The 203,768-nt window shown below is 52.4% G+C and overlaps 1 protein-coding gene across 3 annotated transcripts; it reads right to left on the bottom strand.

Moving 5' to 3' along the window:
• Positions 1–63,642: 63,642 nt before the first annotated feature.
• On the bottom strand, positions 63,643–179,383 carry Nfatc2 (nuclear factor of activated T cells 2). Of its 3 annotated transcripts, none has more exons than XM_005074439.4 (11): positions 179,100–179,383; positions 158,534–159,569; positions 154,506–154,677; positions 122,713–122,915; positions 121,283–121,455; positions 109,649–109,789; positions 94,628–94,683; positions 93,977–94,103; positions 91,505–92,200; positions 73,340–73,425; positions 63,643–67,547 (listed from the first exon to the last, which is right to left on the bottom strand). In XM_005074439.4, the coding sequence occupies exons 1-10, from the start codon at positions 179,227–179,229 to the stop codon at positions 73,382–73,384; spliced, it is 2,778 nt and encodes a 925-aa protein (XP_005074496.1). In that variant the 5' UTR covers positions 179,230–179,383; the 3' UTR covers positions 63,643–67,547; positions 73,340–73,381. The 3 variants fall into 3 exon arrangements, with proteins under 3 accessions (XP_005074496.1, XP_021085401.1, XP_021085403.1); XM_021229744.2 differs by lacking the exon at positions 63,643–67,547 and adding an exon at positions 71,702–72,213; XM_021229742.2 differs by lacking the exon at positions 73,340–73,425.
• Positions 179,384–203,768: the final 24,385 nt, after the last annotated feature.

Genomic DNA, 203,768 nt, shown 5'->3' on the forward strand with positions numbered 1-203,768 from the left:
CATACAACCAGACACTTAAGATAGGCATTGATAAGTAATATCAAGATAGAATATGGGTTGCTGGTCTGTAGTCACACTAGCTAATACCATTCCTGTATGTGTCTTCCTCAGTTTCCAGTCCAGGCCTAAGGGTAGTGGGGGTTAGACCCTGACCCCGTATTCATAGCCATAGTGTAAAACACAAGATTCAGGAGGATGTAGGGGGCAGGAGTGGGAGGGCCCATGGCCCCAGTGAAATATTAATTTTGATGGGTCCATAGTCTGAGACAATCCACCTGGCGCTCATGGCTTCCACTTTCTTGCCTTGGGTATGGTGGATCCATGGCGTAATGGCAGCTACCTTCGCAGGCGTAGGAGTGGAGAGAATCACCATGCAGAGCCCTTCCAAGTTGGTTTCAGTGCCTCTTCAGCTATCTGCCCGACCCACGCCCACTCAGGGGCCAACCCTGACCATGAGCAGGAGCCAAGCAACAAGAAGCAAGTGCCCCTTCTCCTGGAGCAGACAGGTGGGGTTTTGGTTTCCCTGGGTGGCCTGGCAGAGCCAAAAGGATTTGGGTCCCCAACAGGAGGGGGCATGGATCTCAAGCTGGGATGGGGAGGTCTCACACCAGAGAAAGCCACTGATCAACACAGGGAAATAAACCTGACAGAAACACATAGGAAGACACACACACACACACACACACACAGAGTAAAAACAGACAGGGGAGTCCATCACACATTCAGACACCTGAACCAGAAGGATCCAGTGACGTCTCACATGGATCATGGACATTGGAACAACTGTCTCATCTGACCTCTCCTATGTATTCAAATAGAAGGCGCCTTAACCAGACTTACCTCTGGAGGTGACAAGCCAGGCAGCCTTCTAACTTGTTTCCTTTTGGGGGGGAGGTATCAGACCCCTCTGAGGCAGTAGGGAGTGATTGTTGAAAGGCAGCCCTGGGGACCTGTGACATCTCAGGTTTTGAGCTCCCTGACCATTACACTATTCCTTGTTCCTAAGGGCTATGAGATCCCTGGTGTCTCGAGGTCTGGTCTCTGGGATCTCGCTGGGGTCTCCAGAAATGTTGTGGGGTGTTCGCCGGAGAAGACTGGACATGGGTTCAAGCCAATAGAAAGTTTTTGCCAGCACGTCAGCAACTACTCTGGGTGTTCAGGATCCCATTGTAACACTTGGCCTTTGTTGGGGTGAGTTTTTAAGCACAAAAACCATCTTCTGGGATGGCATACTTCAGTTAAGCAGAACTACAGAAGCCAAAAAGCAAGATGAGCACATTTAGAGACTTTCCTAGACCATATGGACTTTGATGGATTAGGTCTCTGTTTTCATTTTGGCTGGTGGTGCTGCCCCTGTGCGAAGTTTTACAGCCTGAATGGCAATTCCACCACAGACTCAGTTGTGCTGAGGTCTGGAGCTGTGTTATGATGACTCCATAAGAAAGGCTGGAAAGCAAGCTTTTTGAAAATTTTAACAGACTTAATTCACTTAATTTGTTTATTTATAAAAAGCCTCACGTGGCATCCACGGCTGGAGCCCGAGAGTCTTCTGAATGGAGGCTCTGATGTGAGTTTTGAACACAGTCTCTTTCCAGGGGTCAGGGGTCAGGTAGCTGTAGGTCTTGAGATGGCCTTGGCAAAGTTGCCCCGGGTGGCGGTGCAGCCCTTGGCTGACGTATAGCAGTCATCGACGCCACCCATCAGTCGCAGCTTCTTGGGCACAGGGGCAGAGACGATGCAGCAGCTCTCAGGACAAGGACAAGCCGTACCAGCACACAGTGGTCTGTCACCTTGGAACAAGCGTAGGCCTTGCCAGTCTTGCTCCCCACAGTAGCCTCTTCACACAGGGACGATGGGAAGCTTGGCCAAGATGATGGCCCCTCAGATGGCAGTGGCTACCCCCTTAGAGAACTTAACACCAAGACCAACCTGACCGTTGCAGTCCCCAGTAGTGACAAAAGCCTTAACCCTGGTCCTCTGGCCAGCCTGAGTCTGCGTCTGCACTGGCCTGATCTTTAAGCCTCATCCTTTAGGGATACTCCCAGGGGGGAGTCAGTGATCTCGAATTCCTTAATGGGCAGGGAGAACAGGTAGATCTCCTCCAGGCACTTGGTCTTCATGTCCTTGGCCAGGTGGTCCCGCTTGGTGACAGGTTTCCACTCCTTGTCTTCATCTCTACCCCCATGAGCCCCGCAGCCTCGAGTATGATCGTGGCTTTGACCTGCTGAATCCTCAGCGGAAACTGCCACCTCCTAAGCTGGGCCCCCAGGTCCTCCGCCCCTCTGATGTACCAGCATTACCCTCATTTTGGTGTTTTCCCAAAGTGGAAGGCAGGCTTTAAATCATCAGTTTCCTGAGGAGAGGGCTCCATTGGTGAAGTTCCTTGGATGTAAGCATTAAGACCTGAGTTCCATATCCGGAACCTGGATAAAAAACCGGGCATCCTGTGATTCATGTGACAAGAAGGTGGAACCAGAAGGATCCCTGGGTTTGCTGACTGGCTAGTCTGAGGGAATTGGTGATCTCTTAGTTCTGTGAGAGAGCCGTCTCCAAAAATACAATATCGAATATCTGAGGAAGACCCTCGATGGTGATGATGTGTGCACGTGTTCATGTATGCATTTGCACACCCTCACACACGTGTGCACACACACGTACACACATACACACATGTGCACACGCACACTCCCACATGTGCACACACACACACACACGCATATCCATGTACTCTGAATGAAAGGATGGGTGGGGGAAAAATAAAGAGAGGGACCACCAAGTGTGTTCCCATGGATGTTCCTGGCTGTTTCATGCCTCTGAGGATCTTGTCTAGCTGGTCCTTTAGTGTTCCAGGCCAAGAAATGAGAGTTCACAGACAGGATTTGATTTCTGGGGGTGCGGAAAAGGAGCAGATTTTGATGGAAGAGTGATTCTTGGCTGTTGAATAAGAAATAGCCTTCATCCATAATGCATGGGTTTCCTTCCAAAGAAGACAGAGAAGCTGGAAGTCTAAATCCAGCTCTGGCAGGGCAAACATGAGGACTGACTTAGGAAGCCATTAGGACTGGTCCAGGCTCCCCTTGGCTGATATACAATGCTCCAGCCTGTGGAGGAAGGCTCCAAAGTGAGATCTGTCTGTGTCGGAGTGTACTGGCCATGGGCAGAGCTATAGAGGGGATCAGAGGGGACTTGGAGGGGGTAACAAAAGACAGATGAGACCAGCACCCTGAGAGGGGTGCTCCCTAACCCCAAGGTAACTATGTACATATACCCTAAGTCCTTCAGAGGGTTTCTTTTTGAGGAACCCACCAACTGAAACATAGCTCTTGTGAGGTGAGGGGTACCTCTGGGACCTTAATTTGCCGTCCTTCTAGTCTGTGGTCCAGCATGAGGCAGGAAGAAGTCCAGTCAATGAGGTGCGTGACATCCCTAAAGCTGGTAGCCTTCTTCTGTCTTAGCCACTCTATTGCTCTGGAGAGATACCGTGACTACAGTAACTCTCATAAGAGAAAGAGTTTCACTGGGGGCTGGCTCACAGTTCAGAGAGTCAGTCATTATCGTTGAGTCAGGAAGAATGGTACTAGAACAGTAGCTGAGAGCTACACCGTGATCCCAAACACAGAGAGAGAAACACTTGGCCTGGCATGGGCTGTTGAAACCTCAAAGCCCATCCCTTGTGACACACTTCCTCCAACAAGGCCACACCTCCTATGCTTCTAATCCTTCAAATAGTGCCACCCCCGATGACTAAGCATTCAAACATATGAGCCTGTGGGGATCACTCTTATTCCACCATAACACTGTCCATTCATCCATTTTTGGCTCCTATTTGTTCCATTGTGGTGACCATGGGTGACTTCCCAGGGTCCTTCACTGTGGAAGAGCAGAAATTAATTTTAGAAACCTCGTGTGAAGCCGGGTGGTGGTGGCACACGCCTTTAATCCCAGCACTTGGAGGGAGGCAGAGACAGGTGGGTCTCTGAGTTCAAGGTCTACAGAGTAAGTTTGAGGACATCCAGGTCTACACAGAGAAACCCTGCCTTGAAAAACAAAAACAAACAGAAAAGAAACCTTTGTTTTATAGTTGGCACAGTAGCTGAGCCTTAATCTATTGCTATTTCAGCCAGCAATTGTGACTCCACAGTTATTGATTTGCTTCTCTGGCAGTGACCCAGCCATTCAGTCTGCAACCTGGTGGGAATTCTGTTCCTGCAGGCACTGCCTCTGTCACTGCCACTAAAAGTGTTTTAACTAAATCTCTATCATTCTATTTATAAATAAAACTTGAGATTCAAAAGTTGGGGTGAAAACCTGCTAGCTCAGAGAAGTTGAGTAGCAACTATCTAACCTCTCCTTGCTGGTATCTCCCAAAGAGAGCGTCCTTTGACTCTGCCAAACAAGAAAGACCTTGCCCTCCAAGTCCCTCCCTACTGCTTCCTGTGCATCTCTCTCTCTCTTCCAGATGCCCTCTGCTGCTCTATGGTTACTTCCTGTGAACTAGTTGCTAACTCAGCCTCCTGGTCCAAGATTAATTTTATTTAATTTATGCAAATGTGAACTTGGGTTTCACAGTGTGACTGAATATCCCCCAACAAACCTTGAGTGTGTGTGTGTGTGTGTGTGTTCATGTATAGGGGTGTTCATAGTGTGTTGAAGAGTGTACCCAGCGAAGATGTATCCAAGTCTATCCCTGTGTGCCTGAGCACGTGATCTAGATAGAAAAGGGGTCCTTGTAGGTGGATTTGGGCAAGGACTGACACCCTCACAGGGAGCCAGGGAAGCACAGGCTGGAGGCTATGTGGAGACAGGGCCTACCGCCCACTAGATGCCTCCTTCTCAACAAATGCCTAGTGGACCCTGACCCACTGAGGCACCAGCTGTGAGGAGGGGGAACAGAGCTGAACTCTGTATGAGAAATGGTCTTTGTAAAAATCAGCCATTGGAGACTTTAAGAATGAGAGGAGGGGCTGAGAGCACGGCTTGTGGGGAGAGGCCACCTAGATTCTGTCCCCAACATGAGAGAGAGAGGCGAGGGAGGGAGGAGAGGGATGGAGGAGGGGGTGGGGGAGCCGAGTCAGATGGTGAGAATGGAGGTTGGTTCACAGAAACAACTCAATAAATCCTCCCTGTTATCTCTGTTGTTAACAAGCTATTCTTGGAAGAACCAGGCCAAGTGCAAACTCTGTGTGACTCTGGGCTAAGCCCAGCTACCAGGAGAAGGATGGCGCTATTGACCACACAGACAGCTGCAGACAGCTCTTTGGCCCAGCCTGGGCTCATGGCCATGGGCCACTTCCTGTCACATGTGCTCACCCACACGTGTGTGTCTCTTAGCTCCTAGTCGCTCCGTATACTTGTGTCGCATCTGCTGCTCGGCCTGTGTCCAAGAACGTGCGGAGGGTGTCGGGGATTGACAACACAGAGACTTGTTCAACGATGTAAAGAAAACTTTAAGCAGGCCCCAAAAAGGTTCAAGAAAACTTCCTAAGAAAGGCTCCCATCAGAGAAGCTTCTGCTCTCTCCTCTCCCCTGGCTGGTTCTGCTCTGACACCAAAAACTGATCTGGGCGTGGCAGAAGAGGTGGTTAGTCTTTGGACAAGGTCGAGGTCAGGGTGGTTTCTGTGGGCAGGCCTTTTCCAGGAACTTAATGCCCCCAGGCATTGTATTGTTTTTAGTAAACATGTTTTTAGTAAACATTGTCTTACAGCTGCCTACTCCCAGGCAGAAGGGGAAGTGGGTCTCTGCTCAAGGTCTGGTGTTCCCACAATTCACCCCTTTTTATTTTTAAATGAGGCACTCCTGGCTTAGGTCAAGTAGGGTCACCCTCCCTTTCCCGTCCTTGGGGGACCTTGAACCCCTGTCTTAGGCGGGAGGGGTCTTCCCCACAGGTTGCCCATCATCAGAGCACCCCAACTTTAAATCATCTGTAACCAACCTTCATGGCTATCGGGATTGCCATGGGCTAGGCTAAGCAATACTTAGTTACGGATCTCTTGCCTCTGGAACAAGGCACGTTTGAGCTCGGCATAAAGCCAGAATGCCTACCGCCACTGCCACCATTTCCAGGACCCCCATTGACATAGCGCCTCTCCATCACCGTACCCATCACCAGATCTGGGCCATAACATTCTACCAGCCTTCGTCTGTTACAAGGGTAACCCACACGTGATTTACATTTACAATTTGATAAAGTTTACAATTGTTTCAAGATCTGTTCAGGAAAGCATTTAGAAAGTGCACTTGCACAGATACATTAGGTACAATCATTGATGTTACACATGTAGCATTATGAAAAATATGAACAATAGGCTTGTTGCACTATCCACAGAGCACCAATTTGTTCCTGTGGTGATGCAGTTTGTTGATTTAACGTCAGCTGATTATGCGACTTGAGTCAAAGTCTCCTTTTTGTTGCATTAGGACAAGTTGCATTTCTCCAGAAAAATACACTGGCCTAGGCACGATTCCAGAAACAGGAACCATTAAGTCTGATATTTCAAGTGACCATGTCCTGTTCAATTACTGAAAAGAGGCTTTTGCCCCTCATCACAGTCCATACCAATGTCCAAATGTTTTAAATGGGTCCTTTTTCTCTGTTGGCTTCACGATGAAAACTCATGGGTCCGGAAGGTTGATGCAGCAGGTCTGTTGAGAAACTGGAAATCTCGAACCGACTGTTTTCTTTCTTTCTTGGGCTCTAGATTCGATGACAGCAAGGGTCAGGAACACTGATTTAGGAGATCTCACTCAAACTGGCTTAGGTAGGCTCCCATGGTCTCAGGTCCAATTTTTCTCTGCTCCATGCCGAAGCTTTTATTCTTTTCCTACAAGAAAACACAAACATGCCCTCGACCCCAAATTAGGGTCTTCTCCACTGTCTAGTGCATGGATGTCTCCATTTGACCTGAGCAATGGTTGCTCAAGTTCCATCATGCCAGAATCTGTCTGAAGCTCACTGGCATTCACATTATAAAATTTTTAAATGAGGAGTGTATTATTTGATGAGTCATGTGGGGACTGGGGACATTATTCCCCTTTTTTATTTTCTAAAAAATTTTTGAACTGTTGAAGCTGGACCATAATAGTAGAAGGATTTGTCTACCCTCCTTGGTTGACTATCTAGGTAAATTGGGATTACTACTTAGATTTTTTGTAGATGCCCATTAAAAGGACATATCCATTAAATATTTCCCAAAAACTTCTGAAAATCACTCAAAGATTGTAAACTATACTGTGTCCAAGTAACTTTTTTAAATTATTTGAAGTCTGTGAGCAGTCTTTCCCAATCTAACCTGTAGAGCTCTCACTAGCTGACAAGGCCTCATTTGCATCTTAAATTTTTCTGTTAAAACATTAACAGACTGGCTGGATGTTCCTTTTGGCTATATTTAAAGCAATCTAGGTAGCTTCTTAACTATTTTTGAAGGGATTTAAGTATCCTTTTAATCATATAAGCAGTTCACACTCACGCATTCACAATCACATTTCATACATACCGGTGTGGCCACACCATACATTCAGAACATACATGCATCTTTCAGTCATCCTTTTTCCCTAGGTCATGATTAGTCTGTTGCAATGAAGCTTCCTTAATTGAAATCTATGTAAAAGAACAACTCCAGCCAATCCTTGAACTAAAAGGGTTAAAAAGTCCTGTATGTTCTTTATCATTCCTCCATTTGAGCTACAGTCATGGGGTACAGCCGTACCTACTCCTTGTAACTGTAGATGCAAGGTGGAGAGGCCAAGCTTTTGGCCAAAAGTTTTTAGAGATGACTCACAAAATATAACTTAAATGTAAACAAAAATTTCCATTTTATATACCTTTGTCTTTTTCTTTTTGTTTACTTAATACCAGTACCTCTTTACTGTTACAAATTTTTTTCACCCATTTTTTTTAAGTCAGGGTTTCTCTGTATTGATTGAGGCTGTCAGTCCAGCCTGGCCTCGAACTCAAAGAGATACGCCTGCCTCTGCCTCCCAAGTGCTGGGATTAAAGGCGTGTGCCACCACCGCCCAGCTTGTTACCAATTTTTTTTTCTGTATTATTTGGAGGCTGTCTTGGAACTTGCTCTGTAAACCAGGCTGGCCTTGAACTCAAGAGATCTGCCTGCCTGTGTCTCCCGAGTACTGGGATTAAAAGCGTGTGCTGCCAACGCCCGGCTATTCACCCATTTTCAATCCAACTTTCAACCCAGGATGTTCCCTCATAAAGGCGTGTTGGGATTAAAGGCGTATGCAGCTGGCAATCTCTTGGGTTCCCCTACTTCCTGACCCTGGTATCAGGCTTAGGAGGGGGGAAACTCAGAATGTCTAGTTTCTGACTTTTTAATCTCATTGGCAGCAGCCGCTCCCAATGTATTATTCGTGTTTTAAAATTTGATGAACAGGGAGCTGGAGTGACTAACTGGCATCAACATGGGGGGGAATCCTCACCAACGCCCATATTTCCCTTACCTGAGTGTTCAGCAATGGTTGGATCATCTTTATCATGGTGAGCATTCCTAGTATCCGGAGTAGTATTGCGGTCGACATGCCTGATGCACCGTTCGGGGACCCAAATATGCTTCTCACTTCCTGGAGGGAAAACACAAACAGCCCCTCGGACCCTAGCTAATAGGGGGGTGGGTGGCTGCCATTTTCCTGTAATTAAGTCCTTCCATCTGACCCATCCCAAGGACTGGGAGGGTTTGTTCCAATGTCTCTCCATAGCAGACAAATTATTACGGTCTAGGGGTATTCCAAGGGGACGTGGAAGGAACCAAATGACCTGCCTCCAATTGTGCTGGGCCGGTACTTTCAAAACCTTGGTTGCCCCTTTTCTCTTTAATTTTTCTAGCCTCACAAGGAGCTGTAGGGAGAAGGAGTAACTGGGCAATTCGTTCTCCTGCAGGGATGGCAACAACCCCACTGCCCACTGATGTCATTATTTTAATCTCCCCCTCACTATCCTGGTCTATAACACTGGGGTGTACCTGGATGCCTCGAAGAATAGTACTGGACCGTCCCAAGAGTAGTCCGACCGTGCCTGGGGGTAATGGCCCATGCACCCCAGTAGGGAGGGCCTGGATCCCCATTTCCGGTGTTAGGATTGCCCGGGCAGAGGGAGCTAGGTCCAATCCTGCACTCCCCGAGGTGGCTCTAAGGAGGTCTGAGATATGAAGGGGTTGCTCTGGGGGAGAAAGTGAATCCTGCCACTGCCCGGAGCAGGGGTCATTGCCCTGTACACATTGGTTTTGGGGCCCTGGGGCGGGGCCCTCCTCCCATTTCCCTGATTATTATTAGCAGGAAGGAAATTTCCCTCCCGGTCAGTTTTAGAGTAGCAGTCATTGGCCCAATGATATCCCCTTCGGCAACGGGAGCATAAACCAGGTCTCTTGAGACCCGTAATACTATTTTGAGGGCACTCTCTACGGAAGTGTCCCTCCCTACCGCAGCTGAAACATGTTTTTCTCCCTCCCAGAGTAGGTCTTTCTTTCCCCACTTGGGGCCGAATGGCAGCAGCTAACACTTGGCCCTGGATGAAGGTCCCATCAATGTCCCTACAGATCCGGATATAGTCATTTAGACTTTTATTGCAATAGGGGCGAAGGGCTTCCTTACAGTACTTATTTGCATTTTCAAATGCCATCTGCTTGATGACTGGCATCGCAGGCCCAATACCCCCAAATATTCTTTCTGCTACCTGACTGAGACGGTCTACAAAGTCTTGAAAAGGTTCGGAGGGTCCTTGAAGGACTTTGGACAGATGATCCCCTCCTTCCTTGGAAGGCAATGCTTTCCAAGCCCCTTGGGCCGCTGCTGCCACTTGGGCATAGACTGCGATGTCATATTGCATTTGTTGCTGAATGGTGGCATATTGACCACTCCCGGTAAGCATCTCCACATTTCTCTGGGGCTGTCCGGCCTGTGCATTTCTTTGGGCTGTCTGGCTGCATCTTTCCTGAAACTCACCTTTCCAAATCAAATAATCCCCCCCCCCCCGACAGAGCTGCTCTGCAAAGCTGCTGCCAATCGCCAGGTGTCAAATTAAGAGATGCAAAAGATTCCATTAAGGAAAGTGTAAAGGGAGCCTGTGCTCCATAATTTAAAGTTGCCTCCTTAAGTTGTCTTATATCCTTAAAATTTAAAGGGTTATGATGCCGAATGACCTGTCCAGAATTGTTCGGGTCTGGAACTTCCATTACTGGGGCCACCACCGGGCAGCATTGGACCCCTCCTCTGGGTCTTCCCTCCAGGTCCGAGAAGGACTGAGTTATCTCATAGGAGGAGTCCCTTTTTTCAGAGTATGGGGAAGGGTTTCTCTCCCTGTCCTGTCTTTCCTTAAATCGAATCTTTTTTAGTTCTTTTTTAAGGGCCGCGATCTCAGCAAGTAACCGTTCCTTTTCAGACTGTGACGAGTCTGAGTCTGAGCTACTTCCATTTTCTAGGTCTGATAGAGAAGGATATAACCGATTCTGACCGAAGTTCTTCTGTTTGGGTCACGCCCGGAGATCTCTACCCGTTTTTTTGTTGTTACTAAGAGACTCCCCTTCATCCTCACTAACAATGGAGCCTCTAGTTTCAGTCAGGGTCCCTTCAGATGATTCATCATCACTCTCTGCCCCTGAACTCAAGGAGGCTTGAGTCTCAGTCTCTTGTAATTCTAAAAAAGCCTCTTTTGTGTCCTGAACTACCTGGCGGTGACGAACCTTATCTGTCAAAAGTGCTCCCCTCACTAATCTCCATAAGGAGAATGTCGTAGGGGGTAAGGACTCAGATCCCTCTTTTCGTAAAAGTCTATGAAGATCACAGCGAACCTCCTCCCAATCTGGAATATTTAAGTTTCCCCCAGTAATGAACCATGGACTGGCTCGTTCGATCGATTTTAGAAAGCCTTCTAGGGTTTTAGACTTGACTGCAGTCCCATGTTCTTTAAGTAACTTTTTTAGTTGATACTGCAATGATTCTAGCTTCCCGGAACTATTCCCCATAGTTTCTTAACCCCGTCCACTTACCTCGCTTTCACGATCTCGGTGGGACCTCCAATTGTCGCGTCTGATGCACGGCCTGTGTCCAAGAACGTGTCGGGGATTGACAACACAGAGACTTGTTCAACGATGTAAAGAAAACTTTAAGCAGGCCCCAAAAAGGTTCAAGAAAACTTCCTAAGAAAGGCTCCCACCAGAGAAGCTTCTGCTCTCTCCTCTCCCCTGGCTGGTTCTCCTCTCACCCCAGAAACTGATCTGGGCGTGGCAGAAGAGGCGGTTAGTCTTTGGACAAGGTCGAGGTCAGGGTGGTTTCTGTGGGCAGGCCTTTTCCAGGAACTTAATGCCCCCAAGCATTGTATTGTTTTTAGTAAACATGTTTTTAGTAAACATTGTCTTACAGCTGCCTACTTCCAGGCAGAAGGGGAAGTGGGTCTCTGCTCAAAGTCTGGTGTTCCCACATACTTGGTGACAGTCAGCTTTCCTGGTGGCCCTGGGGCTGGAGGAGAGACTTTCAGACTCCTTTGCTTCCGAGATGTGAGCTTACAGGAGCCACAGACACAGTGCCTTAAACAGGCCGGAGCACTGGAGTAAGGACAAAATGCCAGCTATTGATGTTTTCATCTTTCACCATGAAAAGCCTGCTGTGCTCCAACGCTTCTCATGCCTCCCATTGCAGCACTGCTAGGGGCTCGGTTCACCTCCTAACAGGGCCCTAAACATTCCCCGCCTGGCCCCAACGCCACACATCATACATAAGTCTGATTTGCCCCCCCCCCCGGCTGCAGCCTTTCTGCAGGGGGGTGGGGGGGATGCAGGGTGGATGGCTTTGATCTAGGTGGAGGCCATTTGCATCCTGAATTGCTAAATATGCAATGTGTGCACTGCCTCATAGCCTCAGCATCCAGAGCTTCCGCTGAGGCTGGGGGTGGGGTGGGACCACCTTTCTGGGTCCTGGGAACCCTGAAAAGGTAGCAGGGCCAGGCTGGGGAAGGCCCGTTGAACCCCCAAAAGAACGTGTTTCTTTGTGGTGTGTTGGGATGTCTCTGTTGGTGCAGGGTAGAGTAGGGAGTGGTCAACTCAGCTTCTGTAGGAATCAAGTGGGTTGTGAGTCATCCACATGTACATGCATGCGTGCATGCATATGTGTGTGTATGCATGCATGTGTGTGAGTTATATGCATGTGTGTATGCATGCATGTGTGTATGCATGCATGTGTGTATGCATGCATGTGTGTGAGTGTATGCATGCATGTGTGTGAGTGTATGCATGCATGTGTGTCACACACACACATGTATATATATATGCTGTTGGCTTTGTGTCTGGCACAGCCCATCACCTACACTGGCAGCTGATCCTGCCCAGGCCTGAGCTCAGGAGTCAGATGATTGAGTTGTAGCCGCCAGGCCTTTTTCTGGAACCTTCATAATAAAGATGAATGAGCTGCCTGCTCGAGTTGGGAACGCCTTGCGAATAGCACTCTCTCTCTCTCCTTCATGCACATTGTGGAGAGAAATTATCTTAATCTAAGAAAGGAAAAAAAACCCACAGAAAGCCTAAGAAATGTGTGCGCCAGTCCTTCAAAGAGGGAGTCAGGCTGGGTGAGTGAGGGAATGTTCTAGAATCTTTCGAGCCCTCTAGTTGTTGTGAGAACTTGGGCCTGAGTAGGTTCTTACCTGCCCCCCAGCCACCCCCGCTCCCCGGTTTTGGAGCTGTAGCCCCATCTGGAGATGGGATAACGAAAGTGGAGCCAGTCTATGGGGTGAGCCCTAGGGGGAGCACTGATGTGAAGGCCAGAGGGGCCCAAGCTCCGCTGCCGTCTGGGATCACAGTAGAGCCCTCCTAAGGTTCAGGAGAGGAAGTCTGTCTTCTACAGCCAGGCCCCTCTAGAGCCCCCACAAAAGCCCAGGTACCTGGACCCCCAGCCCCGGACAGTCCCCGTCTGCTGCTTACACTGACAGGGCGTTTGCTACACAGCCCGAGCTGACTTCGATACTCTCCATATGCAACGCCACACTCTAAGCTCCTGGGCTGCAGGCCTCCCTAGAGTCTTCTGCTTCACGTGGCCACTTTGCTCATTTCAATCCCCTGCTCCAAGCCACCCCCTGGCAACCTGGGCAGTTTGTCCAGGATCACAAACCAGGAACGGTGGGAAAGGCACAGGGAAGTCTGTGTCTTCCAGCACCGTTTGAGGGACACGGGGTGGTAATGAAAGAGAGAGACAGTACCTCTTCTGAGTATCTTCACTCCTTCCGGCGGGTTGGCAGCCTCAGCCACCACAGCCCCGGGGAGGAGGTGCTGGGGTCTTTTCGTGGGGCCAGTTTGTGTAGGAGAGATCTGAGGCTGGAGGAAAGTGCTCAGAGTCGGGGTCTTGGCATAGAGCAGCCTGCTGTGGTCCGTGTGCAGGGACTTTGCTTACTCTTGCAGAACTGATCCCTGAGCCCAGAGAGGGACAGAGACCAGTGTGTGGTCACACAGCAGGGTTTGGGGATGGGGTTATCAACAGAAAATAGAGACCTGTGGTGGTTTGAATAAGAAGGGATCCCACAGATTCACATATTTGAAGTCCTAGTCACCAGGGAGTGACACTATTTGAAAGGGTTAGGATTTGGAGATGTGGCCTTAGTCTGTCTCTGGGGTGGGCTTTGAGGTTTCAAAAGCACATGTCAAGCCCAATCTCTCTCTCTCTCTCTCTCTCTCTCTCTCTCTCTCTCTCTCTCTCTCTCTCTCTCTCTCTCTCTCCTTCCCTCCCTCCCTCCTGCTCACTCCCTCCCTCTGTCTATGGATCCAGATAGAGAACTCTCGGACACTTCTCCAGCACCATGTCTGCCTGTGTGCCAGTAGGGGGCGTGAGTGTGCACAGATAAACACTGGAGAAACCAGGAATGTTAACCACACAGGATCGTCTCCTCAAAGGAGTAAATGTAGATCTGCCCTCCCCCCAAGGCTGAGAGTAGATGTTGTTAATAGTCTGGTGACTTTTGCTGCCTCACCCCATCCTCAAGAATGTTCACCCCAGGTTCTCCCCATCCTCTCTTTATTTTTAGCTTTGTCTCTCGGTCAGTAGAAGCTGTCCTTAGGGGAGATGTCACATGTAATTTGTAGCCTGCTGACTTCTATGCTATCTTAGTCAGAGACTTTGCAAGAGAGTTACATTGTAGTCGCCTTAAGCTCTAGTGTACACGTGGCATTAGGATAATTGTTACCAGGAAACTTTCCCCATGATTGTGTTGTACTTAAACACATCTAAAATAAACTGCCTGGGGTCAGACTCTAGAAGTTTGGACTAGCATCGGCAAAGTCATGCAGGACCTTATCTCACATGGATCGTTCCTCTGATGGTCATGACACTTTCAGGGATTCCCCACATGTGCCACCAAGCTGCTCACCGTGATGGTAATAGGCTAAACCTCTGAAAGTGTAAGCAAGCCCCCAATTAAATGCTTCCTTTTTATAAGAGTTGCCTGGCCATGGTGTCTCTTCACAGCAATAGAACAGTGTTGAGACAAGAGCCCACCTTTAGGGACACTTCCCCTAACATTGACTTTCTAAGGGGCTGTCTTTAAAACAATGTGCCATCTGTGTGAGTTTGGACAGTTCAGTCCTGGCCTTTGCTGTACGATGGGACTTTATTTTGACAGTATATATTATTATGTACAGTAACAGGGTTCGTCATGACAATGGCATACACGTGTGTAGTGCATCCTGATTACATTCGTCCTGGTTACCTCTCTTATCACCTCCTATTCCTGTTGATACCCTTCCACTCCCCCCCGTTACTCCCTTGTCTGAGTTACTCTTTTGTTGCTGTGACAACACACCATGAGCAGGGCGATTTATAGGAGAAAGAGTTTATTGGGGGCTTACAGCTTCAAAGGGTGAGTCCATCATGGCAGGGAGCAGGCAGGCAGGAACGGTGCTGCACTAGAGGCTGAGAGTTCACAGCCCAATGAACAGACAGGAGGCAGAGAGACAATGGGATTGGCCCACCCCCAGCGACACACCTTCCCAACAAGGCCACACCTCCTAATCCTTCCCATACAGTTCCACCAACTGGAGACCAAGCATTTGAGCATATGAGCCTATGGGGGCCACTCTCATTCAAACCACTACATTCCCCTTTCTGTGTGCGTGTTTGAGTGACTGCATGTATGTGCACATGTGTGTCTGTGCATACATGTGCATGTGAGACCAGATGACTTCCATTAGGGTCATTTACATGAGCACAGGCAGCATGCCAGTGGCTACAGCTCTCCCCTCTCTGTCAATCAACTCTCCAGGGGCTGGTGAGGACACCTTTGGAGTCCCTCTCCCCTCCATGACAGAGAACGTGATGATGGCTCGGTCTTACGGCGATCCTGTGCAGGTTAGCTCAGCTGCTAAGGTCAAGAGTCCAATGACCATGTCATGCCAGGCGTCAGGGCTTGGTAGCTCTTCATCTGGCTCTCCCATCATTTCTGTCCCCCTTCTCCTTGATGCTCCCTGAGCTGTGGAGGGGGCAAAATAGACAGTTCATTTATGGCAGAGCATTCGACAGTCACTTGTTCCCAAGTGTTTGACTGGGTCTCTGCAGTCACCACCACAAAGAGCAGTTTCTCTGCCTGAAGCTGGCAGCAGCATAAGCCTATTAGGATGGACGTAGGTGCTTGTCGGGCAATGTGATGGGCACACCAGCAGGGATGGCTTCCCCACTAGGACCTGTGAGTTCCCAAGCCATGGCTCCTGGTGGGGTTCACTGCACCAAATGGAAAATGTCTCTCGTGAAAGTGCCATCAAATCCAACCAGAAACGAGGTCAGTTACCCCTGTCACCAAGTTGCTACTTCTTGTCCACAACTCACTGTTGAGGACAACTCTCCCCAGCAGCCCACACAGCACCTCTCCCACTGTGAAAACCAGCCAGGGGAAGCTTCCAGAAGGGCTCTAGCTTGATTTCTCTACATACTACAGCCAGAGCTTACCGTATTTTCAGCAATATGGTCTTACCACTGACCGCTGGTAGCAATTGCCCGGTTTGTTTTGGGGGCCTCTGGAGCCTCCTTGAACAACAACTCATAGGGAGGTGGCCAACCCCCAGCACTGGGATTTTCATGTGTTAGCCCATGACTTCCGGGTGCAGTTCTGTCAACTCTCAGAGGGTACCTAGAACATGACTGCTCAACTTGACTCTTCTGGAGGGCATTGATGGGAAGATTCTTGGTCAAGAATTAGCCCAGTGGGGTATAATATACATGAGCCTCACAGTACCTCTTCTGACCTTCACCCATTGGGTGGCAGCACTTCTGGCATTTGCCCACTAGGTGGCAGCACCTTTGGCCTCCACATACTAGGTGGCAGCACCTCTAGCCTCCATCCACTAGATGGCAGCACCTTTGGCCTCCACATACTAGGTGGCAGCACCTCTAGCCTCCATCCACTAGATGGCAGTACCTTTGGCCTCCACATACTAGGTGTTGGCAGGGAACCACATCCTGAGCTTCTTTGCTGTGTGTTCACCCCGGTACTGACAGTGACTCGGGACATTCTCCTCTGGCGGCTGTGATGGATATGACCACCTCTGTACAGGTCTTTGAGGGATGCCTTTCTGCCCTATGGGTAGCCAGGACTGGGCTGCTATGGTATCCATGCTCCATGGTGCTTGGATCGGGTGTCTGCCCACTGACGCATTCTTCAGAGCCTGGCTGTCTGGTGCGGTGAGTCACCGCAGAGGACACCAGCTGTTGGGTGACTGTTAGCTAGCTTTCTGGAGTTGTGAAGAAAATATATGCAGGAGCTTGAAGAGTGGGATTCTTCAGTTTGTTCCCAGGTTCGGGGCCTCTCCGCCCATGGTCTGCTGTCTTTGGTCCACAGTGAGGCAGAAGACCGTGGGGACGGAACATGGGGGAAAGGCTGCTTGTCTCCCAGAAGACAGGAAATGGAATTCTGTCGTGGTGACCCCCCAACCATAAAATTATTTCATTACCACTTTATAACTGTAAGTTTGCTACAGTTATGAATCGTAATGTAAATACCTGATGATAGGGAAGTCCTGTGTATATGTCAATAAAGCACTGTTGGCCAATAGGGAAGCAAGATAGGTGGGACTAGGAGTCCAGGAGGACTCTGGGTAGGAGAAACACAGGGAGTCATCATGTAGTGACAATGGGGGTAAGAAGTCCGGACCTTTCTCTGGTAAGAGAAAGACTTAAGATTAACAATTATGGAATAAATACTTAAGTCAGAGCTAGCCAGTAAGAAACAAGCAAGGCCAACAGCATCTTGTGTGTTATTTGGGGACTACAACGCGGCAGAGCCCAGGCGACTGGTGGGGAAAAACCAAAGCGGCTGACAAGGAAAGGCTTCTCTCTACAACCTGATGTGCAGAATACCTGATATGTGACCTCTGTGGGGGTCACAACCCACGGCTGAGAACCACTGTCCTAGAGTGTCTCACCCCCGTGGGCTTCCAGGCCTCCTCCATCACCACGAGGAGCAGTTGGGACCCATGGGGGGCAGTCTTGGTAGTTCAACAGTAGGGATGTATGGACCCTCCTGCCCTCCTGCCCTCCTGCCCTCCAGCCCTCGACCCCTAGGAAACTCCCAGAGAGACTAGGCAGTGTGTACAAGGCCGGTGGTCGGGGGATCCAGGTGCCGAAGAGACACAGTCAGGCCCGGAATGACCACAGAAGTTCCACCTGCCACAGACCGCACAGAGGTAAGGCCAGAGGAGGGACAAGGCCACAGGCAGGCCTCTCTCAGGCCACTGGGGCAGCTGGAGGGAAGGGCAGACAGGTCACAGCATGGCTACCAGTGTGTAAGTGTGGGCGGCCGTCAGCCCGCACAGCCGTGCCATAAGGAGGCTGGGGAAGCCGCGGTCCCCGTGCCTGAAGGGGGACAGCAGGAATGTGAGCCATCTGAGCGCTGCCCTGGCATAGGGAGACACACGTGCAAACAGTTGCTGGGTGAATGGACGACTGAGAGAAGGCTCCACGTTCTCAGTGTCGGCGGCTTCTGAGGCAGATGAAGCCATCTTATAAAAGCTCAGGGAATGTGTAAATTCAGCACGCACTGCGGCTACTGAAGAGGAATCCCAATATAGTGATGTTTCATATCTTTTTTTGGTTGACAGTCTGTGTAAGCATATGGGGCCAGTAGGGCACCATTGCCACGATCAGAAACCCAGGCTCTTAATCTCTTGTCCCATCATCTTCCACTATGGTACCTCCCTCGTGGCCCAGTGTGGCTGCTCTAGCTCCTGCCGTCGTATCTACATTCCAAACATTTCCACTGTGACAGCTTGCCGACCAAAGGCAACGAGTTAGAAACACGAATTTCTCCTAAAGGGAAGCCCCCAAAACTGTGCACTCCACCTCTAGTCACTTGTTCTAGAAGGTACTCCGTTGTAAGTCAGCTAAAGCAAGACGAGTCTTCTGAAGAGAGAGGAGACGATGGAGACTGGGGCTCAGTCTTCCCTGTGTCATTTGGAGCTTAGAGAGTGGTGTTTTGTTTTGCTTTGTGAGACAGGGTCTCTGTGCAGCCCTGGCTGTCCTGGAACTCATTTTGTAGACCAGGCTGGCCTCAAACTCACAGAGATGCACCTGCCTCTGCTTCCTGAGTGCTGGAATCAAGGGCGTGCACCACCATGCCTGGTGAGAGTAGTATTTTTTAAAATAAATCCTTATGTGTTTGAGTGTTTTCCCTGCATGTGTGTCTATGTGCGGTGTGCATGCCAGGTCTTCATGGAGGCCAGAGGAAGGAGTTGGATTCCCTGAAGCTAGAGTTGCAGTTGTGAGCTGCCATGTGGATGCTGGAAAAGAAACCCAGGACCCTTGGGAGAGCAGCCAGTGCTCTTAACTGCTGAGAGTCAAGTTTAACCCTTAGCTAAACCCACATGGCTGCATCAGTTTCTCATAGATTGCTCGCTGTACAACCGCATGTATAAAATCTCTAAGAGTAACGAAACGCCCTCCCCCAGGAGAGCACCCCTCCTGGCCCTCAGTTTTCTGTCTGTCAAGCACTGGGCTTCGTCCGTGGGGAGGCCCCCAAGAATGCAGAGCTGCCTCTGTCCCGGTAAGGATGTGTGCTCGTACGTTAAGGCTGGTGTGGAGCTGTGTGGAGCTGGGGAGGAGATGGAACTGTGTCTGAGTAATAGGACTTGGCTTTTATTTCCTGATAAGAAACCTGTTGCAGACATAGCATCAGCAGCCGTGAGCGTCAGGCTCTCCCTAAGTCTGTGTTTCTGCTTATGCTCATCTGGCACTTTGACATTGTGATGTGATGCCGTTGTCTACAACGCTCAAGCCCAAGAACCTGCCACTGGGTGGGAGGAACCACTGAGTTTATGGAAGCCTAGAGTGGCAAGCACATGCCTCCAGTGGACAGGCGGGTGTGGGTTCCAGCGAGAGGAGCAGGGTGAAAGGTCACATGGCCAGCAGAGGGATGTTCTGGATGGTTCTGGCTTTAGTGGGTCATTGCCATTGTCCATCCCTTACAATCCCTCCCTGGAGGGGACATGCTTGTGACACCAAACTCCTCTGGAGGAGAGATACAAAAGCAGGTTACAGTTGATCGCAGAGTCTGGAAAAGGGTTCTTTCTGTTTGGTTCTGAAACAGGGTCTCTCTGTGCAGCTCTGGCTGGCTAGGCTGGAACTGGGCTGCAACGCACTGTGTAGACCAGGCTGGCCTCAGACTCACAGATCTCAACTTGCTTCTGCCTTCTGAGAGCTGGGGTCAAAGACAAGCGCCACCAAGGGCAGAAATGATGCTGTTTTCACATTATATTGCACATCATGGGGTGACTGTGTTAGAATTGTTCATCTAGAGCAGTGGTTCTCAACCTTCCTAACACTGCGACCCTTTAACACAGTTCCTCATGTTGTGGTGACCCGTAAAACTATTTCCTTGCTACTTCGTAACTGGATTTTGCTACTCTTATGAATCATAATGTAAATACTTATTTTTTTTCCAATGGGCTTAGGTGACCCCTATGAAAGGGTCATTCAAACCCCAAAGGGGTCACAGCCTATGGGTTGAGAACCACTGATCTGGTGTCTGGACACCTGAGTTTCCCTGCAGTGTGAGGGGGTTGCCTGCTGGGTCTGCAAGAAATCAGCAAGACAGACTGGAGGTAGACTCATGAAGGACAGGAGGTGTCCTCCTTGAAGCTCCACCCACCCAGTAGAGCCCAAGGGCAAGGTAGGTTGTTCAAACTGGAACCCAGGACAGCAAGGTGACGTCTTGACCCTGGGTTTTAAGCCAACACCTTCAGTAGGTAAGCACAGCCACTCTCAGATCTGAGCCACCAAGTGACAATGAGCATCCTCCCTCAGACTGGCCGGGGAGACCCCAAGTGGCAAATAAATGTGGGTGCCACATAAATTGTGGGGTGACCTCTGCTCATGTCGTTGTGACTGGAGATTAAACTGAGCACACATGAAGACTGCAGTCCAGTGAGGCCCTGAAAAGGTTTGGGGGACCAGCTCTGCAGGGGAGCCCTGCCCTGGCTGAGGGGGGACCACAGGTGTCGTCCCAGCCAACCCTTCCCTTCTTTACTGCTTCCTGCTGGGAGGCAAGTTGTCCCCTCTCCTGCCCACCGACACTGAATCCTGATTGGTTCACAGGCTCCATTTCCTTGCATGGTCATTGGCTCACAAGCAAGTATGTGCTATTGAACAGTCAACTGGTGTGCATCTGGTCTCTGGGACGGCACCTGGAAAGGCGTGTCCTCTGGGTGCCACGAGCCCCAGGGAGGATGCTGGGACCTGCAGTGGAGAGAGCAGGTTGCAGGTAGCTGTCAGGACCACTCGTGAGCCAGGAGGCTTACATCCAGCCTGAAGTTGGACTTTTTGTTGTTGTTTGGTTTTTGTTTTGTTTTGTTTTCTGTTGGCTGTGTAGTCTAGCCTGGCCTCAAACTCATGATCCTCCTGCCTCAGCCCCATGAGTGCTGGGGTCATCGGCGTGTGCCACCGCAGCTCTTAAAACGGGATCTTACCGTGCGCTCTGTTTATACAAGCGCTCCTCTTAAAACCCCTGCCATGTGGCCGTGTCCCACAGTCAACCCCAGCGCCCTGTCTGGCTGCAAGTTTTTGGTCACTGTCTGCCTCGCAGAACCTGGCAGCCTCTTCCATCGCAGTCTGTGTCCCCAGCTTCCCGCAGGGGTCAGGGTACATCAGTGCCATTAATCACTGTTGGTTGGATTCCTGGGACGTAATGCTCATCCCCTGGAACTTTATGTCTCATTAAAAAATGATACACGATGTATAAATACAAATGAGATGTGAGACAGGTTGTGACCAGTGCCACCGGCAGTTCTGTGGCAGTTAATGATGTCATCATTAATCCTCTTCAACTTCACCGAGGAAGCCTTTTCCTTGTCTTAAAAGATTTTTATTTATTTATTTATTTATTTATTTATTTATTTATTGGTTTTTATGAGATAGGGTTTCTCTGTATTGTTTTGGAGGCTGTCGGTCCAGCCCGGCCTCGAACTCACAGAGATCAGCCTGCCTCTGCCTCCCGAGTGCTGGGATTAAAGGCGTGCGCCACCAACGCCCGGCAAAAGATTTTTATTTTTTATGTATGTGAGTGTCTTGCCTGTGTGTATGTCTGTGCACCATGTGCATGCCTGGTGCACGTGGAGGCCTGAAGAGAGCATGGGATCAGTGTGGGTGCTGGGAACTGAACCTGGATCCTGTGCAAGAGCAGTGAGTGCTCTAATCTCTCCAACCCCACAAAGCCTTGCTTTCCGTCCTATGTGAGTGGGTTCTAGCAGGTGACAGACCAGCCCAGGTAAACAAACCAGGGCCAGGCCCTCAGAGGGGTGGATTGGTGTCATTGCCAAAAGTGGGTGTGGCATGCCCAATATTAGACCAGTTTTGATTCAGATGGGTGGGAAATTGTTCATACATGGGCTGCACAACAAAAGAGAATTTGCTGGTTCATGTTCAAGCAAACAGCCCCTTGGCTTCTCTCTAGCTCTCTGTCTAGCTTCCTCTGTTTGCTCTCTCTCTCTCTCTCTGTCTCTCTCTGTCTCTCTCTCTCTCTGCCTGGGGGTGAGATCATGACACTTGTGTAACCTCATAGGTGGGAAAGGACTGGGGTTTCTTCTCCCTCCCTGACTCAAACGCCCATCCTGGAACTGGCTTGTGTGGGGTGTTTGGTCTGTTTAAGTTTAGGCTTTGGCAATGTGCTTTCTCCTTCTGAGGTTGAGTCCCAAAGACACCAGGGCCACTGTACTGCAGGAAACACGAGTGACCATGGGAACTTGTTTGCTGGGAACTGAGTCAAGGTCAATGGTTTCTCCATCAGTGGGACTGGATGAGGCCATCCAAGCAATGGTGGTGGATTTGTTACATCAGGGCCCAGGTTCTCTCACTGTTGTGGCTCGATGCTGCCTCTGGCCCTCTTCTTTCTCTGTTGGCCCATCATAGCTACTATACAGCTGTGATTGGGTAACATGAGTAGAGAGGGGAGGAGGAACGTGTCCCCTCCCTTCAAAACCATCTGTGCAGCAGCTCCTGGTCATTCCTTGTGGCTGACCTCTTGAACACAGGACCCACAAGGAGGTTGGGGGTGTCATAAAGGGGAATAAGTAACCACATCTAACCCAAGCACTGACCTACGTGTGTAATAGAGCCCAGGGGGAGGGGAGCTGGGAACATCTTAGGATAAGGGTCCTTCAGTAGGCTGAGACAATGACAAGATATTTCTGCTGTGGGTCCAGCCAGGATCCTGTGAAGACCCCATCTAGGTCAAAGAAAGAATCGGTTTCATTCAGTTCACACCTGGGGTCCCACCAAAGAGATGGGGAGGACATGGTCCAGAGAAGTGAGAGGAACCCTGAGTGCTGGGCCAGCTTATGAGGACAGGGACAAGCTCACCCTGGGGCGTGATATGGCTTTTGTAAGTGAGATTGCCACTGGGTCTTCAGGTAGCTGGAGCCTGCATAAGGGCCTGCAGGTGCATGGTGGCTGTGTGTGCAGGTGCATGGTGGGTGGGTGTGCAGGTGCATGGTGGGTGTGTGTGCATTTGTGTGGAGTTCTCCCTTCATTTCCTTCAAAACTTGTCTCAGGGCGCAGATGTTTTCTTAGATTTTTAAGAACTGAAGTCATGAGGGTCGGAACCTGACACACAGTAGGTCCTCCTTTTGGTTTTGTTTCCAGAACCTTTATTCATATGTTATCGCGTGCTGTCAGATCTTTGAGAAAGAAAGGGTCTCAGCTGAGTAGCCTTCTTCCGTGGAGTCAGAGCTGATGATCCCTTAGCAACACAGAAAGGAGGAGTAACAATGTTGGTCTTGATGCTGACGATCCCCAACTGAGTGCATGCTGTGTGCTAGGCTCTGTGCCAGCCACACCCTTTCGTGTCTGCCAGCACTCTAACACCAGCACTCTAACATGGGTGATGCCTCTGCTTAGCAATCTGCTCATTGCTTTAAAGCAGAGGCTGGCAAGGTTTGGTTCATGGTCCTGATCCGGCCCACCATTTGCTTTTGTAAATAAAGTTTTATCGACACAGAAGCACAGCCATTCATGCACATGCACCTACTGTTTCTTCCTGTAACAGATCATTGTGACCCACCAAACCCAATTATGACCTTGGCAGGAAAAGTCCAGTGGCTCAGAGGACACATTTGAGGACTAACCTTGTGCTAGGATTGAAATCGGCTCTGGAGGCGACTCTTGCAAGCTGCAGTGGGGGATGGAAGCTGAGGAAGAAGAGACAGATGGGATTGGACCTGGGCTTCAGGAGGGCCAGTCTGGTTGCCTAGGGGAGAGATGCTGGAAGCAGAGGCAGGGGATTCTGGGAGGATTCTGGTGGCATAACCTGGGTTGGAGAAACCAGGTTAGAAAACCACAGGGGGGTGGAAGAGAAGCAGCGGGGGGGGGGGGCGGCTACTGCACTGTGAATTTGGTCATAATTGACCAAGTTCCTAATAGAAGGGTCTGGAGATGGAGGTCTTATTTTGGCTCAGCCCATCACGGTGGGAGGCCGTGGCTGAGCCAAGGGGAGCACTCCCATCGTGGCTGGTGAGCAGAGAACAGGGAATGTCAGCACCTGACTGGCTGCCCTCTTCCCCTCTCATTGCGCCCTGGCCCTCAGACAGCAGGTGGTGATGCCCAGTCGGGTGGGTCTTTCCTCCTCATGTAATCCTCTCTGGAAATGCTTTGCAGACAACCCAGAAGAGAGCCTCTCCAACCTCCCAGGTGATTCTAAACCCTGTCAAATTGACAGCGAAGACTAAGTATGACGGAGATGGTTTGCCGGCATGGCGGGGGGGTCGGGGGGCACTGGGTGACATGGGAAGTGTCATTCACAGGGCTGGGAAGTGTGAGGTGGGGTGAGGTGGGAGGGGGAAGAAGGGAGACAGGAAGGGAGGGAGAAAGGAAGGGAGGGTGGGTGGGGTTAGCCCCCAGCTGCTGAAGGAAAGGCCCCAGGCCCATCAGGTTGGGGTCTCCATGGCACGATGTCCTACAGGGTGGAGGTCATGATCTCTCCAGCTGTGGACTGTTCGCGGATTGGTGAGACGGGGGGAGCTCGAGGCTTGGGCTGTGTGCTCAATGCCCTCACCCCTAGGCAACTCCTGTCCCAGTTCCTCCTCAAGTGTCTCCACCCACCCCAACCCTGAGCATCTGGGAAAACCACAGTCTGAGCGCACAGCCAGGGTCCAGCAACATCAGCTCCACCCCAGGAGGAGGGAGGCCCCTGGGGAGGAGGGAGAGCACCAGCTCTCACAGCAAAGGTCCCTGGAGAACCGGGGCTGTCATTCTTCCCAAGAGTTGATACCTGTCACACTGATGTGGCCTTTTTCAGTGCCTTACAGCCCGGTGGTTACTATGCTCTGCAGAATGCTGGGGGGGGGCGCACCCCCACGGGGCTGTTTCTGGAACTGGTTCCTTCTGTGGGCTCATCTGAGCCCATGGCAGCTGGGGGAGGGGCTTGGCTGGCCCTGCTGGCCCCTGGGGGCCATTTTTGGAGTTCTCAGCCCCCGGGAGGTAGATGAGACTCAACCTGAGACAGATGGCAGGTGGGAGGTGTCTGCGTGCTGGAGACATTTGGCTCCGTACGCTCTTTTTTTTCTCAAACACACAGCGCAGGACTCAGTTTCTCTCCTGGGTCCTCACAGCAGGAGCTTTCCCCAGAGGGGCTCCTTGCGGGGGAGGCGTGGGTCTTTTGAGACAAATGCTTTTGCTGGCTGACTGGCTCTGCCCTCTTTCCTATGATCTTTTATAGCCATGGGAGACTGGTAGTAGGCTGGCACAGGCTTTGTCCCAGGGGGAGCTGGGAAGTTGAGACAGAGACTTCTCGTCCTGGCCAGCACGCCTCACCCCTCCGGTCCCACTCTCTGCTTCTACTTAGGTCTTGGTGGGTGAAGTGTTTGCTTGCTCTGAGCGGGAACGATTGAATAGCAAATGATTGATTTGTGTCAAAATGCCTTAAGCACAAAAGGGGAAATTGTTGCCTTGGGGAGTAGCAAGGCTGTTCAGAGGGCCAACAGGGAGGGCCGGGGGTTGGTTGGTTGGCAGAGCACTTGCCTGGCATGTGCAAAGCCCGGTTCAGTCCCCAAGGCCACTTAAATTAGGAGAGGTGGCATGGTGTCCTATAATTCCAGGACTAGGGAGGTAGAGGTAGTGGTGATAGGGGTGGTGATGTCAGAAGTTCTCCTTGGCTGTCTACCAAGTGCTCATCTAGCCTGGGATACTTGAGATTTCGTCCTAATAAATAAATAACCAGACTGATACATCAAGAGTTGTTTGGGAGAGCAGAGCTAGGACAGGTTGTAGTGCTGTGGCTGGAGAACTTCCGGGGGATACCAGGGAGGGCTTCCCCGAAGAGGTGACACTTGGAACCAGGGGAGCTGATCCTGGTCGGAGCTGGGGTGACAGGAGGAATGGGGAACATGGTGACCCCAGACTCAGGACTCCAGAGCGATGAAGCAGGTTGGAGGAGCTGGGACTTCAGAAGCCTGGAGCTGATTATAGACACTAGCTGTATACATGGTAGCCTTAAGCATGAGGGAACCACAGTTGCGTTAGTCACTGTATTAGTAATTAGCCGCTGTATAAGTTACTTTCCTATTGCTGTGACAAAACAGCATGGCCAAGGCAAGTTACAGAAGAAAGCGTTTAGTCGCACTTAAGGTTCCGGAGGAGTAGAGTCCGTGCTGGTGGGGCAAACAGCTGAGGCTCACATCTTGATCTGAAGGCAGGGGACAGTAAGGGACACAGAGAATAGTACAAGTCTTTGAAACCTTAAAGCCCACCCCAGTGACACACCTCCTCCAACAAGACCACGCCTCCTAATCCTCCTCAAACAGTTCCACCAGCTGGGACGGAGCATCCAATCACATGAGCCTGTGGGGTTCACTCTCATCCAAGCCACCACGCCATCCTCCCGGAGGACCAAGGACCGTGATGAAGGCTTCATCACCGGCTCCAGGCAGGCGTGCATCCCTGGTGTGCACACAGGACTGCCCTCGGGAGGGGCTTGGCTCCATTTTGTGGATGAGGAAACCGAGACTCAGCTTGGTGATGGAGCGTGTGTGTAAACAGCCCGCTAGGGTTTGCTGTTTCCTACAGGCTTCAGGCCTGGCCTCTCCCCAGCTCAGGGTGACCAGGTTGCCCTGGGCTGCTCCCAGCAGAACCCCAGGAGCGACTCTTAGTGTCCCTTCCCTTCCAGATGCTGGTTTCCTTTCCCATCTCTGTGAGCGTACAGGCTGGTATTTCCATCTTGCGGCAGATGGAGGTGGGGGTGGCCCTGGGCACTGGGATGGAGCCGGCCCTGCTGCCAGGCAGGAGGAGGAGGAGGCACCACCCACATCCACGCTTCCCGCTGTGAGGCAGTTCGGAGCAGGATGGTTTTCCTACCACGTAAATGTCATTTCCTTCATGCCTTCCTTTTTTATCCATGAGATGGGATCGGCTGCTTTCTCCAAATGCACATGCTGGCTTCATCCCGCAGACGCCAGCCAGGCGACTCCTCTGTAGGCTCCACAGTAGAGGAGCTATGAGGCCTGGCAGCTGAAGGAGAGCAGGGAGGGCTGAGCCCAGACTGCCAACTGCAGGTGTCTCCTGGGTCCTGCGTGGTGGGTGCTCCGGTGGCTCTGCGGGGGAGACCCCCATTCTGGCCTGGACTCCAGCTGAGCTAGGCTTAGGAGACCAGCCAGAAAGGACTTGGTGTGTGCGTGTTGAGATTTCCTGCCCCACCCCTCTTGAAGGTAGGACCTGGGGATTCTTACTGATGGTGGCTGCCCCGCCTTCACTGAGACTCTTAGGTAGGGAGTGAGCCTGGCCAACTTTTTGTATCCTCTAACCAGATGGATGATTACACTGTAAGAAAAGCCACGCTACAGCTCCGTGGGTAGAGCACTTGCCTGGCAGGCTAGAAACACTGGGTTCTAGCCTCAGCATGTGTGTGCGGTGCCCGTGGAGACCAGAAGAGGGCGCCAAAGGGATGAGAGGAGCAGCAGAACTTGGCTGGGGCAGGGGAGCTGGGGACACTTGCTCTCTTTTGAAAGGAGGATGACCCCACCTAGGCAATGGGGATGTCCTAATGGGGACTAGACCACGAAGCTCAAATCTACCTGACCCTGGGCTTCCAGGGTCCAAGACCTGAAACATTCCTTCCACACGATCCACAGCATGGCGGTAGCTTATGGGGACTTAGAGGCCTGATGTCATCTCCCCCAGACTAGCGGCTGCTGCCTCACCCTCCTATAAGCGGTCTGCATGCATGGGTCTGGAAACCTGGCTGTGGAGGTGAGGGATTGAAGGACAGATGCGTGTATAAGACAAGCTGAGGTCGGGCGGGCTGTGCGCACTTTGAGAGAGCGGCTCCCGGGTGGTCTCTGTAGGTGAGCCATCGGGGGCTGTCACCGTCCCAGAGGAGGACGCTGACGCTGCTAGTTTTTGCTCACACTGGTCAATAATCGTAAACACTGATTCCTGCATCAAAGGAAGACTTGGCCTTGCCCAGCCTGGCCAGGGGGGAAGGCTTTGCCAGTGTCTCATTGAAGACAAGGCCTTGGTCAGTGACATGGCCTGGCCACACCTGTGTCAACAATACCCAGTCACTCAGGACATGCTTAGCTCCTCACTCCTTCCTCCTCTCCTCTCCTCCTCCCCTCCTTCCTCCCCTTCTTCCTCTCTCCCCTCCTCCCTTTGGGGCCAGAGGCACACAGACCACCTGGCAACAATTGTAGATCTCTGGAATGATAGGGACCTCCACCCACTCTCCTGCAGCTCTCCCATGAGGAATGTCTGACGTTGCCAGGGCACAATAGCCACCTCTGAAGGGTGACAGGCCCAGTGACAGCTCCCAGAGGGCCAACATGCAATCCCCACCCCCCCCACCCCCACCCCCACGTGCAGCCTGTGAACGTGTGTGGCAGAGGGGCTTGGCAGGTGGAGTTCTGCTATAGATCCTGAGATAGGGATTCAGGGCCCAGACTTCCAGAATAGGTGTGGTGAGTCCCACGTTGTGAGCTATCTTGGGCTACTAAAGGGAGGGAGGGCTGAGGTTCAGGAAGCCACGGGAAGATGGATGACTCCGTAAGTGGTGAGATGAAACTCCACCACAGCTTTGAAAAATGGGCTGAGCCAAGGGGCAGGGCTGAAGTACCCAGGTCTCCTTATACCTCGGTGTTAGCTCAGGATAACCCATTTCAGCCTCCAAAACTGAAGTTGGGTTACAGTTGTGACAGCTCTAACAGTGCCAACAGGACTCTGGGACAGAGGCTTCTCAGTCCCTCACCCCAGCACGGTCCCTGTGTTCCAGGGTCCCCATGCAGCTGCCCTGGCATGTTTGACCCTGTTCCCTCTGGCTGTGGCTCACGATCTTGACTGGCTGGCTACTGTGGGATGCCCCCAGCCTGCTGCTATCTGCTGTCTTAGGGTTCTACTGCTTCGAAGAGACACACCATGACCACGGCAACTCTTATAAAGGAAACCGTTGAATTGGGGCTGGCTTACAGTTGGGAGGTTTAGTCCACTCTCATCATGGCGGGAAGCATAGTGGTGTGCTGGCAGACATGCTGCTGGAGAAGCAGCCGAGAGATCTGCAGGCAACAGGAAGTAAACCGTGACACTGGGCGTGGCTTGAGCACAGGAGACCTCTAAGCCCACCCTCACAGTGACACACTTCCTCCAAGAAGGCCACACTTCCTCATAGTGCCACTCCCTTTAGGGACCGTTTTCTTTAAAAACCCACCACAGCTGGCTTTGTTTCGTTTGGGGTAGCTAGAGCAGTCTTTTCCAGACCCCATGTGGGGTGTTTCTGCCTATCTTTGTCTGTACATGCACCCCACAGCGACATCTGATGGTCTCCAAATCACACAAGGTGTAGCAACCTTGTGACTAGGCACAGTGGGCCAAACCTGTCATTCCAGTACCCAGAAGGCAGAGCCAAGAGGATCAGGGGTTCAGTCCAGCCGAGCTATATCAGACTGCCAAAGGAAATGAAATTATTCTCTAAAGAAACATTGGCAGGGCAGGAGAGAGCACAATAAACCTGTTGGTCTTCCTCTTAAAACAAAATTTTAATTTACATTGCGTGTGTGTGTGTGCAAGCATGTGCCGTGTGGGACACATGTAAAAATCAGAGGACAACTTGCAGGAGTGGGTTCTCTCCTTCTGCCATGTGGATCCTGGGGACCGAACTCGGGTCTTCAGGATGGTGACAAGCTGTGGATCCTGGGGACCGAACTCGGGTCTTCAGGATGGTGGTAAGCTGTGGATCCTGGGGACTGAACTCGGGTCTTCAGGATGGTGGCAAGCGCCTGTACCTGCGGGGCCACCTCTACCCACACCGTTTTCTTTTTACAGAGTTCAGCCGCAGGTGTTTGATTGTAGCAGTGGAAAGTGCTGGCCATCTGAAGCTAGGCTGTAACACCGGGAGAGACACTTAGGCTGGAGTGGAATGGAGGTGTTTGCGAGGGTGCTTGTGTGTGTTACCTAAAGAAAATGGTCTTCGGGGAACTGGCTCACTCCAATTTTACTCTTAAAACTTAGCACATGGTTTAAATTGTAAGTCATATTTTACACATGTTTTAAACTTTTCTTAATGTATTTGCGCATTTCAAATAAGTCAAAAACCCTTGAGGCTGTTGTTACTATGAAATTCAGATCTGTATTCTTCATATTCTTCTTCTTCTTCTTTTTTTTTTTTTTTTCTTCGCAAGACAGAGTTTCTTTGTGTCATCCTGGCTGTCCTGGAACTCTCTTGAACTCACAGAGATCCGCCTGCCTCAGTCTCCTGTGTGCTGGGATTAAAGGTGTGTGCCACCACTCCTGGACAGATCTGCATTCTTACAAGTGAGAGACCCCAACTCAACATTTTTAGACCCCTAGCCACTAGCCCATCACAGAGTAACTTGTCCTTCTGCCCTCTCCTGAGAAACCAGTGGCCTCAAAATAATCTTAAAATATAGCCCTCCCTGATCCAGGAACTAGCTCACCACATTCCTGTTCAATGTTTAACTGTACAATGTCCAAAGAATGCTTGCTTGAGATAACCTTCCAGTTAAGACATGAGCTATCATTTAACTTCTCATCCTTTATGGTGTTTACCTAACTTCCCCATCCTTTATGTTTGCCTAACTCCCCCATTCTTTAGGGTTTTTCCCTTTTAAAAACCCCCGACTGCAGCTTCTGGGGGTTGAACTCCTCTGCCCCTGTGAGGGTCACGAGCTCGGCCCCAGTGCACTGGTTCCCCGAATAAACCTCGTGTGCTTGCTTCAAGAACGGTCTCTCTTGAATTAGTGGGGCGTCGGCTTATCCCAAGACTTGAGTGAGGGTGTCCCCACTCTGGGGGTCTTTCACAAGGTCCTTTGTTTTTACTGATTTGTTTTTTGTTTCTGGGACAGCATCTCCCTAGTAGCCTAGGCTGGCCTCAAACTCAGGCCCCTCCTGCCTCAGCCTCCTGAGTGCTGTGACTATGGGCATTCAGCCCACACCACACCCCACTGTGCCTCGGCGGGAGCCATTTTCTCCCAGTACCAGCTGCAGAGTGCCCAGGGCACTGGCACTTCCCCTGCACACCTTGGAAGTGTGACTCCGGCGCAGACACCGCCTGTCCCCCAGAGCACCTGCTGCCGTGTTCCGTTCAGAGTTTGAATGTGAGGAAAGGCAGTAAATTTTTGTAAATGTCACTCTTCCTCTCTCTTCAGAGGCTGCCAGCTGGGAAATCAAGGTTCACTCTTGAGCTAAAGAGGAGCCGTAGGCAGGCAGCCGTAGCCTTCACTCTGCGCTGCGTGATCTTCAGAGGGATTCAATCAAAGGCTCCCCGGGGCGAGCTTTAATGCCAGGAATCACATTCAAGTAGAAGATGAATGAGGACCTCAGAGAATATGGCTGTGCAGGGGAGGGCGGGGCGAGGCAGAAAGAGGGTGGCTCTGGTGAGTTCTTTATCATGTGCGTGCGTGCCAGCATGCGTGCATGTGGGGTGTGTGCGTGTGTGTGCACGTGTGGGTGTGTGTATGTATGCGAGTGTGCGTGCGTGCGTGCGTGAGTGTGTGTGTCTGTGTGGTGGTCAGAAGATAATTTGTGGGAGCTGATTCTCTCCTTCCACCTTGTGGATCCTGGGGATCGAACTCAGGTCATCAGGCTGAGCTGTCTTGCTGGCCCCTGGTAAATCCTTGACCCATGATCCTGGCCAAGCACTTTATAATTGCAGGGTCCCTGTTTGAAGGGGCCTAAATCCCTGGACCAAAGTTCCTGCGACCTAGTCTAACTGCGTTTCGAAGGTGACTCCAGGAAGGGCCACTGCAGGTAGCTATGAGCTGAGCAGGAATGACAAGAGCCATTGTTTGGATATCAGTTATGGAACTCTCTAGACAGAGGGACAAGGGACAGTCAGTCTGCGACTGCTCTGCCTCTGGTCCTTGACACATTGTGTCTCCATGTCATCCAGATACCCTGCAAGTCAAGAGGGTGTGTGTGTGTGTGTGTGTGTGTGTGTGTGTGTGTGTGTGTGTATGTATGTGTGTGTGGTATATGTGTGTGTGGTGGAGGGTGGGGATAGGGTAGGGAAAGGTAGGATGGTGTGGGGGGTGTCTGTTGCTTCAGCCAAGCAGACAGGCAGTAGAGACTTTTCCAGAATCCCCAGGCAGCTACATAAGGTCACTGGGCATCTCAGGCAGGAGGCAGAGCATGCAGCAAGGGACCCTTCTCCACCATAGTCATGACACAGACTGGGCTCCTTGACTGCAGCGACCCAGTAGGACCCTCAGAGCACGAGGAAGCAGAGAGCAGCCCTCTGGGTCAGCAGGGAAAACATCACAAGTGGGGCGGGGGGTTCCCAAAGTGCAACAAGACAACCCAGCAGGGGTGGCTGTCTCCAGAGGACAGGTCCCCAGGCCAGGCTCCTCTGAGATGGGCCCTGTGTGGCTGTGAGGAGGGAAGTCCAGGCCTGCATCGGAAAGGCACATTCGCCCTCTGGTGGTCACTCAGAGAAGTGCTGCATCCTTCTGAGCGTGGCAGCCTATCTGTCCCTGGTCACTGACAGGTCCACAGTCCTGTTGGGATCTCCAGGTTTTAGGAGACCAGAGACACAGAACCCTAACAAGCACAGGTACCCACTATGACAGTTCAGTCCCCTTCTTCCGTCCATTTTAAGGGACAGGCTGTTTGTCCATCATTACCAGGACAGGAACAGAGTCTACGTCAACCTCTTGTAGAGACTGTACACCCAACCTCTAGCTTTGGTCACAGGACCAACCCACCAGGGCATGGTTGCTTCCACGGTGAACTTTAATTCCTTCACATTTTGTTTATAGAAATCTCTTCAGCTAACATTTCTTCCAGTTCTCAGGCGTCCATGGATGGAGTTCGGAACCCTAGAAACAATATAAAAACCACAGTCTGACCATTTCCTTGCCTGTGTTCATCAAACGGGCGGGGGATATGGGGACACCCAGCAGGCAGGAGCCTTCCCACTGCATCCACCTGGGCTGGGAAAGGGGTGGGACGGAACTGATTGGAAGATGTTTGTCCCCAAAGCTGGTCTCAGCCCTAATTGACTTGTGATGAGCTTGCATTTCGCATAAATCAGCTTTTGTTTAGATCTGGTGATGTCTTGGTTTTGACACCTAATCAAGACCCCTCTCTGCAGGCTGAGGCAACCCAAATCCGCTCCGTTTTAAAATGAGTTTTGTTGTTTCTTTCTCTCTTCCTTTTTTTTTTCAAAGCGGTTGTCAGTGTTGTAGTGAATGTTAGTTTTTATGTTCACTAAGGTGCTACTTCAGGACTGAATGCTCAGTGGCCGAGCGATTGCTCTGGTACCTTCAGGGGCTTGGAGATGGGGGCGGGGAACCAGGACCATCTACCAGCACTTGTTCCCGACCCCACCATGTCCTGGAAAAGCTTTCCTTACATGTCTGTATAACTGTGTGTGTGTGTGTGTGTGTGTGTGTGTGTGTGTGTGTGTTATGCTCCATCTGGGCCAAGTCCATCAAGAAAACATACCACATCAGATGCACACATGAAAGCTGTGCCGGCTACTTCTACATCAACTTGACACAAGCTAGAGTCGTCAGAGAGGAGGGAGCCTCACTTGAGAAAACGCCTCTGTAAGATCAGGCTATAGACAAGCCTGTAGGGCATCTTCTTAGTAATTGATGAGGGAGGCCCAGCCCATTGTGGGTGGGGCCATCCCACCCTATTTGAAAGCAGGCTGAGCAAGCCATGGGGAGCTAGCCAGTAAGCAGCACCCCTCCACGGCCTCTGCAAAGTCCCCTGAGGTGAGTGACCCTCCTCTCCAGTCCCTGAGGTGTCCCACACCTTCTCTCTAGAGTGTGTTGTCATGGGTCTGTGGGAAGGAAGCAGAAGCCACCCTTGGGGAACAAGGCAACACTGAGTTCATTTAGAGGCCGACATCCCCCCAGCCTGCTGCCACGAGAACTGCAAGACTCCAGTCCAGGAGCTGTCTTCAGTGTCTTTTTTTTTTTTTTTTTTTTTTTTTTTTTTGGTTTTTGCGACACAGGGTTTCTCTGTATTGTTTTGGAGGCTGTCGGCCCAGCCTGGCCTCGAACTCACAGAGATCCACCTGCCTCTGCCTCCCGAGTGCTGGGATTAAAGGCGTGCACCACCAACGCCCGGCTCAGGAGCTGTCTTCAAAGCCAAGGGTCAGGGTGTCCTCTTGACTGTGGGCCTTTAGTCCCAGCCGTAGGAGGCAGAGGCAGACAGATCTCTGAACTTAAGATCAGGCTGGTCTATACAGCAAGTTTCAGGTCAGCCAGTCTTAGTATATAAATAAACAAACAAACAAATAAATAGTGATCATCAGGAATGGCTTCCTTGTACCAGAGCACAAGCCCAAGTTCCCACAATGCCCTGTGTGATACAGGTTTCTGCTTGGCACCGTTACCTCCTCCTCAAAGCTCCAGCCTCAACGCTCCCTGCAGAGCTCCGAGCCTTGTCAGCCTCCTGCTACCACTGAGCTCAGGGCCTTGGTACTTGATGTACCTTTGACCAGGAATGCTGTTCTCAGGTCTCTGTCCCTCAGGGAAGTCCCTGCGGGTACCCTTCCTGAATGTCACCCTTAAAACTCCGTTCTCTCTCTCCTGCCCTGCCTCCTTGCCCACATTCGCAGCCACCTGGAGTGGTATTTGGTTATTTGAATATTTGATTATTCAGCACGGTTCCATCTCCTGCACTGAAACAGCTCCATCTGGGAGACAGCACTGGCCTCAACATTCCACAGTGTGTCCTCAAGAGGGAGGACCATGGAAGACGCTCGGTTACAAGAAAGAGAATGAACGAACCGGTGTGGCACCACGTTACATAATCCAAGCCAATCAAAGACCTGGGGCACTGAGCCAGGTCCTGGGACCCCGATTAGAAAAATGCAGGGTTCAGCTGGAGACGTGGACCAGTGGGTCAGTCAAGGCTCGCCTACATGCAGGGAGCCCTGGGTTGCATCCACAGCGCTGCAGGAAGCGGGTGTGATGGCTGCATGGGGGCGGAGCGGGAGATCTGCAGGTAGCAGTTTTCGAAGCTTCCCTGTGGCAAAGCAGGGGTGTGGGGTTGGGCCAGGGGCACGGCAGTGAGGCAGAGTTATCTAGAAGCTGCCTATATGGCAGGGGAAAACTTGAGTCAAGACTGAGCCACACAGGCCCCCAGGTCACCCACCCTTTGAGTGGTGACAAGGTCCTCCACCTGCCTGCATCCTCCCGAGGTCACCTTGCAGTGAGCCTTCCTTCAAGGGGCTGGAGACAGGGCACAAGTGGGACCTGCTGCTGGAGGGCAGACTGACCGGAGTGTTTCTGACCGTTAAGTCAGGTGCCTGGGTGGTCGTGGAAGCTGAGGTCATCTAGTGGGTCACCAGCATCTGTGACAGCCAGGAAAACTGTTATCATGGCTGGTGGCCGTCTCTGTGGCCATGCATGACCAACGGGGGCAGCAAAGCTACAGGGGAGTCATCAGGAGGGCAGCAGTGCCTGGCCAGACCTCCAGGAACCTGTGTGAGGGCTGCTCCTGCAAGCCTGCCCCGTGGTCATCCTCACCCCACCCCGTCCCATCCCAACCCAGTCACTTCGTCACACATACCTTGTCCTCTATGCCCTCAGTGAGCCTAGAGACTGGAAGTGACTTGCGCTCAGCAGCGCCCCCGAGTGGCAGTGAGAGCCAGCGCAGGCCTGGCCCCCTTCAGGCTGACAGTGGTTCTCAACCTTCCCAATGCTGGGACCTTTTAGTACAATTCCTCATGTTGTAGCGATCCCAACATAACATTATTTTCGTTGCTACTTCATAACTATAATTTTGTTACTGTTAAGAACTGTAATGGAAAATCTATGTTTTCTAATGGCCTTAGGCGAGTCCTGTGAAAGGATCATTCGGCCCTGCCAAATGGTTGTGACCCAAATGTTGAGAAACACTGGACTAAGACAGGCCTGAAACTCTGCTGTGGAGGGCTCAGAGCCTCAGTTTACTTACTGACTCCCTGAGAGCAACAGGGAGGTAACCGGATGCTTCAATGGTCATAAAGTTTATTATTTGATATTTCTAAGCCCTCATTTTTACTTTTGAAACTGGTCTTGAAGTCACTTGGTAGCTCAGGTAGGCCTTCAACAGGCAATCCCCTGCCTCAGAATCCTGAGGAGCTTGGATGGTAGATCTGTACCACCGCAGCGGTGATATAAAGTTCAGTCAGCGGTTGACTGTTGTTTCCTGTCAGTCTGTATGTAGAGGGACTTGATAGTTTCCATATTCTCCTCAGGTGGGACTTGATAGTTTCCATATTCTCCTCGGGCCAGTGGGAGCCTGACTGTGGACGGACTGACCGCTCTTTCTGCTTTGTGAGTTTTTTCTAATCCAGACATCTTAGCGCATGCGCACCCACACACGTACAAGCTCCGGCATGCAATGCTTGTGGTTGGACAATTGAAGTTGCTCATATTCCGAGCATCTGGAAAAGTTTAAAACCATCGCATTGTATGTGCTAGCAGTACCCAGCCAGACGCGTAACTTCCTGTGGTGTGGCGCGTTCCTCCAAGCCGGCCACAGCCTTGTGACACCAGGCACAAGCTGGCATCAGGATTTTCCACTAGACAGTCCGCTTCCCTGGCGGCCAGCTTCGGAGAGATCTCCCTCCTCTCAGAGTCTTGGTTCAGGTCTGTGGAGAACTGCCAAAGGCCTTGGGAAACCCAAGATGTCTGTCTGGTCAAAGGCAGAGGGAGTCCCTCCGCTGTCTCCACATGCTTCAGCAGTGTCTCAGAGGTGGTTTCTAAACCTCCCATGTGTGATTAGGCATCGGAAAGCAACCGGCCAGTGAGAAGTGGCTGTGCCCACTCCAATTAGAAACACAGGAATGGGGAGTCAGCCTTACGGAGCTTGTCAGGGCTTGGGGGTCAAGAGAAAGGATTGGGAGAACTGACTGAAGAATCCTATGTCTGCAGGAGCTTGTGCCTCAGACTAGGAGGGAGAACCCGGAGCTGGCTCCTCGGATCAGCAGGGGGCCACCTGCTGGGAGGGGCCAGGACTGGCCAGTGCCCTGAGACTAAGCCCCTGAAACCTCCCTGATCTCCTGCCCCCAACCCTGTTCCAGGGTCTGCAGGAGAAAGTGACATCTTTGTCACGGGGACTCTGAGAAGCTGAAGGATTGCAAACTCCGACTCACAGCTGTCCCTGCCAGTGCGTAAGCCGGCACAGAACGCCCAGGTGGACAAACCCCACCCACCTCCCCCGAAGGCTCCCTTGCCCTATGCCAAGCAGAAACTGTAGGGAAGAGTCCTGGAATCTGAGTCCCACCAAGTCCACACCATCCACATCCTCCAGTTAATACCTTGGCAGGTAAGGGGTGGCGAGTGGTTTGGGACAGTCACTCCTGACTTCTTTAATTCTCACTTTAAACGTGGACACGGTGTCTGTAAGAAAAGGCCATGCTGCAGAAGAGGTCAGAAAACCTAGACTGAAATCACTGCGTGGTCTACAGCAAGTGTCTCAAGCTCTCTGAGGCTACAGCTTCCTCTACATAACTGGGATGAAAATCGCCTGCTGCGAGGGGTGCCGGTGACGTGCCGCGAGCGATAGAACACCGGTGAGCATGCACGAGGGCCTGGGTTTGAGACCCAGCACTGCAAAGACAAAACAAGACAGGCAAAGCCCCGCTGCGTGTGGACAAGACCTGTAAATTTAGCTCAGTGGCTGTGTCACAGGCCATGGGTAAATCAAACAGCAATTTGTCAGCACACAAGGTAGCATTGTTTCCAAGCTGTGGGCCTGGGGAGATGAGATGGCTTGGTAAGGCAAAGGGTTCCCTGGAAAATTGTGGGGACCTGGGTTCGAATCTCTGCCATCAACAGGAAAAAGCCAGGTGCAGTGGCATACACCTATAACCCCAGACCTGGGAGGTAGAGACAGAGAATCCTGGAGCTTGCTGGCCAGCCTTCCCTGCTAGTTGCTGAGCTCCAGGTTTGGTGAGAGACGCCTCGGTGGTTTGAATGTAATTGGCCCCCATAAGCTCACAGGGTGTTGCTGGAGCTTCTTGTCCTACCGGGTCCCACCGCCGCTTCAGCCCCAAATGAACACACAGAGACGCTACATTAATTATTAAACTGCTGACCAATAGCTAGGGCTTCTTATTAGCTAGCTCTCTCTTAATTATTAACCTGTAACTACTAGTCTATGTATTTCTGCATGGGCTTATCTTACCAGAGAATGCCTGGAATGCCCTGTCTTCCCAGTCTCTACATGGCATCCTCCTGCAGTGCCTCTCTGCCTACCTTTCCCAGAATTCTCGTCTCCTAGTCCCACCTATCTTCTTGCCTCTATTGGCCAAACAGTGCTTTAGTCATCAACCAATAAGAGAAGCATATATACAGAAGGACATCCCCCATCACATAGGGAGTTGTGCTATTAGGAGGTGTGGCTTGGTTGCAGTAGGTATGACCTTGTTGGAGGCAATGTGTCACTGTGGCGGTAAGCTTTGAGGTCTCATATATGCTCAAGCTACTCCCAGGGTTTCAGACCACTTCCTGTTCCTGCTGGATCAAGATGTAGCTCCTTCTCCACTCTCAGCTCCTTCTCCGGCACCATGTCTGCCTGCAGGACACCATGACCCACCATGACGATGATGGACTGAACCTCTGAAACTGTAAGCCAGCCCAATGAAATGTTTCCCTTTATAAGAGCTGCTGTGGTCATGGTGTCTCTTCCCAGTAATAGAAACCTAAATACAGACACAGTCTCAAAACAAAACAAAAATGGTGGAGAGTGATAGAGGAGGACATGCCATTGACATCTGGCCTCCACATGTGAGCATCAGAGGTGTATACCTTACCCACTCACACCTGCACACCAAAAAAACGAATGTGTGGGTACTTAGCGCACCTATGCAGCTGTGAGCTCCCCACAGTTAGATTTCTTATCAGATGACCATCATGGGTAAATGCATGCATGTGTGCATGGGTGAATGTCTCCATCCTTGGAGAACTGTACAGTTCTGGCAGGACCACTCTGGATAAAATATTAACCCTGTGAACTTTAGTAGCAGGGATGGGCACCTACCCTTTGGAACCCAGCACCACCTGCCATGACTTCCTCCCCTTGCACGGTGGAACATTCTGGAACTGTTGTGAGCAGTGAGTTTGTGTTCAGAGCTGTTGCCCTCTTTTTATCTTCCTGATAGCATGAAGTCACAGCAGCTTCTCCATAGTCTTATTTCTTGTGGTTCACACTCCGTCCGTCTGTCTCCCAAGAGCCCTCTGAGAGCTTGTGTCAAGCTGACCAGAGAACCCAGCCAGGACACCCACGGTGCCCAGCCTCCATGACAGTCCTGGCCCTCCTACCTCCTGTTATCTCTTCAGCATAGGGATGGCCGGCTGAAAGGGTGAAGTCATAGGCTTTCGATGCTTCTTCTTACCCTGTCTGGTCACCTACGGTAAAGCTATGTTCCGGTGTCCAAGGACGAGCAGGTACAAGGGTCCTGAGGCAGGGATGAGAAGGTACGAGGGTCTAGAGGCAGGTATTCACACGCATCAAGGATTAGGACAGAGGCCCAAGCAGCCAGAATAGGCAAAGGTGGCAGATGTAAGGGAGAAGGCCAGAGAGGGAACAAGGGGCTGTGCCCAGGAGTCTAAGAAATGGCAGAAGAGAGGACAGTCACAGAGGACCATGTAGTCATGGTCACAGACCTCACCAAGTAGGGAAGTCATTTTGATATTGAAACGGAGGCCCAGGGAGATAGTTTGGGTTACTCAAGGACTTGGAATCAGCATGTGACAGGACACGCAGTCTTCCTGCTGGAGTTTGGTGGCATGTGCTATTTCCTCAGGGAGTCAGAACTCCCATGCGTCGTATGAACAAAGACCTGAGGAGTCCACACTGGAGGCGAGGGTGTGTGTTTCAGGGCTTAGACTGAGCACTGAGCATGGCTGATGTCCCAGGTTGCCATGCAGAATAGGCCCAGGGTTTTGAGAGCAGAGGTCAACCAGGGATGCCTGGCCCCTGGCAACACAGGAATAGCCGAGACCCACTTGGCAGCCAAGCATGGCAGCCTTGGTCTTAGCTGCCCATAGTCACACATGAGTCACCGCAGGCAGCCTGGCATGTTCTGCCTGGGACATGTCGTTCCTTGGGGACCACAGTCTATAGCCCCATCATGACTTGTGGCCATCCAGACCCAGCGAGTGGAAAAATGCAGTGGGCTGAGGGAGGTCCTCTTGGCACAACGGCATGCTGCCCACATTCACTCTGGGTCTCCTGCCAACCTCATGGGATCCTGGATGATGGGTTTTTAAAAGCCAGCAAAGCATTCTGGGGCAACCCGAGGCCCTGGCAGGAGAGTTCTACAGTCTGTCTTTAGGCTACAAAAACAGAGGTATTGGGTGACATTTGGATGTCTTCTTGGTGCCAGGCATGGTGCTCTGATGTTCCAACTGTCGCTGATGGCTCTGTGCTAGTTCGCTTTCCTAGTGGGGAAACTGAGGCACCACAGGCTCAAATGACATGACCACCTTTAGGAGAGCAGATCCTAAATGTTTTCTCTACAGCCCCGAAGCCTTGAATTTATGATCCTCTGCTTCAGCCTCCCAAACAGCTGGAGTCCAGGCCCGCCCATGGCTCACACAGTGTGACATGACTCCGAGGGGCAGCGGGGCTGCTTCAGCATGGCGCCCCCTTCCTTCGGGACACTCGACTTAGAGATCTGTTCTTGTTGGAGTCAGTACAAATGCCGAGGGCAGCCATACAAAAGTGGGAGGAGTTACTCTGGGTCACGGTAGCAGAGGTTTGAAGATTCCACCGTCATGGACTGTGGTGAATTCAACGTCATGTGAAAGACTGCTGAGGGGCGCGGCTACTCCCCTCGTGGTGGGCAGGAAGCAGACATGGGCAGGAGCTGGGAACATGATCCCTTCCAAAGCTCCGGCTCTGACCTAGGTCCTCCAGCCAGGCCCACCTCCTAAGAGGCCCCTAGGCCGAAACTCATCAATAGACGGATTCAGGGATGAGTTCAATAGCCCCCATGATCTCATCAACCCATCACACCTACGCTGCGCCCCCAGCCAGACATCAAGACTTCAACACAAGCCTTTTAGGATCTCACTTCTATTGTATGGGTTTTTCCCTAGAACAATTAAAACAAAGATCTACTTACTAGACGGGACACTGGTGACAGCCCAAAATACAAGTGCCCCACTAGCTCCAAAAGCAATGACTTCTCCAGTGAGGGGTCGCTTGTAGGAGGATCAATGACCCCCTAGACAGCCCCACCATTGGAAAGTCGACCCCAACATGGATGGCTACCTTCCTGCAGCTGCATAGACGGAACCCCCCTCCCCAACACCTGCATTCACTAACAATCTGTGCTCTGTGTGATCTACACCTTCCAAGACCACGAGGCCACACACAGCTTAGAAAGAAACTCGTACAGGGAGGTGCAGTTAGGATCTCAGGTGGGGGTCTAATGCCCCTCCCTGTGAGGGATGGCCAACCAGCCAGGTCTGAAGATGGCAGTGGCTGTCTACAGCTTGACATTCAAATACAGACACATGGGCTAGCTGTCATGTCCCTTTTTGAAAACCACCCTGATTTTATTCACTGTGTATTGCAAATTGCTGAAAACATATAACACCAGCCTTGTTTGCAGCTGGGGGGCAGGGCCAGCGAGGCGTGAGAGGAAGTCACCGGAGGGAGCCCTTGGGAAAGCCCTCTGCTGAGTGTCCCCTGCCAGCCCCCAGCTCACATGTTCCTTCTTTCTGCCTGGAATGCCAGGATGATCTCTGGAGCTACGGCATCCATCTTGAGCCATGATTTGTCACTGGGTACGGAGGTTCCCTCTGTGGAGCGTGAGTTTGGGACATCAATGACATCACAGTCTCTTTACTTTCTTAGCCTGTACTCTGGGTTTCTGGTATCTTCTGCTAAAATCAAGCTCCACTGTGTTGAGGGCCGCCTGGCGAGAGGTGAGGAAGTCCCCTGAGGCTGTCGGGCCCACCCAGAGGAGCTGAACCCTGCTGGAGGGCACAGGAAGGAGCCAGATCTCTGCCAGGCCAGGAGGTGACAGTGCCCTGGGAGCCCCACGGAGCCTGAAGACGCGTCTGGGCCATACCTGGGCCTTCCTCCTGTGGATGTGAAGAGGGACAGAATGAATAATTGAAAGGTGCTATACGTGGGGGAATTTGTTTTTCATGCTTAGCTGGCCAACACAGAAAGGCAGGATTAGCCCGTGTCAGCAGAGACCATGGGGAAGAAAGGTGCTGGTGGTTCTGGGTCTCCAAGACACCAAAAACATCTTCCCCCACACTGAATGCCTATGGGGAGTGTCTAGAATGTGAAGAGCAGACACACAGTAGGTGCTCAAGAAATGCACACATTAGGCATGCAGGAAATGCCCTCTCCCATAGTGCAGTCAAAGAAAGATGCCAAGAGGGGAATTGTGAGCTCTTGGAGCAGGTAAGGGGGCACCTCAGCCTTCTCACAGGGCCTGGACTCTGTTTCCAGAACCCCAGGAACCTCAACTGGCATTTCCGGAGTAAGACAGCTGATGCTGAGAGAAGGCTGCCCGTGGCATGTGAGACAGCCAGCGACGCCCTGGGGACGGGGCACGGGGGACGGGGCGCGGGGGACAGGGGACGGGGGACAGGGGATGGGGGACGGGGCACGGGGGACGGGGGACAGGGGACGGGGCACGGGGCACGGGGGCGGGGCACAGGGGACGGGGCACGGGGCACATGGATAGGACTGGGAGTCCTCCTAGAAGGAGAGCCATGGGACCAACCCAGGGACAGGGTGTGAGTGGGAGGGGAGAGATGACATCCAGGGACACCTGCCACTGTGGTCAGGGGCCACATGGATGACAGTGCGTGCGTGCGTGCGTGCATGTGTGTGTGTGTGTGTGTGTGTGTGTGTGTGTGTGCGCGCGCGCGCGTGCGTGCGTATTGAGAAATACTGGACACCAGGAAAATCCTTAACTTCTCCATGATCTTCATCTGGAAGGCAGCACCTATAAAACACCCCTGTTGAGGCTGATGTGATAATGCATGAAGACACCTCCAACAAGACAAAGCAGGATGTGTGTCCTCCCGTGGCTGACGCCCATGGTTTGTACATCGTGAGTGACTTCTACGTGATCTTTTGTATATGTCATCTCTATGCTATACCTGTATTATTTTGAAATCCTGGTGGCGGTCCTGGGTACCACAGAGCACAGGGGAGGTATCTGCTCTGGGGACTATTTTTCTCTGGTCATAATCACGGGAAAAAGTAAACCACTCAGAGAAAGCAAGCTCGGGCTGGGCGTCCTTCTGCAGCCGGCTGTGGCTGCCAGATGGCATAGTGCTTCTGTCAGAGACGGCCTCAGGGATGGCCTCTGCCCATTCCCACAGAGTCCCGAAACAGGACACCTCTTGAACTGATTAAGTTGTGGCCAGAGCGTCATGACATCACTTGAGGTTTTGGTGTCCGTCTCGCCGCTGCAGGGGGATGGGTTCTGGGTTTGAGGAGCGGGCAGGAGCTGGTAGCATGCTTGTGGGCTGGAGTCATCACGCAGCAATTAGGCTCAGTCACTCACTCATGTCACTGGTATTCAGAGTCCTGACGTAGGTACTAACCCATCTCGTATGTCCGATGTCCCATACCAGTCACAGGGACTCACGCTCCTGAGTGGCCGGTTCTGATGTGACTCAGCTGTAGTACCATTCCAAGTCTCCAGACCAGTGAACCTTAGCTGGGGGCAATTGGCCAGGTGGAGACAGTATGGGGGAGGGGTACGTAGGTAGCATTGCCCTCCCCTGCCAGGTGGAGGCCAAGGATTTGACAGAGCAGCTTGCATGCTCAAGAGAGGGTCACCCCAGTACTGTGTGCCCCGAGAATCCCCTGGCTCAGGGTCTGCTGCATGCCTACTGAGCACAGTCTGGCACTCGGCACACTACGGTCTTATTGTGCCAGGAGGAGGAGGATGGGGTGAGATGCCGAGGTTTGCTCAAGGTCCCCTCACAGACTCACATTCTGAGGGAGACAACAGAGTTTAAGAACTGGTAGGGGCAGGAGGTGTAGTGTAATTGGTAGCATGGGGCATTGGATCCTCTGGAACTGGAGTTACAAACAGATGTGAGCCACCATGTGGGTGCTGGGAACTGAACCCAGGTCCTCTAGAAGAGCAGCCAGTGCTCTTAACCGCTGAGCCATCTCTCTGGCCCCTCAAGACATTCTTGGTTGTCATGCTGCATGAGAGTGTTTCTGACACCAACCGCATTGAGGCTGGGATACTGAGGTCCTTCCATCCTGCACACAGTGTGTCAGGGACACTGGGGCTGGGACACTCACTGGGATTCAAAGGGAACAGTTTGGTGGGGGAGGGGACGCAGACGGAGGAGGAAGGGGCCTGCAGCACGGAGGGCCAGCCTGGGCCTTGGAAAACCTCAAATCCTCTGCTTCTGTTGGTGCAGGGAGCTTCTGGGGCTTGGGTGGAAAGGCTCATGTCCTGCGTGACTTGAGCTGTCATTCTGCTGTCGAGCGAGGGACAGGCTGAGGGCAGGGTGGGGACAGTAATCAGTTTGGGGGAGTAGTCATCTTGGGATGGCAAATGAGAGGGGGCAGAGTCAGATTTGAGGTACATTGAGAAACTGAGTCAGGGGATTTGCTGATGGGGACTGAGTGAGCTGTAAGAAGGACCCCCATGGCATTTGGGTGACACTGAAAGTTTGGGCCTCGACTTTGTAGTGGGTTGAGTAGTGGCCCCCTACTAGATGTGCCAGAGTGTGTCCCCCACTCCCGTAATGTGACCTTGCTGGGAGAAAGGGCATTTGCAGGTGTTACTGAATTAAGTTCACTCTGGGCTCCTGGGGTGAGCGCCCCCTGCCACGTGGGGCAATGGCAGGTGTCCTTATTGAGGGGCAGAGGGACCACAACCCCAGCATCTCACAGTCACAGAATTCTCTTGGAGTCCTGCAGGCCACAAATCTTGTGCAAGGGTCCCAACCCTCTAGGTTTTCTCATGATGGCTAGTCCATCCTCGTTTCTTTCTAGTGTGGTGGAGCAGGGTTCTTTGGGGTCCACAGCTCATCAAGGCACCACCTCAGCCTCCACCCCCATTTTCATGTGACCTCTGTACTGTGTGTGTTGTGTGTGTGTGTGTATATATGTGTGTGTGTGTGTGTATGTGTACTGTGTGTGTATGTGTGGGTATATTTGTGTATACCATGTGTGTGTGCAGTGTGTATATGTGTGTGTGTTGTGTGTATGTATGCTGTGTGTGTATATGTGTGTGTGTTGTGTGTATGTATGCTGTGTGTGTATATGTGTGTGTGTTGTGTGTATGTGTACTGTATGTGTATGTGTGGGTGTATGTGTGTGTATACTGTGTGTGTGTGTGTGCTGTGTGTGTGAACTTGGACTCTACAAATGAGGTCTAATGGGACAAGGGGACATGCACGTGGGTGGGAGGAAAGGGGCTCCATGATCCCTCATCATCCCATTCTTGAGAGTGTGGTCTTCAGAATCCAGACCAGAAGGATTCTAGTGGGAGAGACAGCAGGGGACTCTGGGCCCCTTTCTTTTGCAGCATTCTCATGAACCCAAAGGTCCACTGCAGTCATTTGGCAGAGTCCCTGCTGCCTGTGAAGAAGCACACATAGCTCAGGCTTACCATTCTTGAAAGCTCTCAGCTGTCCCACCAATGGGTTAAATGCTCTCTGCTTGGTGCTTGGCACCAGGGGCCTGTGGCATGCAGGTGAGCCGAGAAAAGTAAATCAATTTGAGCAATTTTCGAAGTTTTAATTTTCACTACTGAACAACATGTAAACAGCTAGGAGGAAAGTAGGCTGCCAAGCTGAGCAGAACCAGAAGAGACCAGAACTTCCAGGCCTGTGCCCTGCATGATACGTTTTGTCCTACATTGCCCAGAAGGCCCTGCATACTCCTCTTTCCATTGGCTGGAAAGTGATGGAGCAGACATGTGCACACCCAAGACCCTAAGAGCCAGGGTGGGGCCCAGAACAGGGCCTGAGGGTGGGAGGCGCCGGGCCAGGCCTGCCCCTGCCCACTTCGCCCCAGGAAGGAGCTGCGTTTGTTCGCACTCCTTCAGTTAATCTCACGGCTGGCTGTACCGGCAATTACAGACCATATCCCATTTTCTTTGGCTCCTGGCCTCCTCTTGAAGGTGGAGTTTAGCATGGCGGCTGGGGCTCCTGCCTGGTTCCCTGGGGTCCTGGTAGAGGTGTGCCGCATGAAGGAAGCTTGTTTTTCTGATTTTTAAAAACAGCCAAGCCCATTCCCTCTCTAATGTAGTCTTTGTTTTTAAACACAGTTTAGAAAGGGCTGGACTCTTTTCCCTGGCAGGGAATGTTCTGGAACTTGGCCTCCAGGTGGCCCTGGGTGACTCAACACCTCCCACAGCCCCGCCCCCCAGCCCTGCTGAAGATTCTTCACCTTCCACCGTTGGGAGCTGATGGGTGGGGACAGTGCCAGGCACCCACGATGGCTTTTCTGGTCACCAACAGTTCCCTACAGCCCTGAGGAAGACCTCGGTGGTCAGTAGGAAAGGATCTGAGGGGGACCTAGGGCGGGAGGGACGGCTTGCCACATGCACCAGCACAGGCATGGATGGTGTCGCTTTCTGGGGTTCCAGTGGGGAGGGGAGGGGACTGGTGAACTTCCTGGGAGGCCATTGCCAGACTTCGTTCAGTGTGGGCATTAGCATGTTGGCAAGGGGAGGTTGGGCCCCAGCTCTGCTTTTACTCCCTGGGCCTCAGTTTTCCTCCCTGTAAATGGGGTTCACAGGACACTGTGGATGCAAACACACACAAGGATGTAAAAATAAAAGCATTAAGTCTTAAACCGGGACATGCTCAACCCAGTTTGAACCCTGGGAACCGGAGGCTCACAGGTGACCCCTGACACGATGCATATGTCACATGTCAGGGTGTTCACAGGGCAAGGCAGGCTCTGCGCCTCTGAGTATGACCAACCATGACAGCATTGGTGGCAGCAGAGGCAGCCCCACAGTGGAGACAGAGAGGCCACATGTGTGAGGGACCAGGGAGTACTGGTCACCACTCCCTTCACCTCCATTGTGATGGACCTTGGTAGGGAGGGTGCCCCGGGTGTCTTGAGAGGGGACAGGGGCCCTGCTGACTCATCTGGACCCTGTGGCCCTTAGGAGTCTCTCACCCTAGGCTGTCCCTCAGGTCTTCATCAGCACTCCTGACTCAGGCTTGTGATGTCACAGGAAAGCTGTTCCAGAGGTCTGCAGTGTGCTTGGGGCAGCCGAAAATCAGGGGGCTATTTTTAACCAGGAGGGAGAAGGGTAGGGATTAGCCTGGTGGCCTGCAGAGCCGGAGAAGCTGTGGCTTCATCTCCTCAGGTTGCCTGCAGGACAGGGCTCTCCTCATCACTGCCCCCTTCCTGGCCTTGTAAGGTTTTCATGATGCAATGCGGGAACATGGGGACTAATGAAAGCTCATTAGGAAAGGGTGCTTGCTGTGCAAGCTTGAAGTTCTGAGTTCAAATCCCAAGCATGCGTGTAAAATTCTGGACATGCCTAGTTCTGTGAATGATAAGACCGGAGGATGGTTGGGCTCATCGAATCTCCAGGTTTAGGGAAAGACCCTGTCTCTCGGGAGTAAGGACACGATAGAGTAAGAAGACACCCTGTGCCCTCCTGTGGGCTCCACATACATGCACAGGTGAACGCATGTATACATGTGCACACACAATACGATTCACATTTTCTCTTTGTCTCCTCTCTCCCCCCTCCCCTCTTTCTTCCTCTCCCTCTCTCTCCCCACCTCTCCCTTCCCTCTCTCCTGTCTCTGTCTCTACCACCCAGAGTGGTCTGCAGCATCTACCCCATTGGTCAAAACACGGTCACATGGACACATCTAGAGATGGATGAGGCAGGTGGCTTCCCCACGTGTGACACTGTTCTGCCTTACGCTGACCGCTGACCGTGGGAATTCTGTCACTGAGAAGAAAGGGAGGGACCTCTGTGTGGAAACCAGTCACCTCCTCTGCCCCGGGGCAGGCAGAGGGGAGGGAAGGGAGAACTCTGCTATAGACGCAGGGCTGGTAAGGGAGCGTGAGCAGCCCCTCCTGGCACAAGAGACACAACCGTCCTGTCATTCATCTGCCACATACCTAACGACACACCCAAGGTGTAGTTCATTCCAGGTCACAGCGCCTTTAATTAAGAAGCTCTAACTGGCCGGGAATGATGGTGCAAGCCATTAATCCCAGCACTTAGGAGGCAGAGGCAGGCGGGTCTCTGTGAGACTGAAGCCAGCTTGGGCTATAGAGTTCCAAAACAGCCAGGACAACAAAATGAGATATCCTGCCTCAAAACACCAGCTGCATCTTCCAGCCTTCCTTGAGACCGTGAGCCAATAGCAGACATACCCCGGGTTCTGACCAGGCTTCTACTTCCATGAAAAGAGGTGGCCAAGAGGCGCCTGGGTTCTTGATGTCATCGCCTAGTCCCCTCCCTTTGGACAGGCAGATCATGAGTGATCTGAAAAGGATGTGTTCCACGCAGGCTCAAGTGTGGAATGCTGATGTCCTAGAGGCAATGCTATTGGGAAGGTTGTGGGAATTGGGAAGGAGTAGGAGCTTTTGCACCTTGCTCCTAGATCCTGCTTCTGGTCAGACAGTAAGTGACACCCCACCTCCAATATGAGGTCCCACCACCGGGCTGTTGTAAACCTTGGGCTGAACCTTCTCAACCTTTGATCCAAAAGGACTCTTTCCTCTTTGAATTGTTTTTTTTCAAGCATTTGGTCACAGTAAAGAGAAAACCAAGCAATACAACAGACATCCGTCTGTGTGAGAAAAGTCAGCCTTTGCTAGGGAAGGCTGTCTGCTTGGCCCGCCTGCACACACTCTGTCCTAGTGGCCTCTGGGAAACCCCAAGGGGTGGTGTTCCTGTCCTATGAATGCTGTTTCAGATTCTCTCTACTCTTCCAGGGAGGACAGGAAGAGACCATGCCACTTACAAAAGCAGACAGCTGGTTCCCTTATTGTAAATACACATCATAAGACAGTTGGAAGAAACAACGCCCCAACACGGAAGGGTCAAAGCGGATGGACAGTTTGACTTCTCTCTGGAATGGCAGTGATCATTCTTGGAAAAGAAGAAAACACACACACACACACACACACACACACACACCACACAATGCCTTCATTCTAGTTTGTATCTCAGGAAGGATTTGAGAGACACAAACCAACAAAGCAACAGCAGGTGGCCATTCAACAGGAGCAGTTATTGACCTTAGAACTTTTCCATGAAAATGGAAAGAGATGGTGATGAAGTTAGACATCTGAGAGGAAGGTGAGAGAATCTCAGAGTGAGAGTGAACAAGTGAACAGAGAAGTCGAGAAGACGATAAATCCGTGAATTCCACCTTGGGGTGATGAGAACTTCCAGAGGAAAAATCAAGGGAGCCCATCAGAGAAATGAATACACACACACACACTCATACACACACACACACACACACACACACACACACACACACACGCCATGTCATCTCTGGGGTCTTCCACCCGCTGCCGATTGTGGCCTAGTGACAACCGGGAGTGGAGAGCCCACCCCAGCCCCACCCATTTGGAAGCAGCCCTGCCATAAGTGGTCAGCTGTGCAGGACGGAAAAATCAGCCTCGCACCAGATTTGCCTCATCTTGAAAACGCCAGAAAGCAAAGATGCAGCTTCCATGTTCTGAGGGGAAGGTATTTTCTATCAGGGCTCCTGCTGGAGCAAAATGATGATGCTCTCATCGGACACTGAGGAATCTGAAAATTCCCAAGCCACAGACTGTGTGAGAGAGCCCCGAGAGCATGTGAGCTTGTGTGCCCAAAGGCCACTCTGAAGGAGACTGGCAGGGGCACTGGTGAACAGGCTATGGTGGCAACTCCGGGGGAGCGGCGGCGGAAACAGACCGGGGCTCAGCTGCCCTCCACGGTTGAGGAGACCCATTTCCTCCCCATAGGTCCGCTCACAGCCACGCCCATCCATGAACACTATTTCTTTGGCCCTTCATGCACCTTTTTGGTTGTCAATTTTTGAGAGTCTATCTACTGACAAGTCAAGGGTATTCCAGAACAGCGCACTGAAATGTATAGTTGAAGGAAGGTTTATTTACTCCTTGTTTCCGAGGCTCTGCTCTGAGAACATGGGGTGAGGCAAGTGTGAGATCCCTGACGTTAACCCTTGGCTTCTGTGAGCATGTGCACACGTGCAATGCAGCGAGTGGGCACACACACCACACACATACACACACACACACACCGCACATGTACACATGCAAATGTGTGCTGTTTCTCTTTGTTCCGACATGTTTTGTGCATATATGCGTTATTGTCATCATTTGAGGAAACAGTTCCCTTTTCAAAAGCAATTGTTAACTATACATATGCCGTGAGACCCCTGGGCAGCTCCGAGTTGGAATTGAGGACTCTGGCAAAGGTACTGTCGTAAGGTGGCATGGAAGTCTGGAGTCACTCTGGTAGCTGCTTAGCGGGGCCACCCCTCTGCTCTGACAGTGAGCCCTTGCAGTGGAGAACCTTGGCAGATGTTGTGTCACAAAGGGGACACAGGGTGCCTGGGCAGTGGCTGGCTTTGCCTGTCCCCTGCCAAGGGCAAGGGGATGGAGGGCGGGTCTCAAGATTGAGGACACTGCAGACAATGAACGTTGCTGGCATCTGTAGATCCATCTGGGCTGACAGTATCCTCCAGGCCCCTGAACACATCATGGAGATCAAGTCCCTCCAGTTCTGGGGTCTTTTCCATGCTCCCACTGTGGTTGTTTCCTTTGTCTGCAATCCTTCTGTCTCCTGGCACCTGGAGTTCTGGCTGTCACCCCTGCTCCCTGCCCTGCCTGGAGTCCCAGTGAGGCTCCCTCAGCATCTCTGCGGTCCTCTCCGTGAGTCATGCTGAGCCGCCTTCACTATCTGGGGAACCCAAGATCCATCCCCTAATTCACTCCAGCTGTGTCTCTGTAAGGCTGAGGTCATCCACTCTGGCATAGGAGGAGAGCCCGGTTTGTTGTGTCTTTGTTTCATTCAAATGGCTGGGACGGTGACTCACCCAGCTTCGCTCTCTAAACCAGGCCACCGTCCGGGAGTCGTGTTTTTGATTAGACATTGACCTCAAAAATATGCTCGCATCACTTTGGAAACATCCTCCAGCACCGCAGAACTCGGCTCTGATGGGGAAAGGATGGTGAAGGGATGGCAGCCAGGGCAGGCGGTGTGCTCCACCACTGCCCGGGCACAGTCCCTCTCCTGAGCTTCTCAGAGACTGCTGGCCCGGATAAGAGTGGGGACATCATCCTTGTCAGGCCTTGGGATACACAGGTGACTCAGGCCAGCATTGGACATGATGGTGGTGATGGTGGTGGTGATGATGATGGTAATGATGATGGTGATGGTGATGGTGGTGATGGTGATGGTGATGGTAATGATGATGAGGATGGTGATGGTGATGGTGATGATGATGAGGATGGTGATGGTGATGGTGGTGATGGTGAGGATGAGGACGGTGATGATGGTAATGATAATGAGGATGGTGATGGTGATGATGGTGATGGTGATGGTGATGATGAGGATGAGGATGAGGATGGTGATAACAATGATGATGAAGATAATGATGATGGCAGTGGTGGTGGCAATAATGACAAAGATGATAATGATGAGGACAGTGATTATGGTGATGATGACAGTGACAACCATCATTTTTGTCATCCCCACTGACCGTCATCACCAAGCACTCACTCTGGACCACACAGTCCCTAATGGAGCTGCATGAATGACCTCATCGAACAGCTCCTGGAGTTGTCACGGAAGTTGGGGGTATGAGTGGTTGCACCAAGCCCTCTCAGGAGCCATGTTGAGCCCTGAGGTAGAGGGCATGAACAGGGAGGGAGAGTGGAGGCTGTGAACAGGCGTGTGAGTTGGGTGTGTGACCAGTGGTTCTCGGGAGAAGGTAAAGCAGGCGGTGAGCAGCCGGCTACACGGAGAGGGGGCGAAAGTTGTGAGGGGAGTGTCATTGTCTGTGTCCCAGCTACAGCTTGACTCTGACTGTGACTGTGAGTCAGCAGATGGGGACAGGAGTCAGCAGTGTCCCAAGACCCATAGGCTACAGGACAGACCATGATAGATACATCCCATCTTGAGATAAACAGGGAACATCCATTCGGGTGATGAGGGGTGGGCGTCAGGGGACCTTCACAGGGGATCAGAGCTCCAGTGCTCAGGGAAGGGGGTCAGTGGCCCATTTGGCATAAGCACATGTGGAGTGGGGGCTGAAGAGATGAGATGGACAAAGGTGGCCATGATGGCCATGCTTGTAGGGAGTGTGGCATCTGGTGTCTGCTGTCTGAGTGGTGGCTTCTCCAGTCAGGCAGGAGGACCCTGCTGCCCCTGCTCAGCCAGAGCCTACTGGGGGACTTGTAGCCTCTGTGGACAAAGTACAGTTTGAGGACCCCTCCATTTGAAAAAAGAAAATCCAAAATGTCCCCAAACCAGAACCACTAGGCAATACATCCTTGGGGAAAATCCCATAGCACAAAACTTTTACACACAAATCCCCTTCAGGTTGGGTGTGCAAGTGTGTAAGAAACATACACTTTAGACTTAGACTGAACCCCTATCCAGGAGACCTCATTATGAATATGCAAATGTCCCAGATCCCTCAGAAGATATGGGATACTCAATGTGTGTTCATTCCAGGGTTGCCATTACAAGACCACCAACTAAGGTGCCCAAGATTCTCCCTGCTGGAGGCCGGGAGCCCAAAGCCAAGGCATCCCAAACCATGGCACCTTCACAGGAGAATGCTTCCTTTGGCCACCCCCTCTCTCTAGCATAGAGATGGACTTCGGGGAGGGCCTCGTGAGAACTAGGCAAACCTCTACCACTTAAACTAAAGGGCCCCCTTTTATTCTTTATTTTTAGACAAGGTCTCACCAGGCTGCCCTGGCTGGCCTTGAACTCACTCTACAGCCCAGGTAGGCCTTGAACTCTTCATCTTCCTGCCTCCGTGTCAGAAGAGCTACCAGGAGAGCCCGCATCACCAGGTCTGGCCCTCACTAGCTTGTGACTAAGGAGCTCCTGTCTCTGTCCCCATCCTCACAGGGCCACTTGTGGGATTTACTTTACCTGAATGATCGGGTGTTCTCTTCCGAGATCACTGACTGTATTACATGTCCAAAGACCCTTCCTCCAGACATGTCACCTTCATAGGTCCCCAGTGAGTGTGGGGAGCAGGGAGTCACCACCACCATCCGACTCACTCATCAGATGCTCTGCATTCTCCTTCTAGGAGGAGGCTTCCCGGGAACAGCAAATGTGTGCGGTCATTCATTCATTCACCTGTCCACTCATTCAGTCATTCATCTGTCCACTCATTCATTCATTCACCTGTCCACTCATTCAGTCATTCACCTGTCCACTCATTCATTCATTCACCTGTCCACTCATTCAGTCATTCACCTGTCCACTCATTCAGTCATTCATCTGTCCACTCATTCAGTCATTCACCTGTCCACTCATTCATTCATTCATCTGTCCACTCATTCATTCATTCACCTGTCCATTCATTCATTCATTCATCTGTCCACTCATTCATTCATTCATCTGTCCACTCATTCAGTCATTCACCTGTCCACTCATTCATTCATTCACCTGTCCACTCATTCAGTCATTCACCTGTCCACTCATTCAGTCATTCACCTGTCCACTCATTCAGTCATTCATCCGTCCACTCATTCAGTCATTCACCTGTCCACTCATTCAGTCATTCACCTGTCCACTCATTCAGTCATTCACCTGTACTTACTCACCTTCGCTCAGTCATGCACTCATCTTCATTTATCCATCCATCCATATGTTTATCATCATTTATTCACTCCCACCCGTTTGTTCACCTTCACTCATTCATTCGTCTCTACGCATCATCCTATGCCTACTGCTGGAACCCAGTCATTTCCCATGCACAATGGGAGGCTCTGGGGGGGGATGATCCTGGAGATGCAGGGCAGATGAGTTGCAGAGGAAGCATAGAGGAGCTGGAGCAGTGGGGTGGCCTCCAGTCGGGGAGGGCAGAGTCCTGCTTGCTGAAGACAGGCTGCATCCTGAGGGCTGACTAGGAGCAGCCATGTAGCAGTCTGCCCTGAGCACTCTCCGTTTCTGCATGCTGGTGCCCATAGTCACGTGTTTGGGGGTGCCTCTGGGATAGAGTGCACAACCCTGGGGATACAGAGGGAGCTGGGGTCCAGAGAAAGATTGTCCTAAGGCTTGAGAGACACGGCTGTGCACATCTTTGCTTGTGTCCCCCGCTGGATCCTCTAGGGGGCAGTGGGACTCCACTGTAAGCCTTCCTTGGGCTCCCCAGAAGTCACTTGTGACTTCTCACCTTAGTCTGCAGCCTCCACATTTACGTTTGGCATGGAAGGGAACGTCAGCACACGCACACGGTGAGTGGCTGGGCCCCAGGGATGCGCCTCCCACACTGGTGTGTTCGGATGCTCACTGGGAAGCAGGTCTGCTGCCACCTGGATCACAGAGCCTGTCGGTTACACTCCCTTGGGTAGACGGTGTCCCCACAGACAGAGGCTGTCCCCACAGCTGAGCCCTGGAGGAGGTCAGGTTTCTAAGGTCATGAAGGGCTCTAGCAGTTTGAGTGCAGCAAGCATGGCTCTGGCAGGCCTTGCCCTTCCCCCCTCCCTCTGCCTTGCTAAAACCATAGATTACATTCCTGAAGCTGCCACCAAGGTCTGTCCCTTATTTGGCCACTTCCCCCTCCTGAGGCTGACTACCAGGTCCAGCTATCTAAGTACTGAAATCTAGCAATCAAAAGCCCACTTTGAGCCAAGTGTGGTGCCTTTCTTTAATCCCAACACTTGGGAGGCAGAGGCAGGTGAATTTTGTAAGTTCGAGGCCAGCCTGGTCTACAAAGCTAGTTCCAGAACAGCTAGGGCTGTTACACAGAGAAGCCCTGTCTTAAAAAAAATAAACAAAAAACAAAAACCAAGCAACAAACAAAAGCCCTTTTTAGTTCACCTAATTAAGTTAGACATGCCCAATTAAAACTAAACACCTCATCCTAACAGGGGTGTCTCCCCTTCTACATTTATAAGTCATCATTGGCCCATGGGCTGTGTCTGTCTCTATCCAGAGGCAGTCCTTTGTCCCTCAGGACAAATCCCTTCCTGTTCCCCTTCTCCATCTCCCTTTATCTCCTGTATTTGTCTCTTACTCCCTGCCCTCTGTCCCTCTGGGGTAAAACAATCTCCTTTGTGCTGAGAACTTGGTCTTGGGTGTCCTATGCCGACGCAGGTCCTTTGAGGTCATCTTCGTGTCCTGCCGGGGTCAGGGGTTAAGGGGTCCCCGATCCCCTTGACTTTAGTCTCACTGCTCCATCTCCTAGGATTGGGGGGTGGGGCTCTGGAGACGTAGCCTAGAGCCTAGCAAGTGTGAGGCCAGTGCTTGTGCTACCACTGATCCAATCTTACCCTTTTTAGTGTGAGACAGGCAGGGTCTCACTCAGTTTCCCTTGAACTCACTCAGGCTGGCTTTGCTCTTTGAATCTTCCTGCCTCAGCCTCTGTGGGTCTGGGATGACAGGCCCGTGTCTCCATACACAGCTTCCTCCTCTGAATTCTTATGCAGCTGAAAAGAAAACCCCTGGTTGTGTTTCAGGTAGACCTTAAGGATGCTTGAGACTCCCAGGCCACGCCCACTTTGGCTCTGTGTTCCCCAGTGTGGCTATGGTGAGGAGGTGGCACAGCAAATTTGGTGACACTTCCCAGCTTTCTGTGTGGCCATGGGCTGTGTCCCCTAAGCCACCTGCTTACCTGAAAAGTGAGAAAGGTGTCTTCCTTCAGGCTGTCTATAATCCTCAGTAATAGGGTCCTGGACTAGGCAGAGCCTGGTGTCAACTACACCCCAGCCACCACCGCCCCCTGCTACTCTCTCTTCCATGGCACCTGCTGCTCATCTCCGAGCCTCCTATACAACCTGCGCAAAGACTATTCCTGCAGCGTCTTCAAGGCACCTGGTTATACATAGTCAGTATCTGTGGTGTATATGGATAGATGCATCTGTCATTCCCTAGATCTCAGTTTCCCCAATTGTACAAGGGGCTCTTGCTATTAAGGGTTTCAGATGGGCTGGAGAAATGGCTCAGAGGTTAAGAGCACTGCTGCTCTTCCAGAGGTCCTGAGTTCAATTCCCAGCCCCCATATGGTGCCTCACAGCCATCTGTAATGAGATCTGGTGCCCTCTTCTGGCCTGCAGGTCACATGCAGATAGAGTATGCATATGCATTAAAAAAAGTCTCAGGTGGAGCTGGTGGCACAGGCCTGCCATCCCAGACACCTGTAAGGCTGAGGCAGGAAAACAGCAAGTTCAAGGCTGGTTCAGACTGTAGAGTAAGGTCAAGGCTAGACTTGGCAACTTATTGAGACCTTTTCTTAAAATTAAGAGTACAGCTGGGCAGTGGTGGCACACATCTTTAATCCCAGCACTCAGGGAGACGGGGAGGCAAAGGTAGGCGTATCTCTGAGTTCAAGGCCAGTCGGGGTCTACAGAGTGAGTTCCAGAACAGCTAGGGCTACACAGAGAAACCCGATCTTGGAATTCCCCCACCCCAAAAAAGCACAAATGGTGCTAAGGAGGTAGTTCACTGCTTGAGGCCCAGGATTCAGTTTCTAGCATTAAAAAAATGTATTTTCCCTCAGAGATCGCTTTGAATGAGTGATCTGAGCACACATGGGTCTATGGCCCAGGCAATAGATGGTTGCAGATTCCCTTTCCAGGTGAAGCTCGAGGTTAAAATCAGCTTTACAAGGCCATCAGAATACCTGGCCTCCTGCCCCGATGCGGCACAAGCTATAGGGCAGCCAGCTGACAGTTGCTTTAGATTCAAGTTTGAGGAACTGCAGCTCATCTGGACATCCACTCTCATGGGTTATGGAGGCAAGTCTCCTCCAGTGTGCCTGGTGACACAGGTCTCCAGTGTGCCTGGTGACACAGGTCTCCTCTAGTGTGCCTGGTGATACCAGTTTGGACTGGCCCAGGTGTTCTAAGTGAATCAGCATGGCTGCAAGACTCCAGGGGAGAAGTGGTCCTTGTGGGTGACGGGGACCCCTGGGATGGCCAAGAGTGAGGCCTCCTGACGAATACAGGTGGGCGTGCTGACTTCTGCTTTGTGTGTCATGTGATAATGGACTGTGGTCAGGTGATGCCTCACCTTGTAGCCTCAGTACTCAGTTTCCTACAAAATGAATCGACTGCTTCCCAGAGTGCATGTGAGGATGCCGTCAGCAGGACCAAAGGGAGTTAAATAGAGGACTATGGTTGGGACAGGGTAGCACCCCCCTGCAACACACACACACACACACACACACACACACACACGAGACACACGAGACACACACACCCTCATGAGCAGATGGACACTTCAGCCTTTGGAACCCTCAAGATAAAAGTGATCTGGGCTGTGAACACAAGACTCTGGTTACTGGTGAGCCTGACTGCCCCTCCCTCACAAACCGTGGGTCAGCTTAGGACCTGCCAAGGGGGGCTGTGGCTCACAGCATGCTGGTCCTTTGTGACAGTCATCAGGTGTGACATTACAAAGTGTGTGTCTCCAACATTAGTCCTGAACTGCATCCGTCTCCAAACGGTCACATAGATCAAGCATGGATGAGGCTGTCTCTGCTGTTATTTTAAGTAAACATGTACAGTAATGGCATTTTCCAGCCACGCATGCAGTTATATTTTGCTCTTACTCCCATCCCCTACTTCACCACCCCTGACCCTCCTTAGAAACTCCATCTTCATAATGAGCAAACAGTTTATAATTAATATAAGCCTCTGTGTGTTTATTGGGACCGAATGGCTGCGGGACCAGGCGGGACAGAAACCTCCCGTTAACATTCCTTTGTGGTCATCAGTATCTCGGGCAGTCTGAGGAGTCCTGCTTGGCGGCTGGGAGCTACTTTGAGCTCATTCCTTCCAAAGACAATTGATCCACAAACTTGTTCTCTTATGTTGTTGGTTACCAGCTCGAACACCCCTTGGGGGAGGGGTGAGAAAACACAACACCAAGCACTCAGGCTCTGGGGGTCAGTGAGTAGCAGAGCGTGCTGTAAACTCCTTCATTAAGGAAGTCAGGCCCGCCTTTATACCCCGTCCCAGGGTCCCATTGGCTCAGGTGACTGACTCTGCGGCTTTGTCCTTTCCTCATTGGTGTCCCTGGGTCGGTGTCTCTTCATTAGCAGTCTCTGGTGCAGAGGCAGGCTTGGCGGCTTGGCTCAGGGAGGAAGTGCCTGCCGCGCATGCTCATGCGGGCTGCTCTGGGCACCAGGCTTGCATAGACTGGCCGCAGTTTCTCCTATACCCTTAAACATCTGTGCATGGTGGAAGAGCCAATCCAACCAAATATTAATATTTGCCCCTTAGGACTGCACATCTGTGGTTCTACGTACCTGCAATCCTAGAACTGAAGGCAAAAGGCTCAGGAGCTCAAGCCATCCTTAGCTACAACGTGAGTTTGAGGCCAGCCTGGGCTATAGGATGCTAGCTCAAGGAAAAAAAAAAAACAGGGACTAAGAGATGGGGTGTTGGCGCATGTGGGCGTGGCAGCACATGGAGTTCTGCACAAAGGAAACAAGGCAATTAAGGGGATTACAACCACACTGCTTTTGAAGGCAGAAGTAGCTGCTTGCTTGTCCTCTGAGGAGGGGAGAGGGTTGAGGAGAGAGGAGTCACTGGCCAGGGCAGGGTGGTGGTCGGGGAGAGACAGCTCATCAGGCAGACTGTTTTTGGCACCTTCTAGTCTGTCCCTTATAGATTACAGGTGTGGTGATCAGGAGAGGGCGGAGCCCAGTGAGGTTGGGGGCGGGGTGAGAGCCTCTAGAAGACTCCAGAGCAGAGGGCAAGGAGGAGTGGTCCGTAGTTTTGCAGCTTGGGCAGGAGTTCACAGGCCGATGCGCCTCTGGCTTCCTGCCAGAGCAGGGACAGAGCACTGGGAGACTTAAGCAGTCGTGGTCACATGACAGCCCCGCAGCATGCAGGTTCTTCTGGGAGATAGAAGTTCTGAGAAGCACTGAGGTACGAACAGCGGAGGGTCAGAGTGTCAGCTGCCCCAAGGCTGTGTGGTGACTGGATCTGTCAAGAGTTGGAGCTCCAAAAGGAGAAGATGGCAGCCCGAGTTTAGTGCCCATGCATTTAGGACGTCACCTGAGACCATATTGGAAGCCAAACAAAGATGTCTCTATAGTCCCTGAAACCCGTGGATCCGCCGCCGCCGCCTCCCACATCAAGGGATAGTAAGTATGATTAGCGATTGCAGGTGAGTGTGGGAGGGGACCCAGGCTGCCCAGGTGTGCCCTGTGTGATCATAAGACAATATCAGCAAAGGAAGTTCCCTGGAGACCAGCTATCCAGGTGCGTGCTGGCGGCAGATGAGTAGGCTGGAGCCCTGCCCCAAGGGCAGCTGCGTTCTTGCCTAAGTTGGAAGAGGCTGGAAAGAATCCTCCCCAAGAGGTTCCAGGAGCACCCCGGTCTGTTGACCACCCCTGTGAACCCCACTTTGGACTTCTGATCTCCAGACCAGCACGACTGTAAATTTTTGAGACCTGAAGCACTAAGTTTCCTACCATTACCCTGAGGTCTGTAAGGAAGGGGGTGGGGGATGGGGTGGGGTGGGCTTGGGAGGCAGAGAGTGTGGGCTGTATGAGAGGTGCGGATGGTGGGGTCGAGGGGACTCTTTGCAGCCAGAAAGGGCAACTTGACAGCCCACTATGAACAGAATAAGAAGTAGAGGAACAGGGCGAGTCTGTGAGGAGATGGGAGGCCTCGGTATCCAGGGCCTCACGTTTTGGCTCTCAAAGGATGGCCCAACCTAGCTTTGGCAGGTAGGGCCTCTGGAAGGGCCAGGGTCACGGTCGGGGTCTTGCAGAAGACCCCGTGGTACTCAGAGGCCGTGGGAACCATTGGCAGCAAGTGGGGGACAAATGAGAGCCTGGGCAGCTGGGAGCCCTGGAGGTTTGGGGGCCTTGTGCCTTATTCTCAAACAGCCTGCAGGGGGCGCTGTGGAGTCCGCACAGCAGTCTCATCTCTCACCTATGGAACGTCCTCCTTGGGGAGGTTCCAGTTTCTCATTTGTCTAGCAAACAGCAACTGGCTGCCCGCCCTTCGTTTACCTGTCCCCTAGGAGTCATTGAGCTACAGCTGAGAGAGCTTTACGGGCAGGAGGGCCACAGGTGACTGCAGGCTGCCGGGAGCAGATGACGGCTTGGCAGCTTGGGGACCCCAGGGAGTCGTGTCCTTATTGCTTTCTGCAGTGAAGGGAGCTGGCTCTTGCCAGAAAACAACCGCTGTGTAACCAGAAATGAATACACCACCCCGTGGGGCTGGGAGAAGGCCTCTCTGGAGTCCACTGTTTGGTTTTGAAAAAATGGGTTAAATATTAGGAAGTTATTAATTTCCTGTAGCTGTTTGCCTCTTGGGCGGTGCCAAAGCTGGCCCCGGGTGTTCACTCCCACACCCCATCTCCCAAGGTCCTACTGTGTGCTAGGCTTGGGGATGTAGCCCTGGGCCACGGCAAGCCTTGTCCTCCTCTCCTGGGAGCCACAAGGCGAAAGAATCTGCAGCTTGCGCTCATTGTGGGCTGGGCTTTGTGGGTTTCATATGGGACCAGGTGGTCAGGTAGGAAGAGCCAAGTCTTTGTAAGTGCTTCCGGAATTAGGAGGCGAGCCCTTCCGGCGCTAAGAAAGCAGAAGCTGAACTGGGCAGTGGAGTGGGCTGAGAGCGAAGGAGAGAAGCTGTGTGTGTGGTGACGGGAGGCAGGGAAGCTGGCTGAGCGTGCTGCCTGGGACCCGGATCTAAGCGCTGAGAGCCGCCGAGGGGCTTTGCCCCGGGGCAGAATGGGCCGTGAGGTGACAGTCTGACTGCTGTGTGCAGGGTGGAAAATGTCAGGGGAACTCAAGAAGCCTGTCACCCAGGCAGACGAGGGAGGGCCGGAGGGCACAGAGGGAGGGGACAAACCCTTCAGAGCAGATCACAGAACTTGGTGATGTGTGAGAAATGGGGCTGTGGGGGACTCGGGGTGACGGCCACACCGTTCCTTAACTGCTTAGATGGTGTTGCTGCAGGAAGCAAGGGGTGGAGACTGGGAACTGGGGATCTCGGGCATGTTAACTAGAAATGCCTTGTGGCTGGCACAGTGAAGTGACTCTGATGTAGCAACATCTGGAATCTGTGAAGGGGGGTCTGTGCAGCCCTGTCCGAGGTGGTCCTGGGAAGCCTGGCCTTGTGTGGCCCTCGTGTCCTTAGGAGGAAAGACCATGAAACAGAACCTTAACCTCGTGGGTTTACTCAGCTCCTGGTGGGCCCTTGAGGGAACCTGGGAAGTTTGCGTAGAGGCCATGTTTTGCCATCCCTCCCTGAAATCTAAGGACCAGACGGTATGGCCCAGCAGTACTCTGGGGGTCGTGATGCACTGTGCAGTTTCAGAGTATAGAATCTGCAGGAAGAAGGCATTCTTGGAGGGGGTGGGACAGGGCAGTCTCCTTGGCAGTGGGGGAGGGGCATGTATACACAACTCCATTTTTGATCAGTACCAGGAGGTGGGGCAGGTGGGCTGAGAGAGCGGCCTTCTGGGAGGAAAGTTTTGTCCAAACTGGTTGATGTGTGTGCCACAAGATGCCGGCCGGTCCCCCTGCCTCCCCGGGGCTGTGGTCTTCACTTTCATTTACTAGCGACTCTTGTGGTTCCAGTCTTCTTGCCGTTTGGGGCTCAAGCTGGGCTCTGTGTTTCCTTCTGGTTCATGACCAGAGAGGCTGCGCCGGCGTCTGCCCCGCTTTCTCCCCCGAGTCTTCTGAAGTCCGCACTTGTTACCAACCCAGAGTTATGCTTCCCCTACTGTAAAACTGCGCCTGGCTGCTGCATGTAGCGAGGGACCTTAGCAGTCGCCTGTCACACCCCAGTATGTCCCAGCACGTACTTCACATTGGGGGATTTTTGAAAAGTGGATAGGTTCATTTCTGGCTCTTATGGTCTAGTTTTAAAAAACAACAACAAACCCAAACCTGTATTATGTTTTTCTAGAACTCACAGTAGATGAGGTCCCAGTAGGAGCTCAAGGCTTAACACTGAAGTCCAAAGTGATGCTACAGGGAACCCATAAAGTCAGTATCTACTAAGATACCCTGGAGATGGCAACCATTGCCAGCATTTTGCATCAGGAGAAATGGAGGCATGGGCCAAATTTATGTTTACCAAGTGAAGCTTGCATGGAGATCCTTAGGTCTCAAACCCAGGACAAATGGCTACTGAGATACCTGTTTAACACATCAAACCGGAAGATTTGGCCACCAGGTTCTCCCCGTATCCCTCAGCCCCCACCTGTTACAGGGCATACCCTGCACCCTACTCAAAATCTGTCCTGCCCAGGGGCTGAGCTGCCCTCTCCTATGTAACCCAGCCATTTTGGTATCTGGCCCTTTTTGGTCTGCCCTTTGCAGTCCTGGCCTCTTGTTCTGGCTCTCCCGGCCCCACCTCCTCACAAGGCCCTGCTCAGGGTCAGGCTCACTCTGGACTTTCCCAGATGTCCCCGCCTCTGGCTATGCTGTCCCTTTTCATTCAGAAATGTAGAAGGCAGGTCTACTTCGGATGGGTGTATAGTCTTGCCCTCGTTTTGGCTGCTGCCGCTGGCCTTCAGGAAATGCATGGAAGGGCTTCAGAAGGGAGGAAAGGAAACCAGTTGCCCACAATTACAGCAAGGGTGATAAAGAGCAGAGCCGGCTTGTGTGTGGTGTTGGGCAGGTACTTATTGTGTGCTGCAGAGGTGGGGGGTTTCCTACCCATTCAGGCCACGCGAGTCATCGCCCAGAGTGCATTTAAGTGGCATTCTGTAGGTCCTGCCTCTTAAGGTCCCACAAAAGTGGAATCCACGCCAGCTACCTCGAGCCATGTGCTCACCGGGAAACTTCTGGAATCTGGACCCTCTAGGTTGTGGGACTCTTCGGGGCTTCTGATTCAAGAGGGGCCTGAGGCCTTTTAGGGTAGGTGTTTGCAGCCACGAGGACCCATGGAGTTCCTGTCAGGGCTTGGAACACCTGTCCACATGGTCCTGCTGGTTGCAGGCATTGGGAGGAGTAGGGATGGAGTCTAGAACATTCCAAGGGCAGATCACGGTTGAGTAGAGTGAAGACACTCTGAGGCACCAGCCCAGACCTTAGAGCAAAGCTCTCAAGGGTAGAAGACTTTAAAATTAAGAGTAAAGAAATAGCAATTTCTTCTACCTCACTTGGGCACTTTAACTCTGAGGAGAAAAGCAGATAGAAAGTCCTAGACTTTCTGGAATTCATGTTTTCAGGGTTGGTAAAAGGTCTCCCCTCTCTTCTCTGGTAATTTGTTAGATGCTCAAACACAAAACCCCCAACGCTCACCCCACTGTTTCCAAACGACTTCAGGCACTCTGGAACTTCCTGGAAGTTGGCCTCAGGCTGACTCATAAATCTGTGGCTGCCTCTGAGCCCCCAAAGAAGGGACCAGGAGGCCGATTTTGACAAAGCCTTGGATAGAGAGGATGGGGCAGATCCGAGTTGACCTTTTGGCTCTGTCACCTTGGGCAGGTAGGAAGCAGGTTTCCTCCTGAGCTGATAGACTTTGTGCACAAACAAAAACCCTTCCTTGTTATCTGAACCCCACTCCTAAGGCCGCTACAACCCCGCCTCCGAGAGAAGCAGACAGACTCAGGGAAAAGTTGCTCTCAACTGTTTTATTGCTAAGCTGTCATCATACAAGCCGTATAAAAATACTTTACACATAGCAAAAATAAACTACATGAAATTGGAGATTAAAATCGTTTTGCATAGGAATGTGATATTTGCCGACTCCTCAAGGCCGTCGGGGTTCTTCCTGAACCCTGGTCTTCAGTCATCACTGGGGCAACCTCTAGGAGCTGGAGGATTGTGGGACTCCCTGTGAGGGCTGAGAGGTGGGGGGGGGGCAGCAGTTCTCTGATACGATGACTGGGATACTCCAACAGTATGCTCTGGCCAACCAGAATGCTGGGGCTCCTGGTCACACAGCAACAGCACCAACTGCACCCAGCCCATGTAAACCCTGAAAGGGCAGGGAAATTGATTCCCATCTGCCCCGGGGAGCTGCACAGAGACAGCATTAATCCTTTGACTCCCAACGCCGCTCTGTGATCTCAGAGGGGCCTGCTCAGGGAAACACGACTCTTGTCCATCACTAGAGTTAGCTGTAAACAAACTGGGTTAAGACAAGGCTGTGTGTCAAGGCACGGGTAAGTTGGTCATAGGTGAAGGTGATGTTGCTTCATTGTTAGCAGCTGGCTGAACTGCAGGAAACTCTCATGAAGTTTGAGAGCCAAGGTTGGGAGACCTCAGCAGTGAGGATGTCTCAAGCTCCTCAAGGTTGCCCTTCCAGCAAAGAGTTCAGGAATGCTTATCCTAGCCTGGCCACCCCTGCGTCTTTTCTGGAGTGCCTAATGAACACAGTTGTTAAGTAGTCCCCCCCCCCAGTCTGTCAATGCTGAGCACTGTGGTGCAAAAGCAAACCGACTCAGCGTCTCTTTGGTTCTGAGTGACAATCAAAACATGCCGCTTCTGACCTCTCTGTGTGAGGGTGCCACCGGCGGCAGATGACAAGACTACCAGATGGGAACAAGCTATCCCAGGTCTTGGGAGGAACCAGCTCACTTTGTCCACGGCTATGATGTGTCGGATAAAAGGTGGCTGTCCTTCGGAGGCTGTACATGGGGACACCTGTGAGGACTCCACGTGGTTGGTTTTGTCAACATCAGCCTGCCTGTAGGGTCTTGTCAGTCCATGAAAAGACAGGGTTCTGTGGCTTTAAATCAGGAAACTACCAACTAAACACTTTGTGCACAATTCTCAGAGACAGCCAGGCTGGAGGCTGAAGGAGTAGGTATCTTTCTCAAGCAAGAAAAAGATGCTCTCTCCTCCCAGCCCTCCTCCCTCTTGCCCCAGGGTCCTCACAGCGGTCCAAGGTGAATCTTTGGATTTGTTATTCTGGAATGAAAACTTTCAAGAATACACCATTTCTCTTACAGAAAATCAAGACATATGTGGAAAAAAACAAAACCCTTAAAAAGACATCTGACCATTTATAAATATGTTCTAACTCCAACAGGGATATTTTGAGGGCAGATTAAAAAGCATCAAAATCCAGGTAAGAAAATAAAATTTAATACCATAGGGATCTAGGTGGATATCTACTCTTCAGCAGCTGTATCTTTGTACAATCAGGAAGATGTTCGGAGTTTGGAGAGTTAAGTACCACATTCAGCAAGACGGAACTGTCAGAGTGACGCACTAACGTCACCATGGATTTAATGAGGACAAGTTTCTGCCTCGGCCCTCCTGACCCAGGTGGGACACGCCCACCTTCACTACTCGGCATCTTCTTCTCACTGACTTAGATCGGCATCTTCCCACTCTGGAAACAGTTTATAAGCAACCACTCCCAGCGAAGTTTCTCTGTGCCTGACCAAATCTCCTTGATAGCAGACTGTCTGCTGCTCACATACTTTCTCTGGCCTGGCTGGGAACAAATGCTACTTTCTCTCCTTGGCTTCCTGGTCTACTTGTTTATGAGAAGGTTTCTTAGACTATCCAGCTAAGATAGTCTAAAGAGAAGGGCATTGCATATGCCGGTGTGTGTGTGTGTGTACACACACAAAGATGCACACACAAAGATACAGGATCTGAACTACGGGAAACCCTCTTGCTGACATGGTTAGAAGATTAATGGGAAATGAGTTAGCCCTTTTTCACCCTGTAGACAATGCAGCTGAACTACTCACTACAATTGCAGGAAGGCACTTGGGTAAAACATCGAGATAATCCAAGGAAGGGCCCGATTCCTCATGTGCAAAAAGTGGCTGCCAGCCAGAGCAAGTGAGAACTGATCCCTCACTAAACCCTTGTCACCCTTCCCCAGAGAAGTCGGTATTGCGCCAGTAAAGGGCCGGCAGGGAAGCTCGCTTTGATTAGAAGGAAGCACTCAGAAGCAGGGACTCAGTGTTCAACTGCTTGTGGACATTCTGGGTTCAAAGGAGATTCTGCTCAGGTCTAGCTTGGGGAGGGTGGAGGGAAGCCAGGTGTTGCCGCTAGGGGCAGGAAATACTAGATATTAGCCAAAAAGTCACTCTTGTCATGCTCAAGCTGAACCTTGGGCATGAGGTCTCTGTTTAAAGAGCTAGCCACAGCTGGCCCAGCTCGCAAGATGTACTTTGGGATGGCCTTGACAAAGTCAGAATGTAAGGAGCCCATGGTGAGTATTTAGCCACTGTGGTTAGCTATTTGGGCCCTCTGCCTAGCAGACGGAGCCGCTGAGAAAGTCACTTGACGTGCCCGCCCAACGTGTACAGGGGCGTCTGTGGCGAAGGCGAGCGGAGAAAGCAATCTTGCTCATGTGGGGAGGAAAAACACAAGACGAACAACAGAGAAATAGTTGCACCGGGGAGGAAGACTGGAGGACCGCAATGAAAGCCAGTGTGGAGTCCCACAGGACACACAGGTCGGCCACGCAGGGCTAGGTCACGCTAAGGCACATGCTGGGGCCGATCTGCCTGAGTTACACGCGCAGTGCCTTGGGTTCTACAGGGACTTTTACATGCAGCCAGGTAAGAAACAGCCATGGGCTTATTCCAGCGCTTTCCCGCTTGGTGTTTAGGGTAGGGGTTGATTTCAGCTCCTTTGTTCTGTGTGGTGGCAGTCATGACACACACCTGCGGGCATTTGATTTGGGTAGGTGGCTTCAGCTCTGTAACAGTCAATGCGAAGTCCCAGAAGGTTCTCCCAGCTCCTGGGCGGAGCAGGCTCTGTCTGGGAGGAGGGTGGAGAGGAGCCTTCGGAAGCGTTGTTCTCAACAGGCAGCCCGGGCTGGGTCCCACCAGAGGTCTGGTGCCGGCAGCAGGGTCAGGGAGTAAGTGGCTGAGGGGGCCCAGCCTGCAGACCCCTTGGTTGGCTCTTTGAAGCAGAGAAAAATGAAACAAAGCCCCAGAAGCAGGCAAACAAGTACACGTGTTATAACTTAAGGCTGAGAAGTCAGAACAGGTGGGGCCTGCCAGGACAAGGCAGTTTGGCTGTGGAAAGAAAATTCAAAATAAAGCTCTGCTACCGCCCAGCTCGGGCAGAGATGGTGGGCCAGCTGGGGCAGAGACGGTGGTCCAGTTTGGGCTCCTACAGGGACCTGGAGTTTTTGAGGCCACAAGTCGGGCCACGTACTTTTGGTTGCTCTGTCTAAACAGTCTTCGAGAGAGTTAGGAGCCGTGTCTGTGGGCTGGGACTCGATGGAAGCTCCCCAGTTCTCTCCCCCAGCCCAGCCTCTGGGGCTCGGGCAAGCTCAGCTTCCTGATGAGTTGAGAATGGGGCTTTGGTCAGCAGGCCATTGCTTTTTCATCCAGTCACCGCGGCCCTCAGCTGAGATGACCTTTTGACCTTTGAGAGGCGGCAGGCTCCTGCACTGCACGCTCGCACAGTGTTCCAGTCAGAGAAGGCAGGGGGAGGTAAGAAGGGGCCCAAGGTGGAAGGCGTGTTGCGATAATGGCTGTTTCTAGGTCTGGTTTTGGGGGGGAGGTCCTGAAAACTCCTTCCTGATGATTTCATTAACTAGAAAAGGAGACAGAATGAGAAAGACACGTGAGAAATCAGGCCGCTTTCTGTTTTTCCTTGTGGTCGTTTAACCATTTTAACGTAAATGCCCACCTATGTCACTGCCCCTACCCAAGTTCCTCCAGCTGACCGATCACATGGTGATGCCCTGCTGTCCCCTTTCTATCCCCTCACTAGTGCACTTAAGCAACCGTGTGTCTACCAAACTGCCTCTGAGACTACCGTGTCCTCAGAGTACCTAGCGTGTGATCCTATCACATCTGATCAAAACACAAAACCCTTAAAGCCCCAAACTCAGGGCCCCTTAAAAAGACAGCAAGGGTGCTGGGCGCAGTGGGCAGTAGGTTCACAGTCAGAGCTAACTGACTGCCAGCTTAAATAATTTCTTTTTCTTTTTTGGTTTTTTTGAGACAGGATTTCTTTATGTAGCCTTGACTGTCCTCAAAATAGGAACTCTCTCTGTAGACCAGGCTGGCTTTGAACTCACAGAGATCCACTGCCTCCCTAGTGCTGGGATTAAAGGTGTGTACCACCACTGTCTGGCCACAATTTCTGTTTTTAAATTGGCACCACCAGGGTCTACCACTGCTCAAGGGTTGTGTTTCGAGGTTCCAGGAGTGTGGGGGGGGGGGAGTCTAGACGGGCTTGGGAGCCAGTCACCGTCACTGTAAGTATGTGGTTCTAGCAGGAACTGTGGGTATGACACCAGCCCCTGCCATGGAGAAGCTATCTGGCCTGCGGCAGCTGGGAAGCTCATCTGGGTATGTTGCTGGAATGAGGTGGGAGATCCTAACAGGGATCTGGCCACAGGCTTCCCTTAGCACCCCCGGAGAGGGGCCGCTCTCATCACCAGCACACACAGGAGGCTGCAGGGCCTGACCCCCAGACAGCGTGCATCTCAGGCAACATTTTGTCAGTTGAACCCGGGTGGAAAGCCAGGGAGGGCAGGGAAGCTCCCTCGTTCCAGTCTGAGGTGTTTTGTCCTGGGAAGCCCCTGCCTGGGTGAGTCTCTGACCCCATGTCAACAGGCAAGGGGAAAGGTACAGTTTTAAAGAATGGCCTAATCCAGGTGTGTCTCTGATCCAACCCGGCCATGTGACTGGACTGGTCTGTGCCTCAGGCTCCTGGTCTCTAGAGTGGGAATCACAGACCTGCATTCCCTTTAGGATCCGTCTGCTTCCTCTATGATTAGCAGGTGTGTTGGGGTGAGGTAATGAGATGCGTCTTGGAATGTAAGCGGAGGTTAGAGGAAAACCTGAAGTCTGTCCTCTCGCCACACGGCTCTCAAAGATAATTCAGGTCATTGAGCTTTACCCACAGATCTGGCCACCTCACTGTCTGTTTTCGCTTTTTAAAAAGAGTGTCTTTGAGATGGCGTCATGACATGTAGTCTAGGCACTCATGATGTAGACCAGGCTGGCCCTGAATCACAGGCAATCCTCCTGCCTGTCTCCCGAGTGCTGTGATCACAGCCAGGCACTGTCAGCCATGGGGTGGATGACAGCACCGAGCCTGGTGTGTGGCGGTCAACAGCTGTCAGCACCCACAGTGCTTTGCATAAGAAGGCTGGGCTCAGCTCAGTGTCCTCAGATACATGCTGGAGTCGGAGGGTCAGAATACCACTTCAGATATGACTGGATTGTGAGTCTGGCTTTACTGATAGAACCATTCTGTGCCTCAGTTTCTCAACCTGTAACTGGGTCCAAAAATATTACTGTTTCCTAGTGCTGTGAGCATGACTTACATCACCAAGTCAGTGGCCACAGCACCCAGGGCAGAGCATGTGTGGGCTTGCAGAACAGAGCACTAGATGCAGGGTAAGCTCAAGGATGAGTCCTGGAGCCCATGATAACAAACGCTTCTGAGATGGTGAATAGAGGCCTCAGGGGCTGGACTCCTATGGCTGGCTGACTGGGACCGCATGTGCATGTGCTGTAGACCGGTGTTGTGGGGTCCAGCTCGCTCGCTGGGGCCTAAAAGTGGGAAAGTAAAGGAAGGTTTGCCAACCTCGGCTCTGGCGATGCAGCAGTGCCAGGGCCCGGTGAGCTGCCCGCCCTCTGGGGATGGGACGGGCACTAAATGCAGAAGGCAGGGATCGGCAGCTTCCAGGAAGCTTCGCAAAGTCGGGATTCTAGCTGCCTTCCTTGCTTGCTGGGCCTCTGGAGTAAGAGGGGTAGACCCTTCGTGGAAACTTCCCACAACCCAGGTTTGCTAAAAATAGCTGATAGATATTGCATTGGGCACCACAGGCCCTACACAGGGTCATCTCCCTCTGTCAGGAGCGCAGGCCTGGGAGGCTGGATGACCGACCTCTTGGCAGTCAGAGAGGCAGTGTGGCCCTTTTGAGGCGAGTGTTTCCTACTCGCTGAAAGTTGATTTCCAACCACATCTAGAATGTTCGGTCAGTGATTCCCCGCTTTGGACATTGCAGGCTGGAGGGTGAGGCTGTTACCAGGTTGAACCACACCCAGCAACCTCTGTGGTGGTGACTTTTTTTTTTTCTGAAACCATATACCAACCAGATGATGGCAACAGCATTGTTCTATGTCAGGCTAAAACTTGGGCTTCAAGTTCTGAGGGGCCCTGCTCAACCTCTCCATCCAGGTGTCCCCTTGCAGGCCACTAGGGTCAGGGACAGCCTGCTACCCTCTGGAGTCCATAATGCCCATTGTGACTATCTGCCCTTTATCTTCCCAATAGGAAGGAGAGTCCAACTCAGGCCCCCTCACTACCTCCTTCCTCTCTCTCTACCCACCTTTCTTTTCTAATCATGATTAGATTCTCCTATACCCAAAACTAACTCCTGCTCTGGGCCAATCCCCTACGTGCTTTCCAGAGCCCCCTTGAGGACCCTGTGACCTGTCCCTGTGTGAGCTCGCTTCACACCACTCTGAGCATGCACTGCCCCGGCTCCCACCTTCCAATTCATGCCACCAGCAAACCTCTGGTCCCCCGTGTCCCTCACCAGGCCCATGCCATCCCTGCCTCTTCTACGGTTTGTGTCTTCTGTCCGTGAGCCACAGCTGGCACATAGGCTCCTTACAGCTGGCTGTGCTGGCTCTCCTGTACCCTCCCTTCCTGGCAACTCACCGTGTATGCTCACATGCTGGCTGTATCCTGTGCCCCAGACACAGGAAGTACCCCGTAATGGCATGGGGACACAGATCTTGAAAGAGCTAGACATTGCAGGTTCCATGTCAGAGCTGGGTATGGCTCCCAAGGGTGACTCAGAGGTCTGAGCCTGACCCCCACCCCCTTTGAATCACCCCATAATCCCTCTGAATATCTGTCAGCTTCTCTTCCCACCTTGGTCCACGAGTCTGCACACGGCCCCATCCACTTCCAGATCTAACTTCCTGTCTGCCCTTGTTCCAACAGTACCTATTCCTGTTCTCACACGCCCCAGCAGTCAGTGTGGAATCCGTGCCTCACAGAGTGTGCCGTGTGTAGGGCCGTATGCACAGCCAGTGTTTGGGGTGACTGTTACCGGCCTAGAAATCCTACCTGTAAAAGAACGAGCCATGCAGGGTTTCTGAGGGTGGTGGGACTATTCCCGCCTCAACCCTAGTCACATGGTTACACTGTTGACAGATGCTGTAGAGACTGGAGGGGTCAGATTTAGACTTGAATCCAGCCCTACTATATCAATTAGTCTGCAGCCTACATGCTGGCCAAGAAATGGTTCTATGAGGTTCAGTATTCACCCCTTTTTGTTTCTGGAGACCCAGAATCCTTACTGTTTTGTGCGGGGGGGGGGGGGCAGATATTTTCTGGGTTACAGTGGCGGGTTTCCTGCCAGAAGCACCAGCATTCTAAGCCTAGGACGGGCGCTGCTAACCCCATTAGGGACAGGGCTGAGAATGAAAGTGTCTCTAACTTCAGTGTGACCCCCAAGGCTGCCGCCAGGAAACAGAAGGAAGATTTTAAATGCATCAAAATTATAGCATCTTTCATTATCAGCAACAATTATTCATATGTAAGAGGTACTATAGCTCTAAGAATATGAATCATTAAAAATGGCTACAGACCATAGTGAAAGGGCCATGCAGGGACCAACAGGCCCTTTTGATAAAAAACTAGATACTATTTTCAGATTTGTGGGTGCTGGGGCCTCAACTATTGAGGCAGCTATAGGCAAATCAACATCAATGTGTCTCAATAAAACTTTATTGACAGAACACAATGGTGGGAAGATCAAGCCTTACTACCATAGTTTGCCAATGGCAGAGAGGTAAAAGAGTAGGGTGTTTTCTTTGCTTACTTTGGACTCCGTCAATCTGGGGAAGCCAGAGCCTCAACTAGTATTACTTAAGAATTGGTCTGGATTTGTTAGACAAGGGGCTCTCTGGGGTTGTGCTACAGCCCACCCCCCACCTTAGCTGCTGACTCCAGAATGGAAACTGCTGGGAGGAGTTGATAGGCCTCACGACTTCTCTTCCAAACCTCAACTGTGTTTTCTACCGTCTGGCCAAACTGTAGTCAGGGAGCCCCTCCTGTAGCCAGGACAGGCCTGGAGTGCCCACCCTGGCTCCTCTGCTGTGACCGGGTCAGGTGGACATCACATCTGCTGATAGGAGAAGCTCCTGGGGGAGTGTCCTCTAGAGCCAAAGGCCAGCTCCGGACCTTAAGGACTGGGCCTTTCTGTCACAACTCCCGATGTCACCTGAGAATGTAATTATGGGGCTTACTTTGTGAAGAAATGTCCTTGCATATTTTCCTGGTCCCATTCCTGAGCTTTGGACACCTAAGACCACTAGAGAACTTTCTAGAACATAGCCAGGTCATCTGTACAGGCTCAGTGGAATGGACAAAATCCCACAATGGGTCAGAGGGAGGCTGATGCCTGGGACATCTGCCAAGTTCCCAAGTCGAGGAAGCACCATGCACCCTTGGGGACCTGTAAGGGACTTGGCTCTCCACATAAAACATCTTATCAGCCCAATTCCTGGGCCATGGCAGAGGCTCAGCCATGGGTGGCTGGAACAGCGAATGCCCTTGACCACAGCAAAGTTTTGCCTGTTGTTGGATGGGATGAGCACCTGGCCTTCCCAGGAAGGGTGCACTGTAATAGTGAGATGCCTTTATCTTGTTTTGGGAGAGACAGGGGCTCTAAGCTGCCAGCTCATCTGTACACACTGTATGCATGGCTTTTCCTTGCTGTGTTTTACTGGGATTTTTCATGTGACTCTGCCAATCTGGACCTTGCTTGGGAGGTAAGGCGGCTGCTTTCACTGACAAAAAGAAGTGGTAAGTCGGCCATGGGCCAGCACCCCAACAATGCCAACTTAACCACTATCCTAGAGAGTTCAGTGGAGCCAGCTGCAAAGTCAGACTGATCACATGGCAGGGGCACGGGAAAGTCATCACTTCCTCCTTAACCTATGGGGACTATATTGTCAATGAGTCTGATTTGGTCACTGACCATGCAACCCTTCAATGCAGCCCCAGAGGTCAAAGCCAGCTGCTAAGTCGGATGCAGAGGGGGATGCCAAGTGAGGGAGGGCCCTTGTGTACTACAGAAAGCCACACACACACTCCTGGTCATGGGGTCTCCTGATCAGCTTCCTAGGGCTCCTGTAGGGTGAGGGTCCCCCAGGACAGCATGCAAACCCTTGCACCCCCACCTTACAGACTGAGAATCTTGGGGCTGTGCAGCCCTCGAGAGCAGGATCCACAAGTACGGTTGGCCAACGAGCAGAGGGCCTTGGGGTTGGCCCATTCTTTGACTTAACCGTGAACTTGAGCAAGCACAGCTGGTGACCCCAGGGAGAAGTAGAAGAATGCGTTACCTTTCACTTTGATTTCTCGGATCAAAGACCAGTCACTCGGTCTCATAATATGTTTTGTATCCAGCTAAGGTGTGTGTCTATCAGCTCTGAAAAAGACGTGCAAAACCATTTTTGAGAAGAAAAGGAAATGTTACCTTTGAACTCAATCATACTTCGAATTTGTTTCTGGCTACACAACCCGAAACAGAACTTCACCCTTGGACTAGAGTTTCAGGCCGACTCTGTATTAACTTCCTGGCCTGAACGAACCCAAGAACTGGGGTCAGTACCACTGAGGCAAAAATCCACCAGCAAGATGAGGGCTGGGTATGTCTCTAAGCAACCCCAAAGGCCTCTCACCAGTCTGTGTGGCCGTCACAGAGATAAAATTGGCTTCCCCTAGATCCTAAAGAAAAGGAATCCCAGGAGGGACCCATCTATTGTGACATAACCCCTCAGAGGTCACATGCTTAATATTCCCCCAAAGTTAATGCCCGTCAAAGCCTCTCGCCCCTCAGAGCAATGAAAACACCCGAAGTGAAGAGAACGAGACCCGCCATTGTTTTTAAAGCCATCTTTGTCTTTTCTCTTCCACGTGGAGCGAGCTTCTTGCCACTCAAGCTTTCAGCGCCCTCATCTTGTCTCCTCTGGAGGCTACACTAGGCCTGAGCTTCCTTTGATGCGAGAAACTGTCTCAAAAAACATACAAACTGCTGGTCTCTGAGGCTTCTTTTGGGGTGGGGTGGCCAAAACTTGAATCCGATCTCAAGGAGAGTCGGGATTGCCTGGGGCCTCATCCCAGGGTGAGGCGTTCTTTTCAGCATGGACAGGGCTGACCTGGGGCTATAAGGTCCGTGGTGCCTATCTGTTCTCACAGTTACTGGAAGATGTGGGGGCCCTGCCTTTCCCGTGTCTGCACTCGGACAGCTCCTCCAAAATTCAGAGCAGGTGTTATTGGGTCATTCCTTCTGGTGTTAAAACATAACACCCCCAACAATGGCCACGTTAGGGGTTTTTACCTCAGGCCAGCACCCCTGAACTGCACAGTCAGGATGTCTACTGTAATGCTCAAAGTTTACATGGCTCAAATTAGTTTCCATGGTCCCAAAAGCAGGCACTTCTCCAAAATCCCCGATTCCCCTCATTCCCAATAAACTGTGTCTGTTTCCATTTACTCTCTTTCTTTTGAAACGGTGTCATATAGCTAAGGATGACCTTGAACTTCTGATCTGCCTACAAGGAGATTACAGGCATGTAGCAACATGTCTGGTATATGTGGTGCCAACCTGTGGCTTGCCAAGCAAGCATGCTAGCACCTGAGTTACAGCACCAGCCTTGTTCCCACTGTGGGAGATACGGATGGCTTCCCCCAGCATTCGCTGACACCTCCTCACGGCTGGTGTCCCCTCTCCACACTCATGCTTCCGGGTCTAACTGCCCTTCCCTGGCACCAGCCTCTGGCTTAGATCCCTGCCTGTCAGCAGGGTGACTCCCTCTCCCCCACTTGTTGCTCCTAGAAAAAAAAAAAACAGCTCAGAAATGCCACATGGCTAAGGGTTTCAGTGTGACCTCTTAACACCAAGCTAAGCATCCCTGAGGGGACAGCAGTGTTACACACATGGGTTCGAGGCCAGAGCACCGAACCACTGAGTGCCGTAATGGAAGGTCCTGCCTTCCCTGCCTCCATGGACTCAAGAAGCTGGTACCAAAGAGGGGAAGAAGGCAGTGTCCCCAGTGTGTGAGCTGAGGTGCCACACCTCTTCCTGTTAGTGACGAGGTTTCTCGGCTGCTCTTGGTGGAAGCCAGAGGCGTGAAGCCAGAGGCAGGGCCTCTCAATCTGAGGCCTACAGCTCAACTTGGGTGCTTGATGCCAACTGCTCACCCATCCCTCTGTTTCCAGGCCAAGTCACTGAGGGTGAGACATGAGGGCTTATCCCTGCCATGACATGGCCCAAGCCTTACAGTCCCCACCAGCCTTTCTCTGGTATTGTGTTCCAGCTCTGGTTCCTAAGGAGCCCCTTCGGGGTTTGAACCAGCCCCGCCTTCCAGAGGCTGGAAACCCTTTTACGCCATGCCTCTCTCTTGAACTGGGGAGCCTGTCAGTCAGGAGCCAGTCCTGACTTCCACTGAGGCCTTCCCAAATCTGAAAGACCTTTAGGAAGCCCTGAGTAAGGATGATGACTTCCTCTGGAAGCAAAGCACAATGGCAGCCAAATTCTCACATGGTCTCTCATATGAATTCACCTCTGTGGCACGTATCATGTGCTTGGCAATGCTACCCATGGTCTCCTTTGACAACTAGGACTACCATTCTGTCTCCCTGAATGTTCCATTCCTGGGAATATGGAGACAGACATCAAGAGGCATTATACAAGAGCCCTGTGCTGATGAGGCACCCTCCACACATGCCCCAAAGCCAGTGGTCCTAGACTCACTGCCCTCCTTGGGGTCTCCTACAAGGTGACAGCTGGAAGCCTAGACAGGACCCTGCACTTCTGCCATGAGCACTGTGGTTAGTCAAGAACCGATTTGCTTAAGCTACGCTGATTGCCATGAACACAGGAGGAGTCACCAGAGTTCAGGATCTGCTCTCACCCCAGCTTCCTGACTCCTGGGGCCACAGGCACACATGGGTAGGAGTCCCAGCGCCTGTTAGAAAGTGCTCTGTGGGGGGGGGGGAGGCAAGGGAAACAGAGGCAGGTCAAGGGCATGATGGCACTAACGTTCCGGTGGGTCAGTAAAAAGCCTGCTCCCAGCACACCCCACCTCCAGATCTCTGCATATGGACTTGAAGCCCTGGAAGAAACGCCAGGAAGTGTGACCTCCATCAAGCCAAGACCTGGGCTGAGTCCCCTCCTCCATCAGGTTCTGTCCCGCCGCTCAACAGAATGGCTCCTGAGCCACGCCTCTCCTGTCAAACACAGTAGAACGGCGGCTGAACAGAGTATCGAGCATCCTGCCGGCTTCCTCTCCCTTCCACAGGCTGGCAGCTGTGGCCCACCCCAGACTCTTAAAGAGGACAGGCTGTGAAGCAAACCCTAACATCAAGGCTGATGCAAGATTCTGTGAGTGGAGTTCAGGAAACAGCCGTCCAAACCCACACAGCAGCCGTGACCACAAATGAGATGAAGAAGTAGCTAATTGTTTGGGAAACCATGAATCTCATTAGGCTTGAAAGGCTTAGTCAAAGGCGGCCACTTTTGCAACTTCTGAGATTGCCTGTGCCTGCAAGGTAGAACTGAGGCCAGAGGAAGGCAGCTCAGCCCCTCCCGCTGGAGTAGCAGGTGGGAGCAGAGGCAGCGAGACCGAGTTCCCCCACAGCCCCTGTCCTCACGTCACAGGTCACATGGTGGCCCCCTCACTGTGGATGAGATCCCCAACTCCTCACCAGGCTTCAAGAGGCCTTGCCATCGTATGCCAAGTAACTGAGTAGTTTCTAACCCTCCCATAAATTCCCCTTCTAGGTCCTGCCACAAGTGCCACCACTTACAGAGTCCCCAACACAGGAACCTACATGTGTCCATAGCCTTCCAGCGCCAGGGTGAGCCCACCTCCTGTGCCAGACAGCTGGGCTGCGCTGCACTCCCTGCCGATACATCTGCCCTTGTGCTCTGGGTGTTTAAAGTCTTCCCTTTACCCCAGGCACATGTCCCCCTACATTCCAGACTCACTACCTGTCTGCAACGAAGTCCCACAGGATCCATGCGAGGCCTAGACCCCGTTGTAAGTCTCCTGTAATGAGAGCTACTGGCCCGGCTGAGGTACTTGTGACTCAGTGGTCACCTGGAGTGGCCGTCATGGAATGCACGTGTGTCTTTGGTTTGTCCACCGAGTATGACCCTCCTCCCAACTACTTGCTGTGGGCCGAACTCTCTCTGATCCCAAGTTCGTACTGTGAGCTGTCGGCCCGTGTGTGATGGCATTTGAGGATGGGGCCTCACGGTCAGGGATGAAGCTGAGGGATCGAGAGCTTCCCTAGCACATACAAAACCCTAGGTTCCATGCGAAGCCTCACAGAATACAAAATGAGGCTGCCATGAGGGAACAGTGCGTTCCCAAGAGCCCCAGGGGCATCTGTGTGTGTCTCTTACAGACACAGCAGAAAGGTTTGTCTGTGAACCTGACGGCTCATCACGGAGCGGTCCACACCGGATTCCTGATCTTGAGCATTCAGCCTCCAGAACCGTGAGAAGATGGATGTCTGTGGGATCTTGTTACACAGCCTGACTGACTGCTACAGTCTCAAGGGGCCTGTTGTGCCCAAGTAATTCGTCCATAATGTCCTGAGGCATGCTCTCTGAAAGGCACCAAGCTTAAGGAACTGCCCACCCAAGACCACAGGGCTAGCCTGTGCCAAGGTTTATCCAAAGAGCAGGTGTCCACCCAAGACCACAGGGCTAGCCTGTGCCAAGGTTTATCCAAAGAGCAGGTGTCCACCCAAGACCACAGGGCTAGCCTGTGCCAAGGTTTATCCAAAGAGCAGGGGCCGCAGTCACTCCACCCTTGCCCATCTTCCCCTTCCTCTGCCCCTGGCATCTTCACAGGCCTCCAGGTCTCTCCAGCTGGCAGCCTCACTTCCCAGCGGCCCATCCTACTCAGCCACATGAAGAGGGAAGGGACTCGTAATTCAGGACAAGCATCACAGCCAGTCTTCTGGGGCCCAAAACTCTGCCCTGTCCTTTAATGGGGACATCCTTGCCACCTCTATAAAGGTAACTAACAGCAGTCATCCCTAACTTCAGGCTTTGGAGGCACTGGTGGTGGCAGCTAAGACCCAGCCAGCATGCTGTCGCAGTCACGGGGTGGGGGAATCTTCCCAGCCTCCTTACCTGAAACATGGGAACCCATGCAGAAGATGGTGGCTCTCAGCCTACATCCATCTCACATGGGCCCTCTTCCTTCAGAGGGGGAGGGTCAGAATTACAGATCACATCCTGCCCTCACGGAGCACCAGCTGCCTCAGGCTGACCACGTGTGGAATAGAATTCTGAGTCACCCAGTGCTGCAAACCAGAGGCCTCAGGGAAGCTAGCCCCAGCAGCCCCCAGCAGCCGCCAGCAGCCAGACATGCAAGGCCTCGGGGCTTCTGAGAAAAGCACCTTGCTCCCAACTGTCCCCAGCTCTCAGGATGAGTAAACCCAACAGTTCTGAGCCTCCGACTTCAAGTGAGGCAGAGGTACTAGCCAGGCAGTGGCATGCTGCTGGGTAGAGGTGGGTGGCGGTTTGCACCAAACCCAAGGTGGCGAAGGAACCGCCTGCCTTCCGCTGTGCCCGAGAGAGATGTACATCTGCAAGATCCAAGCAACACAGGACAGTGCTGTAGGGCCGAACCCAGCACCTCATCTCTGACCTACCCCTGCCCACCAGGCACCTCGGTGGGCAATGTTTTCAATAACCTAGAACCCTGCCCAGAGGCCTAGAGGACTGTCAGGGGTGCACAGGAGCTGCCACCAGGAGATGGGTGGCTGGCCAGTCAAGCTTGCCTTTGAAGCACCTAGAAAAGCACAGCGTACAGGCGCCATACCTGGATATATGTCATCCCACTTTGTCCCATCTGAGACATGTTAGCAGACACCTGGCTCTAGGATGGGTTAGAACAAGACTCTGGGCACATGGCTAGTAACACAGTCTTCTGGAAGGTAGGTCCTAGTAGTGTGTCTTCACCCACAGGGACCGTGTGTGTGTGCGCATGCCCATGTGCGCTCGTGGGAGCACATGTGGAGATCAGAGGTGAATCTTGGGCATTGACGTTCAGGGCTGTCCTTCTTAGATGCTTTCTGGTAATAAGGCAAGGATGTTGCCTTGACCTTTGAGCCACACCATTCATCTGCCTGACAAGGTCTTTTCCTTGGTCCATGATCTAAGGTTGACCTAAAACTCAGTGGAGTTCTGGAGGCTAGAGAGCTGACTTAACAGAAGGACACACAAGCAGAACACAGAAGATAGTCAGATTGTTCCAGGACCTACACACCACCGCAGCTAATGTACCATACCCCCGTAAAGAGTCAACCCAAGTGTGTCACGGCTCAACAGAAACTGACACAGGGGACAAGGCCCAGGGAGAGAGCCCTGCTCTGGTGTGAGGGAGCCACTGACAGCCCGCGTGGGATAGAATGGGCATCTCAGCAGATGGGACTATGGGTGATTAACACAGAAAACCATGGCCCTGGAAGTCAACCCCAAGTGGAACTGTGCAGGGTGATGGTCGGGCTCCTGTGCCCAGGGAGTGACACAGCAGAGTCTCTTAATGACGTCAGGCGAGTAAGCCCCCTTCATTGGCCCTTAAGCGTGGTAACTCAGAACCCTGGTGAGTTGTAACAGCATGGCCTGAGGTCTAACGGTGCTGACCCTGCAGGACAGAGTGAGACCCTGCATGCCTTTCAAGCTCTGCGTGACGCTCTGCTGCCAGCTGGTGACAGTGTGGCAAGGATTACCAGAGTCACATTAAGTACATATCTTTCAGAAATGAATTTGACTGAAGAAAACTGTCACCAAAAGACACTATTTGCCATACACCAGTTAAACAAATGGAAAGGTGTGAGTCTGGAGAGATGGGTCAGCGGTTTAGAATGTACACAGCTCTTCCAAAAGATCTGAGTTTGGTTCCCAGTACTCACTTTGGGCAGCTCATAACCTCCTGTAACCCCAGCTCCAGGGAACATGATGCCCTCTTCCGACTCCTGTGGGAACCTGCCTTAGTGTGCACATACCCACATATACACAAAGTATCAATAAGAAATGTGGCCCCTGTGACAGGGAAAACAGTGAATGACTTGTGCTACTGATGCAACCACATCACAAGACAAGCCTGTTCCCAATGCTGGAAGCATGGACACCCCATAACCAAGCAACTCCGCAGGCATGTCTCACCTGAGCTATAAACCCAGGCACACATGCCAGGAGGAAAAGAAGATCCCAGACAGCAAGGAGAAAAACCTGGAAACAGCAGCAGGATGGGTAGGTAAGCAGTGTGTGGAAAACTACAAGGGTGGAAAAAATAGGTTAGAATTGCAGCAACAAGGCAACAAGCAAGCCACAGTCAGCTGAGGGGGGGGGAGCAAAGGCGACTCCCAGGAAACCCTGCAGGGAAGCCGGTTTTGCAGGAGTGTTCTCAGGCCTGCCAACCCAGCGCACAGTTCAGACAACTGATCGGAAACAAAGGGAAACCACGGGCATGGGATTTGGGGAGCCACTCAGGTGGAGTGAAGGGTGGGTTTGAGAAGGCATGCAGAGTCCAGGCACTGTCCTTGCCCGCAGCCCAGGAGCTGCTACTCTGATGAGGCATCCTGGACGCCATCACGGCTGAATCGGAGACAGCTGCTCACTGATAATGCCACACACAGACCCTCCAGACCCTGGAAGATTATACGGCATAGCCACCTCTTACAGAGCATGAGACGTCCCAGAGCGGGACAGAGCAGGGGCTACGTAGAAAGTGACCAGACACTAAGCTGGCCAGAGTCTGCGCTCTGCTTGGATCCAGGATGAAATATACATCACACACCACAATGTAACTAACATATAATATGCAGATACATATTATAAATGTCTTATTATCTATAACGAGCATTTACAGAACAATTGAAAACTGTGAACACTGCATCTTATGTGATTAAAATTTTCTCACTTTTAGGAATGACAATGGTAAAAGTAGGGAATTTTTTTAAAGTCCTTAGTTTTTGAGGACTAGGTCAGGTAGCCCAGGGCTAGCCTGAGCTCCCTCTGTAAACCCTGACGATGCTGAGCTCCAGCTCACCAGTGCTGGGATGACCGGCATTCCCCATCCTGCTTTTCACTGGTGCTGAGACGGACCCCAGGGTTTCCCACACTCTGCCACCTGAGCCACATCCCCAGGCCCTTTAGAGAGTCACGGCTGTGGAGGCTCTAGCCAGCCTTCGCTAAACAACCAGAGGGGTCAAAGGTCAGAGGGACTCTGGTCCAAATTTACACTCAAGGAATATCAATAGGGAGCATGTAATTTTGATTCTTATTTGTTCATATAATTAATAAAACATGCAGGCCTTAGTCTACACATAGGACTCTTTCCTTCCTGATGCCTTGGGCACATGGATAAGCACAGGAAGACAGGGTAGGAAGTCCTTATTTATATCCAGTCGATGATAGGGACAAAAGGACCTGCTCAAACCGGCCATTCAAACCTTAAAACATCAATTATGTTAAGGCCATGAGTTCATAATGGCTCCAAATAAGTTGCACATACACAACTCCAATTGGTCACCAGGGAAGGACGCTAATAGACTGACCTATTATGTGTAAAGTGGGAATAATGGAGAAGAATTGTGGCATTCATCTGGCTTTCCCAGCTCTCTGAATTCTCCCATTGTGGGCCCAGGGAAGTTTCCCTTTAGAGCTGTTTTCCAGCTTACCGGAGAGGAAGGGTTGGCTGGGTGGGAACAGAGTGTCACCCAGCGCAGTTAGCCTGGATAGGAACAGAGCGTCACCCAGCGCAGTTAGTATACTGTGGGAGCTGGATAGGAACAGAGTGTCACCCAGCACAGTTAGCATCCTGGGGGATCTGTGGGGGAAGCATTCCCTAGCAAGCACTACTAACCTCCTGGGATGAGGCCACCTGAAGTCCCACCCCTCCTGTGAGGTAGGTAGCCTGTCAGTTATGGAAGCCGGCCACACCTCTCAAACGGCATGCTAACGTAAAGGACCAGGCCGAACCTCCCCAGTGGGACGGTAGAGACAGAAAGAAACTCCACAGGACGAGCCACCACATTCACGTTTCTTGCAGTAGAAATGGTTGACTAAATGCTGGGACAGCTCATCCTTATGACACATTTGGGGGCGGCTGTCTGAGAGAGGAGCAATGTGGGGCAGACACACTGAGAACAAAGGCAGCCACTCTCCAGCGAATCCTAACACAAACACAAGATAAAATCAAGGCAAACGAGACGGGCTGGGAGACGGCTCAGCATAAGTTCCTGCTGTACAAGCGTGTGGACCCAGAACCCACGTAAAATGCTGGCACACGCCGACAGTCCCAGTCCTAGGAAGACAGGTGATCCCTGGGTTTCGCTGGCCAGCCACATTAGTGAGCTCCAGGTTCGGTGGAAGACCCTGAGTCAAAAATGTAAGGTGGCAAACTAAGCAGTAGCGGAGAGACTAGCTTAAATGCCCTCCCTGATAACGAGTCTGACGACTGACTTCCTTATATGCCGTCCTAGAACCTTCCTTCATCCAATGGCTGATGGAAGCAGAGGCAGATACCCACAGCTAACACTGAACTGAACTCCTCAAACCCAGTGACAGAGGGGAGGAGTGATGAGCAAAGGGGTCAAGACTGGACTGGTTTAGCCCACAGAAACAGCTGACCTGAACAAGGGGGAGCTCTTGGACCCCAGACTGATGGCTGGGAGGCCAGCATGGGACTGATTTAGACCCCCTGAATGTGGTTGTCAGTGAGGAGGCCTAGGCAATCTATGGGACCTTGGATAGTAGATCAGTATTTATCCCTGGCATCCAAATGGACTTTAGGTGCCCATCCCACAATGAGGGATGCCCTCTCAGCCTGGACTCTTGGTGGAGGGCCTAGGCCCTGCCCTGAACAAAATGACAGACTCTGGATATCCTCCGTGGAGGGCCTCACCCTCCCTGGGGAATGGAGCAGGAATTGGGTGGGGGGCTGGGGAGATTGGTGGGGGGCATGGGAGGAGGGGAGGGGAGAGGGAGCTGGGATTGACATACAAAGCAACCTTGTTTCTAATTTAAATAAAAAACCTAAAGAAAAATGTAAGGTGACAAGTGAGAGAGGAAGATTCGGTGCTGACCCTCTGACCTTCATGACAAAGAGCACATACACACAGAGTCAGGGAGAAACTTTCTCAAGGGCCCCCAGCCATAAGGAGGAAGGCAGCAGCTGACAGAAGCCGTGGGGCCCCCCAAGGTCCCCACCTGTGCAGTTCCTGCCTTAGACAGCCGCAGGGGTCAATGATGTTCCTGAAGTGAATCACAAATTTAAATGCCTATGGGTCCCTAAGGGAATGTGACCCAGGCCAGCCAACAGATGGTGTGATGCTAAGTAGCCCAGCTCCGGTCCTCCACGGTGACGCAGGAGGCGAGTGGTAGGGGTGTGCAGTGAGTGGCTGCTGTCTGTAGGAGACCATCCTGCCTGGGCTCTGCCTGGCCTTTGCCTCCTGACATCAGTGAGCGGAACGTGGGCCGAAAGGGGCCAGAACCTTGGCTTTTCTAAGGGGCCCTGGAAACCTATTTTCTGTACAATTCCCCACTTCTTTAACATCGACAACTAACCTAAATATATTTTTAAAAAGCACTGTGTGGGTGGGCCAAGCAAGAATCTTCAGGCTAACTACACCAGCGGGCCTCCCCTTTCCCACATCCAAGGGCTAACTACAACTCAATCCATGTGTTAGGGAGACGTAGAGAGAACTCTTTAATCAGCTTGGGATCAATTCATTTTAGGTGCCCAATAAAGCTGAGAATTCAAAAGTCCCCATCAACTTCCAGAAATCTGAGAGCACCAGCTGCTGGCCATTTCACAGGCCTCCTACCCTCTTCTGTTTATGCAACAGAACCTCCCCTTGTCCAGACTTTTGGAAAACCAGCGGCCAGGGAGTGTCCTTCCAGCTTTTCTGGGACAGCAGAATCAAAGGGCCACAGATGAAACTCATTTGGTAGTTCACAGCAGGTTCTTTAGTCCAAAGAGCCTGCACCCCAGGGTCCTGCCGCAAAGCCAAGCTGGCTGCCCCACACTGGACGCAATGTGACCCAGGGGCTGTCATTCAGCTCACCTGCCCGGAGATCTAGTTTCAGAGCGGTACAGAGGGTAAAACAGACGCCAGCCCTAACCCGACAGGCTTTGTGACTACGGACCGGAGCAGACGCCCCTCACGCCCCAACCCGAGTGTCTTCCACCTCTGCAGACACAGAACGGACGGTGCAGATGAGCTAAGCAGGCCGGGCCTTCCTTTAGAAATGGTCTCAGTGTGACTGGATCCCCAGATCAATAAAAAATTAAAGAGGTGTCAAAAACGCCGTGGGAAAGAGCCAAGTTGATGGTTTAGTCATTCCCCAGACCCAAGCCCTTCTCCAGGTGCTAAGATCAAGCCCAGAGCATCCAGGGCAGGAAGCAAGTCCACCAGCACGGTGGAGGGTATAGCCCAAAGCCCAAACCCAAACAGCAGCTCTGTGGGATGGGGGAAAAAACTACACATCCTTCACAAAAGAGGCACAGGGTGGGGCTAAGCCCCTGGGAAAACAAAACCCCACCAGCTGCTCAAAGTGAATTTGCTGGTGGGAAAGAAAGAGCAGAGAAGGTATAGAAGGAAGATTTGGCGAATGCTGGCCAGTAAGTTCCTAGCCTTAAGCCGCCAACTCGCTCTTTTTGGGGGTGTGCTTTTCCACAGAGAAGCAGGGTACAGCTAGAACAGATATCTGAGGGAAATATTTACATATTGCATAAACACACAAGATTACTTTATGTGTGGTCTGGGAGATGGGGGCCCAGCGTAGTCTACAACACTATATGCAGTAACACCCCAACTTCCCCCAGAGTGGCTGTAGCATCTGCCCTGATTCAAATGCGGTACCCAGGGGGCCCTACACAAGGGTGTTCACTGAGACAAAGAGGCGTCTGGGTCCTCCTGCCTCTGTCCTAATAGGAATTGAAGTACAGAGAGGTCGCTGTGACGTTTGCCAAATGCTGAGCTACCCATTCCTTTTACCCCCTTTCCCTACTATGACGGCAAGACAACAGCCCGTGGGATGGTGGCTGCTCAAGAGCTCATGTGACTCATGAGAGACGCAGACGCCTATGGGGCAGTGGCATCTTTTTCTCCATGCTGGGTGCCATCTGCCCATGGAGGACCTGTTACTCTGCCACACAGGCCGCGAGGACAGCAGCTCTGGGAAAGGCTTTCCGTGTCTCTGGTGTCTTTTGGCCTCCAAAGGCAAGGGCCCATCCTTTGAAAACATCTGTCTCACAGAATCCCAGAGAGATAGAGTTTGCTTCTCTGGCAGCAGCAGCAGTGGGAAGGCAGCTTTGTCATATGAGCCAGTAGCATGGAGTACACAGAGAATGGACTGGAAGGTCTAAGCGGCCCAACCGTGGGCATGAGGTACTAAAGGGGGCAGGGTGGAGGTACTCACCGAGGCACAAAACTGAGCCACCGCCAGGAGGGGAGAGACTCAGGCCCACCACAGGATCGCAAATGGGAACCCCTGTCAACTCTGTGGGTTTGTCTGTGCACATGTGGGGTTTTCTGAACTTTGTAAGGAGCCTTGGCTGAACTGACAAGAGGAAGCCAGGCAGGATGAGAGGGATTCGGGCTGAGTCAACCTCAAGGCCCTTCTTTAAAGCCCGGCTCCCCCCCCCCAGCCCATAACTGCACGGCCCAGAGTCCTTGGGCCTATGGCCGTGCTGCTGCTGCTGTGGCTGCTCTTGGAGGAGAGGCAGAAGGAGCTGACCAGTGTGACTAACTGCTTTCCCATGCTTGCAGATCCCTGTCATAGACCTTACAGGGTGTCGGCAGGTGGCTCAGTGGGTACCGCGCTGGCCATGCAAGCCTGAGGGGCCTGAGTTCGAATCTCGGAAAACAAAAAAACAAAACGCAGAAGGCATGGCAGCGCACGCCTGTGAGCCCAGCGCTCCTCCAGTGAGACGGAAGACAGAGACGACCTCCCAGAAGCTGCAGGTAGCCTGGACGACACAGCTGAGAACAACAGACACTCTGTCTCCAATAAGGTGCAAGGTGAGGACCCACACCCACGGATGCCCTCTGACCTCCACACGGTGCACATGCAAGTGTGCACACACACTACACACTACACACACACACACACACACACACACACACACACGCACGCACGCATGCAGGTGCACACACGCACACCCCTTACTGGGAAGCTCCCATTTCTCTTCTTAGAATAACCTTGAGCATCAGCATCAGAGGCCATTTTTACCACAGAGGGGGCACTAAGGACACATACTCAGGCAGGAACCGCGATCAGAACCTCCAAAGCTATCAGGCCCCAAACCGAGACTGGAGGCATGAGCCAGAACTGGCCCTGCTTGCCATGGGACAGATGTGTAAGACACTGTCCTCCATGATCATGACAGCAAGTGATCTCACAGTGCCTGTGCACAGGGAGTGTGCGGTGCTCCTCCTGTAGAAGCTGAGCTGGTTTCACGATCAAGGACCCAAGACAGAAGTTCCCAAGGTGAATGACACTGTCCCCAAGGCGCTGGTATTACTCATTTACAAGGGAAGGAATAAAAAAAAAACTCACATATTGCAGGTCCTCATACCTATAGAGGGTTGCGGTACATAAACACAGTCTGTTTAATGTCCCAGGGCTCAGTGACTAAGAAGCCACCATCAGAAGTGGGAAGGGGGCTGGGGATGTAGCCCAGGGGTAGAGCACTTGCCTAGCATGTACAAGGCCTGGGTTTAAACCCCAGTACTCACTCCATGTACAAAGCATTCTGTGAAGATCCAGGCTGTAATTTTGGGTGACCCTTTTGTAACACTACACTATTGATTTGGGGGTGGGTGTTGACACAGCTCAATATTTAAATATGGTGGAGGAATACTTAGTTTTCATCCAGTCGGTGTCTGCTGTTCATGCATTTCCTATGAAGAACAAGAGCTGAGCATCTTTCAAAACAGTGCTTCCCACACACACCCATAGGGCCGTCCTCACAGGTCACCTCCAGGCTCCAGCCAGCACCAGACCACATCCTCTCTCCCCAGGAGGGAGAAAGACATCAAGGACACCTGCTGAGTTGGGCCTGTGCTCCTTCATCCCCCACGGTCTTCCTGTGGCTAAGACTCAAGGGCACACCCATGCCCCCGGGGCCTGTGGTGGGCTCGGTGGTGAGTTGGCCTGATGACCCTCAAACCACAGTTCAGCTGTGGCATCAACATGACTCCCAGGAGGAGTCATCAATGTTGAGAGTCACAGGTGACAGTCACTTCTGAGTCCCCCTTCCCTGCATCTCTCCCAAGGCCCTGCATCCAGGCACACAAACCACAGCCACCATGCACTCACACTAAGGAAGTGGTAGAGATGGCCTACATTCTTGTCCTACTTCGGCACTTCTAGATGCATCTTGAACAGCCCAACTCTGTCTCCTTCCTGCTAGGGATTCACCTTCACCAAAACCAGCTATGTCTAAAATGCATGAGCACCCCCAGGCCCACACTCCGAGATTCTCAGACTGCAGACCCTAGTGGGCCCTATGAATACTTGCTGTTATCTAAGTGTACAAACGCGTGAAAATGTTTAATTTACAAACTAAACCACTGACAATAAAAAGAAACTATTAAAGGAAAAAATGTGTAAAGCTATTTCTTTCCAGAATTTTCCACTTCATATTTTGGGCTGAAGTTGAACAGAAGAACCCGAAGCTGGAGATAAGTGAGGTGACTGTAAACTTTTGGTTGTCCTGGAATTGACACGTGAACTTGACTCTTCTCCCAACTTTCGCCTCTCTCACATCTGTTTCTCAAAGGCAGTCAAGGTCATCTTCTCCAAACATACCCAGCTCGTTGCTGCTGGAAAACCCTAACACCACCTGCTGCTCTGACCTCAGGGCCACCGTCACCTGCTGTTCCCACTCCCGAAATGCTCTTCCTTCAGACTTTCCTGTGGCAATGCCACCCTCCAGCTCCTAACCTGTGTGACTTCCCTCCTTTGTCATGATTCACTCCCTTAAACATTGACATCTACACTTCCATCTGTCCCCGAACATAACAAAAATGCCCCAAGCCAAGGCTTGTTTCTTATCCCTCCCCCAAAAGCCTAGGGCAGTGCCTGGCTTGGGAGGCAGCCAGTGAATACTTGGAGGTCTGGGTATGAATGGTGGAAGAGATCAGAGGCCGAGGACGGGTGGGGGGGGGGCGGGAATGAAGTGGGAAGACAGGTAAGCTGGAGAGGATGGTGAAGGGATGGGGGAAGGACTTGGTTGCTGGACCAGCTGCCTTATGTAGCCTGAACTGTCCAGGCACAATCTGAGGCTTCAGTAGGTCCATGAGCCAGGACAAACCAGGTTAGCATTACAGACCACATGTCAAGGGTGGAGGAAGAGGACCTGCTGCACCAGAACGTCCCTCATTTCCCCTCCCAAGGCGACTTTGCCAGCATCTTTAACCTCCAGAGTGAGAAAAGCAGACAAACTCTCTGCCCGAGAAGGAGCAGGCGCCAAACAGGCAAGAGCACGCAGGACTGTAGCTCAGAGGAGGGACACGCGGCAGGGCACTTGATCATAAGCCAAGTTTGGAGACACCAGGGTGTGGAGCTCCTTGGACCCAGGGGAGAGGTTGGGCAAACTTCCAAGGTCAATGTTGGCCTCTGTGCAGAGACTCATGTGCACTGTTCCCTGCTCACACACTGCCCGTGTGTGGCCTATGGTCTGGGCTACCGGCTCTGGCTTCAAGGAGAGAGACCCCTTTGAATGACAACCGAAAGGACCCCAGACCCAGGCACCCCCAGGCAGCCAGAAGCATGTCTTGAGTCTGTCTGTCTGCTTTACACCCCAAACAACAGATCAAGAACCCCATGCCACCGAGGAGATGTGTGGGGGAGTCCTGGGTGTAGGAGCCTTTCTTGAGGACCCAAAGCCCTGGCAACCAAGAGGCAAACTGCACCCACATTTTCTGAGTTCACCCCAGAGCACACCAGGCCTTACCAAGCAGAGGTTTGGGAACAAAGCAAGCCAAACACCAAATGAAATGGCCGATGACACCTTGCTGCCTTGGGGACACATGGCTCAGGCCCAGGGAGACAAAGCATACATGGAGAAGAATGTAGCATTTGAGGGGGCCAGCGCTGGGCTGCAGGGCCAGAGCTGCTGTTGGGCCACACCTCGAGGACTATGAGCTGTCAGAGAACAGAAGAAGCTGGGAATGGCTCCCCTCAACGTGTGTGATACGTTGCTGTCTAGGAAGTGCCAGGGCACCTCCTGGTCTTCCAGATTTTTCTAAATGTCAACCAGGACAGCCAGGGCTCTGAGAAGTCCCGCAACAACCCAACCTTTTCACCTTCTAAATCCACAGCCCCCTTCCTGCAGAGGAGTCTTCCCAGTTACAGGGAGGAGGCTGGGGGGGTCACTAACACTGGGAAGAGGCACTGAGGAAAAGCCTCCTACAGTGGAAGCCATCGATGCTCAGGTCTCTCCATGTCTGAGATGAATCATGTTGGGGGAGGGAGCTCACCCCAACACACCTGTGAGCCTGCCTGTGTCTAGAAAGCCACCTCCAGAGGCCCCATGGGGCCCCCAAACCCAGCTGCTTCCCCTGTAACAGGAGCCACCCCACCTGTACATGTGTGGCTGTGGCAGACACAGACGACCCACCTCTGACCCACTGAGGTATCTACCTGCAATTCTGTAACTGAGGTGGCTAGCATGCCTCTTTAATGCAAGATGGTGGTGGGATTGGGAGGGGCTGACGCATCTCTGCTCCCAGGGACCAAATCAACCCCTCCCAGAGGCTGCTGGGAAACACTTGCCCTGTCCAGACATGAATCCCTAAAGCACCTTGCCTCCCATGGGGTCAGTCACCCGCCTCTACATGGAGTGAGGCCAGTTTTACTCGGGGGCTCTGGGAGCTGCTACCATTGGCTGGTGCTCTCTTGAGCACTGTTCGCCAACAACTCTCTTTAAATCAAGCAGCAAGACTGGCTGTCACCAAGGTCCAACCTTCACAGATGGAGCATGCCCAGGTCATCTCAGAGCAGTCCCTCACTGGTGCGTCTGACCCCAGGCTCCATCGCTACTCACACACAGCATCGCTATCAGGTGGGTCTGCCCAGGCACGAGGGGCAGCACTTTGTTAATTGTCCCCAAAGATCTTTGTCACTCTGGGTGACAGTTCCATCACAGAGATGAGATCATTGCTGACAGATGAGGTCAGAAGTGTCAGAATACCTGGTAGCCAGGATGGGCAGGACTTCAAAGACTCTGAGCAAACAGCATAATTTCCTGTCACCCACATGTCTGCAATCAGTCCCAGGTCTCCATGGTAACCACAGCACCTATTCTAGAGCACCTACCTTGCTTCCTGTTGGGCTCCTAGGAGTTAATGGTCCTAAGTTACTGTGCTTTGGGGGGTTGGGTTGGACTATCCTCAATCCAAAACTCTAAAATGCTCTAAAATCCAAAATGTGAGTGTCAAAATGATCCCAGGAAGTTTCAAATTCTTGATTTCTCCAGATTTCAGATTTGGGGGTTAGGGAGGCAGCAGTGGCAACACAGTGTTAAAGAGTATCCCCAACTCCGGACCACTTTCGTCCCTGGATGTTCTGGGTGCGGGACACTCCACCGTGTACCAGCTGCTACTGCCCATGAACTGTGAGCTGTGGGGCTGGGGGTAGGGAGCAGCTGGCCACTTAGGGTTTCTTTCTCCACTTCAGAAACCACCAAGCCAGATTTCTCATCTCCTGGAGCCTCAAAGGGGAGAGAAGTCTCTTCTGCCTGCCCCGCCCTCTCTGCCTTCAGGTGAGTGTAGCCTTCCTCTGAGAGCCCAGCCAACCCGTCTCGGCTGCTCTAACGAGCCATGTCTCTGTGCAGGCCATGTGCCCACGCTGGGGGTACCTCACACAAAGCCCTTCTCCCATCCTGTCCCTGTCCCTGCCAGGCCATCAGCGGAGCTCGTCCCAGCGGAAGGAAACCCATCGCTAACCCCCATCAATGGTCTCTGTGTCCGGGCAGCACGTGCCAGAGCTGCCCGCAGCCCCCATTCATGCTCCGGATAGAGCCCCTTTCAAAGCTGTGCTCCCTCCTCACGCCCCGCCCCTCCCCCATGCACACAAGAGGGCCACAAAGTGGGGGTTTTCCTCCACAGGAAAGAAAGGAGTCTTCCGTGCCTTCTGCTTTCCTGTCGTCCATCTAAATCTGGCCACGGAAAGAGTGTGGAAGTGGTGAAACAGACCCAGTTCATGACCTCAGGGGACACTCCAGTGGCCAGAACTCCCTTCACTGGCTTTTCCTATCGGAGTGGTGGGAGGGGACACCTATGACGACTGGTCCCCGCTCCCAAGCTCCCTCGGGGAGACGGGGTGTGTGTGTGACACTAAAGGTTATCCTGTATTGGCCCTCAGGGTAAGATGAGATACTGAGGACCAAGGAGGTGGCAGGGCAGACTGGGCCGTATGGGGCGGGGGTCTTCCAGAACGGGGCCACTGAGCCGGCACAGCTCCTTACCGTCATCCAGGTAGGTCTGGTCCAGATTCTGTTCCTGTTTGACCGTCACTCCAGTGGGCACAGCGTCCTTGTGGTCACTGACTGGAGGTCCGTTTTTGGTAGCTCTTTGGCTCAGGGCAGTCTGTTGCTGGATGACTGTGGGGTAGGAGCCTGGGCTCAGCCTCTGGCCTTGGCTGACGGGAGGAGGGCCAGGCCTGGCAGCGCTGGGGCCGAAGTTCTCACAGTACATGATATGCTGAAACTCCTGGTGCCCCCCTCCGCGAAGCTGCTGGTTGGTGGGTGAGCAGTGGATCACGGGAGAGGCCTGCTGGCTAGCCGAGGATGTGTGTGGCAGGGTGGAGCCCTGGCCCTGGGCCTGAGAGCCAGCATGCACTAGCACAGAACGGTGGGCATCAGCCAGACCCAAGGGTGCTGCCAGGAGGGTCGGCTGCTGGTAGCCCAGCAGGCCGGGACTCAGGCTCTTGCTCCTCTGGTAGAGAGCTGCTGCGGGGCTCTGCTGCTGGTAGCGGGCATCGGGGGATGAGAGCCCCGAGCGGAACTGTTGGCAGGGGGCCATGGTAGCCACAAGACAGGAGGGCGACTCAGCCAGCATTGGGTGCTGTGGGTAATACGGCTGGCTCCCCAGGCCCCCGTGGGCCGGGCTGCAGATCAGAGACGGGTCATACTCGTCGTTGGGCTCCGTCTTGATGGCCGGGACTGTGGGAGAGAAAAGACAGGCTGCAGCAGTCGTGGCTACGTGTGAGTGTGCGCACCAAGGAGGAGGGACGGCGACTGGAAGCCTGGTTTGGGGGCCCAGTGCGTGGGAGCATGGCTGCTCTGATGCTGGCCCCAAGGTACCCCATGAAATTCTCTTCAGTGAAACTTGACCTTGGCAATGCTCTTGAAATAAGGCTTTCCCAGCTGTGGATGGATAGAGGAAGGTTGTTATCTGTGCAGCCTTATTACCCAAGGCTGGAGCGTAGAGGAGAAAGGGTGTGGCGACTCCCCCGTCCCTTTACCCATGTGTCCCCATCATCTCCCTGCTGTGCTTCCTCCTCCTGGACACTGTCCAACACAGTGATGTTCAACTTTCACATGAGGTGAGTGTGAAGACCCGCCCTGTATGAGGACAGCAACATGCCAAGGGCTGGGTTCCTCGACTGAAGAAAAAGCATGCTTTCTCTGTTTCCTGATTGTGACGCCATGTGACCAGCCCTGTTTCCTGACTGTGACAATGTGACCAGCCACCTCCCGCTCCTGCTGCCATACCTTCCCCTCCATGAAAGGCGGTGCCCCCTCTCAATGCTAAAATAAAACCTTTGTCCCTTACGTTGCCTTTGTCGGGGACTGTTCATAGCAAGTCCAAACATCCTCCCTCACTATCGCCAGGCTCAGGAGGGAGGGACGACTACACAAATGATCAACGGAGACGACTGTCACCAAGTGTGGGTGGAGCAGCCTCCCGAGAGTCAGGGGTGGAGGAGGCAGGACTACAACTCTGACTCCAGGTCCCCAAGACCACGTCTGCAAATGCCATTCAAAGGGCAGCGTCTCAGTTCTGGAAGCTAAAGACCTGAGGGGTGGACCTTGCTGGGGTTTCATTCCACCAGCCAAGCACCGATGCTCAGCCCAGGGAGGCCTCGCTACTGCAGACAGGGGGGGGGAACAGCAGAGAGCAGAGATGACAGCCTCCTTGCTGAAAGGACTGTTACACATGCACGGCTTGCACGGGTTCTCCCTGCAGCTTACACGGGTTCTCCCTGCAGCTTTGGGGCCCATGGAATGTCCCTTCTGCTCCTCACAGCATGTCACATTAGTCCTCATGGTGGCATCTTCATAGGAATCATGCAAGTCTACTATGCACCCTGCGGAATCTGAGCCCACCAAGGCCCGATGTGTGGACCAGCCAGGGACAGTGTGGCACTAGGGGTTTCAGGGCTGGGATTACGGGTTTACAGGCCAGTGGCCCTTCCCTAACCTGGAGGGGTGTAGGTGGGGGCTTTCCCAAGGGTGAGTCAATTTATTCTGCAACTGCCGTAGTTACTTAACCTATCAGTTGCCTAGGAGTTGTCACTGGAAGCACTCTGTGAGGTTAGTTCCACTTTCTCGGGCCTACAGAATTTCATGAATGAGACCTTCTAGTCTGGGTGTGCCTCAAGTGACTCCACCCATGTGGGGACAGTCAAGGACCCTGAGAGTTCTAGAGCATGTCCACCTTGACCCAGAATGTGATCAAACCTCAGGCAGGGAGGGGCAGCAAGAGGCATCTGCTCGCTGTCTGTCTGCAAATGTCCGTTCCCACCGCCAAGGAGAGCATGGATGACGATGGCAGCTGGCACCTGGCACCAGGCTCACGCAGGGAAGTGCCTTCCAACACCGAGGCTCAGAGGGGTGGGTCATGTCCCCAGGTAACCCAGCTGGGAGCAGACCTCGGGGGTCCTGAGCCCTGGCCAGTGCTGTCTGCGAACCTGGGGTGTCGGGGAGAACGCTCACCTGGGTGGTAGGTAAAATGCTGTGGCTGACTTCGTTTTCTCTTTCCGTTGATGACATAGAAGTTCACTTTCACGGGTACGCGGATGTGCTTGTTCCGATACTCAGGAATCTCAACAAAAAGCATGTTCTAGAAGGAAGCAGTTGTCATGAACATGACCGCATACAGCCATACAGGATTCTACCAAGATCCCAACCAAGTCCACCTACTGCAGGCTTCATTCCCCACATTCACAGAGAAATTTGATCGAAGGGAATTTGACTTTTCATCCCAGCAAGGAAAGTTGATCTAGCAAAGTGTGTGAAGATCAACAACAAACCAGGGCCACAAACCAAAGTGCCTAGGGCTCCATGAGTGGCCAGCTCACTAAGTGCAGTTTGTTCTTGCTGAGTAACTATCAAGTTCACTGTGGGGAGGAGGCAGGGAAGGAGGAGGGAGGAAGAGCGACAGGCGGGAGGGTGGGGGAGAGGGGAGGGTCGGAAGAGGGAGAGGGAGAAAAGAGAAGGAAGGGAAGGAGAGAAGGAAGGAAAAGAGGAAGGAATGGAGGGACACAGAAGAGGGGGAAGAAAATAAAGAGGGACGGAGGGAGGAGGAACAGGGGACAGAGACCTCAGCGGGAACTCTGAGCTCTGGGGGTCGTCTTGGGGGCTTACAGGCTGGCTCTTGTCTTTATCCACTGTGGCTTCCATCTCCCAAACCTGCTGCCCATCTGGAAAACACAAAAGCAACAGCCTTTGAAGGAACCATGAGAAGCCAACAACGCGAGACAGAGCCTTCAACCCACACTCTCCATCATGTCCCTTTAGCCTGGGGTGTCGGTGTGCAGGTGTTCGTGTGGCGGGGGACGGGGAGGGAAGGAGGGGATGTATGTGTGTGAGAATGTGTATATGTGAGAGAGTTGTGTGAAAGGAGTTGCGTATGTGTGAGAGTTGTGAGAGTTCTATGTGTGAGAGAGAATTTTATGTGTGAGAGAGAGTTCTATGTGTGTGAGAGAGAGTTGTGTGTGTGAGAGAGAGTTGTGTGTGTGAGAGAGAGTTGTGTGTGTGAGAGAGAGTTGTGTGTGTGTAAGAGAGTTCTATGTGTGAGAGTTGTGTGTGTGTGAGAGAGTTCTATGTGTGAGAGAGAGTTGTGTGTGTGTGAGAGAGAGTTCTATGTGTGTGAGAGAGAGTTGTGTGAGAGAGAGTTCTATGTGTGAGAGAGAGTTGTGTGTGAGAGAGAGTTCTATGTGTGAGAGAGAATTTTATGTGTGAGAGAGAGTTCTATGTGTGTGAGAGAGTTGAGTATGACAGAGTTGTACAAGTGAGAGAGTGCATGAGAGAGTGTGTGTGAGAGATGTGTGTGTGTGTGTGTGTGTGTGTGTGTGTGTGTGTGAGTTATGTGCGTTTGAGAGAGTTGGGGGCTCCACATACTCAAATAGTTCTTTTTGCAGAAGAGAAACACGTTGCCAGTAGAAAACTCAGGAGTAAATAAGCAAAAAAAAAAAAAAATGTCTGGGAGGAACCGCAAACTCCACCACTGTAATCTCTTCATTCCAAATGGCTATTTCCCTTTCTTAAAATCAAGTCTGTGCTCCATGGCACCTGATAACATTTGTCTATTTCCAAAAGGTCCCCAATCCCAAGGTTGTCTTGGGAGCCTCGTTATGGTCCTGGCTTGTCACCAACGTCCCCTCATCTGAGAACACAGGTGGTTTAGCTGTCCCACTGTAAATCAGGACAGAGCAGGTGGCCTGGGGATGCCTGACTCACAGGTCATCAGGAGGTGAGGGAACCCCTAAGCCCACTCCATGCTCCCATGTGAGTCACCATAGCAACGAGTCCGCTCTGCTCAGCAATGGCCTCTCCTCCTTCTCAGGGGTAGAGGACCGTTCACTTCCCCAGTCTGAGGCCAGCAAACCGGGCCAAACGAAACTCTTTATTTTCAAATTATAGATTTCTCTCCTGACCACCTCCACTGACCACTGGGCAGTCTTCACTGAAACAAAGCGTTTCCATGAGGGCTTCCAGGGTGTTTGTGGAGCGTGAATGCTGAAGGATATTAAATAATTTTATGAGAAAGGGAACATTCTTGAAGCTAGTAAACGCTTGGAAAATGCTGAGTCAACGTGCAATGGGTTCCTCGACTGGGCAGAGGCTCCAACACGCTCGCTTCAGTGGGCTGCAAAACAGAGCACACCCCAACATCTGTCCTCAGAACCCCACCTCTTCCTGGAGCAAAGCTGTTAGTGTCTGCTGTAATCACTTAGGACTCCCAGCTCTGAGAGCCCACAGAAAGATGTGGGCTGTGAGCAGCATTTGAACTTACTGGCCTAGGAATACCTCCCCCCCCCAAAAAAAAACCCACAACCTAACAAAAATCCTGTAATTGCTACAAAGCAGGTGTAATTGGAGGTTCTCATGGCAAGGGATAGGCCAGAGTGCTAGGCAGCAGCCAGGCTTCAGTCTTGGCTTTGTGGTTCAATGAGGTACAATTCTGAACTTGGACTACAGCAGCCACATGAAAGGCCAGATATGGCCACACTTGTGCCTGTCACCCAGTGCTGTAGGAGTGGATACAGGATGGTCTCTGAGGCTCAGCTGCCAGCCTAGCTCTAGGCTCAGTGAGAGACCCCAGCTCAAAACAGTAAGATGGAATGTGATGGTCAGGGCACACAAAGCCCTCCCCTGGCTGCCACTATGGCACATACAGGGAGGTGCAGGAGCACACACACACACACACACACACACACACACACGTATACACACCACACTCCCAAAGTGAGATGCAGAGTGACAGAGGAAGATGGCCAACATCAGACTCTGGCCTTCACATGCACACAAACAGATGCAGGTGTTCACACACATGTGCACAAACACACATACATGTGTATATATAACACACACCCAAAGTAAGAGGGAGGACATCAACCTCTGGCCTCATATGTACAAACAGATGAAGGTGCTCACAAGCAGGCACACATGCACACATGCGTGCACACACACATACACATGTGCACACACATATGCATATGCACATGCACACATGCATGCACGCACACACACGCACACACATACACATATACACATGCATGCACACACACGTGCACACACATACACATATACACATGCACACATGCATGCACACACACATGTGCACACACACACACATGTACACACACACACAGGTAACAGAGGAAGGCGAGTACAGTCATTCTTCCTTGTCTTAGAACCAGGCAGAAGGGACCAGGTGACAAGCCTTGGTTGTCTACTGACCATGTTGTAAAGAAAAAAAAATGGCCATATTTGGATACACAAAAATGTCATCAGGTGTAATGACTGCTGAGGAGCCACTCCAGAGGCAGGAGGGATGGGGGCCAAACGGACACCAAAGGCGCCTGGCCAGAAGCCATCAACACTCAGTTCTGCAGTGTCCAAAGGCCCAGACTGAACTAGTCAGGGGTATCCTCATGTTTATGTCAAAGGCAGGCCAGAGACCCAGGCTGCACACCAGGCTCTGTGGGTTCCAGCCTTGCTCACTGACTGCGGTGTGAATGCTGAGCCAGAAGCCCATGTGGGGTGCAGTAAGGGGCACCCCTCTTGCCCAGCTTCTCACTCCCTGAGCTCAATTCCACATGAGCCTCCCCGCTTGGAGGAGCACTGGGGAGGCTGAGGTAGGGGCTAGCCTGGGCTACAGAGTAACTCCCCAAAACAGAAAAAAGGACAAAGAGACAGAGAGGCAAGGAAGGAGGGGGAGGGGATACTGCTGGCTGGGTTTCAGAGTTCATCCTTGGGAGGTGCAGACGGAATTCCTAGAACTGTCAAGAGTTGGACTGATCCTTGATCTGTAGCAGAGAAAATACCGACAGGCAAAACAAGGGAGACCTAAGGCCTGGAGTAAGTTTGTGTAAAGATACAAGCTATTGTACCAGTCTCCAAGGTGGAGCCCAAGTGAACAAACTTCCATAGGCTCACCCCACTCTTCAGGTTCATGTCCTGCAGCCAGAACTGACTCCCTGTGTGGCCCTCAAGTGGTAGCTAACCCTCACCGTGCTTTAGTTTCCTCCAAGAATTGGGTTGAGTATTAAAATAGGCAGTTCAAAAAAAATGTTCAACCAAAAGTTCAGGCCACCATAGGTGTCATCACCACTCTACTTTAGAATTTGGGGTCTCACACTAGCCTCCAAAAAAGGGAATTGGCTGGGTTCCTATCTCAGGTTTTGGGGAGTAGGGTCTTATTATGTTGCATTCTTAGCTCAATGAATAGAACAGTCATGGCTGGAACTCACAGATAAGGACTGGCTGAATCCATTACGGCAGCCTGTACCCGTTAAAGGAAGGAAGGGTGGGCAAGTGAATGGATGGTCGTTTGGGTGGACGGATGGATGGACGGACAGACGGACGGACGGATGGATGGACGAGTAGATGGGTATGTGGATCGGTAAGGAGGATGGATTGATATATGGATTGTGGGTGGATGGTGGATACATGGATATGTAGATGGGTAGGTGAATGTATGGAAGGGTGAGTGAGTGGAGAGATGATGGATGTGTGGGCGGGTGGATGGATGGGCTGATAAATGTAATGTGGTAAATGATGGGTAAATGTTTGGATGGGTGAGTGAGCAGATGGACGAATGGATGAGTGAATAGGTGGATGGGTGGGTGAATGGACAGAGAATGGATGGATGGGTGGATGGACAGATGGATGGATGGTAGATGGACAGATGGATGGATGGTGGATGGACAGATGGATGGATGGATAGATAGACTGACAGATGTATGGATGGTGGATTGATGGATGGTTGATGGACAGATTGCTAAATGGGTAGATAGACAGATGGGTGGATGAGTGGATGGACAGATGGATGAATGGTGGATGGACCAATGAATGGATGGGTGGGTGGACAGATGGGTAGGTAAATACCGGCTATGCCAATACTGGGAAGTCCTTAGAATAAGGTAGATCTATATTTTCCTAACTGGAAAATACATGCACCTCTATTTTATTAAGAAGCAACCTGGCTCAGTGTCTACCGACCAGTCTATGTGGCATGGCACCATCATGTGAGTCTATAAAAATGGCTGCTTAGATATATGTAACTACAGGTAGGGGAGTGCTGACCTGTGATCCCAGTGCTTGGCAGACAGAGGCAGGAGGATGGTGGGTTCCAGAACAGGCTAGTCTATATAGCTGAACCCTGTCTCAAAAGCAAGAGCCTAAAAAGCCTGGGTTCCAGTCACTTCCCACGTCACAGCTCTGGCTGGGCTGGCTGAGGAGAGATTATGGTGATGCCTCCCTGTCTCTTCTCACTCACTCAAGACACGTGCGATATGATGCTGGCTTTAACCTACTTGCATTTTCATTTTTTTTTTTAAACTGAGACAAGTACTCATGTAACTTGGCTGACTTCCAACTCCGTATGTAAATGAAGATGACCTTGAACTCCTGATTCTCCTGTTTCCTCCAACATGCAGGGTTGCAGGCATATTCCACCATGTGCAATCTATGCTGAGCTGCAGGTGAAACCCAAGGCCTCATTTATGCTAGATGGGCTCTCGACCAACCGAGCTACATCCCCAGCCCCTTAATCTTCTTTTAAAATATATAAGAAAAGGTTTCTTAGGAAAAATGTACACAGCAGCTACCTGCTGGCCTGCCTGTCCACAGGCGTCCTCAGGGCCACAATCATAGCTGGGTGCTCAGCATAGATTCTGGTTCAGATCTGGTGTCTCACACTGCAGGCCCCGTCCAGGGCTAGGGGCAGGGATGAATATCCTCCGCCCTCCAGAGATACCCAGACTGGGAGGCAGCACCCGGGATCTTATCTCTTCCCTCCGCCTCCTGCTCTCCCTGACTCTCAGAGCCATGCAGCCTTCTCCAGAGTTACCCAGACTGGGAGGTAGCCCCCGGGATCTTATCTCCTCATTCCGCCTCCTGCTCTCCATGACTCTCAGAGCCATGCAGCCTTCTCCAGGCTTCACGTCACAGCTCTTGTAGCTCCTGCCACAGAACAGGAGCTGGGGAAGGAGCAGGGGACTATGGGGGTACATGAGAAACCATACAAACTTAATCCCCAGGGTACTCTAAGGGGCCTCGGACCAGCATCCTATACTGCCCAGTTCCCAACCCCACTGCAGGCCTGGGGTTCAGTGTCCCTGAGCCTGTGGAACTGCCCCGAGAGGGCTGCATGCTTATCTGCTGCCCTGAGAGGAAATAAAGGACATGGTGTTTGGAGCAGATCTTTGGGGACTCCCTAGGTCTACAGGGAACAGGGCTTGAAGGCCAGCATGGAGGAGGCCCCTCCAGCTTTAGCTGGAGGAGAAAGAGTAGCCAGGAGTTTGGAGCACAGGGGTTGGAGATAGAAGAACCCCAGCAAGACTAAAAGGAAAGACGGGGTGAGGGCTCGACTCAGCAGACATCACAGGCATGGAGTATCCTCATTCGGTGAGCTTGCCAGAGCACTCAGAGAGAGGAAGGGATGGAGTGAGGGATGGAGTGAGGGTGGAGGAGATGAATAGGGGGGTGGAGGGATGAAAAGAGGGTTGGGGTAGAGGCAGGAAAAGCCAGTTGGGGGATACAGACAGGGTTGGATGGGTGAATGGACCGACAGATAAACAGATGGGTAGGACTAGGGACAGTGTTCAGTTGGTATCGTGACTGTCATACAGTATTGCACCGGGTGCTTATGCTCAGGACTGCATAAACTGGACCCGGTGACACATTCCTGGAATCCCAGCACTCGGGAGGTAGAAAGTGAGAGGATCAGATGTTTAAAGTCATCAGCTACATAGTGAGTTCAAGGCTATCCTAGGCTAAATGAGACCCTGTGTTAAACAAGCAAACAAAACAGATGGACAGAAGAAGGGAGAAATGGGGGAGGGGAGAAGGGAAGGGAAGAGAGAGAGGTAGAGGGACATAGACCTGTGACTCTGTGTCTGCTGGCAGCTCAGAAGGGTTAGGGATCAGGGAGGGGCTCACAGGAAGCGGCAGACCTGGGGAAGCGGGCTGAGCCCCAACTGTCTGCCTGCCTGGAAGAGGGGGTAGTGTCATCACTCCCAGGCAGAGCCAGCCAGCTGATGCACAGCACTTGGGCCCTGAGCTGCTGCTGGGCTGAAGTGCGTATGGAGGAAATCCAAGTCTCAGTTCACTCAGGAAACCAGGCCTGAAGCAGCCCCGCCCTGCCCTCAAGCACCAGCTCAATGAAGGATGCTGAAGTCACCTGGGTCTGCACTTTATGATGGTTAAGCAGTGTAAGTGGGCCCTTCCTAGCACATGACACAGTTTACCAGGGAGACTCGGAGGTCAGGGGCGTCCCGTTAACATAGGACCTCATAGTGACACTGCCTGGACAGACTCACACAGTTTTGCAGATGAAGCCACTGGATGCCTACACCAAGTTTCTCTCCTGACCCCTCTGGCTTGGCAGGGCTCATCCCAGGCCTCTGTGGTGGTGCCTCTTCCGTCTCCCAGTATCCACTCGGCCCTCTTCCTGTCCACATTCTAAAGAGCATCTGAATGATCTTGAAACAGTAGCCACATTGCATGCTCCACTGAGAACCTCCACCAATGTCCCCCTGCCTCAGGGACAAAAACCAGACTCCTCTCCATGCCGACAGGCCCCAGAAGAGGTGACTCTCTCTGATGCACCTCACCCCATTGTCTACAGAGCCCATTCCCATGGTGGTCTGGGTTCCTGGGCAGATCCTCTGGCCTGTGACTGTCCCTAATGGTCTATGTAGCCTCCACTCTCTCCTTTAGGGCTCTGCTCAGAGCTATCTCTTCTGGAAAGTTCCTTTCTGACCTCTCTGCCCAGAGCTGCCAGATGTCACCAATGAAAGCAGGAGTGTGCAGTCACCCTCGGACTTCAGAACATTGAGTTCCACTTTGTACAAGTATACTTTCTCCCCTCTCTGTTGCTGCCTGGGATGCAGGATGGAGAACGGCTCAAGGCTTGTCTGAGGGTCACAGGAAGCAGGTCCCAGCCCTCCTGCATACTCCACACCATGCTTATAAACAAGCCTGAAGTCTCTCTCTCTCTCTCTCTCTCTCTCTCTCTCTCTCTCTCTCTCTCTCTCTCTCTCACACACACACACACACACACACACACACACACACACACACACACACACACACGGCAGGGACCTTATCTGTCATGCTGCCCTTGACACACAGTAGGTGCTCAATAAATACCCAAGGGTGGATGTGGAAAGCCCTGGGGACCAAGTGGGCAGAGAAGCCGGCCTTCCACAGAGACCCTTTGAGCCCTGGCTCACCCCCACCCCTTCTACAGCCATGTCCTCGGGGCTGAACATCATCTGTAGACAACTCTGCAGGCTGCAGTTGCCAGGCACTTTTGGGAACCAGGAAATTGGGGTTTGGGGCCCTGCCCTCCACTGCTAAGTTCTGTCACCTCAAGGAAGTCTGTGGACAGCCGTGTGACTCAGCACCCCCATCCGTGGAGGGGGAAGGGAGGGAGCTGCCACCACCCCAGCTCTGCTGGGCCAGGATGCCAGAATCTGAAGGTTCTCCATGGGAAAGGGAGAGAAAGCCCACTGTGTCAGGAGGGATGGGCCCTGCCTCACAGACGCCATGTGGAGAGGTCAGAGCTCCCCCAGGAGGGCAGCCGATGTCTTCAGAGCACACACTGTGTGCCTGAACTTCAGTCTCCATCTCCTGACTACGCTAAGACACTAATGACCACATTTTAGAGTTTGGGAAGCTGAGTCCCAAGGGCACAGAAGAGGACAGATTTTGACAGACACTCCCAAAGCCAAGCCACTGACCGGCAGGGTGGCTCAGAGACATGATTGGCGTCAAGGACAGGGTTTTGTTTTTTGGTTTTTTCCCTCTCATTATGTGTTTTCCATTTTTGATGTCTTTGAATAGGAGCCCAAGGAGCCTAGAACTTGTTTCATAGCTAAGGGTGACCTTGAACTTCTGATCTTCCCACGTTTGCCTTCCAAGGGCTGGCATTACAGATGTGTACCAGCATGCCTGGATTAGCGATTAGCCAGCTCTGGGGATGGAACCCACGCTTCACACAAGCCATACAAATGCTCTGCCAACTCAGCCACATCTGGATCCCTCTTCCTAGGTGCTGGGATGAGAGGCATGTACCCCCTCACCTGATCCTGCCGGTTTCTGAAGGCACAAGCCCTTCGACTCAAGCTAACCAGGAAACCCCTTCCTGTGAGGCCTCTTTCCAAGGTTCCGCCTCTCAGGAACAGTGGCCCAACTGGGAGAAGGACGGTCTAATTCCCTCAGGAAGTTGTCCTGCACAGGGGCAGCAGGCTCAGGCACACATGCCGCTGTCTGAAAAGAACGCATTTTCTGTCTCAGTGAGGCTTCAGAGCTGCTGTCTGGCCTCTGTCTTCTGAAGGGGTTGAGAGAGTGTATGACCGGCCTTGAGTGAGTCACCGAGGGCAAAGGTCTCCTGAGCCTTAGTCATGCCATCCAGCCTGGGTCCTGGTTTCCTCTCAGCCTGGGGTCAGTACTGGCCAGAGAAGCCCACCCAGGCCCCAGGACCACACCCCAGGGAGAACAGGTGCACAAGGGGTTGTTGATAAAGTACCTCGAATTCCCTCATCACACTCATTCACGGAAAAATACTTTCTGAGTAAAAATGTTTCAAAATATATTTTAAGCACATACATAATTCTATTTATTAAACAAAGCCCAAACGACAGAGCCTTTGGGAACCTGGGAGCAATAAAGTGAGTCATGCTGGCTTTGGTGACTCAGTGGGAACGAGGGGATTCCACCGCCTACGCCTCCTCTTTAAAAAAAAAATAATAATTTGCCTTCTCGACAGGTGATGGGAGTCTCTGCCATCAGACCGCGCCAAGAAAACTATCCAACAAAACAAGAAACCCGTTTCAAAAAATTTTAGTTGTGGAGCTGAGTAATTCGATGTGGGCCTGTGTCCAGCCTACACCCCCGCAGGACACAGAGAGTCCGGGAGTGGCTTGGCCAGGGCCAGGGGCCTGAATTAAAAAGGACCTACCAGCTAAAGAATTCCAAAACCCTGTGTCACATGGAGGAACCTTCCAAAACACTGGATCGCGCCAGCCTTGAGAGTCACTCGGAGCCATGGTAACCCTGTCTCTCAACCAGACCACTTGTGTTTGTGTCCTTAGATTTTTTCCTGTTTTGCAATGTTTTGCTGGGACCCCCGACTCTGCCCGAGGCCAGAGGCCAGGGGCCAGGGTTCCTAGTGAGGGCAGGAACAGCCTGCCTCCCAGCCTGACCTTCCCTGGAAGGTTATGCATCTTTTATTTTTGCAGAACACATGGGAACAGAACAGTCCCTGGTCAATCTCTTGATTTCTCTCAGACATGACAGCAGAAATCACTCCAGAGCTCAGGTAAATGGCTCTCTAGGATTCCAGATCTTTCCCCACTTGGCTAACCCAGGGTCCCCAGTTTGATATATTTGAACCTCAGTCACCTTGTCTGTAAAATGGGCATAGCGCAGGCACTTTTCCTTCAGCGTCTCTCACACACACATACACACACACACACACACACGCACACACACACCATGCACAGAGACTATTCTAGAAGTTGAGAGTGCAGCAGGAAGTATCAAGTCCCTGCTCCCAAGGAGCCAACAGTCTAGTGTGGGAACCAGTGGATCCCAGAGGCAGCAGACAGACACAGGAAGCACTGGGTGCCACCTGGAGATCAGAGCATGCCATTGGGTCAGGATGGCGTGACACTGGGTTAGGGTGTGGACCATGAAGGTTTGAGCAAAAACACCTCAAGGAAAGTGGCTTCTAAGTAATGGGAGACACCATGCATGAAGGAGCAGAGGAAAAGTATTACAAAGCCAACAACACATGCCACGGTCCTGGGGCATGCAGGAGCACGGAGTATCCAAAGACAGAATGAAGAGGGTTTCTCTGCAGCCAGGAAAACCAGGGGAAGAGATGATCAGCTGAGATCAGACGGATGGGCAAATGCAGTCTCACAGGTCCCTGCAAGTCCTACGAAGAATTAAAAATAGTACGGCACTCATAATAATCCTTCTTATGACTGCCGCTATAAATAGAACCACACTTTCCAAAACACGGGGCTCTCCTAACCCAAGCACCCCGCGGCCCCTCTCCTCACTGGTTTTCCACCTCCTCAGCTTGTCCTCTTGATGGAGTGGAAAGTGCCAAGCCTGTTTTAGCGGACAGCTATAAAAAGCATGCTGAGGCTCCCAGTGCCGATGACCAAACCCTGCTGCTAAGATTAGCCCGAAGCTGTCACCTTTCCTAATGAGAACAGCAGCTGGGATTCCCCTGCCTTGGAAAACTTCAGCTGCCCCACCCTGCATGCTGTGCCTACTGGCCAAGTGTCCATGGAGATGGACACAGGACCGGTTTTGGAAAAACCAACTTCAGTTACATGGGTCTCCCTTGGAGGCAGTGAACCCTCGGGGTCAAAAGAGCAAGCTCTGCACCTTGCAAATTATCAAGGTCCCCCTGCCAGGGATGACAGGAGCCACATAGCCCTCTCAGGGAAGCCCACTTCTTGGGGGATACTCAGGGTGCCTCAGAAGGCCTTGCTGGTCCCTGAGATTCTGGAAGACTCTCGGCAATGATATTGTACCAACACCTCTGCAGAACTCAGGGCTCTCCATCGCTACAACCTGGTTCAAGCCCATGCTTTGGGAGACAAAGGATCTCAGACAAATCACCCCAGGTCTGAGCTTTCATAGACCTTGGAGCCACACTGCCTGAACATAAATAAGTCTCGTCACTACCAGGAACCAGCTATGTGACCTTCATCCAATGTCTCTGCTTAGTCTCACTATAGAACATGGGGAAGAGTAGCTCATTTGGAGGGCTATCATGGGAATCAGACTGGCTAGCCTGGGAAAATGCTTAGACCAGAACTTGGCTCAGGACTAGTGACTGTTGCTTTTGAATGTCTCCTGGCATTTTGACTGAACTCTTGTCTTTGTTCTTCCCTTGCAACGTGTAATAACAAAAGGAAATAATGCTGTATCTGGCTTCCAATCATGGGTCAGAACCTGTCATTCATGGATATCACCGAGGCAGGAACCTGAGACAGTTGGTCACCCAGCTCATGCTTCTTGAGCATTCTCAGTGGGTTCAGCCTCGTCTGTGTGCAGATCCCAGCCTGCGTGCTCGCCTCCTTATCTTCTGAACTCTGCAGAACGGTGAATCACTTGACCAAAAGAAGTCCTTTCTCAGAGAGGTCCAGGAGTCTACTCACGGTGGGACGGCAACCAGGCTCTGAATGCTTTCATTTCTGATGCTGTGAAAAATACTCTGACAAAAAGCAACTCGGAAAGAAAGGGTTTTTTTCTTGCTTCCAGTTATGGGTCAGAGCCCATCATTTCATGGAGGTCACAGAGGCAGGAGCTGAGACAGCTGGTCACCCAGCAAGAACAGAGAAACAAGGGCAGTCATGCTGCCTCTGTGTTTGTCAAGTGCAGACAGCGTTGTTTTCCCTCCTGTGCCTCAGACATGGTGCTGCCCATAAGGGCTGTATCCTCTCACATCAGCACGACATTCCACAGACATGTCAGGCAACCTGACCTAGGTAATTCCTCATTAAAACTCTCTTCCCACATGTGGGGTGGCACACGCCTTTACTCCCGGCACTCAGGAGGCAGAGACAGATAGATCTCTGAGTTCGAGGACAGCCTGATCTGCAGAGTAAGTTCCAGGACAGCAAGGGCTACAGAGTGAAACCCTGTCTTGAAAAACCAAACAAACAAACAAACAAATAAAAACCCTCTTCCCAGGTGATTCTAGGTTGTGACAAGGTGACACTAGGAACTAACCACCACACACCTGGGCTTGCAGCTGGCAGCCCCACCCCCAACTCAAACCCACACACAGACAACACGAACCTCACACAAGGCATGTGGCCAGAGCTCTGGAGGGCCTCAAAGACAGCCACACGTGTCCAATGACCATGAGCTGTGATCTCTGGGCACTTGACTTCCCTACGCCCCCCGCATTCCAGGGGCAGGACTGATGTGTCAGTTTACAGACAGAAGCCAAACCACTGGCTGAGGCTGCATACTGTCTACAGGTGACGGCCCTGGCCTCGACTGTCAGTTTACTAATGACGGCATAATAGTAACTCAGCATTATTAGTTAGATGAATTAGATGGGAAATGTGTCATTATGATTGTTCCCATCGGCTCAACTTGGCTTTTCAAGGCCAAATGCTTCCCATGGTGAGGTCAAGGTGTGGCTGCCTCTGGAAACCAAGAGGCAACTGTTGTCAGGTAATACTTCGGTACACTGTGAAGACGCGTCTCTGTTTAGCTTCGTCTGCCAAGGTTCCTTCTGATTGGTTTAATAAAGATCTGAGTGGCCAAAAGCTAGGCAGGAGAGGAGAGGCAGGACTTACAGGAAAAAAGAGGCACTCAGGGAAGAATCTGAGAGGCTAGAGATTTGCCAGACAGCCAGACATGGAGGACGTGGGGTATACAGTATGGAGGACAGGTAATGAGCCACATGGCAGAACACAGATTAATATAAGTGGGGTATTAGTGTTAGTTATAAGCAGTCTCTGTGTGGTTATTTGGGAGCTGGTCCACGGAAAGTCCAGTTACAGACAGTGACGCTCAGCCAGCACTCGCTCACTCACTCAGGAAGCAATTCATCAAAACTATTGACCCAGACACGCGGAACTCGCTGACAGCCCCCAATAGTTGCCATCGTCAGTCCTTTCTTAGATGTTCCTGTCACCACAGAGGGTCTGTCACCTTGGACATGAAAAACAAAACATCTTATCAGCTTTCTCCCTTCATGGTGCTAAAAGCCATGCTTGTCATGTCAATATTCACAACAGGCCCGAGGACAGCATCCTGATCCTGGAGCAGCATCCAACCTGGAGACGGTGCTGTTACCTGGGTGTTTACAGTTCCCGTTACTCGCATCCACTAAGGCAGCCCACCACCCCACTATGCTGTGATGGAGAATATTGTCAGCTTAACAAGATCTAGAATCAACTAAGAGGCAGGTCTCCAGCTGTGTCTGTGAGGGGTGGTCTAGATGAGGTTAAATGGGGTAGGAGACCCACCCTAACTGCCTGTCCAAATCAAGAGAAGGACGGGGCTGGACACCAGCCTCGGGACTCCCCATCCCCTGCCTGCAGATGCAGTGTGACCGGCTGCTTGTGATGGGCTGGACCCTTGAAGTGTGAGTCAAAGCAAACGCTTTCTTCAGCTGTTTTTGCTAAGGCAGCCAACACTGCAAAGGGAAAGTAACTAACCCTTGGGCCCAGACCAAATAGAACCATGTCTCTCTACCTGTGTTCCACAGTCTCAATAAAAAGGAAATGGGCTGATAACACACTCTAAGACCCCACGGTGGGATGTACCCCATCTGTTTATAACCAGGTTCTGAGAAACCAGGAAGCATCAGCACAAACGTTCATAAAGAAAAAAAAAACATGAATGAAAATAGGGACTCGAACATGTGTCCCTGCAAGCAGAGAGACTCTACAGGCGGAGTCCTGTGGGTCAGCCCTGCCTCCGGCCTGCCCCCGATCTGTAAGAGCACTGCAGTGGAGCACATGGGTTTGTGACAGGCAGCAGCCCTTTGCCTGGGTTGGGGAATCTCTAACACTCCTGTTCTTTTCCTGCCTCCCCAGCGACCTCTAAGCCACATGTTGGCTGATTTGCCCTGAGGATCAATTCTGCCTGTGTGGACAAACCGGGCAATGACTGCAGGCATTCCAGTCATCAGGACGAGGGCAGAGCTCAGAGCAGCAGGTGGGGGAGTCGGGGATGCTGGGAATGTGCTCCTCTCCCCATGCTCATCCAGCAATGGTGTCAGCTATGTCTAGGAAAGGACTTGACCGTAAGCCCCTCCCACCTGGGGGCGGGCTATGTTGTCACTTTTACTTTCCCTTCCTACCCCAGTGTGTCTCCTGTCCCCAGGGCCACCTAGACACAGATGCCTGCCTCAGATGGGCACACCCATTGTTCAGACCTCAGGATTTTCACAGAATTTGCTCTGCTGTCCCCTCCTGCTGGTGTGGCAGCAACGGGGTTTCCCACGTCTGTTTGCTGCTCTCCCTGTCCCCACTGGAAGCTGTCCCATGAGTCTAATCACAAGATTATAACAGAGACCTCAATGCTATCCTTACCAAGGCTCTGCTACAGAGGCCTCAATGCTATCCTTACCGAGGCTCTGCCACCCCATCTAGGCCCCGTGGCTGTCCGCTCCTAGACAACTTGCCTGCAACAGATGAGACCTGGTTCGTCTAAGGAGTTGTCAGAGTTCATCAAACCCAATGCTTGCATTCCCAAAAGGGGACCCGCATTCCAACTCAGCCTCTTCCCTAGCTGCTTCTCCTGTGCAACAAACCTCAGTGACAAAGTGCCCACTTCACAATGACCGAGACACCCCAGTGCCCACTTCAGAGCAGCAAAGCACTTGGTTTCTCCTCTTAGAAATAGGAAAAGATACTTTTTTAAATGTTTGCCTATATGAGGAAAATATATCAAAACAAAACAAAAAAGGTTGATGAAAGTTTAGTCTTCCACGGAAACATCCAAGGACAGTTCAAGCATGTCACCCACATCAGTGGTGACCTGTGTGGCTATAGGCCACTGGAGAGGCAGACAGAAGAACAGGAAGTTACCCAACAGGCTGAGTGTGGCATGAGGCTCGCTTCTGTCTGGCTCAGAGAGGCAGGAGAAAGCAAGGGAGTGACTGACCTGTGGTCTTCTCCATGAACACAACCTTGGACTCAGCCGTGAAGTTCTGGCCCGTGAGGATCATCTGCTGGCCCCCGTAGACCAGGCAGCTGTCCACATCTTGTCTCTCCACCATGGGCAGCTCGTGGGCAGAGCGCTGAGCTGAGGGTAAGAGGAAAAGAACACCGTGACCCAGAGAAATCTGCTCCAGAGGCGCAGCAGAAAGGGCAGGGATGGGACCCAAGTGGAGACCTCCAAACACCACATCCTTGGAAGAGCCCCAAGCCACTCAAGCCAGTCTGCCCACACGAAGCACTGTTTGCTTGAGTCCAGGCTGCCTTCCTTGCAGGAGAGGCAGGAACAGGATGGATTGGGTCTCCATTGTCCTTTGTGCAGGGACAGGCCAGTCCACAACCGAAACACAGTCTCCACTGCTCAAGTTGATTTTTTTTTATACTTTCCAACCCCTCACGGCCCCAGGTGAGCTCGGGGCACAGCCAGCTGAAGTCTGTGGACAATTCTTACTGTAAGATGCAAGCTCCAGAATCTGCCCATAAGGCTTCATTTTCCAGGGGTCCTTCTCCATCATTTGTTCCCATCATATTTCTAGAACTTCTAGAACATTCTATTTTTCCCTGTCTTTCTCTCTAAGATAGATAGATAGATGGTGGTGGAAGATAGATAGATGATAGATAGATGATAGATGATGATGATGAAGATAGACAGACATGCATGGATGGATGGATGGACACATGCATGCACGCTTAGATGCATAGATAGTGTGTGTGTACATGTGCGCATTTTGCAGTGCTGAGGGTGGAACCCAGGCATGCTGGGTAAGCACTGTACTTCTAAGCACCAGCCCTTGCCACCTCTTAGGCACGCTCCCACCTCTGAGCGTCTGGGCCGTCCTGGGCTCTTCCCCCTCCCTCATCACCTCAGGGCCCATCAGCCTGGCCTCCTCTGGGAGGCCCCCTGGGCCATACTCCCATTTCTTTGCCCTCCACCCCATGTTCTCCCCTGCTCAGCCCTTCTCTGGAGAAAGGCTCACTTTCAGATGCCATGTAGGAGCTGTCCTCAGCCCCAGGAGAGGGGTGTTAGAGGTGGCTGAGCTCAGGCAGTCGGGTCCTTCCTATCTCTGCGCATCTCCACCCACAGCGAATGAAAGCTGGGACAGGAAGACCTACGCTGCGTTCTCTGCCAGCACAATATGCTGGAGCGCTCACAGCAGCCTTCAGAGGACGTGGACAGCAGAGATTCACGTTCAGCTATGGACTGGTCCCCACCTGGCTGAGATGGAAACCCTTTTCCTCGGCAGGCCAATACCCGGAGCCACCCCTCAGCCCTTTATGGAAGGAGACAATAGAGGCAGGTGCATCACCAGCTAGGTGACAAGGGACCTCCAGCTGCAGCCAGGTCCCGCCCACTCCCTTAGGCCCCTCCCTCCCTCCCTCTCTCCCTCCCTCCCTCCACAGCCCTGCTTTCCTGGTGAGTCAGCTTGAGCTTCTGGCTCTTGTCCTAGAGCTTAGAGCTGGGCAGAAGGCCAGGTCTTTCCATGCCAGGGCCCCTGGACCTCCCCATCCCCTCCCGTCCCCATCTGGGAGCCAGGAGCCTGAGCAGCAGCCTTGTGAGGCCCAGGCTTAACCCTTTCCTTCCACGTCGCAGTACATATCACCCTCTTCCTCTGTCCCCAGGGCTGGGGAGCTGAGCTGGGTAGCAGGTGCACTTAGGGACTTCCAAGGCTTCCACCCACTTCCCAGTGACTTGCCCAGCCCTGTGGTCCTGATGCCTGGCTCAGTGCTCAAAGGCAATCCAGCACCCCACTGCCTGGGAGCTCCAGGACATGTTGAGGAGCCAGGGACAAAACTGCTAATTCCTCCCACATGGGTGCATTATTAAGCCTGACTTTCAGTATGGAAGCCCCTTGATTTTTAATTGAGCTACTGCTAAGGCAGGTTTGCTAGCAGTGAAAACAGCAGCTACAGAAGCGGCTTCTCAGACTTGCCTTTGATGGAGGAGGGGTGGGGGGGTGTGGGAGGGGCTGCCGGTGATGGCGATGCTAGCAAGAGCCACCCCTCCCATTTTACAGGTGGAAAACCTGAGTCATTGCTACTGGGGGAGGCCAGCCAAGGGCTTGCAGCCAGTCAGGCCAGGGCCAGGCTGGGTGAGCTCTCCGAGGGGTGGGAGCCTCGCCGTGAATCACCATGTACTGCGCAAACACACGGGTCTGGGGCAGCCTCCTCCCTGCACAGCTTCAGGTCTCCTGCAGGCAGCAGCAGCAGCAACCGCCACATCTGCAATGCTACCTCCTTCCCTCTGAAAGGGATGTGGCGGACAAAAAGTGAAGACAGCAAGCCAGCTTCCTGGAGGCCTCAGTGTCACACCCAAGGTGTGGCCAAGCCTTCCCAGTGGGATTGAATGGGAAAGGTGAGCCTCTGGCTCCTCCCAGGCCATTTGCATACACGTGTGCAAGCCTATGGGGACGCTGAACAGAAAGCCAGCCTGGCAGTCCACCGGGCTTTTAAAATTAGACCCGCAGCCTCCGTGCCTCCAGCCTTGGATCTGATCCTTCTTTACTGTGGGACCAGTTCATGCACTATTAGAATATTCAACAGCACCCCAAGTCTCTGGTCTCTCCCCACTGGATGCCAGTAGTGCCCCGTCTACCAGCTATGACACCCCCCAAATGTGTGCATACATGGCTGGGGTTTCCTGGGAAAGGAACAGGCACAAAGTCATTCCTAGCCAAGAGAGACAGCTGTAGAGATTTTGACTTAAGAGTCTGGCTTGGGGGACCCCAGCTGTGGTTATCTAGAAAACAAACCTAATAGCCCCAGGTGACCACAGTCATCATCGCAGTGTGGGATTGGGGGGTCCTGTGTCTGCGCTTTTTGGCTTAATGACCCTGGGGACAAGTCATTTCGCCTCTCTGAGCCTCAAAGGCCTACTCTGTGGCATCAGAACAGTGCTTGCTTCACAGGTAAGTTTCCTACAGATCACATGGACACAGTAGACACGGTAGAACACATATGTACACAGTAGACACGGTTAGAACACACATGTACACAGTAGACAAGGTTAGAACACACATGTATACAGTAGGCACGGTGAGAACACACATGTACACAGTAGACAAGGTTAGAACACACATGTATACAGTAGACACGGTGAGAACACACATGTACACAGTAGACAAGGTTAGAACACACATGTACACAGTAGACATGGTTAGAACACACATGTACACAGTAGACATGGTTAGAACACACAGGTACACAGTAGACACGGTGAGAACACAGCTGGCAAACTCTCTCATCTCAACCGAAATGCCCAGGGTGGGTCCGTGAGTGATCAAAAGGTACCACGCCCTTTCAGAATATTATCCAGCCGGGAAAAGGAGCTGGGTACCGACACCCTGACCGTGCTGTTCCACAGAAGGGCACAGAAGGACAAATTTAACGTGAGCAGTAACGTGTGGCCTGGAGCAGTACGTGATCACCTCTTCAGCTGGAGTGTGCAATCCTGTCCCACTATGTGGGACAGCGAATGCCCTCACAGGGTCCGCCACATTCGCTCAATGCATGCTCAGCATGCAGGGATGCTCAGTGCTGAGCTCAGCGTGGGCTCAGGGTGCAGCTTCCTAGGAGACTCCAGCGTGGTGTGGTCCATGTGTTCACACCAATGGTCCGTGCTTCTCAGAGGCTCCGTCCCTAAGGCAGGCTGCTGACTCTGAGCACTGCGGCTTCCTAAAGGGGCCTCCCAGACTCTGCAGAGGCTTAAGGTTGAGGCAGTGCTTAATAGGAATCCAGAGACGCCTGACCACTCCCTGGGGTCCCTGCATCCGTCTGCATATCTTAGGCCAGTGTTTACCCATCCTCCCACATGACCTCACGCGTGCTCAAGGGCTCGGGTCCACGTGGCAGAGGCCACCTGAGGACGGGGATCTCCTCCCAGGCAGCACCCCAGTCCTTGGAGAACCCCTCAGCAAAGTAAAGAAGTCCAATTAGTCTCTGAGAGAGGAACTGAGGAGAGGTGAGTGACAGCTAGAACAGCCCCCCTGAGGCCCACAGTTCTGCCTGATGCAACTTCTACCAGCTACTACTGCTAATTGGAGCAATATGCAGGATGGAAGAGGGCTCTCAGGAAGTCCTGGGTTTCCTGGGCTCTCTCCCACTGCTCCCGTCAGTCCCTGAAGCTCCCGTCCAGCTACGTAGAGCTTCCAAGTCACCCCAATGCTCCCGACTATAGTTCTCTAACCAAACGCTGCCTGGGTTCAAATCCATCATTGGGAACTGGCTCCAGCTTGGGGACAATCCAGACCCAGACTCCTGCTTAAGCTTCCAGGTGGCTCCAGGCCTCAATGCTACTCCCTCCCGTTTCTGGCTCCTCACAAACTGTCTTAGAGTCCCTATTTTCACAAGGTCTGAATCCACCGGGCACAGTGGTTCAATCTTCTCAGTGTCAGTGTTGACCTGCATCCAAGCAGTGAACACCTCAGAGCTCTTGAGGGACGACTCATGGGTCCATTCCCATGCCTACAGGGGTGAGCAGCCAAGACCATGCTCTGCCCAGGAGCCTCCAGAGGCAGACAGGAGAAGGCTGGGGAAGGAGTCCCCGCAGAACCATGGTTCTCTCAAAATGGGACAATTACTACCACAGAGGGGACCTGGGGTCCTGGCATGTCATAAATATGCTTTTTATACTGTATACCATTAAGAGATGCTTTGTCAGTGTGAGGATGCTACAATGTGCCTGCAGAGTTCCAAGTCTAGCTTGATGGCATCTAGCATCGGGGACTCAGCAAATCACTCCGTCTCTCCGGGCATTTCTTTCCATGGGTGTTAACTGCATTTACTTCTATTGCTTAATGTCATGAGTCCAGAGAGCAGAGCTGGGGACACTGTGTCAAGGGACACACTTGAAAGCTTGTGGGTAAGAGGGACAGATGAGAAGGACTCAGACTGAGCCACTGGGAGAAGGACCCTGTGGGAAGTTGTCACCCAGCACAGGCCCAGAGGAGCTTCTGTCTCCCCAGTGATGGTCAGCTGACCTAAACTGGCCTCCCCTGACCCCGGGACCCCAGGGCCCTGTCTTCAAATGGCATCCTGGCATAGTAGTAGATCCAGGCCGAGCCAGACGGCGCTGTTGCATCCAACCCCAGGCTCACTGATCCCTGAAGGTTTTCCTCTAGTGGGGATGCTGCTACCATGTGACCTTGGCGGTCTCAGCCTCCTGGTGTAGAAGGGGACAGCACTTACACTGTAGGGAAGTTCCTACCTTACCATCCTGTCCACATGGCACCAGGTGTAGACCACGCTGTGCTTTTTATTTCCTCCTGGCTAGACCTTAATTTTTCTCCTTCCAGTGCCATGGGCATTTTCAAACATCTCTGTATTTAACAAGATTCTCCCTAGAGGCTGCACGAACTCCAGCTGATTGACAGGTTCCCCAGTCACTGAACGGCCCAGGCTACTGAGACAGAGAAGAGAGCTGGGGTTTTTAGCCCCTTCCTACACAAGCTAGGGTGCAATAAGTTGCCAGTATTCCTGGACCTCAGCCTGAGGGGCTCTGAGGATCAGGCCTGCCTGGCTCCCCGGTACATATCAGTGCTCAGCTAATATGGCCCAGTATTCCTGGATGAGGAAGCAAGGGGCCCGTGGAGTGATGAGGCTGGAAGGGGCTGGCATGTGAAAGTCTGTGGGCACACTGTGGGTAGTCTGTCAAGGGTGGTCTGTCCCCCTGTTGCCAGGTGGCTGGATCAAGAAAAGGCTAGTGTGTGCGTATGTGTATGCATGTGCGTGCATGCGTGTGTGCGTGTACGTGCATGTGTGTGTGTCAGCAGGAAAGCTCCCGGGTCCAGGCTCCCAGCACAACAGCTCTCTTGGCAACTTCGCCCATGTTGTCTACTCCTTCTCCAGCCGGTAACCTGGTTTCTCCTGAGTGGCAAGGTGTGCGGCCCACTGTGCTCCCCTGTGTTTGCTGAAGGCTCACATGCACCTGCTGTTTCCCAGGCTGTGGCCTCCTGTAGTAATGTGGCAAGAGCTAAAGGTGTGGTGAAGCCTGCTTTGCAGGGCTACAGGGCCTGGCACAGGCGACCTCTTCACCCTCGACCATCACAGGGCAGGAGGGGGTTACAACTGTGATCACAGCCATGCTATTACATCATACACATGCAGTTAACCACAGACCAGCAAGTAGGGGGGGTATAACTACTCCTATTTTACAGATAGAGAAACTGAGGCATGGGTCATCAAGTAACTTCTCTGGGACTAAATGGTCAGGAAGTAGCAGAGGCTGGATTTGAACCCAGGCCTCTGGGTCCTGAACAGACTCCTAACCACCACCACCATTCCAAACTCTTCTCAGCCTCCTGTGGTCCCTGGTGTCACTCAAAGTGGCCTCGGGTCACTGCTGACAAGTCTCTTGGGCAGCAGAGGCCAATAGTGGTCTGACCTGTGTGCCCTCTCCCAGGGTGCAAATTTTTTTCTTTAGCTCAAAGGAGACACTCAGGCACCCTGCAATGGGAAATTAAAAAAAAAATACATAGGCAAGAATGGGTGACAGCCGAGGATTGAGCAATACCTTCTCAGGGTATTTACTGGGGAAAATGAAAGCCTTTGTCCAGGAAAGAATGCTGATGTCTTTACCCTAACACCCAACCCAGACTGTGGAGCAGGTCAGTACCCACTGCTGATAACTAAGCCATTGTATTCCTACAATTGAATACTGCTCAACCATCCATAAGGGCAAGCCATGGACTCCAGCAGCAGGAACAGGTTCAGAAACAAACTGGGAGAAAACACCAGGACCCCAAACCACACACTCTGTGCATTCATTCTATGCAGTTGCAGAGCTGGGAATGTCCATCATGGATCACAGGTAGCAAATCAGTGACTGCCTCTCTGTGCGGCTTCAGCTGAGGGGCTGAGAGGGACCTGACAGGGCCAAGTGCTCTGTGTCTTGGTTGGAATTCTGGCGATGAGGATGTCTGCCATTGCCAAAAGTCATTCGACTATATGACACTTCTGTGTGATCCACTGCTTCTTAAGTACACCTCAATGGAAATGCATGTGTCAGAGAGACAAGGCCACACCTCCCTCCCACTCTGCAGAAGGAACAAAGTGAATTCATGCTGTGCCCTGGGTGGGCAGGGCCTAGGGTACAATTGTTTTAGGCGTTTCCTGAAATGTGGTCGTCACCATGAAACTGCAGGGCACAAAGAGAACCCGCAGGTCCCGAGTACGGCTGCAGTGGGTCACGGACCGGAGGCTCTGCAGGACTCGTGTCCCGGCTGCCAGCATTATACGCTCTGTTTCATCGCCCACTGGAAGCCTCTGAGGACATCTTCCCTCACCTCCTCAATGTCCTAGGCCAGTCCTAGTGACAAGCCCCAAACACCTGCCCTGGCCTTGCAGGAGGCACATGAAGGAAGTGGTACTCAGTGCTCAAAGGGGGACCCAAGGCCTCTGGGCTCGGGGACACTTTCTCCAGCAGGAGCCTGGGCATAAGGAGTTAGCCAACCCCGTAATGGGCAAGGAGAGAGGGAACGAGGCCATAAGTTCTCCATGTCCTACTTCAGACACTTGGGGGCCTCCCTAAAAGTCTCCATTCAGACCATAGCCCAAACGGAGACAGGGTGCATGTGTGTGCTTGTGTGTACCTATGTGTATGTGTGTACCCATGTACATGTTTATGTGTTTTTATGTGTATATATGTATACATGTAAATTGTGCATTTATGTGTGTACATATGTGTGCTTGTGTGTACATGTGCACATGTATATGTTTATGTACATATGTATGCATGTAAATGTGTATATTTATGTAGTATACACATGTATATGTATATATGTATTTATGTGTGTGTGAATGTGTGTGCACATGTATATGTAGCAAGTAAGTACTTATGTGTGTGAGTACATATAGACATGTATATATGTATGTATGTTTATGTGTATATATGTATACATATATTAAGTATGTGTATATGTATATATGTATATTATGTATATGCATATGAATGTATATGTGTATATATGTGTAAACATGTGTGCTTATATGTATATGCACATGTGTACAAGCATGCATGTGTTATGTATGTATATGTACATATGTATATTAAGTATATATAGGTTTTTATACATATGTGTATGCATTAGTGTTGTTTATATGTGTATGTGTATATGCATACATGCATGTGTGCACATGTGTTATTTATGTGCATATGTTATGTGTTATTTATACATGTATATGTATGTTGTTTGTGTATATATGTGTGTATGTTATGTGTTATTTGCGCATGCATATATGTGTGTTGTTTGTGTATATATGTGTGTATGCTTGTGTACATGTGTTTTTGACACACATGATTCTAGGGCTCATTCAGCCAGGCCTGAGCACCTGCTGCCTGTGTGGAGCAGTCAGCAAACAAACCAAGGGGAAGAGGAGGAAGACTCCACCCTTTGGGAGCCGTGGAGCATCTGGAGGTGGAGGACCACATCAGAAAGGGCTGTGGCTAACAGTGACCACCTCACCCCAGGCCGCACCTGACAACCCAGAATGGGCTTATTCACAAGTAGGCTCTTTGCATGTGAGCAAGTTAAAAATGGGGTGGGACCAGACCCAGGCATGGGGTGGGGCCAAGTCCTCATCAGTAACAGAGCTGAAGATGGGGGCAGAAACCTAAGCCATGCACACACAGAGGGGAACGCAGAGACATGTGTGAGGTGTGACCCTCCAACAGGGCGATAACCTCATGGCAGGATTCTGGTCCCACATCTAGGGAAAGCAGAAATTTCAGAGGCTTAAGCCGCTGTGTGGCAACTGCACAGACAGCCCAAGGAACTAGTCCAGGGTGAAGCCAAGCTTTCCTTTATGCAGAGGTGGGGCCACGGCTGAGACCATTGAGCAGGAGGCTGGGAAACGCCTAGACGCTGAGAAACATGGGTGTCAGGCCGTGCGGCAGGGAGCTGCAGCCCCCAAGGCCGGAGTCCGGCAGGAAGAAACACAACAGTCAGGCAACATGACCACTATCCAAGCAGCAGTGTCCACCAGAATGTTCATGAACGTGTTCTTGTTCTCCAAGCCGGGGCACAGGGGCACCGTTCCAAAATAAATAAGTTAGCCTTGTAAATATGGGTCAGCCCACTCTGTTTTTCTTACCAGCTCATCCTCCCCAACGGTGTAAAGTCAATTAGACAATAAATATTTATCCTCCCCTTCTGTGTCCACAGGTGTGAGTCACTAATTGTCAATATGTATTCATTATCTCCCTACAGGCTGTAAACCAAACCAACCAGCCAAAGTAACTCATATGGAGCGTCCCTGAATGGGTCTAGAACAGAACAAAGCAGACGATAAAACCAACAGAGGACTGAGTGAGGGATAGTAGCTGGCCATCAGCTGAGGGTGGCTCTACCGAAAAACTGCATAAGAAAAGCCAAAAGAAGGTATTTCGTGGAACTGGAAAGTTTGGAACTCCAATTTTGCTGCTGAGTAAAATGGTGAATCACTTTACCAAGAAAGACTGTTCTCTTATCTGTCAAAAGGAGAAGATGAGGTGGCGGGGAGGGGTGGGCACCAACAGATTTGCAAGGCTCAAGGGATTTTCAGATGCATTAACAACTTTGCTGAAGGCACACATGGCTCACCAAGGCTCCAGAAGACTTCAGAGTGATGTGGGGCACACGGCCCTAGGAGCCTGGGGAGGCGGGCAGGGACTGACAGACGTCCTCTGCCCCTACCCTGCAGCCGACCACAGTCCCACCCTGAAAGAGGAGAGCCCTGTCTACTCAGTGCCTCCAAAAATCACAAAGGAAGAGTCTGTGTTTCCTTCTAGAACAATCCTGAGACATTCAGAACCAAACAGGACAGGAGCACTCCTGAGGCCGGAGGACAGGGGTGAGAAGGTGGCTGTCACCCTGCGTCTCTCCCTCCCTGCTGGTGGCTCTGGTCTCCCAACTCTGAGTACAGGTTCACCAGCACCCCAGCTTCGCCTGGCTAAGCCACAGCTCCCCCTGGCCCTTTGCTGTTTTCCATTAGTAACTGCCCAAGCCCTCTGGCCTTGCTTCCGGCCCTGGTGGTCAGTCCTGTACTTCCTTACAGCACAGGGTCCTGCTCTCTCTCCCTCTGTTCCGTCACGGCCCAAGTCCACCCAGATAAGTAGAAGCCTGGCTCTCTGAGTCTCTTGAATTTACTGCCATTTTTATCAGCACTGCAGCTGAATGTTCCAGAAAGCCAGAACCAGATTTCTGCACGCTAAGGACCGACTCTACCTTTGAGCCTAAGCCTTCCCCAATTGCTGTTTTTTAAGCCAGGAATTTTTTGTTGTTGTTGTTCGTGTTTAGTCTTTTAAAATCAGCTTTGGCCATATACACCATGTTTCCAAACGAGAACACGGGCTGCTGTCGGTTCACAGCTGCCTATTGAGAAGGTCAGGGCACCCTCTGTCCCCAGTCTCCCCTGCACCCTACTGTCTGCTTCCACTCAGCCACTTTCCTCATTTCCAACATTTCCCTGGCTTCTGGAAGACACTGACATATAACAGCAAAGTCAGCCTTTACCACGCCCAGTAAAATAACAAATGAGATGACCCTGAAGGCAATTTAACTCGAAACATGTTTATGACATAAAATTACCTTAAAGACCAACTAGAAGAGCCGAACAAACAGTTCTTGTCCCTGAAACAACGTTTGCTTTCCTCTCCTTTATTCTTTTTAAAAGAATGACTAAACTTTCAAACACTAACAGATATCTGGCCTCGTGTGTGTGTCATAGGCCTATAACACCAGCAGCTCAGGAGGCTAAGACAGGGCTGAGAGTTCAAATCCAGACTGAGCAACTTAGCAAGCCCGCTCTTCATTAAAAAAAAAAACATTTTAAAACTGTTGAAGATGAGTCAGGTAGTGGTGACGCACACCTTTGATCTCAGTACTAGGGAGGCAGAAGCAGGCGGATTTCTGTGAATTCGAGACCAGCCTGGTCTACAAAGCCAGTTCCAGGACAGTCCAGGCTACACAGAGAAGCCCTGTCTCAAAGGGGGGAAAAAACTGTTGGAGAGGTAGCTTGGTGGTAGAGCACTTGCCTAGCATGCGTGAGGCTCTGGGTTCGATACCCAGTACTACCCACATGTAGACATACACAGGCATGTGGAGATGGCAGAACCCAGCCATGTGCCGTGCTCAGCATCTTTCCCAAGGGAAGTTCTCAGAAACGTCATACCAGGCTTGAAATTTTTCTCTAACTTTACAACCATCTTTGGGGTGGGGCCTTCACCCTCACTAGACTATAAGCTTCTTGGGCACAGAGAATGGACGACAAGAAAGACTATGTGTGTTCCAGGAACTTAATTGCAAATGTGTCAGGAGACCAAGGCAATATTTAAACTTTTGAATCTTCTAAACAAAGCCATCAACTCCTCTCAGCTCCCTTCCATTAACTGTCCTTATTTTTTATTTCCCGTGAGGCCACAGAAGTCTCCACAAAAGCAAATAAAAGCAAAGACCAATACCTCCCGAGGTACAGCTTCTGCCCTTCTGGTCACCACAGACCAACTGTATGTCCTTGCAAGTCCCATGGAATTCTACAGGCCACCTGCCCAGGGTGGACATTCATGTGGCCCCATTCCCCAGAGACACAGCCCTGAGGCCTGACTTACAGCATTCGATGGGGTTGGACGCCGCCTGCAGGGAAATGATTCGGCCACTGGGCTCCGGGACGTGCACACGGAACACCAGGCGCACTCGCGTGTTCTTCCTGCCGATGTCTGTCTCGCCCTTCCGCAGCTCAATGTCGGCGTTTCGAAGCTTCAGGATGCCTGCACAGTCGATGCTGCACGGGGGAGAGCCCCGTCATAAGAACCGTTTCACTGAGCAGAAAAGATCACCCACAAACCCGCCTAAGGTGGCCAACCAAACGCATTCTCCCAACAGTCACCGGGGAATTGCACATCCCCACCCCCGGGGTATTATAACCAGAACCAAGAGGCCGAATTTTTATAAAGAAAAAGAAAAAAGTTTTACAGGGTACTTAGATCATCTCCTGAGTGGAGACTGTTTCTCTAGGGAAATGTTCCTCATGGAGGCTTCTACTCTCAAAAGCACCAGGAGAGCTGGAAGGACTGGCCAGAGCTATTCCACACATATCAGAGTATTGAGGTCTCTTGAATTCAACAAATAAGAAAGCACCTTGCTCTTTGGAAATGCACACCAAGGTCTGTAAAAGGCAAGGGCGTGACCGGCCACCTCTCAAAGGACTCGGGGCTACGGCATGAGACAGAAGAGAGAGGAAGGGAATGTGGACCCTGTTAGCCATGGGTCAGAGCCCCAGCGATCTTGTTCCCCCCCTCCCACAGCCTTGCTGCAGGCCTGAGTTTGTTTCCTCATAAAAGGTTCTTTGAGCAGGGCGGTGGTGGCGCACACCTTTAGTCCCAGCACTCGGGAGGCAGAGGCAGGCAGATCTCTGTAAGTTTGAGTCCAGCCTGGTCTATTGAACGAGTTCCAGGACAGCCTCCAAAGTTACATAGAAACCCTGTCTCGAAAAACCAAAATAGGCCAGGTGTTGGTGGCGCACGCCTTTAATCCCAGCACTCGGGAGGCAGAGGCAGGCGGATCTCTGTGAGTTCGAGGCCGGGCTAGACCGACAGCCTCCAAAACAATACAAAGAAACCCTGTCTCATAAAACCAAAAAAAAAAAAAAAAAAAAGGTTCTTTGATGCTGACACATATGTGCCATGTGGCCAGTGTTAGCCACGGGCAGAAGCGCCACACGAGTGACCTTCTGTGTTGTCACTGAAACTTTTCTTTAGGTCCCATCCATCTTTGTTTTTGTTTTACTTATTGAGACGGGATCTCACGTAGCCCAGGCTGGTCTGGTTTCCTGCCTCCATCCTCACTCCCAAGCGCTAGGGTTATGGGTGTGTGTCACCACACCCAGCTTTCATATAACACTTCTTAAAAAGAAAAACAGATGGGTGGCTCCAAGATTGGACAGTACCACCAATGGCTGTTGTGGTACCCACGTTGAGATGCCCCCTGTCCCTCAGGCCCTGATCATTTCCCCAGGAAGCCCTGTCCCTGCCAGCCTTACGTGGCTCTCATGTTGTTCTTTGGTTCCAGGGGGATCTCCAGGACCTTGGTGTTGCCCACAATCTTCTCATAGCTGGTGGTGGTAACAGTTTTGCCAGTGATCCTGTGTACTTGGTAGAAGGCGTGTGGCTTAAGGATCCTCTCATCGGCTGTCCCAATGAAGATCTGAAGCCCCAGGGGCTTGTTCTCCATGTAGCCGTGGAGCTAAGGGAGGAAAAAATTATTTTATTTTATTTTGGGGAGACTGCTATAGTCTGGCCACCAGAGAAGATCAGAAAAACACACGGGCAGTGAGACAGGGTGGGATTGCTGTGTGACCTGCATGGATGCATGGCCAGAAACAGCCTTGGTGTCCGGCCAGAGCCACTGTTCAAATAAGTCACAGGGATCTCCTCAAAAATGGACGCTGAGGGACTGAGAGAGGGCTCAGCAGTTAAGGGCACGGCTACTCTCACAAAGGACCAGGCCAGAGTCCCTGCACCACATGGAGGCTCACAACCATCTGTAACTCCAGTTCTAGACCATCCCACGCCCTCTTCTAGCCTCCACAGGCACCAGGTACATATGTGGTAGACACAGGCAAAATGCTCATATACATAAAATTATATATATATACATATATATGTGTGTGTGTATGCACATGTACATACGCACACATATATAAAAGCTTTAAGCAGCCACATGAAAGAACCTAGATCAGTACTTAGTCACTGGCAAAGGGTTGGGAAAGCGAGGACAGAAAGCAATCTGAAGACCCTCCCACCAACCACCCTCAGGACCCAGGTAACAACATCTCTGGGGGAGGGACTCTTGAGACCAGGTCCCTCTTTGAGAATCCATAGGGGGTTAATGGTAGCTGGGGAGGGAGAGACATTTCTTCAGGTCCCCGTGTCCCATGTACACAGCACTAATGACACTGGGTCATCAAAATAAATAAGCACGTAAATAAAGATGAAAGTAGGAGGGACTAAGTGGGAAGAGGGACAGGAGGTCATAGCGAGGGTGGATGTGATAAAAATTCGCTGTACAGGTGTAAAGACACCATAATGAAACCAACTAGTACATGTGATCAACACGTGCAAATAAAAATAAGATGTTAGAGAAGAACCGAGCAACGTGAAAATAATACAATGAAAAGCACAACTCCAGTGATTATTGAGAGAGGCGGTGGTGGCACACACCCTTTGATGGCTGCACTCGGGAGGCAGAGGTAGGAGGATCTCTGTGAGTTCAAGGCCAGCCTGGTCTACAGAGCAAGATCCAGAACAGCCAGAGCTACACAGAGAAACCCTGTCTCCAAGAGGCAGAGGCAGAGACAAAGAGTAAGAGAGAGAGAAAGCAGGCAGGGAGAGAGGGAGAGAGGGAGGGAGGGAGGGAGGGAGGGAGGGAGGGAGGGAGGGAGGGAGGGAGGGAGGGAGAGAGGGAGGGAGGGAGGAAGGGGCCTAGAGACACTCACACAGCTCTTGTTGACAAAGTTCACCAAGGTCATCTAAGAACACCTATAGACAGAACTCTCTTTTCACAAGACAATACCCCAGTTTGTACAGATTGATTTTATACTTTAAAAAAATAAAGAGCAATCAATCTAGTCAAAATTAATTAAGGCTCAGAAGAAAATACACATCACACGTAGGAGGCAGTCAACCTGTGGAGTGTACAAAGACTCTTGAAGACCGTCCACAAGGAGGGGTGACGAGGCTGAGACCCACCTCTAACAGTCACCCCTAACTTCATGCTACTACCACAGAGAGCTCTGGAGTTACACCGGGCGTTGGTGGTGCACACCTTTAATCACAGCACTCGGGAGACAGAGGCAGGCAGATTTCTGTGAGTTTGAGGCCAGCCTGGCCTACAGAGGGAATTGCAGGACAGTCAGGGCTGCTACACAGAGGAACCCTGTATAACAGGAGCTTTGGAGTTTCGGCACACGTATTTGGCAACAGACACCCCATGACCCAGTCATACACCATCAATATACAACTTGGGGACGCCTCATGCAGACAAAACACGCGCTGGACAAGAGTGGCGGACCCAGACAACACCACTCTACACAGCAGTTCAAAAGGCATATGTTCCATGGACTGACTCCAAAAGTCGTGTTGTTGGGGGTGAGGACTGAGACCAGAGAGAGGGCTCCGTGGGTGAAGGCACTTACTACGTACGCCCCAGGGGCCTCAACTCCCATGGATTTTCCCCCAATGTTCACAAGCAAGCTGTGGTCTGTAAATAAATGTATTGGTTTTCCTTTTTTAAGGGGAAACAAAAAGTGTCAAAACCTACACTTTATGAGACAATACAGAACATTTCTATCCATTTCCACATTGACAGACTCGGGAGAAAAGGGTGTGGAAAGAGCACTCCACACAGACGGCGCTGTGACCCCCGTGAAGGAAGAAGAGGGGTCCCGGACTGCAGAGCTGGCCGAAGAGGACGGGGACGTCATGCCTCACAACACAAGAGGAATAGAGTAAGTACACACTAAACCACAAAGGACAAAGACGTGCTGAACTGAGAACCTGGTCCTGAGTTCCAGCCACTTCCCAGCATCCTCTTTCTGTCCTTTCATCCCTAGATTTGCAAACTGAAGAGGCCAATGACAAGGAACAAGTTCCTATGGTGTGATGGGCATGGTCTAGAATAACCCTGTTCAATGACCCAGTCTCACACTGGACATGGCCTGGGGTCACCTGAGGAGGGGTTGCCCAGATCTAATTTTGACCTGTGGGCAGGTCTAGGGGTGTGGGCGGGGGTAGCTTATTAATTGTTGTAGGAGGACTCAGCCTCCTGTGGGTACCACTATTCCCTAGGCAGGTGACTTGACTACATAGGAAAGCTGGGGAAGCATGAGCCTGTGAGCCAGCAAGCAGTGTTCCCCCAAGGTTTCTGCCTCAAGTCCCTGCCCTGGCTTCCCTCGATAATGGGCCGTGTGACCTGGAGGCTGAGAACGAAGCCCCTATCCTGCTTTCGGTCCGAGCATTTTATCACGGCAACAGAGTAAAACTAGAAGAGTTTCTGAGTCCCACGCAGCACATGTTAAATGTTCTCTGGCCACATGTGGCTAGCAGCCACCACCGTGGACAGTGTGATCACCAATTTCCATCCATCTTCCAGAGCATTCTATTGAATGGTATGGGAACCCGGGCTCTCGTGCCCCTGCTAGAAGCCACACAGAGACAGGCTGCGGGTGAGAGCTGAGCTGGAGGGTGGCCTGCTTGCTGGGCTGACACCCACAGCACTGACAGGAGAGCAGCAGCCTCAGGCAAAGGTGAAGTCCGCCAAAGCCACTTATCTGCAGATCACCCACTGCTTTCGGCACAGATCAAACAAGGAAGGCTACACCAAGAGGAGATTGTTTTCTTGTCACAAGGGCTTTGTGTGGGGGCCCAAGATACGTGTATTTCCTAACAGGCTTCCCTGGTTCATCAGAGGCGGTAAACACGGTCCTCGGTGCCAGAAGCAAGGCGGGCAGGGCGGCAGTGAGTGTTAGTGCACTGCTTCCTCCTCCCGTGACAAGAGCCGGGTGCGCAGTGGAGGACACATGGGGAACAGCTGGAGGCCATGTGCTAATCAAGGCCAGCCGCTCCATCTCCTCCCTTGTTGGCATTCCAAACCAAGCCGCCATTGCACTGCCTCTCATTTGGGCGGCTGTCAACACACTGCTGGCCTCTTGAGTCTTTCAGAGACTAGGTTGAGTAATCTTTTAAAAATGCAAATCAGATCCGGGCACTCCCCTGCTTACAAACCCTCCGAAGACTTCCTGTGGCCTCCCAACTTAGCTGCTGCCTGTAGTCACCGAATTCCCCCAAAGCCCAGCCTCAGCACAGCCCCTGCCTCCTCTGTCCATCCGGCCCCAGCTTTTGATTCCTCGCCTTAGCTCAAAGCACCAAGTTCATCCTGACCTCGGGGCCTTTGCGAAGCCACTGTCTCTGTCTGGATGCAGATTTTCGCCTCTTTTCCAGATAAACCACAGGTTGCACCTTTGCCCAGGGCTCATTCAGCCATGTGAACAGCAACCACCAAATGCTCAGGGTTCCAGGAGGCAGTGGGCACCCTGTGTGTCCCCAGCCTTGATGGGAAGAAAAAAACAATGGAATCTTGAAATTCGCAGGGAAATGGATAGCACTGGAAGAAACCATCCTGAGTGAGGTAACCCAGTCGCAAAAAGACAAACATGGTATGTACTCATTGATGGGAAGAGTTTTACAACAAAACTGGCACATGCTCAATGGGAATGTATGTGCACGTGTATATGTGTATTTGTGTGTGTGTATGTGTATGTATGTGTTTATAAGTGGCTACTACCACACCCTGATTCTGTTTGTCATGGGTTCTGGGGGGTCAAACCCAGATCCTCTTGCATGCAAAGCACACTTCACCCACTAAGCCTTCTCCTCCTCGGCCCCCAAGAGAGTTTTTTTAAGAACCAGAGATTACACACTTCTTATCATGTCCCCCAAACAGTGATCACCTTTACCAATGTTCCCATTTAGTCACACACCCATCTGCCCATTCATCTCCCTGTTTGGCTCACGCATCTGAACCTGTGCTCCACGGTAGCGGGGACCGCGCAACACCCTGTTCTGATGACTAGTAAATGTTTGTCAGCGGAGCTTTCACCTTCAGCAATGACATGGCAGCTCCTGGTGCCACTCAGCGCCTCACACACATCGTATGTCTCTACTGAAGTTGGCCAATCATCACCTACTTTACAAATGAAGAAACTAAGTCTTGCTAAAGTCAGTGCACCCAGTCAACAGAGTCAACACATGAATCCACCCACACTGTCTGGCTCCACAGCTACCTCTCACCAGCCAAACTCTCCACACAGTGGCTTCTGGTGGGCTCATTCTCTCATGTAAGGCTCCAAGCAGGACAGCAAGGGTCCTCAGGGGAAACACAAGCTGGCGCCAGTGACGCCATCAATTGTGATCTTCTCGTCTAATGAGAGGAGGTGGAGAGGAAGGGGATGGAGATGCAAGGAAAAGGCAGGGGACCAAAGCAGCCAGAAGGGGGTCACACGGTTGCTCCTTAAGAGAGAGAGAGCCAAGCAGGGCATGGAAACCGTTGCCTATGATCCCTTCACTCAGAGGGAAGGGGGATCAAAACCTTGAGGCTAGCCTGAGCTACCTAGAGGTATACCACTTTAAAAAAGTGAGGCTGGGGAGATGGCTCAGTTGGTAAAGTACTTGCTGTACAGACAAGAGAACCTGAGAAGTACAATTCCCCACACCATATGTGGAGGCATGCACGTGTAATCCCAGCACCAATTCCTGCACATGTGCAGTGGCATGCATGTGTAATCCCAGCACCAATTCCTGCACATGTGCAGTGGTATGCATGTGTAATCCCAGCACCAATATCTGCACATGTGCAGTGGCATGCATGTGTAATCCAAGCACCAATTCCTGCACATGTGCAGTGGCATGCATGTGTAATCCCAGCACCAATATCTGCACATGTGCAGTGGCATGCATGTGTAATCCAAGCACCAATTCCTGCACATGTGCAGTGGCATGCATGTGTAATCCAAGCACCAATTCCTGCACATGTGCAGTGGCATGCATGTGTAATCCCAGCACCATGTGCAGCAGCATGCGTATGTAACCACAGCCCCTGGAGGCAGAGACAGGAAGATCCCTGGGAATCTCTGTCTAGCGAGTTCAACTGAATTGGAGAGCTTCAGATACAGGAGAGACCCTGTCTCAAAAGAAACAAGAGCAGCTGAGGATGACACACAGTGTTGACCTCAGACCCTCACATCCCTGTGCACACACATGTACCCTTCCTTCCACACATACAAAAGAGATATAGCCCTCTCCTTTTAGGAAGCCATGAAAATCTCTAGGAATGGAGAGAATCCCTCTGCCTGAGCTGGAACCTGCCACTTTGGTGGCGCGGGAAGGCCTGTTACCACAGACAAAGCAGGACATCCCATGGCGTCAAAACCATATGGGTGTCAAGTCCAGCCTACTTCTTAGGAGCTGTGGGACTATGCAATAGTGACTCAATGCTCAAACTAATGAGGGGTGTGTTCCCTCCCCACATCCCTTCTAAAGGCCCACTGATGCCTTCACAGCTACAATGAATTGATAATTCTTGGACTCTTTAGAGGACGCCACTGATGACTTAATGACAGACCCCAACGGAGGAGCCTAAAGACGGCACAGCGGCTGACCATGAACAAGCTGGGCAGCCAAACATGCGACACTGACCCCTGATGCCCCAGGGTGGCTCAGCAGCCACAGGCACGAGGCCATAGCGAGAGGAGTAAGCCAGGTAGAAACAGTCTGCCCTCTTCCCCCACAGGCGCCCAAGGCCCTCCTGTCCGCAGAGCTTGTCTGGGAGCAGCGGCTTTCCCACCAGCTCTCCATAGGTCTGAGAAGAGTGGGCTGTGGCCACTCACCCGCTTCTCCCAACTGGGAGTAACCGGGGGGTCTCACAAACCCAGGTTCATCTTTCCAGACCACATTTCAAACTCCACGCTGCCCTCATCACAGGAAGACCTTCATCATAAGGTTCCAAGGGGGTCATTCCTAGCTTCTCCAAAGGCCGGGTCTCATGAGCGGCCTGAGGCAGCAAGGATGGAAAGCTCTAGTGGCCTTGGTGGGGAAGAAAGATCCACTCCCTGCAGCCAACATTTCTACTGCATGTGACGCCCCAGGGACTAGCAGCTCTGGGATGGAGTGTGTCCGTGCACACTCCGCAAGGGTCTTAGTGTACGGGTGACGCGTGCCTGTGCTGCATGCAGCCTAGTGTGACTCCATAATGCACTTTCCCACTAGAATGACAGGACCGGCAAACATCGAGCAAAGGCACTCGGGGTCAATAATCTATCCCACGCCTGCCTTGCTCACTCAGACCAAAGGAGGGAGGGTTTTCGGGGACCGGACTGACCTCCACCCGTTCCCCGTAGCAGCTCCTAAATGAACGAGCCCAGCTCAACCCCAGAAAACTTGGCATCATACTGGAGGACGGTTGCTCTGCATGAGCTTGCAGAAGCTGCTGGCGGAGCCATGCTTGGAGGAAAGTGGAGAGCCTGCTGTCGATAAAAGTGATGGTGAGGGACCTGCCCACAATCCTGGGGAGCAGAAGCCATGTGTGGGAGGGTCCCCCACCACTACACAGCTAAGACTGGCTCTCACGTAATCCAGGCTGGCCATGCAGCTGAGGCTGGCTTTGAACTCTTAATCCTCCTGCCTCCACCTGCCAAGTGCTGGGAGGGCAGGCATGTACCACCACGCCCAGCCTCCTGGCAACTTTAAGATGTGCAATGTTTTATCAATCAGTCACCACTCTGCTCAGCAGAGTCTAAGGACTTTCCTCTTGCCTAGCTGGAGAAGTGTGCCCTTCTGGGCCCTTCTTCTAGGTACACAGATCCACTTTGGGGGGCTGTGTTTTACATATCATTTCATCTAACGATACAGCATGCCCACTGCCTCTCAACGCTGGATCTTGTTTCGTGAGGAATCAAATGGCTGTGTGATGCAGATGTCTCCTAGCGGGCAGTCAGAGAAGACTAAGTGGCTGTGAGGGCGGATGCATTGGGGACACCAGCCACACCAGGCCCCCAGCTCAGCCACATAGCACATGCGGGGCCAGGGTGCAGCTGGACCCTGTACCCCACCGCTGCTGCTCAGCATCGAGGGGGTTTATGAACACACGCTGCCATGCTCAAGCCCAGAGTCGCCCACCAAGGGCCTTCATATTGCTCTTGCGGTACCATCGCGGCCCGAGCTGGCGGACATCGAGGACCACATCTGTGCTGGGAGCCGGGTGACTCAGCCCTGAAGCGTGGGGTTGGCTTTCAAACTGGCGACCAGCCAAAGGGACTGGTTTGAATTTGCCTCCAATCTAATGTGAACAACATTAAGTAGCATTTTTCGTGTGTGTTGAATCGGGACGATTAGGAAAATGGTATCGTCCTCAAAGCTTGCCCACAGGAGGAGGGGAGGCCCTCGGGTTGCTCTGCTGCAGTTCTCAGCCACAGGGCACGTGGGCAGGAGATTTCTGCCCACACAGGCAGACCCCAGTTCTGAGCTCCATGGATATGGAAGCTGAAGCTCTTATCTGCCACCCTGCCCCCCTCCACCCTCAGCTCACACGCACGCACTGGAAGGGACAGGGACGCAGGCACGCATGCACGCACGTGCTCACACACATGCACGCACGCGCTCACACACACACACACACACCGGGCACTCTTCCCCCTAACTCCCAACAAGCCTTGCATGCTCAGTTAATGCCCACTATTTGAACGCTCAGTTAATGCCCACTATTTTAAGTGTGCTCAGTTAATGCCCACTATTTGAACTTCAGTGAAGCCTCCTCTGCTTCACCCCCATTGGATCACCTCAGAGTCCCGCCCATCAACTTTCCTAAATGCCACTCAAATCTGCCACCTGGTTCTCCAATCAAAGCAGCTGCCTGGCCACCTTCCTTCCATCTTAGCTACAAATGGGGGCTAGAATGGCCTCCACTACCTTTTGGTCAGAGCATGCTACGCTTCCACTTGGATCTCTCAAGAGCAGACAACTCACCCACTCCCTTGGAAAGCCAAAGTCCTAGGCTGAGACCCACAGTCTTGCTGCGTATAAGCATGAGGACCCGAGTGTGATACCAAGAACTATTCACCGTTAAAAAAAAAAATCCAGGTGCAGCCGGGCGTGGTGGCACATGCCTTTAATCCCAGCACTTGGGAGGCAGAGGCAGGTGGATCTCTGTGAGTTCGAGGCCAGCCTGGTCTACAAGAGCTAGTTCCAGGACAGCCTCCAAAGCCACAGAGAAACCCTGTCTCGAAAAACCAAAAAAAAAAAAAAAATCCAGGTGCAGTGATGAGCACTGCAGACCCCAGTGCCAGAGAGGCAGAGAGAAGCAAGTCCCGGGGACCCTCCAGGGCAATGAAAGACCCTGTGACAAACAGCAAGGTAGGTGACTCCTGAGGGACATCACTTCATTTCGTCCTCAGGCTTAAACGTTCACCTGCCTACACAGGAACAGGCACACGCAGATACAGACATACCACACGAACACAAAAATATACACATACGGGGCTGGGGTGGGGCAAATTAATTGTAATTAATCTTAATCGTGATTCTCCCTCATATCCTCCCTCTTTCCCCACAAGCCAGGCACACTCCCGCCCAGGACCTCCATGGTAACCTCTCCCTCTGCTGGGAGGGCTGTCCTTCCAGGCACAGGGCTGTCCCTCGCTGCTCTCGACCTCACCCCACAGGGCACCACGCCCTCGGCTCTCTCTACCCACCTGCTTGGCGTGACCTAACCCACCACCCACCTCCATCTATCTCCACTCCACAAGACAGGGTGTGTTCATTCCATCTCTATGCCTCCCCCACAAGAAGGCTGTCCCCAAGCTGTCCTGTCTGAGCCTCCACAGCACTGTCCCGCCCTCAGGTGTGACCCGGGGAGCAGGGGGCTGCTGCTCCCCCACCCTTCCTTTTCCATGAGCAACAATCAGGCCCGGCCACAGCTACCATTGTGTCCCACAATGCATCTTGCTCAGCATGGACGGGACCAGGCTGGTACCTGCCCTGTCCTGTTCCCAGCAGGGGTCACAGCATGTCCAGAGTACAGTGAAAACAGGAACTGTGACCACCCCAATCCACAATGGATGTCACAGACCATGGACACACTGAGGCTATCAGGAGACTCCAGGGACTGGTGGCCCCAGGAAGGGGTCCATTTTCAAATCAGGAATGTGAAAAAAAAGAATAAGATAGTCTGCATGGGCTTGAAAACAGTTCATGTCAGTCTCTGTTCATATTCTAAATTAAGAGTCAAGTCCGGCTACATTTCTCACACTAGCGGAAATTAGAAGCAGATTCACACGGGGGGGGGGACCTGGCGGGATTTGCTTCCAGTCACTATGTCCACCATCAGTGGAGACCTAGTCTCACGGGGCTGCTCCCTTGCCCACTGACAACAGCTCCCGGGGCCTCTGGAGACAGCCCCAGGTTGGGGACGGGGCACCCATACACTTCCCTCCAGCGTCCTCTCGCCCCGCTGTCCTCCATGCCTGGGGGGGGGGGCTTTCTGTACAAACAAGCCTCTGGAAACCAACCTCCGGGTGCCCTTGGGCTTGCGCTGTTTGTAGGGAAACCCGTCCTTTCTCCCACTGCTTCCTGTGCCTGTGCCTCCCCACGCTTAGAGCCCACAGTGGCCCAGGAAGCGACAACAGTCGCTAGCCATCTGGATCAGTTTACTGCCAAGCACCTGGCTGCTGATGAGTCGAGGTCAGTTTCCGTCTCCCGGCCTCAGTTTGTTCACCTGGGAGAGGGGCTGATGAAGGCACACAGGGAGGAGCTGGTGATGTCCCACATTCAACATATGCGATACCGTGCTCAAACTCCCCCACTGCCAAAGGGAGGGGGTGGCCGTCAAATTTCATCTTCTCTGGTCTCTGTAAACTTGAAGACCCTCCCTCAGTTCTAAAACACACTACTCTTCGGTGCGTTTGGAAGAAATTCCGAGACGTGGGTGCAGCCTGTTCGACCCAGTCATGGCGGCCATCCAGCTCCAGCTCCCTGTGTCCTGGCCCACATGACTTCTTTGAGGCTCCTTCAACAGGTTGAGCTCCTCTTACTTCTGGGCCTTTGTACACATTCTTCTCACAGCCTGGTGGATCCTTCCTCTGTGTCTCCCCGTGGATGTCCCCTCCCCTTTCCTGCATCCTTCAGGACCCACCCAAAGGCAGAGATTCCTTGCTTCCTTTCTGTTGCTGTGATAAAAACACTGACTGGAAGCAACACAGGAGAGGAAAGGGTTCGTTGGCTCACACAGTCCATCACCAGAGGACGTCAAGGCGGGAACCCAGGCAGGTCCCTGCTTGCTTCCACACAGCATCGCTTCTGTCCAAGGAACTCATTCACAGCCAAGGAAGTACGGTAGGAACCATGCAGGATGCTGCTTACTGGTTCCCAGCCCAGCTAGCTTTCTGAAACAGCTCAGGACCTCCCACGGAGGGAATGGTGCCGCCAACAGTGGGCAGGGTCCTCAACTAACCATCAAGGCAATCTCCAACAGACAGACCCACAGGCCGGTCTGATCCAGACAGCGCCTCAGTGAAAGCTCTCCCCTCAGATGACTCTAAGCTGTGTCAAGTTGCCAGTTAAAGCTAACCAGAGCACGGGGCCTTCTCTGAGGAGCCTGGCTCAAGCAGCAGCATCTCCCAGCTTAGCCCCTTCCTGACAGCAGCAACTGCTAATCACACCTTCACTCTCTGTCCATGCCTAGGCCCCAGCGCCTCGAGTAGCATCTGGCACATGCAGACGGGCACTAGGCAACAGCTGAGTGACTGAGCAGACGGATGCTATGTGGAGCCATGTACCGGGGCTGTGGTGTCTATTCTTGACTAATACAGAGGGTGACTCATCTTCCCAAAGCCCTGAGAAAAGAGGCTTATTCACGTCTGGGATAGTCCCCACGTTTGCAGACTCTCTAAACTCCCTGCTCTTCAGGCTGGTCTGCAGGAATGTGTCTCCCGGTGAAAGAGACGTATCATACCAAGCCAATTACACCAGGAGTCAGGAGAGGAGTCAAACTTGAGTCTGGAAAAATGAAGTTTACAACCTTGAGCCTGAGTTGAAAAGACAGCAATTTGGCAGCCCCGTGGAAGTGGTGAGGGAAAGGGGAAGCCAAAGGCCCACATGGTCACCAGAAAGCCAGACAGGTGGAGGAAGGTCCCCTTCAAATGCAGCTCTCTGGCCGTCTCTTGCACAGGCCTGGCATCAAAGGACAAGGTGACAACTGTCTACATAGGTGGTCTGGGCTCTGAGAAGCCAAGAAAGAGGGGAAACTGAGGAATGAAGAGAGCTTTCAGGAACCCATGAAAGCCAGACATGGTAGGCCACACCCATAATCCCAGCACCCTGGGAAGCCAAGGCAAGAGTTCAAAACTGACCTGGGCTACATAGCAAGACCCCTTCTTAATCTCTTCCCCTTCAAAGAGACAGAAAGAATGCCACACAGCAATCTGAGCATGCTCTAATGAGAAGGGCTGAGTGACTGCAGGGTATCCCGTGGCAGCTCTGTACCCCCCACCCCAATGGCATAACCCTCCCCCCAATACCACATAAATGCTTCACCAAAGACAGACATCTGGGTGAGCCATAAGAGCTGGCCTATCATCTTTCATTGCAGCGAAAGCTGGAAGATTCCTCCAAGCTGCTGGAGTAGCAGAGGGCAGGACTTGTGAAATGCAAGCCAGCGCTGAGCTAGCTGACACCCCCCTTAAACGAAGATGAGCTGTCCCCATCTCTTGCCCCCTGCTCCCACCAAGCGACCAGGCAGGTCTCTCTGGAGCTGGACCAAGAATTCTGACTCATTTTTGCCACAGGAGGGGGAAAAAAAGGCAGACGTGATGTGTAACTTTCTGTACTCTATTTTGGGATTTTAAGATCCAATTTCTTGGGTTGCAAAGGGTGGGTTTTTGGAGGGCTCTGCGCAGGACACAGCTCCTCTCTGGAGTTGGCTAGACAGGCTGAGGCGCTTGTGTTGCAGACCTGGCAAGGCGGGGCCCCTGGAAGATCAACAGATCGCATCAGCCTGGAACAAGGAGCTAGTTCTTATACAGCCCTGTGGCCTGGCGCTCGCTCATTCACCAGGGATGGAGGCTGGGGTCTGGCCGGTGTGAGTCACCACTCCACTGGAGGCAGCTCAGTTCATTCACTCGGTCCTTCATTCAGCAGAGGCAGGCAGAGAGAGGAAGGGACGGACCACTGCAGTGCGGGTGATTCACACGGCCTTTGGGGGTGGAAGGGTCTTCATCCGTTTCATGCTGAAATTCTTGCTGCTCTGTCACCTGGGAAGTTCATGGCCAAGGGGCTGTCAGGTCCCATCTGTGGTTACTAACCCCCTGGCAGAAGGTATCAGGCAATTGAGCAAGGGGAGACAGAGAAAGGGCTTGCCTTCCACAGGAACCCACTCCAGAAATAACTCGGGCACTCCTAAGAGATCCGCATGAATCCCAGAGGGAGGGATTCCTTCATCAAAGTGTTACTTCGCAACAGTGCAGCATTGAAGATGCAGTGTCCTGCATGGAACGTGGAGCAGCGCATTAAAGCCCGGCAGATGGGGACACAGATTATCACATCCGCATTTAGGGTCTGGGAAGACTCCTGGGCCTCATCTCTGGGGACCAACCACCCTCTGTTGTGGGACGCAGGTCCAAGTCTGGTAGGATCATGCACTCCCCGACATGTTAGGTGCCAATGAGTCTTCCCCAACTATGATACACGAACTATCTTGAGATGCTGCCAGATGTCCTTTGGGAGGGACAAAGCCATCCTAGTGAGAGCTAACGTGGGGAAAGGACAGGAGACTGCCGGAACCACGGCCGTGGTCCACCATAGTCCACAGACAGGCAGAGAGCCCTTAGGCTACACTGCCCGCCTTCTCCCTGATTGGCCACCCCGCCCACCTCTCCGGTCTCTCAGCACTGGTCCCACTGAGGATCTTCCTGCCTCTGTCCATTGCCTGCATCTTCAGGAGAGTCTCCACAGCCTCCAGAGGAAGCTTCTTAATGTGGATGAGATCGTGTGATTCCCTACCTGAAATTGGCCAATGGCCGTCTTGAGAATAGAGACTCCGATTCGAATTCCGTGCCCTGCAAAGCCCCGCTAGCGCTGCCCCTCTCTCCAGGCCTGCCTACCCTGCCCCTTCTCTATTCCTCCCAAAAGCAGCCTTACGCATCTGCTAGCTGTTTCTAGAACACCCTTGTCCCCCTGTCTCAGGGCCTGTGTACCCACAGTGCCCACTGTCTAGAAGATGTCTAGCCGGACCAACCCCAGACTGATTTCTTGTCATCATCTCCCTAAATGAACACACCCCCAGCGGGGATTCTCCAAAGGACCACAAGAGAAAATGCCACCTCATGTTTTCTAAAATTCAACAAAGAATGTACACTTCCCTTCCTCATAAGAAAAGCTGGAAAGCAACCCAGGTGCCTCCCAGGCTCTTGGGTCACCAACCTCGAGAGCCTCAACTCCTTATCCTGTGGTTCCCTGGCCCCCACTCCACATTCAAAGTACAGAGGGGAAAGAGCCCCTTCCCCGTGAGCTGCAGAGAGCAGGAGGCCAGGGCTCAGCTCCAATACTGCCTTGATTGCCACGCCCACACCATGGTGGCCGTGGAGAGACTGCACTCACTGCAGGGGAATTCCACAGGGGGACTGGCTGCACTCCTGTGCACAGAGGAGAAGCCCACGCTCCCAGTGGCCATCCATCACCAGGGTCTTTCCCTGGGCCCATCCTTCTGCGTGCTTAACAAGGCCCTCTCTAGACCCTCAACTTCGGGAAAACAGTCTAAGAGGGACATTGCCACCTGGACCATTAAGATCACCCATGGTGCTGGTCATCACTGGTCTCTCATTCACTGTTCTTTACCCCTCCTAACAATAGGATTCTGCGCAACCCGGGTGGCCGTGGCCAAGTTAAGAACCTATACTGTGCCAGGCGGTGGTGGCGCACGCCTTTAATCCCAGAACTCAGGAGGCAGAGGCAGGCAGATCTTTGTTGAGTTCGAGGCCAGGCTGGACCGACAGCCTCCAAAACAATACAGAGAAACCCTGTCTCGTAAAACCAAAAAGAAAAAAAAAGAACCTATACTGCTCAGCTTTCTTTGCAGATAAAAGTGGCTCAAGCCACTTAGCAGATGTGCATGGATGACCTGTCAAAGGAAGCTGACCAAACTTGGGAGTGGAACCCTTTGCTCTACCTCCCTTCCACTGCTGGGAATACGAGAGCAATGGCTGCAGCTGCAGCAGTCATTCTGGTCCTGTGAGGCAACCACTGGTAGAACAGGGTTCCTGACAACTTTGGACTACCCAGCTCTAGACTTGCTATGTCTTCTTGGGCATTTAACCAGTTGTTCTTTGGGGTTTCTGGTTGATGCAGCTAAGCCCTATATCACCATGACAACATGTCCTCCAGGCTGAGGAGGTCTTCCACTTAAAGACACCCTATGCACACAGAGCATCTGCCCTGAGAGTCATGTCTACACAGACCAGTGATGCCCATGCACATCTGCTGTGCAAAACACTTTTAATTTCATTTTGATTTTGATTATGAGAATGGGCCTCATGCAGCCCAGGCTGGCCTCAAACTCACTATGTAGCCGGGGATGACTTTGAACCCCTGATCCTTCTGCCTCTACCTCCCAAGTGCCATGATTGCAGGTGTATGGATCATGCTAGGCCAGTTCTCTACCAACTGAGCCACAAGCCCACAAAGGGCTTTTTTAAACTGCTAACTCTAAAAAGCCAGACCTGAGAGTCCCCCAGAAGGATGCTGCCATAAACAGCATCGTATGCCCGTGCCCAGAACCACAGTGACAGCCGACCCCCGTCTCCCTGCTGTCTTACTTCCTAGAACTCTTCCCACAGTGGTGGGACATGGGGAGAAGGTGGCTGTCTGACCCTCACAGGGGTGACGGTGGCATTCACTGGAAATAAAATCCCTGCTTACTTTCTGTCTGGTTTCCGAATTGCTTTTTCCTGGTCCTACAGTGCCAAGCCTGGCAGCTTTGTGAGAACTTAAAATTCAGGGCAACTAATGTTTGCTGAGCAGTGTCTCGCCAACAGAAGGGCCATACTGGGGGAAAATGTGTACAACAGGGGGGTAGGGCCTATAATTAACCATAATAACCGCAACAGTTCATCACGTCCTGAAGGCCTAGTAAAAGCTACCTAACCCAACAGGGACACTATAAACTTACATGAGAAGTGACTGAGACACAGAGAGGTTGGGCAATTTGCTCAAGATCTCACAGCTAGGAAAATGACCAGGCTTTGAACCAGATAGGCCTAGCTCCATACCCCATTCAATGACTGTTACCTTGGCAGCAGGGTCAAAGTTCATCCACAAACAGTCAGGACCTCGATTTCCAGGTGTCAGTTAATCTCCAGCCATTATGGTCTTTTGCTGGGGTATTAATTATTCAATTTTAACACTTATTTCCTACCTTTACTTATGGAAACTTATTTCAAAAGAAACCTTCCGCCACTACTATGGACAGGATAGCCAGTCACAGATCAAAGGTGTCCAGAAGACAGAGGTGCCAGGGCCATCGAGATAACTCAGCAGGCAAGGAGCTTGCAGCCAAGCCTGAAGACCCAAGTTTAATCCCCAGAACCCAGATGACAGAAGGAGAAAACCACCTCCTATAAGCTGTGCTCTGAACTCCACGCATGTGCTGAGGCATGTGTGCACTCCCACAAATATATATACATATACACACTGCACAAAATAAACAAAAAAGTAACACACTTTTTTTTAAAGCAACGATAAAGGTGCCATGGATTATAACAGGTAAAAGTGTTGACTGGCGAATTAACTAACATCAGCTCTACCCACTTTGTAGAATACCCAGCTGGGCATGTGTCTGAGAAGGCGCCGCTGTCCCGTGCATCTGGGGTTGTAGAGCAACACAGTAGGAAGCCACCGTCGCCAAGAATGTTAAGAAACCTGCCCAGCTTGCACCTCACGCTGGGGTGCTTGGCAAACCTGTGCAGGGAGCTAGATGTCTCTGCCACTTAGCTGTGACCGAGAAAAGGGAACACATGGCCCACCATGAACTGGGAGGCGGGGTAAGAGGCGGGTAGAAGAAACACACTCGACGGAGCCGTTGATACACGCTTCAGAAATTGCTGGCGTGTTTCTCCTGGCTGTCTGGGGTCTTCTCTGATGCGGGGTGTGCCCACGGGATGGACCCTGGGGGCCGGGGCAGGGGAAGAGTTGAGGTGTGGAGGAGCTTGCCTGCTTCTCTGAAGCTTGTTTCCACCTACAGTGACTCCCCTGCCCCTGTGGGGTGGGAAGGGGGCGTAGCTGCCACTGCTGTCTCTGGTTGCACCATTCTTCCATGGGCAGGGATTGACTCTGCAGCACATGGATGGTGAGACAGAGAAGAGGCCCAGAGTGTATCCAGACAGTGGACACGGCCTGACCAATGCTCACACAGCCTCCTCATACCATTCCTCAGAGCATGCGGGAGGGACCTACTATAGCCTGATCCCTTCTCCATCCGCCACATTAGGGTTACCGGTCTTCCTAACTCCTGTTCACACTGTCATGCTGGGAGCACTTGACAAAAAAAAAAAATGTCAGGGGGAGAGGATGCAAACACAATCCCAGTACTGGGTTGGAAGAGCTAAGACGGGAGGGTTGCTATGAGTTCAAGAACAGCCTGAGCTACAGCACAAGCCCCAGACTGAAAAGAGCAAGAAAGATGGCTACTGTTTACTAAGTCACCCAGGTCAGCGCGCCTTATAGTCCCCACCCCCAGCCCAGGCCAGGCTCTGATGCCCCTCACTCATTACCAGTGCAGACGCAGACCCGTAGATCAGTCCACAGCCCTGAGTGTGAGACAATGACAGGGTGAGTGTGCGTGAGTGAGCCCTGGCGTGTGGCAGGCGCCGGAGACACAGGGACACGGTCATCCATCACCCTTCTCGTTGAAAAGCGGGAAAACAAACAACAGAACCAGGCCGACCCCGTTAACGAGAACCAAACACAAAGCCCAGCACAGAGCCTTCCTCTCCCCACGTTTCCCTTTTCCCTTTTCCGGCCGGGAACCAGCCACAGGCCAAGATAAGCGGCCGTGGCAGCAGAAAGTTTCAAAGGCACCGCTCTTCCAGTGGCACCCAGAGCCCAAGGGCCGGGCCAGGCACTTGAAAGAGCTTTAAACTCACTAACATCACGCAACCCAGGGAGGAAGCGCCTGGCCAGAGGGCGATCTGCTTCCTTAGGAGGCTTGCTTTTAACCGGCTCCAAGTGGCATCCGCACTGTCAGCCGCCTGTCAAGGCCAGGGAGAGCCTTTCATGTCTTCACCACACATACACACACGCACACACGCACACACGCATGCAAACACATGCACACACACACACACATGCACATACACGCACGCACGCACACACATACACACGCGCACGCACACACACATGCACGCACACGCACACACATGCACATACACGCACGCACCCACACACGCACACACGCACACCCATCCTCCACAGTGCCCAGCATGCACGACATTGCAGCATTCATGCTGGCGGTTGCAGCCTGGCATTCTGGTCACACAGGGTGTGAATCCCTGGGCCTCTGGTAACCCACTTGATTTTTCTGAAGCCACTGAACTCGTCTGGCCCCAGCTTTGTCACCTTGAAACCAGAAGAGAACCTAATGGGAGCATAGCGCACCACACACGCATATCCCAACCGCAAAACAGTGGCGCAGGCTGCAGGCTACTCGGGCTGCGTGTCACGCATGAGTCAGCTGAGGAGGAGCACAGTGTTCTAGTCACAGGGTAGCCAGGATTCAGTGCGCCCGTGCAGACATGGCTTGCACAACCAATGCCTGCACACCAAAGGCGCTCAGTAAGTGCTCTACATCTCCCGCATGGGCCACCGCAGCATCGGTCATGTCAGAGGAGAAACTGGGATAAGTCAGGAAAAAAAATGGCTTTGACTTTGCAGATGGGGACCTGAGGGTATCTTGGGGGAAAGCAGGATTTCTCTTGTCCTGTTGGAGAGACAAGACCCTGAGCACTCCAGCAGCTCTCTATCCTGTGAGGGTGTCCCACTGCCACAGCCACTGCCCAGGCTGTGCAGAGCAGCGGTCGCCAGGCCCAATGCCACCGCCAACCAGAAGGCCATCCAGGCTGCTTCTCCAGAAAAAGGAGCATCAGAGACTGGACAGTACTGCTCACGCACCATTCTGTCACCTGCAATGACCTCAGCCCCGGACCCCAGGCAGGAATCTCCCGCTGTAGGAGAAATCAGTACAGAGTGGGCCCAGGGCTCGCTGCAGCCGGCTGCTGGCACTGTCAGGCCTGATCCACACCTCAGTCCTCAGATTTATAAGGCTGCCAAACACCAGCCACACCACTGGACTGCGAGGATCTGAGGATAACACAGACACTGCCTTGTGGGCTTCGGGGACAGCTAACAGGGACAACTATTGGAGAAAGTCCCAAGAACTCAGTCATCTTCATACTCAGAACTATCATCAATTTAAACTCCTCCAAGCCATCAATGTCCCTTAGTGTCCCCACCAGCCCTGCTGTAGGTCCTGGCATTTTGACATAGAAGAAGCCCAAGGCCACTGCTCCCTCCCCCTCCCTATGCTACATACCACATTTCTACCATAGCCCAGAGAGGCTGAGGGAGCTGCCTGAGACACCCCACACAAGGGATCAACGACCAATCCGGCTGTCAAAGGCATGTCCAGGCATTGACGCTGCTGCAGCTCCTCCTGCATACCCAGTTGGGGGCTTTTTCTTTTCCTTAGCAGTGGAAATCAACCCCCAGGAGCATCCCCCCTGCTGCTAACTTTTTCACTAAGCCACCCATGTGACCCCACCCACCCCATGTCTTCCTCAAGTGCCCCACAAGCTCCTGCATGCAGCTGCCCACCGGTAAATGCTCGTCTGACTGAATGAATGTTGCTGCCCCAACATGGCCTGGGACGGGAAGACCATGGAGTGGAGGGAGGGTGGCGTCATGGTCCTCTGCAGTTTGGCTAAAGTTTGAGATGGGATGGAGAGTCCACTGAAAAACATCATTCCACAGGGAATGGGAACGGCCCACGGCAAGAGTCACAGCCAGGTCCCCAACAAGTCATATCAACTTCTTCCTTGGCTTCTACACTTCCTAAGACACAGCATCCTACAAAGCACTTCCTAGGGTCCCAGGCCGGGCAATCCCGCCCTCAACAAGAAACTTGACAAACCCACCAAAACTAGATTCAAAATGAAAATGTAGCGGAGAACAAGGCTGCAGCCAAGATGGCGTGTGCGTGTAAGAGAGTTGCTTTGGGAACACTCAGACTTTGCTTTGGTTTTCTGAAATACACTATTACTATGTAGTCCAGGCTAGCCTCAAACTCACAGCAATCCTCCTGCTTCAACCTACCATATATTGGACCAGAGTTGAGCACACCACGCCAGCCCAATACAAGACTGTGATGTTTCCTCCCCAAGATTCCTGCTGAAAATCCCTGACCTGGCCCTGGTCCTTCTTGGTCCCTGGTCACCAGCCCACAATCCTGTTCCCCACGGACAGTCACTGTGGCCAGCCTCATTCTACCCTGTGCTCACAGAGGAAGAGAGGACAGTGGGGAGAAGAGGGTGTCTCAGAGCAGGAAGGAGAGATGATATGGGGCAGCCTGCTCACTTGGCACAATGAACAAGCCTGCTCCCTTGTTCAGAGCCAGGCTTGGGACCCCAACCCGAGCCCAGCCCTAAAAGCATCAGTTCAAAGTTAAAGTTAGCCACACGCAACATCGAAGCCCCAAGGGGAACTCGGAGCTCAAAGACAATGCTCTCTTTGACTGTGAACCGCAAGGGAACACCCACGGCATACTTCTCGATTAAAAAAGGAAAGTGAAAAAGAAGGTTTTCTTCCGTCTTCTTCATCTTATAAAACTAACTTGTGCTTACTCCATGAAGTCACAACTTCTGCTACCCTCAGGGCCAGCCCAAGGCACACTGGCCACGGAGACGAGGACCCTGCAAAGCCTGGGTACGGCCCGGTGACCCGAAGTGCCCTCTGTGAGTCATCGCTGCTTCCTTCCTCCATTTCCTTCAACACAGGAAAGCCACCGAGGGGCGGCCAGCCTTGCACGCCCGCTGCCCAAAGACCGGGGCACGGTGCATCTGCTAGGCCAAGGCAAGCGGGGCTCCCCAGGGCCCCAAAGGAGCAATGTGCCTGCGCTCACGCAGCAGATCAAGTGACAGGTGGGGACATGCTGGGTGGATGTGCAGAAGGAACGGCCAGGCTGTAGAGACGTGATACACAAAGACACAGGGTGACGGGAAAGGGAGGCTGCGGACAGAGGGAGTCAACGGCTCAGCCACTGAATGGCGCAGACAAGGACCGGGGTGCGTGTCCCCTCTGCATTGAGTGCCTGCTGGCTGGGTGGTGACATGAAGTTATACAGCAGCTGGGTCCCTCATCTACACACACACTGTTTCGTGCCTCTTGAGTCATTACCCAACACAATCACGGCTGGCCTGTCTCCACCTGTGTACCAGCCAAAATACCTTTCTCCATGAGTCCAGGGAGAACCAGCCAGAGCACTGTCCAACAGTTCACAAATAGGCAAGACTTCCACAGGGCGAACAGCCCGCGCAACTCTAAACCCAGAGGCACGGGCACGCTGAGGGGCTTCTCGGGCTGCTGGGAACGCTGCTCTTCCCGGGGGGTCTTATGAAAAATCTCTGAAACGCCACAGCCAAATTCACACGGAGCCAAAATCCTAAGTCAGCCCCACCCAGAGGCAGGTAAGAGGCTCCTGTCTGTACTCTGATGTCGGAGGCAGGTACCAGGTGAGCAGCGGCCTCGGAGCCTTTGCACTGGCTCTTTCCTTTTCAACGGTACTGTCTTTCAAGACGACGGCACCAACTGCTCCCTCAACACGCTCCTGTTCTACCCAAATGTCACCTTGGCAGGAAGCTGCCAAGTGGCATCCTCACAACCCCACAGTCACCCCTCCCCCACTGTTTTCTTTTTCACCCTGACAGACATCTCCTTCTACCAGAAGTGAAGGTCTGCTTGATCCAACCCCTCCCTCCCCCTCCCTCTCTCTCCCTCCCTCTCTCTCCCTCCCTCTCTCTCTCTCCCCTTGTTCTCCTGAGGACAAGATCAGGCGCTTTCAGTCTCTGCAGGCCACATGGTCTCTGTCATCCTCTGTCACAGCAGTACCAAAGCTACAGGAGATGCTATTTAAGTGAGGGGGCATCACAGTGTGTCACTTCATCTGGAAAGACAAGTGGGGACCATACTTGGCTACATGATCAAGACCCCTCCCCCAGAAGGGCACATCTCAGGCTCTGACAGGCACACAGGCACTTGGGGATCATGGGCTCTCTCTCTCCCTCTCCCCCCTCCCTCCCCTCTCTCGCTCTCAGGGAATACCTGAGCCCCACCTGTTGTGAGTGCACAGAGCATCTAACGCAAGGCTGGGGACGCGCCCGGGACCTAATCAGCACTCTCTAAGTAGCAGAGGCTGGCAAGAAAACAGTCCTTGCCCTGCACAATGGTTGCCACACTGCACCCACACACCACCCTCTGGTAACCCTGTGTCCCTGTGCCACTTTCTGACGGACAAAGGAGAGGTGGGCAGACGTATAGTGTGTGGATGGCTTAGTTGACACGGATCGGCCTGGGAACAGGCAGCAGCTGTTTTTCCTGAATGCTCCTGGTGCAGTTTCCAACGGGGCCCCCGTCGGGTGGCATGCACGCTCTACCATGGCTGTCAGATGCAAAGATGGGATTCCAGCAGAGTCCCTGGAGTCACGAGGAATGTGAAGCCTCTGGGATTCCTGCAAAGCCCTTCAGACACCTCGACGCTACCTCTGATGATGATGGTAAAGACCATGGATTCAACCTCAGGATAGGGAATGTTCTAGAAGGTGACAGCCAAGGCCTCTGAAGAGGAGGCGGCCACCCAGGTTGCAGGGGAAGCTGCCTTGTGTGGAACACTCAGTGCTGAGATTGTTACCATGGCCATGTAATGCTTCCGCATAGGAACCAGAGTGGCCTGCATGACTCTAGGCTCATTCTCTCTAACTAGCTGTTGGGGAAACCGAGGCACAAGAGGCCTGACTCTCCTTGTCACACCATAGTGGGCTGAGATCATCATAGGCAAGCCCACATGGGTTTAGGCGCAGGTCTGTGGTAACCATTTGAAATGGGGACAGCATACCAGTGGGAGGCGGGAATTTCAGAGTCAAGCACAGGCCGTGTAGAGTTCCCGTGTCCTTTTCCGGGGCCTAGACATGCTGGGACCGCCCCTGCCACCCACACCCAGGTGCCTGCATTGCCTTGAGGTCCCGTACTGTCCCTCTATGCCACTTGCTGTTGGTCAGCTTGATGCAAACCTAGACATACCCGGGAAAAGAGACCCTTGAGAAAAAGCCTCCATCAGATCAGCCCCTGGCCATGTGTGTCTGTGGGAAACTTCCTGGATGAATGTTGACTGTGGGAGGGCCCAGCTCTCTGTGGGCGGGGCCACCACTGGGCAGGTGGCCCTGAGCTACATAAGAAAGCCATGGAGAAACCCGCAGGGCACAAGGCAGTCAGCACAGTTGCTTTGTGGTGTCTGCCTCAGAGCCTGCCTCAGGTCTCTACCCTGAGTCTCCTGAATGATGGACTACAGTCTGTGAAGGAGATAATCCCCGCACCCCAAGTTTCGTGTTTGGGCTGGCGTTTCGTGACAGCGGTATAAACCTAAGACACGCACCTACAATGGGGAGCAGCCTCTGGCCAGATCACCCAATACAAGCAGAGAAGGAAGCAGGGGGCAACAGCCTCCATCCTAACACCCTGGCAAGGACCAAGTACTATTGGAGTGGGCTAGTTTCTTTACTGCACTTTCCAAATACTGAAGCCCTGGGAAATTCTCTCTGGGGCTTTACAGATTTCTATTTCTTCTCTGTGGCCTAAGAAAGCTGCCTCCTGGCTTCTGAGCTAGACCACCCAGGCTTCAGCTTGTGGCTCACCCACTTCCTGTGTGACCTTAGGCGTGTTACCTAACCTCTCTGTGCCTTCAAGTCCCACCTAGACATACTGAGAGGCGTCTGCCCATCTACACAGGGGGAGGTCTCTGAGCGATGGCCAGCCTTACTGGTCAAAGGCCACCTCCTCCCCACAGCATCATCAAATACCCCGAGAAAGCTGAAGTCAAGCAGAGAGCCAGGCAGTAAGCCCAGGAAGGCATGTGCAAACCCAGGGATTCTGGAATAGAGACATCAGCAGCCCCCACCAGTTAGGAGGGGTGCCCTGCAGTCCTTCATGCTTTCCTGTGTGCAACAAGAAAAAAGTGAGGGCTAGGGACAGAGCCTAGTGATGTTGTACCCACTAACCACACAGGAGTCCCTGGGTTCAAGCCCCCCACCAACAAAGCAGGGGGGTAAGGAACATGGGTATGCACACGTATGTGCACGGTTATAAAGAAAACATTCATATGTGTGCACATATGTCTACATGGGTACAGGTACATATATGCATATGTGTGGTTACATACAAAACATACCATTTCTGTGGTGTTTATGCCCAGGTGTATATGCTCACAATCCTTTCCTACCCTGCACAGTGGGCACGGGGACCACCTAGAGCCAAGGTTTCCCACAGGCAAGATTCCAAATCCAGTTGAGGCTGCATGTCCCCTGACCTCCTGAGGTAGGGTTCTTATCTGGGGGGCCTTGGGTGGTGACGGCAGTGTCACAACACATGTTGGAACAAGTGTCCCTCAGAGCACAACCTTAGTACATCTGTGTCACCCCTGAATCACATGTTCCCAGAGGAGGGTGGGGAGAAAACTCTAAGCCTTGTGAGAGGCAGCACTAGTAGCCACGGAGGGAAACTGAGGAACACAGCAAGGTGTCTGGAGGCGTTCAACATGCTCCTGCACTGTGCCGTGTTGTCATTTAATTTCTGCAGGGACCCTGTAAGGACAGTGCTCGTGTCACCACAGGAGACCAGCATCAGCAGAGAGCGCAGACTCCCGATAGCTCCTTCATCCTCATCTGTAAACATGGCCAATGACAGCTACTGGGCTGGCGTGTGGCATGGACAGGGTGTTTGCCAGCTGGGGTGAGGCCCTAGCCCAGTGCACTCTTCCAGATAAGACACTCCGTGGGGAAGTCCCTCCAAGCTCTACCGACTTCCTCAGTAAGAGAGGAGAGACAGCAATCCTGCCCGTGCCAATGCACAGACAAAAGCTCGCTGGGGTCTGCCAGGGCCTCAAAGACAGCATCTGTGCCATCCATACATCCACAATTGTCCCAGAACCCCAAGAAGCCATCACTCCCACGGACACACCCAACTTCCACTGTCCAGTTAATAAGAGTTGTTGACAGAGTTGGCACCACCCAAGTCAGCTTGGAGCCTCATTCATGGCACCATTAGAAAATGCTGCCTATTCAGCCCAGGCCTCAGCCCCACACCCACTAAACCCACAGAGCATCTGGAGGCTCACAAAGGCAACATGAGGACAGGGAGCTATATTTGCAGATAGGGTCACCATCTTCATGTGCATGTGTGTATGTATGTGAGTGTGTGCGTGTACATGTGTATACATGTACACTCCCTTGTGTATGCATGCAAAGGCCATGGCATGACTTCAGTTGTCTTCCTCCGTCACTCTCCACCTTGCTGCCTTAAGACAGCCGTCACTGAACTGGAAGCTCAGCGATCTGGCTGGGCTGGCTGGAAAGCAAGCTCTCGGGACCCTTCTGTCCCTGCTCCCCAGCCCTGAGGCTACAGGCATGCACAGATATCCCTAGCTTTGTACATGGGTACTAGGGATTTGAACTCAGGTCTTTGTGTCTGCAGAACAAATGTTCTTTCTCACCACCGAGCCATCCCTCCAGCCAATGGTCACTCTCTTTTGAAGAACCACTTAACCACAGGCGTGACCTTTTCCACGGCTCCCCCAGAGACCCCGCATGGGGACACAGAGGCAAGGGCAGAGCCTGACGCCCAGCTCCTGCTACACTACCACACCTAGCAGAGCACCCCTGTAAGCTGCAGTAGGAGAACCTTCTAGAAATCTGTTCCAACTCACTCATATCAGCCCCACCCCCAAATGGAGCTCCCACGAGTAACCAGATGCCACTCCATGTTTCTCTTCTATGCCTAGGTCACTTCAGAGTCATTGGGGAGCAACAGGCACCACGTGGATGACAGCTGAGGAGACTGACAGGCACCACGTGGATGACTGACTGGTGAGGAGACTGTTAAAAGCCAAGTCAAAGTCAAGCTTTGGCTTGGGTTTTAAGTTCCCTTCACTTCCCAGAGCTGCTTACTACATCTGAAAACTGGGACTGAGTCTCCTAGTCCTGGTAAGGGTGGGACCTGAAACAGTCAGACACAGAGGGCAAGCGGCGCTCAGAAAGGCCCCGCAGTATCCAAGCCCCGGCTCACTGATTCTGAGGCTCATTGATTCCACTAGTCTGCATGCCCAGTAAGCCTCAGGGGCCCTCCAGTCTGCCCAGCCCAGGCACTGGAATCACAAGCATGTGCGCCACCCTGTCTCCCTGTGAGCACTGGAGATCCAGCTCAGGCCTTCGGGCTTATGCGGCAAACACCTGACCAATGAGCCGTCTCCCAGCCTTCACCCATCTAGGGTGTGTGCGTGTGGTGCTGGGAACCAAACTAAGGGCCTCCCGTACTCCAGGCACGCACTCTAACCATGAGCCACGTCCCAGCCCGCATCCCCACAGCTCTTGACAAGACAAAACAAGCCTAAAAGATGAAGCCCCCCCATAAGTTACGCCCAGCACCCCAGAGCCAGCCAGGGCTAGGGCCCCCTGTCCCCCACACACCCTGCCCCTTTATCTTCCCAGTCAACAGCGCAGCCCTAGGTGTCTGATCAGGCATGCTCACATCCCGCCGTCACCAGAGCCCGGCTGGCATCGGGCAAGTGGCCGGGGTGCTGCGTCCCAGTTCTGATGTCTGTAAAATGAGTACAGTAACCCTACCGCCTATGCTCCAGGCTGTCACCACAGACTAAATAGGTCACTGAGGGAAGCTCACAGCGTCGCCCTGGGACGACACACGCGCTCAGCGAGAGCCTGCGAGCATTGCCTTCTTCCCCACTTTGGGGAACAATGGCTTCTCCAATATGCTGGGAGACTCTATGCTCTGCCTGGAGCCGAAGGAAATGTCTCACCGGGGACTCAAGCCACAGCTCTCCTCGCCGGGGAGTTCTGGGGAGGGAGACACTGAGCCCATGCCGTGGGCTCTATCACCTTGGTGTCTGCAGCTGGACTCTGCTGCCCTAACCCTCTTCTGCTGACCTGGGAGGTGTCATCCTGGAGCCACAGCAGCCCCCAGGCAGGTCACATAGCCACAGGCGGCCCACAGATGCCCATGGCTTGGGCTGTGCATCCTGCAAACGTTTGATTAAACTGCTAAAGCCACACAAGGGGACGGGTACAGAGGAGAGGGGGGAGGGCAGCACGCGGGGGGGGGGGTCTAACAGGGACAGTGTTCACATGCTGCCCCACCCTTCCTTGTCCCTTCCTAATCTTCTGATAAAGGGGTTGGAGCAAGTCACATACAAGCCGCCTCCCACATACACAGAGCACCCCGGGGAGGAGAGCTGTGGCTTGAGTCCCCCCCCCCACCCCGGTGAGATGCGTGGACGGACAGGGTGACATCACCTTACACTGTCAGACAGCTAACAAGGATCTCAGCCCCGGTTAGCCCAACCAGGAAAACGTGCCATGGGGTGCACATGGGGGACAGAGGACAGCTTCTGGAAGTCACTCCTCTCCTTCTAGCACGTGGGTCTAAGTAACGGAACTCGGGCTGTCAGGCCGGGCCGCAGGCACCTGCCAAGCCATTTTCTTTTATCAGGTCTGTCATTTGGGTCATCTCTACAGGGACAGAGATTAAGGAATTTATGAACAAATAGTCCCCGGCCACCTCGGGGCATCCCGCCCCCTCCGGCCCCAGGCTCTTCCCTTCCTGAAGTCTCAGTCAGGGGAGCCCATCCGCTCCCCTACCTCACCCAGCTGAGCCCACCTTCCCCCCCTAGCCCCACACCCAGGGCCCCATGAGCCTCCACAGATGCCAATGCATCGGCTCTGCCCCGACAAATGACCGCCAACAAGACCCGCTTCCTGTCACACATCTAAAGAGGAAGCAGGGAGTCCTGAGCTCACACAGTTATCGGAGAAGACCACACAGGCGGCTGCCTGAGGGGCACTCCCTAACCTCGCTGGGCAGGGGAACCCAGCCAGCTTTTCCCCCTCCAAGACCCTAGGGGCCCAGGAGTCTGGACGCTGACAGCTTGCTGGCTTCCCTAGCCCCCTGACAGGGGTGGGGGGGAGCCACCTGCCACCTGGACAGGGTTATATGACACAGTCCCGAGAGCGCCCCGTGTGTCCTCCAGAATTCTTGAACCGAGATCCAACAGTCATGCTAGGACTGCAGGTGTGCGCCACCGTGCCCGCCCACTGACGCTGAGGCTGGAGCGCGAGCTTCCTACCTGCAAGGTGGGCGGTCTACCAAAGGAGCCACACGCCAGCCACAGAGACCCCAGCTAAGGTCTGCTTCCCACGCTAAAACCCGGGTGTCCCACACTTCACACTAGCGTGAGCACACCCCACTCAACACAGTTTAAACAACAATCCACCTAGTGCCTTTTGAAGAAAAGGAATGGCCCATAGCCTCCGCAAGCTCACGTTGGGCTTTCAAAGTCACGGACCAGAAGAGGGATGTGAACTTTGGGTGCAGAATGGCAGGCTTCCTTTGGATGTGATATCCAGCCCACTCCCTTTCTGGAACTTTCCATGGCCCAGCCCTACATGAATGGTGAGAAAGCCTCACTGAGAGCTTTCTCCGTGATCCCGGAAGAGTGGCAGAGCCTCTCCCCAGGCCAGAGGCCTCCTCTGTCTTTCTCTTGATCTCGGCCGCTATCACATCTGCTCTTATTTCTGAGGCCAGCTTCTCACTTGGCCTCTCGGCCTCAGGCAGCTGCATTCAGTGGTGGTGTGGTCCTCTGGCCAAAATCAGTCAGAATTGTCAGGGGGGCAGGACTTGGGCTCCAGTGAGCAGGCAAGAGGGTCAGAGCCAGGAGAGTGGGGCGCTATGAGGAGAGAGAGCAGGCGGGAAGCCTGGGTACCAGAACCAGGAGAGTAGGGGCGCTATGAGGAGAGAGAGCAGGCGGGAAGCCTGGGTACCAGAGCCAGGAGAGTGGGGCGCTATGAGGAGAGAGAGCAGGCGGGAAGCCTGGGTACCAGAGCCAGGAGAGTGGGGCGCTATGAGGAGAGAGAGCAGGCGGGAAGCCTGGGTACCAGAGCCAGGAGAGTGGGGCGCTATGAGGAGAGAGAGCAGGCGGGAAGCCTGGGTACCAGAGCCAGGAGAGTGGGGCGCTATGAGGAGAGAGAGCAGGCGGGAAGCCTGGGTACCAGCTTTCTCTGGGAGTGGGAACTCAGGCGGAGCCATTCACGAACATGTGGGTGGCAAGCAAGGCCCTGAAGCGGCTAGAACTCTGTCCTTAGAGAGCGGCGGCCTTAAGCAGGGTTTGAGACCCCACCCTGGTGAAAATGCCATGGGGTCTCGGGCATGGTAAATGTTTCCGAAATGTCCATCATCGTGTTAACTGTAAAATCCGGCTGTTGGGTTTCTGTCAGGCTCAGAACCTCGCCTGGGACACAGCAGGTGCTCAATAAGCGCGCGTTAAAGGGCCGGTGCGTGACCAGAGCTCACGTGTCAGAACGCACAGAGCCCTCTGAAGGGGCCTCCTTTCCCCCTTCTTCCTCTCAGCTCCTGCTCCACAAGGACAGTGAGGATCCGAGTCCTCTGTGTCTCTTTCACGCCCCCACCCCAGCCCCTCACCCCCACACCACGGCCTGGCCCCTGCCTGCCCTGGCCCCTCATGCTCCAGTTACACCACAGCCTCTTTCTGTTCCTCTCAAGTCCCTTTCCCGGGCTCCTGGGCACAAGCAGTGCCCGACCCGCAGTGTCCTCAGCCACAGCCCCATCCCCAGAGAACTCCACTGGCCTCTGCCCCACCTGAAATTCATTCCTATTTTACACACATCTCCCCCTCACAAAAGAGGCACACCACTCCTTTCTCTTCCTGTGTTCAGCAGCAAAACCAAGACGGTGTGGATGCAGGGTTAGTGCCACAAGCCCTTGAGCCGTGAATCCACTGGCCTTTGCTTCCCATCGGGCATCAGGCATTCTGGAGTCAACCCTCCTGTCCCCCTCTGCGATGCCTGGGAGCCACCTCTGACTGTCCCTTCCTCATCTCCCTTCAGGGAGTTTCTCTGTCAGGACCCACTCTCCCAGCAACCATCAGGCCTTGGTCCTATCCCCTCACAGCTAAGCCTTGTCAATAATAACAGAAGACTTGGAAAAAGAAAAAAGAAGTTGCCTTAGGTGTGTTGAAACAGCTGGTAACCGAGCAGCCCCCCGGCCACAGAAATTCAAGACGGAAGGTCACAAGACCAAAGACTGTAAGAGATGACAGCATACAGCAAGCAGACTGTGGTCCTCAGGGCAGGGATGCCCCTGAGGCAGGCTAGTACCTGTCTGCTTCCCCTCCAGGCCTGGGGCTGGAAATCAAACAGTGTGGAGCCCCCCCCCCCCAGACTTCAGCCTCCCTGGCTGCTGCAGCTGGATCCACAGGAGATACATAGGAGAGAAAGCTGTCTCTCAGGAGACTCAAGGCCTTGGCCAAGAGCTGGGCAGGCACAGATGGTGACCGTGCTGGGGACAGCTGGGGACTCAAGAAGCTGTGAGGAGAGAGCAGCACTGGCGGCTCAGCTCCCCAGCTCATCAGGGCGTAGTGACCCGTCAATCATCCAGAGGTCAGGCCTTGGAGTCAGGGCATCTTCGGTGCTCCCCTGCCCAAAGCCAGTGCTCACCTAGACCCACCCAGAGCAGATGGCCCAGGGTGGGCCCCGGGCATTGAGAAACAACACAGGCTCCCCACAGACGATGCCCCCTAACCAGCCAGCTCTGCGATCATGACGCGGGCTCAGCCAGTGCTTGGGCTGACCACCTATAGAGGGAAAGGTTAAAGCCCAGTATGCACCAGGCTGCATGTCGGCGCCATGGCAGAGCAGAAGTAACAAGACACAAAGAAATGGGGAGGTGAGGTCAGGGTACAGGGACAGGAAGAAACTGGCTCGGGGACTGCCAGGTCAGAGCACAGGCTGTGCGGGGAGGTTTTCCCCCCTTTCTTTTGGCACATAATATATTGATTGTACAGAACAATGGCTTCATTATGGCTTTGTCATGCCTGTGTATCGAGTGCTTTGATCACATTTAGGAGTCCTGAACTAGGGGAACACACCCATTGGACTTCAGGAGAATTGTAGCATTTGGGGTTCTGTTCATCTGGTCTCTACTCCTGTTTTATACTTCTAAGAAAAGCCTTTTTTGTTGTTTTTGATGTTTTAATACAGGGTAGCCTTGGCTGACCTGGAACTCAGAGATCCACCTGCCTCTGCCTCCTGAACCACCGAGCCTGGCAAAAAATCTGCATTTTTAAGAATCCCCGCCTCCAAGGGTGCTTATGAACACAATGCCCAGGTCCCTACAGTTACAATAACTTAAATGTACGGATGATTCCCATGAACTGAACTGTGTGGGTTCCCCAGTCAGAACCAGACACCTGTGGTACTTCTGTGTCAACCGGATCATGTAATTTGAACGATGTTTCAATTCAACTATCTTGGAGGGGAGAAAAATCACCCTTCTGCCCTTGAACAAGTCTCTAGTTCACCTCCAAGACATAGCTGTAAAGGACGCTGATCGGGAAAAAGCAAGCAGAAACGTTCCCAGCTCTAACATCTCTGCCGAGTCCTAGCAATCTCTCCATCATAAAGAAAAGGAAGGACCGCCTTCCACACGACACCATGTCCCCTTACCCCGGAAGGACCGCCTTCCACACGACACCGTGGTCCCTTACCCCGGAAGGACCGCCTTCCACACGACACCGTGGTCCCTTACCCCGGAAGGACCACCTTCCACACGACACCGTGTCCCCTTACCCCGGAAGGACCGCCTTCCACACGACACCGTGGTCCCTTACCCCGGAAGGACCACCTTCCACACGACACCGTGTCCCCTTACCCCGCTCTGGAGACTCCCCCCAGACTGCAATTCTCCAGGAAGCTCTTGACACAGTGTCTCAGGTTTCTCTCCTTCCAAGGAGTAAGGAGATAAGATGTCCTTGGCCTCACAGGCTGCCGCAAGGCAGAGAGAATCGCCTAGTGACGAGCGTAAGGCACAGAAATAAGAGACTTTGGGTCCATACCTGCACCACAGGGTGGCCTCCTGTTGGGGCCTTGACCGCACCACGGCTGCCCTCCGTCTCATAGTGGGCCCGGTGATGGGGCTTGGGCTGGACCTCGATCCGCAGCTCATAGGAGCCTGACTGATTGGAGAGTGGCCACTCTAGTGGAGGGAGGGATGCAGTCACGGGGATGCTGTGGGAAGAAAAGACCCGGTCATGATGACGTAAAACCAAATCAGTCGGTCTGTACACTAACTGTAAATGGCCCCTTTTCTGGAAACTGTGCCCAGGGATGGAGGAATAAAATGCTAAGTGCTGAGGGCTACAAACTGCTCAGACACAATGGGGGAGTTCTTCACAAGGCAGAGGGTCTTCCCTTGCTTTCATTTTCATCCTGATAAGACAGTGTGGCTGGCTTCATGGGCAATGAAGCTAATTTCATTATGTGTTGGTTCCTGCATGTTTCCAATGACTGTTATGGCTTCTCCTCTAGGAATTGTGAAGAACACAGCATCAGCTTCTCAAAGCATCCCTCTGCAGAACACTTAACAGTTCCTTTTCCAGAGGGCAAATGTGAGAGCAGGAGCATGTCAGTGGCAACCTGGAGCATGTCACTACTTCAGTACAGACTTAAGTACGTCATCTCTCTTAGGTACAGTCTGCTACAGTCATATAGCAGAGACCAGGTGATGAGTGAGAGAGTGTCTATATGTGATTCTCTTGGTTAGCATTTGCGAGTGAGTTCAGGTCCACTCACAATTCCTAACTGATGGGCCACTGAGCGGTGGGTCCTAGAAGCACAGAGAGGAATCTAGCTTGAGTGTGAGTGAACCAAACCATACGACCCCAATGAAAAGTGCAAAGGGACAATCAATATCATGACTAGGGTTCCATACCAAAGTTCAAGTCCCAGTCCTAACACCTACTCCCCTGTGACTTTGAGCAGATACCTATAACTCCCTAGGCCTCAGTTTCCTCGATTGTGAAGTGGGCATACTGAAATCCTATGGAATCTTAGCATCAGAGTAGTCAATGACCATTAGCACTAATGGTTTTCCTTGGAAATGCACACACTTGTATAGGCATACACACATACGCACACTATACACATACATATACATGCACGTATACACACACATACATATACACACATGAATATACACATGTGTACATGCACACACCACATACATTTACAGGGACATAATATACACATACCACACACATTCTTATACACACAGGTACATACTCACACACACACACACCACACACATGTAAATGGATATGTATACAGCACACACATACATGGACACATACCACACAGACACATACTACACATATACATGTACATACATGTACATACACATATACCACCACACATGTATGTAAATGGACATACATATACCACACACAAACATACATACCACATGGACATGGACACACTATACACACCACAAACATAGATACACAACACATGTACATGTGCATACACTAATACACATACATACATACATATGTGCCATACATACACACAACACATATATGCACATACACTTACACATACATAGACACACACACACACACCATTTTCTATGGATCCTCTGATTTGGCTGTGGTGTCAGGTGTGGAGACCACATTCTGAGGGCATGTTTTAAGTTTCATTTTCCTGGAGTCTCAACACTACCCAATATATACAACAGCTACTCGACATGGCTTAGAATTATGTCATTAAAGAGTCAGCCGAGGTCTTGAAAATCTGCCCAGAACCGTCCTTCTGTTCCTCAGAAAACATAAAACATTGCCTATATCACAGGTGAGACAGAGGCTGGGCTCCAACTCTCGCACACTCTCATCTCCACACTGCCCTGTCTTACCAACTTATGCCAAATGAGCCTGAGGAAAGTCTCACCATGGGGGGACTGAGAGCAGCTCTAACACTGGGAAAGATCTCAGAAAACATTTAGTGGGTAGATGGGATAGAAGGTGGATGGGTGGGTGGGTGGACAGACGGATGGATGGACGGACAGACAGGTGGGTGGGTGGATGGATGGATGGAGAGATGGGCGGGTGGGTGGGTGGGTGGATGGCTGAGTGTATGGGTGGATAGAGGGATGGGAGGATGGATGGATGGATGGATGGGTGGGTGGGTGGGTGGGTGGATGGATGGAGAGATGGGTGGATGGAGGGATGGGTGGATGGAGGGATGGGTGGATGGGTGGATGGATGGGTGGATGGATGGGTGGATGGATGGATGGATGGGTGGATGGATGGATGGATGGATGGGTGGATGGATGGATGGGTGGATGGATGGATGGGTGGATGGATGAATAGGTGGGAGGATGTGCAGACGAGAAGTTTCATCTCAAAGACTGACACAAAGGTTCTCTGAGGTGCACATGCGTGGGTCCCTATGACACGTCCTGATTTGCAGAGACCATCCATCCATCAAGCATATTATTTCCCACTCGCCTGCTCCATTCAACCCAGTGCTTCATCAGGGAAGAGTTTCTATTTGCTAAAGCAAGCACTGTGCAGGCAGCACAGGATGACAGTGACAGCCCAGGCCAGCTGTGCTAAGCTGGCAGATAGGGCAGAGAGAAAAGGGCAGCACATGTCCCCTCTGTCACCTCCTTTTCCTCAGCATCCAAAAGAAGATTTTTTAATGCCAAATAACACCAACTGAGGTTCCCATGAGGAAGAAGCGTCCTCCTCAGACATCAGTGGTTACTGATTGTCACTCTGCCATTGGATTACTCTCCTGCACAGGCCTGTCAGCAAAGGAGTCTTTCCTGAAGGTCCCCTATGAAAACTCCAGAGTGATGGTTCATCTCAACTGGAATCGCCTGGGCGACAGGCCAGTAGGTGTGCCCAGATCATCTTGATGAGACTAATGGGAAGCCCCGCCCACTGGGAGAGGCACCGTTCCTGGGCTGGGACCCTGGACTATATAAAGAGGAAAACTCGGGTGGAACACAGGCGCTCATCTCTCTGCTCCCTGGCTGCAGATGTGACATGACCAGCCACTTCAAGCTCCGGACACTCTTGCTTTCCCCGCCATCGTTGTAATTTAAAAAGCAGCATGAAAGAGAAAGACGCCATGAGACAGAGTTCAAGTGGAGGGGCTTTTTTTTTTAAGGGAAAGGATAATAAAAGGGGAAAGGGGAGGGGGGAGACTAGCCTCCAGGGACAGGAGCCATGGGAGAGAGGAAACAGAGGCAGAGGGAGGGAGGGAGATGGGGAGAGAGGGAGGGGGGTGCTCTTAGTGGCAGCAGCTGAGGGCATATCCTGTCAGAACTCCAGTGATACGTAAAAAGGGAATAAAGTTAATATTTAGGCATTTGTACTGGCCTGCTTTTGGAGTTCTGCTCTCAGAGAGAATCATAGTTGTTTATCAATGTCTGTCACCAGCACAGCACTAGGAGAGCAGCACAGTGCCCACATTCACACAGGCAATGAGCAGCAGAGCCCGGACACACATCCAGTCCGCACACACCCCAAAGCCTCTATACCCTGTGAGCCACACTCTGCTCCGGGCCTGCCAGGCTCTTACGCTATTTGAGGACTGAGCCCTGTGCAGGGCATAGTTCTTAGGGGCTCCTCACCCCCGAACACAGCCCACGGGCAGTGAGACACTCCCCCACCGCTCCTCTTGGAATGAGGGCGCAGGTGCTCCATACTGAGGGCCACTCAGCAGAGGCAGCATGCTGTCCTGTTTGGCCGGCTCACAGCTATCTGCTCCTGTAAAGGAATTCAGCGCATAGCAAGGACTTTATAAGTACTTGCCGAGTGAAGGAGCGTGCTGTGTCCTCGGGGACAGCCATCATGCATATTGTACAATAACGCCCACAATACCTGCTGTGTCAAGAGACACCCATGTTACAGATGGGCAAACTAAAGCTTGGGAGAAGCTAACATCCTTCTCAGGCACTCATAGCCAGCAAGTGTCTAAGCCGGGATTTAATGACATCTGCGTGACTAAATGCCATGTAAATAACGAGAAAACCAGCTCTTAGAGCACACTTGGGCACACAGCTCTCACAGACCCCACTCACCTGCAGATGGGAATGGCGGGCACCAATTGCTTGGGCCAGGTGGGTGGTACCAGCAGGATGGACTCGGGAGCAGAATTCCTCCTCTCCTCCTGCTCACAAGGCCCCAGGAACTCCACAGCAGGGTAGATGTGGCGGGCCAGGCCCGCCTTGGACGGCCCGGTGGACACGGGAGTTGGGTCAGGACTGGTCTTCCATATCTTGGAGGGGATCCCGCAGGGCGAGTCGGTGGCCAGGCTGTTGAGGGCATCCATGAGAACAGCAGAGCCGGCCGTGGGGGGGTACCCAGCGGGGATGCCGTCGTCCTGGGGTGCCACGTGAGGCGAGGGCTGTGGCGAGGGGCTCCGGGAGCGCTGGGGTGAGGCTGCGGGCAGAGGGGCAACCAAGGCCTCTGCGCACGAATGCCTCCGCTTGGCACCGGGTGAGGAGGAGCGGGACGCAGGACGGGGCACGGGCGAGTGTCGGCCCAGGCAGCTGTCCTCGGCGAGGCTGGTTCGAGGTGACATTATTGGAGAGGTTCTGGGGGAATAATGAGCAGGGATGTTTTGAAACTGGGGACACAGGTCGTCGGGCCCGGCGTTATTGGGCGAGACGCAGGGCGAGGTGTAGGGGGAGAAGGTGTCAGAAATGAAGCTGGCAGAGGAGCCACTGCTAGCGGGACTCAAGCAAAGCGGCTCGCGGTAGCCCTCGAAGCCGGGCACGGGCAGGGTGAACCTCGGGCTGGCGGCCACGCCGGCCAGAGCCAGGGCCGGCTGCTCCGGGGGCAGGCCAGCGTCTCTCCCACGGAGGGCCCCCCCTGCCTGCATCAGTTCGTGGGATGGAGTGATCTCGATCCGAGGGCTCGGGCCCGAAGCCCCTGGTGGCTTGGCCGGGCTCACAAAGTTCTGGAACCCTAGCCTATCCGGCTCTCCGAACCGGCCTGGGGGCTCGCCAGAGAAACTGGCCAGGGGGTTGACTGGCTTGAGGCCATAGTCCGGGACATCATCCGGGTATGCGAGTCCGGAGGGTGAGCTGATGGCCTTATGTGCGTTCGGTTCTTCTGGAAAGAGAAGGGGGGAGGGGGTCTGTAAGCCTCTCAAGCAGAACTGGGGTGCAGAGTCACAGTCACGGGTGGGCGTGGTCTCCTGTCACTGGTTGGTCTTAATACCCCACCGTGCCAAACCCTGAGCTTGCCACAAGTAAAGTGAAGCTACTTTGTCCCAGATTCCCTCAAGAGAATCCAGAACGACAAGCATTGGCTACGCCAGTCATGTAGCTGGCTGGAGTTATGGAAGGCAAACTGGCCTAGTAGTCTCCAAGCTGAGCCCTCAAACCACCCCCTCAGAAGTGCATTTTAGGGGCTGGAGAGATAGTTCCTCCCTAAACTGCCTGCCATGCGACTATGAGAAGCCAAGTTTGATCCCCAGAGCCTACATAAAAGTCAGGCATGACAGACAGTACACTCCTGTAACGCCAGCACTGGGCAGGCAGAGATGGGGATCCCTAGAGCTCAATGGCCTGGTGGTGCAGCCAAACCAACTAGTTACAGGTTCAGGGAGAGACCCTGTCATAAAAAGTAAGGGGAGAGCATTTGAGGAAGACATCGTCATCCGGCCTCCATATGCATGTATACATATGTACGGGCACACCCGGATACACTGCACACCTGCATGAACGTGTCTATGCAGACACAGTGAAAGCCGTTAAAGCGAATTTGATATCTCCCATAGCTCACGGCACCACGGACCAAAGCTGATTGGGAAGCACTCCAGCTCACTGTCTTAGGCTCTGAGCCTCTGTCCCAACTGAGATTATTTCATGTCGATGTGGATCACAATCCCATGACTACGATTTGCTCTTTCTCCAGGGCTGCAGTTGGCCTCGTCGCTTCACATGTATGAACATGTATGATGCGGACACAGAGAGGCAACATGGACTCTAAGGTTCATGGAGTCTATGTCTGAGGTGTCCACACCCAAGTGTGAGAGGCTTTCACAGCCAGGGTTCCCCGCTCCTTCATGGGCCTTTATGGATGTGGCCTGGGAGGGGACAAGGATCCCCAAAGACACGGAATTCGCAGATTCTGAACCCTTCGGAGGAGCCCTGGCCCCCAAAAGTCAGGATCATGGCTACAGGGCCCCCTAGCTGCTAATAGGAGGGGGACAGGTGACCTAACCACCTCTTCAATGGCAGCAGCCATCTTGGATTTCTGCTGTCCCACCTCAAGAACTCGCCACTGTGAGATTGTCACTCCAACAGATCATGCTGCTCAGTCACCACACTCTGTCCCTCGATCTCCAAGTCTGTCCCCTCACATCGCTCCCTGGGGAATTTCTGCAGAGCCACCGAGGGATGGTAGGCCACACCAACTCTTCCTCTAAGCCCCCCCTTCTCCATCAGTAACAGGCTCAGCCATGGCTCCTCAACTCTCACGCCTCCTACCCTAGCCACCAGCAAATCCTGACCTCTGACCTACTCAGACCAGCCTCAGTATTCCCTGCGCATGTCCATCTCCAGCCAAGTCCCCTTCTAGCAAGTCTCCCAAGTCCCCTCTGTCCAGTGTCCACTCCAGACACGTCCGTCAGTGCTTCCTCTGGCCCCTTATCTGGGTCCTGAGGTCATCAGGGGCCCAGTCTGTCCCTGTCACCAGCTTGTCTCACCACTCCACCTGTGCCCAATGTCCCCAAACAGCTCAGAGACAGTCCCACTGACCTCTCCTCAAGCACTTCCTGCTCAGAGTCCTTGAGAGTTGCTGCCTCTCCCTTCAAGAGCTCCGATAGTCCACATATCTGCTCTGCCAGCGCCTCCACAGACTGCCCCCCAAAAGATCGCCTCCAACCCCCTCTCCTGCCACTTCTCCTTAGCTCCCACCGCTTCTGATCCATATGTGTTTGGTGAACTGGTCCTGATAAACCACGGCCAAGCAAAACACACCCCGCGGACCCGCACTCTGTCTGCTGATAAAGCAACCGAGTTTTCGCACAGGGCCTAGGGCTTGCTTCTTCACTGAAACAGGAGAGCTGAGAGTGTTGGCAGGGTCTGCACGAACCACAAATCTTACGATATTTACTCTCCGGCCCTTATGGGAGTTTGGTAGTCCTACTCTTCGCTCTAAGCTCTACCGAGGTCGGGCCCACGTCCTCTGTGGGTTAGTATTGTTTGCCTGGTACCCGCCACTCACAGCCTCCACAGCATTTGTAAAGTGACCGAAAGAATTCATAAAACAATTATGCCCAGGGTCCTGCAAGCCAGGTATGGGGGCTCCTGCTTTGGGGAGCTAGGGTAGACACTGTGGTGATCCTGGGCCTTTCTGTCCCTTTTCTGGGCCACAATAAAGAATGTGTGCTCCAGCTTGGCTGAACTGAACTCAGAATGCGCAGATGCTGCTCCCATTCCTGATGAGTGAGTGCTCCCATTCCCGGTGAGTAAGTGCTCCCAAAGGGCTGCCCGCTGCTCTTAGCATGAGGGCTTGGGCCAGCATGGCAGGGTCTGCCTGCCCACCCCCAGCCTCTCCTCTCTTGGGGCTCAGGTGAGGTGGGGTCTGGGGGAAGCACCCACTTCCTTCTGGCCTCAGGACTTGGCAGTCGCTGGTCCCTCTGCCTCACAGCTCCATTCACTCCCCCCTGTGGGACCAAAGCTCATCCATGCCCACAGGCTCTGCCGCTGTCCCTGTTCCCACAGCCTCTCTTCCCGGGGTGCCCCTCTAAGCCTGGAGGTCTCCCAATTCTAGTGAAGCCATTGTGGCACCAGCTACTGACTCGCAATCTGCCTCTCTCCTAACCAGAGGTGCCACGAGGACTCTCCTGAGGCACACTGAGCCTCTGCCACCTGGATGGGAGCGGGAACGAGGTGGGCCCTCAGCAGAGAAGATGCCGGCATTCCTTAGTAAATGAGTACATCCCTGTAAAAGCCACCTGGGACCTGGCTGCACTCCTCTAAAAGGTCACCGCCTGACCCCGGACAGCATCTCTAGAGAGGGGTGACTGGGTAGGCAGCATCCATCAAGATCCCAAATGTGTCCCAGAGCCCTTAACCGCATCCTCAGAATCGCATCCTATGTGGACACTCACATCTCGGGGAGCGGAGGGGATAAGCGGTAGGTTAGTGTCTGCAGCTCTGGTGCTTGGGGAGGCTCTGGTTCATTCCAACAGTGACCAGAAAAAGTCCTTCTGCACCAAGAAGCAGTGACCACTGAGATGCAGCATTGAAGAAAGCGCATGATGAACACAGGGTGGGTTGTCTGAAAGGGGGGCCACGTCTGTGGGGGAATGTGCACACGTGTGTGTGTGTATGTGTGTGCATGTGCGCGCGCGCACTCCCACACTCATGCAGAGGCCAGAAGAAGACATCAGGTGTCACTCTCTACCTTATTCCCTTTGAGGCAGGGCATCTCATTGAACTTCGAACTCAGCTGGTGGCCACCAAGCCCCAGTGATACTCCTATCTTTACCAAGCAACACTGGGGTGGCAGGAGTGTGCAGCAGCGTGCCCAAGTCTTTTACAGGAGTGCTGGGTTCCAAACTCGGGTCCCTCACGCTTACCTCCTGAGCCATCTCCCCAGCTCTGCAAAAAGGAAACTGTTGATTTCTGTATTATTCAGAGAAAACAAACTTAAATTTCCCAAACATAATTAGCTTCTGTGGAGCAGGTGGCGGGAGGTGGGGGTGACATGGAACATAACGCATGACAATGAAACTCTGCTGACAGGGAGAGAAACAGCACCTAGCCCTGCTCCGCCACTAACTGGCTAGTGGTGGAAGAAAAGTCCCCACCCACTCCAGGCCCCAGGGCCTCACTTAGAACCTTGAGAAAGCACGTCACCTCCTTCGCTGCTTTGATTTTTCTAACTTGGGTCTGCAGGGCTGGAGTTCATGCGATGCCAGGGTGAAGGTGCATCTGAATGTGAGCTGGTGCTGCACACACACACACAGACACACACACAGACACACACATACAAACATACACAGACACACATACAGACACACACACACAGACACACACAGACACACACACAGACAAACACACAGACACACACACAGACAAACACACACAGATACACACAGACACACACACACAGACACACATACAAACATACACAGACACACATACAGACACACACACACAGACACACACACAGACACACACACAGACAAACACACACAGATACACACAGACACACACACAGATACACACACAAACACACACAGATATACACACAGACAAACACACACAGATACACACAGACACACACACACACACACCTTCCTGGCACACAGTGCACAACATAGATGTCTAATCTATGGGCCAATCAACATCAAATCCATTCCCCTACAAATCGACCAAACCGGGAATCCAGTCCTGCACAGAAATTCCAGTCATATTAGAACTCTCTGCTTCAAAGACATGGTTCAGGATGTTGTGAACAATTCAGAACTAGAGCCAGTGTGGACACACATGATGGGGTGTGGTAGTGCCCACAATCCCAGCACTCGGGAGACTGAGGCAGGAGAAATGCTGTGAGTTCAGAGACAGCCTGGTCTACTGAGTAGGACCTTATCTCAAGAAACCAACTCACACACACACTCACACACACACACACTCACACACACACACACACACACACACACACACACACACTGCCCAGGAGCTCCGGGAACACCAAACCCACTGAGCCTAGTATTGCAGTGTTTACACTGGTTTAATCCATCTTGGTGGCAGTTTCCGCCCCCTTCTTCTCCCCAGGTCTATAAATGTTTAACAGCAAACACGGGTGTGAAGGTAATGAATAGCCTTTGCCTTCTGTGGGATTTGACAGCAAACCTCCCCAAAGGCAAGCCATTAAAGTCTTTCTGTGAGTGGTTGGGATCCCCATCCATGTTCCTGCTGGGTCTCACTGCTCTAATGTGCCCATCGCCCAGGTGGAAGCCAGCATACCTCAGAACCACACCTTTTTGCCAATTTTCTCAGGAGGGTTTCCATAAAACTTCTTTGTGTGATCTTGGCTGTAGGTGGCACTGTCAATATCTCCTCAACTCCACTCTCTTCTTTTTAACATGGTGTGTTTGTGTGTGTGTGTGTGTGTGTGTGTGTGTGTGTGTGTATGTATGAGTGCAGGTGTTCACAGAGGCCAGGAGGGGGCAGCAGAGCTCCCTGAAGCTGGAGTTACAAATGGTTGTGAGCTAGCTGCCATGAGTTCTCTGGAAGAGCAAGCAAGTGCTCCTAACCACTGAGCCATCTGTTCAGCCCCACATTTTAACTTTTATTTTGAAAGGAATGTTCACACCACCCCGGGAGGCTGAGGCAGGCGCATTGCCTAGTTCACGACCTGCCTAAACTACAGAGCGAGTTCAAGGCCAGCATGGAAAATTTAGTGAGACCTGTGTCAAAATTAAAAGTGTGAAGAGGGCTATGAGTGTAGCTCAGTAATGGAACACTTGTCCGGCATATGTGAGGCTGTTTAATCTATAGCACTACACACCCCACCCCCAAAAAAGCGACTACATTCAAGCAGGCCATCCGGGCAAAGGCTCCAAGCCTGCACCTCACCCCCACCCTCCCACACGCTTTTTCTCTGAGGTATAATTTGTGCGGCAGCAGAGGCGGCTGGATTTTGTCAAACACTAAACATCTTGTTTTGCCAGCGCCATCGAGACGGCACGGTTTTCTGTGACTCTGCCAAGTGCGCCTGTGTGCAGGTGTGCAGACAGCAGAGGGGAACCTATGGGTTCGGAAGGTCCTCAAGGGTTGGCAGCACACCGCTGCAATGCCATTCCTCCCAACTCAGACAGAAAGCAGAATCGGGAAGGAGACGGCTTGGGGCTGCAGAGATGGCTCGTGGTCAAAAACCCTGGCTGCTCTTCCAGAGACCCACGACTCAGTTCCCAGCACCCACGGGGCATCACACAACCATCTGTAACTCCAGTTCAGGGAATCGGACACCCTCTTCTGATCTCCGAGGGCACCAGGCACACAGGTGGTGCACAGGCAAAACAGAAACTATTTTTTTGAAGAGGAGGCAGCTCTACATACCATGCACTTGTGGAGGGCTACCTCAATGCTTCCTGCCCTGAGATATTCCTGGCCTACACTTGAGGTGTCTGTCCCCAAAGGAAGGAGGAAGGCAGAAGCCATGGCTACTCTGGGTCCTCTATGGTGTCCTTTTCCCCAACACACACACACACACACACACACACACACATTTGATATTACCCTTGCCCAGATTTCCCTCCATGTCTCCAGCTCCCTTCTCTTGGGCCACTGACTGTCTATCAAGACAGAAGTGCCTTACTGGCCAGACTGGACCACAGTAGCTTCTAAGCTCCACTCCTAAAGAGCCCTGTGGTGACAGCCACTGACTGACAGAGTCATTAATTTGTCCCTCCAACCCAAGAAGGTGAGCTGTAGCTTTTTGAAGCTCAATATATCATTATTATTATTAATACTATTACTATTATTATACTAATTACAAATATGCAGAGGTAGGTAGCTAAAACACTGGGTATGGACCCACCAGCCACTGGAGTCAGCACATTGAACACAACACAGCATTTAACCCTCCCGTCTACAAGGGCAGCAGGGGCAGCTGCTTGCCTTCCTCAGACAAGGAAATGGGGGCACGGCGAGCTGTCTTCAACCACCCAGAGTCCTTAGTGGGATCCAATGGCGCACACCCACCCTGGGCTAGGGATTCTGGGTCCACCGCACCTAACCATACTCTGCAGCAGGGACTGGTGTGGAGCTAACAGCTGCCCCACCCACCCCAACAGCTGGCCACCCAACTGCCCTCTGGCTTTGCAAGATCAGCTGAGGCTGAGGCCCAAGCCTCTGGGCTTTGCAGCTCCAACCCACACTTCCTGGGCTCTGCAGAGGTAGAGTCTGCCTGAAGCATCGCCTGCTGGCCACACCCTGGAGCCTGAGGAAGCATCCTCAGCGGCTCAGCCACCTCCAGGAGCTGAACACCTTGCTCATTCTGGTCTGTCTGCCTACCCACGGCGTCTGCTGGCCATTTGGTTCTGCGACTGACACCGGAAGCTGCCGCTCGCTGGGTCCCGGGGCTCATTCAGCATCTGGGGCCTGAGAAGGCTTGGGGAGCCTCTGCCAATTTCCTTGGGGACTGCAGGACAAGACTGTGCCTGCCAGCCGCCAGGATAGCCTACCATGAGTGAGAGGCTGCTCACAGGAAATTCAGCACTTCTTAGTTCATGGAGGGTCACACGGCGTTCAAAGGATGCGGGACCCAGCCTCACCCTTGACGTGAGACCAGAGTACACTCTGTGCTCATGGGTAACACAGGGCATCTCCACACAAAAGCCCCAAACATATTCCCAGCAGACACCAGGGAGCTCCTCTAAGCAACAGTTCTGACCTCCCTGCCATGGCTTCTCTATTTAACAGTGAGGCTCACACTAGCCCCAACCTCTTCAAGAGCATTTTGTAAAAGAGGAAGGAATTTCATAAAAATAAAACGGACGGGTCAGCACTTGAAGAATTCTCTTGGCATCCCAGACTGCACTGAAGTGTGTGAAGTAGCTAGAGAAAGCCTCCAATGCTCTCCCTCTTGGGATGTGTGCCCCTCACCCCATCCCCCAGCTGCCTGGGAGTGCAGCCACCAACTCTAGCCAAAGCGTTAGTGACTCAGTAAGCTACCTGTCATAACAGAAGTGTTAAGAGTCAACACACCTGCACCCGGCTGCTTTATAGCAAAGACCACCACACACAACCAACAGAGGCCAGTGGGGTTTTCTCACAAGAACACGAGGAAACAGGTACTATAGCTTTCCCGGTTTTACAAATGGGGAGAACGAGGGTCAGAGAAAGTGAGTAATCTGCCTAACTTACACAGCTTTTACACTGCAGTCTGAGGCAACCTGGTTCTTCATCCACCCCCACAACCACTACTGAGCTCCACTTCTCATGAAAGAGACTATTTATGGAATGGTGACACCTTAACTATGACACAGAGAAATGAGGGGCTCCCCCACCTCCCGGGACAGAACCTGCTATGGGCCATTGTTGGCCTGACAACCTAAGAGCCCAACTCTTTTCTTCTAGAAGGTTCTCAGTCCTTCTGTTTGCCCCAAGGGAGAGTTAAAATCACACTCTAGACACTCAGTGGGTCCCCACCAGCTACTCCTCTCTTGCTTCCTGCCCACTGCTCATACTCAAAAAGAATGAACCAATGGTCTAGGCCAGGGTGCCACTCACCACCTGACCAATGGGAGCTTTTGAAAAAAAAAAAGAAAGGAACAAACGAACGAACGAACAAACCAGGGCCTGTGGCACACTACAGTCCCATAATTTGGGAAGTAGAGACAGGAGGGTTTGAGACCAGCCTGGGTTGCATAGTGAACTCCAAGTCAACATGCGACCCTGCCCCAAAAGAAAATCACACATACAACACACACATCACACACATACATAAACACACACACACCACACACACATATACATACACACACACCATACATACAACACACACAGCATACATACAACACACACATCGTATAATACACACAGCACACACACACAAAACACTCAGCACACACACACATACAGCACATCACACACACACACACAGCGTGCACACACACACACACACAGCACATCACACACACACAGAGGCAGAGAGAGGGAGGAACACGGTGGAAACAATCTTTCAAGTATCTAAAGTACAGGCAGGCAGAGGTTTTAGGAAGTGGAATAGGATGACAAAAATAGAAACCTCACTAGGGAGCCTACAGGAAGTGCCCGTGGGATCTACAGGAAGTGCCCGTGGGGTAGGGAACGCGGACTCACAGCGTGATGTGTTGCATATCTGGTGGTCCCTGTCCACGCTACTCCAAACCACCCCTTCATGAGCTCACATCTGAGGTCTGGCTCTGAGGCACCACAGTCTGTTGCCATGGTAGTGCCCAGATGCCACAGCCAGGCAGCACAGATGACAGCAAGGAGAAGGGATAGAGGCCTGTGACTCCCCTGAGCCCCTGCAATGTGGCTGCAGGAACCCCACAGCAGGGCAGGAAGGCAGCATATTTCCCTTCTGGCTGCCTTCACAGCCTACAGGGAGAAGCATTTTCAAGTCACCAATGGCCTTGAAGTAACGAAGGGGACTCTCAATGTCCCCCAGATCCTCAGTCCTTCACTGCACACAGAGGGCAGTGGTGACAGGATTCCCCATAAATGAGTCATGTATGTGAAGGAGAGGATCCAGGTTGTCACACCCTTTATTCAGAGGTGACACACACAGACGGGCCCTGAAAGCTGAGAAATTCCACCCAGATCGGTGGGTCCAAGAACACCAGAGAAGGCGAGGGGACGTTTACCCTCCCGTCTCCCCAGCATGGAGGTGCTGGCAGAGGCCTCCTGGCACCCTCTGTCTTTTCTGACCTTGTCCCAGGGAAGACAGCTGTCTGCCTTCATCAGACAGACAGAGGCAGCTTCGGCACTGCCTCCGGCAGTCTGCCACCAAACCAGGCGCCAACAGCTACGTTGTCACAGGAGGGGACGGTCCCGGAGCAAGGAGTCTAGCAAACCAGCAGCTGGCGGGAAGCTTGCAAAAGCACGGTGTCCTGGGCTGCTTTGGAAGATGACGAGCATGTGTGCCCTGCAAGCCTCAAGGCCTCCCTTGAGCAGAGGGCCAGGGACCCTTTGGCAGCTGAGGTAGTTTGGGGTTCTCCTGCCTTCAGGAATCCTAGTCACCTTCCTGCTTGCTGTCTTTCTGAGAGCTGGTGTCCACTAAGCTGCCAAACTGCATGTGTTCCCTTTCAGCAGCTTGTAACAAGCTAGGAGGCTGGTACTACTAACACCTCGCTTTGAGGGATGAGGAAACTTGAGGCTCCAGTGCAGGGAATCCCCCAAGGTCATATATGCAAAAAAAAAAATAGACATTGCTGGTGTGGTGTCATACAGTAACACTGAATAGTACCTCATGCTTCACACACACACTCACACACACACTCACACATACACACACACTCACACACACTCACACACAGACTCACAGACTCACACACTCACACACACTCACACACTCACAGACTCACACACAGACACACTCACACACACTCACACACACTCACACTCACACACACAGACACACACTCACACACACGCACTCACACGCACACACACGCACGCACACACACACACGCACACACTGCTTTACTCCTTTTGCTCAGCGTCAAGTCTAGGATTCTCCTGTATGAATGGCTCAGTAGGTTTCTTTCTCAGAAGTGGGGGGCAGGGGATACTGCTTCATGTGAATAACCCTCCATTTCCTCATCAGCCACCCTCCCTCCACGGGTCTGGAGAGCAAGTCTGCAATCTGGAGAGCTTCCTCAGCAAAAGAAGGGAAGATCTGGTCAGAAGAATTCACCAAAAATAGCCTTCAGATAATCCTCCCACAGAAACAGGACTCACCAAGACAGAGCCCACCCACTCCATGGCAGCCTGGCAGAAAGGACTGAAGCCAGCCAGTAATTGGCTTACCCGCAGCCTCTGCCCATCCTAGCCTCCTCCAGAAGCTGAGCCCCTCATTCATGCCCAGTTCCTCAAAAGCCTGACCCCTGCATGCAAAACTTCCCCAATGATGACCATGAGGCCATGGAACCCTCCACCAGGGACTCAGACCAAACAGCAATATCTTACTGACAGGATGTGTCTTATTTATACCCGCCCCCTGCATATAACATGGGTGCCATGTCTCCAGAGGTGGGCATGCTTCCTCAGCCCCCGACATACACCTGGTCATTAAGACATTCCTTCCAATCCCCCAAGCAGAGGTGACATCACCCCTGTGGCTTTCAGACCTCAGCCCACCTCCTGAGGATTAGGCAGGCAGACACCCGCTTCCCTGGGCCTTTAAGGTGACAGCTCCAACATTGCAGGCTTTAAGGACTTCCCCCTCCCAGAGCAGCCCCCCCTTCTGCAAGCACACCCCAGCAGGTCTGTTTGGATAAGGCCTGACAAATCCATGCTTTGCAGGCTACTTCCCTGCCTTCCAAAAGCTCGCTCAGGCATAGCTCAATTAAAATTCACAGGGCAGGGCTGGCTGGGAGAAATGTACTTTATTAACTGAAACAGGCCCCTTTCCAAATCCTTAGATTAGAAGGCAGGCTGGGCCCCAGTGCCCGCTCAGGAAAAGGACCTCTCCCTACTCTGCCTCCAGCTCAGCCTGCTAAAAAGGCGACGAGAAAACACATTAGAAGTCCAGGGCCCCGGGCTTTGGGAGTAAATGCCAAGGGAGGTGGGAACGGCTCAGTCGCTGAAGAGCTGGCAGAGCTGAGCCCAACACCGCTCGTAATCCTAGCGCTAGGAAGTGAAGCTAGGCAGAGCCTAGCGGAGCAGCCAGTCTGTGTGTTCCAGGTCAGTGAGGGACCCTGCCTCAAAAAAAAGAATCAGTGGCTCAGGAAAGTCACCCAAAGTTAACCTCTGACCTTCACATGCAGGCTCACACAGATGTGCACACACACGCAAGCACACACATACAAATGCATGCATACACACACAAACTACATGCTGATCTCGCAGGGGTGGTACATCTAGAAATATCTAGGGCATAGAGGACAGCCCTGGGATGGGGAGGGCAACGACAGTGACCTTATTTCTTCATTGGATAAACATTAGGAAAACTGATTTTTATCAAAGGATAAATGGAGCAACGGTTGAGTCAGCCACTCACAACGCAGGGGTCTTTAGGGCTGGATGCAAACAAATTCACAGCAAAACCCCCTGGGAAACGGGGAGGCTTGAATGCTGCATGGCTGGTGTTAACTGTGTGAGGCTTAGCATCGATTCTGTTCATTGGCTGTCTGCATTCTTGCCTTCTCTGTACATCCAACCAGCTGTGCATCAGAAGTGTTGGGGGTGAGGGGACAACACCTAAGGGATGGGGATGTGACTCACTTAGCAGCAGTGTGGTCCTGCCGTGCAGAGGCCCTGAGTTTCGTCAGCAACTTTCCCTGAACTGTGTGTGGTGGATGACCTCGGCTGTGAATGTGACACACCTGGGAAGAGAACCAGCTACCGACAATCCGCCTCCGTCAGATTGGCCTGTGGGCATGTTCTTGGGGCATTTTCTTTCTTTTTTTTTTTTTTTTTTTTGGTTTTACGAGACAGGGTTTCTCTGTATTGTTTTGGAGGTTGTCGGTCCAGCCCGGCCTCGAACTCACAGAGATCCGCCTGCCTCTGCCTCCCGAGTGCTGGGATTAAAGGCGTGCGCCACCACATTTTCTTGATGGCTAATGGTCGTGGGAGGACCTGGTCCACTGTGGGAGGTACCACGTGTAGACGGGCAGGCCTGGGCTGTGTAGGATGGGTGGCCCAGCAGGCCAGAGGAAGGGAGCCTTCGTTCCTCCAACGCTTCTGCTTCAGCTCCTGGCCCAGCTTCCTGGCTTCCCTCAGTGGTGGGCTGTGATCGGTACACTCGAGTCAAACAAATAAATCCCTTCTTCCCCAAGCTGGTTCTGGTCGGCATTTTATCACAGCAACAACAACAAAAAAAAAAACAAACTAGAACGCCGGTTGTGAGGTGCGCTCCTATATGCCAATACTTGGGAGATCAGAGCAATAGGACCTGAAGTTAAAAGTCATCTTCAATAACCTTGAGGCCAGCCTGGGCTACGTAAGGCCCTGTTTCAAAAACAAAGAAACAAGAAAAACAACTGTGCAGGACCCTGGAAACACCATTTTACTTTTTAAAAAGAAACCCCTTTACAAACAATTCTTTACATTATTTTACATTTGTGTGTTTATGTGCATGCATGTATGTGAATGACACACATGTTACCCGTGTGCAGGTCAGAGGACAACCTACAGGAGTCAGTTTTTTCCTTCCACCATGTGGTTTCCTGGGATCAATTCAGGTTGTCCTGCTTGGTAACAACCACCCTTATCAACTGAGCCATCTCGCTGGTACCACTTTTAATTTATTATTAGTGTGTGTGCTCCGATACGCACGTGGGGGTCAAAGGACAACTTGTGAGAGCCACTTCTTTCCTTTTATCACGTGGGTCCTGGGGACAGAGCTCGTGTTGCTAACAAGGGGCCACCTTCTCTGCTGCACCATCTCACTGGCCCTGGAGGCTTTATTTTTTCATCTTTAGTAAAGCCAGGCATGTATAAACTATGCACTTCACACAAGAGTTTTGATATCGGGGGCCCCACGGTCCAATGTCCTGAGGTTCCCTAAGAGCAGTCATTTGATTTTTCTCAGGGCTCCATATCTTTGACTGACACCTTCTGATCTATTAACTGTAAAATATTAGATGACTTATACTTAAAGTCGCTGAGGGGAGTCGCCACCGGAGGGGAGATGCAGATGAAGTGATTTTGCATTGATGACCATAGACCCTACTTTTGCATATTTGGGAAAAGTTTAGTAACAAAAGGTCGGAGGCAAAGTGAAAGGCAGTTGCTCTCCGTTCTGGGTGGAGTAGCGGGCAGCCTGGCCCCATCCCAGAACAGCCCAGGCTCCAGGCCTACCTGATGCCCCAATCAGTTTGGAAACTGTCAGCAAAACCCCAGCTCTAAGGGTGCAGCAGCCAGGGAAGTGAGTTGGCCACGAGCTCTCTGGGAGCCTGAGGCTACTTCCTGTGCTGGGGAAGGAGGAAGTCCCCTCTGGGGGAAAGCCACAGGGCACCCATCATGGAGCTGCGTTATCAAGGCTGTTCCTTTCCGGGCCTGGCTCAGCACACAACACCTGGGAGCAGCTACATCACCCAGAACGTGGCCTCCAGAACTTTCCAGCCACAGAATGTGAACAACTAAGGAAGGATTGGCAGCCAGCAGGGCTCCAGGACTGAGCAGAGTGGACAGGGGGCTTAGAATCAGAAGCAAGCAGACTTGCTCAGGCATCCACCGGGCAGAGCCCGGCAGCCAACACACACCACACCCCTCATGGGGCTCAAGACACATCAAGAGCCAACGAAGACTCTGTTCCCCAGGAGCCAGCACGCTTGGGACACCCTGATTTATCAGGGCCCATCCACACTCACAAAGTCAGGGCTGCTGGAGCAGGAACCCCACACCTCACTGAACCCTTACTGCTACCCCCCAGTGAGACCCATTGTCCTCACCAGCCCAAGGCACAGATAAGAAACTTGAGCCAGGAACCAAGGTCATGTGACCTCCAGCAGCCCTCGAAGGGGCCTTAGCAACTTTACATCCATCTGATCGATAAGCACCGATCTGCTTGCCGCAGGCCGGGCAGTTCCGCTCTGCCCAGTCTCCAGAGAGCCGGCAAGTCAAAGCCTCCAGTTTTACACATGATGCTCTGACTTGCAGTCAGCAGCGGGAAGGGCTCAGGTGCCCCCAGGAAGCAAACACAGAGCCCCGCAGGGGGAGTGGCTCATCTCCGTGGAGTGCTGGGCTAGCGTGCTCAAACCTCAAACCTCGGGGTCCTGTCCCTAGTGCCTTGTAAACTGGATGTGGGGGCAGATGCCTGCAATCCCAGCATTTGGGAAGTGGGGACAGAAGCACCACGAGTTCAAGGTCACCCTTGGCTACAGAGGCCGACCTGGGCTACCTCAGATGAGAGAGGAGGAAAGGGAGAAGAGAAAGAAGAGATAAAAAGACGGGGAGCAGCTCCCCCCTTAAGCACTGTACTTTGTCCAATTCTGTTTCGTTGGTGCATAGGCCCAAAAGAGGATATCAGCCCTCCCACTTCTAAGGGCCCTCGCATCCAGGTGCTGCCATGTGTGGGGCTGCTGGGTACAGCCGGAGCCCGCAGCCCTGGGGTGCTCTGTGTGCTTCAAGGCGAAGGAAGACTAGGACCCGGGTGCTCCTAGTCCAGAGAGGCCTGCCTTTGTCATTGTACTTGGCTCGCCACCCGCTGGGGCACAAGGCCCTGAGCCCATCTGAGCATGGCTGCTTTCAGGCTGCGTAAGCCTCTACTCCAGATTAGAGCTGAATGCGAAGGGACAGTGAGCCTTTCAAGCTAGCGGGACAGGGGCCACTCCTGCCCCACTTCCTCTCTGATTGGGCCTCTGCCCACTTTTCCTGGAGACCTTATTTGTCTAAAGTAGGTTCATTATTGCTCTTCCTTAACTTCACCCAAAGGGCAGCATCTCTGAATGTCATGAGCATTCAGCAAGCCAGCGTACTTAGTATACAGTCCTATTTTTAGCAGCACCAAAAATAAATATAAATAAATAAACAAAAGCCAGCTACTATATCACAGCACCTCATTTGTCCCCATTTGTTTACTAGGCCGAGTCCCACACTGGCTCCCGGGTAGCCAGGCAAAAGCAGGGACCAGGACTCATTGATTTCCACACCCACTGGGCCTGGCACAAAACCAGCATGCCATGTGTTTGCTGGAAGGGTGAGGTTTTCATTGTCCCCTGCAAACGGGCTGAGAGCAGGTGTTCTCAAGCTGACGTGCAGGTGACATCAGGGATTGGTCCACAACTCCCTCGAGATAGGGTGTAAAAGCACATGGCAGTGGGAGATGGGAGGGACAGTGCCCTGGGGGACGCTGGCGGATGGTGTGTGTGTGTGTGTGTGTGTGTGTGTGTGAGAGAGAGAGAGAGAGAGAGAGAGAGAGAGAGAGAGAGAGAGAGAGAGAGAGAGAGAGAGAGAGAGTGTATACTCTGTATACTCTGTGCTCAGGACATACATGTGCTCATGGAGCCACTCGTGTGTGTGTGTGTGTGTGTGTGTGTGTGTGTGTGTGTGTGTGGTGTCTGTGGTTTTCATCAGCTTTTCAAAGACTGTGAGCCCAGCAGTGTAAGATCGGCGGAAACAGACTCAACAGCGGCAAGCTATGATCAGGAACCTCTGTTTGACCTCAGTAAGGTCAAGATTGGTCCCATACACTTGAGGGACTCAAAAGAGGGAACGCATCAGACCCACTGAGGCAAACTGGTAGTTAGCCAGCCGACATATCTGTCCCTAACACAGCACCCACGTGACACGACACTTCTGAAGGTGACCACAGACTCCAGAGGAATCCCAAATTGGAAGAAAGGAGGATCCACTGAACCCCAAGCATGCCCAGGGGCACTCCATCGGAAGGGGTCACCAACAGCAACACATCGCCCCTCCAGGGTGTGAGCAGCAGCTGCCAGGGCCTATAACCCTAAACCTATTCTCTACATGGGATAAACTTGGGCAGTTCATCACCAGAAGAGAAAGGAGAGTGCTCTTGACACATCTTCAGGCAAATAAATTTGGAAACCCGGTTGGATACAGTTGACCAAAACTGACTCCTGTGTAAACAGCGAGCATACACAGGGCTGGAGAGATGGCTCTGCGGGCAAGGAGCTTGCCACCAAAACCAGCCACATGCGATGGAGGGCGAGAACTGACTCCCACAAGTTCCTCAGCACAGAAAGGAGAGAAACTTAAGGCCAACCGCACACATGAGGAGAACAACACAGAGAAGCGTCACTTAGCACTATTGCCAGGAAAGACACTAATCAACTGATATCAGCACCACAAGAAAATACACACAGTGGCCAAGTAGAGTTTATACTGGGAATGATGACTTTACTTACAGTGCATATTATATACCTATACTTAGATGACCTCTTACTATGTAAACCAACATACAACAGGTCTAAGAATAAGATCATATTTTCTCATAGACACTCACATGTCTTTTGTGCCAGTCAAGTCCTGTTCCTAACAGGGCTCCCAGGGAAACAGGAATGGATACCTTCTGAGCATAACAAAAGATGCCTACAATCTCCACGCTGATGTAATCTTTTTACTTCAGGCACCAGTCAATGCACCCAGAAAAGACAAGACAAGAGAGGCCTGTTTAGGGACACCACTTAAGCATGGGCAGATCTGGATCTTGCCTTGGGGTAATCCCAGGATATAACATGCTAGGTGCTTAGGAAATTAGCTGGACGACTGGCTGAGGAATAGGTCGTGCTGACCCTAAGAAAAGGTTTAATAAATGGCAGAGACAAAACCCACTGTGGATAATTTCGGTGGATTAACTCCCTCAAAGGGCTCTGCATGATAGAACTATTATTTTAGCCATTTACAAGTAAGCAAACAAGGGTCCAAACAGAGGTTAAATGGCTTGCCCGAGCCCACTCCTGTCTTCTGCCTAGGCTCGGACTTCAGCTCTGCCACTGACTAGCTCTGCTTTTTCTAGAAATTTACTACACCTGTCTGTGACTTCAAGCTCTCCTCTGTCAAACAGGAGTCAAACACTACTGCGGTGAGAGATTTACACCGCCTGGGCCAGTCCACAGCCCACTGTCGACAACAATCTGACCTCCCAAAACTCCCCTGTGGCCTTCACCAGTTTTCACACGGCATCTGTCTCACTGGTGACCCTTTGCCGCCCATGGATTTGTCCAGGCTTGTAGCCAGCTAACCTAAGACCCATCACTAGGACACGGTCATCCTAGACCAAAGCCTCGTATCAGGATAAAGGTCAGCCTAGCTCCCGGGGAGTCCTACCATGATGAAACAGAGAGGGGTGGCCCCCAGAGGTGACCTCATATCTGCCTCCCAACACTCAGGAAGTCCCTTCCGTGATGCTTGCCCGCCCACACTGAGGTCTCGCTTTCCCAACAGCATCATTCTCAGAGCATCATTGGCTGCACCTGAGCAAGGGTCTCACCCAGTGACTTTCCTAAGGACACAGTTTGGAAAAGAGTCACCAGGAAGAAACCCACAGGTCCTTCCCTGCAGACAAGGTCAGGTCAAAAGCAATGAATCAGGCTGATAGTGTGTAGCCTTGACATAAGAGCACGGGCCCACACTCCTGTGGTCTCCCAAACACCTCTAGCCCTGATGTAACCATGAGAAAAACATCACAAAAACCTAAATTAAAACATGGTGGCATAGGCCCATGACCCCAGCACTGAAGATGCTTTGGCGATGAAGCTGTCTAGTTCCAGCCTAAGCTACATGATATCCTGTCAGAGACATAAATTAAATAGGCTGCATATAACGTATCTATAGCACCTATTTCTAACATAGTACTTCAAGCCTTTTAACACACACACACACACACTGAAAAAGCATGAACTTTTCTTAATGACCAACATCAGTATCAAATAGATATGTCCTGCTAATGCCCCAGGCCCCTAACAAGAGGGAAGGGGGTGCTGGGTACATGAGAATTCTGGGTCACTGTCATAGTGCCTCTCTAAATGGGAAGCTGGAACCCCCAAAATAAGGGTTATTATTAAAATAACAACAACACAGGTTACTAGACTTTCCCATGGTCATTAAGCTACCCATCTGCTGGCCACTGAGCCCCGCTTGCCAAGAAAAACTATAAAAAGCACCTCCCATCAGATTTGGCTTGGAAACTATTTCCCCGGAAATCCTCACCCTCCACCCTCACCTCAGAGAGAGAGAGAGAGAGAGAGAGAGAGAGAGAGAGAGAGAGAGAGAGAGAGAGAGAGAGAGAGAGAGAGAGAGAGAGAGAGAGAGAGAGAGAGACTGTGAACCTGAGAGGGGTCTGTGACTTTAATCTTAATGAACGCAGAGACCACTGATATGCTGATATGTGTGGATGGCTTACAGGTTCCTAATTGTCTTTTCAATGGAAGGCTGTCTCCAGAATGGAGCTCCAAAACATGAAGCCTGGCTTCTCCACTATTGTAATCATCTCTAGCCAAAACACTAAATTGTCACCAACCAAGTCTCTTCCCAAAGGTTGCCCATGAGGACCCTGCTGGGACAAAGGGTTAATGCCACCAAGACTCTGCAACAGACATCTTTCCCACCCAGCAACTCAGCCCTTCCTACGCACCAGGCACCAGATGCCAGCAAGCCTGGAGCCATGGGGGCATCTGGAAGCTGCCAACAGGCTTACCCCTGAGCCTGGTGCAAGCATGGGCTGGGCTGTTAAAACCGGGAAACCTGGTTAGGTTCTTGTTTGCTCCCAGACAACAAGCTTTCTAACCAGACAACATGAGGCTGGGCGCAGAGCCCCCTCCAGCTTCAGACAGAAGGCTGCTAACACTGAAGTGGGCAGGGGCATCTGCCCAGCCCCCAGCAACAGAGAGCAAATGAAGGCACAGACTGAACTCAGGCAGAAATCGCCCGCATCCTCCTCGCCCAGGTGCCCCATCCCCTATGGCATGGGTGAGGGGCTGGTGGAAGTTCACTTAGTAAGCTGCTCTGGTCCACCCGCGGTGACTGTCAACTCAGAGAGGAAATGGGCCAGCCTCCTGACACCCAGGCAAACCACTCTCTAGCATGAGACACACGGCCTCTTCCTTAGTTTCAACACAAAGTCCCCAACAACCGGCTTCCAGGACGCCGCAGGGTCACTGTCTCACAGCCTCGGGGGTAAGATTGTCAGACTGTGTGGCTGGCATCCTTGGGCACACGCCCCTCCACCAACTCCCCTCACAGAGGGCAAAGACATCGTTGTCACCACCTCTGGGGTGTCCTGGGAACCTGGCCGTCCTTTGTTATGCTAACAGCGACCCTCAGGAGGAACTGGTAACCGCCCCCTCAGGATGGTGCAGCCACTCTCTCTGGCTAACCTCCCTGTCACCAGGGCAGGGGCAGTCCCTGCTGCAGACTCCTGGAAGGAAGCCCTGCGCCGGGTCCCCAGGCCCATGTCCCCGCCAGGGCTCGAGGGCCAGGCGGGGGGAGAGCCTCCACCGACCTTCGATGGGGTTCAGATAGTCATAATCGAAGAGGATGGAAAAGTCCAGCTCGTCCTGGGGACTGCCTCCGGGCTCGTGGCCTGGGCCGTCCCCACCGTCGGGGTCGGGCTGCGGCTCCGGGGCGTCCATGGCTCGGAGCAGCCGGGTTGCGGGGCCTGGTAGGGTCGCGGTGAGGGGAGGAGGCTCGCGCGGACCGGGGTCACCGTGTCTGGGGCGCACGCCGGGGCCCGGGATGGCTCGCGGCGCAGCGGGTCCTGGACGCGTCCGGGGAGCGGGTGGCGGCGCGAGCTTCCTGCTCAAGGCACCTGTTGCAGCCTGGAGGGGGCGGGGGGGCGGGACGGCAGTGGCTGGAGGGGCGGGGCGCCGCCCGGACGGGGTGGGGCACAGCCCGGTCTGGCCTGAGCGACAGGCCCAGGCAACTTCGGCTTCACCTGCCGCTGTCTGACCCGCGGTCCCGCCAGAAGCAGCCGCTCGAGAACTCTACCTTAGGGACCACTCACTAAGTCTTTCCGGGTTCCTCCCCATCGCTGGCGAAGGGTGCCCCGTCTTCTCTGGCATCCCCACTGCTGTGGTGCTGTTCCAAGTCTCTAATTTGCAAGCCCCTACCTTAATTGACCAGGCCTGGGCCACCTACCACGTGCCACCTATTACACACACTGTAGCCAAGTTGGTACAGATGAGGCATAAAAATCATGACCCACTTTGACCACCAGGAGAGGACTCGGCAGAGGGTAGGAAGGCTTTGGCGCCAGGGGGAAGTGACATGCGAAGAGTCTGATTGAAGACGATCTGGGGACCATGTCCTGGTAGTGAGAACAGGAAGTGGTCTGGTGTGTGGGAGGCAGGGCTGACAGGTAACTTGTACATCCGGCTGATGTAAAATGTAGATTGCCAGGCTCCTCCCCAGGGCTTTTGGTTCCCTAAGTCTGGACTCCAGCCCAGGAATATGGATTTTTGATCACGCCCCCAAGGTGAACGTGGGGTGACTGCTGAATCCATCGGAACCCAAGGCCACCCTCCAGTGAGCCTGAGTGACAGGCCCAGGCAACTTCTCAAATGGAGAAACAAGGTAGCAAGTAAGAGTCGGTTAGTGGTCCCTGGTGCCCCTGGCCGGTTACAACCATTAGAACAACCTTTAAAGGCCAGGCCTTTATATGGGGCCATAAGTGAGGAAGTTATTAAGACTTTAGGGAATCAGAAGTCTGGCTGGGAGGGGTCCTCGGGTCCTGGTCACAACCCAGGCTTGATGACAGGGGGCGCTCTTCACGGGGAGCCTCTTCTCCACCTTGGAGGGTCTGCTTTCAAGCTATCCATCATCGATCTGGGCGTAATTGCACACGCCCATAATCCCAGCACCTTGAGACACAGCGGCAGTAGGATTGTTTCAAGTCTGAGGTCAGCCTGGCTTACAGAGACAGAAACTCGACTCTGAAAACAAAGGAACAACCCTCGCCATTCTTCCCACAAATGTTTGTCGAGTGCCTGCTGCAAATGCTGAGATGCTGTGTGCAAGACCGTCCCTCTGCCCCTGTCACGGGACAAAGAAGCGCAATCAGAGCAGGGTTTCCTAACACCCAGGAACACACTGGAACCTCCTGGAGACCAGTCAAAACACTCAGCTTCCCCAGCCCCACCGGGCACCAATTTAACCAGAATGCTAAAAATTGGTCATGGGCTTCTGGCGTCTGAATTAAAAAAAAAAAATGAGAGGCCAGAGGTGACCGCAACTGGTTCAGACTCCAACCAAGACCTGGCTATCCACATCTCTGGAAGGAAATGGATCTTCTCAGGTCAGACTCCGACATTGTGTCAGACACAGCTGTACAGATGAAGAAAAGCTCTTGGATCCTCACCCATCCCCCCAGTCTTTCCCAGTCTTTCCTATCCCTCTCCCCGAGTGGTCTTCAACCTTCCTAAGGTTGTGACCCTTAATACAATTTCTCATTTTGCGCTGACCCCAATCATAAAATTATTTATATTGCTACTTTATAACTGTAATTTTGCTACTGTTATGAATTATTAACATCTGTGTTTGGTGACCCCTGTGAATGGGTCATTTGACACAAAGGGGGTCATGACCCACAGGTTCAGAACACTGTTCTGCCCCATCCGTGATGACTAAATGCTTCTGGGTAGCCATTGCCTGAGCCTGCCCAGACTCCTTTCTCCTCTGTTCTGGTAACAGCTCCCCGGGGTGCTTATCTGGGAAGCTACTTTCTCTTCAGTGTTGGGAACTGAACCCAGAGCCTCAGGAATATTAGGCAATTTTTCCACCACTGAACTATACTCCAGCCACTGGGAAGCTGCTTTTAATGTGATCTTGGTAGAAAGGTCAACACAGTTGTCCCACTATGCCTGAAAAGGAAAAGGCGGAAATGCCTGGACCTGGCCAATCAGAGAATTTTATCTCCAAAGACTTATGAGATCCACTAAGGTGGGGGCCATGACTACCTCATTCACGGCTTTATGTACAGTGGTCATATGTACTCATGAATGGAGCTTGGGTGGATAGCTAGATAACTGAACAGAGAGATGTTTGGGCAGCTGGATGGATGAATGGATAGCTAGACAGATGGATAAGATGGGTAGATGGATGGATAGATGGGTTGATGGATGGAGAGATGGAGGGATGATGGATAGATGGATATAAGTAGTTAGATGGATGATGGATAGATAGATAGATAGATAGATAGATAGATAGATAGATAGATAGATGATAGATGAGGATATATGTTCAGATGGATGCATGGGTGGATTGATAGATGGATGGATGACAGATAGACAGACAGACAGACAAGACAGACACATAGATAGATAGATGATAGATGAGGATATACGTTCAGAAGGATGCATGGGTGGATTGATAGATGGATGGAGAAATGGATGGACAGATGGGTGGAGGTGGGAGGGAGGGATGGATGGCATGACTTTTTTGTATGTATAAGTTTCTCTTTAACTATCATCGTCTCTGAGGCTAAACCTGATCACCCAAGCTACTAGGACAAGAACCTACTTCCCTCCAATCTTGTCTCACGGTCTCCATGAGCAAGCTAAACTAAGGAAGGGAAGATGGCCTCTCCACTGAAGGAGCACTTCCCACACTCCAGCCTTGGGAAGAGCCATCCCACACTTTCTGCCCAGAGCATTGACTTGGTTGTCCTTCTCGGACCACCCCAGATCTGACCTCTGCACCAAAGCAGGTTATTACAGGGAGGGTTCAGATCAGGCCCTGACCCAGAGCAATGCTCTGTTGAGAGCTGTGGAGCAAGGAGGCTTTCTTTTCTCAAGGCTAGCTTCAAGGCTGGGTCCTTGGGCTGGGAAATGCATATTATTTTTACTCCAGAATAAATAACTAAGCTCTTCAGAGCAGGGATGGCAGCAGAAAGCATGGCCTTCATGCATGTGAGGTCTCCGGTGGGCTGGGACACAGGCCTTGGCAGCACAGTTCCGTGGCCCTTCTGTTGCTCAGTGGCTATCATCCCTGTAAAGGCCTTTTCATGTCCCCAGCACAAGAATGCAGTGGGAAGCCAGGGAAGCCTCTGGGGTTGAAACACGCAGCAGACATGGGTACTGACCAACCAGGAGTTGAGCAGGAATCCAGCTCAATTTGGCCAATATTGACCCTGATTGCAAACACAGATGATTGCAAACACAGATAATGCAGTAGAAGAAAGAAGGCATGACCATGATCACAAGAAGGTGTGACCAGATCACGTTAGGGAACTCTAATGTCAACAGAGAATGCAGGGAAGCCTCTGGGTCCCTAAAACTGGAACTATTAGGTGGAACAGAAGTTAGCCAAGGAACAGTATGTGTGAAAGCCCTGAGGTAGGAGAATACAAAGCACTGGAGGACCTGAGAGAAGCCTGCAGGGTCAGGTGACAGCCACAGAGCAATCTACCGCATGCCCGGCTCTTCCTCCGGGTCTCTCTGGGATTTGCAGGCTCAGATAGCCCATTTTCGTATCTACAAGAGATCTCAAAATGAATGTCTCCAAAGCCAATCCTTGTTGCGTTGTTTTTCCTAACCCCCAGGCCTTGTATTGCCCTCCTGTTCTCCCACCAAAACTCAGAGCAGCCCGCTTCCTCTCCTAGTCCCACATCCCAACTCAGGGACTGGCGGTGGATCTCTTTCAAATGTAACCCAAACCTGGCCATGTCTCCCCAACCTCACCATTCCTCTTCCTGCTCTTCATCCAAGGCCCCATCACCTCCCTCCTTCAGGACCACAGCAGCTTCCTCTACGCATCTGCTGTTTCCACCCTGCCTGAACACAGAGCAACAAGAACAGTTCTTTGAAAATATACATCCAGGGGCTGAAGAGATGGCTCGGCGGCTAAGAGCACTGGCTGGTCTCCCAGAGGACCTGAGTTCAATTCCCAGCACCCACATGGCCACTCACAACTGTCTGTAGTTCCAGTCTCCGGGAATCCGGCACCTTCACAGACACGCATGCAGGCGAAACACCAATGCACATAAAATAAAAATAAGTAAATCACACACACACACACACACACACACACACACACACACACACACACACACGGCCTGGAGAGCTGGCTGGCCCCATGGGTAGAAGCTCTGTTGCTCCTGTAGAGGACCTGAGTCTGGTTCTCAGTGTTTACATGGCAGTTCACAACCACCAATGACCGGTTCCAGGGGATCTGATGCCCTCTTATGGCCTCTCTGGGCACTGTATGCACATGGTGCACATACATGCACACATTCAAGCAAAACATCCATACACATAAAAACAAATCTGAAACAAGCGCATGCCTGGGGCTGGGGAGATAGCTCAGCAGTTAGGAGTACACACTGCTCTTGCAGAGGACCTGACTTCAGTTCCCAGCACCCACATCAGGCAGTTCACAACGGTCTGTCACTCCAGCTCCAAGGGATCTGACGCCCTCTTCTGGCAGGCACTCATAAACATGTGCACAGACAGACAGACACTTGTAATTAAAACTATTATTTTAAGTATATGCATGCATGTATATATACAGCAACCCTCCAGTAGCTTCCTGTCAGGTTTAGAATGAAACACCAGGTTCAGGTTCTGCGTCGGCTCCCAGCTGTCTTGAGTCTCGTGTCCAACCACTCTCTCTCTCTCTCTCTCTCTCTCTCTCTCTCTCTCTCTCTCTCTCTCTCTCTCTCTCTCTCTCTGCCCATGGATCGGTCACTTGCTCTGGAAAATGCCCAGCATGACCCCACCACAGCCTTTGCACCTGCCGTCCCCTCTGATACCACCCTTCTTTGGCCATGTCTCAGTTCAGAAGGAATGACGGCCTGGGAACCTTCTGTCCCTTCTCGTGCTTCCTGTCACTTAGCCCTGACCCTGCAGCTTTCTTTATGTGTCTATTTCTTTAACCCATTTGTTAACTACTGAATGTAAGTGCTTGGAGGGCAGGGGCAGGGGACATCCATTATTCTCTTCATTTGACTATCCAGGGAAACCAATTTTAGCAGATAGAAACTTAAGACACCCAGTTAAGTTTGAACTTTAGACAGTTAATCCTTTTTAAAACACAAGCCCTAAATATTGCATGGGGAAATGTCTTTCTCGGTGTTTATATGAAATTAAAGGTATGTGAACGTGAGCATGTTCGCATGTGTGCTTGTGAGGCCTCAAGAGCTTCCTCTGACGTGGTCCACCTTCTCATTTTGTTTTGAGGCAGGGTCTCTCCCTGGCCTGGACCTTCCCAGTAAGTTGAGGCTGGTAGGACAGTGAGTGTCAGGGACCCACCTACCTGCACCTCTCTGGTGCTGGGATTGCAAGCATATAGCACTATGCCCAGAATATTTTTCTTTCTAATATGGGTTTTGGAGTTGATCGCAGGTCTTCATGCTTACAGGGCAAGCGCTCTGTGAACTTAGCCATCTCCACAGCCAATGAAAGTCAAGTTTAACTGGTTTCCTGGCTCTTTAACTTGTCCTCGGGTCGTCAGTGATACCCAGGACATGGAAGGATGGTGATGGGATAATGGGTCCACTGCTTCCCCCTGGGGGACAGGCCAGGGACAAAATATGAGAAGAGCCACTCCCTGCTTGACTGCTGTGATGGCATTGGACTGATAGATTGGAGGCTATGACAATAATGTCACTTTGCATGTTTGCACCCAAGCCCCAAGCATGGGTGTGTGACCTGTTACTGTTTCTACGGAAACATTTCTTCGGGCACGGGGGCTTCAGAGACACACTGCACACACACACACACACACACACACACACACACACACACACACACACACTGTGTTTTTAAAAGAGGGAAGAATCTGCTCTGTGAATAGGGAAATGTCCTGTCAAGTTCATCAGCAAGTCCCTGAAACAAGTAACAGAGAAAAGCAACAATAAAATGCAAATTAGTAAGACACTCTACAGAGAAGGAGCCAGGGAGACATACATGCTACAGTTGGATGGACACACACACACAACTTCCAAACTGACCTTCTAGAAGGCCAGTGGCTCCCGTGGGTGCAAACACAAGCATCTCACCAGTGCCAGTTTTGACAAATAAATAACAACAGCCCAACTCTGCTCTCTTCCCGGATGGCTGGCCTTTTCCTTGCCTCTGTTTCCTTCACTGCCAATCAGAGTAACATTGGCTTCTGGCGGTGTGACATGCGTGGCCACCAGCACCCCACACTTGGGAGAACCTTGAACGCGGCTTAGTGCTGGGCTGATGCATCACTGAATTCTCACTAACTTTGGAGCAGGATGCTCTGAGATTTTCTGCTGTGTGATACCCCGATTCCCAACTGCAACATTTAATGAATAAGTCATAAATTCTGGCTACAAACCCCACAGACTGACAACGGCCTCTGGGACCACTGACTGTACAGGGCAGATCCTGAGTACTGTAAACCCAATCGGGGAAGCAGGAACACTCTCTAGTGGATCCCCCAAGCAATCACCCCCCAACTTCAGCACACTCTAGGACTCATCACTGCTCTAGATGCTAATCATGTGACTTATTAGATAATGTTTTGCTGCCCGAGCCGAACTGATGGGTAGAGGAAGATGATGAAAATCTCCAGGTTGATGCACACCCATGATCCCAGCACTTCAGAGGCTGAGGAAGGAGGATTGCTGCAAGTTTGATGCCGGCCTGGGCTACATAGTGAGTTCCAACTAAAGATGCCTTGCTAGGCCACCACCCTCAAAAGAGCAAAATTCAGGAGGTGGCAAACCCCTAGTGCTCCAGCTATATTCTCTTACAGTTATTTAGTGTGTGCACATATGCCATTGTGCACATTGGAGGCCAGGGGACAGTTTGGGGGAATCAGATCCTCCCATCTACCACGTGGGTCCCAGGATCTGAACTCAAGTCCTCAGGCTTGGTGGTAAGCACCTTAACCTGGAGAGGCCATTTCATCACCCTTAAACTATACTTTTATGCCTTGTTTTTTGAAACCAAGTTATATACCAAAATACAAAAAAAACCCATAAAAACAAACAAAAAAAAATCCTCTCCATGACAAGCATACCTGAGAATTAAGGTGAGTGGCAGGTCCACTCGGAGACAACTGAACTCTGAGGGAAACAGGAAGCACGCAACAGCCAGGCTGCCTTTACTTGAAATTGTTATCATTTTTATAGATGATTGCAAGAGTTTGGCCTTTTATTTTGTTTTTGAAATATCGCATTAACGGTGGCTCATCTCGGTGGCTGGGTTTCTTGGGGCTCTGTCTGACCCCTAGAGTGACGTGCTTGGTGCTCAGACAAAGCCATTCTCAGATCTCCTGGTCACAGAGGACACGAGGATTTTTCCTTTTCTTGGAGCTGGGCTCTGGCTGAGGCCTCACACACTAGGTTAGCACTGTGTCACTAAGTTACATCCCCAGTCACTGGATTTGTGAGGCAGGGTCTTGTTTTGTAGCTCAGGCTATCCCCCTGCCTCAGCTCAACAGTGCTGGGATTACAGGTGTACGCCACCACACCTAACGAACTTTGAAGTTAGGTGGCGATGGAACAGATGTTGAACCAGAGACCTCACCTTGGAGTGCCACTGCTCCCCTCCAGAAATGAGGCACACACACACACACACACACACACACACACACACGCATGGGCGCGCACGCACGCGCACACACACCATTCCCCGCTGCTTTTAATTTTCGTTATACTTTCTCAAGCTGCCAATGAACTTTCTATGTAGTCAAGGAGAGCTGTGAACTCCTGGTTCTCTTCCCTCCACCTCGAGCACTGGAATTAGAGGTGTGTGCCCACTTTTATACAATGTCAGGGATTGATCCAGGGCCTCTTGCAAGCCAGGCAATAAATACTGAGTTATGTCCCCCAGTGCCACCTACCCCTCCTTCTATGGAACCAGTAGACTTGGCCTTTGCTGTCGCCTACTTTGCATGTGATGACCTCACATGGCTGTGTCTCTTTTGGGTTCTCTGCAGGTTCTGTGTGACCCGCAGGTACAAACGCCCTGGCCTTTCTGCAACCCAGCTGCTCTTCTCCCTGCCCCGTCCAGCATTGATGCAAACATTTCACACTCAGGTGAAGAGTGGACATAGGCTTTCCAGAGCAAGCACAAAGACTCCTGGAGTTCAGTACAGAAATGTCCCTAATCCTTCAGGGAGGACCCGGGAAGCTCCTTTTTTGGGCGGAAGGTAATAGCTCAAATTTCAACAATAAAATAAGCCCGGCCTGGTGACCCATGTCTCCCACAAGAACCAGGGCAGCCAGGGCTACACGAGAGGTCTTACCTCAAAAAGGTAACTAACTAAAATAAAACAAATAAGCTGGACAGAATGGTGCGTCCCAGTCATCCTAGTACTGGGTTGACAGTCCAAGGTCAGAAACCATTATCACATCTCTCTCTCTCTCTCTCTCTCTCTCTCTCTCTCTCTCTCTCTCTCTCTCTCTCACACACACACACACACTAGAATAACAGGAATAACAGCAAAAATGGCGGCAAGCACCAGCCACCCGTTAGCCTCGTCTGAGGACTTCAGACTGGGTTTCCATTAGATCACAAGACCACCCTTGTTATAGGGATTACCACCACACCTCTTCCCACTTCAAGAAACTGGGGCCCACACAGATGGTGATGTTTGGCACCATAGGTCCTGGGGAACATAGCTTGAGAACCATGGGGCAGAGAGGCTTTACTCCTGACTGTTTCGTCCACCCCAAGCTGGTTTCTGTCCCCTGCCCGAGCTCCTCATCTGCTTCCCCAGAAACGGGTCCCACGTAACTCCAGGCTTCTCTCCAGTCAGCACTGGCTTTTGAGACTAAGGAGGCTACACACCCTGCCCCATGTGGCCCTGACGTGACCTTCAAAGCCCTTCCTGGATCCTCCTTGTCCTGGTGCACATCTGTGCCAGCAGCTTCCACTGCGTTCCCCTCGGCCCTTTCGCTGGGGTCAGCCTGGCTGCACACTGCCACAGCACACAGCCTCCTCAGGAGTGTGCGAGCACCGTCCCTTTTGCTGGGAATAGTGTGCAGCAGGCAGACCATGCACCTGTCAGGCCTCAACAACCACAACAAAAAAGCCCATCTCCCTAAGGAAGAGGAAGCATCCTGGCTGAGCTAAGAACCTACTACTGTGTTCTGCTTTCTCTCCTCAAGTCTTCACTCCAGACGCCTAGGAACCAGGACTCGCCGAGAAGAGGTTCTTCACAGACAGGAACGGGTGAAGACAAGACCATGCAAAGGCCAAAGGGTCCCCAGGCTGGAGGCCTCGGAAGGCTTAGCCACCCACAGAGGCCACAGGAAGACAGAGGCAAAATAGAGGGACATGACCACAGAAGCCAGGACTTCTGAGCCTGGAGATGGCGGAGGGGACAAGCGAGGTCTACGCTGAGCCTTCAGGGAGCGTGACCCTCACCACAGTGCAGGGGCTTCTTTCCCTCTAAGCAGCACTGTCCCTGATGACTTACACTAGCCGCAGGAGCTGGCCTAACCGACTACAACACACATGTGCACACTGCACATGTGCTCACACACGTGTAGTCACATGTACACATATACATGTGCATACAAACATGTGTACACACACGGGCAGGCAGGCATGCACTTGCCCCAGACTACACTCCTTACAAGGGCAAACTCTTGCCCACTGGCTCCATGCCCTGCAATTTTAACAGCAAATGGACAGGTTTGCTGCTTAGAATCTGCGAGTGTATGTGTGTGTGTGTGTGTGTGTATGTGTGAGATGTGTGTGAGTATGTGTGAATATGTTTGAATGTGTATCTGTGTCGGTGAGAATGTGTGTGAGTGTGAGATTATGTGTGAATATGTTTGAGTGTGTGTCTGTGTACAAGCAGGAGGGTTGTGTGGGATTATGTATGAATGTGTGAGCATGTGTTAGAGTGTGTGACTGTGTGAGGGCATGAGATTGTGTGTGTGTATTTATGTATGTGTGAGAGTACGTGAGTGTATGAGTATGTGCGAGTGTGTGAGTGAATAAGTGAGGGTGTGTGAGAGTGTGAGATGGTGTTATGAGTGTGATTGTGTATGAGAAGAGAATGTGAGTGTGAGTGTGTGAGTGTGTGTCTGTGTGTGTTTTGGTGTAGCAGCCTGTGTGCATGCATGTGAGGACCATAAAGTGTCTTCTTCAGTCTCTCCCCACCTGACCTTTTTGAGGCAGGGCCTCTCACTGAACCTCTCACGGGAGCTTATGGTTTTGGCTAGACCGGCTGACCAGGATCCCTCTGGGACACTAGAGTTCCCAGGCATGCCTGTGCCTCTATCCCCGCCTTTTATATATGGGTGAGTGCTAGAAATCCAAGCTTGGAGCTTCATGCTTGCTCAGCAAGTTCTTTGTTGTGGGATATTTGTACACGGTGTGAAGATGTATTTGCCGTGATTGGTGTAATAAAAAGATGAATGGCCAATAGCTAGGCAGGAGGACTAGGCGGGACTTCTGGACAGAGTAGGTAATAGAAGGAGATAATCGTGGGGCAGAGGAGACACCAGCGAGAGAAACATGGAGGGAATCAGACACGCAGAATGAAATTAAGGTAAAAAGGCACATGGTAAATGTAGATTAATAAAAAGCAGGTTAATTTGTCATAAGAGCTAGTGGGACAAGCCTAAGCTAAGGCAAGCTTTCATAATTAATAATAAGTCTCCATGTTGTTATCCATGAGCTGGCAGCCCAAAGAATGACCTGACTACAGCTCTTTACACACTGAGCTATCTCTACAGCCCAGGGCAGCTGTTATAAATACTACTCAGCCGAAAACACACTACTATTCCCTTAACTGTAGGGAAACTGAGGCACGGGAAAGGGTGGTTCATTGTACAAGACCACAGAGTTCTCAGGTAGCAGAGGTGGATTGGACTCTGGGACCAGCACTCGGGCTGTTGGCCTCTGGGGTATCTGGGACGCCCTGGAGACTCACAGAGTAAGAGGCCTGACCCCACCGGCTTACAGCCAGGGAAGAAAAGAGCTTCAGAAAATTCCCATCCGCACTGGAGCACTTCCCTCAGCAGCAGCTTGGCGCTGTGGGAAGACATGGACTTAGAAGGCTCCCTGCAGGTCAGGCTGCTTGGGGAGCCCTGGGGGGGTTAACCAGGGAGGGGCAAATGCAGCCCTCTGTTCCGAGGCTCTCTGTGGGCCAACCCCTTCTAATGGCAGTGGAAATGTCCTTTTATTGTCCTACGATGAGGCAAGGTTAGGCTAGGCACCACCTCTGCCTGCCTCGGTTTCCCTGTTTCTGGCGAGGAGCATGCTTTCTTCATTCTCTCCTTCCCTTCCAAGATGTGTCAGAGAACATCTTGGGGTTGGAGAAAGAGCCGAGAGCCGAGGTCTAAGTTATGTCAGTTCAGAACATCGAATGACGTCAGCAAGCATCCCAGACAGCTGAGCCTGTTGTTCAGCCTGAGTCTGCTGCTTTCTTCCTGGGTAACCCTTGGCCAGCGGCTGCCCTCCTCCACGGAGGGAGAGTGCATTACCCTTCAAACACAGTCTCGGTGAGAAGGAAAAGATGTACTTCTAAAACAGACAGCCCCAGACAGCCCTGAGTCAACACAAAGTCAACAGGGACGGCCGTGGCTTGCCCAGGGCCAAGCCCTATGCTCTTCCTTATGTATGTGACTTTTGGCAAAGCTGGCCTTGCTGTCCCCAGCCATCAGACACCAACACTGGGTGTGCGCTCACCGCATGTTAAACAGAGCTAAGCCTTTTACATGCATGGTTTCATGTGACGTGCGTGACAACCCTACGAAGACTATACTGTCGTTCATTTTTTGCAAATGAGGAAATTGAGGCTTCTGAAGTCAGCCTCTTAACCCAATCTGTGTCATCACAAAGCTCCGGTAAGTTTAAAAAATACCTTAAGAGGTCTAGGGGGCTGGGGATGTGGTTCAGTCAATGAAGACATTGCCCGGCATGCACGAAGCTCTGAGTTCTGTCTCATATCCGGGGCATGGTAACTCCTATCTGTAACCCCAGCACTCTGGAGGTGAAGGCAGAAGGATCATAAGTTCAAGGTCATCCTTAGTACATAATGAGTTTGAGCTAGCCTGGGCTACATGAGACCCTGTTTTAAAAGAAGGGGACAGGGTGTGCCCTAAAAAAACATGTATTCAAAGAATTTTTGCTGATGTTCAGTTTCTACACAACATCATTTATTAGTTTCTATCTTTAACAGTACAGGAATCACAGCAGCTAACTTTTACAGAGCACCCATGATGAGAAAGACTTTGTGTTAGGGGTTTGTTGACTCCCACAACCACCCTGTGAGAGAGGCCACCTTAGACCCTCAACCGAGACACAGAAAGGTTACGTACGTCACTTCTCTGCTATCCCACAGCTGTGATGTAGCTAAGCAGACATCCTGACCCAGGAAGAAGTCCGGGAACTGGGGCCTGGGAGGGAGCAAAGCTCATCTCAAGTTTGTTTATTCCTAAAATACTTTCCATCACCTTCCAGATAACACTGAACACACCTCTTTCTCATCTTTAAGCTCCCCCGGGGCTTCCGGCCAAGGCTGCACAGCAAGTATTCTATCGTTTGCTTCAGAATTGCCCAGCAGCACGTCCCTGGGAATCTGGAAGTTTCATCCAGTGGGCAGTTGAGTTTAATGACATCCTAGCTGTTTACTCCAGAGACCCCTATGCAGGACACAGTGACTGGCCTATCTCAAACCAGCTGTCTGTGGTGCCAGGAGCTCTTTTCTGCGTGCCTGATGGCTGTGGCGTGTTCTCCAGGAGCAATCTGGTGCCCTGTGTCCTGCAAGCACACGGGTGTACACACGCCTGCTGCTCCTGTACACGTGAACACAGACAGGAAGTGGGACAAGGCAGTGTCCTTCCAGACCCTAACAGGGAAGCAGCTTTCTCAGCCCAGAGCGGAGAGACCCAGCAGCCACCGTAAGGCAAAACCAGGAGCCAGATTTCTCCTCTGAGTTCTCACTGTGTCCCTTTCTCCCTCCATCATGGAGCTAAATCTGGCATCTGTCTGTCCCCCTACCCCCCCCCCCACTGTCAGAGCACCCATATCTTAGTTTTGGTTTGTTTTGCAGTAAAAACCATTCCACGACCTTCATATATGAGTGGCCTGCCTAGGAGCATCACTCTGACATCTGACATAATAGTAGCACTTTTTTTCTCTGTTGTCATTATGTCATTGCACCACTGCCACCTGACCACTAGCAGAGAGCAGGATAAACTGGTACCAGTGAAAAGATCCCAAGCGTTGGCAGAATCTGGCTTTCAAACATCCCGCTCCACTAAAATTATGCTGAGGTTGGAGGTGGCTGAAGCCCCTCTTACCTAACAGGGTGGGCTTGGATCTGGCTTTCAGTAAGAGCCCCCTCAAGCTCCCTTGCCAAAATTGTCGTTGCCTCCACCCCACCGCGCCCCCCAGGACTTCAGTTCACCAGGCAGAACACAAAACCTACATTCAACTCAGATTTTATGACACGAGGCTAACTCCTCCTACGCGGACGTATTCCGCTTAACCCTTCAGCCCTTCCCATTTGGCGGTGCCCCGTCCCTGCACACAAGCTGACCTCAGAGAAAGCCATCCACAGCTTCTACTTTAAAGACTTGATTTCTGACTCTGCAGCCCAAGCCCCCCACAATCCCAACCAGATGGGCTAGATTTCATATCATATTCTCATGCATTAACTCCCCCGGCCCCGAAAGAGCCAAATAGAATGGCTTCAAGGTTACATCTAAAAGGAATAACACGGAGCAGACACGGGGACAGAGGGGCTTCTAAGATTCCTTTGACAGAACAAGCTGATGATACTTCGTACTTTAAATTGGGGTGGGGGATCTGGAAGAGACCTTAAACACATCCCCAGAAAGACGGGGAGGGGGTGTCTTAAATGCCTTGAATGGCCCAAAGCATCAGTTGATGTCACTACTGGAAAGTCGTCTTTCTGTATCAGTGAATAGCAAAACGTCAAGCCTGTTTTATTTTTGTTTTTGTTTTTGTTAAGTTAAATAATAATGATGACAAGGGTTATGGCTTCTGCTGTCAAAGCTGAGCAGCAAGATAAGAAGCCAGTGGTTAGCAGCGAGACCCCCCCCTCCCGGTGTCCGGGGAGACACACACACACACAGGGAATCCCGCCTGGGGACGCTTCCTAGAGTTACCATCCGCAGCCAGGACGCGCGCGTGCGCCCCTGACCGGCTGCGAATACGCATCTACCTGCGAGCAGGGACAGCAGGGGGGTGGGGGTGGCGTCCCGGGGTAGGGGCAGCGGAGCCAGAGCGGGGATGCGATGCAAGAATGCCAGCAGGGATGCGGGCAAGGATGCCAGGAATTCAGACAGGGATGCAGAGGGCTGTGGCGCAGTTACCTCGGTCCGCAGACCCCATAGTGCGGAGGGGCTGGCGGGGGCCCGGCCTGCGCAATGCGGGGCGCTGCATCTGGAGGCGCTGGGCTCAGCGGGCTGGGGACCCGGTGCTTCGATCCGGCGGAGTGGCACAGAGGTTGCAGCGCCCAGGCTCTGCTCCGGAGCTCTGGCTCACCGTGCTCCCGCTCCTGTGCTCCTGCTCCGGCTCTCCGTGCTCCCGCTACCGTGCTCCGGGCTCGGGCTCAGGCTCCCTGGGCTCCTGGCGCTCCGCGGTCGCTTACTCCAGCGGCAACGCGACTTCCTTCCCCGCGCTCCGTGTTTATAGGCTTTCAATGCAGTAAAATAACGGGATTCCCTCACTGTTTCCTCCTGTTTACTCAGCGCCATGGAAACCCCTGGATCCCGTCCATCTCAAAAACTAAGGGCTTTCCTGAAAACTTCACACTCAGGAATCCATGACGTCGCCTCCTCCGCGGCCAGCCAGCTCCGTGGCTCCTTTGGCCGCCAAGCACAAGTCCCTGATTGTTCGGGGCAGAGAAAAAGTCAGGAGAGGGAGGCGCGCAGGGGTGGGGGCGCGGCCCGCCAGGCCCTGCAGGAGCTGCGTGCAAGCTCGCAGACAGCCACCGCCTCCCCCTGCAGCCTTGCCTGAATCCAGCCTCCTGACACCCCACTTTCCGAGCGGGTGCCCTTTGGAGAAAGCTGCCCAGGGTTCTAGCCAGCACCCCAGGGTCGTCCAGGAGCCCTGGACATTTGCTCAGGGGGTACCTTCTTAGGCCCTCAATGTCTCTGACTGCCCAGATTCTGGAGTGTTCAGGGATGCAGAGGAGCAGGAAGAGGAAGGAAAGGAAATAAATAATGGTGGCTGTGCCAACTGTCCAAGATTTTTTTTCCCCTCAAGAAGTTTATTTTTAGATTCATTTAGAAAATCCAAGGTTTCCAGTATTGCTCGGAGGGTCCAGCAATAATGAGATGGTCAAAGAGTAGCCGAAACCAGGCAACGCATGTGTTTACACATGCTGTGCATAAACAGGAAAATAAAGGGGAGGGATGCCGGGACCACTGCAGCCTCAGGAAGAGATGTGTGGGATGGCACACGTGGCTCCCACCTGTGGGCCACAGCTGGGAGGAGCCAGGTGGACTGCAGCGTCCTACAAGACGTCCGGGCTAGGTTTCAGCTAGTTTGCTTCTCCACCTGCATGCACCAAGGGAATTCTGGGCTCAGAGATAAAGCCAGCTTTGAAAGGCACGTTGGCCACACTGTCGTGGGCTCTGATAAAGGCATGGGAGCACCCAAGGTTAGTGACTCATCACCCCTCCCACAAGAGTCTTGAACTTCAAGAGAGACTGATGGGGAGGGGCTGACTCCACCCACGGGACCAATCGCCTTCCATGCATCACCCACAGTGGCTCCCCGCAACCCCAGGCAGCTTCCAGAGTGACCACCAGCCCTGCCTAAGAAAGCCCAGCCTCGCTCCCACATGGGCAAACTCTTTTCAGAGTGCCTGCACCCTGGCGGACCTTAGCAGCACAGCTGAAGTACTGGTGTCCCCATCTCAAAGAACAGTCATGTCTGTGTACCCACTATGTGCTCCCCCAAAAATCCAAGGCTAGGAAAGTGTGCTGCCTTCCAAATGGACCAGATCCCGAGCCACCACGGTCCTTACAGCCACTCTGCAGGCACCCATTTTCCAGATGACTTGAAAAGCCACTAGTTTAGTCAGCACACACTAGTGTGTACACGGCGCAGAGGGTCTGCCCAGAGCTGCAGAGGAGGCCCCATTCCTGAGGCATCCAGAGCCATCACTGACCACAGGAGCAGGGCATCCAACCAAGGGGCCTTGGGTTGCTGGACTCTCAGGGTTCAAGTAGAGAAAGTCCGGGGCAGGCTGGGACCACTGGCTATCACACACGTGAGTGAGACTCCATTTCTTCTTGCCTCTAATCGTACATAGCTCCCACAGACAGGTACAACACTGCGTGTGAACATCTCCCCAAACTCAGTGCCTGCTATGCACCAGGCTTCAGATGAAGGTCTGCTATAAATCCCCACTCACTCCTCTCCTGCAAAGTCATACACGGAAACTGGGTGCAGCCAGTCCTACACGGACCAACATGGCAGCCACCAGGCAAATGTGCCTAAGATGAAAGTAATTAATGATTAAATCATATGCCAAAGTCAGTTCTTTGATCACAAGAGCCGCATCAGGTTCTCGAAAGTCACAGACGGCCGACAGCTCCTTGCATCAGACAGCAAAGCATAAGAAACATCCATTCTTCCTTCCAGAAAGCTCTCTTGGGCAGCATGGCTCAGACCAGCGGAAAGGTCACACACGACCTAGGTTGTCTCATCATCATGTTCCCAGCCAGAGCTGAGCTAAGGATCAAATGAAGGTGTTTAATGGAGGTGCCAAGGACAGTAAGGTGTATAATAAACCCTAAAAATACCTAGCTTTAAAAAAATAATGAAGCCTTCCCATAGTCGAGGCGTGAGTGGTGACTAAGCACAGACTGGGCTTGTCTGAATGTCTTCATGTGTCACCTCTAGGCCACTCTTGCTGAGAGTAAGCCAGGCCAGCAAGCTAAGGAGCCTCTTGTGGGACGGGGTCCTTAGCCAGAGGCGGAGTTCTTGCCTGTATTCAGGAGGGCCTGAGTTCTACCGTTGGCACTTAATCCCATTCATTTATTATATTACATTATTTATTGGGGTGTGTGCACCAGGATGCATGTGTCGTGGCAAGCACAAGATGTCAGAGGACACCGTGTGGGGGTCTATGCTCTCCTTTGTCGTGTGAGTCCCGGGGTTGAATTCACAGTCAGGCTCGGAAACAAGCACCTTCATTCCCCGGGGCCATCTTGCTCATCTTTTCAATCCTTTATCTTTTTAAGACAGGGTCTTCATAGCCCAGGCTGGTTTCGAACAGAATCCTCAAGTCTCCACATCTTTGAGAACTGAGATACAGGTATGGGCCATCACACCCTTCCAAAGCCCTTTTAAAAACAGAAAAATCCTTTATTGTTCCCACCGACCGTAGTGTTGTGAACCCCACTCACACGTGAGTGCATGAAGACTCCAAGAGCCCGTGTTCACACAGCCGGCCCCCGGGTGACCCCAACTCTGGCAGCAGTGAAGCCATGTTCTTGGCGCAACAGTCACCGCCTCCTGAGGCCTCCCTGGGAACCTCCGCCTCCAAGGCTAGCAGGAAACCAGCATTCTGGGCCTCCTCTGGCCGACTCATTATTGGGGATAATTTTAGACTCAGGTCCCACCCAAGCTCAGGCCTTGGAGGCGAGTCCCCATCTCCACAGGTGCCTGGAGCTGCCGGAGTGGGGGTAGAATCAGCACTAGCCACGTCTTTTATGGCCCTCGCTCTTTGTCACAGTTAAGCGTTTTTCCCTTTTTAAAGCCCAATTAATACTACCAGGCTGGAGCCGGGGCCTCACAGCTGAGTCACCCAACGTGCCCTCATGAGCTGCAGCTTCAGGCCCCCTCCAAAGCTCTTCTTGAGTTCCTCAGACAATTTCTTTCCTCTCTCACTGCCAGAGCAAGAAATATTTTGTCCTTTTGAACTGAACCACCCACTGTTTTTCACTTCTGCGGAGCGCCCCCCCCTTTGCCAAGGGGGCGCTCCGAGGGGGGGGGTGGGTGGGGAGCTTCCGCCCACTAAATTATCCAAGAGAACTCCCCAAAATAGAGGCTCTCAGCTGGAGCCGAACTTGCCAGCATGTGAGGGGAAAAGGCAGGGAAGAAATGGAATCAAAGCAAAGAGAAGGTATCCAGGTGGCCTCGGGGCAAATGGTCCAGGAGGCCGATGCCACATCTGGGTTCCGGAGTCTCTGAATCACTCAGGACCCTTTGCCTACATGTTCCCCTCCCAACAGCCTGTAAATAGAGCCGCAGGTGTTTCTGCCAGGGTGCCACTGGCTAGCACTGCCCCAGCTGGAGATCTGTGCTGGCACTTAGGGCAGCTCCGATGGTGGGGGCACTCACATGTCCCTTCGCTTGCTGTGTGTGGTGAAGCCCGTGTCATCTCCACTCACACCAAGGGGACTTGCAAGCTTTCGCTCACCTATGGTATCTGTCAACGTACATGGAGAGGTTACCGTGTGATGGGCATTAACTCATTGACCCCTCTACCTCATGGGGATCATTTCATCAAACAGAGAATGTAGCACAGAGAGGTTATGCTACATGCCCAAGGTTGCCCAGCCAGTAAATGGCGGAGGTGGGATATGAACCCCAGCCACTTAGCTGCAGAACCCACCAGGTTCTTCTTACCCACCAGGCTTTTCTGCCTCCTCAGTTGCTGCCAGAAACATCCTATCAAAGACCCCTGTGCTCGGCCATCCGTGTGATGCTACTCATATGAGATCTTAGCTCTTGGGAGGCTGAGTCAGGAGCAGTGCTGCGAGTTCAAGGTCAGCCTGAATTACGCAGGAAAACCCCACTCCAAAGCAGTATCAACACCACAGATTTCTGTGCTCAGCAATTTTGTGACAAGAATAGTATTCAGAGAGGGACTGAGAGACGGGCCACATGGATTATGTGAGCCAGGACGCCAGAAAGAGATGGACAAGTAGGCCTGGTCACAGGGCCTCCCATCCTTCCCTGTTAAATGCGGCGATTCCCTCAGCTCCAAACATCACCCAAAGACCTTTCAAGTCCCCATACAGGCCTCTGTCCTGTGTGACCTCCTTCCCAGGGACTCTGCAGAGACCTGGGTGCTCCTGGTGGCCTCTGCCTGCCCCGCCCCCCACCAGGTCTCTCTGCATGACCAGCCTTCAGGAGGCATCAGGTCAGGCCCTTCCTCACCTCACTCGGGTCACCTTCAGGATGAGTCTGAGTCCCATATGGTCCCTCTGGAAACTTCCTATGCCCTGAAGCCAGCTTGATGACCCACAGCTTTGGACTTCATATCGTTTCCCTGGGGACATACTCATGGTCCCTCCCCTGGATTCCCCATGGCCTCCTTAGTCAGAGGCCCTCTTTTTGGGAGCTTCTCTCTCTGGCTACCTCAGCCTCCACTGCTCTGGAGTGAAGTCACCTCTGTCTGGTCCTTTCGAAGACGCGCTTCTCTCTCCGTCAAACACCCCCACCTTCCTTGGATGATGACACGGCCAGGGATAAGTGTACTGGTACACAGTGGGTGCTTAATAATGTCAGCTTAGAGCCATCGTGCCAGAATTGCTACCACACAAATACGAAGCAATGCAACAAATAGACCCCTGCCAGGTATCCCCTCCTCCAACAATAAATTGTGACTACCGTCACAATCTACAAGGCCCCGGCCACCCCATCGTGCTGTCACCGGCCTTGTAGTGCAGGAGTGAGATCTGTGGGTCTCAACCCCTTTGGGGGGCCAAGTGACCCTTTCACAGGGGTTGCCTAAGGCCATGGGAAGACACAGATATTCATTACAATTCGTAACAGTAGCAAAATTATAGTTACGAAGTGGCATGAAAATAATTGTTTGGTTTGGGGTCAGCGCAGCGTGAGAAACTGTATTCGCAGCGTGAGAAACTGTATTCGTGGGTTGCAGGTTAGGAAGGTCGAGTGGGCCCCTACAGGCAACAGCATGGGACCATCACCCTGGAAGGCCAGCATTGAGGTAAGGGACACTCGGTCAAGCCTTTTGAGAGGCCACTTTCCAAGAGCCAACCTGAAAGATAACAGCCACAGAGAGGGTCACCTCAGGATGGTCCTGGGCCATCTAGACCGTGAGACAAAAGCTGATCCTTTAAATCACCAAGTGTGAAAGTAGTCACAGAAGGCTACCACTGTGACTCCCGAGCCCTGACCTGTCTCCCGTCTGACTGCATCTCCCCTCTGTCCCATCCATGCCCAACTCCAGCCGTTGTCTGGAGCACTTGTCCCCACATTTCTGTGACTGCCTTCTTTAAATGTCATCTCATGATCTGGGGAGGTTTGGACAGAGTCTCCTTAAGTAGTCCAGGCTGGCCTTGAACTCCTGATTCTCACAGTCTCTCAGGTACTGTCACGAGAGAGGTGTGCCACCTCGCCCTGCTTCAGTGTTATTCTGCGACATTCTCCCACGACCCCTCCTCTCTGAAACGCATCCCCTGAGCTGCAACACAGCCCCCACCCTCAGTCCCTGTGGGGCTCCACCCAGTGCCGTTGAGTCTCTGCAGCACTGTTTGCTTCAAGTCCAGATCCACTTGTGTCCCGTCTGTCTGCCCCACCTTCCTGCAAAATGTCAGCTCCCCCAGGCCAGGGCCCTGGCTTCTCGGCCCAGCTGTGTCCTCAGCACTGGGAGAGAGGCCTGGCCTATGGCCTGCCTCAAAAATGCTCGCTGAGTGAATGACAGAGGGCCGGCTTGTCTCGCCTGTTTTGTTTACTGGTCATGAGTCACCTTCCCACCAGACTAGGAAAATAGGGGCCTGTGTGTCCTCCTCGGGGCTTGGCGAGACTTCTAGAACGGGTGGTCCCTGCTCTGTAGTCCTATCTCATGTCTACCTCTGGCAATTCTGGCAAGCTTTCTGGGGCCTGCCACACAGAACTCATTTGGGTCTCTCTCATAACTCCCTCAGATGAAGCCTTCCATAACGTATCTGTTGCCGGTGAAGAAACTGAGGTACAGAGCCCAGAGGTCGCCAAATACTAAACAGTAGACCATGAGAATGTGGGCAACCATGGTATGGCTCCAGAATTACACTCCTGGGCCCAGGGGATATTTGTTGACTGAATAACTGACAGTCAGCCACCTGCTCGGCTGGCTGCAGGGGACCCCAACCATCCATGGCCCAGGTGTGGCTGGGTGAATGCTCCTGGGGCTGGCAAGAGAGAGGGAACGGGCGGGCGGAGGCCGGCCACGGAGAGGCTTTCCCCAAGTCGTGGGATGGAAAGGCTCACCTCATCTGGAAAGAACTCCCCGTTCTGTGGCTGCGGCCACGAGTGAGGTGTCTCCCCAGCCCACTCCTTGCAGGGCACATTGTCTTTCTTTTAATAGCTTCTGTAATCTGTACTTGGAGCAACTCCTGGCTATTCCCAAAATAATCCTCAGTGCCGCTTTTTCCAACTCCCAAGTGTTGAATGTTGCTACCTCCCCATCAGCCACTGGTCCCAGGGTCCCCAGGCAGGAATGCGACCCAACCAGAGGTTGCTGGGGATCTTGGAGAGCGCCCTGGCCGCCCCTGCCAGATCATGGGCTGCTGACTGTGAGTTTCCCCCCTCCAAAGCTCCAGCCGGCAGAACTGGGCTGGGACAGCCCGCCAGCGGCAGGCAGTGGCAGCCCTCAGAATGCCCCCGGGCTCCCCCTCTGAGAGATGGGGAAGATTTTCCTAGAAGCTGGAGAGCTGACGTGGAGGCAGAGGGAACTGGCTCGTGGTCAACTTGCCTTTCTCTCTCCTGCTGTGGGCAGAGGAAAGTGGAGACTGGGGGTATCTCCTTTGCAAAGATACGGAGATTTTTTTTCTTTGAGACATGGCCTCATGTAGCCCAGGCTAGCCTCTAGCTTGCTACATAGAGCTAATCCTGCTGCCTCCACCTCCCAGGTATTAGGATTGCTAGGACTGCAGGCTTGTCACACTTGGTTTATGCCATGATGGGAACTAAACCCAGGAGGTCATGCATGATAGGCAAACCTTGAACCCAAGACCCAGCAAGACTTTCTGTTGTTAAAGGAGAAGCCAGAGACATCCATGGCTGGAATTTCAGTTTTAAATATTCAGTGTTCTACGGTGTCTCTTTTTTTTTTTCATTCAATAAACATTCTGGCATACATCCAATGGGCTAGACTGGAGATGCGGCTGCGAGCAAAACAGAGGCAGAGGTTTGACCCTGCTGAGCTGGCAGACCCAGGGGGTTCACCCAGAGGAAACACACAAGTACTGAAGACACCGCTGTGCCCAGAAACCTGCACACAGTGGAACAGGAAGACAGCGCCGGCTGGGACAGGGGTGGTCTCAGTCAGGGTCAGAGGGGTCACAGAAGCCAAGCTCAGCACTGCGGAGTGAGGCCAGGCACAGGCCGAGCAGACTGCTGGGGGCACATTGCCCGAGCATGAGAAGCTCTGGTCCTCCATTCGAGGACCAGGGGCGGCGTTCACTCCTCCATGCATGGGACCAGCTCCCTGGGCACCCACCGTGTCCCTGTACTTGAGCTTGGTGCGAAGCTGAGAAAGACAAGGCGTGTCTTCTAGGCGCTCCACATGGCGGGTGAGGGGGTCAGCTGGCTGCACCAAGCAGGGTTCCACTGCCTGGTGGAGACTTGGGAGCCTCACAGCACGTGGGTGGTGCACAGCCTGGAGATTGTGGGGGCCGGTGAGGTGATCTTCACAGACAGCAGTAACTACCAAGGTTTATTGAGTAATGCACTGTACTTTGACCTGTTTTAATCCTCACAGCCTTTGAAAGAATAGGTTAAAAAAAAAAGGGCCAAGCGACTTGTCCTAGGTTGGAGAAGTGGGATTTGATGGTAGGAGCTCAAGCAGCCATTTTGGGCCATAAAGTAGAAAGCACATGAAGGCAGGCAGAGTTGCCACATAGAGGTGCTTTGGCTCTGGTGATAATGGGTCTCCATAGCAACCCAAAATCTCCTGCCCAGATTCTGTTGTAAGAGAGAAATAAAGAACTGATTTTTTAAAGGCTGCCTCCATTTGGGAACTTTGACTAGGACAATTACATCTGTGATCACACCAACATGGATTTTATTTTAAGAGCCCCTGGAAGCCACAAAGGAGAGTGACACTGAGTGACAGGAACAGACATGCTGGTGTCAAGAAGGCATCCTGAGTCAGGGCTAAGAGTCTGTCTTCAGGGCAGCTGGCCTGAGTACAAACCCCAACTCTGCCTCTCCCTAGCTTTGGAGCCTATGTAACCTGTATGTGCCTCAGTTTCCCTGTCAGGGGAGTGAAAATACCAGGTGTAGAGCTGCAGTGACGATCCACAGTGGGCTTAAAATGGCACAGGCTAGCCCGGGAAAGGTCTCCGCGGTGACGGGCTTGCTGTGCAAGTACAAGAGGTAACGTTCAGAGTTCCCCCAGCACCCTCATAAAAATCCAGGCATAGCTGCACATGTCGTTACTCCACACTGGGGGGGGGGGAAGATGAGCAGATCCCATCCCTGGAGCCCCCTAGCCAACCAATGCAGCTGAATCAGTGAGCCCCGGGCTCAGTGGGAAACCCAGTCTCAAAAAAAGGGGGGGAGGGTGAGGAGCAATAGAGGAAGACAGTGACCTCTGACCTCCACGTGCACACACATGGACACACTCACCTGTGTACACACCATGCGAACACTATCACCACCGTCCTGTTTCCTACTGATACCTACTGAGCACCTGGAGCTCAGGGACTGAGGCCTCACAAGGCCTCCGCTACCCACCCCCTCCTAACTGCAGAGCTGACCAGTCTGCTCTGAACCCCACTCTCAGCAGATGCTGGTGGGAGCCCACATCTTTGTTTCCACCAGAATGAGGACACTGCACTAGGTGACTCTGAATGAGACCACCCAGAACCCTGGGGCACTCTGCAGAAAACCACCCCCATGTGGTCTGACAGAAGGGAGCCCACATGGAGGTGGGCAGGCACCCCACTGGGCAGCATGCTGCCTCCCCACAGGCCTCTGGGAGATAAGAACCCATGCTTCCTGAGGATGTACTCCCAACCTCCTGCCAGGTCCTCTACACTTGGCAGAATGTTGTTTTGTGAAGCCAACCCTATTTTTCCATTAATGAAAGTATTTTTGGGCTCCCAGCAACAATGAGTGACTGTTACAAAAGATGTAGAACCTTCCAAGGTAAACAGAGCCTTCCCCAACCCAGGCTAACTGCTCAGCCACTGAGCTGGTTGCAGCTGGTCTGGGTTCTCAGATCTCAAGCCTGTGGGGGTCTGCAAGGGCCAGCCCTGGGCCTCTTGGGTTGATGAGGCCCCAAGGCTGAGACCTGCTAT

This window comes from Mesocricetus auratus, unplaced genomic scaffold (genome assembly GCF_017639785.1).
Source record: "Mesocricetus auratus isolate SY011 unplaced genomic scaffold, BCM_Maur_2.0 Super-Scaffold_100028, whole genome shotgun sequence".
In the NCBI taxonomy this organism is placed as follows: domain Eukaryota; kingdom Metazoa; phylum Chordata; class Mammalia; order Rodentia; family Cricetidae; genus Mesocricetus; species Mesocricetus auratus.

Bases quoted from the DNA above. Each gene is read 5' to 3' on its own strand.
- Nfatc2 (XM_021229742.2), bottom strand. From the start codon at position 179,229: ATGGACGCCCCGGAGCCGCAGCCCGACCCCGACGGTGGGGACGGCCCA. The intron at 121,456-122,712 runs GTAAGGCTGGCA...TCCCCCGTGCAG, and splicing joins AAGAACAACATGAGAGCCAC to CATCGACTGTGCAGGCATCC. The intron at 92,201-93,976 runs GTGAGCGTTCTC...TCTCTCCCACAG, and splicing joins GCATTTTACCTACCACCCAG to TCCCGGCCATCAAGACGGAG.